Genomic DNA, 281,551 nt, shown 5'->3' with positions numbered 1-281,551 from the left:
AGGTGGAGAAGTTTGGAGGCTGCCACAATGCAAAAACAAAATAACAAAAGAAATATTTTCTTACAGCCATTTGGAGTGCATACAAAAGCATTTTATTTTGCCATTGATGTTGGTAAAAATAAAAAAACGTACTCAGACATGTAACTTGCAAGTACAAATGGAATATACCTTTAGTCTTGGTTGTACTCTTTGCTACACGTGGCTAAACCCAGTTGGTTACTTTTTTGTCTCAGTATTAAAGTAAACAGACCTTTAGCAATAAGTATCATATGCTAATAAGTTTGTTTGCACAGTAACTCATTCAAAAAGCTGCAGCAGCATCATTCTCTAATACTTCCTGTCATCTTCTTTGTTATTTCTGCCAGTAGTAACATCCAGTTGTTGATCACATGATACATGTGATCCGAAAAATGTGTTTCTGTTGCAGTTCTGTGAAATACACTAATTTATACAGTTAGAAAACCAACTCAACCTAATGCAAAAAATTAAGCAAAAAACATGTTTTTTTCAAAATGGTGCGTTTCCATTAGGTAAATTTATTGTTGTAGTTCCTATTTGCACAATTAAATGATCAATGGACGCACACCTATAGATTATTTACAAGAGCAATAGCAGGAGATAATCAGTCTATATGATTTTTATGCTATCTAAATCAGAAATGTTTGCATGAACAACCTTCTACTTTCATTTTCTTGTGTAAGTAATTATTGACTTCCACTGAAATAACTTCCCAACACAAAGATGACAGTTTAAAAATTTAGAAAAAACATTTACATATGAGGCAATAACATTTCTGAAACTGGAGTTCACTTTGGTTTTGGTTATTCTCGGACTAGCCGTTAGCTTTAGCCTCTGGGACCAACTAATCAGGATTTATACAAAGTGAGGAGATACAGTATATACTATACTCTTTAAAGAACCACCTCAAATTTAGGGTCTGAATTGTGGAATAGACTATATTTGTTACCCGATGGGTAAACATTCACTATTCAATTCCAAAGAAGCTAAAGTTAAAGGTTTGCTATCTGCTAACCATGGAGTCAACAGCAGTCCCAGGGAGGGTCAGAAACGACAGAATACCAGTGTAGGTGTTTGCACCTGATGCTCATTTGTTGATGTCTTTTCCAAAACGCTCCCAGCGCTGTTGGTGCTGCTGAGCTGTGCAATTAGGCCTTCCCCATCCACCAGCCTCAGGGCTGCAGCCTCTAATGAGGTAGCAGTTGATGTGTGTGTGTGTGTGTGTGTGTGTGTGTGTGTGTGTGTGTGTGTGTGTGAGGGAGCGTGCGGATGTGCTGAGCGCATTAAATTCTGCAGAACGCCCCAGGAATCGGGCCGCAGCACCAACCAATGCTCTGCCGGCGATTTGTGGTTAAGTCTAACATTTAGTCTCCATTTGATCAGACCAATATCAGAGTAGGAAAAACTGCTACTTTTTTAAAATTCAGGAGAAATGTAATTATGAGGCAGATAATTACCACATTGTCAGAAGAAGAGAACACTCCAACACGTGGAGTCCCCATAATCTTACACATCATGAGAGCAATGTGCGCTAAAAGCATTCTTCTTTGGAAATTATTCTTATTTCTGTTTGTCCGGGAACAGCAACTATAAATAAACATATAATTACACATCCACTCCTCACAATACCAGCAAGAGATAAAAAAAAAATCAGCGTGCTTTCTGGGAGAGACAATTTTTCCTTTCCTCTTTCCTCTTAATTGCCTGTTCATCCAAAGAAACTTTATAGCCTAGAAGAAAACTGGCACCACTGAGACAAATCCTTACTATTAAATAAGGAGAAAACACTAAAGAAAACCAGCTAAAACTACTTAAATGTTCTTCTAAAACTTTTTTATTATTTGCAATCAATTTCAACATTACATAAGTTGGGTTGAAGGCTTTTGTAATGTCTCAGAACAAGTACCTTAGTTTATAAAATGCTTTTGCAAACCATCAAGCAAGGTTTTACAGGATTTCCCCCACTCTATGATAAGCCTGGCGGGCCACCTGGCTTTATTTGTGCCCCACTAGGCTAAGCATTGCTTATTAATTAAATTTTTTTTTAATGTTTGCATTTTTTAAGACTTTTTAGTTGGTGTTCAGATATTAATCTTCCAATATTCCAACTTATTTTGCTCTGTAAGGGAACATTTGCCTTTTCCAGGATTAGGTTTAACATTTAAAAAAACACCTGCCTCACTCTTATCTGCTGACATATTACTGTAGTAAAACCTACCGACAGTATTAAACCTAAAAAAAAAACTTTTAATACTCTGATGTTTTCATGAATGTCTTGCTTTATTACAGCAATGTTTCAAATCAAATACATTTTAATATCAAAGAAAATGCAGTTTTTAAATTATGATTTAATTTAGTAGGGAATAAAACTAAATGTTGCTCTTTTTAGAGAACTCTGAAGACTAATAAACAAAATGAAGATTTGGAAGAGGTCTAGTCAAAGTCTGGACTTTAACCAAAATGAGTCGCTGTGGCACAATAATCAACAGGCTATTTATGCTCGAAAACCCTCAAGTATAAGATTGTGGAAAAAAGAGAAAGTCAAAATTACTCCACTGTGTTGTAAAAGAAACAGTTTATGGCTCTTGTGCTGGTAAATTTGAAAAATAGATTTGGGATTTAATCAGATTTGTCAGTTTCTGAAATTAGTTGCAGGATCTGAAATGCGAAATCATTCAAAATAGCTTCTAAATCTAAATGTAACTTAAGCTGCAAAACCACACCTTTTGAATTAGCAGCAGAAAACAATAACTTGTTTTACATAACATTAAAATATAATTAAAAAAAACATTTTTGATTTTTACAGAGTTTGATATTTCTTATATTTTTTTTAGGTGAAACAGTTTCAATAAAACCTTATTATCCAAAAACTTGAAGATGGTAAAAAATACAAAAAAATGATTAGAGAATATTTGATTATTATATTTGATTAGTTACATTTTTGTCTTGAAATGTTACTTTGTTACCCAAAATATTCTACTAAATATTTCTTATTCCACCTAACAATTTGTAGTTAATAAAATAACTATTTTGTTTTTAAACATTTTTTAGAAACTAAATATTCATCTAAAAATTAAGATAAGACAATAAGGTTGGTTACTTTCTTCAAATCTAACTAAAATGATATTTCACTTATTTCATGCTCTAAATACGCCAGTTTTAAAAATAACTTTATACAGAAAAAATTATTCACTTTTAAAAAAAAACATTTTAAAGGCATATTTTAAAATGTCAATCAAATAAGACAATATTTACTCCCACAATAGAGATTAATTTGCACAGAAGAAATGCCTTTCTAATTGAGCAAACTTAATCCACGTCTGTCTTTGTCATCATACTGAGAAAAAACATAAATAGCATTATATTCTATGAAACAGAAATATGTTGTGTTCAGATATGGACTGGAACCGGCCGAAAGACAGTAGATAACCTGGAAAATATACAAGAAAGGGACGGATCTAATTAGCATATATTTACATAATAACATGTCAGGGAATAAAGGAGTGGAATTAGAAATCTGCACCCCCTGCTACGTGAAAATAAAGACAGACATCTTGGAAACATGGACACACAAAAGTGTCTGTCAAAAGGAGAATGTGCGCCATTGTTTCAGCCAGATGCAACAAGATGATCTCCTCCCAGTTTCCCACAGCCTTGGGCCGAACGACACACGGCGGCGGCGGCGCGGTGACAGCTGTGTGGTGCAGAGATTGCGATGCCACAGCTCGTAATGTGCCGCTAACCTGTGCTTTCATTTTCCATTTCTCCTCTGGAAAACTGGAAAAAATTATAGGGAGTGTCAGATCTAAGAGGGTTTTTTTTTCTTTTTTACACTCAAAGCCCGAAGGTAATGTGTTGGCTAATCTCAGTGGACAATGCTGTGGAATGAAACATGAATCTCACTTAAAGTTCTCCAATAAAAAACATTTTCTGGAGGAAACAACAGGGAGCTCAAGGCAGGTTGATAGTATGAAGCCTAACTGGTATCAATTTGTTCATGAAGCTGCCTCTTTGGCTTTGTGACCTACTTTAGCAATCAACGCTATCTTGCTAAAGTTTTCACACCTCAGACTTTATATTTTTACATTACAAGCAAAAACTTGTAATGTAAAACAAAACATATTTTGATTTAATTTTATGTGACGGGCTAACACAAACTAACACATGCTAGTTTGTGTTACTCCACACAAACTAGTATGTGTTTGTGATGCTAACACATGCACAAACACATGCTAGCACACACTAGCACTAACATGTGCTAGTGTGTGTTAGCATTTTCACTCGCAATTCTGGATTTTTTAGGTCACAATAGATCATGTAATTAATCTGCACTATGTTATGTCAAACATTTTGAAATATTAAGCTAATGAATGTTTTATAAAAAGACATAGCAGAGACACCACATTGGTCAAGAGGCAGTTTTCCACTAATTTATGCTAGATAATGTGGCTAGCATGTTAGCATCCAGATTTTATTGATGCGTAACATTTGAGGTTTTCCTACCACAAATGTCCACTCACACCAAGCTGGTTGTGTTAAAACTATTAACATTTTGGATGACCCTCCCAGTAAATGTGCCCACCATCATTAAACCAGAAAGCAGATTATCTGAACAGACATGTGGAGGCATTTCTGTGACTTACACACACACATCAGGAAGCCCAGGGCAGAGTTGGCTTGATGCCGCTGACTAAAATACAGAACCAAAAGGGCAAGATTTGTCTCAAAGGACAAGGTTGCAGCTTAAGAATCGTCTTTGCAATTTCAGGGTTAAGGAAACAACTAATGGATATTTATCTATACATTTTATTTCATTTTGTTGTAAATATAAAGCATGGTAAGACAGAACTATATCTATATTTTCTCTTTAATTTTACTCTTCTTTTTTCAAACCTGACATGAAAGGTCTTTATCAGTAACCATGTTAGGAAAGAGAAATAAATAGTTTAAAACTAATTATCAGGTTAGGATTTGTAGCTGTTCAGCATCCAGGCTAGTTACCAAAGCAGACTGATGAAATCACTGGTTTGATGTGTTTCTGCTACTTTTAAAAGCAGAAATATTCTCCACAGTGAGAATAATTATATATAAATAGTATAACAACATAACTAACAGGGTGCAAATTTTGACTTTTGTAAGGATCTATTCTCCATCTTTGTGCAATCAAAATGAAGAGTTTTGTTAAAAAATATTTTTAAAGTTCCTTCACAAAACATTTTTTCACCAGAATAATTAAGTCCAATCGTATTTTTTTAAATATTTGTCTGACTTGTTCTACAAACCAAAACAAGGCCACACTTGACCGAGTTTGGTTTTCCATAAAACCTGCAGCTCTTCCCCTCTGGTGTTGCCTGGTTTCGTTTCCTGGCTGGGTGCCGGTGTAGCGGACAGAATCGTTTCTATACCGTTTGCGCCGGACAAGGTGAGCGCGCTGGCCTCTTTCAATCAGACGTGGGCGATGATCCGACCAGGACTGACCTAATTTGGTGGGTTATCCCTGATCTGGTCATGTTACTGTCAGCAAAGCATGCTTCCGTTTAAAATCCCTGCAGCTGTTAGTCATGCAGAGGTAAGGAAGTTCGTCTGTTTTGACCATGGATTGCATACGATTCAGAAATGTTCTGGTAAGTCCACATAAAGCTAACATAGAGGTGTTTTTTAATTAGTTAATTAATACAAACGGAGATGCACTATATCCTTTACTGTATTGATTGACCCACCATTTCAAAGGTCAGAATAATCCATAGGCACCACGTCCTAATCACCAAATAAAATAAAGGTGTATGGGAGAGCCAATAAAAACAATCTGCATCTGTAACAGCTCCTCTCCATTACTGAAACATGTTTTCATCTTTTACAGTTAGAAAATCTACAAAACTCATAACCAGCAAACATAAATAAATCACTATTGACCTTTTCACTGTGTTTTCACTGTGTTTTAAAGCACAGTGAAAAGAAATGCTCCTCTGACACTTTGGAGCATTTCTAAAATGAAAAACTGCAACAAATACAGCTCTGGAAAAAAAATTAAGAGATTTTCCACCAAATATTGATTTCTGAACTCTTCCTGAGTTAAAACGTAAGTATTGTTGTTTCTAAATATGAACTTGTTTTCTTTGCATTATTTGAGGCCTGAAAGCACTGCATCTTTTTTGTTTTTTTGACCAAATAAATAAAATTTTAGCTTGGAATTTCAGAGACATGTTGTCAGTAGTTAAAAAAAAAATAAAAGAACAATGTTCATTTTACTCAAACATACACATACATATTTGTTTCAGAGTATCTGACTTCTACTTTTTGGTTTTGCCAAATGATGCTCTGAAGGCAAAAAGTCTAAACAGTTTATGTCCAGGATGTGTGGGGTCTGCAGATATGATCTTCTCTGCAGAACTAATGGTTGGCTGAAACGGGTTCCTTAAAAGAAAGCACCTTTCTACATGGAATATATCAAATGTAGCACTAGTTCCACACAGCATAAGGATGTGGAGAGGATTCTTACTTCACCAAGATCCTCGTATATCAGAAGTCGGTGAAAGTTGTGAAATTAAATAGTGTAAGAAAAAGATTTAGCAACACAAGTCAAAAACAGAAGGAAGGAATAAAGATTGAGGAATAAGTTTATGTTTGCAAGAATAAAGGTTTAGGTTAGAAACTGTATTGTTTTACAGTGATTTTTACATTTACAGGTAATTTTCTCTGAGTTTTTGAGCCTTTATTAAAAAATAGAAACGATCCCTAACAATTAATAAGAAAAAGTTTAAAAAATATTCATGGACTTCAAACACAGACACTAATAATCTATAAAAAAAAAAAAAAATTTGAGTTGTAATATAAATATCTCTCAATGGATTACAGCTATTGATCCACTGATCAATCTACCTCTAGGTCAAAAATTGGCTGTTTGCTCAATCAATCGCCACCTTACCTCTGCCTATCTGCCAATCAATACCTTTAATCTTTCCTCACCAATCTCTTCCATCCTCAGCTTTCTCTCAAGCTGCAAAAATCTCATAGCTGAGTCCAAATTGGACAGGAAGATCAAAATCATTACCCTGAAAAGGCGCCAGCTGATTGTAATCTCAAGGTGGATGCAGTCATCGCCCTGATCAAATCTATTTTATCATAGAAAAACAGAAAAGTGCAGAACTCTGAACATTCGGTTAAGAAAGACAGCGAACTGCTTAATCACACTTTATTGTTTTATATCTGCAATTAAAGGAGCAAATAAGTGAATAGAAACCATTGAACCATGGTGACCTGAAGGTTCGTTGGGCTTTTTTCAATTCCCAAGGGAAGCAAAAATCCTTGAAGGGTGAGGAAGGTAAACAACCTCTTCCCTGTAAGAGCTGCTGACTTATAAATTAACCCACTGAAATCCTGGCAGTTTAAGTTTAATTTTACGTCTTCTGTTCTGTTTGAGCAACGCATTACGTTGTGTCACGTAAAATCTTATTTAGAGTTTCCGCCCAACAAATCCAGATTTTTCACCTCTTTGAGAGTTTTGTATTCAAACAAAAGCTGAGATTAAATATCCTTCTCTTCATTCAGTAATACGCTCCACAGACAGTCCTTCTTTTGTATCCTGGTTTCTTTTGTTGCCGTTGGGAACGCAGACCTATTTGGTAGCTAAAAGGGAAGTAGGTCAAAGGTTAACCTCCAATGGCATTTTTACATTTTCTGGGAGGATTGTGATGTAGATTTAAGATACTGGCCACAACAGATGTTTTCTAGAAATGGAGAAAATATATAGAGATAATAAAGATAAACAGGACTCTGATATATATTTGTTGGATTTCACTCACTACAAGCTTATCAAACTAAAGAAGTGACGTAGTTTCTTAACTCAAGAATATTTTTTCTTGCATCTGTAAAGATGTTTTATGGAATATTTATATCATCAAAGCTACTTTTATAAAAAAAAAAGTTTGGATCATCGAAAAATCAACAAATATTTCAGTATCAATGAAAAATATGCAAGACAAAACACCTTCAAGAAGAAGGATGGAGGAAAGCAAGTCGAACAGAACCAAACCCAGCCGTCTTTATGTGCGCTGATGCTGCAGGAGCGGGGGCATCTTGACAAAGATGAATAGGTTCTGACAGCACATTACAAAGCCTTTAGGCCGGGCCGGGCTCTGGGTGCTGAAGGGTGGAGAGGGTGAAGGACAAAAACGCAACACAAGCCTTCAGGTTTTCTTTATTATCCACATGTGAGGCAAAGCTTTCTGCAAGGCAGCCGGCATTTAAAACTGATCAAAATATCCAATGAAATGCTTTTAAGATACCAGTCAAATCTGTTCTGGTTTACTCTTTTGTCACTCTTTAATGTTTCAAACTCAAGGTGAAGATTCATTAAAGAACCACTAAGTGCGCTTAAATATTATGTTTTCAATCAAATCACTGCAGTTTTTATCTGTTTACTGTCAAATTATATCAATCAGTCCCACTAGTTACTTGAAAATTATCATGGAAATTAACGCAAAATCAACAAATCCCTGAACTTTGTGGTGCTAATACATAACTGGGAGTCAAAAATTGTCAAAAACTTTCTTACTTGTACTAAACAACTGCTTGAGCCTTAACAGATTATAGTCCATGATCTTTACAATGAGTAACAAAAAGCTGCATTTATTGTCATAAATGAGCGCAAATACTTCCAAATCAGTACCACAAACACTTTGATTTTAATTGCAATAAATCAAAAAAATCCTGGAGGGACTGAAAAGATGTTCAATAATATTAAGTAATTTTAAGGATTCATTGATATTTTAACAGTTTGTGAACCGTTTTGATCAATACATCCTGAACAACCAGCTTTTAAGGGCATTCATAATCTTGATTTGGCCCAAAACGAAAATGAGTTTGATACCCCTGAATTAGATAATACAACCAACTTTAATATTAGGCAAAAGAATAACTTAAGAGTATATTTTTAAAAAGTCACCTCAAATGTTTTCATAGAGAAAACGATGACCAGCAAAGTCACTCAGAGCATTAAAGCTAAAATATAAATATTTGTGAACGTGTGCGTGTAGCATTTAGAAAAACAACATCATAAATCAGACAAGGAAGGAAACATGAATTATGTTTCCTATCAAAACAACCTAAAGGAGAACGTCTGACCGTCAGTCGGTGACCGTAAGCCGAAAAGGGCACACAGGTTAACGAGCAGACTAATGATCCAATAGACATTAGCATGTCCCCCCTAAAAGGTTTAAAGAAATTAATAAAGAAATTAAAGTCTATAGCAATTGTCACCTAACCTTATAAAACAATGTTTGTATATTTAGCCAATAAGCTTAATTAGGGTTTGAATAATTTTGACCACAACTGTATTCATTTTAATGGGATCTTTTGACTTTTTTGCCTGCCTTAAACGAGTTTATAATTGTGCAGTTGGCAAAAATTAAATAAAAGTGATTGATATCAGCTGTTCTGACTCAAAATAAACTAGTAAAATAATAATTTAGTGAATGCTAAGATTTTCCTCCAACTGACAGAAAGAAAACTACGGTAAATAAAAACCAGACATTTTCTCTTTTTCTTCCCTCTTGAGTCGTCTGCTTTATTAGAGACAGTGAATATCTTCCCTCCTCTTCTCGATGTGACAAATCTGTGCAATTATCTGAGAAACCTTGAATGATTGTTGCCACAAATGTAGGAATTCACTCCGCCGCTCCTTCATCCTCTGAAGTTGTTCCCAGCCAACCAGAACTCAGCTGTTTTCTTCCAGAGCTCAGTAAAGCTAATAAAAACCGACTAACCTTTACTCTGAAAGCACAAAGTCACCCCTAGTAGCTTGTTCACATGGGTACACAACACATCAGCAGCTGAAAATGAGGGTCAAGGACGCACGGGACTAACACACAGTCGGCTTTTTGAAAACAAATCGAGCACTATGATGCGCAGAGACAGAAATGAAAGAAAGCTATCAGAAGAAGCAGCTGGATGGGCTGTGACAAGGCACTGATGGAATTGAAAGGCTCCACCAGAGCAGAAAGGCCTGCCATCAGCAGTTCTGTGCCTTCAGGTAACGAGCAAATAACGTGAATTCATTTTCCTGCAGATGCACTTAGTGCGACAGCAAAGGCGCTGTGATTCCTGCGAGAGTGCTTTCCTTTGTAGCCTGGCAGGCCAACGAGGGTAAGTGAGAGAAGCAGCTGCATCTGGTCGCACCGTCCCTCACAGCAGATAACTTCCATTTGTGTTGCCCCGCTGTTGGCATGCGTGTTTTTGCTGAGCGCCCAAAATAAGGGGTGAGAAAAGTAGGACTGTTCCCTGCTAACTAAACCCAGCACAGATATAAAATAGCTCTGAGTCACTGTCCCCTCGACAGATGGAGGTGCAGCTCCTTTTCCAGACGGGCTTCACTCAATTACCCAGTGGCATTTTGGTGACCTTGCACAAGACAGTAATGACCTCTCCATGCTGCTGAGCTCTTGTATTTATTTTTTCCTCCTCTCTTTTAAAGGGTATGGCAAGCTTATATCACAGCAGAAGCTGATTGATGCCTTGGGTGGATGACCTCATTTCAACTATAAGGACGACAATAAATCCATTTCTAAGTCTCCATTTCAGCACCTACTGGGTTAGCCTGTATTGGGAGAGATGTTGGATTTTTGTACCTAATTTTAAATGTTTTTATGTGTTCTTTCTATTTCAGAGAGAAGGTATACAAAATCCCAAAACCTAGGATATAGTAGTAGGTATTGGGATTAGCCCCAGGGATAGGGTTAGAGGCAGCCCTAGGGATTTGGATTATTACCAGACATAGGTCCTACAGATTGGGATTAACCCTAGGAATTGGGCTAGAGATAGCCCTGGGGATTAGAATTAGCACTGGGATGAGACATAGCCCTCTCATCCCAGGATGAGATGAGAGATAGCCCTAGATTATGGGTTAGAGATAGCCCAATCCCTTAACCTCTTACACCAGCTCCAGGTACTTTGCCACCAGTTCCAGTGATAAGTGAGTGACTATGGATTGTCTGGTTAAAACTTTTACTCGACACCTGGCTCACATTTTAAACATTTGTGATATTGCAGGTAGTTAATCCAACTTGAGAAGACTGCGTTGCTTTTTTGCTTTGTTAATTGAGCCAAGGCTAAACACCAGGCATTCGCTGATGAATCTCTCCACTCAGGCAACGTGAGACATCATCTCGACTGTAAGATGTCGAGATCCTTAAATTGCATTCTACTACTATAAGTTTCCTGTAGATTGACACAAAGAGCTAATTTGTTTAAAGCAAATTAGTTATATTTCTATCCATTTGCATCTTGTTCAACAACAGTTTCTTTGTTTTCTGAAAATGATGTTCCTACATCTTTTATGATTACAGTTTTGTTCATTATCACTTGCCAAATGAGTTGTCTCAGTCAGACCTCATTAGTACTGTGCATTGCTCCTTAGCCTCTTCCTCATATTGCAGAGCCTCAAATAGCTTCAGGCATCGCTGACATTAAACCAAAATGCATTGATTAGTGACGACAGCGACCAGAGACTGTCTTTCTTAAACACCCGCTTGACACACTCCTATAGAAACCGCTGACTGGTAGTGGCATGAACACTGGGATTCATTGCTATAAACTACCTAATTAGTGCAGATTGGTTCAATATCTAACATGTCAGCTCAGAGTTTGTCATTGTGAGTTTGATTTTGTGAGATGTCGCTTAACACAGTGGCTGCAGCTATTGTGTTGACAGTGCTATGGTGACACCCTGAGGCCTTTGTGTAACTCCTGCATAGAGTGACAACAGAGCAGCAAATTTACCTTAACAATACAAATGAAACACCATTAATTAATTTATAAACCAATAACATAAAAGGGATTGCTTCAGGTTCTTGTGGTGCAATAAATCAGCGTGTTTCCCTAAATTATATCTGAACTGATTAAATTAATTCAAAGAGAAAAAAAGAAGCCCTATCGGGGTTTTATAGAGTCTGCAGAATGGCTCAGTGAGATATCATTTTCAGCTTCCTGGGGGAATATGCCACTGTTCATTTAATCTCTGGCTCCCTGCGACACTTCTCCTTAAAGGGGCGGAAACAAAGGAGGCTGAGAGAGAGAGAAACACAACTCATGTTTCATTAAATCAGTGGGAAACCAAAAAGCAATCAATCGCTCAAGGCGACTTTGCCATTTTCTTATCCACAGACATAGAAATCGAAGAAGACATGGTAATTTAAAATAATTATATGACATATGAGTGAAAGCCATTGTCAGGGTTTTTTATGCACATATGAATCCAGTCACTCATGAATATTCAGTGTCATTTTGTACACATTCAGTCTTATTGCTTAAAAGCCACACTGGACTAAAAAGCAGCTCTGTGAACATTACTGTAATTTTTTGAAAGGAATTGGATAGCAACTAACAAATGTGGGCAGTTAGAAATTTGCAAGAATGTAAAAAAAAAAAAAACTTGAAATAATAAAAAGATTATGTTTTGATTTTCTGGAGATTTTTACAGTGTCGTGTGAAACTCTGAGCTCACCTTAACCTTCACACCCAGAAATAAATGTTAGAAGTTGCCCTCAGAAGTCATTTAAATAGTAAAGAGTCAACTTGCTTCATTTCAATATTTATGTACATAGATACTCTACATTCAGTCTAACTGAAATTGAGCAATTCTGCAGAGAAAAGTGTGCAAAATATAATTTAGTAGACACAACAATCTAGAAGACACATGCCCACAAGACTAAAGGGTGTTCTACAATGAATTCAGGAGGTTAACTAAAATAAGTGTGGCACTTCTCTCAAATTTTGATAGTGTTGGAAACCATTTCCTTACATCTCACAATTCTGGACTATTTTGTTTTGCTCTGTCTGATTAAATCCCAGCAAATACATTGTAGTTTATGGTTGTGAATACTGTACTGTAAGCAATAAATAATCAATCATTCTTCTGGTAACTTTGAGCGTTAGCTTCACTGGGAGGAAGTACTGCTATGCTAGAGATTGTTTTCACAATCTCTCAAAGACATCTCTGCTTAGCAGCGTGAGTGTCAGAGGATGTGACAGCAGGCTGTAGAGACCACAGTGCCTTGCAGTGACACTCTGTCCACTCGCATCAACAGTATCAGCCCCTACTGGGGCCTGTCACCGCGCTGCCTTCAACCACCTGCTCGGGGGGGGGGGCGGGGGGGGGGGGTGGAATAAACAGCCATGGCAACACCTGTCCACATCTGGCACCTTTGCAGCTACCCAGTCACTGCTTTATGGATCACCAGAGAGCGGCTGCTTATTTTTCTGATGGTTACATTCAGATAGCTCACAGGCTACTGGTGGAGCAATATCACTTTGCAAAAGGTGTTAATTCACAAGCCATTGTGTCTGGGAAGAAAATAAATGCTGTATTTCACATAAAAGGTTAACATTTTATGTAGTTTTATTTGAAGCTAACTAATTATCACCTTAAGAGTTTAAAAAAAGATAATTTATATAAAAAAAAACACTTGCTTAACAGCGGTATTGATGTAAAAATAAATAAAAACAAACAAACATCGGTATAAATCTTACTAAAGAGCCACCAAACATTCTCCTAGTATGGTTATGCTAGACTAAGCTAGGTCAAGCTAAGCTAACTCGCTAACTCTGCCATCATATTTGGCATTTTTCTGCATTCCTGGTCCAAAAAAATAAAGTTTGTGCCCTCTTAAAATGTCGAACCACTCATTTTTGCAAATATATAATTGCTTATGCCTTGCTGAGCATTGCTTATTTTTTAAATGTTTGCGTTTTTTCATACTTTATAGTTGGTGTTTAGGTGTTAATCGTCCGGTCTTTTAATAACACACAGTTATCAAGTGATATTTTCAAATTTTCTATCAACTTTGAAAATTTTTTAACTCATAAACACGACGAGTCGCTGGATGAATGACTGCCCTAGAATCCAAACACCGCGCTCAGCACGTTTTCTGGGGGAAACCTTAATGGCCTCTGTCATTCTGATTTATATTGGGTCAATATCGGTTTCGGGTGATACTCAAAGCTGTGATACTGGTATCGTATCAAACACTGGACACTTTCCATTCAATCTGATTATGCTTGAGATATTTTCCCGAGGACAAATAGTTAAAACTTTCACTCAGAAGTGCAAAGCTGCGACGGATACACCACAGAAAACTTGCAGTCTTAACTGCTGGAAAAGGTTGCTCCAATTTTTTCTTATTTGTAAAACTTCCTGAAAACTATTTCCCCATAAAAACTCTTGTAAGCCAATTGAAAGATCTGTGTTTCATTGACATATTGGGTTTACATAAAACAGAGCAGAGCATTAATAAAGAGCTGCAGATGTTTAAACTCTGGAAGTAAAAACCATCGTAATGTAAAATGATCCACTCCTCCACAGCACCTGTTCCACCGGTGACTCAGCCAATCTGCTGGCTCAGTTACATTAGCTGACATGCTCTCTGTCAGGATCCATAAAGGTGCTTAAGGCTGACACACACACCCACACACACACACACTGAGGCAAACCCTGCTCTCCGATTTAATCCAGACAATTCTGCATTTGAGAGATATGCAGCTTGCCTTTGTTAAGCCACTACTCTTTGCCTGGAACAAGAAAAGCTGATTTCCTTTTTGACAGACTGCAAGTAAATAACAAAACCACAAAGAGCCAGAAGTGTCAGTCTGTTTGCTTTTATCATGAACAGAAAGAGAGTGAAGCCACAGGATCATGTTCAATTTGGACATTATGTTAAACGACAAGTTTTTGTTACTGTCTTCATTGACCTCCAAAGTGAATTTCTGAGTTGTCAAGGACAAATGTTTGTGTCATGGTTTTTAAAGTGCTAACAAAAAGTATTTGCCACTTTGTTTTCTACAACAGCAAGTATTGCATTAATATTCACCCCTTCCAGGTTGTGGGAAGATCTAGATCAAACGTGTTGGCGACAACACAGTTTTACAAGCCAAATTTGCAGTACCGTAACTCCGCCACACTTTGCGCTACCTGGAAAAATTCCAACGGTTTCTGAAAGGGGAGACGTTGCGCTTTGCAGCCAATATCGGGTTGTTACGGTAATTTCACTGGCGCCGTTGGAGGGAGCATGTTTTTCTTCGGTGTAATCTGATGAAACACTCTTTTAATAAATGGTAAATTGAGAAAATAACTTGCTAGATATTGAAAGTTCCTGTTGTTATGGAGAAATGGGCAAATATATATTTACTCACAGGACATTTAAAGAACTGTGTACAATAAAAATAAACAAAATATCCAGGTGGAGATTTGAAACTTAGGGTTTTGAGGGTTTAAACCATTTCTGATGGATTGTGTGAGAAAAAAATATATTTTTCTACATTTGCTTCCACGTGCTCTTCCCATTTTGCTCGACCTTGACATCAGTTTTCTAATCCTACAGTCTAAAAATGGGCTCCAACATCCTTCCTTGCCCTGGTTATTCACACAAACATAAATGCATCAGAATATGCGGCTCCTAATATGTTTTTCACTGTCATCCAGAGTCACGTGATGAAAAGCAGTTCATCTTCTCACACACACAAACACATACACAAACACCTCGGGTCCTTCCAGTGACATTGCCTGCAACAACCAGAGGGCAAAGTGTACATGTGTGTGTTTCCACGTGTGCAGAGTGCAAACAAGACTGCGTGTGCATCCCTGTCTCTGTTCGCGGAGAGGAGCACGTCATGTTTACACAATGTGACAAGCAAATCTATATTGTAGTGGAAGAAAAAGAAAAAAAAGCTCAACCACTGAAGTCTTCAGCCTCGGTATTTGAAAAGATAAGTCGTCTATAAACCCCATCCCAGATGTGACATTTCTGGGTCTCTACCAGTGTGGAAAAATTGCCTTACACTAGTAAAAGTGAAGCCGTAGCAACTAGCAGTGATTTTTGCCTTTCATGCTACTGTCAGTGAGTCACTTGTGTTAAGCATTTCAGGTTTAAATCAGCCAGTTTGCTTAATTTGTATGGGATTCTTCCACAAATACACAATCTGACTATTTGTAGGCCTTTATTGTTGCTGTTCATAATACAAGTGCCACTGACACAACTGCAACACATTGTATGCACAATGATTGAGAATAAAAATGTTGACATATTTGCGTTGTTTGGCCTTTAATGGAGCTGCAAAGAAAATCTCCACCAAAAAGTTATGAACTGCTTTTACTAATTGTCACTCCTAAAAAGTATTTAATGAGACTGCATAAAAACATCACACCAAGAGAAAGGTAACAAACTTTGCATCCTGAATAGTTGAACTGAAATTACTACAAACTTTACTGCCTTGTGCAACTGAACTGTGAAATAAGCACCTGTTTAAAGTGCATGCGATATTAACATTGATTTTCTTTCACGGTTGTGAGAACAGAGTATTATATTTTATGTGCTGAGTAAGAATAATTCTGGTCCAAAGCAGACTCCGGCTTATTGCATCGCTTCATAGCTGCTGATTCCATCAGAATGACCTCTGGCAGTCAACATTAAGGCAGCGGTGTAATTTATGAACAGTAAGAACAATACTGGGTTATTCTTAGCCCAGTATACATAACCTATAAAAGCTGGAAGAGGTATATTATTAGATATAGATGATGCAAATAAAAACAATGAAATAAGAAGCAGCTTTATAGTTTAAAAACTCAAGCCAAACTTGTGACATTTCGCTTATTCATCCCTGCTATAGCACACTTTTCCCAACATGTCAGCGAGTTTACATGCTGCCATTCCATCGGGTATCACTTGAAAGAAGCATCTGACTGCTGCTGTGCTTGCTGCAAGTCTCTAAATAGACTCCTGATGCCGTCCCCCGGCTTTCAGAGCCAGCAGAAAGAAAACACAGGAGATAATAACCAACGCATCAAGTTGGACCGATATCAAAGCATCCAAAGCTGACAAGGAGGCTTCCTAACCAACAGGAGAGCAGAAGATGAATTAAAATGTTACGTAAGGCAGCCCCCATCTTGTTTGCGCTCTAATGTTCACAAGGAAAAGCTTATGTTGGATTTAACTTGATTATCTTAAAGTCATCTTCAAGTAAAAACGGCATGCTTCAATGTTTTCTGGTACGATGGAGTATTAAGGCCGTGCTAAGGAAATAAAATTGCGAAAATAAAATCATAGTGTTACGAGAATAAAGTTGAAATATTACTAGACTTTATTCTTGTTATACTGCAACTTTATTTTTGTATTATTTTGACTTTATTCTTGCAATGCTATGACTATTTTTGTAATTTACTCTCAATTTTCTTTATTTATCTTCCTAGCATGACTCTACAAATCTGTTGTATACTGGTAACATTGTACAGTAATTTCTTCTTTTTTTTTTTAATCAAGTGACAGCATTAAATATTTCTTTTTAAATGTTGATTTGTGTCTGCACAAATCAAACTGGTTTTGTCTGCAGTCTTGAAGTAAATAAGCTAACAATTTTTATTCATTTTTGCATTTATGTCACCCAAAGAAAACCTGAGTGAATAAAAATGTTGCTTTAAATTATGATTTCATTAATTGAGAAAAGAAAAACAGCTTCCTAAACCAACCTAGTTTTGTGAAAATGTAACTTTCAACAGGTGGAAATTATTTGCCAAATTTAAAAAAAATACATTGTTGGAATTGTATAATCGTACTTTTATTTCAGTAGTTTTTAAACTCTGTTCTAGTCATTACCTTTCAAACCGATGCTTCAATTCTCACTGTAAAAAAGATGAAAAGGTGAAGAAATGAAAAGCAAATATTGATCAACGTTCTGCCTGTCAAATCTAAGGATATAGCATTATTCTTTTATCTCCAGACTCAACCCACCTGATCAATACTTCATGATCCGACTGGGGTATATACTCTGGGTTTCATTATTTCTTCCTTTTTTAAATAAACAGAGATATTTCTCATAATCAATAGTAAAAAGCATTGTTCACCCTCAGTGAGAAAAGTGCTTTATGGTCTCCCAATGTGCATTAAATATCTTGAAATCTGAGATTGCGAGGCAGATGTCAACTGACTCCTGAAAGGAAACTGGTTTCCAGGATGTTTAGAGAGCTCAGCCCTCCTCTTACTCCCAGTGTCTCTCGTATTTCCTTACTTCTTCCTCTTCCTCTGCTCCTCTTTTGAACCACAGCAGCGTCACGCCAAGCTGAGAGGAAAGACGTACGAAAAGAGAGGAGCGGAACAGGACTTCCTGCGTCCAGCTGTTACAGCTCAGCTCACAAATCTGCAGAATAATTCCCCATTAGGATCATGCTATATGACAATTTATCTTATTTATGGTTCATTTTTTTCTATTGGAAATGACCAGGATGTGGCCAAAGTGCTGTCATCTAATATGGGAGAGGCTGAGATTTGATCGGAGAAAGCAACCGCAACAATTCCTGTAATCTCTATTTCGTTCTCTAAAGAGACCCGAGTGGAAAGCAGCGGGTCTCTTAAGGACAACTTTACACCCAATCAATGAGTTAAGAAATGTTTTAGATTATTCTGAAATCCATTAAGATAGAAGCTTGTTTTCCACCGCTGAGTAGGAACAGCCTCAGCATGGGTTCAAAAAATAATAAAATATCAAATTGCAGTAAAAATCTGAGATTAAAAGCTTTAATTCAGAGTGGTTGCTCAATATTTCAGCATAAATAAACCCTCCTTTGTTTTTATTTCTCATCAATGTGATTAGTATTCCTTTTTCTTTTGGAAAACGTTAACTGTTCACTTTATGGGGGGAAATATTGGAGCAGTATTTTGAGATTTACAGAAAGCATTTGAAACAACCACCCACCATGTACCTTTACCTAAACTGAAACTTTAATTTTTTTTATGAAGTAGTGAGAAGAGCGTCCAAGAGCAGTTTTTTAAGGAGTTCAAATTTAATGGTACTTGGACACTTTCAAGGCTCTATATTTGGTTACAAACTATATTTCCCTACAGACATGAGATAAAATGTTATTCTCAAAACGTATGAGCGTAATAAATTAATAATTTCTGGACTATGACCGACCAAAAACTTCAAACTTTTAGAGGGGAAAAGTCCACCTTCAATAGAAACATCACCAAACCAGCTCTGAACTTGTTGACAGATATAAATCTGAGTAATCAAATGTGGAGTTCCTCAGGGCTTTAATCTCGGCCCACTTTTATTGAATATTATTACATATTCTATCAAACTTATGCTGATGAGCTTTTTTTTGTTAAAATACATTCCAGCAGTCATTAAATTCATAAATTAACTTCTTGTAAAAGGTACATTTTGCAAATAAAGCCATGAGTTCAACTAAGACTTAACTATATTTCATGATTGGCCAGTATTACCAGGAACAGACTTAAATATTAAATTAAACTTCTATGCTTTAAATTTCTTAGGTTTTTTTAGATCAAGATGGAAAACAATGCTCATCCTAGACTTTTATCAGTTTATTTTTGCAGAACTTAGTTGTCAATGCAGCTCTGGAAAAAATTAAGAGACTATATAAAATGATCAGTTTCTCTGTTTTTACTTTTTATAGATTTATGTTTGAGTAAAATGAACATTGTTCTTTTATTCTATGAACTACTGACAACATGTCTCAGAAATCCAAAGCAAAAATGTAGTAGCCTATTTATTTGCAGAAAGTGAGAAATGGTCAAAATAAGGAAGCAGATGCAGTGCTTTCATACTTCAAACAAGTTCATATTTATTTAGAAAGAACAATACTAATGTTTTAGCTCAGGAAGAGTTCAGAAATCAATATTTGATGGAAAAACCAGGAGGTTTTAAAAGGGATTCAGTGCAGGGGTCTCTCAATTTTTTCCAGATGTTTCATCTTTTACTATGATATTTAGATTAATGCAACCCTTTCCTGTGTCTTAATAGCTCCTAAACCAATTAATTTGCTTTGCCGTCCAATGTGACCTCTTGGATTTATCTTCACCTGTTTGTCGGACTCTGTGTTGTTGACATGAATCAATTACAGGTGAAATGTAAAATCCATCCATCCCTGTCCAACACAACAGAGTGAGCGGCTGAAAGATTTTATTTTGTTTGATCCCAACCTCAAGGTCATGAGTCAGTGCTCCTCTTGTACACAATGTCAGCAGAGATCAATGTAGAGCCAACATGGATGGCTGCCGGGTTACATGGTACACTTTGATCCATTATTAATTATCTAGAGGTGCAGCTTTTTGGTGTTTCATGCAGTTGGATCTGTGAAAAGGTTTTTTATTCTGTGCACAAAGAATAGAGAAGCAATATAAATTTGTCCTTGATAGATCTCTTGGGAAAATAGTTCTTGTTTTAAATGTTTGTCATCTTGAATATCACCGGATGTTAAGTCTTTGTCATTTATCAGTTGATGTTTCACCAATATGGACAAAAAGGAAAAGCCTTTGACTAAAGCAGGTAAACACAGAACAGTGAATCAATCATTTTCATAAACAATGCCCAAGGTATTGCTCTCCATCTACAGCCACATGCTTTTGTGTTGCCTGGATACAAATACAGAAGGCGTCAGCAAACGTTTTGTATTCTGAGGGAATATTTTAAACATGTGAGCAAACAAAACTACTAGATGAGTGTTAAAACGCAAAAACAAAGACTATTGTTGGGTTGCAGACATGTGACCCGGATGACGCACAAAATTCAGGTGGGGTCAGGAAGTGGATTTCTCAGGTTCATAGCAGAGCAAAATGGATCACAGCAAGTACGCTAATGCTCTAAATGGGCTGCAGCAAACGATTTATCTAAAAAAAATAAGCGTATATTATGATTCATACTGTCTCAGTGAGAAAAGACTTGTCATATAATCTTGAGGATTTACCCAGCGTCGAAGCGATTGACGCCGGATCGACGAATATAGTGAAACAATATTTTGTTTCACTATCTGGTGAAACACCATTACAAACATGGTTCATATGAATGTTTGTCTTTCTATGTCCAAGAAAATATCTGAAAATGCAATTTAAACAATGCGATCATTACCTGTTAGAAAGTGGGCGCTGGAAACTCTGTTAGTTTCCACACCTCCTGTTTTTAGCTGTAGATTGTTGATCCACTATTCTCCTCATTTTTCGGTAAGATTTTTAAAATTAACTCCCTTGTGACCAACTACCTTTGTAACACAAAAATAATGTTTATCTTTCTCTCTATTGGAACAACCGTACAGGACACAGACTTTAGCCATTCTGAAGGTGGATCAACAGAAGTAAAGGAGCTGCATTTACTTCCTGACCCCCATCTCCATTGGGTGACGTGGGTACTCTGTCATCTGCAACCCAGCGATTCGATATTGTTAGCTTAGTTTTGATTGTATCTCAAAGCTACAACCCATAAGTTCTGTGTCCTTTCATACAAAGCACTTACAACAGATATTCAAAAGCGGTATTCTTGTCCGGATGTTGATGCATCTTTGCATGTAACATCCATTGTTACATCCACCACCCTTTTTTCTCTGCCCAAAATGCTAATTTTACAAATGCTGCTGGGTTTTTCAAATGGTAATTTTCCAAGTAAAGTCATACTGACTGCAAATTAAAGTAAACTTAAACAGTCAGTAAGTAACTAATGGCTTGCTCCACTACTTTCTTTGCATTATGCCCTGCCAGAGCACTTCAACCGCATGATTATTTGCTAATAAAACCAGGTTACTTTATGTTCATGCGTTTCTACTTCACTGGCACTAGACCAAGCAGCTCTTCAGGGGCTTTTTACTGTGTGACAATATAACACCATTAAAATGCTGGCAGCCACAAATGGAACAGAGAAATAACTACTTAAATTTTAATGAGTGCAGTCGCAAGAAATGGAGGAATTTAGGCAAATTCTGGGCATAGAGTGACACAATCGCTGGGAATGGCATTCGCCTTCCCCTGTATCTCTGTCTTAGACTCAGCTTGGCATCGGGTGCTTTACTGATACAAAATCGGAGAAATTTAAGATTAAATGCCCAAATTTAAGCTTTCAAACTTCAAATGTACTTTTTAGTTGCCACCCACTGTTTGTGGAAGATCTTTTTTTTTAGTGCTATGTTTTTATTTTAGAGAAAAACGTGATTAAATGATGTCGGCTGAAGCATTTTAAAATTTTCCAGATGGTTGGGGAAATCCCGGGAGATTGGCAGTGGGGGTAAGTCCCCCTCTTGTTCAATTTAGTTTCACTTTTTGGGCCCCCACCTCGTTGGGACTCTGAGTTGTTCGTAACCTCATTGAGATTTAATTGCTTTTGGCTGTGGAGCCCTTTAGGGAGAAAACTGGCAGCTGTGTAGGATTCCTGCATTAGGCGGGACTCAGACTCATTTTTTCACAGTTTTAGAACTTCGTTCTCTCATAAATAAAAACGACGGTTTCTAAGCAAACTGAGTTTTCTCTTGTATATTTCTACAATTTAATGGCAAGGATTTCTGCTCATAAAATAAATTACGTTTTAAAAGCTGTAAAGCCATTCGACTGGCTTTAAAGTAAAGAAATCTTTTCTCGCTGCTGCTGCGGCTTCGCTCCTTTGTGTCTCCACTTAAAAGCAGAACCTTGTTTCTTTCCCTCCCAGTGGCTTTTACACTTTTGTCTCTGTACATCGACTGAGGTGTACGCTCACACTCAGGGAGGAGTGCAGCATTCTTGTGATTTCACCTTGAAATGAATAAATCCTTTCACAGCAGACTGATTTTATCGGGTCTGGGGGAAGCTAAGGTAAAACATGCACTCTGAACTCAGCACGCTGCTGGCTGCTCTCTAGTGAATGTTTCCAAGGAGGTTTCTAATAATAGTGCTGCTGTGCCTTCTTCCATCTGTGATCCGTCCTCAATCTGTGGCATTGCTCGGAGATGACTGATAGGTAAAGAGCATGCAGGCTGCATGCAGCTGATAAGACAAGTCTGCACAACCTTATGAACCCAACTCTCATCTTTACATTGGAAAAATGGGGGATTTTTAAGATGTTTGTCTGCAGCTTGCCACCAACAATGACCTTTATTTAGTTTAAGTAGCGAGTCTGAGACCAGAGGTCGCGTTAACGGAATATTTTCCGTATTTGACCAGGTATTTTTTTAAACGACAGAAAAATTTGAAGCCCGTCGGTCATTTGACAGGTTATAATTAACACCCCTGATTGGTGCACATGGGCAGATATTATAGACTTTACACAAAGAGTTAATCGCAGAGACAACTAGAATCAATCAATTAAAAAAATCCTTTCTGAATATCATCTCATGGACGCTGAACTAAATGCGTCTTTCTGACGGGAAGCTGACAGCGTGTTGAAGAGTTATGGACCGGACGCTTTGGAGCATCTGGGTTAGGAAGCACATTCCAAACCTTTGGTTGAAATGGCGCCTTTAATTCCAGTCTCCGTTACACACAGAACAGAGAAAACTAAAGAGAAAGCAATCCATTATAGTCTAATCAGGAGCTGACAATTTATCTTGAGGAACTAAATAAAGGTGCAGAAGTTAATTAGACCGTAGCACAAGCAGTGCGCTACACAACCAATGCGGACGCGGCTCTGCCGCGGCGAAGAATTAAACTTAACTCATCCAATGGTTTTAACAAATGGGGCTGGAAGACGTTACCCTCCCGGCCCAGAAGGAGAGCGGCGCTCAGACGTGCGGCAAACGTAACATCTGCCCATTTCGAGGAAGCGAAACCACGCAAAAAAAATCCTCGTAAAAGCGCAGGCCCGGACTGCGCACAGGGTAAAAAAAAAAGTTTGTGGATTTGACAGATCCAACTGACTGATGAACCAGCGCAGATTTCTCTGCAGATGCGACCAGGAGGAATTTGTGAGGTTTTGCATTCAGACCGCAGCAGGTGAAGTGCTGGTAATTGAAGTGGAGTCATTTAATTTGATTTATTATAAGTTATTGGGGCCGCAGTCAGTGGTTTTTGTCACGGAGAAAAAGTTAGATGATTTAATCTGCTTTACTGTATGTGTGATGGGATCTGGATTCATGATTCAACTAGGTGAATATGAACTAAACCGCATAAAAATGCGGTTAAATAGCCTATGTTAATGTGATTAAAAATAGTATATGACTGATTTTTTGAAATGCTGTCGGTCAAAAATGACGGAGAACAAAAAAGCCTAGCGCAACCGGTGTCTGAGACAGCTGTTTGCACCAGATGTTCAATTACAATTTATCCGGCGTCATCTCCAAAGATAAAGTAAAGAAAGATTACTAAGATGTTTTTAATAAAATAGTGTTTTAAAACCTTATCCCTAAAATCCATGACTACAGATCAGATTATTTAAATGTGTTCTGATCTAGTGGATTGATTCCTTTTGAAGAACTGTTTAGAATATTTTGTCTGGCTAAATAGTGATGCAAATTATAAGATCTGCATGTGAATTAAATATTTTTCTTTCCCGTATCCTTTTTAAACAGAAAAATCTGTTGAACATTGGTAGATTTTCTATCGTTTTATTCTTTTTGAGTCAATCTCACATCAAAAAAAGCCAGTCTCGCTTTTAGTCTTTTCATCAAGACTAAAATGAAGGCAAATGTGATGAAGTCATCCAATATTTATACATGAACTCTCCTTTGCTCCTCCCCTTGTGCCTGTCTTCTGTCTCACCAAAGAAGGAGTTTCATTAATTAAATGTTTATTACAGAACAAATACGGATGTAAACATGTGGAAACATCCACTGTTATTATTAATAAGGAATAATATAATCAAAGCTGCTCCATTTTTCAGACTAGCAGGACGATTTGAAGAAACGGCCTCTAATTACAAATATTTAAAGAAGCTCTAAACAATATATTAATTATTAATAGGGTACCTGAGTAAAGCAGACGTGCAAACAAGTCAAAACTTTAACATTCAACTAGTTTTATTTCTGCTCCAATATTGTGGATAAGTGATGATGTTACAGCATCAGAGCTGCAACATTATGAAGATAAAACATTTATTATTTCAGGTTGATTTGACTTTTTCTAAGCTTTTAAATCTTCTAGAAAGACAATAATTGTGTATTTGACCATGTAAAGCAGTAATTACTGTAATAAGTTGAGAATGGAAACCACTTAATGTCATGAACGAAGTTTTTACCCCTCATAAAACAACCTAACTACATTAGTCATTATTTCTTGCAGCTAAAATCATACATAATTGTCTTCTTCGGTGGTGGCTCAGAGTTCAATAAAAGGCCGAAATTTGGCTAGATGGATTTTTATTTTTGCTTAAATTTGGATTTTTCAATCGCCATTTTGATTTTTCATCCGATGGAAACTGAACCACTGATCGCAGTAAGAAGGCAGTTTCACTTTGGGGCATGTTCACTGAAGTTAGTAGAGTTTTAATTATTTTTTAAATAAGGCAATCACAAATTTAAAAACAAAAGTTTCCAAATTTTCACACAATCTCACAAAATTGATGTAAAATAAGACAAAGTGGCCTGACCTGAACTTAATGTTAACAATTTAGATCCTGAAGTTAATCTCCTTCCTATAGAAGTTTATAAGCATATTGAGATTTATTAGTAATCAGCCAGTGAAATTATACCAATATGTACTCCTGAGTGTGCTCAGTTTTGATTAAAAAAGATTTATCCTTCACTTCTTTGCTCCTCCACCTTCACACACAATCAATCTTTGGAAGACTCTCTGTTGAGCTCATTTCTCTGAACGCATCACAGTCCATTACCAGACAGGCACTGCAGGGTTGTAATTGCAGTTTAATTGCTTGAAACAGGAGAGGTACCAAATGAAAGTTTGGTTAAGGAGGTAATTATTAGGTGTGAGAAACCTTTTAAATGTGCATTTATAAGGCAAAATCCTTAACTCAAACTTCTCAAACTGTTTTTTATCCAATATGATCAACAGAAATAAGAGATTTTGAAATGAATTAATTGATTAATGACTACTGAATCAATGGAAAAACTAATGGATAGATCAACAGAGAGATAAGAAAGGTGAATAAATTGGTTAATAAATAAAAAGAAAAAATGATGGATGGACCAACAGATGGAAGGAAGTTTTGGTAAATGGATACAGGAATCAGAAAGAATAAAGTCTGGAAAAACAAGCATGGTTTTATACCATTTTCCTTTTCCCTTCTCATCCAGACTTGAAAATACTGGGAAATTTTTTACATTTCCAAACCGCAAATAACTTCCATGCCTCTGGAGGAAACTCCAACTCTTTGGAGGACAACAATTCAAACGGTTCAAAGTACTATCTTTTAATTAATTTCCATGCAAATGAAGTTATGGTTTAGCAAAATAAATGCGCCGCAGCGGCTGGTAAGTGATAAGAGTCTTTGGCTCATCGTAGCATCAATGCCACGGTGGGAGGGATGCCAGACTCATCCAGAGCTGATTCATGATAATCAGGGCAGGTGGGAGACCTGGGTGCTTTTTTGTTACTGGTGAAGTAAACACACTCAGCAGGAGGGAGAGTCACATTTTGTGTCTCCTTCTCACACAAACACACATAAAAAGAAATAATTTTTTCGGTGCTCTAGTTTCTCTCGTGTTTTGCATTCAGTGAGCTACGCTGTGTAGATTTCACTAAGATTGGGTGGAATTTGGATTAGCTGTGACCCAAGTGTGTGTGCCAGAGCCAAGTCTGGGGCTGGCTGACAGGAAGCAGTGATGACTGAGGTTAATGAGGGTAAAGCCTGGAGGAGAAACTGCTGTTAAAAGACGGTCAGATGAGGGAAAGCAGTGGCGAGTCAAACGCCACAAATTGGTCCTGCTGTGCCACATTAGCATCTTTTAATTTCTCCAATTGGCCATTGCTACATGTTTAGATGCCACTGTATGGTTTTCTTAAGTCGTACCGTCATTATGAGAAATTCACAAAACTGAGACAAGAAGATTTTCCACAGTATTGAAGGAACAATAAAAGCCCCGCCCAAACTGATACAAGTTTAATGAATCTAAATGCATTTTAAGTTATTTTTAGTTAAGTTTAATACAACAACCAAGCAAATTCAAGTAAAAAGAAAAACATTACATGTTTGTACTGCAGCTGGGAGTGACTTTTCTTCCAGGACTGGGCATCCTGTGAGTACTTAAGGATGAGTCAGAGGCCAACAGCAGCACTCTGCTATTTAAGAATAGCGAGCATTATGTGCTTTTACATCCATTATCTCCTCTAATAGCAGATACCCAACTACCCATTGCGACAGAGTTGGCTAAAATGGCCCACTTGAAAGCAGCATTTTAATTTAAAGCCCTTGAAGCTCTAAAGCGGAGGCTAATTGTAGCATCGTTAGCGGCTATTGGTTAGCTAATTGTTAACATGTTGATACCTTCACTGTTTTTTCTACACAATACCATAGTCGACAGACTATTGAGTCTAACGTTTTGTTGGCAACTCAAGAATTACCTTCTTTCATATTTTACGTTAACATATAGAACTACATTGCTGACTGTAAAAAAAAAACAAAACAACTCACTTTAATGGTTAGCGAAGGCTCTCTGATCCAAAGTCAACGTACCAGTCCACCAAGACTTCACCTAATTGAAAAATGTAGTTGCATTTTAATATTAATATCATAACCTTATCTAACATTTTATTTAAGTGTACAGAGCGCCCTAAAGGCCATGGTGAATGATTTTCTTTTGAATTCCCTTGCAATACTTTTGCGTTACCTCTTAATAATGTATTACAATATAAGGTTTTTCCATATATGTTATTATCTCATTTGTAAGATTTCTGAAGTTTTATATCTTTCTCTTTGGGATCACATACTTGTGTGCAAAATACAAGATGGGATGGAAACATGGGCTTTCCATCCCTTCTAAGCCATAAGGAAAGAAAGAAAAAAAAAAATTGAACTATTTGGATTATTTCTGACTTATTTTCACAGGGTAATAAAGTTATTACAGTTTTGATTGTGATTTTTTTGTGTGTGTTGGTAGTCTGGTTAATGAAGCATTGTTTCATACTGACTGAAAAGGTGTGCTCTCGAATTATGGCAGAAAAGTTCCCCCATAAATAAACAGTTCCGTGAAATTACCCACCAAGTGCAGAGCAAAGGCTGCGGTTTCCAGTTCAGGGATCTCTCCATAGATGGTCGAAGTACTTTCCTCCATCCTATTTTCTTCTTCTTCGATGTTTTATGGCTGTCGGCAAAAAACACAAATGGTGCATTACTGCCACCAGCTGGTGTGGAGTGTGGACAAGCTCGTCAGCCTAATTAAGGCAACACCTGACGCATTCACTGCTTCAGGACATTTGAGCACTAATAGACTACAGATTTGGGTAGTAACTAGTTACATTTACTCACTTACATTTACTTGAGTAACTTCTTTGAAAGAATTTACTTTTTACTTTTACCTGTGTAATTTTATTAAGAAGTATCTTTACTCTCACTTGAATAAAATTTCTGGATTTTCTACCCACTGAATGAAGAACAAACATGTTTTTACCAAAGAATTCACCAGACACAGACACACCCGCAGTTTTTGTTGAAGTTTTATAAGCTTTTTAGTGAAAGAAATTGATTTGGAAAAAATACTATCATTCTCAAATGGTGTTTTATTTTAATTATACCAAGTTGGCCTATTTTATTAATTATTATTATCAAAGGAGATTATTCCTACAGGGTGTCCTCGATCTGTCCGTCACCATGCTTAAAAGTTTTTTGTTTTTTATTTAATTGGGCTAAATGTTCCTATATTGGGATAGCTTACCATTTTTAATAGACAACTTTTGCATTTCTGCAGCTCCAACTGGAGCTCTCACTCCTCAGTGTGTCAAAACAGAAAATCATGAACAATCATCACATGGTTATATATTTCTGTCATGAGAAAGAGATCTTGTTGTTACAACTTGTCCACATCAGCCTAATATATATTACGTCTTTCAATAAACTGTCATATTTTGCTTTAGCTCACCTCGTAAGTCAAACTCAGGACTAAAAAAATCTCTTTGTAATTGTAAACATTAGATTTATTCACAACCAAAAAGTATAAGTAAACTCTTCTTTTGGTTCCAGCCACATCTGTTAGAGGGTAACTGACAAGGTTATTTACTGTTGACAGACCACAAAAATGAACTCATCCGTGTTTCCTGAAGACCATCGCACAATGTGGCTGCTATTAAGCAGATGTAGCTGAAGCAGGCGACTGGGACTCTCCTGACATGTTAAAACATATGCCAAATCAGTCAACATTAGGCCCCAAACCAACAAGAGCGAGGCAGGGAGCAGATGGAAAGGAGAGGAGAAATGCTGGAGGTCGGGGGTCTGGAAAGGCCATATGGCAAACCAGAACAGAAAGAGAGCAGAAAGTGGAAATAACCAAACAAACGAAAGGAATCTCGCTTCCCCTGAAATGTAAAAGCAACTCAAATGATTGTGATAGTAAAGCTGAAGCTGCAAAGCAGGAAGCCTGGCGCTCTTCATCTTGTTGGCTAACTCTGCACACATTAAAACATGAGTCAGGAACTTTCACCACAGAAAAATTCCACCAAGGAGTGAAATGAAAAGCGTTTTTTTTCTGTTCTCACACTCCCGCTCCAAACACAATACCCAATGGACTGAGGCACTGAACCAACAAGTTTACGGTTTTGTTGAAATATGAGCTGACAGCAGTGGAAGGATCCAAGCTTACAGCGAATTAACCTCCCCACCAAAAACAAAAAATATACAGCTTAATGACTTGGAATAGTCTATAAAGTCCTGTAAATGCATTTCTCTGAGAAAAATCTTATTGATGTTCAGATTCCAGCTTCATTCAACCATGAAAGGTTCAGGATGGAAAGTTTTAATAACTGCAAGATGGAGGAAGAAAAAGGAAGTACTGTCAGCCAGAGCTACTCAAATCCCTCTTAAGATTTCCACTTTTCAGATAATTACTTTTAGACAACACAATGCTCCCAAACTGGGTGGGATAGACTGAAAACTAGCTTGGATGTGTTGGGGATCACTGTTGGAGCATTCAGTTAATTCGAGGTTAAGCGAAAGAATCGGCCGCCAGTTTGACCAAGAAAGGGTTAAAATAATTCATGCTATCCGCATTAGCCTGCCCTACATCTGCAGTGTTTGTGAGGATTCAAAGTCTGGCTCTCAAAGATTAGTTTTGATCCAAAGAAAATCAAAAAATCAAAGTCTGAGTGCATGACTGAAGCTGTTGCCAGTGGTTACAGAGTTTTATTTTGCATTATAGTGTCAGTTTAGGTGAAGTTCTCATTTCTTTAAAAATGGCATGCTATCTGAGTAAGAGTTAGCGCTGGTTCTCAAGATTTCCAAGCAAATTTCTGTTCAGTGTAGTTTAATATTTAGATTATCTATCTAAATATTAAACTTTGTGTTGCCAAGTGAGGCCCCCAAGGCCATATCACCCTGGGCAGAATGCCATATCCATCATATCAAAAGGTGGTACGGCTACAGTTTTAATCTTTTCTCTGTTCTTTGTTTTGCATTTATCCTCTTTTATATTCAAAATGAATTAAAACCAAGCCGTCCGCTCTCTTCATTCTCTTTTCTGAAGACATTAGGCTTCAGTCCAACGCAGTTTTTTTCCCAAAGACGAGAAAAAAACCCTCTATTGTTTCACATTGAGTCTGTCTGTATGTTACAGCCGAGCATGACTGATTGTCTGAGGCAGGAGGATAGAGGAGAAAACAATGAGCAACCAGCTTAGACCTATTGATCTTATACTCCCAGTTTATGTCCGTCCCAGCTGGTCATGCAGGAAGATTGGGGGGAAGGAAGGAAGGGAAGGAGGAGGTCGCCAGATTTAGACTCTGCTCCCTAAAAAGTGTGAGAATCTTCTGATTCATTGAGCTGAACTCACTTCCACCTCGACCTCTGCTTCACCCGGTCTAATATCGGAGAGTGGATTGCGCACATAAAAAGCAATATGCTGTTGATAGATTGTCATTCAGGCTACATGGAGTTGCTGGTTTTGCCTTAACGGTTCATTTAAAAAGAAATTTATTTCTTAAACAAGATGAAAAAAGCAACTTTGTTGCCCTGGAACGATGGTGATGGATAACGCCTTCACTCTGTAAGCCGGTTACCGCTGACAGATTAGGAAATTTATTCTGCTTTGCAGTAGAAAATCTTTGGCTTAATATTAAAACTATTTATCAAAACCAAAACTGGCTTAAAATGCTGTTAAATAAGGCTTCCAAATGACTAAAACTTGTGATTTTAGCAGCATAAAGTAAAAGAAAATAAAGTTAAGAGCCTTCCAGCCACACTCTAAAGCATCCACTTGTCAGATTACAGGGAGGCAGGTGAAAACAAAGAAAGATAAAAACAAGATTCCCTTCAAATCATTTTTGCATTATGAGGATGAGCTGCCAAAGGCTGCAGCTCCATAAAAACTCAACCTTTCCATGAGTCCCAAATGGGAGTGGCTTCTTGTCACATTTCTCACGGATAAATGTCACCGCTGTGTTCGTCTCTGAGTCATGACTGCAACACCCAGTTTCACACTTGGAGTTTAAATTAAACAACACCGAAAGTGCGCAGCCGTTCCAGCAGCTCTGTGACGCTGTAATAATTTATCCAGGCAGATGATTGCTATGGCAGAAGAAACAAGAGTGTTGCATAAGAGTTACTGTTTCAACTTTAATGTATTTTATTGGGATTTTGTGTATTAAACTTTAACAAATCAATGCATAAATGTGAATTAGGAGAACTATACATTTGTAAATCCTGTAATACAATTTCTCAAGATTTTAACAGTCCTGTTAAATCTACCGTAGTTAGCTTTAAAAATTAAAACAACTATAAATAGCTTGATAGTAAATCCCAGGCTGCTGACTCTAGTTGTGAGCTAATTAGGTTTTGAAGGTCAAAGGTTAATGAGACCTGTCCTTTTCTCCAAGGCTGTCACCAATGAACAATGAGGAAGGATTTAATTACATCCAAAAGTCTGTTGGAGCTGAATGAGTTTTTGTTGTGGTGACTTTTTAACTTGATCCTGATGACCAGTTTGTCAAATATTGATCCTTTGCACGTGACGTCAAAACAACCAATTTAAAGGAAGTCTAAAATCAGATATCTGTAACTTAATGCTTCTATTTAGTCGATTTCACTTTAAAAATCGCCATAGGCTCCATAAACAGACAAGGATGCAAACCAAACTTGTCATTTTATTTTATAATGAGGAAAGATAATGGACAGCAGCCGTCAATCATAATGACTGGCAGCCCTCCATAAAATCCAACACTTTTTACAAAGTAAAAAGATTGGCGTTCATATACTTTATATGTAAGTATGATTAGAAAGATATCATATATCGCGTCATGGAGAAAGTATGCCTCCATCCGTAACCATGGAGACAAGGCCGCACCGCCATATAGCCTAGCATAAATGGAAATAACCGGTTAGCGTCTCGTCTTTTGTACGTTTTCAAGCCTGCTCCTGTGTAAGGGGAAACGGTGTTTATGACACAGTGGCATAAATCATGTGGTGTGAATTCAGGCAAAGTCTGTAATTTGACAAACATGTCAGCAGGGAGGAGGTTCGGGTCGGTTTCTAAGCTAGCTGTTTCCAACTTTTGTAAATACCGCCGTCTATGAGCCCCAACCAGGTGTGTTACGTTCAAAGAAAAATTAGCTTGACTCCAACAAGTAGAAGCCATGAATAAACTGGCAAAAACAACTTTGGAAATCAATTTTAGTCGCTCAGTTCAATACTCACGTCCCTCACTCCCGACGTCCATCATGGCGCCTGGAATGATTCAGTGACGTAGTTGAAAAGGGTGAATATTACAATAAAAAGCTATATAGCTTTTCTTGCAACGGCAAAGAAGAATATCTAGCTAAAACGGCCTTCCAGTGCTGTCATCTGCTGAAAAACACACCAAACACCTGCAATGCATTAAAGGACAACCTTAGGAGAACAGCTGAAATTACCCACAGCACATCTGCAGACGGAGCATTAGCTCATTTCACCTCCTCTCATATGTATACGAAATGTCTGAGCAAAACGAGGAGTTATGGGACATACAGAGAACCGGACAGGGCGGACTGCAGACTTGATATACGCTGATTTTCTGCCAGCCCCGTCCACCCGTGGGGAGTTTGTGGGATTAGAGCTGTGCTCAGGAACTGTGCTTTAGGAGCATTCCTTACTTGTTACATTATCTGGATCAGGTTAAAGACTAATAAAGTCAGGGCAAGACTGAAGACTTTATTGCTGCATGGCTATTTTCCTTTGCAAGAATCACAAAAAGTCTATGTATAGTCTATGTAGGATAAAACAGTTCTTTAGGAAAGATGGGAAAACAAATTGTCTGCATGAGTTGGTAGAAAAGTGTGATCCTTTCAAATGTCAAACATTTTGACACACAATTGTGAACAAAATTTTAAAATAACCAATTGAATCTCAGTGGAATCCAGGGCCTAAACCAAACCATAACGTAAGCAGCTGCTCTTTTCTTCATTTTCCCATCCTTATCACTTCAAACTTGCTTTATGCCACAGTGAAGGTCATGGACTGAAGATACTAAAAGAATGACTATCCTCCTTGACATTCATGAAATGTACACACCCAAGGGCAATGCAGACACCGACTGACAAGCAACTCCAATGTTTTGCCCAGAGTTTATTGGTTATGCAAGAACCTAATAATCCTTACAGTAACCTTGGAACCACAAATGCTTCAGGGGATCCAGTGGTAAACCTTCAGATTTACAATATACTTATAGGATAGACAACCAAATTTACTCTGAACTAAAATTAAGCAATCAATTGGAGTCTCTTCCAGCACCAAGGGAGGTTGAGACACTAGAAGACACTCTGACCTCCCCAGGTAATGGTTCACACATAGTCCTTCATGTGTCATTGAAGAGTTAGCCAATACACCTCCTCTCCAGTCAAATCCTGTTAATTTCTTACACTCTGCCATTGGGGAGTACCTTGGAGCCCCTTCCCAGAGTTTTCAGACTGCTTCCTTGACTGAGAATATGGGAGCAACTTAAGGATTTCTAGAAAATGTTCCTTCTGCTGTGTGGGTCCATGCAGACTCCATGTCTCCAAACTCCCTCGGTACATGAGGCAAACTCTCCTGGAGGTGTGAGTTGAAGATCCCTTGAACTGGGCCTTCTGCCAGGTGTTTCTACTTCACCCTCACCCACACTTTATAGCGGTGAAAAGTACACTTTATTACCTTTCAACAAGTTTATGCTAATGGGCTTCATTTCAGTCAAGAAATATCATAGGAGTTTTGAGTTGAAGGCATATTTCTCCCAATAGTACTCTTTTTCTTTAAGCTGTACCAAGGTCAGTTCAGTAGAATTACATCCCTTTGAAAAGTAGAAAAAACTTTACTAGAATCTCAACCTAGAGCAAATTACCTGGAAAAATGCTTCATGCTTGCCGTCATAAGGTGAACAGTTGTGCGTCTTTTATCACCCACGTTTATTTTTCACCTGACAGACCTGTTTTCCTGCCACTGACAAGCCAATGCATCTCACTCCTTATAGATGTGATGAAGTCACTGAGTGATTTATAGGATTGCTGCGAGAGCAAAAGCAGTTTCCATGCTCGGTAGCCCCAGGGAATTTACCAGGACTCGTACAAAACCGTCTGCGTTTAGTGATACTTTAGCCTTATAAGTAGACAAGACTATTCAGTCTCACTCACAGAGGACTGTTTGTTCCAAGCAGCAGCGACAAAACCTGCTTTTCACGGTGATGTCTCAACCATCAAGGACTCAAGTTCAGCTTGTTTTTCTGAAAGGGAATAGTTGTCAGTCTGAAGAGGTTTATGTTGACACTGACGAGCAAAATACAGCGCTGTACAAACTAATTTAAGTACTTTGCTTCAGAGTTGTTATGCTATCTGATTTACAGCCAATCTAGCTTTGCCATGAATTCAAGTCAAAGCTTGGCGTTTAGTTTTTAAACAGCTTGTTCTAAATGAAATCATTTGAAATAAACAGAACAATAAAAAGAGATAGGCTTGTCTCTTTCAGCGTCAAATCCATTGGATACAGATGAAATTTTTTCATTACGCAACACTTTCTACTGCATACATATACAAGAAAAGTGAATGCAACTTATAGACATCTGTTGACAGGAAAACGCCACAAATCTAGACAAGTTCGTTACCATTTCAGCTACTTCCAAATAAACAGAACAGAGAGCATTTTAATTCATTTTATTTATTCTAAAAGGGAAAATATATAATTCAATAAATATCGTGGCAACAACATTGGCAAAAGACATTTTGAAGACATTTGAACATTCAAGAAAACATGAGCGTACACAGATAGGACAGGTTGGAACATGAGGATAAGAGTTTGGGCAAAATGCTGCAGAATGAGACAGCACTGATGAGAAAAGCTTTTATGGCAGTGACTTCAATTAAAAGTGCATCAATACCTTTAATAATGATTGATATTTACTTAAACAGTAAATATTTTAGACCATTCAAACAAAAAAGTACAAATTATCTAATTATTTGAGTCATGTACGAGTAGGAAATTATACCAGCTAATAAATGTTAGCTAGGCAGCTAACATACCGACAAATTTGGCTATACACTTACAGTGGAGAACTGCTGAAATGGACTAGTTAGCTAATGAGTGAGCCAACCAGCTAATTAGCTTAAAGGCTAACAGGTTGTTACAGCCTGGAAACAGTTTAGCCTTCCTAGTTCCAAGTGAAACATATTGCAAAATATATTCAAAATAAAGATAACTTAACTCACAGTGTCTAATTGATCAAAGTTGGCAGATGCTAGCTAACGGCTAACACTCCAAAATCCTATCAGTTGTAATCAGGAGCGATTATTTGCATTATGCCATTTAGAGGAATCCCTCCGACACATGTACAGTTTGCTGAAATTCAATTGTAGCTAACAAGTTAGCTAACTAGCTAATTAGCTCATTGGTAAACATGCTAATGGACTTTTACCACTCAAGAATTGTTGGGTTCACCTTTATATTTTTGGATTAAGGTTCAGTGGTTCAACACATCCACATTGCTACAACTCCTTCCTCCATTTTGGCTTTTAGTTTTTTTGTTTGAATTTGAGTTTGGAGTAAAATCAAATGAGCTAATTAGATAACGCAGTTCTAGATTCAAATATACAGACAAGAATATTTTAATTTTGAGCAATGGTCAAGTAGATTATACTGGGAAAATAATCTGAAATAAGATGCTAACCAACTCGGCAGACTGTTAGCTGCAGCAGCCATATTGTCATTTAGCCTAGATTAGCTAATGAGTGAGTTAAAACACATTAGCTTAATGACTAAAACGCTAAGAAAACTTCACTGCTTACAAATTTCAGCCTGGAACAGTTTGGATTTTACAGTTAGAGATTTGCTGGTTATAAACACTTTGAACACATTAGCAATTTAAACGTTTTGAACCTCTACCTCCTTCTAGAATGACATGTAGAACCTGTGGGGTAAGCTAAACTCCAGGACGTTGAGATTTTTGCACAATACTTTCAGTTTCATCTTGCTACATAGTGGTGAACCAATGGTTTGAAGGTTTAAAACCTTCAATCTTACTTCAGAAACTGTTGGTTGAGGCGACTGAATGCAACCATCGGAAGAGTGAGGATGAAACCAACAGAATCAGAGTAGAAACAAAGATGCAGTTGCACACCAACAACTTCACATTTAACCAACAACAGTATCAGAAACAGGGACTCCTCTGCACACACACCGACAATAACTGGAGCAGAGGTAAAAGTGAATCAGTTCCAAACCACAGTGATGAGTTGAAAGCCTTAAATAAGTCTTTGAACCTGCACTTTTTTTTTATACCTTCATAGGCCACAGCTTGCCGTAGCTTTGGCTCCCGCTCAAAAGATTGCATGTTCTAAAACCCTTTAAATGTGATGGTCTCTTAATGACATCACTCCTCCTGCTCATTTCCTGTTGGTGAGGAAAGCCTTGACTGCATCCGCTTTGTCCTCAGAGGAAGCGGGTCTCCTCCCAGAACTGATAGCCAGCTGACTGATAGCTTCCTCCTCTGGTGGGACTGGTGGTAGCTGAGGTGGGGGTACATCGACTGGGACGCAATTACTCAAAGAGTTCTCATTGGAGCAGAATATTCCAGTAACACTTATACGAATTGAAGCTTATAAAAAAAACCCTTTCGAGACAAATAAGGGTTTTTTTAGCATGCAGGACAGGGCTTTGCCCCTAAGCTCCCTGCTTGCACTAATGCGCTGTCCTCGTTTTCTTTAGTCTGATACCCCCCTCCCACCGCAGTCTGACAAGTCACATGACGGAGCAACTTTTGGCTTTGTCCTTCCGGAGATCCGTGGAGACGGCTGCCAGGTCAGGCCGACTGGGCATGTGTGAAATCCTCTTGTTGGCGCGCACAGTCTTGCTTCGTTTGGCGTTTTTGCTGTTCTTGTTGATGCAGGCCAGCGTGGCTACGTGGAAAATGTCCCTGACGCTGTTTTCCGACTGCTGGGCCGAACACTCGATGTAAGGCGCTGAGATCTGCTTGGCCATGTTGGAGCCCTGGGAAGAAAAATGGTTTAAGCATGATCTCTCCCAGAATGTGAAAGCTAAGCTACTTGCTAGCAATGCTAACCACGCTAAATGCTAGTAGTGTCAATTCTGAAATAACTTTCTCTGCCTTTTCAAGTAACAGTAATATTCTGTTAAACTGCAGAGCTGTGTACCAAAGACTGCTCTGTCTCCCTCACACTGTGTGACATCACCTCTAATTCTATTATTATTAATATTTAATGATCAAATATGGCAGAAAGGCTGATAAAAACTCCTGTATCGTTTCCATCTAGTGCAGGAGTAGGAAGATAATAAAGCGCTGAATACCTGGTCATAGGAAACTGGGTTTTGTCGATGGTTGGACAGCTCTACTAGGGTACCGAGGTCGGTGCGCAGGTCCGACTTGCAGCCAACTAACAGCATCTTCGTGTTGGGACAAAACTCCTGGATCTCCCCTTTCCACTGTAGAAGAAAAACACTCTGAGATCATAGAGTATTTTAATCAATTGACCGATTTCCTCTGTCGTCTCAAGTTTAAAACTGGTGATTTAACCACAACTGTGGTCAACCCAAGTATAAAAACGCCTTTGCTCATGCAGGCCAGAACGTCCTGAATAGAAATCCCACGAGTTCAAGCCCCACAGTCACCTGGTCTCTCTGGTACAAAGGTTAAAACCGGCACTTCCTGGATCCCCAATGCTTTGAACCTTGGAACAGAAAATAATCCCCACGTTTCCTCCTGAACAATAAATGCTCTGATCGGTTTGGGTCGTAATCTGGGGCTATTGTGCCTCAGGGCCGACTGACCAGAGGTCAGGGGATCAAGTTCATTAACACGTGAAGAGGAAGTTGTTTTACACAATGCAATCATCACATAACTAAATACTGAAATCTTGAGGTACAACATCTGACAAGTCCCATAAATTGTTTTTTTCTTTTTAAATGTTATTTGTATGTTGAGATCAGAGATTTTAATCTGCATTTTTAGACCCTAAACTAGCACTGAGAACTGAGGTTTTGCATGTCGGTTTTCATCCCCTCAGGGGGGGATTACATTCCACATTCTTACTTTAAGCCAAATAAACAAGACGTGGAACACTGGCGGACCTTGACGCGTGACCTCAATTATTCAAAATGAGCTTGCCATCAGTGGAAGCGCACAGATGACTGGGAAGCATCAAGCTGTGTCTCGGTTTTGTCGTGTAATGTTAACAATTTTAGAAAAATGTGACTGGCTTTGCACCAGACCAGAACGGACAAAGTTGCTTTCTTGAGGATCGGACCAGACGACATATGGTAGTCAGCAGGAACAAAAGTCAGAGGTTGACCACTAAGCAACCTCTTCAGAGCTGCTGGTGTTTAAGCAACACTTGAATCTCTTGGGAGACTTCACCTTGTCTTTATTTGTAGCCACATCTGATCTCATGTTGTGAAGTAATGCCTTGTGAATGCAGACATTTGGTTTTGTTGAGCCTCATCATAAGACTGATTTATTACACCCAGACTATTCAGGTTAAGTTTTTGAATCTGGAAAGCAGCGGCGTACCTTTTTTAATACACTGTCGAGGGTTTCGGGCCGGCTGATGTCAAAACAGATGAGGACTGCGTCCGAGTCTGGGTAGGACAGGGGCCTCACATTGTCGTAGTACGGAGATCCTGAAACACAAGGACATCACAAAACTTAAAACAAAAAATCTGATTAGTCATTTCTCAAATATTCTTTAGATTATGAGTAGTTTAGATGTTGTGGTCTTAAAACATTTAAAGGCTTTAACAAAATCTGCAAAAATGTGTACACACAGGGCGAAATCTCTGCGTAAAAGCTTGACACTATGACATAACTACAATTTAGCCATAATCCATAGCAACAAGGAGAAAAACAAATAGTGCATTAGTACAAAAATGTGCTGAGTACCAGATAAAAAAATAAGAGGTATAGAAACTGAGAAGTTTGGAGTGAGGAAATGTCTTTGTTAAATTAAAACCATGTGTAGGGAGACGCCCATCCCTCAGCCAGACTGAAACATTTCTGGAGAGGAAGAGCGAGAAGGGCAGGGACGGGCCGAGAAGTTAAGGTGGGTCGAGATCACATGACAACAAGAGATGACCACAGGCACCAAGCTGCCAAGAATCCTGGGAATTTTGTTTTTGGTAACTCAAGATTCCCCTGGGATTTTTTTTTTTCCTGAATATTGCTGTGAGGAAACGGCAGGAAAACTCCATCAAATGCAGAAAAACAAACTTCTGCATTCTGGGAGTGATACGGTCCCTAATCCAAACAATGGGATAAAGGGAGACACTGTTTCAAACAACGCTTCCAGGCCTTTCAAATAAAGCTGATGTGTGCAAAAACATGGATATTCTGTTTTTGCTTGCACTTCTTGTGTTTAACCTGGACTTGACATCAATTTATTTATGTTGCCATCGTTACTGGACCTTTCTAAAGAACAGATCTCGTACCTAATAGGACATTTTTGGCTAACTATTGGCTTTATCATCATCACTCCTAAAACTTGAGTGTTTTAGCCATTTTAATATTACAAACGCAATAAGCCCAAGGGAGAAAAACAAACCAGCAAACAAGAAATAAAACAACAAAAATCCATCTTGGCTTTCTAACGTTTTGTCAACGCTAACCTGAAAGTTAGCAAATGCTAATGAATGGATCACAAATGTATCTTAAAAGAGATATTTAGCATTTCACCAAAACTCCTTTGTGCTAGCTTCACAATAAAGTTATTATGTAATCAATGAAGTAGTTTGTTATAAGGCTAACAAACAGTTTGAACGCTACAGATGCTAACATGCATCAACGATGGCAAAAAGCAGGAACCAAAACTCCAGGATAAGAAAGTTATTCTGCACCAGTTATGCAAACACAATAACACTTCAGTTTATACATAGAAATGGGAGTAGGAACAACAAGCTAATGGCTAACAGTTTTACCAGGAGGTCAGTAGGGATGTATAAGATTTTAAAAATTTGTTATCCTGTGTTTGTAATGTTAAATGAAGGCATTCATAAACTCCAAAAGCACACAGTGCGGTTGAGACTTTTAAATTTATAGCTAATTTTCTTTTAACAGATCCACACTTGTTATTAAACATTTGCCAATTTACATTATGGATTCAAATTTGCAAACAAGTTCTGTATTTTTTTTAGCAGCAGTTAAAATAAATTTTCCTAAATTGTCCCAACTTGAACACATCAGCCATCACTGACATTACTAACAATCAGAACCAGACTGCATTGAGCCTTTTTTCTCTCAGTCTTGGACAAATCAGTGGAAAAATAAAGACCTTCCAACCAAAGGGTAAAGCTGTGGAGTCGGCTGACATTTTACAACGATTTGAATATGTTTCATCAGGCCACATAAAGGAGTTGCATATTGAAGCCGCCGGGTGCAGAGCGTGAGGTCCTGACGCATCCGAATGGATTTCTGTGAATATGTCTGCATGTTAAACTCCAGATTACTCTATTAAAACATTTTGAGTGCAGCACAACATGAGTGGAAAAACATGTAGAATGCTGAAGTATGCAGCGCTGCCTCATAAACTAGTTTTAAGTCATCTTTCTGCCAGCTGGGAAGATAAGAGGCAATCCCACTGACGACACGCAGCGCAACCTGGTGACCGTTGCAGCGTAATTAGCTCCTGTCATTGTTCTCCCGCAGGATCTCTAAATCTGGAAGGGTGACGAGGACTCTAACCCCCCCACTCAGTCCTTTTCCACACATTTTCCTCTCAGCAACACAATCCTGTTGTGCACAACTAACCACACAAGAGAAAACAGATGCTAAGTAACCAAACTTCCACCGTGGCCCTCAATAGGAGCCGCTGTTTTCCACAGCGGCGGGGACAAGAGGCTCCACCTAATGTCGGAAACAAACCAGAGTCTCTTCATGCAATATTCAAACTGCGATGTTCTTCAGGATGAGGCTTTTCTTTTAAATACTCGTCTTTCAGATCACATTTTTGCTTTATCTCGCATACAGATGTGAAACAAACCAGATGCATCCGACAGGCTGGAAGTCTGGCAGCAAGTCTGCTGTATTAATGCATAGCTAACATAGTTGTGCAGAACTGACAGGGTGGTGATTGGAAAAAGGCGCTAAACCCTGTGGGGCCACCTGTGGAAACAAACAAAAAAAACCAGTAGCTTGTATTGCTGCTGCGCACACACGTAGCCCCTCGCTAACTAACACGACCAAGGACAAGAAGCAAATTAAACTGGAGTAACCTCAGCCAGTACCTTGTGCGGTTGCTGTGGTTACAGAGACATCTGCCGCCGTAAATGCAGCCATTGAGGTGCTCAGTGTGAGCAGGTACAGTTCTAATGCATAGCATCATGTATTCAGATGTCTAAAAGCAACATTTGGGGATTTGAATGCATCTTTCCAGCTTGCAGTAAGTTTAGTTCCTTAGCTGCTTTCTGAAAGTATGTGCACCCCTGGAACATTTCCACGTTTTGTCTTGTTTCCGTTTTTGGAGCAAATATATTCTCTTCCAGTTCACATCAAATCTAACCAGTATCACTGTTTCAGCTGAACAGAAGAATCCACACCGCATGATGCTGCCACCACCGTACAATACCATAAAGATGGTATGTTAAGAGTTAATTTCTTTATGGGTTTTTGCTCCACATATTTTGCATGTAGACTAAGATTAGGACTTTGATTAATTAAATATTGAAATAACTGTCAGTTAATTTAGTAATCAATTAATCACTAATTGGATCAAAAAAGGTATTTTTCTGGAAGAACACCACACTCAGAGACATAAGTAAGCCAAAAATGTGCAAAAATATTTACATTTTGTATTAATAATGATAATAACAAAAAGAAATTCAAGTTTTGGTTTCATCTATTTCAAATTCGGCAAGAAAAACAAAACAAAACTCTTATTTAGAACCTTTGCAATCCAATTATTATTCTTTTAATTCAGAAAATTGTCATTTAATGTACAAATAATCAAGTGTACACTACAGTACTGCTGTGTTATTGCAATTTAGGCAAATATTGCATAAAAAGCTCGTGATTAAATGAAAAATATGTAGAACATGCGATTGCTAAATTATTTATTTAGTAATTTAAGACATGAGAACCTCCTTCTTCTATTCCAAAACCAAATGGGTGTTCTTACAGAACTGTTATTTGTCCGCAGTGTGCCTAAAATACAATCGTATTCTGGCATTGCACCAAATTAACAACATGTGAATGTTTCATGACAAATGCTTTCAAAAAAGAAGAAGGAGCATGCAAGGCAGTCCTGTGTTTCTTATTACTGTGCTGGCGGGATTTATAACCATTGATAGCCAAGAATCCAAAGACCTGAGAGATTTTAATGTCAAGGTGTAACATCACACAGAGAATCTTTCCATGACATTAGCAGACAGGAAGTGGAGTAATCTCTCCCAGGATCCCTGCGTTTCAGCTGACACACTATCCCCCATCACATCACCGGTCAGCCAGATTCCACCATGATTCAATTTCCCCCTCCTCCTTGGAAACGAGGTGGGGCTTTTAGTGATCCGTGGCACTTCTGTCACTGGCTGGGGATCAGGGTTCTGCTGGGTACAATAGCTGTCTTTGTAGGGGAGGAAGTAGAAACCTTTAGTCTCAGGAATGCCAGACATGCGGCTCCAATTCGCTGAGCCCAGAAATGTGAGTCGAACCAACGCTGGCCGGCGGGAGGAAAGGAGGTGGCAGCGTGCAGCGAGGAGCTTAACAGGGGCAAGAAACGGTCCCACGCTAAGCGGTCCGGGCAACAGATGCACCAACCTCTACAAATAGACTCCGTTTGATTTGCTGACATGACAGTATGAACATCACCTCTTCAGTGTTGTGTTCATCTGATGTCTCTAAACTTAAAAGATACTTTACAGCTTCTCTAAAACACAAATTCTGATTCATTTCCTGATTTTTGCGCCAACATTCATTCAGATTAAACCTCCATAGGTCGGGATTAGCACTGAAACAATTTAGTAATTGACTGAATATTAAATACAACATAAAGCTGCTTTCATCAACATCGTCTTATGAACAATAAGTCACATGACTTGATATGATTTGTGAGATTGGGCATGTGGGTGGATGACCAGGGCGGCATTAGAAAGGGGACACACAAACACTAGATTAAAGAAAATACAACAAACACTAACTTTCAGTCAATTATTTTGACACATTTCACACAAAAACTGTTCATGAGTAACCTTCAGCGGTGACAGATTCACTTCTGCTTCCACCTCAACGGTAGTAAAGTAAATACATTGTGAAACGGGTTCTTTTGGTGTTGCCGCCTGCAGCTATAAAGTGTTCAGTCATTTTGTCGTCACCAAATGAAACAAGCAGCTGCTTTCAAAGCAAACACCCGGATTACTCTCAGCAAATGGCAAAACAGACCGGCTACTATTGAATTCAGAGGAAACAGAGCTAAGCAACAAGTTTGTTTATCATGTTGCAACATCGCAAAATCTTCAAACAAAAATGAATAAAGATGCTACAATTGGGCTTCTAAGTCTGACAGCAATTTTCTTAGCAGACTTCATGTTTACTGAGGTTTTTTTTGTATCCAAGCCCACCTGGTATGATTCTCAAATTGTTCCAAGGTGTGTCAAGTTGTCATTTTCAGAAACTTTCTAACCCAAACACTGTGCAGTTAAGGGTAATTGTCTGTCTTTATGGGAGCTGTAGATTGTTCTGGGATGCTACCTTTGATCATTTTTCCTTCATAAACTGAAGTCAGACCTCAGGCATGCAGGTGTCAGGCCTCCGAGGTTTCCCCCATCGTCTATTTCATCCTCTTTGACTCTCAAACTCCTCTGCTGCTCATTCAGACCCACCGGCAGACAGACAGACAATGTAAACCACTTCCTCTGCCGCTGAAAGAAATGAGAAGCATCAAAGCGTCCGCTGAAACCCTACAGACCTCACCCTGGGAGTGGAAAGCCACAGCTAGCTCCAACAAGCTGGGTGGATGTGTTAAGAAGGAGGTAGGGGCGCGAAGGGGGGCAAATGGAAAGCTGCGCAACTGGCAGGAATTTACCTTAATGACCCAAATTACACCCATCACCCTCCCTTTTCAAACACTCGCACTAAAACACACTCCAGGCAGCTCATTAAGCCACTTGCAGAACAAAGAGCGTCTTCGCATGTGGAGGTGTGTTTATATGACTTTGTCCTCGTGTCTGCATGCTGGGCTTTGTCGGAGAGCGTGATCGGGGGTTTATGGGGCTGGATCACACAAACACCAACCCGCCCCCATCCTCCCTTCCCAGCACACCTCAGGAGATAAGAAATCGATTGGATTGGCTGTGGCCGATGGGTGTCTCCACAAAGGGACCAGTCAAGCTGAAAGCTCCATCAATCGGTCACTGGAAGTGAGCGTGTTGAGTGTTGGGTGGGGGTTAGGGCTAAATGTAGGGGGGCAGGGTAGAGGTATCTTGCTCCTTCCCACTGATCTAATAGGAAACATACCCCCTCCTTCCTCCTTTCTGTTTTATGAAGCAAAGAGAAAAAGAGAAATGACTCGGGGCAGCCGGCCAACAGTGTAATAAACCAAAACTCTTGCTCTGGACGGATCTCATTTCTTCACCCTTTTTACTCCACAGCGCACACACAAGCTTGATTTCCTGGCTTCTAGTCCAAAATTAAAGTCTTTAATTTTTTGTCTCCAATAAAATAATAGGCAGAAAAGCAAGAAAGTCGACTTTGAGAGGCTGCTTTTGCTTCTCAGATGTAAACAGTCAGGGTTTACGGGTGTTTTTCAGGAAATAAAAACGTTTCAAGTTGGATTCTCTAAAGTTATTCAGACGCCGATTTGGAATTCCACTCCCAGAGACCCGCAACAGCTGGTTGTCTGCTTGTCCCCCGCCCAGAACTCCCACACAGACCAAATGCTTGGACGTTTTCAACATACGCCCTCAATCACACCTCCCCGCTATGCCCGTTTCCTCCGATCGCGCATCGATGGACGCAAAGAGCGTTTTGTTTACGTGCTTAAAGCCCACAGGCTTGGGACACAGCCGCTGCTTTTCTACGCTTAACAAAGTTCAACTATACATGACAATAAAAAGGATGATTGAGGGGTGGAGAGGATGTATTGTGCAACTCAAATGAAAAAGAAAAGAAGGCAAAAAAAACGGGAAGTGTGGTAGGAATTTCCAGAGTGTGTTCACCAGATGTATGAATTTGAGGCTTGTTCGGTTTATGTTTTAAGTTTATGATTTAGCTTGGCTCGGCTGGGAATCTTTCAGAAATTTCCCCCGGATTAAACAGTCACAGATGTTTCCCTGTAGATAAAAGGTGAGGTTGGTATGAAGGTTTCTAATCTGACGTTGTGCAAACACCTCCTGACGAGGCATTGGGTGGTTCTAGCATCAAAGTGCAGAGGTTTCAAAACCACTAAACCATTCAGACGTCACAGCATTCCCATCATCTATCAGATGAATGAGGCAGAGAGTAGATCTACATTTCCCTTGGGATGCTGCACACTACCAGTCAGCTGGCTTAATCCCAGCTGCTACACTTTCAATTTGCTCACAAGGACGCCAATGTGGCTGTATCTCCAAACAACCAAGATATGGAAACTACACTTCTTTACAGAAATTAGCAGTTTAGCGACTGAAACATCATAAAATGTTTTTTTAGTCAAGGTATACAGTGAGCAAATATTCATGCTCATTACCTTGCTAATCTCAGCTACAATACAGTAGCAGCAATGGCATAATTACTGCTTATCCATTTTAAAATAAAGCAATTTGATCATGTACATTTTTTTAGCATTTAAAATTTGTGTCAATATTGTGAAACATGATAGTTTTACCCAAGGATTTAGTTTATAAACTAAAAAGACTATGTAAAACTGAAACAACTGGGTCACATCATAATTTAATTTCTCATAAACAATGCATGACTCTTACATGTGAGTATATAAATATTTTAAGCAAAAATACTTTTATGTTTTACAGTGTAAAATTCAAATAAACGTGGATTTTTAAAATACTAGCTGGTATAAAATTTCCAAATAAATCTATTTAGAAAAACAAAAGGGAAATAATTATTCTTACTCCTGCAAATATTCCTTATTTCAGTCATAAATTATTTTTGTTTTCCTACAAGGAAGCTGATGTTCGTGGGTTATTTAGCTAAGCTAATTACTATGTATTAGCTCCTTTCATTTCCACACTTTTACTGGTTGCAAATATTATCAAACAGTCAGATTTTTCTCCGCCTTCTTTCAGGCAGCTCACCAGCAGTGTGCAGCAAAAGGAAGGCCCAACTCCGGACCCAACGGAAAGATTTTTGCGTTTTTAAAGAAACACTGAAACCACTTACCAGCTAAACAAAAACAGAAATAATAGCTAGCCCAATAATCTCATTTAGTTGGGCTAGCTACACAGCTAGCTACCCACCAGATTATGTCTCCCACAGTTCAGCTTCTAAGTCTCAGTGGCAGTTGCCCAGGGCAACATTAGAAATGAGGCCACATAATATAATTAAGAATGGCTGACACCCCCAAATGAAACAACTGCTTTTAAATTAATCAAAAGCTAATGTCATCTTTATCCCCTTTTATTGTAACTAGCCTTCCTTCAGCCAGCTGGCCAGCAGTGGGCAGCAACAGGTGGGGGAGGAGTGTTTTTACCTTCACTTCATAAGATAATCTTAGTCACTCACTGAGAATGCGTTTTGAAACTGTAAATTATTCTACAAAATCAAATACTTTGATGCTGGTAACCACTCCACGTCTACTGGAAATACACCCGCTTCCCGTTAATCCACGCAGGCGTTTGGGTGGGTGGACAGTCACAGCAGGGCTTGTCCAAGTCCCCCGGCATGTTGGGACATGTCCTCGGAGACAAAACAGAGAGCAGAAAGCGGCTGATGTTGGTTACCTGATGTGTCCCACAAGCTCAGCTCGATCCGCTGCGTTTCGATCTCAAAACTGGCCGTGTAGTTTTCAAACACCGTGGGGACGTAGCTCTAGAGTGGGGGAAGAAACACGCAGAGTGGATGTTTGAGAGAGGACGCATGCTGGGATTTAGACTTCAAAGAAAACCAGCGCTTCACTGATACCGAAGAAAAACTAAAACTATAGATGCATGCAACACACAATGCGCCAAGTTTGCCCTGTGTGCGGTGTTAAACGGAGGTCACGCAATGCTGCTGCGGGTCTCACCTCAGGGAAGCAGTCCTTGGCGAACACGTGAAGCAGCGCGGTCTTCCCACACTGGCTGTCCCCCACCACCACGATCTTACACTTCACACTCTGACTGGGATCCATGCCGGATTTCAGAGAGGACTTCTGACACGGCCGTCTCTCCTTCATTGATCGCGCAGGTCCAAAAACGAGTCCAGTCCTGACTGTTGAGACGTAGAGTGGGCGACTCCCAGTACTGCTGTCCCCGTCTCCTCTGCTGTCTCCGCCTTTCTCTGTGCCGGTAAATGCCATTTGGCTGTATTTATAAGGAGGCAGGAGCCAATAGCAGCGGCTCTCCTCCTCCACACTGCAGTCCGCCGGGAGAGCGCCCCCATTTGGATCACACAATGTAACTAATAAAATATCTAATTAAAATATGGTATATAGTAGAAAATGTCGTCTTTTATATAGAGTCTTTAAATGTTCATTGTTGTGGATGTAAGATTAGATGGCTCACATGAAGGTGCGTCCTGATGTGAGTGCACTTTGAGAAAAGCTTAGCGCCCCCTGCAGGTCTGGAGGACTCCTAGTGTTGACAGTTTTTAAAAGGGCAGCATTAGAGCCCTTTTATAGCATAATCAAGTAACTATATTATTTTCAATTGACATAAAAATGTCGTATATATCAAATATGACCGATTTAATGCTCTTTCTGAAACTCCAACCTTAGGAAGTCATCACAACATCGCTTCTCTAACATTTGTACCAGCGTTTCACTAAGAATTAGCTCATATAATAAGTTCAGCTAATGCACAGTTTTCACCAGGTATTTGCTATCTGCTGCTGGCTAGTTTGAAGGAGCGGAGTGGGGGAGTGATAGGGGAGGGTTCCTCTGTAAGACAGAAGCTTAGAAACTGAAGCTCTGAGGAGGAGCTACATCTTGTAGGCGGGGCTATGTCCATCCGGGTGTTTTTCACAGCTGAATGATTGCCATGGAGATTTAATGATTTCTCAAACATGCATGAGAAAATCAAGGTGACACTCCAAGTATGTTTTTGATGAGGGAATAACACTGTAATATGACGTAAACATAAAATTTTACATGTATTATTTTGCTGTCACAAAAAAACAATAAAAGAGAAAAAAAACTCAGGAAATGGAAAAGATTAAAATTTAGATTTTAACACAAAGACTGTAACACACAATAAATAGCTCAGAAATTATATATTAAAAGTTACTGTAAGAAGAAACTTAGTTAGAAACTTATTTAGTTTGTAAATACATGCAAGAATTTACAAACTGTGGTGCAAATAACATTGTTTAACTTGGAAGAGACATCAGGTCCAACTAAACAGTTTTTTACTGCAGCTGTCATGTTTACTGAGCGGCCATATTGGATTTTGTAGTTGTGGTTGATTAGAAAACTCACAAACCTTTGCACTCTTTGCCATTTCATAGATAATTCAAACAAAGTGGATGTTGGTTGGCCTTCAGAAGTCAAGAAATGGCCCCAATGCAATAGTTTCTTACCTAACTTTGGTCATATCTATAGTCAGAGCAATAATCAAAATCCTTAAGGAACTGAAAACGTGAGAAACAAGATCTTATGAGGCTCAAAAGGTAAAAACAACAAAATGTCAGCAACAAAAAAAATCACCCAAAAGGTTTATTTTATTTTGCTTAGGATCTGATTTGTTGTTGTTCTGATCAACTGTGTTTGGAACCAAACGCATCCTTTTCAATATTGGCACACTGTTACCATGGTCACCAAAATTTGAGCTGCACAAAAACGTCCCTGGAGAGTCCTAGCGGACCCAAGTGGGCCGATATGAATGGAAAAATTTACGTCACACAGGCTGCAGTGGCAAGTCGAGTGGACTGGTTGGTATAATGTGATGTTAGAGTGGGAGAAACACCACTGGACTCCAAGTGAAGTTATGTTGTAAGAAAAGAGTAATTGGGAAAGGAAGATTAGAAATCCAATCTTTGAAACAAAAAAACCCCACAGTGAAACATGGTAGCAGTAGCATTGTGGTCTGGGGATGAAACCGATTTTTCCTTTTTCTGTCAAGGAGGAGGAAATCACATCCCAGTTTGAACCCAAAATCTTTAGGAGACCGTAGCTTTCCAGTACGTTTTGGAAAGGCCATGCTAAAGGTCAGAACTAAATCAGAAAAAAAGATCTGTAGAGTCTTCTGAAAGACCAGAGACGGTCTCCAAATTTGTTGGATTTGGAAAACCTTTCCGAGGCTTAGTGAACAAAGATAACCAAATCAAGAGGCTTAAAGATTTTCCCCCTAATTGACTTTTTTTTTTGGTTGAATTGTATAGAAAATGTGCCACATTTGAAAAATCAAGTTCAAATAAAATTTTTGAAAGCCTAGCAGTAATGTTTATAGTTCAACATTCATTTTATGCAATTTACCAGAAAGAAAACTGCTCAGATGCTCGCTGATACAAACACACAACGAACCCAGTGAACCCACTGTAGGTGTTACTAATCTCCACTGGACGTCACATTTCTAAGGAGGATTTCCCTCATTATCCATGAGTAATACATGTACTCATCGTAGCATAGCCAAAGAGAACAATTAGGGAAAAAACAAAACAAAAAGACTGCATTAAACCTATTCCAAATGAGACTCCACGCGCCACGATCACTTTTCATTGTCTTTTCCCCAAGTGTGAACAGGAACCCTGCTGATCTCCCTGCCTTCAGGCTATTGTTTCCTAAACACAAAATCGTCGCTAATTTCCACAGAAATGGGAAAAACAGCGGCGTTCTGCATCGGCACTCCCCTCTGCGACAGTGATTTGACTCGCCGTGTTGCTGGCAGCAGTCTATGCAGTGAGACAGCTCCACCCTGCAGGCTGTGAAGTGGGAGTCCCGTCTGTTGTGTGGGAGCTTTGCCTCCAGGCCACAATCACTGCCAGGAGAGAAGGGACGAGGGAAGCGGAGAGGAGGGGGACTTTACACACCGTAGCTGTGCTTCTTGGCTGCCGGCTCCGTACCATATGCATTTGACCTCATTCAATTTCTGCAGAGATTTTTACCTGCTTGGTTTTAAAAACTACAATTTAAAAGCTTGTTTTATGCGTCCAATGTGACACTTGACATTAGAAACGGACGTAGGACATGGAGTTGAACAAACTAGGTTCCTTTGTTAATGGATTTGGCTGACAAAAACGCTAGTCCAAATATTGTACGACCAAAATAGAAATGAGGGTACCACCTGTTTCTGTTCATGTGCGGCTGTCAATGTCCAGCAGACTTTGCAGATTTTCACAAGGACAACACAGACTTTTATGTTTTTAGGCCTTTTTGGCATAAATTGGCTAATGTAAACAAATATTATGTTACTTACCGAAGATTCACTGAACATTTTGTCACATCAAAGCTGCAAAATTCAACATATATACTTGGACTTTATTTAACACCTCAAGTTTTTTTACAAACAAAATCAGAAAAATGTGCCGTGCGTTTATTTTTAGCCCCAAATATTCTGATACCGCCAAATAAAACTCAACCAAAACAGCTTGTTTCTTAGCTAAATGTAAATTGCTTTGTGTGGTGGAAGATTAGTTTATGTTAAGATGTCATCATGTTAAGATGATTGTTTTCATACTATTCTAATAAAATAACTGACAGTTTGTAATGCACACACTTTCCTGACACGTTTCCATCAGCTTTGAATGTATGTGATAAGATCATTAAGTGTATTTTCACTCTTCCAGCTCCAAATCAGAAACAATATTAACTCACTGCATTTTTAAATTAAAACAACAATAAAATCCAAAACAAACAAAAGGTTGTAGATTATGAAATTGAGCGGCTTCAGTTGTTAATGTTTTACTGCAGAAGGCTGTCAACACAATGATTTGTTTAAGCTTATCTCTTGTAGCCCTACTTTGTAAGAACAATAGCTGCAGCCATTAAATGAGCACAATATTGTTTTACCTGCTATAAATCATCTCAGCTATTCATTCAGTGGATATCTGAGTGAAGTAATACTGTAGTTTCCATTTAATAAGCCCTAGATGGCGTCTACTATTACCTGATACCAGGAGCGTTCCAGATTTGGTTCACGCACCAGTAAGTATCAGTCTTATGGATTCGGAGTTCTCATTGGGAGGGATAACAAGGAAGACAATTTGGGGTGAGTTTGGTTTTCGCCAGCAGGTGAGGATTGCTGGAGGTGTGCAGCGGGTGTAGGTCACTGGGTCTGGCCGTCTCTACCCCGGACTGGGCGCTGCCCCACAGTTATCTCATGTCTCCGTGCATCCAATCAGCGGAGCGCTGACATTTACGCTGGGGCAAACACAGCACAAGTTCTCCCGTTTTGGTTTATAACGGGGTTTTTTGGTGTTTAGTCACAACGACTGGAAAATTAAGGGCACACTTTGAAGAGTTCAGGGAGAAAAGGCAACACATGTCAATGTGATTTCGCAACTATGATGCTAATCTTAGTAAATATGGAGGTCAGAAGTTAAATATGAGGGGAAAATGCTGACAAAGTCCCTAAAAATCCAATTCAGATTGGCTCACAGCTCTGATTTTTGTGGTAATGCTTATAGAAATTCTTTAATATCTGTGTAAAATAAAATTTCCCTTAATTTCCGTTGACCTCTCAGTAATCTCAGCTCTAAGCATTGAGCTGTGATCTCCAGCTGACAGCAGCATGGGGTCTCAGACTGAAAGTGTTCCAACTTTAGGACAAGGAGATGTTATTTCACACCAGCTGAGCTGCGACTGACCCTTACTGACATGCGAATGCAAGTGTTGATGAGCTTGTGTGAAAAATCATCTGCATTTTCACAATGAGGTTCATTTTGCCGTGCAAACTACCAAATTGTACACTGAAATTTATTCCTTGCAATCACAAGAGATAGAATCAAAATCCTTGGACCACCGGAGTCTCGCTCCTCATTTAGTTCCCGTGTACATCCATCTGGTTTCTGCCGGTATAGAGGAGACACCTTAATGATGTTTGTTAAAAAAATTAAAAAAAACACTAGCTGCATTTCCAATACTAATCTACGCAAGTTTGTTGACAATCCACTAAAGTTGAAAAAACACAATTTCACAATTACTGCGTTTCCATTAAATGAGAAACAATTAAAATCACACATGAATAAGTTCGTTCAAGCAATAAGTCTTTAAAAAAAAATGCTGCACCATCATCCTCCAACCACTTCCTGTTGTCTTCCTACTCTTTTCTACAAGTACTAATATCCAGGTGTTCATCACATGACTTTTTAATTGAAAAACATTAGTTTTTTCCAAAATTGGCACGTTTTCATGAAGCTAATTTATTAGCTGTTTCTGGTGTTCTTGCTTCAGTTCTTCTATTATACTTCTAATGTTGAATCTTTCACAGGAATTCACATTTGGGTCAAAAGGCTGAGTCATCTGCTATCACCAAATGTTACATCATATAAAAAAAAAGTATGAAGCACTGGAGTCAAAATGTTTCATCATACAGGTAGAATGGCTAACTGGACTTTCCAGTTCTCCAGATAAAGTTAGAAAACGTATAAAAACAAAATAAAAGAGTCATTGCGTCTTTCTGGGATTTCTGTGGTAACAGACTGGAACTTCCTAATCCTAACAAGCTTTGACTACCTATCCTCCCCTTACAAACACATGACATCTTCTTTTAATAAGCAATTAGCTTAATATCCTCTGCTGAGTGTGGTGAAGGGCAGCCAGGGCAAGTCTCACACACACATCCACACAGAGAGTACAGGAAATCTGTCGAGTGTCTCCCTTCAGTCATTATGTCTGATCAGGCATGGATACACACGCTGATGTAATGAGGCAGTGAATGTGTTCAGATCATGTGTGTGTGTGTTTGTTACAGTGTGGAGGATGAATCATTCCAGGAATGACCTGTTCCTTCAGGGAAGTTTGGATTCTGTGTGTGTTTTTGTGTTCAAGTCTGAGCATTAATGGTGCATGAAATGATGTGTTCATTAGCATAAAGCACTTGACGGGAAAATAATTGTGTCTGTCAGATGCATGACACAACGAATGAATATTTGAGTTTATCAGATCATTCAACTGAAATAAATAACTTTGTTGACTACAACCATTCTTATTTAAATACACACCCACACACACACACTTTCCAGTCAATATCTTAGCTAGCTTGTAGCCCTCTGGAGGAAAATTAGCTTACTTTTGACTCCACATTAGAGCACTGATGTGCTTTTTGTTCCATACTGACCTAGTCTAGGGAATTTGCAGCTACTTCATAGACCAATTACTACACACTATGTTAGTTATAAAAGCTTCCTCTATGCAGCTACTTTTTGTTTTCTACCAGAAACAATCTGGCCCAGTACACAACACTTTACACTATCGATTGGATGGTTACAAGGAGATGATCAAGCTTTAAATCTAATGATGTAACAAACCTCAAGCAACATATTGTGGAAAAGATAAGAGCTTATGCCTCTGGTAGTCACAACTTCGTAACAGCAATAAGAATTAGTGAGCTTCATGGCTTGAAGCAATAACTGATGGTCTGTGCAACCAGCCGGCCGGTGAGGTTTAGGTAAAAGGACACTGCAGTTATGAGGGTCAAATTCATAACTTCAGTAATGACATGAATGTGTTTAACCTTTTAGAAAAGGAGATAAACACAAACTTTATGCAGAACGCTCTATAGATTCTACCCAACATCTTCTCTGGTGCCACAAATCTGCCTTGATTTCTGCATGATCAGTAATTTATGAAAGTCAGAGATGCTCGTCTTTGTTGCTTCATGCTAGAACTATTTTGTGAAAGGGGTTATGTAAAGTCAAGACATGTTTCACTCCATCCAGTGGGTTTAAGTGAAGTAGCAATACAAAATGATATCCAAGAATATCTAGAGAAAGATAGAGAGAATACAAAACATCTAGTCCTATTGTTTGCCCTTGACTGGTCTTGCCTTTGGGTTCTCCATCATCACCTCTGGTTCAAGCTGACCGTCTTTCTTGTACAGTCAAGGGAGCTCTCTATAAATATCTTCTTGGTCCCACCGTTTCTCTTTCCTGGACTTTCTGTCTTACAAAGGATTGCCCTTGTTGCAACAGTTGCTCCAAGATTAACCCCAGCCTTGGCCGGTCTACTCACTGGATATGCCTTGATGCATCTGTACCTATCATTTCCGCCTCCAGGTTTCTACCCTCAACCAAAATGTTGGCATCACAGCAATGCCTCATATCCAGAGAAACATAAACTTTAGCATCATGATATGTTAGGTAAATTTCCCTGATAACCAATGTGGTAACATAAACAACCAGATAGCTTCACTAAAATATTCTTCAGCTGCCTGTTCTACAAACTACATTGTCCCTTTGTAGACTTTAGTTTATTTGTGCCGGCAGATATACAGTAGGTCGCTAATCATTTACCCCCAGATTTCTGTCAAAATGAACCTCTTAACTGCAGATTGCTGCCACCTTGTCTGCAAACCGAACCAGTGGTTTCTTCCTTCCTTGTGATTCTCGGAAATGTGTGACTGCTGCGCGAGGATGTGGCTTTTTTTTTAATTGCGCAAGACCCACCACAGCTTTTCCCATGACTTGGATCGTGTGACAGAGCCATTCAGAGCTGAACCTGCATAAGTTAGGGTGTGTGAGGCGGAGAGGAATGTGACAGCTAGCAAACAGCCACTGACGCTGTCAAGCTACTTATCCCTGTAATGAGAAATGAGAGACTCTGTATGTGGGGCAGAGACGGATATTTGCCTCCAGATCTCAAATGCTAAATGAAAAGATGCAGCATCAATATCAGTCTCATTAAAAGGCATTAAATGTTAATTACCATTGAGAGATGGCAATGTTGACATGTCTGTAAGGTTCGGATGGGATTTTACTCGGCTGTAAGATGACATGATGTGCCCTGAGGCATCTCTATTGAACGTCCTCAGCTGTTAATCACGCGACGCTGTTAATTTTATTACTAAATGCATAACCGGGGTCGTGTGTGTCCAATTTCCTTGAGGGAGTTTCGCTTCAAATTACATTACGAACAAAGACAATTACTTCTTGTCCAAGAAAGAATATTAATATCGATTATGCAAAGAAGTTCAGTTTGAATCTGCGTGAAAGAAACAAATATTATACATGGGTAAAATCAGCTCTAGGTGAACTAATCCCACTGGCTGTGGTAATAAGGTTAAAGAGTATTAGTTTAGTAAAGAAGTGACACATTTGGAGAAGAAAACATCTGAAAAGAAACTAGTCTAGCGCTCCAAAAATGACTTCCAGCTATATATAGCGAACAACCAGGCCATCTCTCTGGCCCATATGTAGCAGACCTGTAAGTGGCAGATGACAGCCGGAAACACAATAATATGTTACTATTCAAGGCTCTGCTCTAGACAGACTTTATCTACTTAACCCAAGCTTTCTACAATACCTTCCACATAATCTCAATTTATACCACATGGAAATTAAACCTACTTGAGAAATTCCTAATCTTTCCTTATAAGCTTACCTCTACAAACATAAAGCTTCTTTAACGTTGAATTAGGACTTTATTATGTTACTGCATGATTAGAAATTCCTTTTACTTACAAGGAAGAGTGAACTGTCTGTCTCTTCAGCAATGTTGGTATAAGTAGGACTTCTATTATTATGTGGCTGCTACAATGCTGAGTGCAGCTTAGTGATTACATGTTTGGCGGACTGACTGTCACATGATCCATTTTTCTTCTGTAGGTGTACAATTATGTACAAATTAAAGGTGGGAATTTTTCAAGTATAAAATAGTCTTGGTACAGCCAACAATACAGCTCAACCTCCACAGAGTTCAAAGGGATTTTGGGTTATTGTTGTTCAGTCAATCCTGTTAAATGTGCATAATTTCAAACCACATATAGGTTCAAAAATACAAGCAGCCGCAAATGACACTTGGGATCTCTCTCGGTTAGGCTGCTTCCTCAACTGACGGTCAAGCAATCCGTTATCCTGCTTTGGATAACGAATCAAAGGTGTATGGAGTCAAAAATAAGCGTACGTCTGCAGCCAAAGACAAGTGAGCCACCTACAGTTCTGGGAGCCAATGCTAAGACATGTTTGATTTCAAAAGCTCCAACAATTGGTACATAAACACCCAAACTTGATCAATCAGACCAAATGAATAATCTATCTGAAGATAAGTCTACAGAGGCAGTTAGATGATAAACCATTTTTATTAATTTCACCTTCCAGTTCAGTAAAAGTGTTAATACTTGAAGGAAGCGACCTCTTTTAGCTGTGAAAATAATCAAATAAACTTCAACGATCACAAGAAGTATGGTGTTTGAGTAAGCCACTACAGTCATATAAGCATCTGTTGGGTCCGTAGAGATCCTACCAACTTCAACAACCCTTAAACTTGGAGTCAGGTATCTAAACGGACCTTTAAAGCTCTGGTGAAGGTTTGGAGTCCATAGATGGGTCAGGGCTGTCATAATGTTCAAACTACTCAATGCAAAGCGTCTTTTATCTCAGAGTCGCTCCTTTCCTTTATTACTGTGGTGACACTCTGGAAAATCTGGAGCTTTTCTGCTTTTCTGTTTCCTCAAATCAGCACCAGACATCGTCAGGGTCAAGTGAGGACAGTCAAATTGTGAGGATGCCCAAATAAGGGTGATATGGTGGCTGAGGAGGAGGACGGCTGTAAAGGGAGGTGTTATTTAGTCAACATCTGTGAGAGTGAGTGTCTCTCTATGAATATGGAAACTCTCCAAATTAATTTTAAAGAAGAGAATAAGCAGCTACGGTTGTGATTTGCTACACAGCGCAGGAAAGCCCTTGTGGGGCTTCCTAGTTGTTGAAAAAAGGATGTGTTGTGGGTTTACTTTGAGGCAGAGGGATGTTGTTGGTGGGATTTAGAGGTTTTCTCCAGGCCAACGTTTCTTTGATCTGCTGAGGCACCCTGAGGACGGCGCAGCCTGCTGTGAACGAAGCAGGTGGGTGGAGGTGTAGTCAAAAACATGAAACCAAGGTTAGACATGAGGACACAGCGCTGCATAGCATCACATTGTTTTAATGAGGATGCGCCAGATGAGCTCAATATGATAGGCAGTTTGGTTTGTAAATTATAACAGTGCACTCACTCTGATACACTGATTAGAACGATGGTGTAGCTAGAAAGTAGCGCGAGAGTGTCATAATACCGCTACTTTCATTTAAAAATTGTTTTATAAGCTAATAGTTCATTGTTTGCATCATTATGTAGCGTATTATGTTTGAAAGAACAACTTTAAACTGCGCTATAATCTGCTTCAGGGAACATTTGTTGGCTTTTCTTTGCTTTGTCTGCAGAACTCGGCCAGTAGAGCAAGGCTGGAGAAGCATCAGGCAGGAAGTGGCTGTTTTCTGCTGCAGGCGCGGCATTTCAATGCCGCATTCAGGTCCGCACTCTCAGCCGGTCAGTGACGGATGTGAATCGTCTTTTTTCCACCTCCATTCTGCGGCTGTTCTGCTAGAGTGCTTCAGGTCATTATTTTGTTAGGCGACCCATTTTTGGTCCAGGACGATTGATGGCATAATGTGGCATTTAGGAACGCACTGATAAACCTCAACGTTCACGGTTTTTCTGAGTCCAGTGGTTTCCAGCTGCATGGGGGGTTTGAGTCTTTTGTATTTCTGCAACATCTGGGAAATAAATCACCCCCAAAATGCAATCTACCATTACTTGAATAAGTGTTTTATTTCTTATTATTGTGAGAAACAGTGGTGAAATACTGAAAGGTAAGAGATTTTTTAACTTCTCCACCATTGCACCTTCAAACTTTAATGAATTTTGGGGGATTTTATGCCATAAATAAACACAATAGAGCCAAATTGTAAATTTGGAAGAATTTCCAAAAGTTACGCAAGTAAGAATAGGAAAAATGTGGGCCTTTTTGAGTAAACAAAGGGGAGAAAACCAAACGTGATTTAAGATGAGGGCACGAGAGTAAACAAACAAGAAGGGTGTGATATCATACAGAGAACAGCCAATGTATATTTGCAAATGCAGCAGAGTTGGTGGGCTGCGGGTGGAGCTGCGAGGGGGAAATGTCACTTGTCTCTGCTGTTTTCAGTCTGTCTCCACTTACAACAACCCCATAAAACTAATAATGTTGTGCAGATGTAGACGTTTTAGCCGTGAGCCAATAATATGGAGGACGCAGTATGCAGGGAATGCCTTTGATGTTGGCTTTATAAAGCATACGGACGCTTTGATGATTTTGCTGACATTTCCAGGAGACTTTAAAACTGGAGTAGGCCTAATCAAATCAGTGTGCTCTCTCTCTGTTTAAGGTTAGGTAGCATGAATGCGGTCTGCCTCTGGGGGGCTTGGGGTTTCTAATGGTTTTGAGATGAGGAGACATTTTGTCTAAGTAGTTTTTGAATGAATGGCAAGATGTTTTGATTTTCTGCAGAGATGGGCAAAAGTAACTACATTTTTACACATGAATACACAAAAAACATGTTTTACATCTTAACACTGTGTGGGAATGCAGATATTTCTGCTAAGTCTGCATGCATACCATAACATTGATATCTTGTTGCATCATAACTAGGGGGGAAAAGTACTGGTTTTTAAAAAAAAATACAGCTTACTTGCAGCATTTTTCAGCTGATGTAAGTAGGATATGAAGGTACTTTTTAACTCCTGCATATTGGTAAATATAGGTGGAAGATGCATTTGGCAGTTTGGGACTAAAAGTGTGACAAAGAGTCTAACAGCAAAAAAGAATGCTTCAAATCAAACTAATTTTAACATGCTTCAAAATAAATGTGATTAATTACAAAGCTTTCTAGTCAATTTCACTCATCATCGTCTGTCAAATTTGAAATCATTTAATAAATAGAAATTGTCTAACTTCTTGAAGAATGTTAAAAGATCTCAAAAATGCCTGAATTTACAGAAATCCACAAACAGAGGAGAAAGAAAGTCTCCAAAGCACAGTGGGAGATATAATCCAAAAATGGAGGAGAAAACAAACATGAAACAGATGTGAACCTTCCTAGAAATGGCAGATCAACTAAAATTACTGTAAGAGTGCAACCAAAACTCATCCAGGAAGTCACCAAAAAACCAAGACAAAAGATGCACACTAATACAAAAGGCTACAATCCAGCTAATGATTAAAGGTTGAAACAAATAGGAAATGCATATCTATACATTTAGACGTTTATAGTAGTTTTACCGTTATATTACTAGCCCCCCTAAAATACTGCAAAGATAAAGTATACATATAGATGAATGGACCTCTTTGAGTGTCTTTCTGAGGTAGATTTTGATTTGACAAAGCTTCATTCATGCCCATATCCAAACATGCTTCTCCTTCCTTGGCTCAGTGGGCCGTTGATGCACTATAGTCACATCCTTTCTGTTAGCTTATCTGTTTCTCTCCTACATCTGTCCCGTCTTCCTTTACAAATTGACCTCTTCTAACCTGAAAATGTTAGATAAGACTGTGCAGACGGAAGAAGCTGAGGAATTCACACTAATGAATTATACAGGGATCCATTTATGTAATCTCCTCGTTGGATAGTTATGTAAATCTTTTAATTATAAAAAGAGTTTTCCTGGATGTTTATTTCTGCTGTTACTAATGGAAACACCTCTCTTCTTTCTGTTCTTTTGGGCTTAATTTGTCTTTTAATGGATTATAATTTGATTCACCATCACAATTACAAGCTGTGACCCTTCATAATGTCACATTTTTTATCATCGTCCCCAGGGCCTATAATGCTCAGCGCAGCATGAGTGATAGACATAATACAAGATGGAGCCACTGGTGCCGGTCCTGTGGTGGCTTCAATTTTAAAAATGTCACAGCCATTAAATCACACAGGTGCTTTCACATAAATCTGAATTATCTGATCTATTTGGGGACTGTTTTGGACCTCCTGGACACATCCATGTACGCTTTAAAATAAGGCAGAGTGCCTTCAACAATCTAACTACCCACAAATCATAGCATGCCCTGCAGTCCCACCTGGAAAATGCGCCTCTCTGGGACATTTCCTATATTTTATCAGCAAATAGAGCTGGGAGATGAGAAGCCTTCCCACAGAGCAGCACAAAATATTCTGAAACATATCAAGACAAACTGAAGTGAAACAACTTTGCTCTTCAGTTGGAGTCATTTTGAGGTCAAGCTGGCTTCAAATTTTGGTGATTTAGTAACTTCTTCACTGCACATGTGTTACCATTGTAACTGAAATATTAGAATATAATTTACTGTATTGATCCCCAAGGGGAAACTGAATATTTACACTTGTATGCTTTAAAGTGCTTCACAGTCATTAGTTCCTGAAGGGAGTTACTTTTCATCATTTTATGTCTTTTTTAAATACCAACTAATAACTTGCCAGTGTGAGTTTCTAGTGTCCTGTCCTGAAGTGAGTGTAAAATTATTGCTCTAAATTGAGTATTTCTCATGTTGTTTCAGTGTTGAGCACTGCAGTCCACAGTGTCAAGGTTTAACAAGCAATCATGCATCTTCTTCACACCCCACTAACTGTAAGCGTCTCGAAATGGTCAGAAGAGAGACTTGTAATTATACTGAAGCTTCCTGGAATGGCTGAGCGAAGCTGAGCAGATGGGGGAGTTCAGATGCCAGGAAGGAATGCAGAGGAGATCACGAGCAATAATTTTGCTTCAGTGCAACACAGAACTTTTTTGTTTGTGACAAACATTCAAAACCATAAAGGCATCGCACGCAAAGGTGGGTGGACCAATTACAAGAAGCAGTCATTAGCAAAGAAACCCAGGTGACTGAAGCACGTTGCCACAAAGTTTAAGATATAATCTTAGGAGTTAAAAAGTCCAGGATAAATGTCACAGTAAAGGAAGAAAAGTTGAATATTTAACATCACAAAAATCTGGGATTTTACACTTCTGAGAGCAGATTCAAACCAGAACTGGAGTCTGAAACGCAAAACTAGTACTCACAAGTTTAAGACTAAAATACAGTTATTGGGGGTCAATTTATGCATGAAATAAGAACATATAATTCCACATTGTATGTTTATTTAAGTATTCACAAATAAAACACTAACACAAAACATTGTAATTGTGACGAAAGAAGACAATAACATCCCCATGTTTGCAATCTTTGTATCTTTTAGTTTAGTTTTTGTTTAGCGACTGTTGCTAATTGTTCAAATATGTGGCTACTGTTGTATTCGCAGAGCTATGTGCAGATTGATGTGTGTGTTTCTCCTAACCTTCTCTCACTGCAGGGTGTGGCGGACAGGTGTGTTCCCGCAGCTGCAGCTCATCAGGCCCAATCAGGAGGAGCTGAAAGATGAGCAGATTCCCTGAGGCAGATGCCAGATTGTTTTGCTCTTATGCATAATCAGACTTACCTGCATTGTGTCAATTCTCTCCTCTAAGTTCAGGCATTTATCTTTTTTGTTCATGTTCATTTTCTGGCTTTCTCCTGTTGCAAACCATATATCCATAAAAATAAAGTTTAAAGTAGAGGGGAAATTTCTGTTGTTTCCAAAATATGTCTGTCAGACAGCAACAATTGACATTACAGTAAAAGACATATGATTAGCTTAGCATTAATAGATGGTACTTTGGGAATGTTAGCTAGTTCGAGAGCTACAACCAATATTAAAGGTGGTATTTCAAAAGTAAACGCAAAATTACACTTTTAGTGACGACTCCAAAATCAAAATTATTCAATTCCCACATGACTAAGTTTAGTTCTTAGCCCTTCTGTTGCCTTACTGCAGTGGACCTCTGGTTTTCGATGGGTTTAGTGCCCATAAATAGCCAAAATCGTTGAATATTTGACAACTCCTCTAAAATACTTATAACTGCCTATTTCAATTGTTTAAATACCAATATACAGTACATACATTTCCATTAATACGGACAGTAGAAACTACGTTAGCATTGCCACAGAAGCTAGCCGTCTCTTCCGCTCTTGTCGGTTCAGCCAATCACCAGGTAGGACAATAAATGGTGCTTCTGGATTGGCTACTTTCAAAGCACCAGCAGCCAATAGCATGTTAAGCATGAATATTTTACATATTTGGCCCTAATTTGACTTTTTTTTTGTGGAAAAGGTAGTTTGACTTTTTGTATTGACCTGATCACTCAATTTTTATCCAAACAGGTTTTTGTTTCGCTCTGTTTTCTGGTTATAAGTCGTGTATGTAAATAAACACAACAGGCTACATATCTGAGCTTTTTAAAGCATTTTACAATCAAAATATTGAATTTACACAGTATTATTTAAAATAAATAAATAAATATATGTCCCTTCAAATGAAAACTCAAGAACTATCAGTAGAGGTTTGTTTAAAAGGCTTCAATAACATTGTGTGCTTCTTGGGTCATATATTGTGACAAATTAAATACCATTCACCCTTTCTACCACACAAAAACCATTTTCTTGGTCTGTTGCCCTCAATTTCACCAGGTGTGGTCTTCCATCAAAACTCCCTAATACCCAAGGAAACATTTACGCAGAGCAGAGCTGAATGTGGGAGGTTACAACTCATATCTTTCTCTACTTTCCTCCCCCCAACAGGGTGATGATCTGTAAAGAGAGTCATTAAGACTTAATTTGTGGCTGCAATGTGCATGCACACACTGCTGGCAGAAGGTTATCCATCACCGGCAGTCTCATTCGTCACTGTGGGGAAGGAAGGATGCAGAGGGTTACTGCTACCCTGTCTCACCTCTGACCTCTAAGATGTATGTGCCTGAACACAACACTAGTCAGATGGTAAAGGTACCAATCGGGTCATGAATGGCTAAGACACCATTGTGTCCTTGAGGCTGTTTGTCACTGCTGTAGTTTGACTGTATTTTCTTTTCCTCTTTATATTCTGCTTTTATAATATAAAGGTTGTGAAAGTTACCCAAAACCAACCACCTCCTTCTTAAATCATTAATTAATTGAAACACAAAAGATGAATTTTATTTAAAGTATTGTCCTGACCTGATTAGTCCCAGAACCATAGAATCATTCATGCCAGCAGGAAGTTGGCAAAAGAAACTCAAAGAACCACACAACAACCAAAATAAACACAACAAACCATATTACAGTTAGTAAAAGCATCTTGATGGTCCACAAGTCCTTTGGGATATAATCTGTGGAAGGATTAGACAAAACCTGAACTTCTTGGTGGGTGTAAAACCAATAGACTTACAAAATAAGTGATAATCATACTAACTGTTGGTTGTGTGACGGTTTAGGTCAGCTTTGCTGTATCACAATCTGGATGTCTACAGGATTTCTGCTCTCTAATAAACAATCCTGATGGAGAATGTCTCCGAGATTGGTAATGCACCACCCTTGAATATCTATCAAAAACCAACTAAAGGTTTGGAGTGGCCTAGTCAAAGAACAATGAATGACTATCAGGCTACAAATTCAGTAAGACTCAATGATTTAAATTTCTTCACCAAGTTGATATATATGGTTGTTTTCCATTAATAAGTAAAATCATAATGTAAAAACTGCTTATTGTATTTACTCTGGTTGTCTTTGTTTGATTTTAAAATGTGTTTGATGCTCTAAAATGATCTGATAAACCCTCTAGCACCCCCCACACAAATCTAAAAATCTAATTTATGCCCACTTTGCATGTATTTCCTTTGGCTGACCAACTTCCTAATGGGAAAAGTCAGACAGCGATAGACCCAGAGGTGCAAGGGTTCAGGAATGTGTCTCCAGTCCAATTATAGGTTTGATCCCCAGGAGAACACAGCCTTGGTGAAAGCATCCTTGAGAATCACTCGTGCCTCCCTTTTTTGGGGGGCCTGATGATGTTTTTGACCTCCATCATGAAAGTCATGCATCCTAAATACATTCAAGAATGGTGCAGGATAATTACACTGTGCATAATGAGGAGAGAGGGGGAAAAAGCAAGTGTCAGGACATTTGAGGCGAACGCTTCCTCCTTGTTGACCCTCTGTATTACTCCACCAGATAATAAAAAATAGTTCAAGCCGTGCTTCCAAAGGGACGCCAGAGACGTTTGGGAGCTGAGAGACAGCTCAACTCTTTGATGAAGGGTTCTTCTCCTGGAGATGTAACTCTGCCGCCCTCATGGATGCCTCCATTGTGTTCAAGAGCATCCCTTAACGACGCAGATCTGCAGCCTCCCCTCTCGGGTTCCTATGGTAACCGGTCAGAGTGAGTCTGTCTGGGGGGATCGTGTTTGTGTGTGTTCATTACGGCGGCGTGGCTTATTTTAACATAATGAATCAATTATCCCCGCTGCCGAGCGGACCCATCTGAATAATAGCACCCTGAAATAATGAAAGCAGCCTCAACACGACATCGCTTTGCTGAGCGTCCCCTCTCATCAGATGGGCTGCGGTGCTCTGTGTGTGTAAGCAGAGACGGGGGCATGATAGGACATCCATCTGACATCATTTGTCTTCCAATCGGCACCCTGCTTGCCAAAACTCAGCCTCCAAAAAAATAAAAAATAAAAAAATGCTTGGTTGGGTTGAGCCGTGGCACCCACAGAGAAGGGGGTCGTTCACCATGTGGGTGGTGGTGTGTTACACTGCCCCCTGCTGTCCAGTGATGATTACATACCCCGATGTATTTCTTATTTAATCACATTACAACCGCAGATGTCAGTGTTTTATTGATGGCGACAGACCAATCAAAATACTGCATGAGTTTATTGAAAGAAGTTGTAGTGATGTGATTACATCAGGCAGGTTGTCATCTGTCACCTTTTAGGTTTTAATGAGAAGTTTGTCTTCTGTAATAGAGCAATGATTTATGCAAAACAGATTACATAAAACAAAAATTAAATAAAACAAAAGTCTTTTTTTTGTTTGGGCACATTTGTTGTAAAAGCAGAAATGTACGTGCTAATTTCAGTGCAAGAAAAGGTTTTGTCAGGCCCAACAGCTCCCCCTTGTGGTCTCATATGTGATTTTATCTCCTGTTTTTGCCTATAATAGGCTTCACAGGAGTGTATTTATCCATCCTGTCCTCCAGCTCCTTACTGAACAGGAGCATGCTTGCTAAAGGGCCGATCACTTTAATGGAGGAATTCTCCAACACATACAGAACGTTACTATACCAGGAGTTCACATGGTTGCAGATCTCAATCAGTTTCTGCTTGTCAAAAAACTTTGCTTTGTTGTACAAGATCACGTGAACTCTCAGTTGAGACTGCCAAAAGCTGATCATATTCTCCAGGTTTCCCACAGCGTCTTTGAGGGTTCTTGATGAGGCCCCAGAGGGTTGTTTCTCACTCAGTGATATTTGCATAACTCCAGTTCCTTCTACTTCCTTGGTAGTCATGTCAACGTCCTTCAAGCACCTGTCTAACTCTGTCTTGCGAATTTTTTCTATGTACCTGAACGTGTGCAAGTCAACCAAAATGGCTTCAGAAGCCCCTGCGTTGCTTGTTGAGGGAATTGAACCTTTTCTCAGGTCATTCTGAGGGAACTTACTGTTTCTCATCGGGCTGCCGGGATCCTTCCAATAATTAGCTCCGCTCTGGATGGCAGGGATTTTGTCCGACTTGCCGGGTTGTTGTGGACTCCTATAATCTCTTTGTTGTTTAGTGAATGTCTCCTCCATAGGGAACCATGCGAGCGCTGATGAGGAGACGAGTCGTGTACTTATTTCCTCCCCAACCGCTTGTCTGAAGCTCCCTCCAGCCAAACTCTCATTAGAGACTTTCTGCCTCAAGGAAGCTTTTGGAGTTTCTGCTTTGGAGATCAGGCTTTGGACTTCTCCTGCTTCTCCGGTGCTGTGAGGTGACTTTGATAAGCTGCTGGAGTTTGCTGCTTCCCTGTTAGCGTCTGTGCTTCTGCAGCTTGTTGGGTTATTCTCGAATGCTAGTCTAGGATGAGGAGAGCTAGCTCTGGGTTTGCCGACTGCGGTTTGGGATGAGGGTCTGAGATGGCTGGCCCTGCGGATGAGGTCCTCTTTCAGGGCACAGACGGCAGAGACGGGACCCTCTATGGAGGCCTTCCTCTGCTGGAGCGACGCTTGGAAGCGGATTGATCTGTGAGTTGATTGCAGACTTTTGATCAGAGAGGCCTGATCTCTGCCGAAAACTGAGAGGTCCACCGTAGCGCCGGCCACGTACAGAAACACCTGCGACAGAAAAACACGTCAGAATCAGAATCTTGTGTGCTGAGGATAAAACATAAAATAGGTTTTCATTTTAAAATTTATGCAAAGTAAAACCAAACCATGCACACATCAGTGCTGAAGGGAAACACAGTGAGAGCGTAGCCTTGAGTAAACTCCTCATCCATCATGATGTGCTGCTCCTTTCTCACCACCCGCTTTGCATCTGCCGAGAGTTTTAACCAATCTGTTAAAGTCTCCAAAAATACATGATGCTTCATGAATTCTGGCTCCACCAAACCCTCACCCCCAATAACTGTAAGTCTTCTTTTTTCCTCTCTTGGATACTAAAGGAGCTACCCCTACCACTGACTTACTTTTCTATAACAAAGAAAGTACTCCTGATTCTTTATGTGTGTGAATACTCCGTGTTCTCAAATCCCCAGTTGGTTGTGGCAGATGGATGCTCAAACTGGTCCTGCTGGAGATTTCTTCCTGCTAAAGGGGAGTTTTTCTCTCCACTGTTATTACATGCTTGTTGAGGAGTGTACCATTATGAATAATAAACTGGATTTGACTCCATTGCTTGATAACTAGGTTCAATTGGAATATCTGTATTCTGGATTGAATTGACCTTTTTTCAGGTTAAGTGACTTGTTGTGAATTGGCACTACCTAAATAAACTGAATTATACTTTGGCTAGAAGTTTTCAACCTTATTCCTTCCCTTTTAGATGTTACCTTGCTCCAGCACTCCTGAATCAGATGTTTGCACTACCTCCTCAGCACATGAAGTGATGCAGAAACAGCATTTATTTAAGTCAGGTTAGTGCAGCACCTAAAACATGCAGGACAACAAGCCCAGAGTAGCAAAGCATTAGTCTAGATCACATTGTCTAGGTAATATATCGCATTTTTCATGCCCATCCAAGCCTAAGGCATTTTTAAACGTTCCTACAAACAGAATAAGGGTTTTATATTTGCTTTTTCAGGATATACCACTCAGAGAAAGCACCCACATACTGCCGCTCTGGGCAGGGAAACACTCTCTAAATAAACCCCCCAACTGTTTGTACAACTCATTCTTCACTTTCCTAATACTGAAGAATATCCTGCAGCTGTTAAAGCCTCAGTATCACAACAGAGCAGTTTTTGAAGATGGCGGCAATAATGACGTTCGACGCCTGAGGAAGACGAGGAGCCTTTTATTTTATAATTTAAACAGTTCCGGGGTGAAGTGTGAACTTCAGAGGGAAGGCGGTCAACGTCATAATTAAAATACAGAACTAGTCTTCTAAGAATCGCCCCCCCCCCCCATCGTGCATGTAAAAATGTCCCCCCACAAACAGCAACTACTTTACCTTCAGCTTGGTCAAAAGTCACGAAGGCTACTCCGACCATGTTAGTGGGGTATTTCACGACTTCCACGTCCCCTCCGTGACTTATCCTGCGGCTCTGAAAGTGGATGGTCAACTTGTCGACCATTCTGCTGAACTCCAGCACCGCGGGCACACCGGATACGACCACCGTCCTGCCGCTGTCCGCCATGACTGTAGCCATGGAGCCCAGAAAACATCGCAGCCCGCTCTTACCGCCTTTTCTCCAGCCACGCTTTGCGTTGCTATAACCACTCACAACTAAAGAAGCCGTTCAGTTTCATTTTCACTCTCGAGTGAAAACAGTGGGATGCTGTAGGAACATCCTCTGTCCACTAGGTGGCTCCGTTTGCCGGATTGACTGTATGCTGGTGTAGTAGCGCCACTTGTCCTCTAGGTGTCTCTGTTTACCCAAATCCGAACGGACGGGTTTAAACAGTAGTTCGGCTCATTTAGTTCTTTTTTCTCAGCAAAACCAAATAAAGCTGCCAAGCAGAGACACGGAAACTGTTATGTCTTTGACCACACACTAAGGAAAAAAAAGGTTTAATAATCTGACTTAAGTGTCAATATGTGTGGTGCAAACATTTATTAAAGTCAAACAAGCCAGAAAAAAAGTACGAAAAACTCCCGTTTCACAAATTAAGTCAAGAGTGACACACTCGATTTGCATTTTAATTGTGCTTTTAAACAATTTTAATTTAATCATATAAAACAAAGTGGCCTGGCGAGTGCAACAAACAGGTATGGGAGGAAGGATCATAAAAGAAAATAAAAAAAAAACCCAGGCTTTGATACAAATCAAATCTTTCACTTTGATTACTTCAGTGCAAATGCAACATTCACTGTGTTTGACGGTTCTTTAAATAATTCAGGTAGTCTCTATTATTCAGTGTTTTTACATTGTACAGATGTTACTGGGGAGAGTGTTAGGTAACCAACTGAAGATAAAAGCTAGTTCTGTAACCTTTAACAAAATTAAATCCTTTTATTTAAAAAAAAGTGGGCAAAAACAAATCAGTTGTGTGTGTGCCTTGGTCTAGGCGGTGCTGTCAGTCTTATACCTGCTATCACAAGCGGCACATCAGCTGGCAAATAAATCCTCTAAAACGTTTTAGAACAGAAAGGCAGATTTGCTGAACTCTGTACAAATCCGTCTGCCAGGAAAAAACGAAAAAGCTATAAAACAAACAAAAATAAATGTGAATGTTCACAAGTCAAACATCTGATACTTTGATTTGGATCGTGTCTGAGAGACGGTCCAGAACTGAGGCAGCAGAGGTTCATGTTGGCGCCTTAAAGTTGCACCGAAGACCCAAGCGGAATCGGGCCGGCCTTGTCCGAGTCACGCCGCTCCCACCCTTTGAATCCGGTGCCAGAGTTTTTAAGGTGGCGCGTTTTGTTTTCTCTGTTTTTGGCAAAGACGAGGTGTGATGAGGCCGGATGTCCACCGGGAGCGCCGCAGCTCGCGTCGAGCCGCGCTTCACAGAGCCTCCAGAGGGAGTCTGTGCAGCCAATCCCAGCCGGGGGACGCGTCATTTCCAGGATCTGACTGCTGCTCACTGCAGACACACACACACACACACACACACACACACACACACACACACACACACAGCGGGTAAATAAAACAACCATCTTGGATGAAGAGAAAATCAGAACTGGACCGTTGAGGCTTCGATAAACTGCTGACATTTTCAGAAAAAACAGAGTAAGTTTTTTATTCTTACATTAAACAAAAAAAAAAAAAAAAGGAAAAAAAAAATCAAACAGAGGTAATTTTTTTGTTGACAGGAGAAATTTCAGCAAAAAAAACCCCTCAACAATAATAATACAGCTGAATGATTGAAATCAGCACATTTCTGTCAGGGAAAATACTGCCGTTGCTGCAGGTTCCTCTGGCAGGTGTGATTTCTGCCTCGTCTGTAATTTATTCTGCTTACATCCATCCACCGACAGACGCTTTTCCACAACGGAGGAGCACGGCAAGCATAATCTGACAACAAGAAAAGTGATGCTACTTTCACTTAATCTGCTAAATTGGCATCAAAGCAGCTGGTTTTTAATCGGTCTGATGGCGTCCGTCAGGAAATAAACGCTGCTTGTTGGGGAATGTTTTGTGTGAAGCAGCTAAAAGATGCTGTTAGACATACAGCCCACCTTTACTGGAGTAAAATAAATGCGTCTTATTCAATAAAATATTCCAATTCATGAGGATATGTTGGTACGAATCCAAGAAATCAGAAGTGAACGTTGTTTTGCTTAATTTTAATTTGTAATCCTGGTTTAAAAATCTCTTTCAAAAGGAGACATTTTGCCCATTTTTCCGTTCGGTGGAGAACTTGTGATCATTTCAGTTTATCAAGTTTTTCATGACACACATTAATTTTCCCGGGTCACAGCATCACACATCCTCCACCGTGCATAACAGCAGGGATTTTAAAGACGTTTTCCTGCAATTAAAGATGAATTTACTTTAAAAAATGAAGCTGTTCCATCTGAAATCTCCTCTCTACATACACTGAGGTCTGAAGATAGTGGCTTTCTGCTGGACTTCCTCCCATGGCCGCTACGCCAAACTCCCAGAGGACCCTGCAGGGGCGGAGAAAGAAAGAAGCAACAAAATAAAGAAAGAAAGGAAGAAAGAAAATCATTAGAATTAAAAAACGACAACGGATTTAAGGAGTTTCTCCTTGTAAAGAGATTATTTTACCTGGTGTTTGGTTACCATGTGTGCAGTGTGCAGCAGCGGAGGCCTGATGGAGGGTTTGTACTGCAGAGGCTGACCCAAGAGAGAGTAATGTGCTTCACCTGGAAGAGAGGGGAACCCACGTTGGGTGAATTCTGAGCAGAAATCGTGTAAGTGGATCAGAAAGGAGCGATTTGGACCTTGTCCACTGTGGATGAAGGCTGTAGGGAGCTGCGGGTGGTGGGACAGGACGGGGATGGGGGAGAGGCCTGACGAGAGGGCCTTGATGTGGGGCGGCTGGCAGGGCGAGGGGGTGAGCGCCGGAGACGAAGGCAGGCTGCTCTACAGCCAACCCGGCGGCGGCGCAGGAACAGGAAGCAGACAAACACAAACACTTTCATTAAAAAACAAACTACTACTCCTCCAACTACTTCTCCAAAGTCATTGTGATGTTCAAGTGGTTGCTTTAATGTACCATTTCATCCACATTAGTCCCACTAATGTACCATTACACCCCGGCGCTAAGGACTATTTTCTCCTCGTTTTCAGGTTTTCGGCGACGCCGGCTTCATTTGCGCAGCCTATTTGTGGCGACATTTAACCCGCCTGCCGCAGCGGGGAGAGACCAAGACCAAGGCTCAGGGCGACAATTCTCAAATCACTGTCACAACCCGACTAAATTAGCTTTTAAATTGCTTTCTCGACACCGCCGCAACTCACAGACGTACAGCGGGGTTTGTCCCCAAAGCTGCGCGAACGTGCTAATCGGGAATGGTTGGAAAACTGCAGAATCAGATTTGGAGGTCGTCAAAACTTCAAGAACATTTTTTTTTCGTGCAGCGTTTGTACCTGGGTGTTATCAGGAGTCTGGGAGACGTCTGCAGGCCTGCGGCCGCGCTGCTGCTGCTGGTCGGAGTGTTTGTGGCTGGGCTGCTTCCTCTGGCAGGGGGACGGGGCCCGGGGCTGCTGGCAGGGAGGAGCGGCCATTTGCAGCATCACCATGCCGCCGCCGGGCGCCGCTGGCAACAACCCTGGATGCACACAGATCGGCGGATGCCACATTAGGCGGACAGGATCAACAGAAACACACATCGGATCGTTATTCATGCACACCTGATCAGTAAATAAGAAAAAAAAAGTTTCCATTGAAGAATTAAAACGCTCCAATTATCTACTTAGACTTTAATGCAGCCCATGAAATCAAACGATTGCATACATTACGGTTTAATTAACGTCTGTTTACCTTCGGCTCACTCGGGGTGGAAGCCGTTTGGCAAACTTTGCCCGTCGTTGATTTATGAAATTATTCCCTCTGACAGTAACAAGGACAACGGATATGTGGGATAGTAATCTGTCGATTCTGAGCAGCCCAGCCAATTAAAAGCGTTTACTGGTCTTGCTGCAGGTGAGGCCGCAGCGAGACCTTCGCCTGACCTCATTACTGACGGGCTGGAAAAGACAGCTCCCTCCTTTGAGCCTCCATAATAATCAGACATGAATAATAAAGGTCATCAGAGAGGAGCCTGGGCAAAAAAGACTGAAAATGCATAAAAACACACAACATTAAAGCTAATTTTGAGCTATTTTGTAATGAAAGCTACTGTGTAAGCAATTTTCTAAATAAGAGTGACTAAAAGGCTGTCGGTTTAGGGTCAAACAAACTGCAATTACACAAAAATGCCACAGGGTGGCAGTAATGTGTTGTTAAAACAAGATAGAATGCAAAAATAATTTTTTAAATTAACATTAAATATGGTGTAAAACTAAAATAATAATGTAAAAATGTACATTGTATTAGATTCTGGGTATATGGTTTTGCTATTTTAAGAAATGTTACATACGTTTTTTTGGATTATCTCGCTATTTTGAAAAATGTAACTGTTTGGAAATATGTTTGTAATGTGTTGTATGAAAAAAAAGAAAAAAGAAATAATAAAAGAAAACATGTTTTTGTATCCATCAAGTGTCATTAAACTCAATCGGTCTGTCAAATTCTTGTTTTATGAAATCATAGATCAACAGCTGCTTAAATATGATGATTGCTCAGAAACAAAATGAAGCTAAATAATAAACCAGAACGCAGGATTTTCAGATGAACCCAACTCTTCCCCCTGGTGGCAGAAACATGCAATGACATGTACATTGCAGAAAAATTTTCATAATTCAAACTTAATTTGCATGCATCCATCAAAGATCTTGAACAGATCTCTTCTTGCTTCATTATAATGTTGATTTCAATCTGGATAACTTAATAAGTAAATTTTTTTAATTAAAAAAACAACAACTGCTGCATAAGTTTAGTGTATATTCCTGCTGGGCTCGTTTTGAAGAATCATTTCTTCCTGATGGGAACAAATAGATTTCTGCAGCTTTAATTGAAACCAATTCTTAACAACTACATCACATTATGCGTCTCACTTCCCCCTCTGACGAGACATTTGTTGCTCTCTCAGCTTTTCACTGCGACTTGATGTCAGCAGGACTTTTTTCGGCGGAGGAAGGAAGGTGCACCTGCAGATCGCAGTTTCTCAGAAACTAACGCCGCTCTTTTTCATTTTAAAAACGCCAGAGAGGAAATCTAATTATGCGTTGCAGCACAAACAAAAGCCAGAGTCAGTCCAGGAAGGATTATTTCATTACTGGATGCAGACCGGTGGCTGTGCAGGAATGCATTTTGCAGGTTATTGACACAAAGAAATGGAGAGGCGGGGGGAGAGTGTTGGAAGCTTTGACAGAGATGGGGAATCTCCAGGGTGGCTCGTGTCAGAAGATGAGCATATTCTCGCTTTCACTTCGTGATCCTACTGTAAAAATGGGCGAGGGGTTTGAAGGCGCAGCTACCTGCGTACTGCTGGCCCGGGTGCTGCTGGGAGACGCAGGGAGACGAGCTCTGAGGAAACTGGAGCGACTCCATCACCGGGGCGGGCAGGAAACTCACAGTGGAGCTGGAAAACAAGACGGAAATGAATCCTGAGATGCTACATAGTAGAATAGAAAATAAAATGCTAACACCTAGTCTAGCCTCTTCACTGCTCAGTTTGGGGTTTCTACCATTGAAATGGATTTCTCTTTTTTATAACTGTAGTCAGCCTGTTGTTTAAGCAATGGCAGTGGAGGAAGTGCAGGAAATTACCAGTAATTCACAGCATCAAACTTCAGAATTATGTACGTCACGGGAAAATGTTAGCGTTTCGATAAAGTTTAACACTTCAACTGAGTTTACACCTACAGGAAACAATCGTTTCTCAATAAGCAAGAGTCCAGACAAAACAAAATTATGAGAATAAAGTCATAATAGTACTTTATTGTCAAAATATTGACTTTATTCTCATATAATTTCGACCTTATTCTCGTAATACTATGATTTTATTCTTATTATTCTTTATAATAAGAATTTATTCTTTATTCTTGCAATATCTTGAATATTATTAAATGACTTTATTCTCGTATCATTTCGACTTTATTCTTGTGTTATAACTTATGAATTATGACTTTATTCTCAAGTAATAGTTTGTTTTCTTAGCTAGTTCTTAGCTACCCTACTTCTCTGTCGTGCCAATCCCTTCGTACGAAGCAAAGCGTAGATCAAGCGGCTGGTTCTATCAGCGGCTGGAAAAAAAGAAATTCCTAAACATAAGGTTTGTCTCCAGGAGGTGTGAGAGCTGAGCGATGCAACTGAGTTTTCCATCTGGAAAAAGTGGCTCCCCGCTCAGCAAGCGAGCCGCCTGGAGGGACTGGTCTCCAGCTGGCGAGGAATCCGGCTGCAGGTGGACAGTCGGCCCCCGTGGGAAAACAAGCGAGCCGAACCGGAGCTGCTGCTGCTGCTGCTGCATAAATCATCTCCTTGCTGACTGGCCTACAAACGCAGCCTCGTTTTCACAGCTGGGACGGCGAGGGAGAAAGTGACCTCCTTGTTCCACTGCGAACACGGCCGAGCTCGCGCCGTCGTCCCCGCAGATTGGTGATTGATTGGGAGCGCAGAGGTAGAAACTAATTACGCGTTTTGCTTTCGCAGGAACCGGCTGACGCTCTTCCAGCTACCCACAGTCACCGTTCTCCAGGAGGATTGTGGTTTTTTCCTCCCTCATCGTGAACAGAAACGACCTTATAGCTCTGAAGCACTTTGGGGATTCACTCAGACTTGTTAGGTCTTTCAGGAGTGTAAAAAACACCTTTCAGCACTTTTAAATTGCTTTTTGGGGATTGAGAACATTCACATGGAGGCAAATAAAAAAATACACCACCAAATGTGAGTTTTATTACTAATTTAAACTTAAATTAAATGTTTAGACAAAAACGCAACGCCATTAAAGCTAATTTTCTTGTTAGATCATCGATCTACGGGTGTTTTTGTTGGTAATACCTCATGGTGGTGTGCTGGTTGGTGGGGAGGAGGCCGTAGCAGGGCTGCATGCCAGAGACAGCCACCGCCCCCTGTCCTGGCTGGCAGGACACAAACACTGGCTGCTGGTACGTCTGCTGCGGAACAGAAACCTGCTGCACAAATTTAAAAAAATCTAATCAACCTCCACTGCTTCAAAGTAAACACCGATTTAGACAGACGCCCTCTTCAGTCTCTGTCTTGTGACATGAAAGAGGAAGAAGGGAAATTAATCAACAAAGTACCTGATAAGACTGCATTGGAGGATACTGGACCATCATGCCTTGCATCTGGTTGGCCATATTGCTTTGCTGGTTGCCAGTAAGAGCGAGGCTGGGAGTCGGCTGCACGCCCACTACGGTCTGGTAGCTGGACGCCGGGTTTGGCATCATGGCTTGGTGCACTGATGGCGAAACGACAAACACAAACGCTGTGACCCAACAACGCTAAAACCTGAGACAACTATTCATTCCTCTGAATTTTTTTCACATTTTCATTTTAAAAATGTTCCACTTTTCCATCTGATTCTCAATTAAATTCAGATCTGGACTTTAATTGAGAATGTCGTACTTTGATTAGGCCATTCCAACATGACAAATACAGTACATTTAGAGTTGTTGGAAGTCTTCTCCAGCCTCTAGCAGGAAGAGAATGACGCTGCCACCACTATATGAAGATATCCCATTAAAGTCACTAAAGCTTGTGATTTTAAAGTGAAAAAAGTGACTTTTTAGCAAGATACAAACACAAAAAGGCCACATATTCGGCTTTTAAACAGATTAGCATATAAAAACCCAAACAAAGGAACATTAAGGTTACTGGAGAGTGAGAACAACAGGAGAAGTGGAGCCGTTTCTGCTGAACAGGTTTGCAGAAAGTCGATATATTTGATTTAGCCAGGGGTGGCTCGAGCCTGCGAAGTGAGTAATCGAGCCAATCCTCGACAGGGAATAATAAAAAAAAAAGAAAAGAAAGAAAACTCTTCACTTCAACCACACGCCTCATTTCAACAAAACCTATTTAGAGCGGATTGCACAAAGATGCTGCAAAGTCATAGAGACACTTAAATGTCAAGGTGACTAAAAGAAAAAAAATAATAAAAGGCGTTTAGAATTACTACTTTCCCCCTGTGTCCTACATACAGCGTAACCCAGGTGACAAAAGGGGAGGGCGTCCTTTTGTGAAGGTGTCTTTATGAGGCTGGCGCTCTGGGAGAAAAGTACAGCTAGACAATGAAAGAGCTGCGCAAGGAGCCGGGCGGCCAGGACTATTTTTATCCACCTTCACTTCCCCAAACCGAGCATGAAATGACCGTCGTATGAAACGCACCTCGCATTATTACGATCCAGCAGGCAGCAGATGAGGGCTGGTTTCTGCCCTTTTTTAAAAATATATATATATTCATAAAAACAGAGGCAATGAGCAGCTAAAATCAGTCAAAGAGAGCCCTTTTCTTGACTGATGTCGTGGAGGTAACGAGGCTTGGTGAAAGCGAGCTGCGAGGGGCTGAAAAAGAGACCGGTTCACTGTGAGATTCATAGAGGCCTCTCAGACAGCGTCCCGGCCCCGCATCCCGCCTCCCAGGTCTCCAGCCGTCTTGCTTTTTGTTTGAGGAGCGAGGAACAACAAATCTTTTACTTTGACTGAACCGGCTTCAGCTAGAGAAACGCTAACCTGCGCCTTCACCTCGGAGAGAAGTCTAAAAATGAGACAAACGTGCTGCAGGAAATGACCGTGATGGAAGTCACAGAGCTGGTGACTGACTGATGCAATTAAGCACCAACGGCGACGGCCAAACCGCCTGAGAATTCTCCATGTTTCACGCGTTCAACCTCCTGTTCAACCTTTACGCTTATATGTTCGTTTCCTCTTTAATTAATGCAAAAACAGAGCAAAAAGGTGCCTCCTGTGTGCATGTTTTTAAAAAAAAAATCATTCCACTGCCTCCGTGAAAAATAATTGCTGTATTCGCCTTTGTAGGTCAGTTTCATTTGTCCGCTGCCTATTCCCCGACTCCCCAGCAGGGAAGCCATATTTGCGGCCCCTTGCAGATGACAGAATAGTGCCGCAGCCACTTACAGAGACATATGTGCAGCAGCGTGAGAGAAAGGCAAAATGGGAGCTAACAATCCAAACTCCTGTGGTGAAGAAAGAAGAAAAAAGAAGCAGGAGGGGAATAAACCAGTGGGGATGCATGTGAAGCTGTAAAAAACAAACAGAAGAAGAAGAAAAAGCGAGTAATGTTTGTCCTTCAGCGGAGCTGTTGGACAGCGGCGCTGCTGTGAAGGAACGGAGTGCGGTTCAGGTCTCCTGAGCGGACGAAGCTCAGCTTTCTCTCCTAGCAGCGTGAAGCAAAGGAGACGGCGATTCTTATTCATCAAAACCTCCTTTGATTCGTCTTCAGATCTGCGACACTAATTCAAAGCCGTGTTTGAACAATTTGGAGCTTTGGTCTCATCCTGAAACCCCGGTGTGAAATCAAAGAGATCATTTTTAGAAGTCTGTGCACCTGGGAGGGAGGGGAGAAAAACCTTAAAAAAGGGATTTATACTGGGAATACTTTTTCATATCTCAACCACCAACTTTAACATGTTGGGATTTTTTGTGACAGGAGAAAGTAGTGCAGGACTGTGATGTGGAGGAGCTGCAAACATTCAGCATCGTGCTGCAGGGAAGCTGGTTGGAGCAAAATACAGGAGGACATCAGACTGAGGTGGCCTAGTCAAAGTACAGGCCTAAGCTCAGGGTTAGTACCCTTATCCCTCAGTAAAATTATAGAATTTTTAAGGCAAGTTTTCAAACTTTTCCAGCACACACTAAAATAAAAATGTATTACTGTTATTAATAATGTTTTGAGATATTATTCTACATTCTGCAGCAAACTATAATATAACATTGTATGTTTTGAAATGTTTCTCTAACACAAACCCTAAACAAAACACTGATTAAACAAAAAATAAATGTTATCTAATGTTAAAAAACAAATAAGATGTTTAGTATTTAGTAAAATGAAATAATTTAGGTGATTATAAGTAACCTAAAAAACAAGAACAGCTCAGTCTGATTCAACTTCAGACAGCGAGAAAGAAAATGGTGTCTGAAAAGTCTGTTTCCAACTGAAGATTGCACTTTATTACAAAACTGCAGTTTACTTTATACAGAAATCAAGCACTTTCCAAACCTTGAAAACACCTAATTGTAGTTTAAGCATCTTCAAGGATTCCAAGCACCTGCTGTAAATCTCATCGGGAATCCGTAGAAAGCTTTGAAAACTGATGTTCGCAGTTCGTCTCCATTCAGTCTGACTGAGGTAGAATTACTTTTAAAAGAAGAATGTGTATAAATAGAGATGCAGTATTTTGTGTTGATCCATCACATAAAAACCCCAAAGTAACGTTGCAGTGTGGAGTTTGAATTTGGTAAAATGTAAAAGGAGTGGTGAAAACATGTGGAACTGGCTCTACCTTGCTGCTGGGGCAGGTTTTGGCTCTGAGGGCAGTTATAGGTCAGTGGGTTGAGCGGAGGTCGATACTGCGGCGGCGGCTGCTGCTGGTTGGAACACTGAGGGTGGTGAGCTGGTGAGCAGTAACACGTGGACATCTGCCGGAGACCCATAAAAGACAACTTCAACTCATTTCACCACAGAAGACGAAGAAGAAATGAACCAAAACGCCCCACCTGTTGCACCGGCTGCTGGATGTAGGAGTGTTGCTGGAGGAGGGGCTGATTTAGCGTGGGAAAAGGGGCGGGGCCCGCGTTGGAGTACGAGTGGTTGGACGCCAGTGCCGTCGGGACGTGCTGACCTTGCAGCACCCCGGGGTGGCCCCCTAATGGTCCTGCCACCATGTAGCCGCTGACCTGTGGCGGTGGAGCTCCCTGCAGCACCACGGCCGACGGGTGGGTGTAGGGCAACGGGAAGTGGCGGCCGTCTGGAGAAGACACGCCGGCGCCATCGCTCGATGGCTGCTGCGACAGCGTCATGTGACCAAACTGGGCACTCAGGACGTCAGGCTGCAGAGATGATGTCGCGTTAGAGGCCTTAGAAAATCGATTATTTTATCAAATAAGAAAAATATTTAAGGTAATAACAGCATTCCTTTACTGAATCTTAACCAGGTGAAACTAAAACTAGTTTTGGCTAAACTATATTTTCAGACAACAAGGATTTTATCTTAAAAGCAAAATGTATGTATATATATATATATATATATATATATATTATGCAGTTTTTGCTTAATTAGTGCTTCAATTTTGTTGTTCCTTTAGCAAATAGCCTTTTTTAATGAGTCTGTACACTTTCAGATGATTAATCAATTACTAAATTAGTTAATGATTATTTAACTAATCAATTAATCATGATTATTCATTTCAGCTTTAGAAGAATGACTCTTTATTTAGGCAACAAACTGATGAATTAAGCCTAAAAGATTACATTTGTCCCTGATCCATATCGCCACAGCAACCAAGTCCAGGTCACTTCTGACATGTTGTTGGAAAAGTTATGTTTTCAGTCATGGATTATTCAGAGCCAACATCTGGTGATGAATTAAATATTAATGGAAGTTTCCACCGGCATAATTAGCCACAGAGGCACGGCTTTCGCTAAAACCAGGTCAGAAATGAGGTTAAGTGGATTCATGATCCACATATGTGGAGAGGGGATGCGGCCAGATGCACCTTCACACCTCGGTGGCGCCACCAAGCAACGGCGTCTTAAAATACATTCAGCTTTTATTCAGGTAGCATAACTTCACACTGAAATTACCTTTTAAAAATAAATGGATTTCACTACAGCTGGACTTATTGGCAGCAGCCCAGAGCATCAATGTTTTGGGGGTGTCCACATTTTTTTATGTTTTTGAGTCACAGGGTCATTTCAGAAAAGTTGCAATAACATTTTGGGATTTTTTAGGAATGTAAACAATATTTATTATTAAACATAGTATCATCAGTTGGTATCAGTTCATGCAGTAATTTGCATAAGTTACAGAATTTGTATTATGTGAAAAGGGCACCAAAATGGTTTCCAGCCCAGGAACCCACATCCTTTTAAATCCAGCCCTGCCACTAGGGAACATTTATTTAAAATGAAGTTTTTATTAGAAAATCAGCCTTCATTTTTCAGTTTAATTCATAATCCTTGACTTATTGTTTTTCTAAGACATACAGGGAAATGTCTATTATTTACAAATCAATCAAACAACCTGGAGTTTGTTGGTAGTTGGCTGGATTATACCTGGATTTACATGTTTCCTTTATTCTTTCAGCTTCAAGAAGCACAGACAAAAAAAATGAAGACCTGGGTCACAGCAGAGCTGGAAACACTTCTTCTGCCGAACTAATCCTGACCCAAATTTTAATTCCGCGCCCTTTTATGCATTTATTTTTATTTTTTTCATATCTAGTGGAAGTGAACTGAGTGAAACCAACTCTCCGTGATCCAGGTCTGACAGGGGATGGAGCAGGAAGGAAAGGATTTTAAAAAAATGGAAGAAGGAAGAAGAAGAAGAAGTTCTGTACCACAGTGTATTGTTGGTTAGGACAGACGGGCAGGAACTGAGAAGGAGGAAGAGGAGGATGAAGAGGATAAGAAACTGTTGGGTTGTGGACAGGCTCAGAGGACGGCTGAAGAGGAGGATAGACTGGCTGAAGACGAACAGAGGGACAGGATGTCAAAGTGGACGAAGGAGGAAGCGGTAAGTTAGTTATTTTAACTGAAAAACAATAAAGAAAGGAATGAAGCTAACGCCACCGACCTGTGAGTGAATGTGATTGGCCGGCTGCTGCACAGGGTTGGGCTGCGGCGGCGTCTTCCCCTGCTGTGGGATCCTGCCTGCAGGCGGGTTATAAACTACAGCGCTGCCGTCCGGGTGCATGAAAGGCTTGCCTGTCGAGACGAATCCACGTAAATAAATCAGACCAAACAAATCGCGCTGCAGAACGCCGGATCTGGTCCAGCCCAGCCTGCTGCTGGTGAAAAGTTCAGAACTGTGATGCATATTCACAGATCTCTGCCATCTGCTCCTGCATCCTGATCAGAGTGAATTTTGTCGACTAATTTGACAGAATCTGAGTGCAGCCACAGGCCAGGCTGGAAATCTGCCCCCGGGAGTCATGAATTTACATCAGGAAAACTGGAAGTTACAAAACCGCGCGCTGAGGTCGGGTCTGCTTGTCCTCACCTGTGTGTGGGTTGATCAGGATGCTGCCAGGTGGAATCCCTGCCACGTCCAGCGGCAGCATGTAGTAGCCACTCGCGTCGCCGGCAGACGCCAGCAGCTGGGAGGGGCCGCTCTTCGACACCTCGAGATGTCCAGGGACTCTGGTGTCGACGGCGCGGAGGTGCAGGGGGTTGCCGGGGACGACGGAGCGTGAGGCGGCGGGGATTTGGAGGGACAGGTGAGGGCGAGAGAGAGAGCTGGACGAGGAGCCGACGCTGCTGCAGGATTCAGAACCTGAGGAGGGGAATTAAGAACAATCAGCTAATGACCAAACCATTAGCTAGCTGCTAATGAACGCCTGATGCTAATAATGCATCCTCACTTCTTAAGGCGACTGCTGATGATCCATGATGAATCTTTTTCTATAATAAGCTTTAATGGTTTAAGTCATAGATTGTTTTTAGGATTTTATGTGCTAGATCAGGCGTGTCAAACTCATTTTCATTTTGCGTCATATCAACATCATCAATGTTCTTAATGTTATAGCAGAATGTAGAGATAAAACCAATTAAACTGTTAAGTATTTATTGTTACATGAATCAGTCCCTCCTGGATTTCGCGATTGTTTCTAAAATATAAATTTTGTGCTGCTAATTTAGGAAAATTTTCCAAAGTAAGAAATACTGCCACCTGCAAGTGGGAGTCAGCATCACTTAAACCCAATGTTTTTTTACCATTTCTGCAGAAAATTTGCAATAAACTCTATGGATGAGCACAAAAAATGCTGTTGATTTTGCTTGAATCTATATAATTATAAAAATTTGAGGGATTCATTAATATAATTTGGAATGTGTAGTCTAGAGGGCCAGATTTGAGCAGCAACACACTGCTTCATATTAATCTGTTGCATTAAACACACCGAACATGACGTTAACTTCCCGTTTTCCCGATAAATATCGGAAACTGAGACTTTAAGCTAAGGTGACAGCTGCTGCGGTCAGAACAGAGGTGAGGTGTCTGCTTTAATTTCCCTCCCTGGATGTGAGCGAGTCCAGTTGCTTCATAAACGACTTCCAGCAACAACAACAACAAAAAAAAAAGCTTTCAGCAAAAATAAGAAATCAACAGAAATTATGTCAGGGAGAGCAGAGGCCAAAATCTGTGATAACTAAATAAGCCCACGATGCAGAGCGTCTGCTCTAAGCCAATAAAGTTACAGATGGATCATACTGTAGGGGTAAGCACTTGCTGCCTTAAATTTATCTCTCTAACATGCTTCCACTTGTAAATAATGCAGCAAATCGTCACGGTTAGCGTTTTATTCTGCTGCTGTGACACTTTTCCCCCTCAGTCTTTCCTACCACCAGGTTGAAGTGGGAACGGGTTTTGACAACAGCAGCAGAAACAAACATTTGTTCTGATATGATCTCTGCTGTCCTATTTCTTTTTTACTGTGAATAAATCTACCTCTAGTTTGAGAAATTTCTCGGGTATAGGATGTCCTGAGGACGCTGCCTCCGTTTCCCTTGCCTGTTTTGGAAAGCTTGCCGGTGCTCTTGCTGCTGGCCGTGCTGTCTCCTCTCACCAGGCCCGGTGAGATGCCGCTAAAGCTGCTGGCCTTGGTGATGGCGGGCCGCGGGGCGAGCCGGTTGGAGCTGTCCGAGCTGTCCGTGCTGCTCCACGGCCGCGGCTCACCGTGCCGTGGCAGCGTCTCCGTCTCGGAGCTGCTCTGACGGCTGGCGCCTGAATGGCCGGCTCGTAACCTGGAAGCAGAGCGGAGTAACTTCAGAAACAATACATTAATATATATTTATTTTTGGTAGGACAAAGCTTCTTGACCTAACCTGAACATTTGGCGCCTTTGTTGAGTGCTCAGCAACGCGTGTTCCTCCTGTGCGCTGAAAAACAACGTTCCAACGTGACTCCGGTTGTAAAAACTGAGAAAACGAATCAAAATCATTTCAGGACGGAGATTACCTTCTATCTAGTAGGAAGTGTTCTCCCTGTGAGTGACAGGAAACATTTAAGCACATATTAACATACAAATCAATACTATCAGTTCTATAAATCTATAAATGTGGCTTCTGAGCCCTAGGGTTGAAACTATTAATCGATTATTAAAATAATTGTCACCTAATTTGTAATTGATTAATTGTAAACCGAAGTATAGACTCTCAAAAAGACCATTTGTTGAAAGAACAGTAAACTCAGTGCAGATATGAAACAAAAACTGTATAAAAAATATAAAGATTTTGCATTTAAGATGAAAATATCTGTGAGCTTGACCTGGGACAAATTTACTAAAGTAATGCTATGTTACTGCAAAAAAGGAGGAAACAATTGATTTGCATTTCAGCATGTAATTAATTAAAGTAATTAAACGATTATTAAAATACCTGCAACTAATAATACATTAAAAGACGCAATAAACAAACATTTTATTGCCTAAAATTCAATAACATGATTCCTTTAGTGGACACTCGATCGTTTGTAGCAAAGGGTGCATCTATTTAATTTTTAATGAGGAATTTGAACCTGGTGAAGCTTAAAATGCAACTTAAAGAGTTCTGGATAGCACCTATTTACATGGAAAGTTGTTTTTTTTATCTTAAACACAAAATATACATATTTTTGGAACAGGTTTTGCTTAATTAATTACTGAATGTTGTTTTCAGCATATTGCTGTTTTGAGAGACTGCATACTCCAGCTAACGATTTATTGATTACTAAATTAGCTGACGATTTTTTCAATAATAGATGCATCGCGATTAATCGTTTCAGCCTTAGTCCAAATCAGAACATCTTTGTGTATAAATCCATAAAGGCAGCGATGGTAATTGGTGGCAAGAAATCCACTGAATTTGCACATGAATAGATATGACACAAAGATTTGTGAAACATGCACACCCCCCCACCCCTTCACTCTCCACCCGCCTACACCAACAGCTCTCACATCATGTGCAAAAATCCTTTCTCTGGCTCGCTGGTACTCCTCCTCCCTCTCCTCCATCGATTTGCTCCTCTTGTCAGCTTTCAAACGCATTCGGATCTGGCAAGGACACACACGCACGCGCGCAGATTCTTTAGCAGTCACAGATGCCAGATTGTCCCACTCTTCCCCAACATGTCAGAAATGAAAGTGACAGCTTGGTGAAGAAGAAAAAAAAAAAATATATATACATATTAAAAAGAAAAAAGAAAGCCTACCGTGCTGTCTTCGCGATCAAAGCTGGCGTTGTCTCGTTTGAGAATGTAGCGTTTCTGAAAATCGTCCGCCCTGTCATCCTTGATGTGCTCCGAGAATTTCTGATCGGGTCTGTTGGCGGGTGAATTCACAGGAGTTTTAGTGGCAGCCTAATTTATTACAGATACTGACGTCTACATATGCTAACCCAGCAGCAGAGGAGGAAGTTCTCCGCCAGCTGGTTGGGAAAAGAAAACGAACTAGAACCGCCTAAAAGTGGTGCATTACCAACGTAACGTCAAGTAGGAAATAATAAAAAAAAAAACAGCTTACATTCTAGTGTTGATGGTTTTGTTGATCACCACTGACTTTCCGCTGGGGTCCACATTGTGATCCATGCCGAAGTAGGCGGCTACGCGATGCAACAGCATCCGGTGGTAAGACGTCATGGGGGGGAACTTTCTCTTCTGGCTTCTACAAGCAAAAACGGGAAAACATGCAGAGGTTAATGTTACAGAAAAGATACAACGGGAAGCTTACAGGTTTTGGAAACATTCAAAAATAATCGTGGCAGAAACTGATGGAAGACTAGCTTTTCAATTTTTCTCCCAACGTTCAGACTCAGGTTTGAGGTCCAGAATGTATCTCTTTAAGCTCGACAGCCAATCGGTTTTTAAATTAGTAATGAAAATGGAACCAAACAACCATCTTATTTACTCCAAAAAACAAAGATTTAACAAATTGCTGCATCACATTTTCTGCCAGGCGAGCAGAAATGCTGTGATAATTGTAGTTTGGATTAACAGGACATATATTCATGTGAGATGATTAGGCGACAAATCGGTTGATGAAACGGTGCAATGAAGCAAATTAAATTAGCAGCTAAAAGATAAAAAAAAAACAAGATAAACACTGACCAATCAATCGGCCAGAATTTGCACATTTGTACATAAGCATGTTTTTTGTGTGTGTGTGTGCCTTGAAAATGCCTTGAGGTGACTTATTTTGTTCTGAAATGGTGTGATAAACTGAACTGAATTAGGAAGTCCCTCTATTGATGTATTTATAGACTAAAAATAAACAGCTGGAACTTTTCTGAGTTGAATAAAATCCAGATTAAGGTCAGGGAGACGATGTACTTTCTTGAATTTCTGATGCATTCAAAACTTCCACCTCCATCAAAGAACCTGCAGCTTTTTCCCTCTTTTGTGTTTTAGTCTTAAGAGAAAAATCTATCAAAGGACTCCTGCTGAGTCAGCCTGGAAAAGCCTGTTCAGTGCATTTGTTGTTAAATAAACTAAATAATAAAAAAAATAAGTTAAATCTCACTCATTATTGCTGATGAAATCCAAGATGTCCTGCTCCAACTTCAGCAGCATGATTCGATCCCTGAGAGGAAGAGGATATGATGCATTATGTAAACGTTCAATCCTTGCTAAACAAGTAGAAACAGCACAGAAAATGTTATATAATAATCCATCTATGCCAGTCAAAATTATTGAGTTTACTCAACTAATTTGACCAAAAGATAAACACTAAAAACATTCAGTCCAACATTTAAAGTGCATCTATAATAAATAAATTAAATACTAACTAAATGTTGCACAATTTGGAATTGACTTTTATAACACATCTTTGAATTTAATCCAAGTAAATCCCAAATCAATATTAACGTTTGGAAATTCAGTATAGTACAATTTCCAGTTTTACCATTTTGAAATTACAATGAAATGCATAATTTTCAATTCGATTTAAATATTTGCTTTGCACAAGAATCCATAATATCTTCAACCCTTCTACATTTTTCAGGCATTTTATCTAACAAACACAAGTGTTAAAATAATCCCAATAGAAACCACCAGACCATTACATACATTTGTGGGCATTACCTACATTTTAATTCAGCCCCTTCAACTCTGCTACCCAAAAATAAAATGTGATCTAATTCAATCTAAAACATAAAAAAAGCATTATTTAGCTTAAATGAATTTATGATCCAGTCCAGACTTTTTTAAATATAATTTTCGACATATCAATTCCTAAAGAAAAATATTAGCTTCTATGCCATCAGCTCTAAATTGCCACGAATCTGCCTAAAATCTGAAATTTCTTAATTAATAAATTCCCATGTTGAACTTCTGGGCTACAAAGTTTCCTCTAAAATGGACTCTGGTTGGATTTATGACTCCCATGATGCTTTGTTAAACGTAAGAAGAGGAACATTAAGTTATAGCCAAGGGGAATTCACTCACTGGTGCAATCGAAGCAAAGTGAATTGACTTCACTGCAGACAATTAGGATTTTAAATGCTTCTGTAAGCGGATCATTAGACACTACAGATGAACTCCTTAATGTGGGGGGGGAAGAGATGTTGCCGCTTCTTACCTGGGGTTGCTCTTCAGCGTGTTGACGAGGAACTCATGGAGGTCTATGCCGGTGGAGTCAGTGTAGTCCTGACTCGAATCTAACCAGAAAGGACACAACGTACATCATTTCTCTAAATTAGTTTCTAGTAAGTGTTAACTTCCACTACTAATGAGACATCTTTGGCTAAAACGGGATTAACTCCAGGGCAAAAACTTTTCAGGGGGGAAAAAAACGAAAAAAGGAGGCTGCTTCTTGGAGTTGAACGCTGTCAGAGCAGCCGGTTAAGAAAGCGACGTTCCCAGTGAAGGAACATGCCTCGGCGGGACCCATCGGAGGGAGTTAAGGGACGCCACAGCTCGTTCCCGTCTGTGGGTGTCTGCTTTCTATAATTGGAGGCCGCCTCATCAGCGGTGTTGCTCCACAGAGGGAAGCAGACACCTTTCCGCGCCTGTGGGAATCCATATAATTGCTTCGCACCTTGAGCTTTTTGGCAATTAACTGAATCGCGCCAATTATCAGCCCATAATGAGATATCGCTTAAAAAAAAAAAAAAGAAAGAAAGAAAGGAGACGAGCTTTTGGACAAATTGGAGGGACGGAGAGCTAAAAAGAAATGTTTAGGACTGGTGTGTTCCCCCACTGACGAGGCAAAAGGATATAATTATTAGAAGGCTGTAATTTGCTGGAGTGACACAGATTATGTGATTAGTATCATTAAGGCTCTCGGTTTCATCTCAATGCCGCTGAATCTTATCAATAGCAATAAAAAACAACTTATATCTACGTATGGCATCCAATTCTGGACAGGAAGTAAAGCGCATGGATTATTTTTGGCTCTTTTTTCCAAATGAGCAATGTTTATAAATGAGGTCTCAGGTGGTGGCGATGTAAGGAAATCAAAGGCGTTAATGGAAACTGTTTTCCTGACTTCAGTCGTGGCGCGTCTTCATCAGGGAACTGGGAATGTAAAACCAGATGCGCACCAGTTTCTACCTGCATCTCTACAGATGTGCAAACTCTGCACAATTCTGACTAGTTGAATGATACAAGTATCAACTTGTAAGCTAAACTAGTTGAAGCCAATGAACAGTGATGTTTAATGCAAATCATGAATGGAACTCACTACCACAAAACATTAAAGTACTGAAAATATAACATACAAATAATTTCTTTTAAGAGAAAGATGTGTGTTTGTGCATTTATGAATGTAGAAATGTTACTGTACATGTCTGTTTTATGTGCATAGTACATTAAACAAAGTAGACATAATTTTAAATCAAGGTTTAAATTTTTAACATGTATAAAAAATCTAGAATATTTACATATTTTAAACTAAAGACTTTCTTTAAAAGTGATGAAAATGGAATGTGTTATTTTAAATCTTCATCTTTCTATTTTATGTAAATTGAAACCAGGAGGAAAATTACAAGTTTATTAACTATTTCTCGTTAATAAAGTAGTTTTGGTATAAATAACTGCAGCACGATAAAGTGTGCTTCTGTCACAAGTTGAATTATGTCACTTCTCAAACATAGCTTCGTTAATAAATGTGTAATTAGTCTTTATTCATTTCAAAGCAATAATTTTAAGAAAGGCAATACACTTTCCAAAAAATCAGTTTAAAGTAAGAAATTAAAATAAAATAATGAGTTTTCAGTGAACCTGTGGGTATTTACGTGGAAAAGCACATCACCCCCAGAGCTACGTATGGTGGAGGAGGTGTAATGCTGTGGGCCAGTTTCTCAATTTCATTTGACTTATTTTTGCCCTTAAACGCTAAGACTTTAGATTGGTGTGAAAGGAAGACATAATCTTCCAAAGAAAGACATTTAAGTTGTGGTTTCTTTTCATTCTTTACCTCTTGAGAGCATTTTTCTCGGCGCCTTCTCCGGTTTGTCCACCTTGTCGCAGCCGCCTTCTTTCTCGGCTTGGTCCTTCGCGCCGCGCTCCTCGTTTTCGAAGGCCGGAGGGGGGAGGAATCCATCCTGCTCGGGGAAGAAAGAAATTACATTCCCGTCGACATCTGTTTTACAAGGTCAGCTCTTTGTGTGAAAGCATGGGTTTGATTTAAACACTCGGATAAACTAAAAATACCTCCTAACTGAAAGTGCAGCGGTGTCAACGTTTTTCAAGAGCGTCAAACGCAAAACGTGACCCCCAAGGTCTTCTGTGTATGACAGACGAGGCCTTAATTTGAAAAGGAGGCATTCAATAAGAGCGTGCTCTTGCCTCCGGTTCTGGGTTAATTAGACGAAGGCATGTGCTACAGAAGCCTTGGCGAGACACTTAAACTCCTGGTTTATCACTAAAACAAGCGATAATGCGCCTGCGTCCTCGCGTTCCAAATTGCTATGGCAATTAATCTTCAGATTAGCTTGTTTTTATTAAAACCACCTGAATAATACATGAATCTGGAGCCTAAAATTAAACAACGCTGCAGATTTCGGTCCAGAAAATCCGACAGAACGAAGGGGGGTTTCCTGCGAAAAATCCAAAGAATCGGGAGGAAAATCTTTTTCTGTAAAAGATGGCCTCAGTTTGACTCGAGATGGGCTCCACTTTGCTGCGCGCTCGCTTTTCGACTCGGAGCTGTATCTGATTTGCTTTTCAGGCACTTCGACAAAAGCTGAAAGGGAAAAAGCTGAGAGGTTCCCGCTGCACTGTAAGTGGATTAAGCACAAGTCTGGGAAGTTAACATCAGAGAGTCTCTGGGAGGCTGCGTGTGTGGCGTAAAGGAAAAAAAAAAAAAAAAAAGTGAATGAATTTAGTGGTGGGAGAGCAGATCATAACAGAAAAGGAAAAAAAAGGTCAGGAGTTTGATCCCTGTAACAGCTGCGCAGCAAGATAATGAGATGCTGCAGAATGTATATGAAAATGTAATATGCAAATGAGAGATGTGACTGACTAATTGCCTGTGTGAGACTTGGAGAGCTTTGGAAGTGACAGCAAGTTTGTGCGCGCTCGTCAAAGCAAAGGATTTTTTCTCCCCTTCCCTTCCTCTTTCTCTCGCTCCATGCGAGAAGCGCTGATGTTTGCTACTTAATGCCACCCTCCACATCGGCGTGGAAACCGTCGGGCTGATGTGCAGCTGTTGCGAGCTGCCTCATTTGTTTCCTGACATCCATTTTACCTCGAGATAAAGGAAAAAACAGCGGGAAAATGATGGTCCTGCGAGTGTGTAATGAGCATGCTGTCAAATCTGAAACAAAAAAGGTATGGCAAGCATTCAGAAGCCCCTCTGTTCCCCCACACCCAACTACGGGTCAGGGATCGGAGCTGACAGCCAGGTTTCTCAGGACTCGGACAGCCTGTAAGCCCTTTGTTAGCTCCTACTTGACGGAGGAGACAGTAATGTGAAGTGGTGAACAATGGAAAACCTTCAGATGTGAAGATCATAGAAGATTGATAGAGAATCAGCGCTCACAGTGCTGGATTTGTACGCCACTAATGTTTTTTTCTCTCCTCCTTTATTGCGTTACCTCAGCCCTCTAGGTTAGTTTGTCGCAGAAGGAGTTTCGACCAATAACAGAAACGGGTGGAGGAGGGGGTGAAGTGTGGGAGGAGGGGGGTATAAGGAGTATTCAATTAAAGCGCTCCACAGCTCTCTGCAGCTTACGTGCGGAAATTGTAATTTCCCCGACATGATTGATGGGGGTAATACAGGACGTCGTGTGAGTGCAGACGACGTGAGACTGTAGCGGGAATACCGCCGTGCCCTCCGGTCACAGGGCGCGCTGCTGACTTGCTTTGAGACGCCACGGGACGGGACTCACCTGTGTGGAAATGTGTGTGCGGGGAGTTGTGCAGAGCGCCGTGTAATGGGAGAAGTTTGATCGGTGGTGAGGTGGGGGGAACTCCGCCTGGAGAAACGGCGTAAATGCAGCATCGATTTGGCGGGGTAACGGCCGGCGAGGCAAGCCGCTGGAGCCCGACGCTCTTTTGTTTTGATGATGCTATGGTTTCATAAAGCGGCCGCAGACGGGTATTTAATCATAGCTGTCAGACAAAGGCTGCTAATCAAGCGTCAGCGGTCTATCTGGCCGGTTTTAATGAGCCGAAATAAATTCATGATCCAAGGTCAGCACTTTTGACTTAGGCTGGGGTTTATAAGAAAACATCTGCAAGGTGTAAGAACTTCCAATAATCTGACTGAAGTGTGGACACCTTTAAAAATCAATTTATTTTAGCACCTCTTGATTTGATTTCAGCATTTTGGGTGTTTGGTTTGATTAGTGATCTAAACGGCAACATTTGTCACGCTTTCAGCTGATGCGGTTCTCTTTTGCACTACGCTGTGTCAAAGAATCCAAACTAATTGAAAAATCAGTTCCCCTCCTTGCCTGTGGTGGCGCTGCATTGAGAACTACTGAAGGAAACTACACCAAAACATCAGAAGATCAAATGAGTGCAACTTCCTTCTTCACAAAAAAAAACCCAAAAATGGACTGGCTTCAGATTTTTGCAGTTGTAGGTTTTTCTTTTGTCTTTGGTAAAAGACCATAAGATATTTTTCTCGCTAGCGGTAGTTTGTGTTTGTTTTGGTTGTATTTACCAAAATGCCCTGTGCTACTGTCCACTTCCTGCTTTTGGAACGATTTCCAGACTATTTGCAGTTACTTATGCATTCGAGCCGCGCCAGAATTCAGCAACCCGAGACCGAGGTTTGTATGCAGACCAGAGTTTACTTCTTAGGTCTTTATTTGAATTCAATTACCTCCCCAGGATATTCATTTTCTACACAATATTAATTTGTTAATGTGAAGATCTGACAAGCAGCAGCACAATTCAGCGTCATCGTTGGTCTAGAGTCATCTCTGTGGCTACAGTTTGATCATTTTGACCATAATTTTTGCAAAATAAAACAGAGCTCAACTAATCAGGAGCCTAGCAACCACAACATATTACAGCAAAGACAATCAGCTTTTTAAAACGCTTTGGGTATTCAAAATCAAATTAGGCATATTTTCTCAATTCAGGCCAAGTGTTAAGGAAGTCAACACTCTGAATCAAGGTGTGGAGGTTCTTTTCTTTTAGTCGAAATTATGAAAAGTCAAAAATGACCAAAAGTCTCATAACTTCTGAAATTGCTAAGATACTGTATATGTGCATAATCATAGAACCATCAAAAGGTTTGGTTGAAAATAGTAAACAGGGTCGCAAGAATCGTGTTGAGGAACAAGAAATCAAGAAGTTGTGGAGAATCAAGCATGAAGCAACCAGGAAGCCATTATCTTCCAGTTCCGTCATATTCCAGATCTGCAACCTACCTGGAGTATCTAGAAGTACAAGATGTTCAGAGCTCAGAGACGTGGGGAAGGTAAGGAACCTGACCATAACCTTAATCCATCAGATGACGTGTCCAAGTTGAGCTAAGTAATATCTGGAGACAGATTTTTCAAAAGCTTTATGGATGAAATGAGAATCCTTGACGGACTTTCCAAGCTGGAATTCAAACATCAGTGGATATGATTCAAATTAGCCAGGTGTAGCCATACCACATATTGGGTTTGAGATTGGTGGAAAAAAAAAAGATGAGTAGTGATGAGTACCAGAGATACTGTACGACAGGTAAAATAAAAACCCTCCCAAACAAATACTCAGAACAACATCTATAACATATATAGACTGGAGTTATTCAGGGAAATTTTTACCTGAGGTGCAGCAGAAGGTTCAGGAATAGGGAGAGGAAAAGATTCTTCGCACACTGCCAGGCTCCGCACCAGCTTTAGCCTGGTACTGGACTAATGGGGGGAAGGATGCAGGTAGGTGGGCACAGTTAGAAACCATGCACACACAAATGCATCAATATTACGCATCGATGACGAACGATGGTCCACAACTGCAAGCAAAACGCACTTTTCAGCGAGCGAATGTTTTAACTGATCTATGAACTGCCAAAAATGAAAAAGAAAATTGAATTTCAAGGGAGAAATCGAAGTGGCAAACTCAAAGAAGTGTCCAAGCTAGTCTCCCTGTGCATCTCAACATATAGCTGTGCCAAGGATCTCCAGACATCTGCGGCAGCACACACAGACGTCTTGACAGGAAACAGGTGTACGGCTTCAAACGTGGAGAAAATGAACGCCATCCAAATGCACATGAGACAGGATGAAGCATCCTACAACATGCAGGGTTCAAGCGAGTCATACCTTGGAGTACTTCACAGGCTGTCCAGAGGTGAGAGATGGGGGGGAAACAAGTGTACAAAAAACACACAATAAAACACAAACCACACAAAGTTTGAAGGCGAATAGAGGGGCTGCTAGTGAAGTGAAGGATTTCTGAATTATACATGAATGCCCTAGATTTCCACAAAAAGGCTTCGAGTGACTTAAACAGTTTAGACAGGCAAAAAAGAAAGGATGTAATGCTTTTTTCATGCGTGTGTCAAGAACAAAGACATTAAGAGGGCAAAAAAACAAAATTAAGTGACACTTATCTGTGAAATTAAAATTTAAATTCTCTTTGAAATATTACATCTCTAAGTGCAAAAGAAAATCTGTCCCAACATTTTAAGGCGACCAGATTCTGTGTCCGTACTGGATGATGCTGCCACCACCATGTTTCATAATGGAGATGGCGTAGATGGTGACGTGCTGTTACTTGTTAGTTTTGGAAAAGAAAAGAAAAGAAAAGAAATGCACATTAGGGCTGAGAAATCAATCACTGAAATTACCATCAACTCCTTTGCTGGGCCTTTAACTGGAGAATAAAGGCCCAAGGTTTCCCCCAGTGTATTATAAGCCTGGCGGGTCACCAGACTTTACTTGTGCCCCACTAGGCTTAGCATTGCTTTTTTCTAAAAGTCTTTTGCATTTTTTAAGACTTTCTTAGTTAGTGTTCAGGTATTAATCTTCCAATCTTTCAATAACACATAATTATCAAGTGACATTTTCAATTTTCCTGTCAACTTTAAACATTTTTTAACTCAAAAACATGACGGGCCGCTGGATGGATGACCGCTCTAGTGCCCAAACACTTGGCCATTTGCCAAAGTAACTCACATGCAGCTGTAATTACGCAAAAACTACAAGATTAATGTACATTTCTGCATTTAAGATAAAACAAACTTCATCTGGTTCAAATTCTGTGAAAAATCTCTTAAGCACCTTTTCCACTTCCAATTAACTAGATAATCCAAAAATAATCAACATATCAGCCCTACACTGTACTAATGTTAAGCAGAAAAGGCTGAGCTTTTCACATGCTGATGTTAGAAGTATTGCTAAAAATAATCAGGCGTTCATTTATGAAATGCCATTATTGCTTTTTAGACAATAGAAAGTGAGTTTATTTGCATCCATAAATGAATTTCTAATATTGTATCATAAACGCCTAAGTGGTTAAGTGAAAAATTTGCATTATGTGCCAGTGTTTTTTTTTTTATTTGATTAGTCAGAATAATTGATAACTAAAATAATAGTCAGACCCGTAATGCACATTTCCTCTTTCTTTGGCGGGTGAGGTAATGTTTGAAGACACTACACTCCCTTCAGGTGTTTGGCTGTGAGACATTTGGATCAGTGTTTGCGAGCAGCCGCCATGCGAAGCGAGCGTTCCTGTTCGGGATGAGATGCGACACAGGCCACCCATCGGCGTGCGAGACAGCTTTATGCGCTGCTGCCTCTCTGTGTGCGTTTCTGAGAAAACAGAAGGCGACTCAGCGGCACGCAGGAGAGTGGAAGGCAGAGAGAGGGCCTCTGCTTCCTAATCCCAACATGGATCCTTACACACACACTCCTCTGTCCTCCCACTTGTCCTCTAAAAAAAAAAAAAATCAAAGGACAACCCCTCCTCCTCTCCATCGGCAAGCTCGAGGGGCAAATAACACCTATAAAAAATTGAAATGGGCTGCTGTTCGCCTGTGACCTGCCGCGCCCCGCTCTATATCAGGTGATACGGATGCAGGGGAGGGCGAGGGAGCGGGCTGGGACTGTGAGCGCACCGCTACACCGGCTAATTGAGCGGCGTGGGGCCGGAGGGGAATGAACAATGCCGGCAGGAGATAAAGGAATGGGGAGGGAAAAGAGGGAAAGGGCTGAAGTCAGCAAAAGTGGGGCGTGCGCCCGGCCACCTACCCCGCCGCGAAGGACGGAGCAGGAGAGCTCGGGGCAGATGGCGACAAAGTCATTCCGACGTACCTCCAGTGTTACTTTCCTACAACCGTCTCCTTGTTTGAATTGCTCCTATATTTCTCCCACTGTGAAAGCCTGAGGCGGATAAACCGATGCAGCTGTGCAAAGAAACGGGAACTGGTTCATGAGCTGCTGGAGAGGTCGGACACGAGCAGACCGCTGGAGCTTCTTACATTTTCTGTCAAGTTACATCCACAAACCAGCATTGTTGTAAAGTGGAAGGAAAATAATATGTGGTTAAAAAACAAAAGATGAATAATGGTGTGCTGGATATTTCCAATACTTTTACCAAAATATTGTCAATTGGACAATTACAATACATAAATATTACGGGTACACCCATATATAAATTTTATATTGTGATGTCTCATATGTATTGTATATATTTCAGTACTATTTTGACACTTTGGGGGAAAAAATAAACTGACTGCAACAAGAAAAAAGTTAATATGGGTTATTCAAATCGGCCCAGTTTGTTTATCAGAGCGATACCAATATGTTACGGATGTCGGTGCAAGAATATTTTGCATTCCTAATTTATATTATTATAATCAGAAACCTGTACAGCTGTAAAATGGAAGGAAAATAATGTATGGTTAAAAAAAAGACACATCTGAGAGGTGTATTGTATATTCACATCTTTTTGGCTAATTTTTTCACTTCTTCCCAAATATTTCCAAATCAACTTACTTGGAAATAAGTTGATTTGCTGGACAATTCCAACACATAAATATGGTTGATCCAAACCACTCCATTAGTGTGGTAGCCCAAAAAGGATGACCTGGTCAGAGTGGGCTATATTATATTATTATTATTATTCACTTATTTGAATTAGTTTATCACATAAAAACAGCCAAAAAATACATCCCAGTTTGTGGTTTTAATGCTACAAAATGTGAATGTTTGGACCTCTTGCTAGAAAATGACGAGTAAATCCTGCCACCTCTGCGACATTTCCCTGCACTTAATCATATTAACTGGAAAATGAACAATTTCCCCCACAATAACATCATAGCTTTGTTTTGCCATAACACTACCGACGCCTTTTCACCTTCCTCCTGTAATCCCCCTCCCCTCCTCGCCGCCCATCTGCCTTCCCCTCCACTCTCTCCTGCTGCTCCCCCACATGCTGGTGTCATTCTGTTCCTCAGGGTTACAAAGAAGCAGGAAGTTGGTAGATAAGCCAGGATTTGAGCTCCAGATTATCTGCCTGCCTGACTCTCTCTCGCTCTCCCCGCCGTCTCCAACCACAAGGCCAGATTGGCCTGAATCCTATTTTTAGGGTGTAGCCAGAGAGAGACGATTGTTTTTGCCTTTAGTGGATTTTGGCTCTTTGAAAACACTTAAGAGGGATTTCACATTGTTTTACAGGGTTTTTTGTGTCAGGGAGGGGATTTAGTTGTCTAATTCATTTGGCTCCCATTTTAATTTGGGAAATCAAATTAACAAGTACAAATTTCATGAAGTCCCAGTGCACAGTGTTCCAGTGACATACACCTAATTAATTAGCAGTTTTACTGAAAGTGATCTCAGCTGTCCTGAATCCCCAATAGATCATTCCTTTAGTGTCCTGATCTTTCACAATTGATTCGCAGCAGGCGTATGTCATTGAATGTCACAGACTGACCTTAGCAGTTAAGAAAGGGAGAGTCGAGGCCCTCGTTATTATCTCAGATTGTCAAATATTACAATTTTCTGAAATTATTATTTTTTTTTCCCCCTCTCCCTTCGCCGGGGAAAAGCTTGAATGCCGCAGGTGACAGGAGTTCCCCCCGGGCAGTGAGGGGGGATGTGGAGGGTTTTGACGTTGACAGCTCCTGAGTTTTCATGGAAATGAGCACAGAGAAGGAGTCAAAATGTTTGCCGAGGCTGACATGTGTCCCCGGCTGCTGGGAGACTTTCTCAAAGTGACACCTGCTTTCACACTAGTGCTCAATCATGTCATGTATGAAGGCGCCGGCCACCGGTGCTTTCCCGCCGTCTCGCTCGGCTCCGGCATAGCTCATTACCTGAATGTCCTTATTGCTGCTGCCATGTTCTTCCTTGCTGCCATGGCTCTGGTCGCGGACCTCATGCTTGGCGGCGTTGTCTCTGGCGGGCGACGCGGCGTCCTCGGGAACCTTCATTGTTTCAGCATCCGCGATATCGGACATTCTCATCGCAAAGTCTTACTGGGAGATGCTGGTGAATACTGGGAACCTAAGAGACGGGAACAAGACACTGTTAAAGGTAGTTTCCCCTTGAACCAGTAATATTCGTTTAAGCCAATTGTTGTAAGCACAGAACAGTATATGCTAGAGTTTGCCAACCTTCAATATGATGAACTAAATTATTATTTTTTTTAAATGCAGTGAACTTTAACGGAGATGCACTTATCAGGTGGACTGACCAGCTGATTCCAGTTTTGGTTAGTTCAGAAAAGTGCAACACATTCAGACTCTTGTGTTAAATTTCTACATTTAAAAGCAACAACAAATCCAACAGATAAGTGATTGCTAGTTCGAAAAATAGCCAATTATTTTAATATTTAACTTAACCAGCCAGAGCTGAAATAGAAAATATTTTGATATTGGCCACCTGACAGGTACAGCTCTCATCTTTTTCTGAACCAACTTTTCTTTTATCCTTTACAGTCAGCAATACAATTAATTTTGCTTATAGCAATCTCAATTACAAAAAAACTCATGAAAATACTAAGTGCTTGTTTAAATAATGAAAAAAAAAAACACAATTTTTGTTCATCAACATGGAAACTAATGACAAATGAAACTTTTAATCTTTTATCATGAAATGTATCCAAACTGCCTGCTCCCATTTTATCCACTTATCACACTTTAACATGTTTTGTTTCGAGTTTAGTGAAATCGAGATAAATGTATGAAACATCTGATGCATAAATAGGGATCATTTTGTTATTCCATTAATTTTATTTTTGCCAACGAACCTGCAGCCAAAGTTTTTTTTGTAAATTGTCAATTTGTTACAGTTCATTAAAAGAAAAATCTGAAATTCACACTGGTAAAAACCGAACCGGTGCAAGTTTCCCCTCAGCATTAGGCTCTGCAGAAAGAAAATGTGTCAATTAATTTGATGCCATAGCGGCAGTCTATGAAGTGATAAATTAAATTATTCATATGAAACCAGCCCCACAGTGGAAACATCTGTTCTCTATCGGTCCACATGTTTGTTCCCATGTACTTATGGGTGTTTACTCTGCTGTTCTAGTAGCATCTTAACAAAAAACAGAGCTGCAGTTCTGCAAGAGTAATCACTCTGTTTAACACATCTCTGCCACACAAGAGGCTTTTGATTTGACCTCCAGCTTGAGTTTTCATTGCTGGATTAACAAAAGTGTTACTGGCGTTATTAATGGTTTTCTCCCTGAATGGAATCAGGACTAAATTGGCGACGCCTCCTTTTGACAAGCAAGAAAGTTTCTAACAACAAGGTCGCTGCTGCAGAGGGTAGAACAAAGAAAAGGGAGGCCGCTGATGTCACCAACACAGTCTGTGGTCATCAGTCACTACTTATTCTTCACAGGCTCACAGCTTTGCAGCTGTTCAGCTTCAGACAATGGACATGACTGGGCGACACGCTGCAGGCGGACAGTTTCCCTGTGTGAGAGAATTGATTTGGATGCTGGTGTGTGTTAGCAAGGCATTTGGAAATCAGCTCTTTTGAAAAGGTTTCTTTTTTGAAGGTATACTGGAGTTTTACAAAGCAAAAATGGCTCTAAGTAGTTACGGTTTCCAAAATCTTGATAAGACAAAATAAATATACCGAAGTGATTGGAATTTTCTGTGGAAAATTAAAGGAGCGCCACCTAGCAGTCTTATTAAGGTAACGCTGTACAAAAGCAACAGCTAGCAGGTTTAAGGTAACCGACCGCAGTCTGGTTGAATAAATATATAGACCAACATATTTCAGGACACTAGCCTAGTATTGCTTTAAAACATATAGAGCATTTTGTGGAATAAGCACTTAAACAGGAATTACATTTAAACGTTTTTGTATTTTTGCATCACTGAATATACCAAACCAAAAAAAACAAAACAAAAAACATTCATCTTCTTGTTACTGTAAAGAATGAGTAAATATATATATAAATAAATATAAATGTTCTTGCTAATGCCATCAGCATTAAAACAAAAAGGAAAATATTAAATTTATAAATTAAATTAAAGCTAGCATTTCTGCCACAACCCCTAGCAACAGCAACAAGAAAAATTATGATTCCATATTTTTGTTTTACTTTTATGTAAAAATTTCCTCTAGCTTATCATATATTCTAAATGTACTACCAATCATAAAAATTAGGAACTACTTAAAATAATTTCAAACTTGTATTCTCATTTTGCAATCCAAATAGGACAAATTATAAAAACAGTCAGCTGCTCTGATGTTTCGCCAATAGAAGACGACACGTTAAACATCGAGCTTTAAATTCAGCAGGATTTCCAAAAAGAACAACATGGCCGCCGATTAGCCAGCGGAATCCGCCTTGTGCCATTCTAGGACTCGTATTCGACGCCTCCGTGCAACGCCACGACCTTCCCTTTTGTTGAAGTCCTGGTGTGAGCTCATCCTGCTGATCTGCTCTTTTAGCGTCAGCCCCATGCAGGGGAGAACATACACACAGATGCACAAAAGGGGAGGGCAGACATCTGGTACATGAGAGCTATGATTAATAGGTTAATTAGAAATGGTGCTCTTCAGAGTCACTTTGCACATTAGAACCCAATTCACACATGAAAGCGCTTACGTTGCGCTTTGATGCGTACGTGATCCTGCTGAGTGTGTGTATCATCCGGCCTTCAACCAATCAGAAGGACCCTTAACCCATTTGGGTGTCACTGATCAGAGTCATTTCCCTATCTGATGGCTGAGCAGCAAAGCGGCTGGATAGGGCTTGATTGTTTTATCTCTTCTCCCCCAAAAGAGCTGAGCTAGCGAGTGGGACTGTCCGCCTTCACAGAGGCGGTATCCAATTCCTCTATGTCAGTGTAATTGACTTCTTCCGAGGGCTCTCTGGAGCTCCTCTGCCAACGCGCACGCAATGCTAACCCGGCGCCACCAGAGGCTAAGAGGTTAGCTGAAATTTGCCGCGGCGCTCCGGAGTCAGATGTTGAAATTCAATGACCTGTCAGAGGTTTTGACAAAAGCAGCGCCGGCTTGCTGCTTTACATTATTTTTACATTCTGAAGAAAGAAACAGAAAAAAAAAACAGCTTAATACTCTAGAGTGTGGCGTGCGTCACTGAATATTTAGAGTCCGCCGTTGACACTTTGATGAGTGAAGTCTCTGGAGTTGAAAATTTGCAACACCGGACAGATATTTTCGAGAGCAGGGTTCGTGATGGATTGCCATTTTGTCCCTCGCCGAATACTTCATTCCTCCAAACGCGTTTTATCAGGGGAGAAGAGCATTACACTAAATTTGGCTTCAGGTCTTTGATGTATTCGCATTTCGCCGTCTCGTCTCCCCCGGCTGCGGTAATTGCGGCGCGGGCCTGTTTAGAATCCCTGATGTTCTGACTGCATAAGTAATACGGATCATTATCTGGTCCGCGGCGTTGCATTAAGGAATTTAGCGAGTGGCGAGCTGATCTCTCATGAGTGAAGCCTGAAAGGAGACTTTGCCATGATTTCTTTTAAACATGAAAGTATACACATTTATTGGCTCCTGCAACTCTGTAATGATGCATTATGGATGATGAACATGCTGCCTGTGTGGATCATTCTTAGATTTGAGCCAATCGAGTACGTCAGAGTACATGATGTGCTTGATCTGAAGTAGTTTGATTCGTCATACTTACCTTAGAACACTTTATGTAGTCAACCGTCTACCATTTTTTATTTGTCCTTTAGAAAGCAGAGAGTGCACTCAAGAATTGCATAACTGTCTGTTCTACTTTGCAATAGGTTTTGGGGTTTGGGTTTTTGCGTCCTCTGGATGTAATGTTTGTCCTAAAACAAATCTTTTAGACACTTCTCTGGGTGCAGACAAGCAGTGGTGGGTTGGAACAATTTCATAAGGTTTCCGATCACAATTCAAAGCTGCAGTACGTAACGTGTGTTTTTATTTTTTTTAGATATCTGCTCAAACTATCACAATTTTCTGTCAGTGACAAAAAAAAAACAACCAATAAGAAACAGGAGAAGGATCTTAGTGCTGCCAATCAACCTCAAAAACAACTTATTGCTACAGGAAAAATATTTATCCATCATCACTGGTGGCCATGCTAACAAGCCTGAGTGCGATTGCCAGCGTTAAGACCCGCCTCCTGGCTCTGCTCAGTTGTTTCTGACAGAGCTGTGAATTTCTGCAGATAGCAGTAGGACAATAACAAGGTGGTAAAGGAGCACTGCCAGCTAAAAAAAAAAAAAAGAAGGCTGCTTGTTTGTTTCCCATACTTAGACAAAAGTCAAATTTTTCTATTTAGTAATTCTTTTAGTCACACTAAACAGAGACAAGGTGCATAAAATAAAGTAGCAGCACTTTCTCAATTTGTTGTCGGCTGTTATTCATGTGATGAAATTAAGTGCTTTTACTGATTTGAGTGACTTCCCATAATGCAGCGTGCCAGAAACCCATCAGCCTTCCATTTCTGCCATATCACGTAAAAATGATGCGCTGCTGGAGTTTACATGAATGGTCTAAACTGCTGATGCAGAGGAGAAGGCAGCCTTTTTTTATTATTATTAATGTGAACAATTTCTCAATAATTAAATGCCGTCACTCACGCAGTGATGATGACACTAATATGCATATTTCATCTCTGAACACTGGTTTAACTCAAGCGCTCTGATCACAAACAGGTTGATGGGCGTTGTTTGTGGTTTAAGGGAAATTGGAGGAATTTGTTCAGGTTCTGAAGCAGCATGGCAGCTCCGGACTATCACGCTACTGCCACAGTGTTTTCTTAAAAAACAAAACAAACGCAAGACCTGAATGTGTTGTGGGTCAATAAGATGTTTTAAACTAACGAGAGACGGACTTCTGTGTTCATTTTGGTCAAAATCTGATGAATGCCATTTCTGTAAGTCTCACTTTCCTATTGGTGATTCCTGATTACTGGCCTTAAATGAAGCAAACGAGGCCCGAAGTGTTTTAGATGTTGATTAGAGGTCTTTCGTGGCCTTTTGTGCGATTTTTTTGAGTAATTTTGCTAGGTCAGTCACTTCTGGGAATGTTCTAGTAATATATTGAGGATAGTCCTTAAAAGTGTCTGCAACCATTTTATAAACACATAGATGTCAGTTCTGGACTATTCCTAAAATTCTTGAGAATATGGTAGTGTCTGTGTTGCTTTTTGAGATCTTTTAGCCTACTTCGTGTTGTCTCACAGGTTCTGTTTAAGCGACTTTATTGGTTCTAAGGGGGGAGGCAGAATCAGCCGTGGGTGTGCCTCATCAAACCGAACAAAAATGCTACTGTATTTACTTTTAAAGGTTGGTTTGGGTTAGCATTTCCCTCAAAAATAGCTTTTAAAGACATTTGAGTCTAGGTATGAAGATGAGCTTTCTTCTTTTTAGTGAGGTCATCCTAACTAACTGACTGGTCTTGTAAGAGTGAAATAAGGAGCACACCTACTTGTTGTGTAGCCAGTGGTGGATGCAGCTGTTGCCAAGCCTTCCGATGCCCTCCAAGACTTCTTTGCCCATGTCTGCTTCAGCTGCTCTGCACAGCGAGCGGGGCCTCCGACACCCTCATGACCCCTGCCGACCTGCAACCAACGACGAGGGAGGGAAGGGAGGAGTTAGTGTCGGGGTGGTGGAGTCAGAGGTCAGCCGCAGCACTGTCACCGAGTTCAGGCGGACTGACAGTGGTCAGGGTGTCAGCAGCTCTGGAGGATTCGCGTGTCGGAGGCGGGAGGAAAAGGGAAAAGTGGTGGCGAGTGTTTATTTCTGGGCCTGTGCGTGCCGCCGCACCATAAATAATGGATGAGCACAGAGATTGGGGAGCGCTGCCGAGGCAACAGGAGAAGGCACCCCCTGCCAACCTTGGAAAAACCAAGCATGCAGACATTCAGAAAGCAATGGGTAAAGATAACATTACTGCCAGTGGGTGGCACATAAATTTCATCTCGTCTAGCAGACAATATCTTTTCCTTTTTTCGTCCAACAATGCGCTGGCAGAGGGAGGCAGACATCTGGGACCAACAGAATGAGTGGAGACGCACCAATCAGGCTTTTCTGGACGATACGGATTTGTTGTAGGGAATAAAACACGAGAGGAAAAACAATCCTTCAGGTTCTGTGATAGGAAGGAAATTAAGATTAAAAAAGAAAACGGAGGGTTTACTACATTATTACCAGCAATCAATCTATTAAATACATCTCTAAACTTTACTTGATTTTTATTATTAAATTAAAAAATATAGGCACAAGAATTTAATTAGGTGCAATTAATGAACAGGAAACTTGTGCAGTTTCCATCTCACAACCCAAACACAAACTAACATGAACACTGAAAAAATATTAATAAAGGAATTCAAGCATAAAGGACGTCCTTTAATGTGTAAATGGGAATATTTCGATTTAATAGGAATGCACCAATATGAAAATTACACTACCTGCATTGCTTTTCTGCTGTAACTAAACACTCCCATAATCCTGCGCTGCATCGCCATCACATGACTTAAACATGTGACCCACCCCCTTCCCGCCCAAAACACCAACAAGATGGAAGTAAACATTGGTTATCGGACCAATAGTTATATGTTAAAAAATTATTAGTATTAGCTCAGTTTTACTTACTTCTGATTAAAAGTGGTGGGTTTGTCACAAACATCAGATTAAGGCTGAAACCAATCAAATCTATTTTATCGGCATTTACAATATATCTTAATAGATTGTAGTCTAATAAAACCCAGAAGCTTCCTGATTGGTTTTTTTCTCTTTAAAGTAACTGTGACGCCGTTATTGAATAACGTAAATAAATGAATGAATTGCTCCAGCTAATATGTTCTCCTTTCTTGGCTCTGTCTCCATGGCCGATCTCCATCTCTGCATGTTCCTGATCTTTATGCAAACCCCCCTCCTCCCAAAACTACTCCAGAATAAAGAGTCCCACCCCCTTCATAGGTGTTCCGTTATTGGAAAGCACCTAGCACTTCCTAAAAACTACCTAGTGGGAAGCTCTACGCACTCTTGAGTTGCAATGTGAAGTGATGTCAGCTGTGTCTGAAATGGAAATATGTTGAACCTTTTTTCCTGTGTTACTGCGCCGTCCTGCATCACTCAAGAGTGTGAAAGTCCTTCCGACAGCGGCGCGGTCAAGTCTGACCACCGGCGCTCCAGGTTTTCTGAGCAGACATTGCAGCCTAGGCTTAGACGGATGACTGCAGGACTTCACACTGAGCCTCTTTGTGTGGGTGTGTGTGGGGGTGTGCATGTGTGTGTGTGGTTAATAATGCACCTCAATCCCCTTGTTAAAAAAAAATGTTTTGACACACAAGACAAGGAAGCAGGGAAGCAGGAAAGCATCTCCCCTCGTTTGACAGGAGATCAACAGCTCCCAACAAGCTCTCGCACTGAAAAAGCCTCCTCACAATCTCACGCGGCGGTGAACTTGTAGCAGAGGCGCACTGCCTGCCACAGCGCCGTCTGGCATTGTGCTGGGGCTGACAGGGAGTGGCTCATTGGTATTAAAATCACCGCAGAGTGCAGCGCCCTTAAAGAGGCACCGCTCGGTGTCACGCCGGCAGCATCACGCACACCGAGATGCGTCAAAAACTCTGCCATCCAGTTAAACACGCGGCACGCATTTGTGACCGCATTGAAATGCAAATATGCACGATGGGGCCAATCTGGAAATGATTAATTGCAATCTGAAAGGAGAGAAATCACGCCCAAGAAGCGGTGGGTCTGGCTGCCGCGCAGCGTCAGGGTCAAATTTGGTTTGCAAATTGGTGTTAGTGCAGCCATCAGCCGAGCTAAATTAATCAAACACCAGGGCTCTCCTGTTCAACAACAAACTAGTGAGAAATTTCTCTATCACTCTGAAGAGCTCAAGAGCCTCTTGCACACTCCACTACTTATTTTCCTTCCCCATTGCACATCTCTCTCTCTCCTCTAAGAGCTGACCTTTCCCTCCCACACCTCCGCTTCTTCCTGCTCTTTTCTGCTCAGCTATGCGTGGATCGGAGGCGATAACCAGCTCTGCTTGAGCTGGAGGACCCTCGATAACCTTCCTCTATCTGCCCTGGTTCTATTCTCAGCGGAGAGCGAAAAGGTGAGTTGATAAAAGAAAGAACAGGAGGGCAGAAAGGAGTGAGCCTTAACCTTTGTGAGCAAAACAGCGGGCGTGATAAAGACAAGGGGAAAAAAAGGGAGGGAAGCACTGGAAAATAACTCAACAGGAGGAGATTGATTCAGTAGATTGGTGTGAGAAACAACAAGCGACTTTTTAACAAACTTTACATTCAACCACCAGAAATCCAACAAAGAAAAACCTTAAATTTTTCATAAACTGCCCCTTTACAAGTACAGATGCACCAAACAGGAGTTCCTCTAGGTGATACCAATCTCAGGATTTCTTTGAGGTTTGATCAGATGATTCTCAGGACCTTTTTGTATTAAAGCATAAAATAAATAGGAATAATATCCTTTGATAAAGGCAGCAGTTCTGAATAATAGAAAAAATAAGTAGCTACATTAAATTGATTTAAGTCCCTAGCTGTTTTCTGATTTCTATTTGACTCAAAAAGTTCAAAATACAAGTTTACTGAATCATTCATAAACAAAAAAGGCGGATTTTCTTCGTTTTGATGCATTTAACCAAATATTCACCGATCAGAACAGCTCAAGTGAAAACTGACCAGTTCTGATCTCTGACCGCTTCACCGGATGAATATCAAAAACCACAAAAAAAAAATACAGAGTAACGTTGCTTCTGCAGATTGCATGACGCGGACCAAGACTAATAAAATCAGGGCTCAAATAAACAGTTAATTAGCTTCGTAATACTGGTTCGCAGACATGGCGCTGCAATAAAATTGATTTCAGCATTTTGCCTAACTGAGTAACTAATCTCCCATTTTCCGACCATTTCTGCTAATTGCAGCGCAAAGGAAAAGCGCCAACTGGGGAGAAACGATTAAGGTAGTGCCGGGGAAATGATATCACTTTCATACTCTGCCCTCTTCAGTTTCAGAGCGACTCAGGCAAAGGGAAACTTGCTCGTAATACAGGAGGGGGGGGAAACGGGCACAAATGAGCCCCTAATTGTGTTGCTCGCTCTGCCTTCAGGTTGCATCTTGCAGCAGAGGTTCAGGCAGTCCTAATAAATTAAATCCACAGCAGAGCATGTAGGTAATCCATTATCTATCCCATAACAGAGCTTCCAGGGAATATCAATCTGGGCAATTAGAGCAGAGACAATAAACAGAAAAAAAAAAAAAAAACCTGACATGCAAGTCTAGCAGTTTTTAACCCCACAGAGCTCTTCGGAGACGAGAAGAGAGAGTCATTAAACGTCAATTTGCAGACAACACCTGCAGAACAAACATGGGAAAACCAGGAGAGACACGAGGATGAGCTTGGCTGCGGAACAATGCAGAGCGAAGCCTCTTATTTGCTGATCTTGGTTAATTATCCTGCTAATGGAAAGCAGATGCACCCGCTTGCAAACTAGCCAAGAGATTTCAATGCACCAGAGAGAATAAAAAACAAAAACACCACAACACCAACGCTTCACTCTTTGCACAAACCAGCAACTTATACAGCCAACTGAAATCAATTTTCTGCAAAAACTTGGAAGTTGACGAGAAGAAGGATGAAACAGAAATGTTTGCGTCAAGTAAAGCATGCAAGGTCAATATCTGAGGCTGGCAGGTCATACCTGCGTGCCCGGCAGCTCTGCCCTCCATCCCGTCTGCCGTGCAACCGTTTAGTTTCCATCGTACGGGAGGCGCAATCTGCTGGAGTTGCCTCCCAGCCGCCTGCTGCCTCCTGCACTCCTGCTCGACTGAGTGCGAGCGGAAGACGGAGGAGAGGAGAGTGTAGTGGGAGACGACAAGGGGAGGAGTGGGTGTCACAAAGAGAGAGAGCAGGGAGGAAGGAGGGAGGAAGGAAGAGCACAAGTCTACCTGCCACAACCCATCAAGCCAGCCAGCCTTGGAGACAGAGCCAAATCAACAGCTGGCCCGTGTGATGTCAGAGCGCCAGCAGCCAGTCGCTGTAGCCGAGGGCCGGCCGGCGATACGGAGCGAAGACTGAACCAAAATCGCTAGCTAAATGGGGCTCTTCATTAGCTACTCTGCTTTAGGATGGGGGTGGGAGGTAGAGAAAGGAGGTGGAGGAGAGGCCAGCCGGGGACATGGGATGGATTGAAGGAGACTGAGAGGAAGAAGAGGGGAGAAACCGGCAGGGTGGGAGGAGAGCGAGGCAGGCAGAGAAAAAGAGGCAACGAGAAAGCAAAAAGGACAAGGAGAAATAGAGAGCCAGCTAGGTGCGCCACGACCAGGTGGAGAGTCGATGGGGAGGCGTTGGCTGCTGCGCGGCCGAGCTGTTCCATGGGCTACCTTCCCATTAAAGCTGGCACCCTGCATTTCCACACTCAGACAGCCAACACCTGAAATGCAACACCCCCGCATTTCCTCTAAATCTACATTTAAATATAGCAGAATTAAAAGAAAGCTGATTGGTTATTGTGTGGGAAAGAGCTAATATGCGCTGCAGCAGCTCCACTTCCCAAAGCGCTCTCGTCGGCGACTTACTGACAAGCTGTCAAAGACGCGGCGAGTCACAAACAGGTCCAAGTCTAGACTGCCATGATGTGATTGTTTTCGTCCCTTTCAGCCGCGCCGACTTTAACAGCGAAACACAGTGGGCGGAAAAAGTTCCTGCTGTCACTTAGCAACCGACATCCAGGCTGCGACAAACGATCCGATCCAACCCTGCCTCGTAATTGTACCTTTCGTTATGCCAGGTCTCAGAAGAATTTATTATTGGGCTTTCTTAATCCCGTGAAAAGGTCAGCAATTGGACAAACAATTTATGGACAGGCGCATGAATCATATAATGGGCCTAGCTCCCCTCACACAACCAAATATTAGAGCCAGGAGATATCCCCCCCTTCCTCCAAGGGAGGCGATGAATAATTTAGTCATCAGGGGCCACCTCTTTGGTGAAAGCTATTACACGGCAACCTCAACCTCAATATGTGATAATGTCATCGGCGGTAAATTCACTCTAACCTGCGGAATGAGTGGTCAACCGAGCCGCCGCGGCAACGGGTCGGGCAGCCACAGGGCAAACTGTTGGGGCAAGCAATTATTAGCATTTATTTCAAGCTTTAGCAGGGGCTGTTCTACAGATTGCACACAATCACAGGAGGCCATTTGAGCTATGAATTAGCACATTTTAATAGTGCACTCAACATGGGTGAAATAATTGCTTATATTGATGCCACTTGTGGTAAAATATCTTCAGTGAATGTTATATACAGTGGCGCAATAAAAATGATCCCATCATGACGCTTAGCCTCATTGGTGGCAACTCTTGAGCTCTTATAGCTGTCTCTGTCAATTTCTGCAAACTCAATGAGGCAATAATTATCAGGGTCGGTGCATCTGCTTGATAGCAATTATAGTTTCCTTTATAAGCAAGTATAAATTTGGGTAATGGGATTTTTGATTTATGGCCCATGAGGAGGATAAAGATTTATTTAAGCCACCTTTTACCGGCCAACATTAAGATGAAGTCCGTAATGAAGTACTAATATGTCTTTTATTTTTTTTAAGACTTAGTGATATGACTAACTCCACAAACTCTGGCTCACTTCTAAATTTAAATGTGAGCAAATAAGCTTCTATAGGTCTGTGGTTGCAAGGTTTCCCCAGAAAACTTGCTAAGCTCGGTGGTTGGGTCCTAGGGCAGTCATTCATCCAGCAGCCTGTCGTGTTTTTGAGTTAAAAAATGTTTAACGTTGACAGGAAATTTGAAAATATCACTTGATAATTATGTGCTATTGGAAGATTAATATCTGAACACCAACTATAAAGTCTTAAAAATGCAAACATTTACAAAAAGACTTACAAAAATAAACAATGACAAGCCTGACAGGGGCCAGAAATAAAGCCTGGTTGCCCACCAGGCTTATAATACACTGGGAGAAACCAAAGGTTGCTTTTCAGCCGCTTTTCTCAAAAATAATAATAACAGATAAGCAATAGTAATGGTTTTTATGGGTTTTTAAAATGCTTTTATATATAAAAAAAACCCCTAGAATTTGTGTTCATAATTTGATTTCAACAAAATCTCTGGTTCTAAAAGGTTATGGTTTCTAAGAATAGTTCAGCAGTACTCCTCCCTGAACTATTGCTGCCCACTACCAGTCAGATGGCTGAAAGAAGGCTGCCCCATCCCCCATCACTTAGTTTTTGGTCACAAAGAACATACAAGCGGTTTATCTGTGAAGGAACTAAAAATAAACTGGTTGCAACTCTGAAATTGTTAATTCTGTAATATTTTAAACCAAAACAACAAATACCAGCATTACAGTACAACACACAAAACTTAATACAGAAAATCATTTTTGTTTGTCATTTTTACTGGCCAATGCCTACACCCCTATCTGTTTATTTGTATTTGGTAGTCCCTCTAGGCTATATTTCTGGTACCTTCACCTGTGCAAAAAAACAAGTCGTCAACAGAACAAACGCTCACTTTCTAATTAAATTAGCTCGTCAATTACTGCTGTCATGCTACACAGAAAGGCTGATCCAAAACAACAAGTTCAACACCACCAACCTCCATTAAAACCCATGACAATTTAATTTTCTCTCTGTCCTGAACAAGTTAATAGAAACACAGATTTGTATGAGGTTTTCATTCCTTACATAAATGTGTGACAACATTTCGGGGAACGTAGCATCTGTCCAAGCAGCTAAGAAGGTTAAATACGGCCATATTTCTGAAATGGACTCAAACAGCGATGCAGCAACTAAGGTGGGAGTCGCAGCAGGCCTAAAAGTTGCTGAAATATAATATATTATTTCATAACTGCTGTTTGGTTTTCCAGAAGTTATGTCGAAATAATTTATCACCGTTTTGGACACGAATGCAATTTTAGTTTCGAGGTGTTTCTTTCATACACAGCGTGCACCATTTTGGCGTTGGTGGATGTCGGGGCTAAGCTAACGATCCTTACCTGGCACCGCGGCGTGCTAACGGCCAAACACCGGCGCCCTGAGCTGTCACACAGCACACACCAGACCTGCTTCTTGCTAACTAGCTCCGGTTTCAGGACTCCAACCATAAAGATATGATTATTAACAACTAAAGTGTGTGGCAGGATGCTCCAGGTATCTTTTAACGTTGCCTTACCCGCTTTGGTTTACACTCGGTGAGGCAGCCGTTGTTCCCTACCGATGGTGAAGTAGCTACTGTTTGTGGCGGAGTAAAGGAGGATCCAGCGGACAGCAAGCTGCCTGTGCGTCAGTTCCTCACGCTGCAAACGTACGGTGTTCAAAACATGTCACGTCTTGTCGTAAAACAAGTTTTTCTTCTTTTTTTTTTTCCTTTTCTCACTTACAGTAAGCGTGGAGTGGACGTATCTTTTTTTTTCTTTTCTTTTTTTAAATACTTGTTTCGCATTTTTTAAAAAAGTGAATGGAAGTTGCTTACAGTTTTCAGTTGAGCTGTGTCGTAAGAAGATACTTTACGACGGCAGTGACGTAGACGGAGTGTGAGTTGAAGCTGCCGCGAAACTGTTTCCCTTGAGTCCACACATTGACTGCAGCGTTTTTCTTTTTATTATTTAATCGACAACGCCAATAATGTTGTCTTCAGCCTGGTAAGTTATGTAATTGAAAAGTTGCTTGTAAACAAACACTTGGGAGTCTTTTAGAGCTCGGCTTGTCTTGCAGAACTAAAAATATGTGTAAACAAAAATGTGCTGTATTCTTTACAAAATCTGGAACTGTAAAAAAAATTATTGCATGGCTTCTAAGTTGGTATTTTATTTCTTATTCATTTATTGACGTTAACAAACCACAGTTCATGCTTAAACTCTTTGAATAAAACGCAGGGTGGTTCCAAATCGTGGGGTCGGGTGCGCCTTTTAAGTCGTGAAAAATCTGCTGTGGGGTCCTGAGGTGATTTATTGAATTTTTTTTTTTTTTACAGACCTAATTTCAATATGTAGATCTGATTTTGGCCTGTGCATTTTGTCTAAATCCTGATCACATTTGACATGACTCAATAGTAAAAATAATAATTTAGGTTTTGTTTGAAGTGAGATTTATGTTAGTTCCTGGAGTAGCCCAGTCCTAAAATGATTATAATATAAATTAGTCTGAAATTTATTGTAATTATTGTAATAATTGAAGACTTGTACCATTGAATATTTAGAAATGGTGGCTACAACGTCTTTAGCTGTGCCTAAGGATAACAATTTGATTTAAGTTCACCTCAAAACCTGGTTGTGAAATCATACTCAGTGATACCAAAATGTGATTAATCAGATTTGATATCTGATGTAACAAGATGTTTGGAAAGCTTTTTTAAATGAAATCATGATTTAAAAACTGCATTATGTAATTACTCAGGTTAACTTTGTCTGAGATTGAAATTAGTCTGCTTGTATTTTCTAGATTTTAAATCACATCCTATCACATCCTGCCAGTAATGGATGAGAGTGACCCACAGAAATCTGACTGTGACACAAGATGGGTGCAGCAACTGTCAGGACTTCCTCCCAAGCTTCTGCAGCGCCTGATGCCTTTTCAAAGGGAGGGAGTGGAGTTCGCTTTGTCTCAGAATGGACGGTGAGCGACTTCATCTTCTGGATTCTTCAGAACAGTTAGTTAGGGAGCTGTACATAATGCTCAGACGAGTCCTCACTTTGTTTGCAAAATGAGCCTCGGCGTTCAGGTTCTCAGTCTTTTCCTGCGTTCAGCATAAGCTGCACTACCACACCAGGATTTGTTCATTTCATCCCCCGCTCCAGTTGGGCGGAGGGTCAACCTACAGGGAGCAAATCCGAGGGATGCTGCTGGCGTTGAGCAGCCGTATTGATTTAGGAACACTGGAAGGCTGCGCTTTCTGGCATGGACAGGTCAGGGGTCAATTTGCTCTCTCTGCACAATGCAGACAGCTACCTTGCTCGATTGGCATTAGTGTGACTGCAGGGAACAAACAGGTATTGTCTTAGAAGGCACAGTGCTTCATCTAAACATAATTAATGATTAGATGACGGTAACCGATATTAATCTGTATTAAAAATATATTTTTTTATGTATACTTTTGAGGTGCATTGCATCAAAAAAGCTGAATTGATTGATTTGAACTAGAATGACAGCAATTAAGTTAATAACAGAAGTGCGACCGCTTCATTATCTTCATACAGAGGCGAAAACTAAAGCTGATGATCAGCAGAATTTCTTGCAGAAAAAGCATATTTATACCGAACCAACAACAATTTAGTGGAGCTGCAACATTGCTGGGTTTTTAAGAAGGGAGGGGTTAGAAGATTTCTTGAAAATACAGAGTATCACCACCTGAAATGAAGGTACAGTGGACATGACAAGCTGACAGCTGAGAAATAAATGGCAGCCTGTCATAAAATAGCTCCTGAAATGCACTGCACATCATATACTGATGTAAGATATCTACCAGCGTAGGAGGATTCGTGGGTGGATTTTTTATTTATTTTTTTTCCCTCTCGCAGCCATTGTGTCTCTCTCCACATCCAGAGAGCTTCAAGTGTACCGAAGCAAAGCATCAAAATGTTGTCGCAAATTCTAAATACTTGCGGATCCTGTTGGATCGGCTTGTGTGGGAGGGCGAGTGAGTTTCATGGAGATAAACGGGGTGGAATGTGTAAAATATGTGGCTCGGCGCGACAATAAAAAAAACAAAGCAGTTGTTGATTGAATTGTTTGAAAAAGTTGAACCAAAGTTTGATACTAAAACAATCCATTAAGATGTTGTGGTTTTTTTCTGACTTAGCTTGCAGCCAGATATTTGATAAAGCATATTTCTAAGCTGCTCTTCTGTTGAGTAGGGAGGGAGTTGCGAATGTGGTGATAGATCAATACTCTTCATTTGCATCAAATTTGTGGTATCATATGAAATATTATTCCTAACATAGAATCTGTATGTAGAGACTTTTAGGCTAAGGAGGCTCATAGGACTAGAAGGAGCAATAAATTGTAAATACATAGTTCTACAAATGCTAAGTTATCATCAAGTTGTAATTTAAATACAGGTTGGTGATAAAATGTAGATGATAATAAAAACAAACAACTTCTCTAGCCCTTTTTATGTATGGAGTAGTATTAATATCTTCATCCTTCAAAAACACATTACACAAACATCTGTTTTCTTTAGTATCTTTAACAATTCTTTCTGAATTTTTACTTTTTTTACATGATTGATAATAAAAAATGCTTAATTGTTGGGTAAAGCTATTTTCCTTTCATCTAAAAACATTTTTTGTCTTGTAAAGATGTGCCAAAACAAAATTTGAGGCTGTTTTCTGGTCTTAAATCTGCAGATTTTTTTTGCTATTTCTAGTTTCCCTATAAGAACTGTAACTCAAGTACAGGTGCACCAAAAAATCGGTCCAGATTTCCTTAATTTTGGGTGATCTGGCAATATTTACATGAGAAACTGTTCTCATCTACCTCCGTAAATGTCTGAAAATCAGAGACTGTCCCCTTTAACCAACCCACCCACCAGGTCATAATAGCTAGCTTATCTTCTTTCTTGCTATATTTAGCTACTTTTAAGACATGAAAGTTGGATTCGGCGGATAAAATTATTTTTATCCAGCATTTTCCAACTGTAGTACATTTAAGCCTTGCTCTCTCTCGGCCTTTTGCAGCTTGAATATGTGGCTCAAAGCATTCAGTAAAACAACATAATTATTAAAAACATTTTTCTTTTAAATATTCTGTCATATGTATCACAGCTGATGTGTACATTTGCCTCTTTTTGGAGGTTTAATTCAAAAGTCACCAGAAGATGTCAGATGGTGGAAATGAACTGACGCATTGGTACAAACCAACGGCACAAAAAAAGCAAACAAACAAATTAGCCAATTCAATAATGTAGTAGAAATTTGGATTTAAAGACACAGACATGATGAAAAACTAAAACCTTTCAAGATTTGAAAAGTTGTGTGCTTTCTATCTGTTAATCTACATTTAAATAAATTTTTTTGTCAACTATTTAAAGCAAAGATTTAACGAGAAGCTACCAAGGAAAATATTGTGCTTTAAGACACTTCTTCAAATCAAATACACTTAAATTAAAATTTTTCCCAAACTCAATAAATTCTACACAAACAATAACAAAGGAGCAGTATCTCTTTACTAAAAGAAACTTTTGATTTAATGAGATACGAAACAAACGCCAGATCAAACCAGTGCAAGACGACTGTAGATAAATGGAATAATAGAGATAAAAACTAAATTCGGGGTATGTTAACTAGTAAAGGTCCACTAATACCTCCTTCCTTGCTCCGTCTTTTGAGTTGATGTGTTAAGTTTTATGTTCTGTGATAGACATAATTGTGAAAACATAAAGCTCAACCTCCTGAAACACTTTATTATTACGTTATCCATTTTAAGAGTCGGTTTCATTTGTAGAACATCTTAGCTGTAATCTGGGTCATTTATCACCAGCAGTAGAATTGCTCTAATATTGTAAATAGGAAAACATCTCTATTATATTCTCAAGGTGCCTCACTTACAGTATTTACTTTCCTAACACTAAATTTCATTCCTTCCTAATAAGGCATAAAACTTGTAATGGCTTTTTTATTATAATAGGATTTTTTTTGGTGTTGTGTAGACAGCAGGAGATGGATTCTGTTAAACAGCATGAAAAATTTCACTCACCATAAATTACCAGAAGCCTTAATAGGCAAGCTAACAATATTTGGACAGTATCCATCCAGGACATTAAGAAGAGGTTTATAGAAAAGCTACACATCATAAATAAATGTTAGAGCCTACTGGGCCCGTATTGTGCATAAGAGAGAAGAATTATTTTATTTAGAGGCACTTAATGCATATCGCAAAAAAAATAAGAGTTAGAAAAATATGTTCACTTAGCATTTGTAGAACTATGTATTTCTCAAGTAAATGCATCATTACTGAGCCTTTAAGTTCTTTAATGTACTGTGGTAAAAACAAAAGAACAAGATGTATGATTAAACATTTACACAATGCATCAAGACCGTTATGCAACCGTATTGTTACATCTACAGCGATGAAGAGGAAGGTAATGCTTGATGATGCTTACTTAAAGCTCCATTATAAAACAAGCAGATCTCTTTTTCATTTCATTCTGACCCATGTAGCTAGATTAATCTGCTCTGATTATTGAACAAGTGATATTTTTGAGTAGATCTCCACTGGAATATCATAACTGCATTTCCTTACAATGTAAAAACACAAAACAAAACATATCTTCAATGTTAGCAGGTCATCACTGATGTAATATAATCTTTTTTTAGATGCCTTTACTGTCTGTTTCTGTTGTTTGCGAATAGCTTGAAACATAATCTAAGAATGTACTTTATGTAAATATCAAGCTTATTAAAGTTAAACAAGTGGGAAACTTGATCCTTGTGCAAATGTTGCCTTAGAGTATGAAGAAAGGAAGATGCAGCTAATGAGTTTCGGAGCACAAAAACCAACTTTTTTTTACACACCATTAAAACCCTCTAGGGTTTTCTGCTCAGATCTTTGTGAATCCAGCGTATGGACTTCACTCTGAACCTTGAAAGCGTGCGATATCCGAGTGGGTCCAAACATGGAGTCAGCCTTTTGTCCGGCATCCCACACTCGGCAGAGATCACCGCAGGTCCGGTTCTCCAGAGGAGTCTTTCTTTTTTTTTTTACCTTGGCTGGAAAATTGGGGTTAGACACGGGTCCGCACAACACATCACCGCATAGAGGTCAGAGCCATCAAATCAGCGCGGCCAGCTTGGGAGGCAGCGGAGCCCATTTCCTGACACTTTGGGGCTCGTGGGTTTCGGAGATAACATTAGAAAGATGCTGCGACGGGGCGCGTGCCGTCGTCAGGCAACAGCTCCGCAGTGCGCTCGCAGTCTCAAACCGTCAAGACGACACTCAGGTTATTTAAAGGAGGATGATTAATGTGTTGAGAAATGGCAAGCACCTGCCCCAGCCACACTCCCTCCCGGGGTTGTGTGTGGGTGTGAGCGCAGCTACATATATGTATGTGCCGTCTCGGAAGAGTTGGTACCGGTGTGTGTTTCTACTTTATATGCCTTTTGTTTGCACTTTTCACACACATACAGGAGCTGGAGTGTGTGTGCGCATGCTGGGGTGTGTGTTTGTGCATTGCGCTGACTGAGCCGGTGTGTTGGCAATTAGAAAAACCACCAGTGGCAAGGTGCACATTAATCATGTTCCTCAGCTGAAAGAGAGAAATGGGGCGGAGATGGGAGGAGGAAGACGAGAAGGAGGACGAGAGAGAATAATGAGCGACTCAGTCTGAGGTATTCAGAGGTGCTCTGTTGCACCGCTGCTGGTGACACAATGTTGGAAGCATTTATGGAGGAAAAAAAATAAAAAGGAAGGTCATGACAATGAGCTCAGGCCCACTGGACAAAGAAGCAGAGGTTGATCTGTGCTGCATATTTTCCACAGGGACGACTTCAGCTGATGACCGTGTCACGCTTTCATTGTTCTTCATAGTGTTCTGCTTGGCAGTTTAATGGCCGCTCAAGCACATTGGATCACAAACATCCTATTTAACTTTCAGCCCTTCATGTAGGAGGAAAGAAAACTGGCAGTGAAGAAAACAGTGACTGTTCGACCGAGTAAAAGTGAGGTGAGGTTATGACAGAGTGAAGCAGGGATGCAACTTATTGATAGTTGAGTCCATTTTCTTAAAACTTTCTCATGCAGCAAGAACCCCGACAGTCTTTCCATAACATAAAGAGCTACAAAATCCTTAAATTGTAAAAAAGAATTTTGTGTCAGCTATATTAAAAACTGATTGAATTAACAGAAAATCTTAGTATTCTCACATGATTAAACTTAGATATATTTATAAAATAGAACAAAACAGGAATCTCTTAGGTTGCTCAATAGAAAAATGAAAGATAAAAATAATAAAATATGTGAAACACTTAATCCTGGCATTAAGGTGAAACTTAAGGAGTTTTATATTTCTAAAGTGTATTTTCCATCCCACATCGGACTCTGTTTGGACTGTTTCTCTTTCCCACTCTGGTATGGCCCCACCGTCTTTATTTCTGTATCAACTGACTCTGCTTAAGGACGACCACCTGCGCCCTCTGCTGGATGGAGGCCAAATTACAACACTAAAAGAAGGTTTAAGAGGACATTATTAGCTAATCAATTGGAACTAATTTTAATCTAATGGACTGATTGTTTGCACCCCTATAGTGAAGCTTTTAGTTAGTATCTAAGTAAAAGGAAATATTTTACTTAAAGTTGAGACATAAATCCATTACAAAACATCAAATCTTACAAATTAAAGCTATCTGAGATCAAACTTTTGTAGTTTTCTTTGTGGAAATGGCTGAAACCATGGCTTACTTTCCTTCTACAAATTAATTGTCAGTGAAATGCAGATATGGAAACTGAAAATCCAGAATTTTATTTAGTTTTTGTTGTCTGTGATGTTTTCTTTATTACTTTGTGTGATTCTCGTATCCTTTGCTGTGTTTTGATCACAAACTGAGAGATTAATTAATGATTTACGCGAGTATTTTTTCCAGATTTATACTGCTTATTTAAACAGAATTATGAAAACGTCTTCCTATAATAAAGCAGAAATGAGAGAAATAAAATCAAAAAGAAGATGCTTTCCTAAAAAACACAGAATTATCCAGCTGAAGCAGTGGTGTAAATATTGAATGGCACTCAAGCTTAAGTAGCATAGCAGCACAGACCCAAATTAGTAGTGACAGATTTGTGGTACATCCAAGAGAAGAGGCAAACCAGACAGGTGGTCCTATTGGATCGCAGAACCCTCACGCTACACAGACTGTTGTCTTCACCTGTAAATTATTAAAACCAGACTAATTTAGCCTCTCTGTTTCCTTTGTTTTTCAGTTGTATGATTGCCGATGAGGTAAGTACACCACTGTTGTTTGGAAATCTATTTTCCCACCCCCCCAAAAAATGAACCTGCAGCCTGCCAGATGAGTTTGTCAGCTCTCTGCTGCAGTCCCACGTGCCTAATCGCTTTTGACACTAGAATCATTGTGAGACCTTATTACTCCTGGGCCTCACATGAGCTCAGCCGTCACATGCAATTTGCCGCCGAGGGCTTCTCTTTGCGATTGACTTGTTTTCCCTTCCCCAGATGGGTTTGGGGAAGACGGTCCAGGCCATCGCAGTAGCGTGCGCTTACAGAGCGGAGTGGCCCCTCCTGGTGGTGGTGCCCTCCTCTCTCAAATATCCCTGGATCGATGAGCTGGAGAGGTGGATCCCAGAGCTTCAGCCCGGAGACGTCAACTTGGTGGAGAGCAAGAGCCATACCATGTAGGTCAGGGGCGTCAAACTCCTTTTTGTTTTGGGGCAAATCAAGATTATGGATGCTCTTAAAGGGCTGGTTGTGCCAGAATGTGTTGATAAAACCTGTTAAAATGTTAAAAACATTAACGAATTCTTAAAATTAAATAATATTGAACATCTTTTCAGTCCTTAAAGAATTTTGCGATTGTTTTTTGTGATTATTTTTGCAGTAGAAATCAAAGTGCTTGTAGTATTTGCAATATTTGCGCTTATTTATGACGGTAAATGTGACTTTTTATTACTCACTGTGTAGATCATGGATTAGAATCTGACATCAATTAATCCTGAGGCAGCTGTTTAGTACAAGTAAGAAAGTTTTTGACAATTTTTGAGAAAAATCTGCACAAAAGTGCGGAGATTAGTTGATTTTGCGTGAAATACCACGATAGTTCTCAAGAAACTGGAGGGAACAGATAAAAACTGCATTAATTTGATTGAAAACATAAAATTTAAGCAGTCTTAATATTTAAATGCAATCAAACTGCCCTCGATTTTGACACTTGATGTAGGTCATCCTTCTACTCTGTTTTCTTTGCAGAAATCGACGGGAACAATCAAAGCCGGTGGTTTCTGTTCTGTTATGCATTAGGCTGCAACTTTAATTAAATTACATTTTGTGTCACAAGCCACCTGATGAGTATTAGAGGTGTGAATGATTAATGAATGTTAATGGCTCCATGCATCTGAAGGTGCATCTCAATGAATCTCGGTGCGTTGCTTTGTCAAATTAACATAAGCACACACGGCAACTTTTTCATGAATATTAATGCATTTATCTCCATCCCAGAGCATCTTTTTCATTTAAAAAACTGTCTTTAATGTAGAAAAACTTTATCTGTATTGGAGTGACATGCTGTCTAGTGTGTGTGTTACACTTCTCAATTCACTTTGGTTAAAAATGTTTTAAAAACATTAAAAATGCTCAGATTTTTTGGTTGTTTTCTCAAAAAGAAGCAGAGTTAAATAAGAATATTTTGTGTGCAGAATAAAGTTAAAATATATTGTATACCTGATTTCATAATTTAAATTTAAATTGTACCACTATTTTGTGGGGTATTTATGGGCTTAACAGGAAAGGTCATCACCATAAATAGTGACTTTTTTGGTAACTGTACGGTAGTGATTGTAGTCGAATCTCCACAAATGCAAGTATTGCTCTTAAAAAGCAGCTTCTTCAGGACACCAGTAACATAAAAATAATTTTAAAAAGTCCGATTTTCATCAACAAACTGCACATAGAAGCTGAATTTAATAATATTTTTTGATTTTTATTGAAACCAACAACAGAAAAAAAGAGTGAAAATAGCAAATTCAGACAATACTATTAGTTTTGGGGTTTTCAGACATTATTAAATGGAATTTATTTTTGTCACAATTTATCCAAACTCTTATAATAACAATAAACGATGATAGAAATGCAGGTCTTTACTAATAACTTGAAACATCATCAACAACAAAAAGAAGACGTTAATTCAGGGTTGTGAAATACTATTTGGGCGACTGATTTACATTCAATTTTTATAAAATATATGAACCACCATCTGCCCAAAGATGGCAACTAGTCAAACTAAACAAGCCCCTTAAACTGCAAAAACACAAAATCTTACCAAGTACTTTGGTTTAGTTTCTAGTGCAAATATCTTATTGTACTTAGAGTAAGAAAAATTAATTTAGAAGTAACTTTTATTTAGGAAATAATTCCTTAATATCGATGAAAAAGTACTGGTTCCATTAGCAGATTATGACTCTTATAACAAGACATTTTTCCCATGTTATAAATTAATTTATCTGCCAATGAAGCAGGCAAGGTGTTTACTTATCTTGCTGAAAAGTAATTTGTTTTTCATATTTTAAGTGTAATAAGATATTTGCACTAAAAAACACTTGGTAAGATTTTGTGTTTTTGCAGTGCTGATATAAAAGTAAAACTTTTTATCAGCTAATTTAATTTCGTCCGTCTGATATTAATATGGTGTTTGAGAACACTTTCATTTGTAAATTTAAGAAACTCAACAACAAAACATTAAATTAAATCAGAGATGCTGTGGATTAAGTCGCACTCTTCCTCACAGGTAGAGTGCGACTACCTGTGAGTAGGAACACAAAGTTCTCCAGGTACTTTGTGTTCCTGGAGTGAATTTTAATTACCGGGTTCTCTGCAGCAAGCTGGAAACTTCTGTATTCTGCTGCGTCACTTAGAGCAGCAGCAGCAGTGTCAACATTCAAGATGCATTTGGATTATCATTCACTTATTGTTCCTGAAAACCCTCAGTTTAATTTATTGTATTACCTGTTCACAAACTGTTCAATAAACTCTTAAAATTAAACATTATTGAACATCTTTTCAGTCCATCCAGAATTTCGTGATTCTTTTTGTGATTCTTTTGTAATAAAAATTGGTGTTAGTGGTTCTAATTTGGAAATATTTGTGCTTAGTATTATAGTAAATGCAACTTTTTAGTCATTTTCTTGAGAATTATCGTGGAAATTCACGCAAAATCAACAAATCCCCACACTTTTTTGCACTAGTATATAATTGGGAGTTTATGGCAGATTTTTCTCAAAAATTGTCAAAACCTTTCTTACTGTACAGCGAGTTATAAAAGGTCGCATTTACCGTCATAAATAAGTGCAAATATTTCCAAATTGGTACCACAAACACAATTGTTATTGCAAAAAATGGAAAAGTATCACAAAATCCTGGGGGGACTGAAAAGATATCAAATAATATTATTTAATTTTAAGGATTCATTGATATTTTAACAGTTTGTGAACTTTATAAATATACTCTGGCACAACCGGCCCTTTAAGAGGATTCATGATCTTGATTTGGCCCAATCCAAAATGAGTTTGACACCCCAGGTATAAATCATGGACTACAATCTAACATTAATTATGGCTGAGGCAGTTGTTTAATAAAAGTAAGAAAGTTTTTGACTATGTTTGACTCCCAATTATGTATTAGTGCAAAAAAGTGCAGGGATTTGTTGATTTTCCGTGAATTACCAAAATAATTCTCAAGAAACTAGAGGGACTGATTGATATAATTTGGCAGTAAACAGATAAAAGCGGCATTGATTTGATTGGCAACATAATATTTAAGCACAGTTAGTGTTTAGTCTAGAGTAGAGGGCCACAAAAAAGCTACGGCGTGCCGGATTTGGCCCACGGGCCCCCTTGACACATATGCTGATGAAAAGACACTTTTGAGTTTTTTATTTGTAAATAATCTTGAAAATCACACCCTGTACTTCCACTTCACTCCTTGTTTTTTCCTCTCTCATAAGATACAAAGAAAATATATTGAAGTTTGAGGCTGCAGCATGTCTGAAATGTGAAATGAGAGGCGGCGAACACACCCATGCAGGGCAGCAGGGTGCACAGCCTCATAAGTGTTCCAGATATTCCTTATGAAAGTGAAAGGTTACAGCTATTATTTGAGCTTAAGGGAAGGTTGCCCTTATAACAGTCTGCCTGCTGGCAGAGGCTGATATGTTCTGCTTCAGCTCTTGCAAGCAGTAATAATTTACCCTAAAGAGATGTAATAAAGATAAAAAAAATTAAATAACGCAAATGTTTTTGGGAAACCGAGGCGGTGTGATGGACAGTGGAGGTGGGGCCGATAAATTAATCTCAGAGTGTCCCTCTATGTCAGGAGCCAGCAGGGGCCAATGCTTGACAGCGCTGACAGACAAATCATGTCAAGGCGACGCCTGCAATATTGAACAAGAGCTGAAAGTTTTCCTGGAGGAGGGAAAAAATGCTGTCCTTGTGAAACGGCCCTCATTTCCATGACTGTTTATTCAGGTTTGCATTGTGGACTTATGGTTGTTTTGTTTTTGCATGGAAACATGTCTCTCTTATCATCTCAACTTTTCTATTGTTCTTCCTGCTTTTTGAAGTTTTTGAATGATACAAAGTTTCTATATTTGTCACTTGGAGGGGTGGAGGTGGGGGAGCCAGTAGGGGGGACTCCCCACCTCACATCACAGATGAGGTGCAAAGAGGTTGTGAACGCCTTCTGGGGAAAATGTGTCCTTGAACTGGATGTGTTAATGACTGAACATGGAGGCAAGAAGAAGAAAAAAAATTATGCAGCTTCTCCTAACGTGGTGCTTTGACTGACTTGTGCTTTTGTAGAACATCAGTGGTGTCTTATTCCGGCGTTTCGGCTCAGAAACATGCGGCGAAGTGAAAGAATTAAAGCCTTCTAGATGCATGGAGCCTTCATGATTTGTTTCAGATCATCGCTGATTTTCATGCTGCTGAAAGTCACCTGTGTGTTTGTTTGTTTACCTGAGACTGTGCCTCTGTGTTTACGTTGCATAGCATATGAGTTTGGATGAAGAAAAAAACTGAAATTGTAATACATCATATTTGAAGAGCTAAAGAAGGGATGTACGAAAAGTTTGCCTGAAGAAGTCGGTGGCTAAACACCTCATTGTTAAATAATTTGAGTTGGAGGCTCAGTTGCCGAAATAATAAATCCATAAGCATGAGAACAAATATTCAAAATCTATTTGATTATAGCAGGATTTAAAGTTGCAGCCATTTTCTTAAATAGAAACATTTCAATGAAACATAAATGCTCAATATCATTAATGTCAAAAGCAATATTTTTTTTTGTAAAGTGCAAATTACCTTGAGTTAAACGCCATTTTGTAGTTAAATGCTGAGGTTAAATTTGAAAACCTTCAACATTTAAGAAGTTTTACAGTTTTTTCTAGTCTTCTCCATTACCTTTTTTTTTGTAAATTAAGACTAGAGATCTAAATTAATTTTGAGTGAAATGCATTTTATGTAACTCTAAATCTACTTTTGGCCCTCATAGTAGGGTAAGACAAGTTCAAGGCCGCTGTTTTACATTAAGCAAGCTCCCAGTGTTTCTTCCATTTTTCCTCTAATTATACAAGGGAATTACTGTAGAATATTATGTAAAGAATCACATGTTTATCATTCAAAACAGTTTATATTCCAAAAATAAGCATCTAGCTAGCTTAGTTAAGCTAGCTAGATGCTAGCTTAACTAAGCTAATTCTAGTTTAATGCTTTGCTTTCTATTTTTAATTTTAAAAAATTGTTTGACAACCTAATGAATCAAATCTAATACATACAAGAACGAAATTCCATATTTCAATAAATTTTTATGCATTACCTAACAATAATCTTTATTTTTGTATTGATCAGGCTTTCGGTGTCGCTAACTGTTTATGACCTGTCTGTGTGTGTGTGTGTGTGTGTTTTTGTACTTCCACAGGGATATCAGCAGCAGTAAAGTGACAGTGCTGGGTTACGGCCTGCTCACCACAGACGCACGCCCCCTAGTGGAGGCTCTCAGCAGGCAGCGGTTCGGCGTAGTCGTGGTGGACGAGTCTCATTACCTCAAATCGAGGAACGCAGCGAGGACCAAGATCCTCGTCCCTCTCATTCAGAGTGCAAAGCGGGCCATCCTGCTCACCGGTACCCCCGCTCTGGGTCGACCCGAAGAGGTAATCAGAGTGGATGGAGTAAAATTTTAATGATGCCTCTTGAGGGAAGACTACAGATTTAAATGGAGCATGCTTTTTTTAACCCGAAAGATGAAACAGACCCTGCAGATTGCAGACTCCTTGAAACACGTCTATATTTTTTGATGGATAAAAAAAACAGCGTGGACAGATACAGGAAATTCTCGTGCTCAGGATGGGTCTCAGCATTAGGTCAGCTCAAATTTATCTTTGCGTAAAGGTAGATTGCCATGGTAACTTGCTCTGATCTAATGTTTGAAAAGCCAATTAACTCTCTCGGGCGTCACTCATCCTTCTGGATCCTGTGGTCTTATTTCAATAACCTTTGTTGCAAAAACTTCATTTACAAAGCCCGATATGAACAGACACGGCGCTGCAATAAATGAGACAAGTAATAAAAGAAGCACGAGGGGGAGAGGAGGGGTGGAACTATTGAATTTAGAAACAATAAGAAGGGGCTATTCACAGGACCACTGTGTTTGGAGAGAGGCTGAGCCAAGCCGTTCCACTTTCCATAATGATTTATTATGCCATTGTTATATATGTTATGTTGCAGGTGTATCGTAGATTACAGCCATATTCCATCATTGCTGGTTTGGAAATTAAAGAAGACTTTGGGAATTGAACATCTTTCCCATATCCAGCGTGAAGACAGTAGAGTAGCAAAACATTCACTAATTATGGGATGTTTTTGTTTGTGGAATGTGTTTGGAATTAATTATTTTTGAATTAAATACTTCTTTTTAGGTTTTTGCAATAAGTGAAAAAAGGACAAAACAATTATCTCATTCTTTTAGTTAGCCTTTAAAACTTTTTCCAGTCTTCAGGATGGAACTGCATCCAAAGAGGATTTAAATTCTCATCCAGCTGCTTGTTTTATTCACTATGATTATGATTATCACTGTCTTTTTACTAGGTTAGCGTATATTATAATATCTAGATCAGCTCTTTTTTTGTTTTACCCTAAATAACCAGGCAGATCAATCAAAACCAATAAAACCTCTTATCTATATAAGATACATAAATAAGATGAACAGGAAGGGCAGCCAATATACAAATAATGACAAATATTTGAACATTTTCATATTTACATTTCTTCTAACTTTAGCCAGCTGCTGCTTCAATCATGTTAAAAACAAAAAGCAGGCTGCAATCAAACATTTATTCAAAAAATATGGCAAATTTTAGTCATTATATAAGAAAAAATTGTGTTTATTTGTGAGAGTGAGGAAATAAACGTTATCCTGAGAAAGTCTTTAGTTATATTAAGTTTTATATGTCATTATAATGAGATTACGATTTCTTGAAAAAAGCGTAATGCTGCTTCCTCTGACTCTGTTTTCTCTAGACGACAATCAAACATCCATTTGTGTCGTTTTATTGTTTTTTTTAGTCTTTCTTGTTTAAACAGGAACATATTTTGGTTTTAATGAGATATAAATTATGTTGTAGCGACTCTCTATAGCATTATAACGACATGATACTGCCACCACCACCTGAGTAATGTACTTTAATATCTTTGTTTCCTCAGTGGAATAGTATTAGTAACGCTAACAAAGAGTGAATCTTTGACTGTTAAGAAAAGGATTAAAATGAGTTAATAATCAGCTGTTCAATTAAATATTTAGCGCTGACGTCAGATTTTGGCGACTATTTTTCATGTGAAACAGGAATATTATTATTTCACTCTCTTTAGGAAAAACTTTACGATAATTAACCGATGAATTCAAGCGTCTAATTAATTGCAAAGTGAACTAACTCTTTCTGGGGACTCTGGTGCCAGCTGGGATGTAGATGCTCCGTCTACCGCTTAAGATTTGCTGAAGAATCACAGAATATTTTTCTGCTACAGCATTAATTGACTAAATTCAACATCTAGTTTGGCCTGGTTGATTTTAAAGTGATTAACTGATTGAAACCACTAATAAATGCACTAATTTAACTGAAAAGTCTCATTAATTTTATAAATTCCTTCCACACATGATATATTTTAGTTTTTTAATTCTGTTAATTTACATCTTTAGGGCTCATTTATATTGTCGCATAGGGCATAAATGTTTTATAATGCTCTACAAAGTCATAGGGAAGATTTTTACTGAAATCTGGCTTTTCAGAGTGCTGTAATGGAAAGTTAGGTGGAAGGAAAACTGTACACAACTAGCAGGGTAGTAAGGGATATAATTAACATTATATTGAAGGTTATAATTTTACTGAATGAAAGATTATTCACTAATTATTAACATTTAAAACTGATAGCAAGTTAGCAGGGTAAAACAAAATGGCTGACTCTGAAGTGTTGCCCTTAAAATCCGGCAGTTCAACTTATTTTTGCAAATCTATATTTGTCACATGAACCGATGTGAGAAGGTTTTGCCATTATGGATGGTGACATGTTTAGCTTATCATAATTTAGTCTCAAAATAATCTTTTTTTTTTAGTTGATGCTCATGCGCCAACCTTTTTCAACCCACCCAGTGCAACTGCCAATGAGTACAAATAAAGAAACAAACATATAACTAAAACAATATTATTAAAAAAGTGAGCCAAACTTTCTTCACTGAGTTATAAAGACATTAAATGACATTTTTTTATGCGTTTGAAGCGAGATTTGATTCACTTTTGTAAATAAAATGTTTTTAAAAGCTAAATAAGTGAAAATTTTAAATATGTATTCTCTTAAATCTCAGTATTCAACAATATTATTGAATAAAGCATGTTTCCCTCTTATCATTCAGCCCTACAATCGTGTCGCAAGGACCCTAATTCATTATTAAGCCGATCTTTTCCACATGAGACAAAGCTCTGTTTCCCTCTCTCTCACACCTGTGAACTTATTCACATTAACTTTTGGTTTGGCGTGAAGTTATATTGAAAATTTATCACCTCCTGTGTTTTTTTTCCACAGCTTTTTATGCAGATTGATGCCCTCTATCCCAAGAGGTTTGGAACGTGGACAGACTACACCAAGAAATACTGCAACGCCCATTACAGGTGACATTTTCCAAATGTCTTCATATTCTTTAATTGTGCCAGGTATGATATGTGTGGTTTCCTGAAAGCCTGCAGCCATTTGTAAATCACTAGAAACTCATTTCTGTGCTTTAAGCTAACACATTTAGCAGCGCTCTTTTAAAATGAAAGTCCGTGCCTTGATTATGTTTTCGACTTCTTCTAGTAAATTAATTTCAATCTATTACTTTCTTATAAGAACTTTCACAGTTCTTTTAAGTAAAGTTGTATTTTAACCTTGAATATCTAAACTGTGTCATTATTAGTTTATTGTTTCCCTGTTTGTGTCACTGTTTCATTTTCAAGTTCTGATCTGGAAAAAATGAACTGGAATTTCCTGAAGTCGGGGAAATTTGGAGATTCGTTGCCTGAAATCCAACATGGCTGCCATTCTTATAAAAGAATTGTGAAAGTTTTTGTTTTATAATTTTTATTTCATTAACTCATTGGGGCACTTTGGTTTTGTGAACATCTTCATCTCATGTTTAGTTTAAACGGATGAAACAAAGTGAAAATTGCAGTTTTTAACTTGTATTGCTAATAGCAGTTAGCATCCTCCAGCTAGCATACAAATGGGGGGCCCATTATGGACTTTTCTCAGGCTGAGTTGGTATTAATTGATCCTGGACTCAAAAAGGATTTTATTTTGGATACAATTTGTTTTGCAGACATAAGAACCATATGGGCTAAGTTAGCTGGATGAGTTTTTCACCATGAAAAACTCATCAAGAATCGCTATGGGTGCCACTTTTTACCCAGAATTGTCCTACATAAAATTTGTATTCTCTGTCAGTATGGGACCATTGTGTCACCTGCCGACTGCCCCGTTTTCCATCTATAATCTCGGCCTGTTAACACTGTAATTATGTGACTTAGTTAGGACAATAGTTAGCAAATCCTGCTAGTTTCAACTTCAGACAATGTCCAGATATGCTTTTGTTATGAACTACTAAAAACGAAAGTGTAATTATTGTTTTCTTTTACCTGTTTTAGTGAAGGATTTTTCATTCAGTCTTTATTTCTGGTTTAGAAAACATTTTAGCAAAGTTTTAGTAGATCCTCACCTTCCTCTAGCTGTGTTTTGGGGGTAAGGTGGGCTGTGTCTCAGAGTGGAGTGGATTTGCTGCTCATTTAAGGGATTGTTGTAGGAACCAGGCCACCAGTGAAGCCAGGCGTCCGATGCCAGCTGGCGCCGAGTCCTCATAGCCGGTGACGATCAGTTACACGTGTGAACAAACGCATCAAACGCATCGCTTTGGACGTCCATCAAAGTTATCGACTCAGTCAGGGACGGAACGGAGGGCCATCAGTGGTAACACTTTGTATATGACGGCTGGGGAATGCCGTTCTGAGACAGACACAGAGGAGGACACCGAGCGGTACCACTCATGAAAGCGAAGTCGGAGTGAGAAACTAGAGCAATCTTTGGGGCGGAGAAGCGGCGTCACTTCATGAACTTGCCGGCTTTAAACAACACATTTTAGAAGGAGTAGTTTTGCACCTTTCAACAACAAAAACTTTAAACACTGAAGTGTGAACCAAGTACTTTTGGCAGCTCCATGTGAGGCTCGTCCACTCTTTCAGCCAGAATGGCAAATAACCAGCCTTTTGTGTGGACAGCCAGTGCTAACAATTCAAATTCTAACAAATCATTTGGCTGATAAATTGTTAAAATGTGATGGTGAGTTTTGTGACGAACCCCTCGGCTTAGGAATCAAACAAAATAGTTTTTAGTTTTTGGCTTTGCGGAGTATCCTTAGGTGAAAACTGGGAGGCTTCAGCAGAGGAGCTCAGCAGTTAATCAGTGTGCTGGTCAGCTCTCGAGAGGGAACATTTAAAAGTGTCCACAGGCTTTGCAGAAGTATTTAACCACAAACTTCAGCATATTTAAGGATCTACTGAGATAGACCAACACAAACCAGTTCCTTATTGTGAATTAAAACATTTTTTCAAACATACAAACTAAGGTAATATGATATCTGTGTGCAAAGATGTTGCAAAACGCGCAGTATGAATGTATATGTGGATACCATGCAGACCAGAGATGCAGGATGTGGACTATAACGCAGGGCATTCTGGGTAAATACAACCAAAACAAATGTGAGAGTCTAGCTTTAGCGTGAAAAATATCTTGTAGTTTTTTATCAAAGACAAATCCTACAAACGCTAAAATCTCCATTTTTGTTTACATTTTATGAATTAGAAAATGTCTTCTTTAGAGGTTTTTGTGTCATTTCCTTCATTAGTTCTTGTTGCAGCGCCCCCACAGGCGAGGAGGGGAACAGGTTTTTGAAATGTTTTGGATCGTTTGACACAGTACTGTGCGAAAGTGAACTATACCAAGTGAAAATGCAACAAATCTACCGGACTATGAGGTGTGAAAACCCTCTATAAAATGCAAGAACAGTCAAACTACAAAAAAAGTGCGACTTATAGTCCAGAAAATACGGTAAACCCAATCGAGAATCTTTGGGGAAAATTGCACTTCTAAATCCAGCTGTTTACTAATTGTATAATTTTCCTTGCAATTCCTTGTCATACTCTACTAAAGTTTGTGGATAAAAACTGACAAAATGTGCAACTAAAGTGATACAAGTACAAGGTTTAGAATATAAATACCCTTTCAATGTCTCTCTTTAGATATTTTGGGCCTCGCAGGCAGTGGGACTGTCGTGGCGCCTCCAACCTAGAGGAGCTGCACCAGCGGCTGAGCCAGATCATGATCCGTCGACTCAAAGCAGAAGTTCTGAGTCAGCTGCCTCCGAAAATCCGTCAACGCATCCCCTTTGACCTGCCCAAGGAGGCTGCCAAGGTGCTCGGTTTGACATAACTTTGATAGATCTACTGTTAGGTGCGGCATCTATCACACGAAATGAAATAAATTGTTCTCGCTTGTTCATACTTTAAAAAGTTTCTGCCTCCGTCTTAAGATTTATGACGTTTCTCTTTCAGCCTGAGCCTCCTTCTGCTCCTCCATCACAAAGAGGATATCAGAGTATTTGTAGAGTAAATGTCACTCCTCATGCGTGGGCGTTTGTATCTCTTTTAGCTTCCCCTAAAGTTGCGGCTGCTGGTTTCCCGCCTCCCACGCTCCGCCGCGTTTTGTCTGAATCCACGTTTGGATGCTAATGCAACCTCGACCTCCGGGCTCCGCTGTTCTGTCGGTTCAGGCCCCCGTTGGGAAACAATAACAATGCCGGCGTCCACCGGGCAGCTTTTGTTATATTTTATATCATATCAGCAGGTGAGGGGGAAACAGTGGAGGTGCTTTTTCAGCGGTAATTAACGTTCGGAGCCGGGAGTGACACCACAATGAGGAGGTTGCTCGGAAAAGTGATGATGCGGGGTTTTATCCCATTCTCCCTAAATGTTAAGGGATGCTTTAATTGGGAGCTAGAAGTGGTTTGTGTTGCTACATAGCAACAACAATTAGAGCAGGGAAAGTTCATGTTGCGCCTTGTTGTTGGTGCTCGAATTTCTCCACTGGCTTTTTCTTTTTTGCTTTTATATCTATTTGATGGATCATATTTGTTCATTTAGGATAAAAGAATGCGTCCTAAAGCGGCTAAGTGGAGCGGTTTCAGGAGATAGGAAATGGAGGCGTGAAGAGGCCAAATCCAGCACTATTGTGCTTCCAGAGAGCAGCGAAATCTGCACAATATATGAAACATAAAACACAGGGAGGACATTATTTTCATCCAAACAAGCTATCCTTTGAAGCATAGTTTAGCTAACTGACAATATATACCGAATGCCAGGGCCACTCACCGCCTGTTTATTCCTCCTGTCTCATTTTACTCCCTAATGATGGCTTTTATCTTCCACCGCCAGACACTTTTTATGCCCCTGCTGCCCTTTACGTTTTCAGCTCTGGCCTTTAGTCAGCGTTAGCCTGGTGAATATCATCGCGGGTGGAGTGCTTTCCCACTATGGTGGCTTTTTTTTGTGTTTATTTTTTCAAACAGGCAAATTATATAGAATGTGTGAATGCTTGAATGCAGTTTTAATAGGAAATAAACACAGAGAAGAGGCTGAGCGCACAGACAAACATCAAGGATGCTATTTAACATTCATCCTTGACATACCAATTCAGTAAACACAAATATGCTTCTGCTATATATATATATATATATATATATATATATATATATGTATATGTGTGTGTGTGTGTCCTGTTGTTATTAAGCTTTACTACTTTTCTCATTTTCTTTTGCTTCACCTTTGACCTCCTTTTATGTGTTCCTAATCAGGCAAGGTTCACCTCTGGCTTCCAAATGCTTCACAGCGTTGCGTCATTTGATATGCAGCGCTCTGAGAAAGCTTCTTCTTCCTGTTGCATTATATTAATCATCAAGCTGTGGGATTTTGTAACTTTCAAAGAGAAAATTGAGGGAAAAAAATTACTTTACTAATGCTAATTACAGTAAATTAATGCACGGTTGCATGAATTGATGCATGTTAGGTCTAATACGTCTCCTGCTTAATAACTCAATCTTGTTTCTAAAAAAATATCTTAATTTTCTAATACTTGAATGTTGTTTATATTCATAAAAATGTCATTTGAGTTTTATATAAAGAACAAAAAAAAGAAAAAGAAAAGAAATTTTTACTGTTTAGTAAAAAAAATGAATGAAACACAGTTTGTGTAAAGTTTTTTATAAATCATTGTTGATCTGAAATATAAAAAGGTCTCACTTGTTTTGCTTTATTAATCCCTCTAGTCCGAATGTATCGGTCATGTTCCAGACAAATTTGCAGTACCATAACTCTGCGACACTTTGCGCCATCTGAAAAATTCCAGCGGTTTCTGAAAGGAATATCGGGTTATTACGGTAATTTCACTTCCACCATAGCAGGAAGTGAAATTAATCCGAGGGGCACTCTTTTAATAGACGGTAAATTACAGAAATAACTTGCCAGAAAGTTCCAGTTGTTATGGATAAATGGGCAAATATATTTACTCACAAGACATTTTAAGAACTTCATACAAGCAAAAATATCCAGGCGGAGATTTAAAACTCAAAGGGTTAAAAGAAATTCATTCTGTTAATAAGTTTTTGATTGAGTTCATTGTTTTAAATTTTAGTCTAGAAAGAAAGTTTTTCCTGTGTTCATCAACAAAACTAAAATATGATTGTTTAGTTTAAAGAATTTCTATGCTTAAGTCTGAGTTTTGAGGAAATGTTGCTGGATGTTTGTGGGCTTATTTACTATAAAATTAAAATAAAAGCAAAAAGTGTATGTAATAAAATACCATTACTTTTTGACAGGCGCTGAACTTGGCACAAATTTGTTGTAGACCAGTTGTGAGACGTCAGGGAAAAGATAAATAAATTTAAATCTGAAAAGTGTGGCACATTTTTATGCCTACCCCTTTCACTCTGATACCTTTGAAACAAAATCTAGTGCAACAAATTCAATTCAAATTCAAACATACTTTGTTGATCCCAAAGGGAAATTAAATGTTGTAACTCATATTAATTCAGATTCAGGTGGACTGCCATCCATTTTTTATCTAAAAATAGGAAGATGTTGAAACAAACACACAGCACACTTTTACTATATCACTCACTTGTATTAAGCACATTGAAGTTTGAGGAAAAGGTTGGGAAAACCGCCATCAAACAAGGTTTTCTACCAGTTCGAGCTACGACCCGGTAAAACAAACTCGGATTACCTCAGCGTGTTTTGTTTATGAACGGACGGAAACATATGCTGCTCTTCACAGGCGGCCTTCCCCACTGCGATCTTCGCTCCCGCCTTAAATACTCCTCGCCAATCACCTTGAGAGCGGGCGAGGCGGCTTTTGATTTATTGTAGTGGCTGGGCTGCTTCTCCATCTTCGACCCCGGCTTGTCACAAGGCGGCTATAATTGGGAGACGCTCATGACCCACCTAACACAGCAGCCCAGTCGGAGGGGGGAAGCATCCTTGGGAATTCTCCATCTCTCTCTCTATTTCTTTCTATCTCTTCCAGGAAAAAAGTAGGACACCCAGCAGCACCATTAATTGTTTTGCCCTTTATATCTCAATAACAGGCGAGAACAAGAGAGAAGAGGAGGGTGGGTGAAGGATTAAAGGACACAGCCTCACCGTCTTTGTGCTCTCCTTGCATGCAGGAGGCCTCGGCCTGCTTCGCCGAGTGGGAGAGGCTGATGAAGGGACTGGGGTCGAGGGTCGCCGCTACGGAAAACCCCTTCACAGAGGTCATGAGTCTGGTTACACAGATGTACAAACAAACAGCTATTGCCAAGGTAATGGGAGACCAGCTGCTTCAAATGTCCCTATTCCTCCATTCCAGTAAATAGTTGATAAAGTTGGGTTTACTCTTTATTTGTCTGAAAGGTATCAAAAAGTCAGAGGAAACGCTGCACTGGTGGCGAAAACACTTTTAGCAGCTCTTTTATCATCTGGGTAGTAACATTCTTCACTGCAACTAAAACCTCTCATCATAAAATTCTGACTAATCCAGAAAAATCATCCTTAAATGTGACATTTTAATGCAAAGCAGTGATTTCTAATTAAAGATTATCTCTGCTAACTCAAAACAACAAGCACAACTTCTGCTCTGGTCAGAGAATTACAATGGCGGAGTGAACTACACTGAAGTAAATTTAGCTAATTGTGTTGTCTGATGTGTAAAAATCTTGCTAAATTGAATTATAAAATATAGATTAGACATGTCAACATCTTTTCAGTGCATTAGTCTGTACCTGAGCACTGAATTATTACCACAGAACTGAAGCTAGAAGAAATGATGAAAAAAGAGATGTAATACAATGTTACTTGTGAAATGTAAAACTCTGAAACACTGTTCATACAGTCCTGAAACTAGCTAGCTGTCCCTTTTAAATATTTTGTCTGAAAATAGTTTTTAATTCCTCAAAGTTTTATTTTGGTACATTTTTTCACACTTGAACCACAAAGTTCTGTGTATATTTATGGTAAAATCACTAAACTTATAGTTGTGTACATGAAGAAAATGGTGGATTGTTTAAAACATTTGTTACAAGTAAAGTTACGTTTGTATTCACCCTCTTTTAATTTGTTACATCCAGTGGAAGGTTTCCACTTCCTCTAACGTGCTAATTTTTGTTTAGCTAACTTTAAAAACATTTAGCGCTTTTAGTTTCCTCTACATTTCCAGATATCCCTGATTTACTGTTTTGTAAGTTTGACACGGATGTTAAAGTTTTGGTTATTGACGTAGTTAAAGTAGATAGAATTTGAATTGAAGTTAGCTTGTTAGCATTTAGCTTCTGCTAAATACCTTGTTAGTGTTTTGTTTTAGCATTAGTAGAGCTAATATTTATAATTAATGCATTAGGGCCAATGTAACTAACTTTTTAGCTATCAGTAAACAAAATCCAGAGCAACAAACTAGCTTCAGAGCCGTTTTAATTAGTAAATAAAGTTCACCTGTTTATTAAAACCTTTGAGTTGTTTTTTAGAGAACATTAAAGAGGAAACAGAAAGTTAAAAATCCAAAACGTTTCGGCATCTTCAGACGCTGTTTGACTTGATGCAGTGAACGGATGGCGCCGCATCATTCTCGGCACGCTCGGCTGTGTGCTCACGGGAGATCTCATGGGAAAGCGTCGCCATGGTAACAGAGCCTAATGGTGACCAGCGAAAGCACTTAGACAAAGTAGGGGAGTTATAACCGCAGCATTATTTCGCCGCGTCCAGCCTGGCATGATTACACCTTATATCAAAGTTACACACCGCACTAAAATAGGATCGCTGTGATGCTGTTGCCATGGAAACCCGGTCGGCTCTCAGTTTAGCAGAGATGCCTTTTTTTTTCTTTTTTTGTTGTTTTTTAATGAGAGGGAGAATGAGTGCTGTGGGAAGGTGGCTGGACGCATCCTGCAGGAAGGATGCCGGGGTCAGAGCTGCTGGAATCCCACGTTCATTTACATTCAGAGGAAACATTTTTGCCGTAATAAAGCCTTCGCCGTCTGATCCACTCCCCCCCTCCCTCGCTAATCACGGGAGCTCCGAGAACAGGCGTCTCCGCCGTCTCTTGTATTTGTAGGTGAATAAACCGCCATCTGCCCGCGTTCGAGGGCTGGCATTCCTCTCAATTAGCCAAAGTCCCTCAGCCACGAGGAGCGTTGCCCCGAGGTTAACAAAGACCGGAGATAACTACCAAATGCAATCATTGACACGCCGCTCGCTCCGCCTGCCTCCAAGCTTGGATCCTTCTTTTTTTTTTGTACTTGGTGTTGTTTACTGATTGGATTTCTGCTTAGTTTAGCCTAAGTCTGGACTTCCTTTCATTACATCCACCTCAAAGCCAATACTCCCGGACCAATCTCATTTCCTTTCAGAGTCCAACACACTTTTGGTACTTTAGAGGGGGAATAAAACAAACAAAAAAACACAATAGTGCTTCCTTTTTTTGGATCATTGGGAGGGTGGAGTGGTGTGATAAGTTCTAACATGTATGTCGCTCTGAGGAGCATCGCGGGCCCTGCCTGCCTCCCAGCACCGCCAGACGACAGAGCTGCCAAACGCCTTTGGGGTATTTTTGTTGCTTTACCCGCCAAGCATCTGCTCCCAATTACCCAGAGAGGACAGCTCTGAAGCTGGACTTTAAAGCGAAAGATAACGGGTCCGCTTCAGACAGCCGAGAAGTTTATGCACTAATTAAACTCGGCGGAAGGAAACGGGCGAAGCCAAGCCGTCAGTAATGAGGACCCCTCTGATCAGAACAGGGTTGGTGGGCCTGGTGGACAGATTCATTATCGGGCGCATCGGCTAATTATCAGCTGAGGTTCTCCCTCCAGAGCAGGTGTGACGGCTGCGGAGGTTGTCAGGTTTGTGGGGGGAGATTTTAGGAGCTGGATTCACACCACAGAGGCGAAAAGCGCCTCGTAAGGGCTCTGTTAGACTCAAGTCAAACCTCAATATTTCCTCACTAGTTGGTGCTATTCTCGGTCGCCCCGGTGAGCCCGGGGGCTCCTAAATGAGCCGAGTCCGGATGCTCCATGACGGCCACACACACACACGCCGACATTATAGATACGGATATCTGCAAGGCACAGTTATCTCCCTCGCTTTTTGGCTCCTTTTTTTGAGTTAGGGGAGGTGATTGTTAGCTTCACACTGTCAATCAAGGTCAAGAACTTCAAAACAAGAAACCAGCAATAGGCTGTTAAATTTGGGCTCTGATCTTTTCTCATGCATTGTTGCTGCTTTGCTTCATAAATAAAACAAAAACCAATAGAGACAAAAAAAGGAAAGTGTTACATAAGGAAGAAAAGAGCCAATAAGTTAGGAGTGACGCATTCAAGACACTCGCCACATTAATTTTGCACTGCAGTTGACACTTCGACAGCTAACAGGACCCAACTTTTTATTATATTTTTTTTATTCTAAAAAAATAAAAAAAATCTGAAAATGTTCCAAATGCAGTCCCATTATTTCTGCTTAAATATAAGCCCAGTCAACTTGATTTTTCTGTTATGTTTTCCACATTTACTGGCAGCCTGGTTAAAGATGAATAAAAACCTTAAAAATACTCTGAAAAATCCAGAACATTCCAACCATTAACTTGAGAACATCAGCGCTACAGTGATTGGAGTACATAATAGTTGATGCAAAATCAATTTAATTGCAATCCCTGGATCATAAATATGACGTGATGCCTCAAAATGAGCAAAATAAGAGAACATGCCATTCTAGAAAGAAGAAATAAGACAGTAAATTTCTTTGAGCGACTGCAGCACATTCTTTAGGGCTGTTTGCAGCTACTTTTTTATTTTCAGACAGATGTTACGTTGTGTAACCTTGGCAACAAGGTCCCAAGAGTAGAGCACTATCATAATGGGTAAGATTAATATCTTAGTACATCTCAGCAAACAAGGCAGTTCAAAGTCAATCGCATTGTAAATTAAAAGAAACTCAATAATTTTCATTTGCTTGAGTTGTTGTTTTTCTCTTTTCTCTCTCTCTTTCTACCAAAACTGATGTGGTCTCAACTATCCCTTTGTTTACAGAGACTTCATTATTCTTTTTATTTGTTGTTTTCTTAATTTATTGTGGTTATTTCAAATGTCTTCCAGTTCCAGTGTTTAAATGTTCATTGGAATTTAAAATTTAGCTTTGAGAATGTCAGTATATTATATTACTTGGAAATGATCTGAAAACAATAATATTATCGTTTATTGCAATACGTTGTGGGACAATTTATCGTCTAGCAAAATTTGTTATCGTCATAAAAGACACCACACAGTAAAACCAGTAAATATTGCATTTTGTCAAGTGTGAAACTGATTTATTTCAAGGATTTTTACGCATTTTTACCAGAGGTGTCAACAAATATGGCGCTGAAACTTCAGCTGAAATACAAAACCCTCAATTTAGTAATGAAACTTCTTGTTTCTCCAATCGATCACACGTCAATATGTGGATTTTTACGTACCTATCGTCGCCTTAATCAAAAAGAGCCCACACACACACCAATCATATTGCCAAGTTGCGAGCCATTGATTTGCTCTCGCTATCTGTGAGCTGACAAATGCACCCAGGTCGCCGCGTTTGCTCGCTGCTTTTAAAGTCAGGATCCCCGGCATTCAATAGCGAATCGATCACACAGAAAGGATGCAGCGGTGATTAATTGACTTCTTTACTGATCTTGCCGCTGTGTGGCGGAGCTGCGGAGTGATGGATTCAGTGTCTCTCTTTCATCCGTGTCTATTTCTGTGTGCATGTGCGGTCAGGCGGGAGCTGTGAAGGACTACATTAAGATGGTGCTGGAGGCAGAGCAGCTGAAGTTCCTGGTGTTCGCCCACCACCTCACCATGCTGCAGGCCTGCACCGAAGCCGCCATTGAGGCCAAGGTAACCTCAGGCGGCGTGGCGGTATCTCAAACTTGAAACGGAAAACAGACATTTTGTTGCACACAAAATAGATCTGGATGCAGAAACAGTCATACTGGAGATACTAGTATATGTTTTCAATTTAGTTGCAGAATACAATATTTCCTCTGTAATTTTGTGCCTGAAATTCTACACTAACATTCAAAATTGTTTAGGTTTATTTTGCGCTAAGATAAAGGTTGGATTTCAGTTTATATGTTAGTGCAAGATGCATTAAATATGACTGCAGGATAATAGTTTTGATGTGTCCAGTGTAAGCATTGAGAGTGAAATTTACTGAATTTCCTCAAATTGAAATTCAGTAAATTTTGGTTTTTGAGAGAGAAATTTCCCCAGATTAAATGAATTTGCTACTTGAATTTAGCTTGTTTTATCTTGTTCCATTTTCAAATGATTTTAAACTTTTAATCTTAAAGGGCCAATAGCACAATCAAGTAATTCAACGCCTTGAAATTGGGTCTCTGTCTGTTTAAGAACTCCTGCTCTTTCTAAAACTCCGCCTTCATGAAGTCATCCCAACATGGCTCCTCTGTCAACTCTTTAGCGACGTTTGTACCAGCTTTTCACTGAGAAGTAGCTCTTATAATGAGCTCTGCGGTTCCTCCAGGTGTTTGCTAAGTCCTGCTGGCTAGTCTGAAGGAGCTGTGTGAGGGAGTTGTAGGAGAAGGGAAGCTGGGAAGCTTTTAAACTCCAGTTCTAAGGAGGAGCTTGGTCCTTGGAGGCGGAGCTAGGTCCAACCACAGCTGAATGGTTGCCATGGAGACTAAAAGATTTCTCAAACATCTTTGTTTTTGATGAGGGAATAACATTATAACAAGATAGAAAACTCAAAGTTGATTTTACATAATACTGCCCCTTAAGTGATCTTTTCTCTTCTGTTATTTGTTACTTGTAGTTACTTTGGTTAAAAGGATCAAAATGGTAATGGATGAGTATAAAACAAATCAGTGTCTGGGCTTTTTCTGGCTTATAATTCTTGTTTCCTACCGACTTTGTTGCTTAAATCAGAGTTTTTTTCATGACATTAAGTCAAATCAGAAAATCTGACCTCACACTATGAGGCAGCCAGATCCATCTCACTATTTTCTTAAGCTTCTGAGAGGAAACAAAGCATTTAGAAACAAATAAAGCACCGCTGATGTGCATAAACTCCCTACGTTCCTCAGAACATGAAAGCACCTCCCACCGCCAGTATTTTTAATTTTTCATTTATTTTTTGTGCTTTTTTTTGTCCTGCTGCTTTAAACACAATACCCGACTGATTACAGAGATAGGGAGTCTCATCGTAATTATCAAGGTTTCTTTCTGTGGTGGTGATCTGCTTTACCAGCCTGGTAGGTCTGATATCTCTTTTATGGTATCAAGTAAATCATTTAGATGTTCACCTAATTTTTGTAATTATGGTTTTGCTAAATCTCACTTTGCAAATCTTGACAAATTTGAATATTGGTTGCAGCTGCTTTCAGGAATCTGTACGGCTTCAAGACTTTACTAATTTATGACTTACATATAACATATTGTGGTTAAAAATATTAGTTTCTCCAAAAGGAGTGCAGTTGATGGTATAGAGAAGAGTTTTAGATTTACACAAGTTGACTATGGTGGCCATTTTTAGATATAAGTAAAAATAATTTGTAGATGTGTCTCAACAAATAATGTCAGCTGACAAAGTCAATGTTTATCTAATTTATTTAATCCGTTCACTGTGATATTTGACAAAGAAAGGTTCCTGAAGCGGCCTGCACAGAGTTTGTCAAATGACTCAGAGTTTATATTTTTACACCAGCAGCACAGATCACTTTGCAACAAAAGCACAGGCTGTTTTCTCTGTCTTTAGTTTCATATTTTCATTTAACGTTCCAACTCCAGAGACTTTCATTGCCTGTTATATGTAACCTGGAGATATTAATCGTACAGAGTACATCTACGTTTCACACTTCCTTTCTGGCTTATCAGACATAATTGGCCCCATGTTTAAGTTTTATTCTTTCATCCATAGTCCCGCTGGGTTTATAAAGCGAAACTCTGTCATAGTTGCGATTTACTTTGACAGAGTAATGATGTCTGTGCTCACAAGTAGAGCTTGTACTGACAGCAGATGTTAGCCGTCATGAATTATTAAAATCTCGGGCTTTTAAGCTGGTTTCAGGTGTATAATTAAATGCGGGCACAATATTTAAATAATTAACAAATTACTCCTGTCGCCTGATAAGAATTTCCAAATTCTTCAAGTAAACTGCATCCTAATTTACTTTTTTCTCTGGAAGTAAACTTTTCTTCATAAGTTTTTTTTCTTCATCCACTCATTACAAGGAAATGTATTCTCCTAGGTTTGCGTCAGCAACTTGTGAAGCAGTTCAAGTGTGCATTTGTGTGCATAGCAGAGGTCGAGAAGTTGTCATTCGAATGTAATGTGATGGCACGAGGTGTGATAGCACATTCCTCCTTGAGACGCTCACTCCGCGGTGTGTTCGCACTCACCAATTAACAGCGATGAGCTAAAAAAAGGAACGTCAAGCAACGCCAGGAGATGTGAAGCCTGGCAGAGACGGCAATAACGTCACTGTTTTCGTGCTCCGTGTGTCTCACCTGTTGGTGAACTGATGATAAGGTTGTTGAGCACTGATTAAATCAAACAAGAAATATCCCTATTCAATTATCAGATTCACTTGTGTTGTTTTTTTTTTTTTTGTTGTTGTTGAAGGTGCTAATTTCCACAGAAATGAGTGGATATGTTTATTTAACATTTCATTGTTCCAGGAATCTTTCATATTCATGCCGTCACAGTTGCATTAACATCTGGGAGCAGCGCAGTGGGAATTTTACGTCCCACTGTTGGCCACTGTGTTGCTCCACAGGACTGATGGACCCAAATCAAAAGAGTGCAGTCACCATAGTGCAGTAGTAGCCAGCTGAATGTCAAATTCATGTTTTAATTAAACAAAACCCTTGTTTTCAGTTGTGTTTCTCTTCTGTTTACCTACTTTATGAAAGGTTTTTATGATCAGGGCTGCATCATGTGCTCATTTTAAAATTTCTAGTACAGCCGGATAGAGTACAGCGTAATAAAATAACTTGGAAGAAATGAAAACTCAGCCTTTTCATAGTATGAACCATAATTATATTCAGTGAAGAGTGCAGATAATCCTACTTCCCTCATCATCTCTAGTTATTTGTGTAATCTTTTATATTATATTCATAAAGGAGTTCTGGATAATAAGGCTCAACCTACTACACCTGAAAGCCTTCAATCATACTTTATTCATTAGCTTTTCTCCTGCCTTCAAGAGAGATATCTGGCAAAAACAGCTGAAAATAGATTATGTTAGCAATAAGTCTAGATTTGCTGCTTAATTTAGCAGCTCCTTTTTTGTTATTTTTTCATAATGTCGCTGTGAAAGTGTGACTTAGTATCTAAAAAAGACTCTTTAATATAATTAGCACTATTTCTCAACAACCAAAAACTGGCTAACGTTCCAGCAAGCTAACATCCAAAGAGGGATGCAGGGTAAGAGTATTTATTTTTCTTTTTTGGGTATATTTGTGTCAATTTTACATTGTAGGTGACATTTATAATTTTTATATGCATTTTTCTTCTAATTTTATTTTTGTCTTGAATCATTTCAGAGAATTTTAAGCTAATTAGTATTTTAATAGTAGTTTATTGTTAGCATTTATGTTAGCATAGAGGCTAGCAAGCTAACACGCCCAGAGAGATCCGAGGCAAGAGTATTGTTCTAGGTTTATTTTTCTCTATTTTATATTAAAAGTGGCATTTATATTCTTATCAAGTATTCTTTTCTAGTTTTGTTTTTGTTTTTCAACGTGTGAGAGAATTATCTGGCTAATAATAGTTAATTGCTGAAACACTTTCGCTAGCTAATGGCTAACTAGCATATAGCATATAATATTGTTTTTATTGAAGTCTTTAACTTCCACTTTCTGTGGTATAGTGAAGCTTTATTTTTGGTTGACGTTTTTATGATGTGTTAGGTGATTTTTTTAAAATAAAATGAACAGACAAAAAACATTAAATCAAGAGTATAATTAAAAGGAAACTGCATAAAATTGGGAAATGAAGAGTTGGTTGGAGTGTGGACTCAGCTTATTCAATTTGGTTTTATTTGTTTGTTTGGTATTTTATTAAAATTATACATATTCACTATCATAATTTCTCAAGCTTTTTTAGAAAAGTGTGAAAAACTGTTAACCTCAGTTCCCAGAATGGCTGCTGGATTAGTTATTTAATTATCTGCAGATATGTTTATCCCTCCTTCTGAAGACAAAATATGCAGAGGAATACATGGTACCCAGGTTGTATTGCTAATATCAGTTAGCATGTAGCCTAACTTGTAACAAAACAAGCAAATCCAATAGTTTTTTTCTTTCTTACAAGTTCTAACTTGAGGTTATATTACAGTATTAATTGATTATACCTTAGCTGTTTCCAGAACTATAATTATAGTACCTAGAATTTGTTCTATTTTTGATTTTAAAAAACAATAGAGTGTTATGGCTTTTCCATAGCACAAGTGGCACTTTTTAAACATTAATTAATCAGTAAAACATGTCTCTTCTGGTCTGCCAGGCTGGGTACATCCGAATCGACGGCAGCGTGCCTTCATCGGAGCGAATCAAGTTAGTCCACAAATTCCAGAGCGATCCAGAAACCCGAGTCGCCATCCTCAGTATCCAAGCCGCCGGTCAGGTACTGTGAGGAAAACGTACTGCTGAACTATGAATCACCGTATTGTTTTTCCTGTTTTAGCTGAAAAGTAAATAAAAACATAAAGTGGCAAATAGTAAATAAGGTATACCACATGGTGACAAATTAAAGGCATTCCATTCAGAAGAAGTAGCTTCTATTTTTAGAGTTTAAGTGTGCTTGAATTGTGCATTTTTGCTCAAATTATGCTGCTTTTCTGTGTGTGTATGTGTGTGTTGTGTCTAGGGTTTGACCTTCACCGCTGCCAGCCATGTGGTGTTTGCCGAGCTCTACTGGAACCCCGGACACATGAAGCAGGCGGAAGACCGTGCTCACCGCATCGGACAGACGTCCTCTGTCAACGTGCACTACCTCATCGCCAAGGGCACCTTTGACACAGTCATGTGGTCTATGCTCAACAGGAAGGTAGCGCTGACGACATTATGCAAGCATGCTGGGATTAATTCATGCAAAGCTGCTAAAACTTTCAGTCGTGACAGTCATGTTTACTTCATATGACGCGTGACTAATAAAAATATTTTAGGGCTAAATATAAAAAACAAATAACAGGGTAAAGCTGAATGTTGCGTGACTTCCAGGAAACTGTTACTGGTAGCACATTGAACGGCAGGAAGGAATACCTGAAGGCTGATGAAGGTGACAAGGACAAGTGGGAGTTCCTCAGCATTGCCAACTCTTGGACGCCGAGTGAGATGGTGCTACCGCTGGAGGGAAACACAGGAAATGTGAACGATGACATTTTCTTCTCCTATGTGAGTTTCTCAGAATCTCTGACTGTAAAGACAAGTAATTTTACATTTACCACATTCCCTGTTGGTATCTTTTCTTGCAAAAACATTCTTACCCATTGATAATTTCTACACTTTGTTTAATAAGAATTGTAAATTTCAATGTTTAGCTGAAGCAAAATCAAATCAAAAATCTAATAAAATTTTATTTGTATAGCACCTTTCAGAGACAAGACATTTCAAGGTGCTTTACATCATAAAAACACAAAAAACAGAGTCATTAAACAGTCAACAATTGAAACATTGCATTTTGTCGACATTACACATCAGATTGTTAATTAATGTTTCATAATCTGTTGGGTTTTTATCTGGAAGTTTGTTCCAGATTTGTGCTGCATAGCAATGTAAATGCGTTTTTCAAGACTTTTCACATATACTTAAAAAATGTTTTAATTTATACTCTACAGCAGTGGATAAAAAATTAATTAATACATTTTTTACTAGTTCAACAATAAACTAACCCTGCAGTATTCTGCTTAAATAAATAAAGACTTCAGATTCCCAAGTGGCCCCTGGGCCACACTTTGGACACCCATATTTGGTTTGTTAACTGTGATATTCAGTGTTAGCTATTATATTCCATTCATTTCATAATTATTCCCTGCTTTGTGTTGGGCTATCGCATAAAATCCATTAACATTTGTGGTTGGAAAATGACAAAAACTGAACAGGCGTTCAGTTTTTTTCTTTTTTACCAACACTAATTATCCACATTCAGTCGGTTGAAACTGAAATACGGTTTCTTTGTGTGGTTTTCTTTTTTAATTCTGCGGTTTAATGGCTCCAGTTGATTGTATCAAAGCACTTAACTAATCAGCTGATCTTTGAGCAACTGCTGACATGACCCTTTTAGATTTTCTACCAAAGCCAAACACAAGCCTGCTGAGTTGAAGAGGGTGATTTTCAGAGAAGCCACAGATCAGTGGTAGTCAAAGGCTTAAATGAGCAGAAAAAATATCTGCATGTTGAATTAATTTGACCAAAAAATTGGTGGAATATTTTCAAAAAGATTAAAGAACAGTAGAAGTTGATAAACCGGATTAATTAGGGTTATTTTGAATAATACAATACTTAAATGTCTTAAACTCAAATTTGTCTAGTTCCGGTTTATTTTTATTTAAGCAAGAAATTTATTTCATTTTCTGTTTAGAGTAATCAACTCATAATACAGGATGTCCATACACTGTTAAAAAGGCCCAATTTAAAAAAAAATAAGGCTTTGAAATTTCTTAAATCCATTGAAAAACAGTAAGTTGGCCTTAAATACCTTAATCACAGTTCTTAAATCTGTTTTAATCTCATATATTCTAGGTAGCTTTCTTTTATGCTGCGGGACTTTACTGTTATGCAAACCTTTGAGTCGTGCAGACATAGCATTATAGTCTGTGACTCAATGTGGCTGTTGGGTTGTTCATCTTAGCCGACGGCTTACTTCTGTTTCCAGTCCATACAATTTATTTATTTCTCATTTTCTGTCTTGATACTTGTCTTAAATTTAATTCATTATGGTTTTAAAAGTCTCAAGTATGAGTTGGTGCAACCTGTAGAATCCCAATAATACCAATTATTGTACCTCAGTGAGTAGGGAACTATAAAATTGGCTTGGAGACTCTTCTCTTGTCAGAAGGAATATTAATTAACCTTTTTGTCTACGTACAAAAAGGCCAAATATGGAAGAAAACTAACTCATTCCTTAAGAAATAAGAATTTTTTTGATAATTTATATTCCAAACTCTTCTGGTTTGGAGACAAATCTAACATGAGCTTACATCGTTTTTCTTAGTTTGAGAAAGAAAAGCAGCACGATATTCGCTCGTTCTTCTCGCCAAGTGCCAGCAAGGAGAAGAGGAAGAAACCAGATGACGGGGAACCGTCTCCGTCTCCATCCTCGGAGCCGGTGGAAGAAGTTGACTCCGACCGCTCTCCCTCCTGTGTGAATCTCGACCAGGACTTTTCACCGCAGCTGAAGAGGCTTCGAACGCCCAAGTCCAGGTCGAGCCCCGGGTCTCGTTTTGCCGGGAAGCGGAGGTTGATGCCGGGATGGAACAGCCCAGGAAGTCCCACCTCGATTGTCCGCCGGAAGCCTCAGAAGACGTGGAGCTGCGGGGCGTGCACCTACTCCAACAGTGGCCTGCTGCCTTACTGCGAGATGTGCGAATTCCCGCGCTCGTCTGGGCTCAAACCTGGTAAGACGGAGAAGCTAGTAAAACACTAATCATATCATCTAACCCTCCCAGATGTTTGTGTCTGTCTGTTGTGGACCTCTTCTTTTAATTCACAAATAATCCCATCGGATTCAATTTTAAAAAAGGACAACACTGCCCCCGTCTCTTGCTTAAACCGAAGCACCTGAAGCAAAAAAAATCCATTCAGCTCTTTATTTTCCTCCCTGTCAATATCAATCCGAGCAGTCTGTTGACATAATACTTTCGAGCAGCATTACAGATTTCACCAGATGGAGACGCGATATAGCGAAAGATGGAGGCAGCCTTGCCAGCGTCTGAAATAGCTCCGCTCCGAGAGGATTGTCTGTCTCTCTCTCTTCCTGCAGATGACAAGGACACAGCATAATTCTCACCTGTCAAGCCAAGAGAGAGAGACAGAGAGAAGGCGGCTGCTACTGCTGCTAACGCCTCACATAAAGTTGGGGAAAAGTTGAGCTTGCTCTAGGTAATATCTCTGACAGCCTATGATTGTGTCTTGCAGAAGAGCAGGGGAGGGAAGTCGTTATGACCCGGCAGACTGCAGGTCTGCGCTCTTTAAATGTCTGAGGTGCATCAAAGATCTGCTGGAAGAAAAAAATCGAAACTGGAATGAGGTTCAAATTAGTCAGGCAAAAAAAAAAATCCAACTTTTAACTGGACTTAGTGAATTATTAGACAGCAAATTATACAGAAAAATTCATCATGGTCACAACTGGTGTGATTTTAATTTATTTTTTCTTATTGTAGAAGCAAGATGACTTATGAATACAAATTAAAATTTTATTTGTTAGACTTTTTAAATAAAATGTGCATCATTTGCATCCAAAATGCACTAAAGAAAATCTATGCACAATCTTAAAACACTCTTAAAAATCTTGATATGTCCAGAATTTTCACCATAGACTTTAAATTACAATTCGCAAGTCTTAAATTGGTAAATACCTTCCTTAATTGCTTTTTTTTGGTAATAACAGTTTTAATCCTGAGAAATATGTTTGGCCATAATTACCACTGAAGGAAAACGGGAAGAGAAGTTTGTCAATTTGAAATGAAATGAAGAAACAGTAGTTTTGCTTTCTATGTAGTTAGAAAATGACTTAAGGATAACAAAATAAACAGATAAATAAATAAGAAATGTTTTTTTAGGCACTTTAAACTTCTGATTTCAACTGTAGCTGCAGAAATATGTAATATTATGAAGTTCTCTTAGACAATGATATTAATAGTTATATATGATGCTCAAGTTTTCCTGTCTTTTGACATTCATTAGTGACTTTTGAGTGTCTTAAATGCCATGACAGGATCTATATTAAGTTCACAGCAGATATTGAATGTGCTGAAGGTCTGTTTGCAGCTGACGCACGAGAAACGAGAGAACCAACAGGCACTACCTCCATTTTTTTTTTTATTATTATTATTATTTCTAAAGCTCACACCCACACAAAAAACACACAAAACACCCTCCTTCCACCCCGCCCCGTTCCAAGCTCCGCTGCAGCAGATGCTTGATAACTATTCAGCATTCACACTCCTCTTTGTCACAAGCGCCACTCTGCATTCACAGCGGCGGGCTGTGTCAGCTTGCTAGACAGGAAATTTAACAACCTGCTAAATTTGTAAATGACAGACTGTGCGGGAAAATAACAACTGTATTTATGGAGATATCTCTCAGCTTGCCACTGAAATCCTCAGCACTCGAGGATGCAAGAAAATAATCAGGTGGAAGCCTGTGATGTGACATGAGAAATGTTATTCCTTCAAGAACAACATTTTTTTTTTTTGGTGTGACTACACAGGGAGCAGGGAGAGTGTGAATCACAGAATAGTGTCATATGATGTGAAGATATCGAGACGTTAAGTTTAAATTTAAGGAATCCTGGTTGCACATCAAGAACCAAAAACAACACTTTAAGCAATCCAGGACTCAATTTTCCTCAGTTAGAGTCAAAGTTCATGATTCAGCAAGGGAGAGAGAGCTAAGATGTTAAAAAATAACAAGGTAAAAGTGCAAAAATAGAAGAAATATATAATAGTTTTTCACATCACTGCAGCTAATAGTTTCCACATCTCCTACTTTACTTCACTCCTTTCCAAAATGCATCATCCTTATGGTTTTTTTACTCATTATTTTAGTTTAATTAATAACTTTAACTGTAAATGACCAGCTGCTCCTTTTTAAAATGTGCTCCATTGTTCCATTAAATACATACTATTTGTCAGAAATGCCAAGACTAAAACTTGTCTTGCTTCAGTGGCATATGCCGCATTTTCCAACTAAATCCCGCCGCTCTTATTTTAGGAACGGGATTACAAGGAAAATAGTTTGGAAGCGTAACTTCAATATGTTTTAATACATTACTTTGTTTGAAACCACTTCTAAGTCTTTACACGATGCTTCCAAGAAGCTAAACTTTCTCCTTTTCAGATCTGTTCTGTAGTTTATGTGTAAAACAATGAGGAAAAGTTTGAGTGAACAAAAAACTGACTGAAAAACCAAATATTTGGTGCACAAGATTTCACCAAATGGAAATATGGGATAAGATTAACAAAAGTCATTCAGAAATTCTGGAGAAAAGTTTGCGTAGAGAGGTCAAGGTGACTTTTGGACCTAAGAATAACATTTCATCTACTGGACCTGGATGTAATAATGAAGGAAAAAGCTTTTAAAGACCAAAGTAAATATTCAAAATACCTAAAAAAGTACTGATAATGGCTGATTTGAAAGCCTACAGGAAGTTTTAACTGCATTAAAGCAAAAATATAGAGAAATAAAGTATACTTCAAGACTTACTATATAACTCTGCCTGGATGTTTAATGACATTTAATAAAAACAGACTTTTGAGCTAACTTATGGGCAAATGTCAAGTTGCCGTAGCTGCTAATATCACTTCATATTCAGTCTTTTTAAGACACTAAAATAAGTTTTTGCTTTTTTTCCTGAAATTAATTTTTGAATCTTGTACATCAATGTGTTCTGTGTGATTATTCTTTTTAAATTAGATGCACGAAATGCATACAACACATTATTTTATTTATTTCAAACATCTTTTTTTCTATGTAATCTCATATTTTTCTCTAAAGTTGATCTCCTGTGCTGCAGGAAAGAGGGACCTGCCTTATAACAGGTGTTGAACAATAATATTATAATAATTGTGTTCAGATTGAATCCCCTGTAGGGCTGCTTGGTCAGGAATCTGTTTTTTAATCAAACTGTCACAGATTGTTACTTCACCTCCTTCGTGTGACAGAGTCGGCTTGAACCATTTCCTGAACTTATTTCCAGGACCAGCTACTTTCCTTTTTTTTGATACTTTGAAGCACTTCCTGTTTGCGTCACATGTGGGTTGCTTTGATTTGGTTCGAGTGGAGTGGATTCGAGTCAATTCTGCAACCTTATCAGCCCACTCTGAGCGTGACGGGGGGTCCTACTGGGCGGGAAAACACAGGGGCCGGCCCCCGCAGGACTTCGACGCTAACGTCTTCCACGTCGGAGGGCAACTTAACACAAATTGAGCCGTCTCTCCGCGGCCTCTGTCGGCTTGTTAGTGGAGGGGGCCGGCGGCCCGGAGACTCGCGGTGACATTTTGAGGAAGCCGTCGAGAACTGGCCTTTTGAAGAAACAAGCCGCAGAGAGGCAAGATCACTAATTAGCCTTCCGTGTCCTCCGGTCTCACAACTTACTGTCTTGTTAGATTTCGCACCTCGAGTTTGACAAATATTGTGAAAGAATGTGATTTAAATATAACCAGGAGAGATGGGGAACAGAAATTGCGCAGCCTAGTTTTTCTTTTTTTTAAGAAGTTCTGCTCAGACTGTGACATTTGCAGTTGGTCATAAATATTTGTGCTCTTTTCCTAAAGCAGCTGCTCAGTTTTTTTAAACTTTAGCATGAAGTGTGTTGAAGCATAATTTAAGTTAAATTGGTTTTAAATATCTCTATGTCTTAATTTGCCATCTAATTGCCATGTTACAAGACATACAGGTCAATTGATTCCCAGTTATTTCAACTTTTTAATAGAATACAGAACTGGGTGTACTTTCTATGTGACAAAAACAAAGATAAACATGAAGTTAGTGGCAGCAGTAGGTCTTTTATTGACTGCTAAACACTGTAACTCCAAATCAGGAGTGCTTTTATTGTGGAGAAAGTGGAGACTACATCAATCAATCAAATCAATCAAATTTTATTTGTATAGCACATTTCAGCCTGAAGGCATTTCAAAGTGCTTTACATCATAGAAACACAAAGTCATAGAACATAGACTCAACAATCAAAACATTACATTACGTAAAGTGCCATCGTTAAATTCTTCATTGAGTCTAGATTTAAAGGAACTCAGTGTTTCAGCTGTTTTGCAGTTTTCTGGAAGTTTTTTCCAGATTTGTGGTGCATAGAAGCTGAATGTTGCTTCTCGTTTGGTTCTGGTTCTGTGGATGCAGAGCAGAACCAGAAGACCTGAGAGGTCTGGAAGGTTGATACAACATCAGCAGATCTTTCAGTGATTTATAAACTAGGAACAGTATTTTAAAGTCACTTCCCTCAGTGGAAGAACTTTAGAACTGGTGTGATGCTCTCTAACTTCCTGGTTTTAGTCTGAACACCAGCAGCAGCATTCTGGATCTGATTGATTTTTTTAGGCAGATCTGTTGCAGTAATCAATGTGACTGAAGATTAACGGGTGGATGAGTTTCTCTAGATCTGGCTGAGACATTAGTCCTCTAATCCTGGAAATGTTCTTCAGGTGGTAGAAGGCTGACTTTGTAAATGAAGGTTCAGGTCAGAGTTCATCTCTACGCCCAGATTTCTGGCCTGATCTCTGGTTTGTAGTTGGTTTGAAGCTGTGTGTTGACTCTAGATCATTCCTCTACTGGCGCCAAGCTTCCTGTCAGTGTCCAGGAAGGAGACCCAGCTAAACAATGAGAGACCGATTCAGGGTTACTTTCTACTTGAAAGGAAATCAAATTTAATGGCAGCAGTAGATCTGTTAATGACTGAGATGCAGCTAAACACAGCAGTGCTGAGCCAGGGTGTACTTTCCAAAACAAAGAGCTGTAAAGAGAGAACATTAAGCTAATAGCTGCAATAGCTGCACATAATGTATAAATGCTGAGTGGCAGGAGGAAACGTTGAGGAAGAGTTATCAGTGTGTGTGTCTGTACAGTGCAGTAAGCTGCTACTTACTACTTAGTCTGATCTACCGCTGGCGTTGAGTCACTATCAGCTGTCTGCCCTCAGCCACAGCCATGTACAGATGCAGCAATCGCCTACAATTATCCTTGTTTCAGTTTGATTGCACATGACACTGTTGAGCAATTAGTAAAACAATGGGACGAGAGCATAATCCGCTCGCTCAGCAAATGGTATTGGCGGTTTGAAGCAAGATTCGGTGAAAGGAGGGTAGCAAGTGTTTGTTCTTCCCGGTTTTATGGGGCTAATCAGCCAACTCTACTCGTGTATCTTTTGTAAAAGCAATTAAACTCTGAGTAATTTTCATCTTTGCTTTCTTTTTCTGCCGGCCCAGAGTCACCAGGGCCTTCTCAAGCCTCCACTGGCCAAGAGTGCGTTGTCCTTTCCAGCTCCGAAAGCGAACCAGAGCCTCTGAAAGTCAAACAGACGTTGGAAGAAGCGGATAAGTGTTGGCCCAAAGGCAAACAATCAGCGAAGGAGGGAGGCGACAACATGGCTGGCAGCGGCGGCTGCCTTTCCCCTGACCACACACAGGGTAAATCCCACCTGCAATCTCTTGCCTTCTCATATCTAGGGAAATTGGCTGGTGCCACACTGTCACCTGCACATATACTGCTGTTTAATATCATCACGCCAACCAATAAGGAACTATATCTCATCCCATATGGGGCTTGGCATTATTATTCGTATTTCCTTGTCGCATTGAGTTGAAGATAGAACCCATTTCTTCGGTTGGAATTAGGAGGCCGCCGCTTCTCTCGGCGCCAAATTACAGGACACACCAGGTTTCACGTCCAGTCCCTGTCCGGCAGGTCGAGAAGCTGGTGATTAGCTGCCTTTTTTTTTTTTAATAAAGTGGAGTGAGGGCTAATTACATAAAAGCCACTCAAGCTCCTGTGTTGCACCTGCTCATCCCTGAAACACAACCTGGCTTCCCAGTCCACTCAGGTTTTTACATGTGCCCGTCTGTATGTCTCAGAGGGACGTAAAGGAAACAAATTCCCAATTACACAGTGTGTAATATTGCAAATTAAGACCTCTGAGTTTGACTGCTTATGTCTCAGTGGGATACACAAAGCAATAAATTGCACTAATTACAAAGACCCTAATTACAGCGTCTGCAATATGAAGACCTTTTAAAAAAAACTGCCAGACAAGCAGAGTCTAAGAAAAGCCTGTGACCTGCGTGTTGACTTTGAAAACATGCAGACTGTTTTGGGATGTACAGTGTCTTAGTTGGAGCAGTTTTCACCTTGTGTCTCAAACTGTGATGCGTTTTACTGGGATTTATTACAGCTAAAAACTGGACAACCTTGAAGGAAAACCTGTCTGAGGATACCGACTGAACAGGGATTATTATAAAGTGAGACAAGTACTTTAGCTCTAATTTCAGAGTTTGAAATTAATTTAAATATAATGAAACGTTAAAAATTTTAATTTGAAAAATGCTGTAAGTCTGAAAAGCTGCCTACTGTGAACTGCGCTGCTCTCAGGAGTGAGGAAAAGCTAGAGAGGCAGAGAAAAGGTGAAAGGAAGTTACCTAAGAAAGGATAAGTTGAATGATTTTTCTGTTTGAGCCTCTGAAAGTCATCCTAACGCATTGCATAGACATCTTCATGTGACTCAAGGCGGTTGAAGCTAATGCTAAGTAGCTGCTCATTTACCCTTGCTGCAAAAACAAAAAATCTTACCAAGTATTTTTGTTCTAATTTCTAGTGCAAACATCTTAATACACTTGAAATAAGACAAACTAAATCAGTAGTAACTTTTCAGCAAGATATAGAGACTTGTTTTAAGTAAATAATTCCTTAATATTGATGAAAAAGAACTAGTTCTATTGGCAGATAAATTAACTTATAACATGGGAAACATGTCCTGTCATCAGTTAAATAATCTGCCAGTGGAATTATTTACTTAAAAGAAGTCTATTTCTTGTTAAAAGTTACCTTTAAGTTAGTTTTGTCTTATTTCGTTGACTTGACAAAATAAGACTGGCTCACGTCTATTGCCAACCCGTATGACATTACATTCATTGTGCGCACAAAAGCTTAATATACAGTTTTCTTTTGCACATTTCTGATGAGATGCAGGTCTTGAATTTCATTAAGTCTACAAATTTGAGTTGGTGAAACTTGCAGAAATCTTGCACATTTGAACTGCTGTTTCTAGATGCTGTTTAGACAAACGTCTCTAGATGTGTAAAGCTGAAAGAGAAAAGGACTCAGCTGTAACTGCAGTGGTAGCTGGTTGAGTCACTTTTGAGATTTTTATCTGTTAAAAGAAATGATGAATCACATAAAATACATAGAAATTTATGGTTACACAAGGTTAAAAAAGTTGAGGCCTGAGTATTTTCACAAGGATCTGTGACTGAACTCCTTTTCTTTTTTGCTAAAGACTTAGCATAAAAGCGACTGAAGCACAAGTGATTTCGGTTTTAACATGCAAGCTATCAACCCCGATTACCCTCTAACATTTTGAGATCAATGTGCAACACCTTGACAGATTTCCGTTCTTGAATTGCGCGCAGTTTGGCATCTATTAGCGCTCAGACTGTCGAGTGGTTAATTTGCCGTCTCTGTGGCCACCTGTGCCCCCCCGACGCTCAACGATTGAATCCCACCGCTGCTTTCCCCCCGCAGAGGCTTCAACACTACACTCAGGCAGAAAAAAAGGGGAAAAAAAACCTAAAGGTGAGTGAAAGCTGCTTTCTTTTGAAAAAAAAAAAATAGAAAAAGAAAGAAAATCGCCTCTATTCAGACTTGACTCTAGGGGAGAGATAAAAGCTTCACTGTCGATCAGAAATGGCAGCACTAAAGAGGCGCTGCAGGAGATCCGAACCCCACACCCCGACGTGCCCTTTAGACGCGTCGTACTTTTTTCCCCCGTCCTCCTGGTGACAACTAATATCTGTCTGCGAAAAGTTTCAGCCTGGAGTCGTTAAGTAGCATCTTTGGAGAAAGAAGCGAGGACTGGTGCAACAGATGGTATCCACAGAGCTCTGATCTCAGCATTGCTGAGTGAGTCAGGGATTACAAGAGGACACAGACAGCTCATCGCATTCCCTTCTGGATTCCTCTAAAAACACCCAGAATGCACGACGGTGTTTAATATGAAGAAGAAGAAGAGGCATCTACATGTTCATCCTGTCGTCGGTTTATTAGTTACATGACTTTGGCGGTCTGTCTCCACCAGCGGGGGTCTAATACAAAACACAGTGGTTGTCCAATAAAAGTGACCTATGGGGTCAGGAGCGGTGCCTAATGATTTTTCTCTACCTGCCTGTGGTTTTCAGAAGCGAGGAGCTGTCGGCCGCCCCCGCCTCTTGATTGCTCTGAGATTACTTTCCGCACAGCACAGACAGGCAATCACTCCTCCTCCTCCTCCTCCTCCTCCACCTCTCCGGCTGTCTCCCTCTCTTTCTCTCTCTGTCTGTCGCTCTATCTGCATGCTGTGGGAACATTTAAAACACGGATACCCGTTTGTTCGTCAGCTCAAACGTCGCTCATTCTCGAGGAGCGTGGTTAGATTTTTTTTCTTTTTTTCCCCTCTTTTTGTTCCACTGCTGCAAGAAGATGAGATGACTCAGTCCAATTAGGCGTTGTTTTCTTTCTCTCGCAGTAAAATAACAGATAAATCCCTCGGGGTGTTTTGAAGGCACCGTTCATACTGTGTAAGTGACAGTCTAATAAGACGGCTTTGTAAGATGAATTGCCCCCTTCGAATAAATGGCCCACTTAATGCAGCTGGTGCATTCCGCCACTGCAAAAAAGGAGGGGGGTAAAAAAAAAACTGCTTACAGCAAATATACTGGGGGGCACATTGCAGAGCTGCTGGGTTTCATTACAGATGTAGCAGGCCAGAAGGATGGATGAGAGACTGCTGGTGTCCTAAAAACGTTTTGGTTCCAGGTTTGTTGCTCTGCAAAGAAAAGAAAAAAGAAGTCTTGTTATCTTGGTATTTTCAGACCCACTGCAGCTGAATTCAGGCTGAGATCAGAACAGTTTGTGCCAGATGGAGGGAAAGTGGAGTAAGGACGACTGCAAACATAAAATTGAAGCACTTTTTTTTTTCCTTTTTTGCTTAAGGCAGGGAAAGGTATGGAGAGGACCTGAGAGTCTAGATGCACAAAAAAGCAAATAAAATATATGTACTCTGAAAAGCAACGTATATATGAGTATGAGTTTGTTCTGTAGAAATGTTTTGCTTAATTTATTGAAACTTGTTAATGTCTCTTCAAACAGACCTTCAAGTGTTGATGCAACAGAAGTCAGAGTGATTGGCCTGATGAAATGCTACATTTTCAGATAAAATTATATATAAAGTTAATCAGTAAATGTTCTAACTCACTAGAGCATGTCGTCTGCTCCTTATTATGACTTTAAGTGAGGTAATTATCACCTCGGTTGTAGTTTTGCCTTGTCTATAAGGCATTTAGGGACAAGCTCGATCTCTTAGAAAGACTTCACTCTTGTGGCATCAAACTATGAACCCTCCACCTCCATGCTTAATGACTGGAAAAGCCTTGGAGTTCTCAACCTTTCAAAGACTTTCTTATAAAGAAAAATGCTACTAAAAATATTTACATACAGCTGTTTGCAGATACACTCTGTCCTGGAGGGTGGTTATCACTAAATGCCTGGACATAGACTTGATTGACATTTGAGCAAAATTTCGTTGCAAGGCTCCAATGATAATAAAATAAATAAGAAATAAATAAATAGTCTTACATTTTGTATTAATTATTAGTGTGTGCTTTTTAGTTTTCAGTTTGTCTGTGTGGTTTCAATTTTCTCTCTTTTTGCAGGTTTAGAAACAGATTTCTTGGGTGTTTTTGTATTCTTACTATCCTTTTTTCTCTCCTCTGTTCTCATCTCTCTATCCCTTTAATCATCTCTCCCTTTTTTTCTCTTTTAACCTTTTTTAAAGTCTTTGTGTCCATTATATTTGAAATAAACCTCAAACAGTTTCTAATAGTTTTTTATATCACTCTGTCGCAGTTTATGTTTGATTTGGTGTCACATCAGAGTGAGCCCAAATCATGAACTCTCCACTGCCGTCCTTGATAGTTTCAGGATTTATTCTCCATATTCCACCGTACATATATAGAAAGCTCTGAAGAGGGTTTACTGCTAGGGTAAAATATATATTGTCAGTTTTATGAGTTAATTTGGACGTTTATTTAACTAGAGGGACTTATCACTCACATTAAGAAGCTGACTAAGAATATATGTTTGCAGGGTCTGGGAATATTTCCTGTATTTTTATTATAGCAGCAAACATGCACCAATAAAAGTATTTAATTAACTTTAAATCCTTTGTGGGCAACAAAAAGCATAGAAGCCTTTGTTTCATTTAGCGCCTTCATCTCCTATGTTTCTCTGCACACTTCCTGGTGCTACCAGAGTTGTGTCTAATAACCATAAGTGATCCGCTCTATGTAGATGCCAGCGTCTTTTTCCAGCGGATGTCGCTTGTCACACACATCAAGCTTTGTCAGTATTTTATCCCCATTACCACACACACATTCTCGGGGAACACACACACTGACAAAGCCGAGCACTAGCCACGCAGAGTGATTTAAGGCAAGTATTATCAGAGTGTTATAGGTCATTGTCTAAATGAAGCGTGGTCGAACAGTGGCAGTCTCATTTCCACCGCCTGACCTTTTCTTGCTAGATGCTGGCAGCATGAGCGAGCTACACAGCTGACATTAATGACCTGCTCACTCTCTTCTCTTTCTCTGTTTCTCTCCAGCCAGGCCTGTCATTTTATCACTCTCTTCTTCGCTCTCTCGCCGTGTTTCCAGACGTTTGTTCTGTGAAATTCTTGGGTGAAGTTGTGAAAAATAAATTGGAGCTTCCCCGTTGGAAGATGCTGGCGTTACACTGGTTGTTTTGGGAAAAATAACTAAATTGGGTGTTGAAAGTTGACTGGTACCAAATCTCCCTTCACATTTTATTCTGAAGTATTTCAATCATTCAGATGCATTAAATCTTTTTAGCCTACATTCACCCTATTTTAGTTTTAATTAAAAAGTAAATATTTAAGCGTTATAAAACCTTTAACCAGATATTATGAAAGATGTTACTTTATCTGCAACAAACAAACAAAAATATTTTAGTCAATTTTTCATTTACATTGGTATTTAAATGATTCTGCTTAAAAGATAATTTATTAGATGACATTTGATACTTTTGGAGAAAGACTTCAGCCCTCCACATGTTGTTCATGGTTCCATCCATTGCTAATATCAAGAATTTGATTTTTGTTCAGGCAGAAATATCAGGGGGAATAACCTCAACATTTTGTTTCAGATTCCCTCATAAACATTTGCGAGTAATAAGCATAAATACATAGTCATTTCTCCAAACTTCCTGAATCCAGACGTTATATTTTCCCAATATTGTCTTGCGTGTAATAAATGCTAAAAGCTGCTGCGGTTTAATGCCTCTGCTGTTCAGAGCATTACCGAAGGAGCAAACAGAGTACCAATAAAGCCAGAAAAACCAATAATGAACCAATAATATATGCTCAGTGAGATATTAGTCAGCTCCTCTTGTCTCCCTGCAGACTGCGGAGCGGTGTCATGCTCATCTTCTGCTGCTGATGCTAATGGTGGCGATGAAGGCAATGATGAAGGTGACGCTGCCGCCGCCCAGCTCGTCTACCCGGGCCTGAAGTTCTGCGCCAGCCAGTACACCGACCGGATTTATCTCTACTCCAAGGTACAGCTGCTTATCATCATCTCTATTGTGACAAACGGTGGAGGGAGTATCATGCTTATTCTTTTCAAGTTTAAATAAATCAGTCTGGAGATTATTAAATAGGCCTGTCACTATAACAAATTTTGCAGAGCGATTAATTGTCTCAAAACTTATTGCGATAAACGATAATATTGTTTGAAGACCTTTGTACACTGAATTAATGGAAATGATGTAATAATGCATGTGATTTCCTGCCAAAGATAGATACACTTTATTTTCAAAAGAACACTAAACACTGGAACTGATGAACAAAGCAAAACAACCAAAAACAAAAACAAAATGGATTCTCAGTCTCCATTAATAAAAAATGTACTGGAAAAAAAACTAAACAACATAAAGCCAAAGTATAAATAAATACTGCATTCAACCAAAAGAGTAAAGATTATAAAGTCTGTATATTATGTTGCCCTTCAGTAATAATTAGATTTAAATAGAGAAAATGGGCACATCGACTACCTGATGCAATAGTTCACACTACACTACTTTTTGCTCCTATTTTTCCCCTTACGACAATCTTAAAACGTTGGCCGTTCTAAGATTGACACTTGCGATTTCGTAACCGATCATCCTGAAGTGTGTGGTGTGTTATGGCAGATCATCGTTGCCGCTCGGATCTAAATCAGGGGTTTTCCCCGACTAGGATCTTAACGCAGCCTGTTGAATGTGACAGGTAGCCAATCAGAAAGCGTGGATTCCCCTCCATGCTTTCTGAGGGGAAATTATGGAGGAGAATCCCAAACTGCTGACACGGCGCAACACGAAGTCCAGCGGACATTGGAGATGATATGTGGAAACAACATGAAATATGCAAATCTTTGCATATTTGAAATATGCAAATCTTTGCATATCTTTGCAAATATTCAACATTTCATGCAAAGAAATGACAAGAGGAGGAGTTGGAGCGAAATTGCTACAGCAGTTGATAAACCCTGTAACTTTTCAGCTGTTCTTCGTTAACGTGACATAAATAGTTTAGAATGATTTTCATTCAGTCAAGACTTTACGCTGACACTAGCCACATGCATTGCAGGTAGATTGTAGTAAAGCATTGATTAATACCTGGTTTTAAAATTAGTTCACTGGACTTGTAGCCATTATTTTGTGCCCATTGTTGGACACCACACGGCAGGAACGAACTGATCGAACCGTTATACCTAGGATTTCTGTCGGCTAATGTGTGATCTGTCAGGTTTTGAAAATGGGCCGACAATCGGCCGACAGCTCTAAGATCGTGTCGTGTGCGCTGGGCTTTACACTAAGGAAATGAGGAAGGGAGGAGTCAGTGGAGAGCACCGGAGTTGAGCCTTTTTTCATTCAGTGTCATCAACAGAAAGAGAAAAAGGCCGGAAGAGACGATAAAGCCGATAATTAAAATGACGTCGATAGTTTTAATTTATCGTGCGATTAATTGATTTACCGTTTATCGCGACAGGCCTATTATTAAATTTTTTCTTTTTTCTTCATTGTATGAGGCAAGTTTCATTAAAATCATCAATGCCTCCACAGCTTTATGAGCTGCTAATAGCAGCAAAGCACCTGCAGTTCTTTCCCACCTTCCAATTAGCCAGCAGGTCAGAGGTCAGAGTACAGCTTGAGGCAACACTGAGGAAGTCCAAGTTTGAAAGAGAAATCCTATCCCGTTTTTATATATATATAGTTTGACATGATTTCCTGAGGTCTCGGTGAAGCGATTTTGTTCATAACAAATAAAAAAATCAACAGCAAATATGTTCTGGCTTCTTACTTCAGAGGAGCGGCGAAAACAAGATTTAGAGCTGAAGTTGGGAGTAGAAAAGGTCTCGCCTGCTGGTTTTAATTTTTGACACATTCTGATTTTCTTTTCTGCTATTTATTACAGTACAGTTGGAATAACATTTTGTCCTTTAAGGATGGTAGTGTTAAATCCAAAAGAAAACATCAAATGTTCCTCCTTATCTTCAGGAGGTTTTTATTAAACATAACTAGGGCTGCAACTATTATTATTTTAGTAATTAATCAGTTAATCGGCTAAAGAAAATGTGCGCATTCTACAGATTTCTCATTTTTGTACATTGTTATAAATACACTAAAAGATGCAAATAAACAAATAATCCAATTCCTTTTGTTAAATAAGAAAATCAACATTTTATTGGCTTAAATGCAAAACCAGCAGGACGAAGCTAAAACTTGGCAACTTGAGAAGTTTTGGTTAAAACATATTTACAGACAAATGTATTTTTACCATAAATGCAAAATGAATACAGACATTGTAAAGTTTGAATATGTTAATTTTTAAGCAGATTGCCTTTTTAAAGTTTCTATACTCCAGTTAATGATTAATTAACTACTAAATTAGTTTATGTTTATTTAGATTATCTGCTCTAAACAACTTATTTTAAAGAACTTAGACTGATTATGGTACAAGTTACTTTTGTTGCATTTAATAAATATGATAAAAAAAACAAATAAGTTGAATTTGGCTGCATTATTCTGCAGCTTTCCTCTGACAAAATCCCTTATTTTAAAAGTTGAGGGAAAAACCACCAATAAGATACAGTTTCTTTTTATTTTGTAAACAGAAACATAAATGTGAATTAATTTGCAAATCAAAAAAAGTGATATTTTTCATGAGATACCTCATTTAGGTTTGATTTATTTCTCTTTGTTAATCATAATTCAAAAAGGTTTTGCATTTACTACCATGATAAAACGTTTAATGTGCTCACAATGAGACAAAAACATACAATTAGGTGTCAGTACAATGTAACAAAGTCTAATGGCCTTCATGCTTAACACACACCAATAGGAGGGTGCTTAAGCCATTTTACATGTTTTTCTTTATATGGAGATTTATTCAGACTGTGTGGTAAAAGATAAAGCAAATGCATTTCTAAATCCATTCATATTCTTCAGCTAAATACAAGTCGAGAAAGTAGCAGAGGATTATTGGTGAGATTTAGTGAGGAGTAAAGAAGAACTTTGCTGCTGCTTCTTAAAAATATTGTTTCTGACAGTACTCACAGAATGCCTTCATTGGGGATTTTATTCACCATTTTTTAAAAAGTAAAAGAAGCAGCCCAGCAGTTTTGAATATGGGATTTTGTCTGCTTAATATTACGTGAACTATAAACAGCCAATGGTATCTTGAATTATTTTTAAATAATTTTGGTATTAAGGACCCGAGAGTATAATCACTATTTATAAGAATTAACTTACTGCAAGAGCATATTCACGACTCATCCATGAGGTCAAGAACATCTAAATCGCTCTGGTGTAAGGTCAGAGTTCAACTGTAATGTTAACACCATGGCCCCTAATAGACGTTTTCAAGGTAAAAACCACCGCTGACTCTTCTCACATTGGGCAAGACGTTTGGGAAAGTCTTCACTGGATTGATGAGATTAAAGTGTAACTTCTTGGAAAACAATCAAACATGAGAGCAGCAGTGAACACCATTGTTTCCATCTTGGAATTAAACAGAGAATAGTTTAGAATTGACATGTAAGGCAAATACTTCTTCATGGCATTGTAGGTTTGCAGATTTGCATCTCAGGAAACCACAAGATTTCTGGAACAACTGGACAGACAAGACCAAAATAAGTTGTGACAATGACTCTTGATTCTTGAGGAGAATATGTGACCATCAGAAAACAGGATAAGATTGGTCAGCAACAGGACTTTTAATCCAGTTTTAAAGAGATGCGTGTAATAAAGTGACTTCAAACTCCAAGGATCCTTAGTAGAGTCAGAAAATTCATTTGACAGCCCAAAGCAGTTATGTAGAAGAAAGTTAGATCATATTATTGCTGTTGTATGTGGTTCTAAAGCTATCCAATGACACCCAGTCAAATATAAATCATTAAAAGGTATGTTTACAGGGTTTCCTCCAGAGTTTTATAAGCCTGGCGGGCCACCAGGCTTTACTTGTGTCCCCACCAGGCTTAGCATTGCTTATTTATTTAAGTCTTTGTAAAATGTTTGCATTTTTTAAGACTTTATAGTTGGTGTTCAGGTGTTAGTCTTCCAATCTTTCAATAACACATGATTATCAGGAGATATTTTAAAATTTCCTGTCAACTTTAAACATTTTCTGAAAAACATGACGGGCCGCTGGATGGATGACCGCCCTAGCACCCAAACACTGGGCGTAGCAAGTTTTCTGGGGAAACCTTGATTTAGTTCATTTTGACCCCTCAAAAAGACTAGATTATAGTTAAATTAAATCCAGATTGAATTGACTTGTCTATGCCTTCTGACGATCTCCTTTTAAAACTGCTGAGTAAAGAGTCCTTAGCAAAGCATTTGCTGCTTACCTTGAAGAAGCAGCTAAACGCAACGATCATCTGCAGACATTTTGGCTTTCATTTGGTCATCAAGTCAAATGTTCTCATAATTGAACTTTCTGCTACCTCCCTCCACCCATCAGATTAATACAAGCCGCAGTTTTACCCAAGCGAGACTCTAATTGCAGTCCTGTGCATTCTTGGCACCCTATCCGAGTGACGCTTGCCAACAGACCTCGGCATCGATCGCGTTGTGATACTTAACTGCCTTTTGTTTCATTCATGAGGGCTCAAGCTCCTTCCCCGCTCAAGCAGATAAGAGACGAGAGGGTTTTAAATAGAGCGGACCAAAGCGCCGAACTGAGGAACATTTCTCCGGCGGCAATAGACAAGTGTCATGTATGCGGGGCTGAGGCGATAAGCCATTGAGATAAATGTCCCCCGTTGTCGTTTAAATGATAAACTAGTGGAATTTTGGCTGCAAAGCTGTCACATTGGGATAATCCCGGGCCAGGCGTCTAATTCACTCAGGGGCATTGTTGAGTGCAAAATCAGATGAAGATTTGTCAGACGGGCTTGGAGGAAAAATATCGGGTGGATTAAGTGTTTCATGTCCATTTTCTACTGGTGAAATGGTAACTGTTGCCATTTGCTTTACGTGTAGGATGGAAAACTACCCATTCCCTGTGAATTATTTTAAAACTTTCATGTATTTTATTGTTTTTTTTAGACAAAGTAGAGTGTAACTGTGAAGTAGAAAATGAAAAATGATAAATTTTTGCATCTGTGAGCATCAATTTTCAAGCCTTTCCAAAGATTCTCATTTGGGTTTTTTTTAGGTCTGGACTTTGACTAGGCTGTTCTAACACATTCGGATAGAAAAGATTCAGTCAATTATCTTCAGGTTCATTTATTTATGTTTTTGGTAATTTTTAAAAAACTTTTCCATACACAAGTCAAAATTACAGGAAAAAAATACATACTAGCACATAAGTTCTAATTCAGCTAGTACTATGTCAATGAAAGAAAAAACTTTCTGTGTAAAAAATTCCAGGCAATTTCATCGAGTCATTGACTTTGCAGCAATCCCTCCTGCTTGCTTCCTTTTACCTTAGTCCACAGATTTGTTATAGTTTCTATAGTCTTGGGAAATGTTGGATTCTGTATCTAACTCGTCTGTTTTTTAGTTGTTTTGGATCATTTGATGCTCAAAGACCCTTCCGATTTTATTTTAAATGTCTTGACATGATGCCAAGCACTTTACAGTTCCCATGGTTTTTGGAGGAGTAACATGAAACCCAGATGCTTTTCTTTTGTTACACCTGGAGTGCTTGTTTCCAAAAAGCTCAGATTTAATCTCATTTGACCAAAGCATGTGGTTCTAGTTAAAGTCCTGGAGGAATTTGGCATTCTCCGCATGTTCACGTTTCTGATTGTTGGACAGAAAAGTGTTTTCCGAGCATCACTCTGAAACAATCCGTTGTTATGGAGACGTTGTGACTTTCTGTAGTTTTCTAACTGTGAACTGGTTTGTTACAGAGTTAACCTTTATTTAAAGTAAGTAAATAATAAAGTTGGGAATACTCTATTGAAAGACTGTGATGAAGAGCAGGTAAATGTCTAAAACTGTTTGCTCCTTCTTGCTTGTTAGGGAAGATAGAGACGCTCTTCTTCCTCCAACATCTAGCTCTAATCCTGCTCCATGCTGTTACAGCACAACCAGCTGCACCGTTCCCCTGACTCTCCATGATATTTATTTTCCCATAATCCAAATAAACACAAGGGGCTCTGAGCAAGACCGTCGCAGCTCAGGAAAGACTTCCTAATGTTGATATACATCTCCAAATCCCTGTGTCGGTGGTTGGCAGGTATTAACCTTTAGACTTTATCCTTTTTCCTTTCTTCTCCGGCCCTCATCTACGGCCCTGAAGTGGCTCCACAATGTGGCATTTCAGTGGTCAACCTTCCCCCGCCTATTGTAAAATGAGCCCAGTGTGTGGCACAGTGGCTATTGGTTGATTGGAGTTAATTTTGAGGGTAAGTGGCTTCCCAGGCTTCAAATTGACTGTAGTTAGAGCTAATGAAACCGTAATAACTGGGAAAATGTTTTTTACTTGGGTTATTTTTTCCCCCCCAATGATTATACTGTTACCACCAAACCGCTGCAGTGTGATTACCTATAATTACAGGAAGGTACGGTCTTACTGGTATATGCATGTTTTTCTGCCTATTATTGATGCTAATGCATGCACAGTGTCACAGAAGAAGCACCGTCTTCAAATGTGCGTCATAAAAAAAGAGAGAAAACAACTGAGATTGCTAACGAGCTGCTTGGTTACCACAGGAATCACCATGGAAACCAATAAAGAATAAAGTGTGGCCAGATTAGAGAACTTGAATGTAATTGGATTCAAGTTTTGTGAGTTAGTAATTAGAAATCTGATTGCTTGGCTAAAGATACCAAAGTTTTAGTGCAAACTGAGACAGGGTACATAATGAAACTAATTGCATGTGAACTCTGCAACTCTGGATATTGGGTTTCTAATTACAGAGTGACAGTTTGGGTTTTTCAGTCGGAGGAGTGAATAACTGTTTCTTAAGACTACTTTTAGTCATAGGTATTGATTTATTTGAGTACATTTTTACACTTGACTTATTTGAATATTTTGGTATTGATAGACATGTGTTTGATGTAAAAACAAATTGTTCAAGTCATTGTTCATTTGAAATGCCCACTTGTGTGCATAAGGGTTATGTTTTGAGATTTGGAATTAAAGTCATACAGGTTTTCTCCCAGTGTATTATAAGCCTGGCGGGCCACCAGGCTTTTCTTGTGCCCCCACCAGGCCAACAATTGCCTATTTACTTAGGTTTTTTTTTTAATGTTTGCATTTTTTAAGACTTTATTGTTGGTGTTCAGATATTAATCGTCCAGTTTTTCAATTACACATGATTATCAAGTGATATTTTCAAATTTTCTGTCAACATGAAAAAAATTTTAACTGAAAAACACGACAGAATGCTGGATGAATGACTGCCCTAGTGCCCAACCACCGGGTTTAGCAAGTTTTCTGGGGGAAACCTTGGTCGTACTTTGTTGTTGATTTGTTTCTACCAATGTTGGATTAGGAGTTATTTCAAAATTATTTCAATCAGCGTTTTTATAAGATTTTTTGCCTTTGTTCTTGAGTGCCCAGAAGCAAACCAAAACCTGTGGATGATTGTGAGGCACCTGAGACGGGACACAGCAGTGCATGCCTGTATATTATATGGTTTTACAATGTTTATGACTAATATTAGTACCCACTCTCTGGTGGCTAACCATTCTTCATGCTCCCGCCAACGTCTCTGTCTCCTCGTCATTTAGGACGGAGCGCCGTTGAACTTGAGCTTCATCCCTCTGGACATCAAGCTAACCAACTGGGACGACCTGCCGCAGGCCTTCAGCCAGCACCGGGAAAATCGAATACAGGTCTGCCCTTCCCGCCAGGCACAGAGATTGAGTGTGTGTGTGTGTGTGTTGTCTCTTTTCTTTGAAGATCATGGACATGTGTGTGGGCTGCAGTGCTCACACCAGAGCGATGGACCTCCTTAATTTGTCATTGCAGTGGAAAAGAATTGAAAAACAAATTGAACTAGAGCTAATCTTTAGAGTAAAACTTGTCGTTTTTCTTCAGTTGAACCTTAACGATGAAATCAAATTCTGCGACGACTCCAGATTGGAGTTGAAAGTTGGTTTTATCACAGGCTGCTTTAGGAATTCCCAAAATTTCAGAGATAATTTAGTTCATATGGCATCCTTCGGAGATCTCTTCTTAATTCCACTGTCCAAATAAAAAAGAGACGCAAGGCAGTGAGGGGGCTTATTAAACCTGCCCGATATATGCATGTGAGCGTCGAGTGAAACTAATAATACCTCCGATCAGAGAGTTGAAAGCCTGACGGATGGATGGACTGTGGACTCACTCTCTCTCTCTCCAGGGCCTGAAGGGCGTCCGGTTCTTAAACGGACAGGATTACCTAAAGTTTGATTTAGGCAGGATCCAGATCTGGAAAAGTTTGGAAAAGGAAAACACAGTCCGTCTCTCCGTCCATCAGTTCATCTATTCTGCCACTTATCCATCAGACCTTTATCTATCTTTCCATCAAACCATCTGTTTGTGTTTTATCATCCATCCATCCATCCATCCATCCATCCATCCATCCATCCATCAGTTCATCATTTTTCATTCATCCATCTGTTTTTCTTCCCTCCCCAGTCTGTGTTTTTTGCTTGACTCCATATTTAAAGCCGGATCACAAGAGAAACATTTTCAGTAAATAAGACCTAAAACACCTACTAAGACCTCTGGAGATTTGATTCTGGGGGAAAGAAAACTCAAAATTTTGACATAAAAAATGTGCATGAGCCCTGAGCGGGACGGTGATGCTGGTGTTTAGGAATGGGGGGTGGAGGAAGAAGCGGCTTCCTCATAGCCGGGGAGAACAGCAAAAAGAGAAAGTACGGTTTTATGAGGGTCGTTAAAGGAGACGGATCATCGCCTCAAACGACCCCGCACGTATTAAATCCTGGAATCTGCCGCAGCACTATCAGAGCTGCTGACAGACGTCCCACCTGTCGCGTTGTTTATGTTGCTTTGTAAAACCCAGGCGTGAGTTGCATCCATCGTCTGACCCATCATTTATGCCCCGTTACCCTCCGATTGTCCCTCGCAATCAATACCAGGCAAACAGTTTAATGTGGGCGGTGATGCGCCTTGGACAGGGGAGCAGTGCTCTGTGAGTTCTGCTGCAGCCACTGTAATTAAAGAAAAAATACAACCATGAAATAAATTGCTATAAAAACTCCATTTGAATGTCTAATATTTCAGCTATACTCTCTAGGCACGACTTGAGCAGAACTGTGGAAATTTGGCTGAAAAAACAGAACAGTTCTTTCCTGTTGAATCTATTAATCATTTAAAACTGCTCATAAGTATCAGTAAAAAGATTTTTTTTCTGAATTGAAAAATAGTGTTTCAAAGTGGAATTATGTTGTTAAAGGATACAGAAGAAGTGACATTAGTCCCATTTTATTGCCAAACTGGCCTGCTTTTAAATGAGTCGAGTTTTATATGAACATTTTTACCAAACCGCTCCTCATAAGCTGCAAGAACAGCCCAAAAATGTCATCTTTTGACAGTGTGCATCATTCATAAAGATAAACACTTCTCAAGTGTAATATATGTTGGTGAATTGCCCATTAACTTTGGTGACCAGAGTCCTATTTGCTTCATTTTCACTGGATTTTCTTTGAATGCTCCGCTTGGCTAAAAGTATACACATCTCTCCTTTGCTTTGATGAGTTTTGTTCGGCTGTCTGGAAGACGGTCTCAGTTTGAATTGTTTGTTTTGAGCTCGAGGAGCAGCTTCAAAAATGAGAAAATGTTTTGCTTTTAGAAAAAGCTCCTGACGTCCGAGGCATCAATTTGCGATGAAGATGAAGGCTCCAGCAGCTTCAAATTGAAACTGAGCGTAAAGTGAGTTGTCGCGACTCTCTCCCCTCCCCTGCAGGTGCTGAGATTTGTTCAGGAGTGGAGCGGCCTGGCAGCCATGAAGCAGAAGTTGCTGCGACGCAGTGCTTTTCTCTTCCACAGCCCGACCCTGGGCCTGCAGCAGCTGGCCGCCAACCAACGTCCCCACTCCAGCACCAACAGGTCAGATCCTAACACTCCTCCACCAATATGGAATCACAAATACTTAACTTTGCTACATTTTATACATTTAAAACCACTAAATTCAATGTGGTTTGATTAAAAATTTCTCTTAAACTCTTAAAATGCTACACCTAAGTAAAGTCTAATTTAACTGTTGCATTCAGAAGTTATTTTATTAGTGAATATGAATTTATCCGTATAAATCCAGCTTTTCTGTGAGGTCCTCAAAATTCTGCATGCCATCCTTAGAGTAAAGCACGGTAGTGGCAGAATCATGCAGTAGGGAAAGCAGTTCAGAGTTGATGTGTAGCTAGTCAGAGCTAAACAAAGCCTAATGCAGGAGGAAAATTTGTTGGAGGTTGCAAAAGATTTGAGACTGCAGCAACTTACAGTCAGAGCTACAAAAGGATGTGAGATCCCCCCCAGTATATAATAAGCCTGGCAGCCTGCCAGACTTATTTTACACTGGATCACCCCCCCCCCAGCCACAAACAGTATTAGCTTCTGGACTGGAACAACCTTTTGCAAACCCACCAACATTGCTACAAAATATTTAAAGAAACATCAACTTTTAGAATGTTTTTCCTCACTTATTCACTATTTATTCATATAAATCTTAGCATATTCATATAAATGCTAAACATTTATGCTAAGCTAAGCAGTTGTTTAGCATAATTGCTGCCTCCTACCTGCTTATTTTAATTGGCTATGAGTTCTTAGGTGTTTTCTTTACAGCAGTGTCATGCCACAGAAACGCTGCTTGATGGTCCTTCAATCAATCAATCAATCAATCAATCAATCAATCAATCAATCAATCAAATTTTATTTGTATAGCACATTTCAGCAGCAAGGCATTTCAAAGTGCTTTACATCATTACAAACACAGAAACACAATGCAACATAAAATCAACAATCAAAACACGACATTAAGTCAAGATCCATCAATAAATTTTGTAATTGATTACGTTTCAAATACAATCCTAAACAGGTGGGTTTTTAGTCGAGTTTGCATCCATAGAAGGTTTACCTGTTACACTCCTACTGTATTATATGGAACAAAATACCTGTTGCTATTTTCATTCCCACTCACACTCACAATCACACAGTTTAAAACGATGTAGATGCATTTTAATGGGCTTCCGGCACGAGGCTCCATACACCTCTTACACGGAATTTCGCTTCAGTGTTTTTTTTGTCAGAAACTTGACCATTTCGTGTTTGCTACCTATGCTAGCTATGCTATCTTGAGCTAGCAAAGCAGTCTTATAAACAAAGCATTTCAATAACTCATTTTAACATATATTTTGTAATACTCATTGAAAAACAGATTACATTTCATGATTAAAAAATGTTTTAGATTAATTTTTTTTATTATTTTTGGGGTTTTTCCTCATCTTCCTTCCAGCTCTCTGCCGCACAAGGCAGAAAGTGTTTAGTCTTTAGGCCCATTTAAGTGTTTAGTGTTGAAAGTCACTAAACACTGGCCACCACACTCTGCAGATATTTTGTATCATGTGTTTCTCTATCACGTAAAATCCAAGTAATATTGAAGTAATATGATAAAATGCGGTACTCATGTAAGCCATTGCCTCTTTTCACAAACGAGCTACATCTCCTAGCAACCAGATCAATCTAAATGAATCTTTAGCACTTCCTGTAAGATCCATTTCTCTCACAAAAATGGTCAAAAATGTTCATTGGTGTCCTTCCATCATTTTAAATGGCGTCCGTTCGCTAACTAAGGGCCAGCTGCGCGAGCTCAGATAAATCCATGAACTGTATCAAGGGAACAAGAACCCCGTCTGCCCCACAAACAAATCAGTAAGGAATGATTTAACAAGCCACATTCTTGTTGGTAGACATTTTAACTCTGTGTAAATGGCGAGATGAATCAGTTCCCAACATAGTGTCAGAAAACCAAGAAGCGCGGTGTTAGATTTCACAGAAAAATGAGCCGATTTGTAAATACTAACTGCCCCAGGCGCTGCGGAAAGCCTGAATAGTATCTGTGTGTCCATGTGTGTGTGGGTGTATCAAAGGGTGTTAGCTGAGGCATAATGGAGGATGGGATGAGTGTTGCGTGTGTGTAGATGTGCGGTTTTTTTTGACAAACAAGCATTGTTGCTGGCACACTAATTACAGCTGGCTTGGGTAAAGGCAGGGAGAGTTTGCCAATTACACAGTGGACTCCTGTTTGTGTGTGTGTGTGCGTATGTGAGGGAGAGGGTTTCTCGACTGGGGAGCACGTTTGGGTGCATGAACCTAATCAAGGTGCGAGTAGGAGGCAATTGGCTCAGCTTGATTTGATACCTGTTTGATTTATTCACTAATCAGAACCAATCAAGCTCCAGCTCGGGCTCAGCGGGACAGTCGCTACTCACCTTCCCAGCGCCGAGACGCTCAGTTTTCAAATACTTCACGCTTTATGCACTTTGCCCGGGTTCCCAACACTCTGGATGTTTTCATCAGGAGCCACTTGTGGTGATTTATAAAGATGTTGAGAGGTGAGAGGGTTTTAATCCAGTTTGCATCCTGCCTACTGTAAGGTGCTGCTGCTTTCAGAGCCACCACAACACATCTTTATGGAAAGTTTACACACACTCCTAATGGGAGGAATACCACGTACTTGTGGGGATTTGTATTTCAGGCGTTGTCTGCAAGTTTTCAACAGGATTGAGTTGGACGTTAGGCAGCGTTATCTAGTACCAAAACATGTTTGGGTTTCCGGTTGGGATCAAGTTTTAACAAACTCCATTCATCAGGAACTGGTGTCTCTGCTTTCTGGATTAAATATTTAGGTCATTTGCAGGACTTTAGATCTTGATTAGATGCTCAGGAGTTCGTTCAACCATTTGGACACCAACCCTTGAAGACTAGAGTTTAACATACCTGGTCTAGAAGTTGATTTTACATTTTTATAAAATGTCTTTAAAAAGTCTTGAAAGGTCTTAAACTCCTGTGTCAAAAATGAAGCCTCACCCTGACTCCCATAATACTTGTTATTGTGGCCAAACAGCTGTAGTTTTGTTAAGTTAGGTTTTAAGAACATTTTGGAGCATGTATTTTTGATCTGGACCTTCTTAGTCCTTGTTGGTATAAAAGTAGCTTCACTATAGTGAGGTATGCTGGTATTCAAGCTGCTTCCAGCTCAACCTCAGTCATTCCTGTTTTTTTAACATCCTAACCTGTTTATTTTGTTCCTAGAATCTGTCTAGACAGTTAGAGTCAAATGTTGGAAACTGAATAGAGCTGGGTGAGCTAGCAGGACAACCATCTCAAACAAACTTCAAAGGTATTTTTGTTAATAATAATGCAACATGACCCCGACCTCAACCTTATTGAGTCTTTACAGGTTGTACTCAAAAGCCAGGTCTGCACCCAGGAATTAAATCTTTTTGAATAAACTATATTTCTGCCAACAAGACGAGAGGAAGATATTCAGCCGGTGTTATTCCAGAGGTACATTGATGGCTACATAGTGTGGTCTATGAGAGACATACAAATACAAAAAAATCTCAATAAATTCAAATGTATTCACTCTTGTTTAACTGCAAGAAAGCTTAAAAGCTGCTGTTAAGATAATCTTCTCACCAGGACAGTACATCTTGAAAAACCTAACAATTTCACACTTTGTGATAGTAGCTGCTGAATGTCCTGAAGAGGTTTAAGAATAATCCTAACAAGATTATTCAGATTTACAGCACTTCCATTGGGACCAAGTTATCTAATTTTCTGGTGTCTGGAATGATTCATACTTGTCTGATCCCACACTTCTGATTTCATAACTTATTACTTTCTTCTTCCCTAATAAAAAGCCCACACCTCTCTGACTCCACACCCCCCAGCTGGAAACACTAGCTTCCCAATGTACATTGAAATCTCAAGCTGAAACTCAAATTTCAAACTCTTTTCGAAAGCAGCTAAACACATTTTCACATGATGGATTGTTCTTTATATAACAGGGAAACTTGCTCTTTTTTTCAACACAGTATTTCAACAATAATATCAGCTGGATTTCACACTTTTCACTATACAGTGTGTTTGTAAAGCTCATTGTTGGGTTTATTGTCTTTGCATTGTTGACAGTTTAAGGTGATTCTCTCCTCTCCTTCAGACACTTAAATCGTTAGTGATATATTTTACACTTAGCGAAAAATTGGAAATAAATAATTTCAAAAATGCCAAAATTATTTTTTTAAATTTTAACTCATTTTATGTTAAAAGCATATATATTTCTTAGCTTTTTTAATCATTTCATAATTCCTGTGTTGCAGTTTTCCAAGGTAGCTTAAGTTGTTACAGTGGCTCATTAAATATCCAGAATATCTGATTGGTGTACCTGTATAAATTATCAAATTTAGTCTTATTATATTGACTTTTATTTTTACTATAAGCTCCGCCCACTTTTTATGGATATATATATAGACCATGAAATAATTAAATAGTGAGATGATTATGTAAGATTTTTGGAAACAGAATTGTTTTTATTATATAAAAACTGAGTTTTTTGTAATTAATTAACAATAATACACTTAGTTGACCATTCAACTATCTATTTGTTTATTGAATTATGACATTATTGGACCTCCATAGATTTCCGACTGTTTCTAATAATGAAAAGAGCTTTGCTGGTATAACATTACAATCTTTCCAGAGTATTAAATTGGTTCTGTGTGCCTGGGTAGAAACAAGAATCCGTGGTTTTCGAACACTCTTAATTAGATTGCTAATATGCAGTCAGTTCACCTCTGAAGTGTTTTAATATTAAGGATAATTGGTCTGCACATGTCCAATGTGAATTAGAAACTCTTTGTTTCCTTCACATCAAAAAACCAACTGAGAATATCTCCTGTGTGCCGCCGAAAATAAGGCTGCAGAACGTGCGTACTGTGAAAGCAGCAATCAATCAGGCAGCTTCAGCTGGGCCACAGCGAATCAGGAGCTCGTTAGTTTGATTTCACACAGCTGAGCCAGGTCCTGCAGAACCGCCTGGATGTAGCTTGATGCTCTGTCAGCTTCCCACTGCCGCCATGACCCTGCAGCCGCGCGCCTGCAGCTGAGCGTCAACCGGCCATCAGTGGAACGTCGCCTCCAAATGATCTGGTTGACTGCTGGGTATTGACTGTGCTGCTTCTGGCCTGTCGTAATAAACAATAAATCAGTTAATTACATGATAAATTAAAAGAAACTCAATAGTTTTCATTTGCTAGATTATTGTTTTTCTTTGTCTAGTTTACCAAAAATTAGATAATAAAAGTTGCCAGGTGGGGTTTTTGTTCCCAACTATCTCTCTTTTGAAAGATAATTTGGTTTGCAGAGACTTCATAATTCATTTTATTTGTTGGTTCTCTTGTTTTCTTTATTTATTTTGGATTTTTAAAATGTCTTCTAGTTCCAGTGTTTAAATGTTCATTAGAATTTAAAGTTTATTGATCTCTGATAATGTGTTCATGCATTATTATGCCATTATTGTTATTATATTACTTGAAAATGGTCTCAAAACAATAATATTATTGTTTATCACAATAAGTTTGTTATTGTGACAAGTCTAGCTGCTTTGTTTGGTTTTCAGGTCTTTAAATCACTTTAGCTGTCAAAACTATAGAAGAAAATATTGGGTATTTTATTAGATATTTTTGGAAAATATATATGCATTTACCGTGGTACTCATGTTGCCTACATATAACTGTTTCTTAGTGGCTCTTATTGTTAAAAGAATTTATGTAAAAGTATCTGTAGCTACTTTTTAAAGGGTCAGTATTATGAGTATAACTTCAGTTGTTATAAAAATACAATAAATATCAAATATTACTTAAAAGAAATTATACTTCCTAATTTAGCGCCTTGAAATTGGGTCACTGTCTCTTTAAAAATTCCTCATCACAACGTTGCTCCTCTATTAAAGCTTTAAAAATGTTTTTAATATTTGTTTTACTGAGAAGTGGCTCCTGTAATGAAGTTAGCAGTTCCCCCAGGTGTTTGCTAATTGCTGTTGGCTAGTCTGAAGGAGGTAAGTGGGGGAAATGGACCCTTAGAAACATCTTAAAGGCGTATCTTGTGTTTTGTACAGCTGAATGGTTGCCAAGGAGATTTAAGGATTTCTCGGGGAACAGAAATGTTAAAAGTTGAGTCAAATTATAATCAGAGCAGATTAGTTTTGATAAATTATGACATGATTGATTTTTATAAACATTAAAACAATGTAACATTCCTTAACAATGAAATAAATAAGTGCAAGCCCAATCAAATAGTAGCAGAAACACTGCAGCTCCACAGATTATAATTGGAAGTTACCAAATTAGAGAGCATGTTCTCTTCTCACTGGTATAAATCATAACAGAAAGTATAATTCATCAGAAAGGGGCAGAAGTCACCTCAGTATACAGAATTACTGTCCTGGCTCCTGGCTGCATTAAAAAATGCAAATATGCTCACACATCCACGCTCTCCCAGCAGCGCAGTTGGACTCCAGTTTAGTATATGGTATCTCGTTTCATCCCGCCTCTGTGCTGGGACCGTTTGAAGCAAAGGAAGCTCTTGTGTTTGATGAAGGCTTTACCTTTTTCCTCATCTCCCTACAGCTTCCAGAGAAACTTCTCCACTTTGATGTGTCTCTCCTCCACTTTCTGCCTGCTGCCATCCATCTTCGCCGTGTTTTTTTCGTCTTCTTCTTTTCCGTATCTCTCCCAAAGAAGCGTTCTGGCCAGATGGAGTTGGTGTAAATGCATATAAATGTTGCTGCCAAGCCTGCAGGGCCAAGTTGGAAAAAATAAAAAAGAGTTGCACAGTGGCAACACCTTCCAATTAACATGAAAAAGCAAGTAACTCATTCGGTCTCAGTATATTTATCTCATCTGTGGCTGAAAATTTGCTTTCATATTAAGGCATTATTAAATTAATATTTCTCTGTGTTTTCTCGGAGAGGCGTTCTGTTCATTGATTTTTGTTTCAGCCGTTTCAGGGCCACTGCGAGTCTGGCTGCTGTAGAGTTTAATCAAAGCAAATCCAAGAATTGACACAAGTGTCAGAACAAATGCTTGGAAGATACATTAATTATTGATCCTCTCCGCAATTAGTGAACATCTTCATCACCAGAGTTGATTGTCTGTAAAATGGCCACACCACCCTGTAGATGCCTCTTGGCCTCATCTTTTTAATCTGTATTTTTGTCTTCTCTGGCTTGTTATCTCACAGATAAATCCATTTTTCTCTGCTTGATACAACACAGTTAACACTGAAACTTGACCAGTTATTTTCTCTTTTCTCCTTTTGTTTGTTTTGTTGTTGTTTTTTTTTTTTTACATTTAACTGCTATGAGTTTTTGTTACACAAATTGTAATAGAAATAACCTTTATTATCTCTCAGTTGGGACATTCAGGTGTACAGAAGCGAAGAAAAGTATGTACAATAGATTTGGTCATTATGTGCAAGTGTATTTGTGCATAAAAACAACAAAAACAGTAAAAATTATGCTAATAACAGCAGGGATGTAAAGACATATTGAGTTTGGTATGATAAGCACTGGTTATACAGTGTAATAGGCAGGAAGGACCTATGATAACGCTCATTTGTGCATCTAGGATGCATCTGTTTGTGTTTGTAAAGAGTTCTTAATCCCTATGTGCCTCCCGCTTAGCATAAACAAGTATGAAAATCTCATAATATGTGAAAATGCTATGCCTTCTGGGATCTACTTAAAGGTTTATTATAATAATGATGCAAGGTTTCCTCTAGTGGTGGTTGGGCGCTAGGGCAGTCATTCATCCAGCCGTCTGCCATGTTTTTGAGTTAAAAGTTTTTTAAATTTGACAAGAAATTTGAAAATATCACTTGATAGTCATGTGTTATTTAAAGATTGGAAGACTAATACCTGAACACCAACAATAAAGTCTTAAAAAATGCTTAAGTAAATTAACAATGATTAGCCTGGTGGGGCACAAGTAAAGCCTGGTGGCCCGCCAGGCTTATAAAACACTTGGAGAAACTGTGATGATGTATACTGGGTGTGATTGTGATCTTTTTTTAAACAGAAAAGCAGCACATGTTCTTGCTTCTGCTAAAGTAATATAACATGGTTCTGGTTCTGGTTCTGCTGTCCATCCACAGAAACAGAACCAAACATGGAGCAGCAACATTCAGCTTCTGTCCGCCACAAATCTGGAACAAACTTCCAGAAAACCACAAAACAACCGAAACACAGAGTTCCATTAAAATATTAATATTCTTTTCTATTAAGAGTTGACTTTAATTAGTATTTTGATCAACATATTTAATGTAATTTTTATTACTGATTTCATAATTGGTAACTGATGATTTTATCATGAAAAACACTGTAACAGTGATTAATTACAGTTAAAATATATGGTATTTATTTACTGGTATTTTCATACACTGATCTATGTAAAAATATAGAATAAACACCTGCTAAATTAAATCGGACTTTAAAATTCACAAATTATTTTTTAGAGCCCTTTTTCTTTATGGCTAAGTAGAACACAAAGTTTGCTTCAGAGGTTAAAAACAGAACGACAAACATAAAACCATGCAAATTGTCAAACGATATAAAAAAAATTATAATAGTAGGATTAATATTGATAACCAAATGAGAAATTAATCAGTTCTGGTGGAATATAGCGGAGATTAGCCTCACAAACATGTTACTACCAAAGCAAAAACTTACAATATACATCTTCTAAGATTGAGATCTTAGTATATTTGTTTAGTAATTGCATTTTTATTATATTCAGAGAGGAGTAGGTAGTTTTTCTTTTCAAAGTGTCAACATGTTTTGGCCAGACAAAGGCTTTGACACAACAGTTTTAGTACGTAGGTGGTGAAACAAAAGGGTATTTTGTCATTGTATTTGTACTTGCCTGCAGAAGGAGCAAAAATAGCGCGCTGCTGAGCTTCTGCAGAGCTCATAGAAGAGAGGACGGATAATTGCTCTGTGGAGACCGTTCGAGGGGTTGTATCATCCCTCTGTGGAGACCCCTAATGTTTGTTCTGGATATTTTTGATTGGTCACTTTTCTCTCAAGACCACTACAATTTTCTCCCTTCCAGAGCAAACATCTTGGCACCTTTTTTCTGCCGCGGTATTTTGTCTCAACTCTGACACGCCGGGGTCATTTTAATTCTGCCAGATTGGCGTGTAAAGTTGTGGGCAATTTCAGCTTTCATGCCTGGCATCTGTATTACAAGGGCCACGAGAACCCGCGGAGGGAGAGAGGGATTAGATTAGATGATTGACGATTCCTGTGGGGAAATTAGATTTCAGCAGCAGCAATAGTAATGGGATTCGCAAGGGAGGAAGACAAACAGAATGTATGTGCTCAGATGGAATAGGAAATAAGAAATAGAAGGGAAAATCTGAGCATTTAAGCACAGTTTGGTGCCTCTGAGTTAATGAGTTTGAGTTTTACCTCTTATGTAGTATTTGTTGCAAGATTATTGCAGACCAGAGAGGATGACTAAAATGTCCAATCATATGTAACTAGAGCTATCGCTGGCCAGAGACGGTTTAGGTGTTCATTTCTCTGCAACTACTCCCCAATGCTTCTGACTCAGCTGTCATCATCAACCTGTTATGTATGGCAGCGTATTAGGAACATTGTAGGTAGAAAATATATATTTGTGAGACAAAAACTCTGAGATTTTTAGATTAATCTCAGACAATTTCTAGAAAAAACGTGGACATTTCTCTCCCCCAAAGTAAAAATATTTATGAGGAAAAAAATTCAAGAATTTTGAGATTAATCTCAGGTATTTTTGACTCCAAAAGTCAAAAAGTTTAGATTTTACAAGCTCAGAAAATTTCAAAGTTTTTTTTTTTTTTTTTTTTTAGAATATATGAAATTAAAAGCACATTTTCAAGTTTTGAAACTCAGAAATTTCCACGTTTTTTCTATTTGGACATTTCTGAGCTCCAAACATTTTAAATTTGCTAGGAAAAAATGCAGAAATTTTTAGATTAATCTCAGAGATTTTCTAGAAAAAACATGGAAATTTCTGAAGTCGAAAAGTTGACAATTCACAAGAAAAAAATTTTGAGCTTAATCTCAGATGTTTCATAGAAAGAAATTTGAATTTTTCCCCCAAGAATTTTCAACTTTTTTCCTACTTTCTCAAAGTTGACTTTTAGAGCTCACAAATTTCCATTCTGGCAAATTTTCGACGTTTGGAGCTAGAAAGTGTCGCGTAGTTGGAACTTGGAAATTTCTGAGCTCCAAAAATTGAAAATTTGTAAGGTAGAAACAAAAGGTTTTTAGCTTAATCCCAGAGATCTTCTAGAAAAAACGTGGACATTTTGTAATTTGAAAATTTGTCAGAAAAAACTTGAGTTTAACCTCAGATATTTTCTAGAAAATATTTGGACACTTTTTGAGTTCATAAAGTCGAAATTTTTAAACACTTTTCCAAGTTTCAAAAGTTCACTTTTAGATCTCAGAAAATTCCAAATTCTCGAAATTAAGCAAAAGAAAAAATCTTGCAGATTTACAACATTTAGCACACAGAAATTACCACATTTTTCTAGAAAATATCTAAGATTAAAATCAAAATTTCTGCATTTTTTCTCGCAGATTTTTGACTTTTCTCGCTCAGAAATTTCCAAGTCTTTTCTAGAGTTTGTTGGCTGAAATTTATTAGTAGTCCTTATTTTTTTGGTATCTACAACAACCCTAATAAGCCATCATAGTTTGTAACGCCTGCAAATCCACTATTTCCAGGTATCTGAGCAGAGAGGAGGTTGCCGAGGCTTCCCTCAGCAAAGCCCGGGAAGAAGGAGGCGGCGTCCGTGTGGTCACCAAGGAAAACTTCTTCACAAAGAGGAAATCTGGCTATTCACAAACATCGGCTGCTGCAGAGAGGTTGGTTAAATGTGGATGGATATTTTGCGTGGGATAAGGGTCCTTAAAATCTTAATAGCATCTTTCATACTGAGATTTTGACAAGATTTATTCATCACTTACAGGGATATATTGTTATAAGTTGATCAGCTATCATATCTGGTCTTTATTATGGTTTGCACATAAAGGTGGATTGTCTTATGTGGTTTCCACTTTGGGATTCAGACTATTTTCCTTTTCTCCCCATCAGTCGTCTCCATGGAGATCCGCATGGCAGAGGCGCAAAGGCCTGCCGAGTGTGTTAGTACAGTAAATATAGCCCATAATACAATCCACCCATTTAGATGCAGCAACCAGCTCACCCCAGGAGGCAATATTTCTATGGAAACCTAAAGCAAATACTCCATCTCTTGCACAAATCCACAGCATTCACAACAACTGCTGCTCCATACAAGAGAGTTCATGGTGTGCCTGAGGGGCGCTATTTAGGATTAGTGCTTTAGCTCAACATACAGCTTTAACTTAGTCAACAAAGCTCAAGAGTGTGAAAATGCAAGGCTAAAGCTAGCATCACTGTGTCAATCAAGGAAGTGACTGTGTTGAAATGAGAACATTTCAAATCACGTTATGCTCCTGGTTTTGGTTCTGTGCTTTAGTACACATTCTTTATAAAAGATGCAAAAGACGGGGAAAATAATCTAAGTCTAATGTTTTTGTTGTTATAGCTGAGAAAAATGTTAATGTTTTGTTACAAACAATTAACAGTCCAGGTTTTAAATATCTGAATGTTATTCTTAGGCTTTATACGAATTAACCGTAGAAACTGTATGAGAGATAATGCATGTCTGCCTTCCAACTAGTGACGCTTCAGAAATTCAGAAAAAAACCCGTTACATTTAACAAATGAGAGAAAGTAATTCATAGCAAGTTTATGTTTTTACGATCAGAAATAATGCAGAGGAAAAATGCTTTGATTTTTTCTTTTTGTCTAAGTGAGGCTGCATAAAAATCCACAATATCTATATTGCAGCTCAACCCCCTTCTAAGTTTGAGTCACTTGTTTGTGGAAACAGAAGCTCTCCTGCCTGTTTCTGACAGCCTTCTGCCTGCAGTAGCACTAAATCGCCTTCTCCAGCAGAATCTGCACCAGTTTCGTTGCACCTGCCAAATCCGAATCCAAAGCCTTTTTATTAGGTGAAATAATAGCCTACTGTACTGTTATATTGAGTACAGTTATTTCATATTCATCTATCCAGTTTTATTAACATAATTTGTTTAAATTTTTCATGCATTTGTTCATTAATTCAGGTGAATAAAACCTGTAATTTGGAGTTTCTCTAAATTATTTCATCTCTGAATCACCTCTGTGTCCACAGGAAGCAACAAATAAATTAAAATGCGTTTTCATTGACAGCTGGACCTACCCTACTCTCTTTGGTTTCCTTTTGCTATAGAGAGACGAGCTGAGGTGGTAAACATTAGCATGCTGTGCGCTGTTTGCTGAAGGCATGTTGTGTGATTTCCGAGGTTTAAAGAATGAATTTACAGAGAGTTACCCCATGCTGCTTTGCGGCGCACGTTCTCTATATACAGGCATAAATTTAAATTAAGCTAAAAATAAAACACATTGCTAAGAATTCTGGTTTTGTTGCTCCTTTTAGTTAAAATGTAAGTTTTCCAAGGTTTTCTTGACCGGTTTCAGATTGGGGACACCAGTAAATAGACTATTTCTGTATTCCTTTCATCCATTTTACTGTACTGGCACTGGGTTCGTCTCTTGGTGCTTCCAATTTTTTGGTATCTTCACAACTTTGAAGCAGCAAGGTTCTTTTTTTTAGAAGGTTTTCTTCTCTATTTCAATGATTGCATTTTCCTCTGTAGTGCTGTGTCTTTCTGGCTCTTTGTTCCCGTCTCTGTCTATCTGAATTGTAAACCACGGGGAAAGAGAATTCAGTCCATCTGTCCGCTCCAATGTGGCTCTAGCACCCTGCTGGGAAAACATGGCAGATACCCAGATTTGCTGTCCCCTGCCAAAAGGACAAGCATGCACACACACACACACACATACACACACCCACACTCGGATTGTTGCTGATGATACATCAGCTTCATGAATATAAACAGTCTGAAGGTATTTCACAGACTGCAGCTATATGCCACCCCAAGTCTGTGTTTGCAGAAATGCTTTGATTTCATTTGTATTGGATGAAAATGTGTATTGAGTTGTTTTCACTGCTCTACTGATGCTGAAAAAGCAGGAATTTAGACTGATGTAAGGTAACGTCACTTTGTGTGCTGCTGCAGCAGTCATCTTAATAAAAAGATTAGATTGCACACAAGAGTGTTTTGCATTTTTCTGACAGTAAAAACATTTCATGTGTTTTCTGATACGTTTAATAGTTTGGTTGCTTCTGCATTATCTCACATTTAGATGCTTCAGTATATAAATTCACTCTTATTTACATAATTTAAAATAGAAGTAATCGGACGTGTCAATGTCAATTTTATCCAATTTAAATGTCTCTTTAGGACCTATAAATAACAACAAAACAATTTATTCTACCTATATAGATATGTAGAAATTGTAATTTCTTTAGAAAAACAAAACAATTTTTTCAATCATACCAAAATTATTCTCATCTCTTCTTTAATTTATGCAGCCTGAATAAACAGAATGAACATATCTTTGTTAAAATTTAGTTTTCTTTGAAATTTCTGATACTGGAAATTAGCTAACATTGTATCTTCTGCCCACACTAATAGCTTCTACACTGAAGAGTGTTGCTGAATCTGGTGTAAAAGCCGATTTCTTGGTGTTTTTCTAATCTTTTTGAAGTACATCTTTCTTCTCCTTGGATTCTGCAGATTGGACCAGCAGTCTTGCAAAGCAGAAGTTGAGCATCCATCTTCAGAACCCAGCTACCTGCAGGCTGTGGACAGTCAGGGTGTCCCTCTGTGCCTCTCCTGCCAGCAGGCCTGTCCTACCACAGGTGGAGCTTGGGATACTCGATTCTGCAGCCACAGGTACAAGATTGCCACAGTTTACAGAAATTATAGTGGAAACAGATCAATGACGTGTTTCGATTTGGTCTCTCCTGCACAATCATAGCTATAGCAAAGCTAGAGTTCCAGTCCAGACATTTTGATGCCGTTTTCCTTCCAGATGCCAGGAGGAATTCCAGCTGCGGTCCAGCCAGACGTTCATGCGTTCCTGCGTGCTGGAGGCAGAGCAAGGCATTTGTCAACACTGTGGCCTCAAAGCTCATGAGCTGTTCCTGAAGGTCCGTGATGCACCAGCCTCCAAGCGGAAGGAGATGCTGAAGAACACATGGCTGGCCCAGCTGCCTCTTAAACAGGTCGGGAAACTAAAACCAGTACCAAAAATATTTCATCTTAAGAAAATGTTCAATCTCCATGACTAGCAGGAGACTTTAAATGTGAGCTATATTTATTTTCTTATTTTAAAAAGGGGGGAGGTTTTATTTTTTATTTTATTGGTGTTTGTGTGAGTTTAGAAACTGAATTCGCCTCCCATTCTGTCCATCCGTCCCACCTACGCAGATACACACACAAACACACAATAGTGCAGGTTGAGCTGCACTCCGAGGGGCCAGCTCCCAGTAAATGGATTGCTGGGCACATTGATTTCTTTTTTTTCTCCTAGTGCCAGGCCCCGACCAGTAAGCCTGTTTGATTTGGTTGGCTGTTATCCTGCAAAGCCAGCCCCCCACCACACACACACAGATACCCCACATCTTCCCAGTGCCGCCGGCATCAGCATCAGCGCCGATCGATGCTCTGAGCTTTAGAGGAAACAAACTCAGCCGCATGATAAGACGCCGCAGTGGTGGAGAAGCCTTGAGATTATAGGCTCATTCTGTGGTTCATACCAGGGGTTCTGGTGTGTGTGTTTGTTCCCAGGTGTGTGTACATGTGTGTGCATGTCTTTGGGGTCGCTCTTTTTTTTTTTTTTTCTTTTACTTTGAGAGTGTGTTTTCAGGATATGTTAAAGCCTTCGGGTGCATTTGAGCTAAGTGTTGGCGTGTTTGAAAGTGTGCAACAGAAGGGTCGGGTGCAGGAAGGTGCACGTTGTTGGCAAGATAGGAGGTTTAATTGACTAAAACGTGTGTGTGTGTGTGTGTGTGTGTGCGTGTGTGTGTGTGAGGTGAACTCTGCTCGTCTGAAAAGGCCTATTCTTTAAATCTGCTGGGATCAATTCCACCTCGCTGCCTTAATGTCGGCAAAGTACTTCTCAAAGCAGGAAAATAGATTTTTGCTGCTCAAAACGCCTCTTTTCCTCTGGTTCTTCGTCATCGTCGTTTGTTTCTTTACTTGATTTTATTTCCTGTATGTTTTCTATCCTAAAAATCAACATATTCTGGCCAGCAAGTGAACTAAGCAACCTAATACTTCAATATATAAAAGAATAAATCTGATATTTCTAAGTCATGTTAGACTTGTTGTGTTTTGTGATGCTTTTGGGTGTTTTCTAGCGATTTATTAATGAGGAAATAGTTCGGACATAGCAGCAGAAACACTGGTAAACTTGACAGTGAAATAATTGCAGCTGTGCTACCAGTGCTAGCCCTCTGGTAGCCTTGCGATTTAATTCCTCTGGATGTTTCCAGAAGATTGAAGCAGACCAGTTTGGCCCACATAAACACACTATCTGCTATAAATGCCACTAGATTGCAAAAGGTAGCTGAAAGCTACCCCACTTCTCCACGACAAAGTTTCTTCAAAGTGTGTAAAAAAATAATCATGAGTTGCTTTTTTTCTGCTCTTCATCTTAATTAGCCATTCTCAATTGGCTTGAGCTCATGTGCGTCTATTTCTTTCTGCTTTTGCCCCATGAGGGAGCAGAAAGGTGTTTCCTCCCTGGGATTAAATTTGCATCTGTAATGGAAAATGTGAAAATAGCACATCTCCAGAGTTTGTATATGTCTACCGAACTAAATGATTAAGTAAGTTTTTCTTTTGTGTTTTAGAGCACTGTCTTTGTAACTTGAAAAGTTAAAAAGAAGGGAGAAAGTTAAGTAATTTAAGGAGTTATGTATCTTACCGCAGCGCAGAATTCCCTGCGGTATTTTTAACCTAATTTCTGCCTACTTCATCAGACGGACTTGCGAGTTCTCCGTGATGAAGGTTCCCTACAGCTGCCCATTATATAGGTCACTCAGGTGATTTATATGGCTGTGCCTGGGGCATCCGATGATGATGGATAGCACACAGTTCAAAGTTAACCCTCCGTGATTCAGCGGAGGTATTGTTTTAAGGAGCTGGTCTGACATCCTTGCATTTATGACAACATTTGAAGCGCCGTTAAGGAGATGTTTTTCTGCAATTTGCTCTTGTTATCTGTTCTTTTCTGTCTTTTTGCATTGAGAAACATTCTCCAAAGAAGCATCTCTGCGGTGCAGAGATTTGTTGAGTCATTTGTGAACAGCAACTTGAAAGAGTATGCACTCATTTGATTTTTTTTCTCCCATTTTGGGGTATTTTCTATGATAAACCAACACAAAGTAAAGTTGTAAAGTAGAAGGGAAATTATGCATTTTTGGAGACAGAAACGGCATCTTGCAGACTAAGGAACACAGCAGACAGTCGTGGACTTGTAATGTGAAAAGATGCTAGCAACAACCTTCTAAGGGATAGAATGGGCTAGAAAGCATATTAATGTGCTCTGATGGCCTAGTCAAAGTCCAGTCCAAAATCCATTTCAAGCCTGAAAATTAAGATTTGCAGATGCTCAAATTTATGTCTCACTTTTTGACTTTTATTTGTATAAATTTAAAAAACTGTGTAACATTTTTCTGCTGCTTCACCAATAGGGCTGAAAACTGTAACAAGGTTTTCTTATTGGTCAATATCTATAATTATTGATTTGTTTTGAATCAGAGTACAAAGCATAGAATTATGTTGAATTTTATTCAATATCAGGACAGATAGTGATATTTATAAGCATAAATATCAGCTGCTGCTCAGGCCTACATCCCCCAGAATGCTGTGCGGTTCTGGATCGGAGTTTAATGAAATTATTGAAAATTTTGCACTACTTTATGTTGATCTTTCTCATAAAATCTTAACGAAACAGGTTAAAAAAGCAGTGAAAATGGTGGTTTGGAGGAAAAATGTGGAGTTACTCTCACGCCGTTGCCTTCTGGTTGCGTTCGCAGCTCAACGAGATGATCCGTGCGCCGGTGGAGGGAGACTTTTGGCAGGTGGACCACATCCGGCCGGTCTACAGAGGAGGAGGACAGTGCTCCATGGACAACCTGCAGACGCTCTGCACCGCCTGCCACAAAGCCGTACGTTCACATGACGCATCAACAGGCGTAAAGAGTGGCTTTTAAAGCCAGAGGGCCTTAAGGGACAAAAGCAATTTGTTTGACATTTAAGGTTCGCAGTGGATAAAGCTCCCCTCAGAAGATGCTCTCATCGCTCATGTTGAGGATCACATACGGTGTCAGTAATGCAATCCGTGGTCAAACACATTGATCAAAAGTCACATTATCCCCCCTCAAAGCTATATACTCCCTATAATAGCGTCACATGATGTGGCCGTATGACACATTGATGGATAGCACTTGTTGAAGTGGGCTGCTTCGCATTTTCCCTTCACTCAATTGTCCATAATCGCAGAAAATGTACTTCTCTCGAAGAGAGGCGACTCGGCCGGTTTCAAAATAAAAACACGGCTTGCATTGTCGCCCGAAATGCGCTCCGCTTTCACGCCAGAAAGCGTTTTAGTCAGAGTGGGTGTGAGATTGGAAGGAGAGAGCCTCGCATGTAGACGACCATGAACTGATGTGGAGCACTGGGCCTCCTGATAAGGGGATCTTCTCCGCTGTTCATGCCAGCCCTGCTGACACTTCAATCTAAACATGCCCGAAATATTGATCCCCCCCATCCCGACTGCAGGTTTAAACTCTTACATCATGCTGTTTCTTTTTTCTGTCTCTCTCCACAGCGGACGGCTCAGCAAGCCAGAGAGCGCAGCCAGATGAAGAAGAGCGCCGCTGCCTCCAAGGTTGCGTCAGACATCAGCAGGTTCTTCATCAGGAAATAAAACGCTTTCACAGTTAATTAAAGTAGGTTTAGGTTAGAAATTTTTTTGATTTACAGTAACTGGTTGAAGATGTGTGGAGAAAAAGCCCTTGAGCCTTTTCACTTTTTACAAACTTCAGTCTATTTTATTAGGATTTTATGACAGACCAATGAAAAGCATTGATTTATTGTTTTTTTTTTAGGTGAATAAGATTCAAGGGGGTGAAATACGAGTTTATTATAAAATTTTACAACTTTTTTACTGTCAATACGATACCGATATTGCAGTATCTATACTATACTATTTGTTATTTTATAGTGTGGATTGTTGTTTCTATCAGAGAATCAGATAAAATCAGATTCTCGTTTTTTTGTCTGATTTCCGATATCAATATCGGATCGGGTTACCTCTAAAAATTGTCTCATTTTCCTTAGCACAGTTTCTGCACTGTTTTCCATTAGAGCTAGACGATATAGTTTAAAAATAAAATCTACTACTTTTTTCGTACCAGATACAATTTTTTTTTTCTCTCTTTTACTTTTCTAAAAAACAAATTACAAATGACAGAAAATATTTTTAAAAAGAGGCTTTTATGTCAGTCATTCCTTCTGTGAATTGTACCTGGATTATTGGGGCTGGTCTATGAGAATTGTTATTTAATTACGAGAATATAGTCAGAATATTAGCAGAAAAAAAGTCTTAAAATTGCCAGAATCTGATCTGAGCATCTCAGTTCAATACAGACAATCATTTCGAAGTCCAGTACTGATAATAATTTGATGCTGATGTCCACTGGTAAAACTTTACAAAGTCTTCACAAGATGCTCAACATTCCTCTTTGTGATTTTTTTATTTTTCATGTGGGAGTTTTCATAAAGTTACTAATTAATTCTCTTAATATTACGCCTTTGCTAAAAATCGCAAACTGGGCCTAATATTTTATTATAGAGTTGGCCTGAATTCAAAGTCCAAATAAATAGAAGCGGGAAAACAAGATGGCGGTACAAAAAAAAAGTCCAGATTTTTCTAAAATGACATATTCAAAAACCGTCCAGCTCAAGTTTGTGTTGATCTTTCAAATAAAATCCCAACAAACCGCTGAAGTTTAACTGTAAAGTGACAAAATCGGGATGTACTTTAATACGGCGTCGCCCTGACATATCTGGATGCATCACTTCCCGATGACATCACCCCTCCGCCCCCCGTCTCTGCTAGCCCTCATTACATCAGAACACGCTCCGAAAGAGATTTATCTAAAAGGTTAAAAAAAAAAGAAAAAGAAAAAGAATGGTGACGACTTGCTTCAAATGCAAATTCAGCCAACTTCCCTCTCGTCCCCGAACAGTCACGAGCGCGTTGGGTTTGATTTATGACGGCCCCCTTTTTCTCTTTCGCTCCAGGCTGAAGTGGAGCGCGTTTTTTAGAGAGATGCTTCTATTTTAAGATTTTGCAAACTTGGTAAAAATTAAAAAAAACATAATAAAGGTAAGAAAAAGTGAAAGCAGGTGAGATGAATTGAGGGGATTGAGATGGAACGGTTCTGCAGGAAAACACAACCAGGTGTCCTGCTTGGTCCTCAACATGTGGACCTTTTGCAGTTCTTCTTATGATGGATGGGAGAAATAAATAGCTCTATTCTTTTTCTCTCTTTTTTTTATTCTTGTCTCCCTTTATTCATCTGTAAATACTCTCAGCTGGGAGATCATTTCATCGCCTCAAGTCAGGAACATTATCCATGTCCACGCATCTACATCCTCTTCAGCTATGCTTGATGATCTGAGCAGAGGTAGAGCCGCGTGAGGCTATGTTTAGAGAGCGGGAGAGCCGAGTTACTATGGAAACAAGGCTTCAGGTTCAGCCATGTCGGGAATATTGAATCTGTTTTTCTCCTCGTATATGTGTGTGTGTGTATGAGAGTGTTACACAATGAGCCAGACATCAGAAAACTCCAATCAATATTAGCGGGCTCCTGCGAAAACGAGGCCGTCGCATTCCTCTTGACAGCGCGTCTGTCAGGCGTGTCAGAGTCCTAACTCAGCACAATCCCGCCACCGCCTGGAAAACTTTAACGTTTCCCTCTGACAGCCCCAAACTTCACGCGTCGCGTCAAAACTCCCTCGGAAAAGAGCGCGTGGGGGCGCGCGCGCGTAGGTGTGTGTGCGCGCGTTTCCCCTACGGCTGCTCCAGGTCTCCACTTAATAAGACCGTTGTTCCTCTCCTGTCCAAACCGACAAGCTTTGTGAGTAATGAACATCTCCCAGGCAGCCTTCCAACAACAGCAGGTTTCAGTGTCAGTCCCTGTCAGCAGCCAATGACTCTGATCTGCTGTTTTATTACATCCAAAAGGTGTGTGTGGCAGGAAAGGGAAGTTGTGAAGAAAGTGTGGGTAAAGACATCGGTTTGGCAGAGGAGGGGAGGCGTATGTTTGTCAGAGGAAGCCCGTAATGAGGCGGCGGTCCGATGAAGTCGTCTCATGTTCCTCCCAGAAGGTCTGCTGGGTAAAGAGCAGCGCTTCGGTTTGCGTTTGGAAAAACACCCCAGAGGAGAAGCGCTTCCCCCGCAGGTGATCTCGGTAATAAAGACGGACTCAAACGCCGACGGAGGGCCGCAGAGGTTTCCATGTTTGCTCTCAAACACATTACTCCCTCTTGTTTTTTTGTTGTTTTTAAATCAGGATGAGGCCAACACCCCAGCTCGCTTCTCCGAAATCAATATCTTTCGTCTCCGCGTTACAGTTGCAGAGACGTCCCCGCGGGTTTCGTAGCAACAGTGCAGGCGATAAAAGTCACAAGGCTTAAATTAGCTGCAGATCTGGCGGAAATAAGCACATATAATTAGAAAGTCACAGTTGGTGACAAAAAGGAAACAGGAGAAAAGTTCTTTCTAGAAAAAAGTACCATCTTAAGAAAGTCAAGCGAATGACATATGTGACTATCAGATAAACGATCATATGGATGTAAGAATGGATCATATGCAATAAACTTCAAAGATGGGATTGTCTTGATGCACAAATCTGGGAATGGGAACAGAAAGAAGAAGTTTGGGATCAGCAAGAGTCTGAGAAATGGTCAAAAAAGATGCAAATAATGCAAAGAAAACAAGTTTATATTCATTTAGAAACAACAATATTAATGTTTTAACTCATGAAGAATTCAGAAATCAATATTTGGTGGAATAACCAGGATGTTTTCATTGGGGTACAGTGCAGGATTGTTGGTAGCTATTATTGTGTAAAATTATTACACAACTTAATAAAAAACAAATTTTTCCATTTCACTTTTTGTTTTTATGGCATCAGTTTTTAGAGTAATTGTCTAAAACTGGCAGTAGGTTTGGGAGTTGATTTTGAGCCAATATTCAACTGGAAAACCTTCAATCAGCTCATCGTTAATAATACTGATCATAACTAATTGTTCATCTGATCCTTTAAGAGACATTCTCATTTCATCCATAAAACCTTTAAATGCTTTGTTTCTTGTTGGCTACTTGCAACAAAATGTTTGGCTTTATTAGTGCTGCATCCCTCCAAGAGACTTTTGATCATTTTTGACAAGTCAAATCAACTTTTTGACCCATTTTGAAAAAACAAGCATTAAAGTTTATCCAGGTTAGAGAAAGAAAATATGCCTAAAAATGATTATCTGGTCGAAATACTCACTTGCCTAATAATTGTGCACATAGTGTGTAGTGAAGGTTTTTTTGGTCTCATCATGGCGTCAGAGAGAAAAAGAGAAATGCCTTTCCCCCCTCACAGATGCATCATTTCTCGAATGTAGGTCAGAAGACCCCAGGGGCCTTCAATGGGCTCCTGGGGTCCCCCAGCAAATTAAGAAATAGATTAATAGGGCTGCAACTTAACGCCATAGGAAATTCCTCAATTACAGATACTACATGAGATTTAGGAACGATTAATGTAAATGTAGGTTTTCTTCTCATACCGTCTCCTTGGAGATGACAAAAGCTGTCTTCTTCAGGAGTTTGGGACATGTTGTACCGCACCGCAAATTGTCCGGATTCCTTCATTACTCTTTCCTGATTTGCAATTCAGATAGCCGGCCGCTCTATTTGCCCTCATTCCAGCCGTAATCCATTTCAACCTTGCCTGCCCCTGTAATCTACTTTGGCCTTTTCAGCTAAAGGAAACGCTTCCACAAACCCAATCTAGTGTGACAGGTGTGATGGAGAACGGCCAATAAAAGCCGGCGCGGGGCGCCGCGTGAAGCCGCCGGCTCTCCAATCGGCTGTTGGGCCCCGCTGTGGTTTGGTTCCTGGCTGCCACGCTCTCTGCTGCGCTCCCTCTGCGCTGTTGACCCTCCGTGCCCTTGGGCAAGGGGAAAGGGAAAAGGACACTCAGGGGAGGCCGGACCCCGCCGCTTTCTTCGGGTACAGGATTGTCTCTGCAGATCCTAATTACAGCAAACAAATGCACATCTGTGGTGTAGCATTCAAACAGTATTCTGTTTTAAAAGGCTGCACCCGTAGTAAGGATGCATGTTGTCTGTTAATGAGTTAATATGACGTCGATTGATTTCATTGATTGATTAATAAGCGGCCATTTTCTTAAAAACCTGAATTCACTCTTGTATCAAGAGCGTTGAACCTCTTCAACGAAGGGCTAAATGTTTCATAAAATGCTAAATTAAAAAGAAAAGTACATTATATTTGAGCATTATTTTGTGTCAGCTGTGTTAAGATGATTGTGATTTCCCACATCATTAAACTTAGACATAATGAGAAAATATAATCAATTTGGTTGCTTAATCAAAAAATAAAAGATGAAAAGAATAAATATGTGAAATAGAAAAGTTCACACCAAGAACTGTAACTAGCTGCATTTCCATTGACCAGATAATTATGTAATTTGAAATTTAGGAAATAAATTTGCTTAATGCAAACACGCTAAGATGAGGTGTTTTTTGAAATTGGTTAATTTCGCCAAACTGCAATGGAGACACTTTCTTTAGCCTTTCATGAGTCACATGATCTACAACCGGATGTGACCATTGGCACAAACCATGAAGAAGACGACAATAGGAAGTAGTAGGATGATGGCACTGCATGTTTTTTAATAACTTATTGCGTGAACAAACTTATTCAAGTGTACTTTTAATTATGTTTCTTACGTAAGTGTGAATAAACTCAACTGCTGAGGAGGAAGGCAGACTTTATCGTCGTTTTAGGACATTAAGAATTAGTTTTGGTTGAAAAGTTAACGCTGTCGAGTGTTCATATGTCAAAGCAGAACCACATAAAGTGCATTTTTCATTCCACATGAACTGTCTGGATCGTTTCACGTTCCTATTGTGCTGGCATAGCGCCGCCATCTTTATTTCTGTATTTGGCTTTGCTTAAGGATGACCTGCAGCTCCCTCTGCTGGATGGCAACCAAACTACAACACTGAAAGAAGGTCTAAATAGATGTTTTTAATCAATTGATTGGAGCTCATTTTAATTTAATAAACCATTTGTTATTTGATTAATTGTTTGCATCCCTAAATGTACCAAATAACATGAAAGGATCTGGGCTTAGGAAGAAACTCTTTGCGTTAGTCAACCACAGCTGATGAGATACTTTTGTCTTTATTGTCATATTATCTCCTGGGATGGTGATGAGATGATTAATCATTTTCTTGCCGCATCCTCACGTTTATAGCGCTCGCCCTGAGTTGGGGAAAACGGTATTATGGCCCAGGTAATTGGTGGAGGGCCATCACTCATAAGCAATTTAATTAATCTCATTAAAACACCCTCTCTGGCTGCACAGCACCGTTTCTCGAGGACGGCCGCGACAGAAGGCGTTTTGACGAAATGGGCTTATCCATCCTGATGAGTGTCATATGCACAGATGATCTTCCAAGAGAGACTGCGGCTGGAGAAAAGTTACACAGAAATCAATAGCAACAATTCCATGAAAACCTCTGTCTGCTATTTTCAAATGCCACTCTTCGTGGTTGGGAGGGGACGTGCAGCGGTGAAAGGATGCTTTCTCATTGCTCAGCTGGAGATGGCTTTTGTCGAGCCTAAATTCTATTTGTACAAGATGGCTCCCCGGTTGCCTCCCAAGATGCATGGCGTGGTGTGGATTAAGACCGAGAAACGCAATCAATTCACCCAGCAGGAGATCTGGGGAAACAGATAAGATTCTCAGCGTAATTCATAAAGTCCCCAATCTGGCAAGGATTAATGTACGTCTTGGCTCCTGCTCTCTCTCATTTTGTATGTGCGGGGGTTAAACTGGCGCTTCATGCGACCCATTACAATCAGGCTTTGTTTGGAAAGCCCCCTGCCCCCATGAGGGCAGGATCGGACCACATTTTTCTAGAAAAGTTAAAGCAATTTAGGAATGATGTAATCTCATCTATGTTTCATTAGCAGACAGTTTAGCTTTAGAACAGGCTCGTCAAAACGAAAACAGCTACAAACTTACTGACATCACTCATCTAGATACACATTTTGTCAAGTTTTATGATTGATCAATCAAGTGGAAGGAAAATTATGCAGTTCTCATGTATCTTTTACAAAAAAAGTGACGTTTTTCTTTGTTATCCCTAAATAAAATCAAGTCCTACTAGAAACCTGCGTCTAAAAAAATTTGAGTATCAAGAAAAAATTACCGTAAATATTGTCTTAAATATTTTAAAAGACTAGGACATTGTGCAAAAGTTACATATTAGAAACTCATGCTATCACAGGCTTATGAGCTTGAAGATGTAGAAAGTTGAGTGGAAGAAAAAAGTGTGGTGCACAGGTAACCCAAGTATTTAGTGCATGGAAATGAACATACTCTTCAGAAGTCTGACATTTCTGTTTTAAATATCTATTTTTATTAATCTTACGTATGATTCTGATTTTCTGAGTTTTTGCCATTCATTGTTTGTACGCCTAAATGAAATATTTCACTTTATGCAAGGAATCTATAACATAGTTTTTTTTTCTGAAAGGACTGACAAACATTATTAAACTTTTTCACAATTTTAAATTTATTTTAGATGTATTTGTAATCTTGGGCTAAATCCTGCAGTTGTTAAATTCTAGTCAGATTCTTTCTAGGCTGCAGTTTGCTACAAGAAAAGTAGGGGGCGAGAAAAACACATCAAACAGTTTAGATTAAGCACATTCATGTAAAATATCCTAGACTTTAATCATTCTAAGACTTTTAAGTGTCATTCTCCAACTAATTAGATTGTGCTTGAGATTTTTTGCAAAGACTTTTTTGTTGGCGTGTCACATAAAATCAGAATAAACACATTAATTTTATGGGTTAAACTGCGAGAAAGTACCAGGCCAGCCTCATCCATAAAAAGCACCTAAAACACAGATAAAGTAAGGAGCCGCGTTCGCTAAACATGCAGCTTCGTCTTTGAAATGTTATATGCAATCACATAAGTGTCCGGGGGACACTTGACATCAGAGGAAAAAGGCCGCTGTGGGGCGACCCTATTACCGTTTTCCTCTTTCATGTGTGCCGTGTTCAGATGATTGAGGTTAAAAATGGAAAAGCTGAACAAAAACGCCCACCAACAAAGTTCCCTTTTCATGAGCTTTAAAAGACATCTTTTCATCTCTCATTTCATTTGGAGACCATTGATCAGACATCTTTCACAGATTGCTTCCAGACATCTATTCAGCCGTTCCGCTGCTGCTCAGCATGCCTCTATTTCATAGGTCTTAATGGCACAAGGTCTGACTGTTGTGCTTAGATTAAAACCTGAATTGCAATCACTTAAATCGCCCCGATAAGCACACGGAAAATGGTCTTTGTTGACATTTGTGAAAAGGAAATCAACATCATTGTATCGCTCGCAGAGCGGAGGGACACAATTTTGCGATTTTTGGGAGGAAACGGTGCGCCTCCTCTTGCCTCATTCAGTAAAATTAGGACATTTTTCTTCTTCAGCACACAAGCCAGAAAAAGGTCATGTCAGTCTTGTGACAAGAGTGACAGGTCTGGGGTATCATTACTGGGACTTGGAAGGTCTTTGTAAGCACCTTTGGTCACCTCAGGAGAATAGATCCCCATCGTGCTGCCGTCGGCCTAATGAGCACAGCCAGCCCCTAGTCTAATAAGCAGAGGGCGATTGCTGCTGCCTTCCATCAGCCCTCTGCTCCGCTGGTACAACATCCCATAATAACTCGAACACATGGCACGAAGCGGTGAAACAACGGCGGATATCTTGTCGAGCGTCAGTGCATCCGGCTATGGACTCAGATTTTGGATTTTGCAGAATGTCGTCCTCAGCTCAGCGGAAATCGTTGTGAATGGATTCTTTCAAGGTGTATGTTGATCCACATTCCTGCACTCAATAAGATCCTTTGACAGCTTGTCTGGGCAGGCTGCATGAAATAAATGAAGGCATTCTCCACTTGGATGATATCAATAGGCAACTGCATGGGTCCAGCTGGTGAAAATTGTTTGGATGATCTGTTCAAGCTGCCCTTTTTTCACTTTCTCCAGTCAAATAGTTTTAATTCTTGAAAATAAATTCAGAGTAGTCTTTGAATGACATATTTCTGTGTGAGTATAAACTCTTTAAAACCAACTTCCATTTGTTTCCTGACAGTATTGCTTTGAAGCTCCAAATGATCCTGGATCAAAAAAAAGAGCAACAGGTTTGCAGCATTAAATGCTCTTTCATGTCGAGGTAGGAAGAAATGTTAGCGCGCGTTATCACAACTCACAAAACACAGGTAGTGATCAGTGTAGGAAGTGTTATAAGGTTGTTTTCAATTGATCTGGAGTCCATTCTGCAGCCAACAAATCTTGTCTCAAAGCAAATTACAAAATAAACTGGTGCAAGTCCAATTCACCTGAAACAATATAATGGCGTCAAACTCAGTTCATCACATGATGCCAGTTGGTGAATGTTTTATTTTAAGCAATGTCGACTATAGTTGTTGACTTTGCAGGAATCCTGAGTACAGTGGAGAGGAACTACTCCCTTTAAACAGAAATGAACAAGTCAACTGGCTTTGGTTTTAAAAACCAGAGCAGACTGCAAAAACAGAAGCACAAAATCTAGAGATACCTTCAGTGGAAAAGGGAAACAAATGGTACAAAATAGTTACTGGCAGCCAGACGTTCTTTCTAGAAGAAAGAAAATAATAATAAAAAAGAGTTCAAATGGGTAATGGTACCAAATGTGTGCTAAAGATTAGCTCAGGAAAGATAAATAGCGTTAGCTTTCATGTAGCTGGAAGTACTTTCACATCTATCATTACCTCGATCCAGGTCAAGTTCAGAACCTCTAAGCTAGAAGCAAAGAAAGGTAAACATTTTAAAATGAGGAGCAGGACAGGAAAGAAAAACTGCTTAGCATCGACCCGCTTACTGAAACTAGCCTCAGGGCAGAATCCATAAATATGTGCAAGAGTAAGCCAGGATCATGGGATAAAGGCAAAGCTGCTGGGTGCTATGTAGACTTTAGCTTATGCAGAGCATTTTGTGTAAGCTAACTGAAGATTGTGTCTGTTTTGGGCTATTTACAAAGTTGTATCAGAGCGACACAAACCCCTTGAACAATGTTCAGACATCCGATTTGGAGATGCAAAAATGGTCGATATACAGTATGTAGTCTGGTCAAAGAAACGTGAAGCCGTCTTTCTGGTAGCTAAAGCTTGGACAGTGATACCAAATCTACAAAACCAGGAATCAAGGTGTTGCAATTATACAGTTACCCAAAAAGTTCAATTGAACATAAGTAGCTGAATATACGACATTTCTCCACACCAAAGTGAGAAGGCTGAGGTCATACTCCAATATGGCGCTGCTAACGATGCTCCTACAGCCTGTTGAATCATCTCCGCAGGGTGTCTCATAACAGTTTACGTGTTTTTCAGTAAATTATTGGTGGACAGATTTGCTCTTAGGCTTTGCAACAATTGAACCGCCTTTATTCGCGATCCAAATCTGGGATTTGTGCCACTAGATGATTAACACCCTTTGGTCACGATTCAAAAACTAAAAAGGAAAAAGAAAATAAATAGCTTAAGAACAAAAAAGTTTGAGGTAAGTTTTAAAAGGGCATTTAGCGCGTGTAGCTCATGTCTGAGGTGTTAGGTGTGATTTGGTTGGGTGGAAGTTGGAAAGTGGTTCGGCGTTTGGGTGTTTTCTTGGTGGAAAGAGGGGGCATTTTACATTCCACAGTGTTTAAACTTTCACTTTGAGCCAAAGCTGTGAGTGTGATGTAAGTCCTTCCCTCGCTGTTACCTGAGTCAGGCCTGTTTACACACCAAGAAGCTTCTTGTCCTCTTGACTGTTAAGACTACGCAAACATATGCATCACGCTATTGCCTAAAAACAGCTGAATGAAAAGCATGCAGTCTTTCATCAGTCTACCACCTCACTCAACACCATTTATACCTGTGTCACAGTCAAATTGTGCTGAGAAGCACTCCCACATTTGGCTCTTTGAGTGGGTAGCATTTGGCCGCTGAGCCGTGGACATCTTCACACCCACCCTTCTTATCTTTTTCTCTGGATATGCAGTAATGCCAGTTACCGTGTGAGTGGGCTGGTGCGGAAAAAGGGGGAAAGTTGGCCGCAGCGGCATTCGCCATCGGCCCACACAGAATTATTCCATGTGATGATATAAATCTTATTTAATGATGTGATAGCGGGCAGGTTCTGCCAGCCGCGATGAAAGGAAGCGAGTTGTCCGCCGCGTGCACCTGGAGAAGCGAAGACCTTTCTGGCAGTTGGATGTGTTCACACACCCAGGAGGTCTATCTTTGCTAGAGAGGGTGAAAGCCATGTCCAGACACTGCCTGTGTTTATATCAGCCCAACACATCCGATAATTTGGCTTTTTGAACACATGGTTGTCCTAGATTCTTATCTGCTGTATTAGTGAGCAGAATACAACTCTGGAGAAAAAAACAGGAGGTCTGGTTTTCACTGTCTGCAAGCAGCTGATGGCAGATGATCCATTTTGCCTGCTGATAAATTGTGATTAGGTGATTAGGAGTTTGGAGGATGAAACTCCGGAGTTGGAGTTATTTTAGCACCAGTACGGCCGTCACCCTTGGTTGATTAAATACTCATCTTGTCTCGTCCCTTGTCCTATTTTTAGCCTGGAAGCACTGAAACCTTGCAGATTTCTTCTGTTTTTAGCTTTTTTCATCCTCTTCCTCAGTCAGCCCTGGCCAGATTCGTCTCCATTAGCATCACCATTTTTTGGCAACACCTCAGAGGTGGTACAAGCCGGACCTGATCGGGTATTGCAAGCAAGTGATTTCCTTGGCAGCAGAACTTATTCATTGATTGTCCCTTTGATTTACGTCAACAACAAAATCTCAACCACCATTTTCAATCCGCTACAAGACCATAAAAGTTAGTAAGACGATGAGCTGCAAATCGATAACTCTGTGATCAAACCTTGAGGTCCAAACCTTTTTATGTCGATTGCGGTGGAAAAGTGTATAAAGTTTCAACTGGACAAGGCAACCGGCAACGAGCAAATGTACCAAGCTATTTTGGAGAAAGTAGACATCCAAGGATATAAGATCTTGGTGAATATTGATGTAATGCCAGATGGAAGTATCTGGATATTTAACTTAGCAATGCTACAGCAAATGTGTCCCATAGTTTAAATGCAAAATGCAGTTTTTAAATGATGATTTCATTCATTAAGGAGAGTTATCCTTATCCAAAGTGCAGCTGTACAGGCACCCCTAAATCATCGCTTTATGCTTACTTTTTTTATAGGCGCTTCCAAGTCCTACCGCTTTTATTTAGATAGTTACTTGCTTTTTTTTTTTCAAACGTTCCTACCTTCAGATTCAACTTTTTGTTTGTTTAGTATTCCAATAAACGCCCGACACTCTTTAATTACTTCTACTTGCAAATGTATCCAGTTTTGTTTTTCTTTCTTTTGTGTATAAATTTGAATTTTTTTCCCCCCTCAAGTCCATATCTCAGGGCTTTTGTTTCAGATGAGCTGAGTCCGGGTGATTTCACACCAAGCGTAACTCGTGTAGGTGATGATGACGGCGATGCTTTCAGTAACCACAACAAAAACATTCGCATAAAATACCAGGATAGGGTCAACTAATTATGCTGCATTAGGATGTTGCATAGTAACTCCGCGCGAGCAGATCTACTTCATTAGTTGTTTGTTTTTGTGTCGTGCGTTTTCTGCGGCTGCTTTATTGTGAAGCGAACAGAAAGCAAAGGTAATAAGAGGACATGAGCACAGTGGAGGAATTATCCTGCAGCAGGTGCATCTTCTGGATATTTCTCTCAAGGCACACATGGAGGATTAGCTGCTTTACACCCACAGATGCACACACACACAAGCGTGAATCACTGCCTCTCACACATGCACACACAACTTCACCGTTCGAGATATGCTGATGGAAAATGACGGATGTTTCATAAGCAAAACAAGGGTTTTTTTCATTATCTCAGCGCCAATGCTGTTAGATTTGACTCAGCGTTACCACATTGTCATGTAAGTGCTATATTCAAGCTGTAGTTACACAACTCAATCACTCTTATTGCATCTTAAAACCCAAAAATATCAATAAAGCACCCCTACTGCTTCAGCGTACCGCTGTTGGAGGAAGGGGAAAAAATGCTATGCTCTGTCAACCCAAATCCAGCTTTGGAAAGCTTCAACTCCCACCTCTCCAATTCAGCTTTCTCGACTCATCCTCCTCCTCACACTCCCACTCGCACTCATAATCCATAACGTTTTGTTTCGCTGCTACACCGATGACATCCAGCCGAATTTCCCACAGAAAGCCGATGAGCTAAAACGCTCCCTTTGCTCCCTTCGGTACAGGACGTTCTAGGACAAGAACCAGCGAGAACGTAGACGGTTTTTAACTGACCGTTCCTCCGATTAAACCACAACATACGTTCTTTCACCTAATGTGCTTAATGACTCCTTTTGTTTATTCGTTGGCTTTAATCTTCCTGGATTTCTGCTTCTTTATCTTCAGTTTCTAGGGAAATAATTGATTGTGAGGTGACTTGGGGATTGGGAGTGACATTTGTGGGAATAATACAGTCAGGTTTTTGTGTTTTCAAGCAAATCATTCAAATGTCAGCAACTTAAGAACAGAAATTTTCATCCTCCAGACTCTCGGACTTTGATTTCGAAGTTAAATTTACAATTCTCTCACTTCTGCTTTTATCACTGTTTTCCTTCCACTCAACATTTTATTTAAATGCCTATATGCAGTATTCTGTTACCAGCCAGCTTGATTAAAAATAACATTTTCTAGTTCATTGAGTACCTGCTAGGCAAGCGTCACGCCAGCATTCTTCTGGCGTTGAGGCCACAAGAGGATGCACTTGGATCAGAAACTGGGGTAACAGAGGGAATAATTAGAGTTAAATTGCTAAATAAATGCCCTGTTTTTCACCAGGAACAGCTGGCTAACATGAATACCAACGCTTGTGAAAAAAGGATACCTGAGCTAAATTAAATAAAATCACACTATGAAGATGGCAGCTAATTTATGCTCCTGCCAATCGCTGAATATAATTCCAACAGCAGCGTGATTGTAACATTACTGTACTTTTTAATTTTAATTGCTTACAGGGTGTTTAAAGTTCACTTTCTGAACTGAATTACTAATATAAATTACATTTTGGATGATATTTGTCTTTACTGAGATGCAACTATCAGTATTTAGCTTAATTAGCTGGTTTGTTTTGATTTGGCTATTAAAATGTGGGTTGTGGCACCACCTTGTGGTGACTGGCAGGTATAGCAACAGGGATTGATTTTTTTATTTATTTTAAATTTTGTGGCGCTTTTAATCTTTTTTTCACGGTAATGTAATAGGAAGTGGGCAGACGAAAAGTTGGGGAAGATGTGCAGCAATTATCGGAAATCGTACAGGGCGCTAACGCTACACGACAGAAACTTCATATTTAAAAAACAAAACAGCTCTTACTTAGAGAATTCAAATTTCACAAATAATGAAGCACACAAACTGCAGCACAGCTGCATAGAGGAAGCTAGAAAAACAGCGCCATATGATGCCAGTTGATTGTTGCTTTAAAAAAAAGGAAATTAATACTTTTTAGGTTTTTTAACCTTGTGGTTGCTGTGGAACATACCATTATTGTAGATTGTGCATCTTTTGTTGTTACTTTAATTTTATAAATTTGTAAAAATGAGTCACTTGTTTGCTAACTAAGAAACTTTTAAGTTAATTTGATTTCCAAAATGAAGCTAATCAAAGAAATCCCTTTTACATTTGTGTTTCAGGTGTGTAACAAAACAAACAAATACATGTATAGATTATTCCCACTAAAATGATGAATAAATCTTTCCGCCATGATGACAAAAGCCACAGTCAGGTATAAACCGAGCCATTAGGAGCAAAATAATTATTAGGGGAGGTATTTTCCTGGTGTTGTGATTGCAGGGTCATTATGCTCTCCCTAATGAAACAAACCTGCGGAGAGCCTCCATCTCGACTATAGCCGTTATCATCACCCTTCAGAGAATGTAAAAAGGAAAACACTTCAGCAGCAGGCTAATTAAAACCAGAGAGGTCTGGATGAGGAGGCCAAACAGCCCACACAGGTGGCGCGCACATCAATGTGTGTGTGTAAGGCACTGCCCTGCATCATGTTTATGCATGGTCCGCGTGAGAGTGGGTGTGTGTGAGGAAGCAATTCATGCTTTTTCTTCTGTTATTATTACGAGTGGGTGTGTGTGTGAAGGAGGATGCGGAGTTCTCCGTTCGTTTTAATGGCGGCTGCCGTCTTCCTCGTCTCCTCGCGCCTCCACCGCTGTCGGGAAGGACCCGGCTTTCATCTGACAGGACCCCGCTCAAATAGGCCATTGGTGCTCCATAATTAGTTCAAATGTCGAAGTTGGTGAATAATTGATGATCGGGGACGAGCAGGGAGGAAGACATTTCACATCAACAGTTTTTTTTTCTCTTTTTTAAAGGACAGCTGGTGCTGTGCGGTTCCCACCGCAGACATGAATCTCTGGTGTTGAGGCCACAAGAGGATGCACTCGGAGCAGAAACTGGGGTAGTAAAGGGAATGATTACAGAGTTAAACTGCAAAATAAATGTCTTGTTTTCACCGGGAACAGGCGGCCGAAGGGAATACAGACGCTTGTGAAAAACAGATACCTGAGCAAAAATAAAGCCAACCACACCAAGAAGACAGAGGCTAATTTATGCTGCTGCCAATCACTGAATATAATTGCAATAGCATGGTATAATAGCAGCTCAGGACTAGTCATTTTCCCCCTCCGGCTCTATCTCAGGTGCTTGGAGAGGTTTCCATCAGCTCCTGATTTTTCAAGAGAGACCTCTCAGACATAAATGACAATGGACTTTCAATGGCTTATAATTATGCCACTTTCCTGCGCAATTTCCTGCCCGTCATTTGCATTAAGACTCATGCGGGTGAAAGTGAGCCACACGCTGCTCTGCTAAAGGCCCTCGGATCGACCCCATGCTTCAAATTACCAGGTGCTCTAACACTTCTTGGAACATCTCTGCTCCCCCCGCCGCCGCTGTCCTAAAGTTATCCGACTGTTAATTGGATGGATAACGTCCAGAGTGTGTGACTGCGTGAGGATCGCAGAGAGGCGTGCGCCTCGGATTTGTGCCACGGAAACCAGCGTTCGCCGTTTCCTCTCTCCAAGGTTATTCAACATTGCGTCTTGTGTTCTCAAAAAACTAAAATCCTTTTAAAAAATAAATAAAAAATTATGCTGAATGTCTTGGTGATCTGTGTTGGATCAAGGGCCAAATGTAATACTGCCATCTAGTGGACGTGACAGGAAAAAGACTGCTTAACAGTTGGGGATAAATGTGAAATGGGAAGAAAATAATTTGATTTCATGTTTAGAAATACAAATCTGAATTGTCTAGCGTGTGTTTTATACCTGACATCACCTTTCTATTCACAAATAAGCCAACATTTGAGAGCAGTTTGGTTTTATTTAAGGGTGAAGGTATATAAAAACATATCAGATTCTAAAAATTTTGAAAACTTTACAAAAGTGTGTTTAGTTGCCATAAGAAATCCTTCCTTTTTTTGTTTAGTAACTAATTTAAGTTTAAATCTGCTGCCTCAGCTGTTTTAGTAATCATGTGACGGCTCAGATTATATTGTGTGAGGGACGTAAGTTTTTTTTTTTGCGTCTATATAAAGCATTTTTCACATTCTTCCACATGCAGTCAGCAGATTGGGCAATGCTTTCCTTTCAGATGGCTCTTAATTCTGGGATTTGTTGCTCTCATAAGCGGCTCTCGTTCCCCCCCTTCGCTCTCTGCGGATCTTCGCGCAGTAGGCATCTCTCGTAGCGTTTTGAGAGGTAGCTGAAAATAAATCACCGCCCTCCCACCAGTATGCAAGCATGTCCAGATGGTGGAGTTTTCACTGACGTCCCCCCGCTGAATTTCCCCCCATTGTCTTCCTCTCTAAAATTAGAAGGCAATACTTGGTTGAAAAGCGCTGCGTCTGCTCAGATGGTGCTGGTTAATTATCAGGAACTGGATTTATGTGCCGCCCACTAGTGAGCCATAAAGGCTAAATCGTTTGAGAGTTTAGCAGAAAACCCTAAAGAGTTTAAATTTTAGTGTTAACTTTCAGAGTCTTTTGCTTAATTTAAATAAAATTCATGTAGCAGGAAGATACATGAATCAGATTTATGTCATTATCCTTGTTTTATTGTGACAAGTTTGCTTTTCTTACGTGGAAATAAGACCTCCAGCTTATTTTTATGCAATAATATTTCATTTATTTTATTATCTTGGCATAATGACTGTTTTGACTCAGACAGGTTTGTTTTTTACGGCATTAACACATTAACGATGTCTTGATATGAAAGCAAGATACGTCGAGGGTTTCAGTATCTACTTTGATCGTCATTGTTCTGGTTCAAGGTTTCCCCCAGAAAATCTGCTAAGCCCGGTGGTTGGGGCGCTCAGCAGACCGCCGAGTTTTTGAGATCACCTTTTTCCATCTCGTCATTTTAGTCAATAGTAGAAAATGGGAAACAATGGCTGTCAGTTTTGGGTGTTTTTATTTGGGCTCCCAATACATAAGTCAAGGTTTTGTTCATCAATACAGTCTGCTTTGGATTTTAATACAATGGAGTTGTTTGGACTGATGCAGTAACCAACACTTCTGAACTACAGTCCTATATACACAACTTTAGAGATCTGTATTTTCAGATAGTTAATGACATTTATCATACTGAATAGCGATTGACTAGAACAATCACGAGATTTTTTTTGTTTTAATTTTAGCTGCTGTGTTTTCGATGCAGATCCACAGCAGTTAGCTTCATCTGTAGCTCTCAAATGAGTGCTCACCAGGTTCTGGTAGGCCTTTAAATAAACGGGCCTCCCATTTGTTCTGCACTCTGTAACGTCAGCAGACCATTTTTCTCTGGATCAGATACAAAAGTTTGATCCATTCTCCCCCACCGCACCGGAGGGAGGCTCTCTCTTTTATCAAAAAATGTTTAAGACCTGAGATTTCTGTGGAACAAAACTGAAGGACAACAAAAAAATTAAGTGTAAACTGTCACAAAGGCAGCAAAATGTCAGCCATTTTTCTTCTTCCTTTTCCTCTTCTTGTGACTTTTAAAACGTGCACATTAAAATAACTGTCAGCTCATTTTAAAATAACATTAAAGGAATTATTTTCCAGCTGCATTCCTAAAACAACTCACACATGTTTTTTTTTCTTTTGCGTTGCAAGGAATTAATACACAGCTCTATAGATTGATAGGAATCATCAATAATCAGTGTGTAGACACGACTGAGGGTGATGCAGATAACTTAAGACGGATAAATTTCACTTTTTAAACTCTATAAAACCTCATCCTAGATAAATCTAGGGACTCACAGTTACAAGTTCATTCCTTGGGCACTTAGTAAAGAGTCCAGCATGTCAAAAGTGTTTTTGTAGTCAGTGTGTTGGCCGTTGGACAGCAGCATGCCGTTCGTCCCGTCGTGGAGCTCCATCGCTCTCTGGCCGCCGTCTGACTGGTAGTGAGCTGAGCCAACGCCTCCTTTGGAGGACCTGCTGCTCTTGGAGGACGAGTGGTGGTGGTGGTGGTTGTTGTGGCCGCCAGAGTCGGCGTGCTGTCTCTTACGGGACGAGCCAGAGGAGCTGCTGTCGTTAAAATGGCCGCCGGAAGCTCGGACAGAGAAAGCAGCGCCGTCGGCCGTCACCCTGCTGTTCCCGCTGATGGAGTATGAGTGGGAGTGGCTGTGTTTGGAGTGGCGGTGTCCGCCGTGCTCTTTGTGCTTGTCCTTCCCCGACAGACTTGCGCCCTGATCCGAAGAAACCTTGATTCTCATTTTGAACTCCTCGCCCGTGACGGAGCCGTTCTCGGCGTAGGAAGAGGCGAGCCGGGGCTTCTTTGAGCTCGCCTTCTCCCGCCTGCCGTCACCCGACTGGCCGGCCTGCGGCTGCTGGGAGCGTCTCTTGTGGTGGTGTGAGGAGACGGCCGGAGGAGCATAAACGTCGGCGCCGACCTCCTCCTTAACGCCGTTCTGCAAGGCCAGCTCTCCTGCTTGCTTCACCCTGTACTTCTCCAGAGTCAAGACTTTCTGCGGCCGTGAAAAGGAAGCGGTGCCCAGCTGCTCGTGGTCGCTGCTGGACCCGGCTGTGGCTTTGTGTTTGTGTTTAACTAGCGTGAAGTCTGAGTGGGCAGGCTGGGAGAACTGGTCGCTGAGCTGCTGGTACATGGGGTAAGAGGCGGCTATGGAGCTCAGGCTGGACATTTCTGAGTTTGATGTGGAGGTGGAGGGGAAGAAGGAGTTGGTTACACCAGGAAGGCCATCTAAGGACGTCCCCTGGAAGGCACTCTCCACAGCCGAGCCTTCAGTCTTTGGTTTCTTTGCTGCTTGAATAGCCTACAGAGGGACAGTTCAGAGCACTGTGAATCAACACGTCACTGCAGCAGGTCATGTAGGTGGATCATTCTGGACTTACCCTCCAGTTTCGTATCCTCTTCAGCTTGCTGGGCGTCCTCTCCAGAATCTGAAGGAACTCATGGGTGAGCTCTGGAAGCAACAAAAAGGGCATTGGCTGATAAATAATACATCTGCAATAATTTGTTACACAACAGGGCTCCTACATGCATGTATTTTCAAATTCCAGACTTTTTAAGACTCTGTATTTCAGGGTTCTGCAATCGTCATTGTTTTACAATCTCACCATCTAGCAGCTGTAGCGTTACGGTGCGGTCCACGTACTCCCACCAGTGTTTCCCGTCTGTGGACACCGGGATCTCCCAGTTGGACCACTTGCAGGCCAGGTGGATGCAGACACATGCAACCACTGTTGGCCTATACTGCAGGCAGAAGGTGGTGAGGTGCAAACTGCAAGAAGAGACATGACACACACCAGAGATACATCACTTGCTCCAGAAAAGATTACCAAACTCATTTAACAAACAGTGTCTAAATTATTAACATCCATTTTCAATCATTAACTCACCTTCTAGAACTGGAAAATGTATAAAAACATTTATGACATGGTGTTAAAAATCTGAGAGGCATGTAGCCGAATTATAATCAAGTCTTTATTGCAGATAGTATGAACCAGGAATACTTTCTTTCATGTCATCAGATTTGTTTATGCACACATTTAAAAGTTAGCTATCAGAATGCGGTGATACAGGAAATTAAACGGGGAACAAGTAAGCTAAATGGGTTGAGTTTAAGCCACTGCAGCAAAATATTTATTTTAAAGCCAATTAAAAAAAGATTGTCACTGTGATAACATTTTGTGATTACCACATATTTTATAACACTAGAAACCTTGAAAGACTCCTCAAATTCAGCTATTTAAAGTATAAACTGAAGGTTAATACAGATGTTTTTAACTTATTTATCACCTGGTTGATTTATTCACTTTTATTCTTGTATTTATATATGTATTATTATATTGCATGCAAATTAAAGTGACCTGCTGTTACCAATACTGCCACAAGATGGCAGTAATAAAAAGAAGATGTTTCATCTCATGCTTTCATTATTTAAATGTTCCGTTTTCAGGAAAATGCCCTTCTCGTAAGTTTGTTCGGTTTTTCGTCCATGTATTTATACAATGAGTACAAAACAAATAGGGTTTTAAGTAAAAAAATTTTTTAAAAATCTCAGCTTGCATTATAGTTTGTCGTTTCTGTAAAAGGATGGAATTTTTTTTTTAAAATACAGAAAAAAATTAAAAATTCAAAGAAAGAACTGAACTGTACTTACCAAGAAACTATAAGTTAAAGAATCTTTAGCGGCAATCTATATTCAGGCTACCGTTTGTGTTTTTTAGACATGTGCACTCGGTACCAAACAACCCTGAGAGGTAAACAGCAACACTACACTCCACACTGTGCATTCAACCCCTCTGTGCCAACACTGAGCCCCTGTACAATACACCGCACACAGCAGCCTGGTCGGTACTTCCCAGCATAGAGGTTCCCAGGGTCCAGGCTGCACGCAGGGCGTTGGACACAGGAAGGGGGACCCTGCAGGACAGGAAGCCATAGTGTGCCATTACAGTGCAAGAATGGGAACAGGATAATAACCTGTTGGTAGCCATGAAATAGGAAGTCTGTGCCAAATCCTTGCTTGCTGTAAAAGAAGAGAGAAAGAAAGATGCTTTAAAACTCATTTACATAATAAGCTTTACATCACAACATGCAGTCTATGTAGTTTGGGAATCCATGATACCAAAAAATAAATAAAATAAAAGGTCCCTTTAACTCAAATAAACTTGATTTACTGTAAATCTTTGCAAGAAAAAAAGGCAATACCTCGCACTAGCTGGGAACACCTCACAACATCTGTGTGAGGATGATCAACTGTAATTTCAAAACCTGTAACCAACATAAAAAGAAGCATGTTAATGTGAAGAAAAAAGAATCAAATGACAGTGACTCAAAGCAGACTTTAAATGAACTAGGGCGGATTTCTCACCCAGCGTTTGCAGCACTATCGTTTCCAGGGCTACAAGCTCTTGTGCCAGCAGTTGGAATGCCTGAAAAAATAAAAATAAAGAAAGAAATGCAAAGTATGCATCTTATTCTGCACCTACTATCAAAGTCAGAGCAGGGTAATGTTTTACAACAGTCCAGTTAAAGCACAAAGTTGTGTGTTTGAGAGAAAACTTTGAAATTGCCATTTTGTCACTCTCCATTCAGACTGACAAAGAAAATTGGATAGAGCTAAATGAGACACATCCTAAAAAACTGGCAACTTTAATTTTTTTTGGTCATGGCAACAGAATCCAAGCACATCTCCACTTCCCAACATGCATTTTCTTTCAAATTCCTTCGATTTACACTCAAAGAATTTGGAGTTACATTTTCTAGAAAAATCTGTGAATACAGAACTGCAAATGTTCCATCAATTACAGAGGCTGGATGAACTCAGTTCAGCAGCCACAGTAGGATTTTTCTCCCATTTATGTCCATAGTTTACAGAGAGAAAACAAAGCATGAAAAGAATCTCACTGTACAACAATACCAATCAGGAGAATAGTTCAAACAATTCCACTGAAATATAAAAAAGCTGAGACGGTGAAGTATCAGCTGTTTACTGGTTAGAACTGGCTTTGGTCTAGAACATTCCTCTGTTCTAAATATATCTAGACTGGCGTAGGGATGAAAAGCAAACACTTTTTCTTACAAAGGCTTGGATTTTTCACCACAAAGCAAAAATGACATCAGCTACGATGAGACACGGTGGCAGCCCATTACTTTCTCTTGGGTAAAATGATTTTAAAACAAAGGATTGCCTTAGAATAACACCATAAAGATCCAGCCAAAACCAAAATCAATTCTTCAATATTAGATTACTTACACTGCTTTTAGTGTCAGGGACGGGGTCCTGCGGGTTAATGAAGGCTTGGGCTATTTTAATGACGTGCTCCAGCTTCCTGGGCTGCTCCTCCACTTTGGCTGCCAGGAATAACGTGGTCTGGGAAATGATCTGTTAATGACGATGGAAACAGCGTTAATTAATCCTATTAACGCACAAGTCTGCGTTAATAGCAGGAGAACTGCTGTTGTACTTACATTTCTGTTGAATTTGGTGAACGAGTGGATCATATAAAACCTATGCATATAAACTATAGCGGTGTTGATTATTAGTTGAGACCTGTATGAGGAGTTAAGAAAGAAAGGCGGATGACGTAGAGGAAACCAGCGTTTAGCCAGAAATTTCGACCCAAGAAAACGACTGACGTAACATTAGTTAAATCAGGGAGAAAACTGGTGCTTAGGCCTCCAGCTCCTGGTGGATTATATGTCTATTTCTAAAGTACTGTTGGGTGTTAATGATACATATAAAACGTGTCGATGCTAACAATAGAAACCGAACCAGACTAAACAATAGCTAAGCTAACTACAGGCCTGTGCTACTCTGGTGATTCATAAACATTAATCTATCCTGGTTTGATCACATTTTTTTAGTTATAAATATATATTTGTTACGGAAAGAGTAGAAATCGTTGAGAAAAACCAAGTAAGAGTCGCTGTAAGCTCAAGGTAACCGCATCTAACCGGTTAGCCGCTGCCCTCACAAAGGATACACGTTGAGTCTTTGGCCGATGTCCTGGATCAGATTAGCGGCCTGCTGCCTGTAGGAGAGCTCCTTGTCCGCCTCTATCCCGCAGCGTCGAGACGGGGTGTTTTCCAGCTGCTCCCGGGTAAACAGCCATTTCGTAGAGGGTCCCCGGTGCACCGCCATTACGCTCCCACGGCCAAGCCCGACGGTGTTAGCACCGGGAGGGAGCGAGGCGACCGGAGCACCGGAATGACGAAACGAGAAGCCGAGTGTGAAGCCGGGAAATGGTGCATTTCTGCAACAGTGACACCAGTGGTCGGAGGAGCGAATTACAACAAGAAAACATGAAATATACATTTTGCTTTAATTTATTATATTATGGTAGATTAGAACTACTGGAAAAATATAAAGTAACTTTTTAGAAAAATAAATAAATAAATAAAAGTAGGGACAAGGTTGAACAGAAAATGGATGGATGGATGGATGGATGGAATAAAAGTCAAATAACTCAAGTAAGAGTAAAAAAGTATTTGGTGAAAAGGCTACTCAAGTACTGATCAAAACACAAAAACTTATGAAGCTGATACTTAAAGTATTCTTCATATAGTGACATTCACAACAAATGTCACCTTAAGACATTACAAAAAAAGTATTTCAATTGAACCTAGTTTTCAAACAATGTAGCCAAGTTCAATTAATTATTATACAATTTGTTTAAGAAGGCGTATATGTAAGGAAACAAATTGCGTGGCTGTAAAATGTGAATTATGAGCTGAAATCGTAGCACAATTTCACATTTTGTTGACTTTTTAGACATGTTTGATGTAGAATAACTTGCAATACTCCCTCTAGTCAACTAGAGGGAGGCAATCAACCCCGAACTGAACGCATTTTGGAGAGTCTTTCTATATTATATTATGGTTCAGGGGTTTGCAACATGTGGCTTCGGACCCGTACGGTTAGTAAGCTAGAATAATAATAAACCTAGCAATGTTTTTAAACATAAAGCGAATGAAAATGACTTTTTGTGCATTATTGCATGTTTTGTAAGAAATGTTTGCGTCGTATTTCTAAACTAATGGTGGAACTATGAGGTCTTTCATTAGGTTATGACCTTTTTTTAAAATTTCCATTTATACAGAATTCAACAAAATGTATGTCCTCTCTCTTTTATTCTAAAATATAACATTAGAAATAAAATTGCTGTTTTTTTAATTTAATAAAATTATTAATTTCTAGTAAAAACTGACAACATTAATTTGGCTGCTGACCTCTGTGGATTTTTTTTAATTGATGTCCAATGTGGGGGCTTAGTGTTACAACGATTCAAAAAAGAAACATGCGGTAAATAAATTGGGTAGAATATATCTATTTTTAAATATATGTGATTAAAAATGTTTAAAATACTGATACAGTTTTCTTGATCCAACTGATCAATCTATGACGCTCAGACATTATGTTTTCAACGAAGTTTATGGATGAGTTTTCATTGTCTGGACAGCTGTGCAGCGACGCACGCGCTCAAACCTCACGAGACCAGATGTTTTCCTCGCGTTTCCGGATCGCGCGCGCGCGCCAGTGGTGCAGCAGCTGAGCTTCGTGCGACGGCAGCGCGAGCCGCGCAGGTCTCGTGTTTTCCACCACGGATAGTAATTAGAGAGCTGGTGCGACCCCTTCACAGAGCTGCCACTCTGTCCCTGCCGCTTGTCCACACACTGCGCGTCAAAACGTCTCCCGTCAGGTTGGTCAACGTTTAGGTCTGCGACTTCCGCTCTATTCCTTCAAAATAAACTCACAGCTAACTTTTGGCATGAAGGGTTTTTTTTGTTGAAAATGTCGTTCAGCAAACTTTTTAATGTTTTAACCTTCTAACTGATTGGTTGTATTTTGTAAAAACTAAACTTTAAAATAACTAGCTAAAATAATAATATAAGAAATGCTAATAGACATGTACTGTCAAATTCATTAAGTTATATTTGGAAAAAGGTAATTTATTTCAGTAACTCATAACCAATTACACACAGATCGGCTATGTTTTAAAGCCCTTTGCCATTCATTTCATTTGGCTTACAGCTAATGAAAATAAATCTAAGTTTAAAATATTACATTCGAACATTAAACAAATATGGACTTTTTGAAAACAATTTTCAATACATGCATGTACTTTATTTATTTAAAATTAATATAGTACAAAGTATTTAATTTATATTCAAGAATTCAAGTCATTTTTATTTGAGGGGATTTGGGTTTTCTGTGTGTTTATCTAGTTCCTGTGTCGTCTTGTCCGCCCCTTGATTGATCCCCGTGTATTTATACCCACCCGTGTCTGTGTTTCCCTGTCGGGTCTTTGTCCCACGTTGTTTGTTAACCAGTGCAACCAAAGTTTGCGTTCCTAGCTTTTATCTGCGCTGCCTGGACTTTCTGTACTCCTTGTCTTCACCATTAAGCAACCCATTAATCACTACGTCGTGGGTCCATCGCGTCTACCTCACCACCTACAACCCCAAACCATGACATTACTGTCATAATGATAAATGATGATAAATAACGGAGGTTGTTTTCGTTGCAGCACTCTTTAACTTTATATGTTGTAAACATTAGTAATAGAATTACGTTTTCTTCCTATTATTCTGTTTTGACTATTTTCGCCGGAGTTTGTTTTGAAATCCGTATTCCCCAATTTCCGGTGTTGTCTCACTTGCAGTGCGTAATTTGGCGCAACTGGACACGCAACTCTACAAGGAATCTCCCTCCTCCCTCCCAACTCTGTCTGTGGGTCTCTGCTCCTTGGAAAGGCTGGTTCTCCTGCCCAGGTGTGACATTCTCGGCGTGCCTCACTGGAACCACAGCCGACAAGATGACGGACCCATCCCCGCCAGACTCCGCCACCGTCCCGGAACCGGCTTCTGGTGTGGAGCCCACGGCGGTGAACGGCCAGTGCGAGCAGACGGATTCCCCGCCGCAGCAGGAGAATAACACAGAAAGTCAGGGAGAGGGTTTCAAGATGGATCAGGAGATGAAGATAACAGAGAGCGTAGAGGATCGGGGTAAGTGACGTCAGAAATATTCATTTTTGTACATAATTTAACTAACAGGTGTTTAAACAAAAGGTGTTTTACTGAAGTCTGCTTTAATGTGTGGTTTAGGTTATTATGGCATAAGATTCAAAGATATTCTCATCTGTTTTATATCTTTTCTCATCTAATTTACATTGTTTGCAAAAATAGTAAAAGTATAATAGTAAATTTTATCAGTGTTATTCTGGCACTAAAAATATTGAGGTTCCTAATTTAATCAACCAACCATTTTTGGCTAATATGAATCAGCACTAAGTTAAGTAGGAAAACTGTATAAATAATAATTATTAAGTAAGTAGCTGATTGGTATTTGTAAAAGTATATATCTCAAAAATTTTAATGTTTTTGTAAAATTATATTTTCTTCACAACATGCAGCACAAGAATAATGAAATCAATAAATACTGCCATAATTACCCCTAACATAAAATTATTAGATTCTTAATTGATGATTTTATTTACTTAATCCTTAAAGAATTTATATATTTAAACTATTTTGGGTGTCTTTATAAATAAATAAATCTCTTGCTTCATTTGTGACACATTTGGACTTCCATAAGGATACATACCTGAACTGAGATCCAGGAAGTTTATCTGCAGCACTTTGCTTTAATTTTTGGCAGCTCACAAGTGGTCAACATGTCCATTTATGTAGCGTTAATTAATTCTATAAAAGCTACTTAGTCCAGTTCTGTTCAGTTTTGTCCACTTTATTACAAAATAAACATAATACAGTTATATTCAGAAGATATTGTGATGCTAATTAGTAAAAATGAAAAATTAGGGAACATGTAGTTTCCATTGAATTGCTGCAATCATGCATGGGGTGACAGTGGGAAGGAACTACCACCTTTTAACTGGAAGAAACCTGCAGATGAACTGTTCCTTTCAGGCTGACGTTGCAATGGTTCAGACGCCTTCCTGCTTCAGCTAAAATGAAAGCAGGAATAACTGGAACTATAGCACAAATTGAGAGGAAAGTTGTTTCTTTTATTGCTTATACTTTTCTTTAACTCGTCATAAATCATGTATGAAACTCATGAGTCATTTTAGCTTCTGGTGAGATAGAGGGTGGATATCAGGGATCCAGTCAGTCAAACAGCTTGAACCTGCAGGGTTTGCTTTATTCCCATTTTAATGCGGTCGTTCTGCAGGGAGAACATTTTCTCCCAATGCAGTTTCTTCACAGTATCTCTGATGTTTTTTTTTTTTTTTTTGTATTCCAAGGACATTTAAGTTTTCTGCAAACTAACAACCAGGGAAGATTGAAATGCAGTTAACAACAACCAGAGCAGTTGTGTATATATTCAGAATAAAGGAATCAGAGGCAGAAAACAAAATGTCAGCATGTTAAAGAGAACGTTTTGCCCCTGATATTTCTTCTGGGAGACAAAGTTAGTGATTGTTTGCAGGTTGAGAACATCAGAACTACAAAAGTTTGGATCTCTTGTCGTGTGTAGGTCTTCTGGAGAGCAGCATGCGCCTGAAGCCTCATGAAGCACAGATTTACCGAAAGAAAGCTCTCTGGGTGTCCTGGGCGTCGATCGTGGCCACCATCATCCTAGCTATCGCCGCTTTCAGTGAGTGACTTTATTTCACTGAAACACATGTTTGGATTTCTAGTGTTTGCTCACGTCTTCACTAATCCAAAGGTACATGAGGGCTGGGCTGTAGTTATTATAACCAAAGACAGTTTGCTTGAGAAGATGACTGAGATGCTCCCTCCTTCTTTTTCCTCTTCTTCTTCACTAGCCAGAGATTAGTTCCTGAAAAGAGTTCCCACATTGCTGCGGTGTTGTTGATTACCTGCAGCAGATGAGCATATTAGGTCTGAAGACTGCTACTAATGTCATGAAGGATCATTATGTTTTTATTTGTTCTCACACACAGCAGCTCTCTCTCTCTCTCAGACTGTATGCAGTGTTTTCATCAGCCTGGCAGGAGGACTAGTTGCTCCGTCACACATCAGCTTCTCTCTTCATAAATGAAACATGGCACTGCTTCCAGATTAGGTGCAGAAATGAGACAAAGTGATGAATGAGGGCAACGCAGCAGCAGGAGTTACTCTGTCATTACTCACAGTTGTTTTTTTGATTTTGGACCCAATAATTACATGAGTAGATGACTCCAGTGGTTTAATAATGTAAGAGTAATTTATTTTAGACACCTCAACAGCTTAGAAGTTCTTAGGGCTGAAACGATTAATTGTGATTAATCGATTATTGAGATAATTGTCAACTTATTTAGTAATTGATTAATCGCTAACTGGAGTACAGACTCAAAAAAGGTCCTTTGCTGAAAAAACCCCCAACATATTCAGTGCAGAAATCATGCAAAAACTATACAAAAAATACATTTATTTTGCAATTACGATGAAAATGCCTTTGTCTGTAAACAACGGTAAATCGTAATGAATCGATTATTGAAATAATCATCACCTTATTTAGTAACCGATTAATTGTTAACTGGAGTACAGACTCAAAGCAGGTAATTTGTTGAAAAAAACAACATATTCAGAACAGTAATTAGGTCAAAACTGTACAAATACATATTTATAGATTTTGTGTTTACGATAAAAACACCTTTGCCTATAAATGAGTTTTAACTCAAATTCACTAAAGGAATGCTGTTATTGCATTTTAGGCATTAAAACATTTATTTTCTTATTTAAAAAAGGAGCCGAATTGTTGGTTTATTTTATTTTATCCGATTATTCTATCAGAATAACTGATAATAATAATTGTTAGATTCCTTTAACTTTATGTGTTGATGGTTTTTCTTGTGCCAAATAGGCATTCAGTCAGAGAACTCATTCCTCACGTCATGACAAAGTTTAATGTATCTTATTGGGATTTTGTGTCAAACCTATTAAAAGTAACAAAAGGACAAAGATTCATAATATTCGAATGATAAAAATTCGAATATTGATTAAATTGGTCCGGATTTCCTTAATTTTGGATGACTGGCCACAGGATTGCATGTAAATAATTTACAACACCTTTTTAATTCAGTGTGCTAAAAGCCAGTATAAATATATTTTGTATTTTAGTTCATAAACACATAATGCAGCAGCAGAAATTAGACGCCTGGAAGCTTTGTTTTTGATTTGAGTCTGTTGTTTGTGTCATGAATAGTTTAATTTAAAATGAAATCAGGATCAGTTGGTAAACAGTTCACTGCAGCTGTTGCATAACGGCTCATTAAAGTGTCTGTAAAATTACCTCTGTTTCCAGCCGGAGTTGATTAAATATGAGGAAAGCGCTTTGTGAGCTTTCACTCAAATGAATTTGATTTCTGCAGGCGGAAAACCTGATCACATTTTCTCATATCATACAGCTGAAAATCATTTCGTCATCTGCATGAAAAATTAAAAATAAACGTGAAAATAATAGTTAAATAAGATGGTTGAGGACTTTTAAGTGACACTCACAGAAACAATAAAAGTTTTCACTTCGATCAGGTGATGTTCATGTTTCAGCGAGTTTTTCTCACTTTTTCACATTTTCAACTCACTGGACCTTATATTATCCTGGTAATTATTACGATACTCAATAATATTGAGCATTTTCAAGTAATATATTGATAATGGGATAATAATGCAAAAATCACTCTTTAATTTTGTAAAGAACATTTAACACTGGAGCTGGAATATATTTTAAATATCCAAAATATAAGAAAAATTAAAAAATAAGAAAAGCACACAACCAAAGCAATAAATGAAGTGAATTATGATGTCTTTGTAAATAAAATTGCCCTTTAATTGTTGAGCTCTTTTAATTTACTATACAACTAATTGATTATTTCTTCAGGCTTAGTCACAACCACCAGCTTCAATGTATTTTATTGGGATTATGTGTGAATTGAACCGAAACTATGTATAAAAATTGTTCAAGTTCGCCTGTTTCTTTCTAAATCTTACTATGAATATTGATTTTATGAGGCGAAAATGTGAAATTTTTAATCCAGAGTCAGAGGTCATTTTTTCGGGCATGTCAGAGCATTTTGGGGCCTCTCCCCTCTGTGGCCCTGATGAGCCCGGAAACCATTAGTGCCACTCAGACTCTGTAAAGCGAGTTGTTAGAGGTTTTTACGGTTGGCAGCTGCAGCAGCAGAGGGGGAAACATACATGTTCATGCCATGGCTCACACCTGATACCCTGTCTGCGCGTCCTCTGACTGAAACATGGCGGGACTGTTTGACAACAGCTGAGCGAACAAGAACAAAACCAGTTCCTGTTTGTTTAGGTTGAACACCAGCTTCTGTTTTTGTTCAATTAAAAAGGCAGAGATGGACGGCGTCAGTCGGTTAAATGTAAAAATAAAAGTAATACCAGACAGCATTTCCTAGACAAGCAGCAACAAAGAAGCGAACAGCAGCACCTTGTGTGTGTGTGACACCCACCCAGCTTCCCTGGGAGCCAATTAACCAGCACTGGGTTCAGCTTTGACGACCGCAGAGCTGCAGCTGAGGTATTTATGCAAAATGTCGCTTTTTCTCCTCCTAATAAAGGTGAAAGGGGATAAGAAGGAGATCTAGCTTTCTTTGTTACAGTGAGGACAGCATTTATTAAAACCAAGAAAACACAAAAGTGTAATTTCTTTTGATTAAATACTGTGCAAAATGTAAATTTGCATGTTTTAGGAGGATATTATATTTTTTAAATACAGTTGTAGCATCACAGTCAGATCTTTAGGATCTCCAGAAGCTAAAAGTTGCAACGATTACTGCCAAATAAGCAGCAGAAAGTTTTGTTTGTTCAGCTGTCTAAAAGCTACATATCAGGTTCAGCTACTTATTGGCTTAATGCATTAATCTAGTTCAAAACCAATTAGAAAATGCTGTTTTGATCCCAAATGGAAATTAAATGTTGGCTGCAGGCAAAAGAAAATCTCCTGTAGCAGTCAGTATCACAGCGTCCTGTTGTCGTCTTCTTGGTTTGCGCCATTAATAACATCTGATTGTTGATCATGTGGCTTGTGTGATGTGAAAAAATTGTTTCCATTGCAGTTTTGTGAAATTAACCCATTTCTATTCTCATCTCATCTGGCGCCAAAACTTTATATAGAAAACAGGATTTTTTATTTAAAATTTTCCATTAAGCAAATTTCTTTTCAAAATGTCCAATTACGTTATTGAAAACACAGCTTTTGTTGTTGTCCATAATGTTAGTAATTTTAAGAACATTCGTCCTGTGCTTTTAGCAGCAACAACCCCACATCATGATCCTTCCACCTCCGTGTTTCAGCTCAGAGTTAGCGTTGCTTTTTCTCCAAACTAGAATAAGTCAGAGTAACGTGAGTTGCTGTGTAAACTGGGGCTTGTGTGCGTTGTGTCCTCACCCTTTCTTATTTGCTTTGACATCAGCAGCTGTCAGTTTCAGACTTCTCCTGCTTATTTAAAGTAGATTGTGTACATTAAGTCAGGTTTTCGAGTTTAATCTGTCTCATTCTACAAGCAGATGAGGTTAATATATTAGAGATGCAGCTCCACAGACTTCAGGTGTCATAAAAAGATCCCAGTCGGTGATTTGAATGCAGGGCTCGTTTGCAGTGCAAGTGCTGCAGTTTTTGATCGTGTTTTTATCCTTGAGAGAAACATGAAGATGAAACAAAAGCAGAAGATAGTAGGGAGCTTAAATGGAGGAAAAAGAAACAATATGAGCAGCTAGAAGCTCTCTGCCCCCCTGTGAGTTTTTCTAAAAATAACCTGGAGAGGTGGATTTCTCCCCACTGATGCAAGTGCATAAATGTTTGCATCTGTTTGCTACCTCCAAATCAAATTTCAGATTTCACTTCCTCTCGTCTCATCTGTCCGGTTTTCTGCAGGAGTTGATAAGAAAGCAGAACTTATCTGCCGTCCCACAATTAAAAGAAACGTAAACGTTGAGTTTATGTTTCTGTGTTTTCTCGCAGCTGTGTCCATCATGCGCCACAGTGCTTCTGCTTTTGGATTCGCTGTAAGTGCACACCAACACGTCTCAGATCCAGACTGAGGTTAATGACGTGAACTGCATGCTAAATGTTTTTTTTTTGCTTTCTCGCTGCAGTTTGACGCCACGCTGGACGTGCTGTCCTCCGTCATTGTGCTGTGGCGCTACAGCAACGCAGCCGCCGTCCATTCGGCGCACCGTGAATACATGTGAGTGCAACATTTCCACATTTTGTCACCTTGCAAGCGCAAATCTATTCTTTTGTGCTGGGAGGTGCTCTGTTTGATGTTCAAATTTTCTGAAGCAGCAAATGCACCGTCTGGAAAAGACATAGACTTCCTTGATTTGGATGTTGAATCGGTTTAATAGTTACTTTTGTACGGATTTTCCACATATTGAAGTAAAAGGAAATTAGTTGGCAGATAAATAAGCAAAACAAACTTTGACAGTGATTTCTGTTTTCGAGAAGAGACGTGAAACGTTTTTTTATTTATTTATTTTTATTCAGTTGAGAGAAGGAATTGGTAGTTTGATATATACAAGAGTTATAAAACAATTTTTCTAAATCTTGTTGAGATATCTCAAGAAGACAAAATTAATGGAGAGAATATTGTTTTTATTTTTATTTTATTTTATTTTTAGTGTATAAAACTGAGATATATTCAGTTCTGGAAAAAATGAAGAGCCCACTCAACTGAACCGTATTGAAAACCTCCTGGTTATTCCACCAAATATTAATTTCTAAACTCTTCCTGAGTTAAAAAAAATTGTATTGTTGTTTCTAAATGAATACAGACTTGTTTTCTTGTATTATTTGCACTTTTTTCCTAATTTTGACCATTTCTCATTTTCTGCAAATAAATACGAAATTATTGCTTGGAATTTCAAAGACATGTTGTCAGTAGTTCATAGAATAAAAGAACAATGTCCATTTTTCTCAGACATATACCAATAAAAGGTAAAATAAGAGAAACTGATCATTTTAAGTGGGCTCAATTGTTTCCAAAGCCGTATTTTGCGTCCCGATCCACTCCATTCCAGTAGGTGGCGGTAATGCGCACCAAAACGTTGCTTTCCTGCCACCGTTAAAACAAAGCAGAAGAAGAAGACCTGGCCAATTAGCTTCACCTGTGTTGAGTGACTTTTTCAAACAGAAAAACACGTTTTTCTTTGCGGAATAACATCCTTTTTTAATAAAACTGAATTCAAAACCTAAAACTGGAGAACGAAATAACGCTAAAGCTACGGAAGACCAGGTGGGCTATCCTTACCTGTGCTTTCTCTCACCTGTCTCTGTCGCCGTTGTTCTCAATAGTTCCATACAAAGACTTAAAGTTCACAGTAAAAAAATAAACTATTTTCTGTGGTGGGCACTTATTACAAGTGAAAAATGAATTATTGACTTAAAACAAGCTCATATCTTATTTCAAGTGTACTTGCACTAGAAGCTGGATCAAAAATAATATGTAAGATTTTGTGTTTTTGCAGTATTTAACTCACCAAACTCCATAACCCAACATAACAGAGGCTTCATTTACAGAGGGAGTCAGATAAAAGCTGGATCTGTCTGTGCTGCTTCTAAAGGAGCATATGTTGGCTTCACACACACCCAGGAGTCGAGCTGCATCTCGGTCTCAGAGGAGTATCAAGTAATTGCAGGAGAGACGATGGATGAGATCATATCCTCCGGAGGAGAGATGGAAACGTGTAAAAGATATGTGTAAAAGTTGCTCACAAATTTAACCAAACTGATTTGAATTGTTGACCAACACGGATTCAGTCAACTTCAGGTTTCATGATTTCTTCCCTCCAATTAGCTCAAAATGTACTACAAATAACACAAAATTTTACCAAATATTTGTGTTTATCTTGGTACACTTAAATAAGACAAACCTAACTTACAAGTAAGTTTTCAGCAAAATATATGAGCTTGTTTTAAGATGGCAATTCTTTAATATTAATGAAAAACTACTAGTTAATAAGAAGTGGAACTAGTGTCATCAATATTAAGGAATTATTAACCTAAAACAAGCTCCTATATCTTGCTGAAAATTCCTTGTATGTTAGTTTTGTCTTGTTTCAAGTGTGTGAAGATATTTTCCCTGGAAACTAGACAAATGTTTGGTAATATTTGTGGTTTTGTAGTGTGCTATGCACCTTGACTCGCGCTGTTAGTCTACCTTTGATTCTGCAGACTGCAGCGCTCCCTTTTACCAGCCTTCCAGGGATCCATGTTATTCTTTTTAATTTGTCCACCTGTCTGCGTTTCATAAACGAGACGCGGTTGAACGGTGAACCCCAGAGGCGGTCTGGTTACCACGGTAACACACTTGAGGTCTGATAACAGAAGATATTAAGGACTTTTTTTTCTTTCTCTGAAATCAAATTTGAAGCTTTCTTGAAATAAAAACAGCTTTTGTTCCCAGAATCCGACGTTGTCGTTCAGATCGTAATTATTCTCTGCTTGTTTATGAACCTAAACAGAAAGGTAGTTTATCTGAAAGCTGCAGGGAAACCAGCAGCATCGGCATTGTGCGGGAAACAACAGGGAGCCAGTTAGCGGGGATGTTTGTCCTGCTGCGGGCTTCCCAAAGGGATGCTGGCTGTTGCCATGGTTACCTCATCCAGTCAAAACCCTGCTCTCCGAGTTTTGCTCGAGAGCAGCCCTCAGACGTTGAGCGCGCCCACTCTGGTAACCATGCATGACCAGGACATATGCTCCAACTGGCTCCTGCCTCCCTCTAGACTCGGTTAATTGGATAAAGGTCGTTAAAGGACATCTGCTGCTTCTCAATCAATACTCAAAGCACACATATATACACTCCTTGTCACGCTATTTTAATGTAAGGAAGATTTAAGTTGGTTTGTTTGAATGTGAAACCCCACACTGGTCTTTTTTTGTTTCCTGTTTCTGATCACCATCTGACTTCTTCCTGTCAGAGCTTGCGTGATCCTGGGTGTGATCTTCATCCTGTCCTCCCTTTGCATCATGGGAAAAGCCATCCATGACCTGGCCACCAAGCTGCTGCCAGAAGTGGTGAGAATTTATCAATCACAAATCCATAATAAATAAATATTCTTTAGTGAAATAATTTATTCTAATACAAGAACAGGCAGGAAAAGATTCATATAGGAGAAATCTCACATTTAGGGGTAAAAATAACTTAAAATAATCAGAATACTGTAAACTATTGGTGACAGCTGCATGGCTAACCAGGATCGCTTGACTTTCTGCCTGCACACATGAACTGAAGCTTGGGAATGCAAGACAAATGCTGCATGCATAATCAGATTTTTCAGTGGAATCTGTGGTTATTTTTGCAGCTCTGTCAGATTGTAACCGGGACTTTCTGCCAAAGATTTCAGAGTTCGAAACAGGTGATCTAATATGTATACCTGTTATAGAATCCAAAATAAACAGCATTCAGACAATGATCATTCCCTGCTGAGAGAAATGGATACAAATAATGACTATTGAAAGGTAGTCATTATCTAAAGAATGATGACTTTAGATAATGACTTTTATTAGTTTAGTTTTTTCAGCTGCTATTGCACAGTCTAAAACAGAAGTAATGATATTAAACCACTGCCAGATACTGCAGTAGTGGAAAAAGAGGATGCTTTTGCACATTTATAATAATTCTGCAGTCAAAAGAAATAGAAAATTGTGTGATCTTCATCGTTTAAGCACATTAGCTGACATTGGGCCTACCATATTGGGTGTTTTCCGCACATAAACGTAAAATCAGAATGCAAAAAAACTCAGATTATTCTGTTAGTTTTGAGAGTTGTGACCTGAGTATATTTAGTTTTAACAGCTGCTCTCTTAATCCGGTGAATTTGTCAAACAGAAATCTTCCTCATTCTGCCTTTATCTGTACAAACCCATCTTTGTTCTGAATCAGCCACAGTACGATGATAATGCTTCAGTTTTTGTTAACTATCTAATATTTTCATATCTTGTCATACGGCAACTACATTATCTGATGATTTTCGTCAGCAGAGATCCTTTCTCTTTCCCATATTGCTTGAAACCTGTGGCCTGCTTAATAATGTGGAACATCCTTCTTAAGTAGATTTTCTTTAATTGAGCTCACCAGATAAACTAATCAACACAGCTCTCTGAAATTAATTATAGTGATTTAAAGAGCCCTGACACACAATAATATCTAGAAATTTAATAGCAGAACAAAAAATGTAATCTTTATGACACTTTAATCTAATTTGCGTAATAATTTGGAACACCATGTGTTAAGTTGTGACGTCATCGCCATCATGATCATAAAAGTTGGACATGTAGGTTTTGGTTGTAAAATTAAACCAGTAAAATTAGAGATCTTGGAGTAAAAAGTGCTACATTTAGAGGTTACTCTCTAGTTTTGTGCTAGTTTTTGTTTTTCTAAACTCGTTTTTTTTTTTTTTTTTGCTAACTGTTTGTGAGGATGAGGTGCGACTCTGCCGGTGCTGCTGGATGAAGAATGTCACAAGTCTCAGGTGTGAAGCCTCACAAGCTTTAACACTTCTGTAAATAGCTTTATCGTCCTGTTGCTAGGCAGTAGTGGTCGCCGTAGAAACAACTTTGCATCTTAATTAAATTTGTAAAAATAATTATATACAGGAACGTATAGGGATTTTTAAAAAGTATAGATTACTTAATTTAAGAGTGTGTCTGTTAAAATTAAATCTGATATAAAACTGCCATCTATTTAGATTTGTTTTACTGTTGAAGCCACAAACTTTACCGTATTTATTAAACTTGTCTGAATGAGAAAACTGCTTTTCTTTAAGTGAGGCTAAACTGCAGATTTGTAGAGCAGATTGTTTTGTTTTTAGGTTGCTTTATTGATAAGGAAGGTTGAATAAAAATAACCTTTTTGTGTTTGGCAGACTTCTAGCTGTAATTGTAGTTTTTTTTCCGACAAATTCAGTGTGTAGATTATTTAAGAAAAAATAGTTTTTTTTTACACTGCATTTATTCACATTACATTGCTTTGGCAAATAAAATCTAAAAAATGTGATTATGTGTGAATATTTAATGAAAGCAGTGATTGAACATTGATTGCCTGTTATTACATTTACAAATCTATATCAGTTGATCTACAATAATCATATTTTTAATGGATTACTAAGCGTTTGTTAGAAACTCAATCAGTTTTCCAAATCCTGTATTGATTTATTGGCCTGACTGTGTTTTCACTCCATTCATCTGCTGCTGCAGAGAAGCAGACGGACGGGGCTCAAACATGGCCGCCACCAAAGCATAAACAAACCCGACAGATTGTGTTTTTCTCCTTCTTTTCCTCTCACACTCGTCTTGTAGCTCAGCCTTCCTCACTGTGCCACAGTTGGAAATTAGGTACATTTTCTCCCTCAACCCCACCTCTGCAACTCTTCCCCATAAAATATTAATAAGGTAAGCAGCTGCTTAAATATGCAGCTTAGATGTAGGAGGTTGGTTTGTTTGGTTTGTCACCTGGCTGTTCCTCCGTACCCAATTAGCATCTGCTAGCATACACAACAAAGCTGATCTCTGCAATGAGGTGAAAACCTAAAATCCTTATTTATGTCTGAGTTTGAGCTCATCTCCTAAAATAAAAATATTTTAAAAATCTGTTTGTGGAGGAATTGTCCTGTGGGACTGATCAACCAATCAGAAGAGGAGTTTGAGGGAGACTTGGACATACAAATGAAACTGCTCCTAAACTAAATCAGACATTTGTAAGAAAACTTATTTTTGTGGGATTTTATGATACACCAGCAAAAGTAGCACATAATTGGGGAACTGAAAGTAAAGGATGAATGGTTTAAAATGCTTTAAAACTAAAATCTTAAATGTTTAAATGATTTATATAATCCACAAAGCAAAGAGGTCAAAGGTAAAGTTGTGAGTTAGGTTATAACACAATATCCAAAGCTTTGAGCAGCTCATGGATCACTGTTAATCATCTGAAAATGGAAAAAATGACAACGCTTTGTTTGGTAGAAAAGAACAAGCTGAACACACTCCACAGTGAAGCATGGTGGTGGGCTAATCATGCTGTGGGGTTCAGTACGGAAAAGAAACGAGAACAGAGTTGAAATATGTCACTCTAGTTAGCTTTTCTTTATGAAATGAGTGGCAGAAAATATATCTTTACCCAAAATAAAATTTTTTAATATGCACCTTTTCATTTTACAGATATTTTTGATGTACGTCATAAAAAATAAAACTTCTAAATCATGCCTCATAATTATCGACTAAATATGAATAATTTTCATAATGGAAGCTTCCAGTCTTGGAAGTCGAACTATATTTGATTCCTGTGGTTATTGGGGGTTTATTTGAGCTTTAAGCGTCAAAATGAACTTAAATCTTACAGAACGGCTCACCTGTCTCCCCCACTAAAGAATGTAATCGATGGTGTGAACATAATCTGCTCTGTGGGTTTCACCCACAGCACTGAGTCAGGTTTTCTCTATTCTTTGATGTGTGAGGGAGCCAAAGTAGCTTTTCATGGCTTCAAGGCCGTAGTGCAATATTAATGCTGCCGCAGAGCCGCTGAGAGCTCTGCAGCCTTCCTTTGTGCTCCAGCTTTTATGCTGCTTCGCTTTCTCTGCTCTGAAATCTTAAAGAAGCTACAGAAAGGACGTTATTAAAGCCAAACAGCAACTAGAGGTTTTAGCAATTAAAGAAACGCTAAAGAGAGTCATTTAGGGGAATTATTTTGTCTACAGCAGAGTCAGATTTCTGCATAAGAAGAATAAAACTGAAGCTGCGTTGTCGTCCTCCGTCTCTTTCAGGACAACTTCCTGTTCAGCGTGTCCATCGTCAGCGGCCTGGTGTGCGTCGTCCTGGCCGTGATCAAGTTCATGCTCGGCAAAGTGCTGACCAGCCGAGCGCTCATCACCGATGGTGAGCAAACACAGCAACAGGAAGTCACTGCATGCCAGAGGAATTTCACATAAATGCATAAACAAATAAAATACAAACCATAAAGATGTAGTGATGTGTAGAAGATGATCAGATTAGCATAAAAATAAGAATTTAATGTTTCAAAATCAATCTACTCAAGTAAGAGCAGCAATAGTTTGATTATACAAGCAAAAGTAAAAAGTGCAATAAAACTACTCATATAAGTACATTTTTTTCCCCAAAAGGTTACTTGCTTACAAGTTTAAAGGGGCAGTGTTGTGTATTTTCAAGATGCATAGCACCATTTTATGGTAAAATCCATTTACTGTTACCTTTAGTTGCTATAGAAATGCTACATATATCAAATATGACTTAAAAGAAGTTACACGTTGTAATTTAATGCCTTGAAATTGGACTTCTGTCTCTTTAAGAAGCTCTTGCTCTTTCTGAAACCACCTTCAGGAAGTCATCGCAACATGGCTCCTCTATTAACAGTTTATAGCAGCGTTTCAGTGAGAAGTAGCTCCTATAATGAGCTCAGCTGTTTAACTAGGTGTTTGCTAATTGCTTCTGGCTAGTTTGAAGGAACTGAGTGGGGACGGAGCTGCGTCTTGAAGGTAGAGCTAGGTCCAACCAGGCATGTTTGATTCTGAATAGTTGCCATGGAGAATAAACGATTTCTCAAACTTGCACAAAAGAATGAAGGCAACTTTAAAGTGATACATTGGCATGAATTTGGAAAAAAAAAAGTAAAAAAAAAAACAAAATAAAATTCAGGGTGGGTACATGCATGGTGCTGCCATGACCATATTTCACATTTCAAAATGTGTCAGACGCTGAATTAAGTTTTCTGTACTAAACTGTGTTTCTGGTTTCCAGGATTTAACTCTCTGGTTGGAGGCATCATGGGGTTCTCCATCCTCATCAGTGCTGAAGTGTTCAAACATGAGCCCAAGGTGTGGTACCTGGACGGAACAGTAGGGGTCCTCATGGGCCTCATCATCCTAGCCTACGGAGTCAAGTAAGTGCCAACAATGGCTCTGGTTCTGATTAAATATGTTAAAAAGTGAGTAATATTAAAAAAACTGATAAAAAAAGTAACAAATTTCACAATCTGTCACATTACTTTCAGTGTTTTAATGGGATTGTGTGTGATATAATTATGATCAGAGAGAAAATAATTAGCTGTCAATAAACATTTGGAAAAAACTTAATTATCATTCTACTGAAACACTAACAGGTTATACAGGCAAAGTAGAAAGTAGCTAAATAAATTTTCATGTCCCACTTTTCAGGTTTTTATTTCTGAAAATAAAAGAAAATCCTGTCATTTTCCTTTTATTTTACAATTATGCACAACTTTATGTTGATCGACCAAAATGTGAATTTCAAAATAAGTGGCTTTACTAATCAAAACAAACAAATGTCATAAATCTGATTTAATTTCTGTGATAAATATGAATTTGGTGAATCTCAGTAGTTTAAAAAGCTGATTTATAAAAATAAAAGATCTTGGTTGAAAGTTTACATTATTTTAGGGAGGTAATGTGATTTAAAAAGCAAAGTGTTTTCCAGAGTTGCATGCTGGGATATGGAGTTTTGCCCTCAAAGTGTCGTCTCTGTCCTCCAGGCTGCTGCGGGACATGATCCCCCGGGTCAGGCAGACCAGGAACTACGAGCGCTTTGAGTGACGGGTCACACAGGACACAAAGGGACGGAGGGGGGACAGGAGAGACACTCTGTCCACAGAAACCCACTCATTCTTGGAGCTGAAGACGTCTCTGTCCGCCCACGACTGGACTGACGGGGACAGCGATGACGGATGAAACCTTTGGGAACTTTTTGGTGTTTTCCAGTTCAGTGTACATACAGCATATCTCACCCTGTGGTCACAGTGGGTGGGCTCTCCGCTTCTTCACGTGTCCAGAGGTTCAGCGTAGCTCAGCTGTAACAGCAGCACACGGTTCCTGGAGGCCGGCGCTCAGCTGGGCTGTAAAACGCTGCAGCTGATTGATGGAGCAGCTCTCTATTACCACAGTTTGACTTTTTTATGACTACAGAGAGGATGTGTCAGTGCAAAGGTCCATTAGGCAAAGGAAGCAGGTACGATGTTATGGTGGCTGAGCTCCAGCTCTCAGCCCGGTCCAAGATGTGTTTTCTTTATTCTGACAACCAAAAAAAAAAGCAACATTTTATGTCAAACATTTTTATTTTCTTTAGAATCCAGAAATTTCAACTGAAATCTGAGTGCAAAGATTCAAAATTTCAGGGTCAAAATTATTATCCTCCCTATGAAACTTAAAGCTTTTGTCAAAGATTTCTCAACAGATCAATAATTTAAAGATCATAGTTTTTATTTAATCCAAAAGCTACCAGTGTCAATATCTACTTAGTTTTACCGTAATTGATTGATTGATTGATTAGAAGCTGAGCATTACAAAGTAGAAGAACATGATTTCACTACCGTGGTTTGTGCTAACGTTTTTAGTGTTTGTGAAAGAATTTGGTTTCTGTGTGCAAAGCAAACTAATGCAAGCATCCAAAATAAAAACTACGAGTGTTTGGGAAAAGATGGATTGAAGAATGATTAATTTAACAGCGTTAAAAATATATATTTGACAAAAACGTCAAATTAGGTAGAGGGGGGTAATAATTTTGACTTCATCTTTATGTATGCGAGACAGACGGACAAATGGAAATAAGTCAAACTCTAATATTTTTCCAATATTTTGTTATCTCCTATTAATTAATTAAAGTAACTCAACAGGGTCAGTAATTGCACCATCTACTGACCAAAAGAAGTTAGTGCAACATCTACAACAAATCCATTTAAACCTGTTTTGTTTTAGTTATTTCAGCTGCTAACCCATCAACTTTAAAGCCTGGATAAAAATAAAGTTAAATAGTTTCCTCCCAGGCTGTGGTTTCATTAAGTTATTCTGGACAAAATCTCAATCATTTATCAAGTCAACATGTGAGCTGTTTGCTTTGGCAAAGCTCCTAGTTTAATCTTAACGCGTGAACAAATGGTACAGTAATAAAACTTCCTTCATGTTCATCATTTACTTCTTTTCTGACCGGAAATATCTCATTTAAGCTTTTAACTCTGTGCTCATATTTAAATCTAAAGCCTTAATTTTGCAGATTGTTGAAATGTAAATATTAGTAAACGGTGAGATTTGATTTGTTGGATGTGAAGGTCAGGTTACAGCAGGTTATTGTTCTTTTTATGAGCTTTCCTCATGGCTGTAAATGAATGTAAACACTGCTTTGATGCTAACTTGATGTTCAGATGAATCCGTCTTTTATTTCAGCGTAATCTCAACCTGGAAACTGTAGTTTATGCTGCAGCATTAAAACGTGGGATGAAAAAATTAAGTTTACAAGTTTAGCTTGGTGCATCGTAAATGTTTTTCAGTATGTTTCTGTGTAAAATTTCTATGATGTTGAAGAAATGCAGAAGCTGAGCCGTTTGTCACTGGAAGAAGATTTATTTAAAAATAAAGCTTTTTCCCAATGACTCAATGAAAAAGCAATAGCATTTTTCATTTTTCCCAATGAAAAAGCATCTGGTGGACCGGAACACGCAGTGATGGCGGCGGGTTTTGCTGTAGGCCGGGACCAACGTGTCTTCACTTACAGGTGACTCCACACCTGACACACACAGATTTTCAACTCAAAACTGTTTACTGACTAGCATGTGGCCTCTGCTTCCCCCTTGTGGCCATTTGTAGCATTTCGAGTTTTAAAATACCATGAGTTTATTTGGCTTTTGATGGTTACATTTACAGATCTACCTGTGGAAAATTGATGGAATATGAGCTTTTAATTCAGAAATCTTCCCATTTTGTCTGGAACTTGCTTGTATTGAACCAGCAATCAGAAAACATGCTTTCGCTGAAGGCCGAGTGTCTGTTTCTGTGCAGATCACAGTTGAAGTTGGTAATGAGCTGCACAGCTCTGGATTCTGACCAGTAAATAAAGTTTATGCAAACTTTATTTTTAAACATCAAAACGACAAAAGGTTCATGATTTACATTTAAATTAAATCCAAGCTGAGCATTTAATTAAGATCTGTTGACTTATATTTGCATAAATTAATCAAAAATAAAGAAAAATGTATTTTACAAAACTTTATTGTACATTTTTAAATAAGCAATCTATGAATAAACTTATATTTGAGACACTATCGTTAATTTTTTTAACAAAGTGGCGGAAATGGGCTCCACACCTAAGCTCCGGTCTCGTCTCGCAAAGAAGTGAGCGGAGATTTCACCTGCCATCACTAGAGGGCGCTCCACACTAAAGCAGGGGTGGACAGCAGGCTGAGACTCGTCTCCAGTCCGGTAGGTGGCGGTAAATGCACCTTGCATCCGCCAATAAAAAGAAGAAGAAGAAGCTTCCGTAGAGTTCATGGCTGATGCCATACAGGTGAGTTTCCTGCCTCCACTTGTAATTGTTTAGGTGTTTGTATATCTGTACACCTGTAGGAAACCACAAGCTGCTGTTAAAATCTAAGGAAGAAGAAAAATCCGTCTACTTGTGGGCGGAGTGATTCCTGTGACCAAACAGCTTCTGGCGTTACGTGAGCGTGGAAAGGGGTTAGCTTGATTGGCATAGTGCGCAGTTTTGAGCCTTATTTTATGTAATTTGCCTTTAATTGAGCTTTTTTTAATCTCTTTATTAGGTGTTGTTGGCGCTGCACCAATTTGAATTTATCTCCGAGTTTGCTCCAAATGGCGTGACTGTGGAAGTGAAGCCATGCGGCTGCCATCCAGCACCGGCTTGTAGACAGAAGACAACAGGCTGGTAATGTTTTATTTATCAATTTATTGCCCGTCCTATCGGTGTATTTTTTCTTCTTCTTCAGATCTGAGGACTTCTCTCATTGGCGACGGGTGACCTGGATGATGGCATTTTCTCTTGTGTGCAGTGACCAAAACAAAGATGGCGGAAAACCCAGGAGTGAGTGATTTTGGGAACCTTCCTCCAGATTAGGTCTTTCATCTCTAACCTGCAAGCATCAGTAGCTGAATTTGTGTTTGTAACCCTCTTTTTAATTTCATTTAAATAAATAAATTTTGTGAATCATCTTTGAAACTGTCTCTTTGTCTTAAATTGAGATTTCCTGGGTTGGCAACAAACCTATTTCAGTTTTATTGTGAATGTAAATCCTAGTTGCTACACTATTTTGTAATCTGTAACTTTGTTAAAGCAACAAGGGCTGAAAAAGTATTTTGAGTAGACTCAAAAAGTAAGTTGTATTTTTTGAGTCTACTCTGTGGAAACGCTGCTGCCCAGGGATGTAGAACTGGGGCCGTTAGTTCACTAAGAGAAGAAACTATGGTGCACTGGACAGTGTGTACACCATAGCTGGTGCTGTACAACTGACAATTTACAGCCAGCTATGGTGGACCCACTGTACCATAGTTTCTTCTCTTAGTGAACTAACGGCCCCAGTTCTACATCCCTGGGCAGCAGCGTTTCCACAGATATCTTGTCATGGTTGGCCTGACCAAGGATTGAACCCACAATCATCAGATCCAGAGCGCAGTACCATAACCACTGCACCAACCACCTTGTAGAAACACACAGCTCGAACTCATACAACAGCTCAAAGTTAGACATTGTACAAAAAAAACCACTGCCAAGATTTCTACCTCTCCATTAGTGGAGCCACAAGGGTGATTTGAACCCACAACCATCAGGTTTGAAGCACAGCACCTTAAACCAGTATGCCAATTATTCTTCTAAGTAAATTTTTTGGTTTCTCAGTAATGTACCGCATGAAGATCCCACTGACCTGCAGGATCACTCCTCTTTTTTTTTTTCATTAACTAGGATGTGTTTAGATCAATCTGAATCAGATAATTAACAAAACACTAAAAACAACCTGGTTGCTTTGTGTCTTCTAACCTTTAGATCAGCATCTTCAAATGTGCTGTAAACTTTAAAAAATATACTAATAAATGACTAATTTGTGCCCTAATCATGTTTTATAAATTCAGAGTTGGGTAATATTGCTTTCAACAAATTAACCCAATCATTTCCATCCTAAACATCATGCTGTGTTTCTGTGATATTGAAGAAATGCATTAGCTGAGCCTTTTGTCACAGAAAGAAGATTTATTTAAAAATAAAGCTGTTTCCCTCTGACTCAGAAAGAGCAAACAAAATGTCACTGCTCACCTTTTGGCTGATTGGACTGCAATCGTCACCACTAACGAGCAAAAAACAAAAATGATATGGTTGGTGCTCAGAACACAAATCTAGAAAACAAACTGAGGATGTGAGGTTTGAGTAACGTAAATAAGGCTTTTGGCTGCAACTTAAAACAGGTTTGCCTCACAGCTGCAGATTTCTGATTAATCAGTTTATTCTACATCTGCTGTTAGGATCCAATTCACTCTCATTACTGTTAATCTAGTTACTATCAGACATGTAGATGATTGAGGCAGAACCAAACCGAAAACACCAAAAGGCACGTTTATGTCACTAAAAACTTCAAATACTAACTTGGCAGCAGATCACAGACCTGTTAAACAAATACAGTGAACATGAATCGTGAATTCCTCCAAAATGTTTGGGGTGAAAAGAGGAATATTCGTCTGGGAGTCTCTGTCTTAAAGAGACAGAGATGAGACAAAAACAGGATATTAGTTCACAAGTAATCAAACTGCTGAAGTTTTTTCCCAATATTTTCTTGCAAGAGCGACAGAAAATCTCGTCAGATTTCACGTCTGAATTTGAGATGTTTTGCATAGAATAAAAAATAAAAACTTCAGTTTCTATCTGAGCAGAGCTGGTATAGAAGTTAACCTAATAGATTCTGTAAACCTACGTTTTGTCTCATCTCATGTCTAAAAGCCACAGAGTTGCAGACAAATCTCCTTTTAAATCATACATTTCATAATTTTAATCTTAAATTACCCTCCATAAATAAAAATCTTTAGACAGAAAAAAGGAAAATAAAGACAACCCCGCTTTAAATAATAAAAAAAAGACATTTCCAGCGAAACACAGCCATAAAGTTCTGCGTACAAAATAAATATAAAAGAAAAAATTCAACTCATATGAACAATATACAGTGTCACTAAAATCTTTTTATAAACCTCTGATTACCATAGTGCATTTTTTCCCATTTATTACAAGAACTACAAAGTTTTTTCTCTGTAATTTTCCTATAATTTGCAGGCAAATTAAAATCCTAGTGATTATCCAAGAAAGAACAGGGAGGTTCTGCAATGCAGGAACGCTGCGTTGGATGATTTCACTGCTTACAGTTTGCTGGACAAAACGATTCCTACGAGTTTAGCTGGTCGGTCCTACATGGAGAGGACCGACCAGTTCGATCGTGTTTGTCACGTCTCTATCGGCTACGGCACGGCGACCCCGTGCGCTACTGGCCTTTTGCAGAATCAGACTCACTTATAGTCAGTCGCTCTGAACGTAAATGTGCAACTTAAGCAAATACCAACTCCGACTTTTCCACTTTAAAACTTGCAAAGTAAAAAAAATCTAAATGTCTGCCCTTGTAGAGACGGTTACAGTGTAAAACTGAGTTCTTCTTCAGCTTATGCAAGTGTGTGTGTCCAGTCCAGTGCAAACCTACCAAAAGAATAACAGTGTCAGATCTAAACGGGAGGAATGGATGGAGCAGTTGGAGTGGCTGCCAGTAGGGGGCGCTAACGTCCGTTAGTGTCTCTGATTTGAGCTGCGGGTTTACAGTCCGACTCAACTCCCTTTGTCCATTCAAGTAAAGAGCCTCGGCGCCCCCTGCTGGTGAATCAGAGTAGTCGGGCGCACCGGTTGGCTACAGGAGTGTCCCGTCCTGCAGCTGGGGGAAAATAATAAATATGAACACACGCAGTTTAGAAAGTTTATGTGTCACTTCACTCCAGCAGCCTGTAGCTGCTATAGGCAGTCTTTACAGAGCGCCACCTGGCCCTTCATGTAGTCGCGACACGGGCAGATGCGCTGCAGCGTCTGGTGGGCGCCGGCGCAGCTGAACAGCAGCAGGTCCGACTGGAACACGCAGTGATGGCGGGTTGCACTGTAGGCCGGGACCACCGTGTCGGCACTCGACTCCACCGTCTTACAGGTGACGCCAAACCTGACACAAAGATTTTCAGCTCAGAATCAACATTTTTACTGACGAGCTTGTGGTCTCTGCTTCCCTCTTGTGGCTGCTTGAAGCATTGCGAGTGCGTCACTGAGTCCTACCTTTCCAGGTCTTTGTCTTTGTTCAGGTGCTGGAAAAAGGAGGGCTCGCAGATCAGCTGCGCCTCCTGACACACCTGTTTACACGACTGACCGGGGTCAGCCTGTTTGACCTGCAGAGCGCTGAGGGGCGGCCACATGACCTGACCGTGGCAGAAATCCTGACAAAACAAAACAAGCCGGTTTTGGTCACCTGTAATTACAGTATTTCTGACTCTACAATGTCTTGCAAAAGTCCAGACAACCTTTAACATTTTGTCATGTTAGAGGAGCAGTATGTAACTTTAATAAAAATATATATATTTGTTGAAACTGTCACTATGTTTCAACATTTTGATATGAGACAGATACTCTGTGAAAAAACAAGAAAATTGAGCTCCTCTGCCTTCTTCCTGTGCCAACTACAAACAAGCAATCAGAGCCAAGAGGCGGGTCTTAGCGCTGTTAATCATACACATGCTAAGAATCTTCCCCTGTTTCTGATTGTTTTTCCAGCGTATTTCTGCAAATAGCAATAGTAGAACCACAGGGAGGAGTTGGATTTTTCCCCCCCATCAGATTATCTTTCATACTGACCACTTTCATGAGTTACATACTGCAGCTTTAAAGTTCTCCAGAACATTCTCCCAGACCCGTCTGTCTGGGAGTGTCTCACAAACTATGAACTGTTTGCGTCTTTAATGCGACTAAATGTAAAATCCATCTTTGGTTACTTCCTTGACAGCAGACAAGAGGAAGTGTGTGGGACGTTTTTCAAAACAGGATCCTCATGACCTGCTGTTTTATTATTGTGAAAACACTACATTATGAAGCAAACAAAGGGAGTTCACCCTGCAGGGATGTCAGCCTTAATAACCTCCTCATGCTGCTAATTAGAAGCTAAGATGATTAGACCTTAACTTCTTCATGGTGCCTGAGGAAAAGCAACTACTGAAGAGGCTCCGGTCTCGTTTTAAGGAGTCTGTACCTGGTTCTCAATGAAAGCGTTGACTCTCTGCAGCATCCCCTCACAGGTGAACTCATAGGGCAGGTAGGGCTCAATCTGACCACAAAACACAACAAAACACATTAATTCAAGATAACCTCAAACCATACGAAACGCGTCAGGCCAGAACAAAGCTTTTGTTTTGTTCCAGAGCTCAACAACACAAGGCGTTTGTTCCCCTACCTTCTGGCTCAGGATGGAGCGCAGCGCCCGCTCCACCTCGGCAGAGTTCTCGATGTCCACCGTCCAGACGTGGGGCCGACCGATGTACACCTCGGCGTACGGATGTTGAGACGTCAGCTGCAGACGAGAGAGCAGCGGTGAGGAGGAGAAACCACAGACGGGTCATTGTACCATGCAGACGAGTTCGCTCACCTCCCTCAGGGTGGGTTTGCCTTTGAAGAAGTCTGTGTTCTTGCTGCTCTTCGGTGGGGTGAACTTGGGGTTGAGGAAGGCGCAGCCGTTGGCGATGGCCTCCAACGGGGCGGGGCCTTCGTAGGGGAAGGACAGACCCACAAAAAGCTGAAATAAAAGAAAACAATCAGTTTCCAAACAGGTTCTATATTTGATTCATGTTGCTCTGATGCAACGATTGCAGATTTCTGGCCGATGCAGATTTTTTTTCTTTTTTTCTCAAATGTCACAAAAATATAGCAAGAAAGTGATTATTATTAACTGCAAACATGTAGTTAATAACCTGTTGAGGAAAAAGAAGTTGATTTTTAGACCTTTGCAGAGGTAAATAAGATCATCAATTTCTCAGTGCACCTCTGCTGGTTTACAGTCATCCATGTAGATGAAAAACTTCCTATTTTTATCTGTAGTATTTATTAATTAAATGATGTTCTAGTTGTTGTGCTAGCAGTTTTTCTCAGATGCTAACCAGGCTACAGCAGCAGTAAAGTTCATTTCCTGTCCCCAACGAGTTTCTGCTATCGAGTATCTTGAAACAAAAACATCATCAGCACAAAATATGGTCGAGGTGGCACATTTCCTTACAGCAACAAGGAAGGGAGGCTGCAGGAGTTTGTCAACATTCAGATGGAGACATAATGAAGTTTTCTAGAAAACGCTTCGTACGTCCAGAGTCAAGCTTGTTCACAACAGCCGGCTGTCAACACAATGCTGCATTGTAGGTTAAAATATGCCGCTGCTCACATGACGCCTCAGGCTCGTGTTGATCATTCTGCTCTTTGGGCTGCTGCAGTGTCTATTCCACGCTCCACCAACAGGTGGCAGCGCGACATGCACTTTCCTGAATGTTTCTCCTCAGAGCTGAGAAACAGAGGAGCTCTATTTATAGGGAGAGGAGCGAATCTACCCAGACTGAAGGACTCAGAGGGAGGAGCTGATGGAGAACAGCCAGCATCTCGGATGCTGCTGCTGTGGATTAAAAGGAAAAAAAACTACAGCAATCAATGAGGAATATGGCTTTGACCCACATTCTCCCCATTAGCTCACATTAAACAATCCTGTTCACATGGAGGCCGAGCGCCGCATCGCATTCGACCGGATCCACAATACCGACGCGCTTTCAGGAGATGGTAAAGTGTCTGGTGTGTGTTTTCACACTCTTTCTCCTCCTACAGCAATCATTGCATCAGCCTGCTGCTGATCAGATGGGTGTAAAACATCCACAGCTCCAAACAGGAAAAACAACCTCTGCTTAAAACCCTGCAATTAATGCATAAAGTTTAGTGGAAGGAAAATAAAACACAGCTCAACAAAAACAATCAACATGCAAGATTTAATCACATCTTGTGTACTTTGTCTTCTTATGAAGCAGATTATTATATTATAATAGCAAAATTAATACCGTTAATTTTGCTTTTATTACCTGCTGCTGAGGTAATAAAAGTTATTTCTGCCTTTGTTTGCACTGATAATGTTACCAGGAACAACCCAAAGACAAAAAAGCTTCTCCACCATAAAGATGACAAAGACGACAGCCGTCATGCAAACTGTGACCGAGTGACAAAGAGTTTCCACAGCAGATACTGAAAAAACACTGAATTTGTAAATGTCTGCCACTTTCTATATGAATCCACCAGATTGATCAGATTTCCTTCTGATCTGTAATCAAGCGTCGCTTCTTCTGTTGAAGACAACAGAAAATGTTTGATCAGTGTATAAGAGAGAGTAACTAGAGGAAGGAGAAATCTTTGACCACAGATCTCAACACAATATCGTCTTCTACTGGACACAAGCTGGTCAAAGCGGCTCTACAGTCAGCAGAACTAAAGAAAAACTCCTTCAATCTCGATTGGTTTCCTCTAAAAAGCTCAAAGCAAAGACGTCCGACTCACCTTGGTTTCTCGCAGCAGGAACTGCAGGTCTCTGCCGCTCAGGATGCCGTGGTTCTTGACGTAGCCGGGCAGATAGACGGTGCTGGTGCCGTGCACCGTCCCGTGGACCTCCATGTAGCTGTGGATGATGTCCAGGTACCGCTCCTTACCCTGCAGCAGAGGAAACAGGTTCTTTACTCCTGTGGAGACAGAGCTGACCATCTGGAGGAGTTAAAAATAGCAACACTGTGGGGAAAATCTGAGCACACACTACTTTATTATTATTACCGTCTGGCTAATCTGCTTTCATTACAGTTGATAAAACATTTACGTCCAAGGAAGAAGCTCTGCCAACTTGTCTCAGAGTTCATCTGAGATTACTGGAGTTAAATTCCCGTCATCAGAGCCGCTGGTTTTATGGATCATCTTAACGTTAGACAAGATGCTGTAAAGCAGAGGCAAATCAAAAAGCTGAATGTTCTTTAAGGTGAATGAAAGTCTTGATGCTGTTTGTTTGTTTCAGCATTCAATAAGTGTTTCTTAAATTTAAATCAGTCCATCCAGGATTTTGTGATGCTGGTTTAGAAATATTTGTAAAGAATTTTTACGATATTTGCGCTAATGTGTCAGGTTAAAGGTGACTTTTTATTAATCGTCACATCAAGGACAAAATGTTGACATTCAGTATAGATGAGGCTTCAGCAAACCCAATATTTTGGCCAATTTTGAGAAAAAATGCGGTAAAACTCAGAAAAAATGTGAAGTTTGGTTGATTTTGTAGATTTGTGAAAAACTAGAGGGACTTATTGATGTGATTTGGAGTCTAGAGGGCCATATAAAAAGCTATAGTGGGCCAGATTTGGCCCCTAAACCTCGAATTTGACACCTGTTCTGTAAAATTTAAAATATTCACATCTTTTGGTTGCATCCACCAACTTCAATTTATTTTATAGAGATAGCAAATCATTCTGAATGCGAGCAAAAATCTGGAAAGTGTGGCATGCTTTCCCCCCCATCCTCTAGTATCCATTTCCAGTTTTTACAATTGGTTGTACTGGTTCTGCTTCTTCCTTTGTGTTGATCTGCCATAAAATCCAACTAAAATACACGTGCAGAGAGTAAAATCCTTTCCCAAACGTCTCGAGTCTCTACGGCAGATAAAGTTGTGTCATTTCCTTCTTTACAGCAGGAAGTCACACAAACACCTCGGAAATATCGATTAAAAATAGCGAAGGCACCCAGGAGGCAATAGCACCTTTTAAGTGACACATTTACACACTCTCTCTGCTTCTGTGTGTGTGTGTGTGTTCATGCTGACTTCAGAGCTTCCTGTAGGGGCTTAAATTTCAGGTAGCCGCTCGTCCGGGTCCCTGGAGGCTCCGCTATCAGATGCCTCCAGCCAGCCTGCTGTAACTAAAGCAGCCTGATGTGTGTGTGTAGGGGTGTGTAGGGGCGTGTGTGTGTGAGAGAGAAGCTCTAATTAGGAGGTGAAATTACAATCCTCTAATCTTTTCACTCTGGAGAACTGAGCGAGAATTTGTTTGTGAAGGGCGGATTTACAAATAAAGAAGTCAGAAATAGAAACAGGTGCATGCAGGTAAATACATGAGAAATTTATGTTTCCATCTCAGGCTTCTGCCTGCAACTTGCTGTAAGAGGAGGAAGCAGATGGATGGATGCTCTGAGCGGAGTACATGCTCAGAGAGTTATAAAATTACTGCTTGAGCTGGCGAGCCTGATTGAAGCTGCAGGAGGAGGAGGAGGACGGAGCTTTATGGCCGTGTAAATCAGGGGGAATTTGTAAACTCTGGCTCTGAGGAAACGGGAGGGTTGACTGACAAGCGTCCTGGGAGGGAAAGCGCAAGGCCTCTCGGAAACGAGCCGGGAATCGCATTTAATTCTTTAGATTACAAACTTATTTAAGCAGGAACAACTTTTTGTTTTGCAATTTACAAAACTTCTGGGTCGACCAACATTGTTCGGGATCATCAGGATGCAGACGGCAGCTGTCGGTGCGTTCAACATCAAACAGTCTGCAGCCATTTCCAGACTAAGAACTGGAAGCTCGTCGGTCAGAATGAAAATTCACTTCAGACGCTCTGGAGTTCAGCGTAACGCGCATCGTCTCTGATCACCAGGATGAAAGCTGCAGCTGAAATATGGAAATGTTTCTGGACGGAGAGACTCTTGGTCCGACTTTGTCGTTTATCTTGCTGCAGATTAAGAGTCTGAAGATTTTCATATCAAGCGTGAGTGACCTTTGAACCTTAAGGAGCATCATTAATCAATAACTGATTGACTCACCTAAATCATACATTGTGGAAAAATGTGACACTTTCCATTACAGACTGGATTTAAGCAACAATCATTAAAATCATTAAAAGAAATAATCTTCAACCACCGTTGTAAATGTTACTGTTGTTTTCTCATATCTTAGCTATTAATCACACATTTTATTGTTGTGTTCTTATAAATAAAGCCATAAATAAAGCTTATGCAAACCAACAGGACATCTATGAACATCTGAAAGCCGTCCAGTAACTAGTTGTGGTGTAATAATATCCAGAGGTGCTTGGAGTGCAGTCAGGAAACCCTGTTTCTTCTCAACGCTCTGTTACGGCCCATTAGACAGAATAGCCCAGAATCTATTGGTGCTTGGTGTTCTGCCAGAGCTGGAGTTTCTGTTTTTTCTTTTCTTTCTGCTTTTGCATTGGGAGACGGTGGAGCAGCAGCAGGAGCTCTGTGACGGCTGACGGCTCGGTCCCCACTGTGCGACTGTGGGCTCCAGCATCCATGCTGAGCATATGTGAGGAAGAGGAGGAGTAAACACTGAACACAGCTTTGCTCATACAAAGATTACGTTCTTATCTGCCTTTCTTACTTCACATTTAGCCCCAAACGCCTCCTGTATCACTTTTGAATATTGTGCTGGTGGTCATGTTAATCATTTAAGCATCTTAAAGTGCAAATTTGTCATTTTTTCTTCCATTATTCCATTGTTTATTTAAAAAAAAAACAATGGAGAGAGGGCAGAAGACAACATGACAGATCAGGTTTACAGCTGAATGGAAAAACCCACCATAAAGCTGGCAGTAAACACACCTGAGTGTGTGTTTATGAGCCTGAATCAGCTTACTTTGTAAAAGCTATCTGTGTGTGTGTGTGTGTTGTTCCTCTTTCTTCATCATGTTCTCTGATCTGGAGCCAGAGGCCTGCAGCTTTCACCTCTCTGTGCATCCGGCTCATTCTCACCTTTCTGCCTCCATCAATGCTCCTTTCACCGCCAAAATAAGATGTACTGAAGAATTCACATGGCAAAAAAATATTTCTAAGCTTTTTTTTTTGTTCAATATTTTACTAAAGATGGATGCATTTGTCACTGATCAGTTTTGTGTGTGTATGGGGAGATGAAGATAAGGGTAAATAAAAGGCAGGAAGTCACTCTCCGCTGCCTCGCTCTGCATCTCTGCTCCTTCAGCCGGGGTTGCCATGGAAACGGACATCTCTGAGGTGGTCTGGCCATTTTATTTTAGGTCTCCCCGCCGACATCCTGGATCTTTAATGGAAGCGGTTCAGCGCTAATGATGACGCTGACCTCAACGCGAATGCAAACGAAGCAGGAAGTGGCCTGGAAAGCCTCACATTTCCAACCAGAAGCAGCCGTAGCGCAATTTATGTCTGAGATCAGCAGGTGCTTCAGTGGAAGCGCCCATCATGTGTTATTCTGCTGCTTATTAGCCCTCTGTGGCGCAGCAGGGAGATTATGTTTGTCTTGCGCTACAAGCAGATTCATGCACACACACTCTAACCTGATCTAATATGGCAGCTCCTGCGCGCCAACGTACACAAGCGCAAGATTCAATTTACGAGCTTTCCAGTGTCTGCAAATAACTCCCACCCCGAGGCGCTTTGGAGTTAAATTCCTCTGTTTCTGCATCAGAGGACTTGCTGTAAAAGGAAAAGAACGAGAGAACGGGTTCATCATCATTGCTGCTGCGTAAGGAGGCACTAAAGACGTGTGGTGAAAACATGTGTGTAAATGACGGTGTGTATGTAGCGCTGGTGATTTGTCAGGCTGCTTCCTTCACGCAGCGTTTCTCTCTGTACACTCGCAGGATGAATGTGGCTGCTGCACCTGTGCTCCTGAGCACACTGATCAGCAAGAGAGAGAGAGAGAGAGGGGCGTCCAAACAGGTTGGAGTTTATCTGAGGTCTATTACTTTACTAAGACACATTCATTCTCAGCTAAACATCCCATCTGTGGAAGGAGAAACCAGGCGAGAGTCAAGATAACTGGGGAAAGCTACCTAATATCACAAAAATTACATATTAAAATGCATAAAGCTGCTTTTAATTTAATCAAAAAAGCAGTTGTGCTGATTAGGATGCTACCGCTGTAGTGGCCAATAACATATCAATAGACAACACTTCTGTTTGAATAATCAATAATTTCACTGAACCACACAGCATTCTGGGGAATGTAGGCAGAGGAAAGGTTTGATCTGCTCAGCTTCACAGTTAGCTAAGCTAGGTTGGTGGAATCAACTGACTCACTCACCCTTTGGTTACCTAGCAACTCACATTCTTTGGTTACCTAGCAACAACCTGTTCAGAACTAGCGCGCAGCAGTTTCAAGTTTCATAAAAATGAAAAACAATGCGGAGTGAAAACTGGATAACAGAGGAAAGTTTACTAGCAAGACTTCAGATATTTAAAACAAAAAATAATCGATATTTATCAATATTGCTAAATTTGAAACACTTATACTGCGACATGTTTTTCAGACACGTCGTCCAGCACTACTGCTGCATATTACAGAGATATAAACTCATGTTTATCTGACTCCTGATTTTTGTTTCCAGTAAGTGTATCTGGCTGTACAAGTACTGATCGACTGATTGGAGCGATGTGGCTGCGCAGCGGCAATCAGTTGAGCGGTGTGACGTGTTTACATCTAAGCCAATGTTTAAAATCGTACAATGTGTGTCAAGACAAAAGATGGGAAATAGGTGAATAGAAATGATAAAATAGACTGCAACATGATTACTCATCTAATCATTGAGGAATCAGAACAACAAGAATTTTTCTTTAATGATCTCATTAGGGTTAGGGTTAGCGATAACCCACAGCAGCCACTACTTCCTGTTTAAGCTAGCAGGAAGAGGTTTTCTAAATGCTACAAAGAGACGTTACTCTGTTTATCATGGCAGTAAAAGGTCTTTCAGTAAAGCTAACAATTCTGCCAGCTTCAAGTAGTCTGCATATTGTTCCTGACCTCTGCAGAAACCAGAGTTTTTCTGAAACGAGCCACTGGCGCCGACAATCGCAGCAGATTTCCAGCGTGCATCATTTAAAAAATGCACATGAGTTAGCAAAACAAACCCTCTGGAGCAAGAGATCCAAGAAGAGCACAATATAAAGGGACAAGAGAGGGAAACAGAGTCGGTCTATCAGCTCGTTATCAGTCAGCCCTAAAATGGCCCTTTAATTAAAAGCAGGAGGTAATGAACACACTCGGGAGCCAGCTAATGCCCCTTGCTGTGAGCAATGGGCTCCCCCTCTCCCTGCCCTCTTTAAAGCTTCACCGACTGGCAGACTCTCAGCAACACTTTCACATTTATACCCTCATAATGCTGCTTTGTTCACTTTATGCTGGAGTTTGGGCAAATGGAAAGTTCAGGTGTGTTGGACGAGCTTTAAAAATGCTAGTAGTACATCTTATGCTATTTCTAGTACACAGCAGGTTTGAAAAACGTCCCACAGTACCTTCCAGAAGTTGTCCACTTTGCCATAGACGAGCGACTGGTTCTGCCTCTTGATGTCGTCGATGTGCCTGGAGTCGCTGGCGTTGAGGTGCTGCTCCACAACGAAGCCCAGGAAGCTGTTGTCTGGGGTGTGAGCTGGAGTGGAGCAAAAAGAAACAGGAATCTCAAAACTGTGTGAAAAGTTGTCTTCTTAAATCTACAGATCATAAACTCAGAGGGACACAAATTACTCCCTTTTACTGCCAAGCAATGACTGGTAACTATGGGAACGGGAAGATGAGCAGGTCAAGAGCGGCAGCTGAAGCTGGCAGCGCCTCACCTCGCTGCCATCTGTCTTGTAAAACAAATGAGAGTCTGGACCGGAACAGAGCGAAACCAGCCCGATGATATCGTTTCAAATAGAAACCGGTGTTTGCAGTAAGAAAGTATTTTCTCTGGGGTTTTTTCTTCAGCTGAGGTTTATGTAAAAAGTCTGAGAAGTTAGTAATGTCAAAAATGTGTATTGCATGAATAAAAAATTTTCACTCAGAAAGTAGTGACTGCCCTAGACAGAAAGTATGAAGCTACATTACATCTAAGCTAATATAATCCAAAGTATTAACACTCAAAAAGGAAGGATTGTGCTGGATTGGTTAGCGCGGTTGCTCCAACTTTGCATGTGGAGTGTGTGGGTGGGAAACAGGAATGTGGGAGGATATCAGCAGACCAGTGTGAGCAGGAGCCACGTGAAAAAAACCCCCAACAACTCCCATCAACACCTGCAGGAATGTAAGAATCACAAAGACGCCAAAACGGGACAGAAACATCAACACCAGCGTGATTCAGCACATCTGCTCCACTGCGCTCCTCGTTTGCTTCATCTTTCATACAACACTACGCCTGGTTAACACTCAGCGCTACAAACAGGCCACGCTAGCATTCGCGTAGCAAACTGGCCGTGTAAACAGGACGGGCTGCTAATTAGCGCTCGGCCCTCTTGATGCTTTTGGCAACAGATGCCTCCTCTCCCACCAGAGCCGCCACTCAAAATGTCACTCAGCTTGCTACAGTTTCAATCGCTATTAGCCAACAAACAGCCTGGGAGGACAGCGCTGCTGGAGAAGCAGCTGCTCGGTTGCTACTGATCAACTTGGGGAGTCGGGAGATAAATCTGCTTCATGATAGAGCATTCACTTCCTCTGGAAGTTCATTTTCCTTCTCCAGTTTGACGTGAAATAAACCCAAACAGAAAAAGATCGGATTTCCAGGATTCAGGGAAAGATTTCTGGAGCTACTTCTAAAGAATGTGTTGGAGAGAAAAGCTAATATTTAAAAAAAGGGGAAAAAGATATGCAGACAATGTAATCAATTGAATCAGGCTGGTAGATCGCCAATTCCTGCAGCTGAATCTCCTACAAGTGTTTTTTTTCCAACTCTGGAAGGGATTAGAAGCAGCAAATAACCAAGAAATTAGATTTTATTTTACAAGTTAGAAGAAAAAAAGTTTAGTTTGGGAAAACCAAACTACTTTCTCCTCCTTTTTGTCTCCAGACAGAAACTAAAAGGACGTTCAGGCCATTCGAATGGAAAGTGAACAGCAAGAAAACACTCGCTGCAATCCCAACTGTGATATAGATTAATGAGGTCGTTTCAGCTCGGTCTTGTCTTATTGACCGGAGACCAAACCGTCCAAATTCCCCGGACTCAGTGATTTATGGAGCCAAACCTAATCGCAACAAATGAACCAATCACAATCCACAAGGAGTTGTTTTCAAACCCAGACGCTTCTTGATCCAAGTAAACATGCAAGGCCAAAAAAATGTGTCGAGAAAAACAAACGCTGAACATCGGGGCTGTTCAAAGTGTTGCCTGGGGGCCATTTGTGGCCCTTAAAATTATTTTGTTTGGCCCAAAACTGCAAGTGTAGAAAGATTTAAAAAAAATAAGGCAACAGTCCAAGGCCCTGTTTATACAGATTTTATTTTTCCATTTTTAACTTAATAAATTTTGGAGTTTGAATTTGCCTGTTTTAAGAACAAAAAGTTTGTAGACACAACATCATGAGAATGGAGAGAAAGCATCATCCTGATATAATAATAAAAATGTCCAGAAGCATTTAATTCAGTCACTTAATATCGTCCTACAAATATAGATTACTTCATTGTAAAAACATAATGAGTACATGTAATCTCTAGCCTGAAGGTAAGGCGCAGCTCAGAAGAGAAAAGGGAGAAAAATCCCCAGAGTTTTGTATTTGGAATCGATGCCACGTTGTGGGTTTAACACTCGGACCAAACCACAGAGCACTTGTTTCACCCGAGATATCATCTAACCTAGCGCCTCTTAGCTAGATCTTCAGGGTTTTCTGAGAAAGACATACCCTATTCAGCAGACAAAGGGGCTATTCAGGTGCGCTTGAGCTCCTGGCTTCACCTCGCAAACTGGAAGAGTCGGGGTAACATTTCACTTTCTCTTAGCCGTGGGGAAAAGGTCAGCACCCCAGGGGGGCTCGCCCTCTTCCTCCTGAAAACATGGCTTCTGCTCTACCTTGGGAAATGGAGCTGTTGCAACTACGAAGAGCAGTTTTACAGTACAACAGATTTAAACTTGGCACAATTCTTTGTTTTTTTCCAGACTGTGAAGGGAATCCAGACTTACGGAACATGGTGTTGAACTGCTGTGGGTTGAGGTTCCACTTCCCCCACGGCGTCTTGTGACCCTTGGACTGGGCGTAGTGGGCGTGGTTGAACTCTGGCTCCGTCCCGAAGGAATCCAGCACGCGCAGCATGCACCTGCAGTGCAAAAAAAAAAAAAAAAACCAGAAGAAATCAGAGTTAAACTTTAACTGCTGGCAGAAACTACAACTATGATCAAAGCTGTTAGTTTCTGGCACCAATCAGAGACTGTTTATAGCCAATAGTTAAAACAAGCTGCCATTTTACTAAACATATTAGCTACTGGTTAGTCCTGACTGTCTTGTGCATCTAGTTCTTGTTGATTTGGTCACTGGAACAAGATCCTAAAAATTTAATAAAACCTAAAAATCATATTTTTACGTTGCAAAAAACAGCCAATTTAAAGACTTTGATAATGTCTTTAAGTTTAACATTTAAGAACAAAATAAAATACACAGATTCAGTTTAATATACCATCTTTAATTGTCAAATGAAAACACCGTTGAGTGAGCAACATGGCAAACTCAAAGGTCACGGCACAAAATTAATTAGACCACATCCAGGGGAAAGGAATCTTAAACTGGTTTCTGACCTTTAACTCAAACTCAATCTCTGTTACTTGCTTTAGCTTTTCTAGATGATGTTTTCTCTACTTTTCTCCATGTTAGTGGTGTTATCCATGAGCAACTCGAGCAGAAAAACATCTTGTTTTTCAGTGATCGTCCGCCCACTTTGATAATACACATCTGGCTGTGTGAACCGTGGGAAGGCCCTGGGAGAGCAGATCCACCAGGAGGAACCGTTCTACTGGAAGTAGAGCACAAACAGAAAGCCCACATGCTCTCTCCAGAGGAAAACAACCTTCATCTGTCCCTGCGAGGTAGACCTTCAGCAGATGGGGGTGAGCCGCCGGCCTGAATCGTTCGAAAGCCCACAAATACACGGCAACACTTAATTTAACCCGGCTGATCGTGGAAGTAGAAGGATGTAATCCAGATAAAGTGATCCCTGATGAATTGTGGATGAATACAAAAGATTTCCCCGTTTCCACAATATGTGAAGACGTCATGGAAACTTGAGCCAGCGTCACCGCATGGGAACTCCGAGTCAGTTATTGTGGTTTTTAAAAAAAAAATACTAATGATAAATTAAATCGGCTAAACACATCTAGATACTTTCAGTTATTTTTTAATCATTTTGCCTCATGAGGAAAGTATTTGGCTGGTATTGAAAGAGGAAACAGAAACAATGAGGTTTCAACATGGAACATCCTGTATTTACTTCTTCTGATAAGATGTCAAACTTTATAAACAATAGTAACTGTTCCACATCCAATTCTCATCCACGTCAGTTTTAAATGTGAACATTTAATCTGTTTGTTGGAGTTGGAAAAGTTCTGTAAGCTGTTTCATATATTTCCTGCAGCCAAGCTGATGCAAAAGAGTTTCAATTTCCAAGGAAATGACAGATAAAAATCTCTCAAATGGCTTCAGTTTTCTCGATGGAAAACTACTTCATGGTAGAAATAAGCAAAATGGAGGAAGGAGGGAAACAAAAACATCATTTTTTACAATGATGCATTCTTAGAAATAAAAAGCTCCTTTCTTCTCTTTATATATTTATGATATATAGGGAAAGTAATTAACAAAAAAGAAGGCAAACTTAGTTTTTTTTCTTGTGATTAAAGATAACATTTCCAATAGCTCTTCACTTCACATAAAAAGCTTAATATGGCATTAACTGCTCAAATGAATGTGTAGCAACAATGCAGAAAAACACTAATTGGACCTCCCATTAAGCCTGAGGCGAAATCAAATTTCCTCTGGGCTCAGAGCGAGCAGAAGGAGTTTAAGGTGTTACTTCACAGGGAAACAAAAGGTTTGTGACAAGCAAAGAGGAACCAGTGGAGCCATTAGTGCCCCCAGGCTTATTGTTGCCCCTCTTCTCCTGTCAGGAGGAGCAGGCAGGAGCTTTTTCTAAACAAACCAGGGCGACCTAATCTACAGTCCTCAATGGAGCACTTTGAGAAAGAATAGCCTGGGCCGGTTACAGTGCTATAAACAAAAGGTAGACCTCGGGCCGTTTGGGACATTGCGGTAATGTTTGAGCAGAAAATAGACCCATTGTACCGACAGACAAACTTCCTCTCTGAAACATGACTGCAACAGCTAAACCACTGAGGGCAGAGCACATGGGTTAAATACCCAGAATGCACCGCAAAAGTATTTACACCTTAAACATTTTTACATGTTGCAATACCTGTGCTTTATTTAGATTTTATAAAGATAAGCACTGCAGAGTTTCTGCATTTTCTGTGAACAAACAAACTTTAAACAGCATTTTACAGCGTTTGAACTTTATTACACTGATAAAATCTTCCAACCTGAGCGTAAATATTAAAACAAAGCTCTGACTTTACACTTTTTGATGGAAACAGAGAGAAACAATAACTCTCAACAAACCCTGTGGATTATTACAAACTTTAAAATGTTATTTTCTTCATTTATATAGAATAAAAATATACAGTTTTGGAAGAAACCCCATTGAAAACCTTCTGGTTATTCCACCAAATATGGATTTTTGAAATCTTCCTGAGTTAAAACCTTAGTATTGTTGTTTCTAAATGAATATAAACTTGTTTTCTTTGCATTACTCGAGGCATCTTTTTCATTATTTTTCTGCAAATACAACATTTTTACTTGGAGTTGTCAGTAGTTCATAGAATAAAAAAACAATGTTCATTTTATTCAAACATATACCTATAAAAAGTAATTTAAAGTGCTGTATACATATTTATCTGAGAATCTTCTGGGTTATTTAACAATATAACAAAGATTAATGGCAAACGAACGAAGTTCTTACTGGTAGTGGACCCAGGAAGGGCCGAGGGTCTTCTTGAACTGGGTCAGACCCACGATGTCGATGTATATGAGCTCCACCACCCTATCCCCCTGAGTGGGGCAGCTAGATTTGTTCCCCATCACTTTACGCATAATCCTGTGGAGTAAAAGTTGCAGTGAACAAAGGAATATTTGACTAAACCAGCAATAAAAATACAAATAGTCATTAAGCTGAATAAAGCTGTAAATCTTCGTTTGCAACTCATGCAAACGAAGATTTACAGAGGAAAAAAAAGCGACTAGTGTTACAACAGGTTTGAACTTTTATGTTTCACTTCTCCTTTAATAAAACATCTGTAGTTATAGAGAAACTCAAATCTGTTGAACACTGACTCTTTGAGCTCAGCCAGCGATGCCGAGATGCGAACATCGTGGCCCAGGAGGTACAGCGTGGTTATGAGGTCGCTCCACTGGACCAGCTCTCCCAGCGGGCCGCCGCTGAAGGCGTTTTCTGCTATCTTGAAGCCCGACTCCTTGGTGAGCAGGCCCAAGTGAACCAGGATCTGAGAGGGAAGGAAAGCAGAAGATTAAATACCCGACTCTGAGGATTTGGATGTGGATTACAGAGCAGTGACTACGGGAAGTCAAGCAGAACAAAGCCAACGTTTAAATTTTGCTGGATAATAAATTATCCCAGAAGTTAAAGCAATAAATAATTATATTATTTTGAGACCATTTTGAAGTGGTAATGGCAAGAACACATTCTCAAATATGAAGACATTTTAAATTATAATGAACAAGATGCTTTAAATATCCAAAATAAATAAACAAAACAACAAAATTAATTTTGAAGTCTCTAAACAAAATTGTTCTTCAAAACATGGCTAGTTGAGACCAAAACAGGTAGAAAGAGAAAAACGATAACTCATGCAAATGAAAATTATTGATCTAATTTTAATTCAATGAATTGATTTACTGCGACAGGTCTACCAGGTATACCAAGGTTTTAACACTGTAGGACCCAAGTTATAAATCTCCGCCTGAATATTGTTGCTTATTTTAATTCTTTAAATTATATTTACAAATGGGTAAATATATTTGCCCATTTATCCATAACAATTTTCAATATATAGCAAGTTATATTTGCAATCTGCTCTCTATTAAAAGAGTGTCTCATCAGATTAATATCACTTCCTGCTACGGTGGGAGTGAAATTACAATAATATCCAGATATTGGCTGGAAAGCGCAACATCTCCCCTTTCAGAAACGGTCAACATTTTTCAGTTGGTGCAAAGTGTGGCGGCGTTACGATACTGCAAATTTGGCTAGATCGTTGCTGATACGTTCGGTCTGGAAGGGTTAAATAGTAATGCTTTCATAAACACTTCACCTGTTATCTTTTTCTATAATTTATAGTTCACAACACAGGTCAGGTGCTTTGGATCAGTACCATTAATTCCTCCTCAGGCCTGAGGAAAGCGTGGAGTACATAATGCAGAGCTGGATCTATCATCCATGTCGCTCCGCTCTTCCTCAAACTAAAGTAGGGCAGCCTGGAAGTGTGAATAAGTGCTTGGCTTTGTGTTTGCGTCCTCTCTAGAGACGCGACACCATTGGACGGTTGCACAACTCCTGGGAAAATCTCCAACTCGAGACTGTTTTGAAAAATCTTCTGATAAATCCTGGGAGCTGAGCCACGCATCGAGCTCACCTTCTTCTTCCGCCGCTTGGTCAGGTTCTGCTTGGCGGCCAGGGAGCGGATGGCGCTGACCCACGGCTCGGCCATCCGTTTGATTCTCATCATCATCCAGCGGAACTCCTCCCGTTGTGACATGGAGTGGTAAAGCCCCGCGAAGCTGGTCCGGATCTCCGCCTGCACACACACACACACACACACAAATTTACACCACTCTAAAAAGCAACTTTAAGACTCTGCTCAGATCAGAGCTGCAATATGCATTGCAGCATATTTTTCTAAAGAGATTTGCTTTTCATCATAATGTTGCAACATGTCAATCTCTTCCTGTGTTGTAACAATCCTGAACACCAAACTTGCGCAAAATTGTGGAAATGAAACAGAGGCAACCGTAGTAACGGTGGAAAGCCTCAGCGAATGAGAGGCAAAACCACAGAGCCATTACCAGCTGCTAAGGTGGCTGGAACAAGGCTGTTGTGGGGCATTAGCATCCCTCATCACGACAGGAAATCACTTTCACAGACGGAACCAATTAAAATCCAGCCCTGAATTAAAATCTCTAAAGCCCGCCTCTCCAGCGCCGAGGGCTCAGGGCTGTTGAGGCATCCAGAGAGGGAGATGAAGAGTGCTTAATATTGATTCATTCACAGCAGAGAGAAAGAAAGGGTGTGCAGGGGGGGAGTGTTTTTGTTAAGTGCTGATTAGTGTGGACCGGGCACAAGCCTTGATAAGAGCAGCCTGGTTGCTGCTGGGCTGTTTAAAATATCAGTTTACAAATACAGCTGCAAATCAAATATATTAAATAAAGATTTTTGCTCAGAAGCAGGTGTATGTAGCATGATGTGACCAAAACCACATATTGAGTTGTTGAAAAGCAGCTGACTTGTTTTTAACCACCAGATTCTCACCTGTCCAGTCCGGTCAATTTCCTCATTCAGGATCTTCAGCCTCCAGGGCAGACGAGGGCACCAGTTTTCCACCTAAAGAAGAAGAAAAAACCTTCAGCTCCTCAGTTACCTGCATGTTTTAACTAAACCGTAGATTTTTTTAATGAGGCCAGCTGCTGTTTTCTGCCTTGAACGTGGAACAGTGAACTGTAAAGCACAGCTGCGAGAGTTTTCACAACATCAGATGGTCATTAGAAAAACATCGCTTTATGTTTCTGCACTTGTTCCCAAGAAAAGCAAGGAGCAGTTTTAAAACATCTGTGGGATGATCGAGTATTTCTGCAGTTTTATTAGCAAATACTCCAGGGCCACCAGGCTTTACTTGTGCCCCCACCAGGCTAAGCATTGCTTATTTACTTAAGTATTTTTAAAATGTTTGCACTTTAACACTTTATCGTTGGTGTTCAGGTGTTAATCTTCCAATATCACATAATTATCAAGTGATATTTTCAAATTTTCTGTCAACTTAAACTTTTTTTAACTGAAAAACACGACAGGCTGCTGGATGAATGACTGCCCAAGCACCCAACCACCGGGCTTAGCAGGTTTTCTGGGGAAACTTTGACCTTTGTATGCTGACAGTCAACATACAAGCTGGAAATGTTGTTTTTGATAGAAAGTAAACGAGAAAGTAACACCCCTCCACAAGCGGGAGTTAATTTGTATGATAAAGAACAGATACTCGTCACTTTTCAGGAACTGTGATTAGATCAAATCAACTCGATCCCCAGCTGTCAGTGTCTGCATCCGCTTCCTCTCTGATCAGCCAACATTGACGTGCAAATCAGTAAGAATACTGAGGGGAAAACCACGCTTCTTTCTTTTTTTATGAGGTAGTGTTTGTTTACCCTCCGACTCCAACCACAACACCTGCACATCATGCTGATTAAGCCCTGACCGTCCACTGCTGACATCCATCGCGATAAGTCGCCCTCTCCGTTTCGCCCCTGTGCAAGGTTAACACAGCACTCCTCGCATGAATTATGCACGCTAACACACGCGCTTAAAGAGTGTGTGTGTGGGTCAACAGATGCGCAGGAGAAGCGCTGGAGAGATTGATCGCATCCGTTTTCTGGATGGGAAATATATGCGCGTCGCCGTGGCAACGGCTTGCATGTCTCCGAGTCCAAGGGAGCGGGGTTGGATTAGCTGAAACAACAGAGATGCAGAGAGAGCTCCTCTGTTTGAGTTTTATCACAAACATTTCGGTTTCCTGTTTCCATCGCTATTTTCATCCGCTGCATTTTAGGTTTTCTTCTTTGCCGCCTGAAAGGCTTTTAGCTTGAATACAATATTCATAACTCACTATTTCAAGAACCGGAGCCACAACTGAAAACGTACTTTTGTTAAAATCATTCAGCCATCTGCCATTATTCATGGTCAACAAAAAAAAAAAAAGAAAGACTGGAAAAAAAGAAAGCTCTCACTTGAAATAGCAGATGTTAGATCAACTGATAAAACTTTGTCGGAAGAGCAGAAAAAAAGGCAATTTGAAGAATGAACGCAAACAGACGATAACGAAAAGCAGCATCGGTTTTTGGAGCAGAGAAGATAAAAGTCAGAGGAGCAGATCTGAAATTAGCATATACTTAGATGAGTTAGAGATCAGTGATGACGATGAATTTAAAACATCTCTTCTTCAGCTTTAAAGACTTCAACTAAACCTCATAATATTTCATTCCACCACCTGGAAAACAGGAAGTCTAAAACTGTCCCCTGAAGGAACTTGAGCCGCTATACTTTAAGGCCTGTCAATAATGAATGACTCCATCTTTTCCCGGTGTGCAGAGGAAATGTGATGTCATTCCATGTTTTTCCCTTGTAGGCTAAAAACTCATTCCTTCAAATAGAAAAGTCAGTGAATCATCTCCTTTGTCATCTTCTCTGCAGGACACTCATTTACTTACATAAAAAATGTATCCTCTTTGAATCCTTTATTTCATTCTTATACAATCTCAGGTTATAAAATATTCTAGGTTTTCATGTTCTCTGCAAAAACAAATATAATTCTCATCCTTTTCTTTTTAAGATGTAGCACAAATACACCAGATTCAACAAAAAGGCAAATATTTGATATCTATTCTAGATTTTAAATCTAATCTAAATAATTTTTTTAAAAAGCTGTAAATGACAGACGCACCTCACTGAGGTAAATGAAGAAGGAGCAGGTGGAGCCGTCCACACCATAGTTGGCGTAGCAGGAGTCAGAGCGCCACATCTCCTTCATCCACTGGAAAAAAGACAAGCAGAAAGAAAACGTTAGCCTGCTGCAAACTAAAGAAATTCACAAGCTTTTCACGGAGTCTAAAACCAAAATAACCCCTAAGAAGTTTAATATTTCCATTTGATGCCTGCTGTTTGTTTACAATCTGCTTTTTTTTTTCACAATCGCAACATGTCTGTATGAACGCTGCTAATATAAATCCTTCCAGTCGGATTTCTCTGAGCTCACTATGGTTTCTGGAGCAACATCATTCACACTGACTTATAGTGACCCTATTGGAGCAGAGCATAGGAGAAATGACACATCAGATCAGGCCTTGGCACACAAGTTGTCTGGGTGGCGTTTTATTTGAACCACAACCAAATGAGGGCCATAAAACTGCAGGAAAATTGATTCATCAGATGTTTAAGAAGAAAGTTAGGAAGATTTAACTGCAGTGGGACAGCAGTTTAGGGACTTTTCAAGCCTGTGTGTAATGTTTGTGTTTGGGTGTGTGTTTTGACACTTTGTTGTGAAAAAAACAGTTTAAATTTAGATATTAAAACCAAATGGTAGAATGTTAAAATATTATGATAGTACCTGGTAAAAACATGTCTTTAGTTAACAAGCACACTTATGATTCATCTTCAATAAAAATACAAAACAAAATGTTCAATTTTTCCCCAGGAGGAACACATAAAAATCCATCCAGTAATAAATAAAAAAAGGAAGGATATGAATGAAACAGGCTTGTTAGTAACCCAAACGGCTGAACTGCTATGTCATCTGCCTGGAATTAAATAGCGAATGGACTCAATATGGCAGTGATAAAAATGTTCTGTTTCATATTTGCATAGCTTTGCAACAGATAATTTATCATTCTAGTGTGTGAAGTGGGTGGTAACATGCAAACTGTGTGTGTGCAAATATGTATCAAGTTCAGAGTCTGGGTCTTTCCAGGTCAGCCTCTTTTTTAAATAAAGAAATAAAAGCATCTCATACAAAATAATAATTGAAGGGAGTAGGGAAAAAAAGCAGGAACAGATGGAGAGAGATGAGTGTGTGTTTGTGATTCACCTTGATCTTGCTCTCGCAGTGAGGAAAACCATCCAGAGGCGGCAGCTCGCACTTCTCCTGGGCTCCGTTTAGGAGGTCTGAGGGAACGCAGGGAGAAACAGGAGAAGAAAATCAATAAGGTCGACTGGGTCAGCCATATAGTTGCTTTTTTTTATTGTCTGCAACTCTGACACCATCACACTGGAGACGACAATTTAGAGGAGAACTCAGAAACTTTAGGATGCTGCAGTATGGAGGAAGGATAGAGCTGAGACAGAGCATCTCACATTTCAGAGAGATAATAAGACGACTGGGAACAAAAAAAGTACAGTAAATATCACCCTAAACACCCCAAAACTACAGTGAAACATGGTGGTAGCAGCATAATGCTGTGGGAGTGTGTTTACGATAAAGAAAGCCAGAAGACATGATAATTTTTGTCTGTTAAAGAGCTTGTGATGTGTGTTAGATTAAAATGTGAAAGGAACAAGTGGTAAATAATCTAGAGTCCATCACAATACCACTCACCACCAACAAACCCAGTAACAGATAAAAACCTTCGTCCTTCTCCGACTCGTTTCCTCACAACAAAAGGGGGATGCTGAAAGCGTCACAATCAGACGAGCCTGCAGGGTTTTCTTTCATGCCTGCTCTCCAGGCAAACAGTAATTTGTCCTGACTGTCATTCAGAGGCGTTGGCTTCATCAGAACTGACGTTTGCTGGCAGAAAGTGAAAACTGTGTCAAAAATAATACTTAGAGCAGAATTATATTGTTTCAATATAGGTAACATGTTTTAAAAAAGAGGTAAAGTTATATGAATAAATAAAAAGTAAAATTTATTGAGCGTGGGAAGCAGAAGCAGTGTTGCTAGAAGCAGGGTTGACCTGCTCTGCTGGCTTTGCAGAAGTTATGCAAAGTAATGACTGGTTACCATGACACAAGCTCAAAACAATTTCTTACGATAACCAACATCTGCTTTAAAAGATTACTCAAACACAGTTCGTAAGTATTGAAAATGCATACATTAAACAACATTTTGCAACGACTTCTGAGAGTTGCTGAGCGCTAAATAAATTCAAAATAGCTAAAGGTTGTTGTTTTTTTTAAACGAGCTTAAATGAAATCACAACATTAAAAGAGTTATTTATTTTAAGGCTGTTGTCACATCTTGCAAAAAGTGTGAAGAAACTGGATGCAGTTAAAACCACATATTCACATCCACGATAAAAACAGAACCACTTGTTTCCTCAATGTCTGACATTTAACTTGCAGTCAAATAATTTTAAACAAGGATGATGTCATTGTTGCTGCAGGAGGGACTGGTGCATTTTACAAAACAGGATCAAGAGGAAATATTGAGACAATATATTGAACAATGGCCGACAAAGTGGCTTAAGGAGAACAAAGTGAGTGTTTTCGACCTGACTCAGTTACACCAGTTCTGTCAGGAGGAATGGGCCAAAATTAGAGCAAACTACTGTGAGACAGTCGTCCCAAATACAAACAAAATGGTTTTAAACTCTTTAATTAGAAGGTTTAAATGTTCTCCGGCTTCTTCAGAGCAAGAAATGTTTACTCTGATGTAACGTCTGAGGGAGCGAGAAGAAGGCTGCGCCTTTCTAAAGAGTCTGCAAAAACTTTCAACCATATTTGTGGAGTTGCTTTGTGTAAATAACACTGTGGGGGCTGTGTTCTTCGAAAGAGAAGCCTAATTAAACAGGAGCTTTCAGCTGTTTGGTAAAGGGGATGTCCCGAGACAAAAGCCGTGGAGTGAGCTGCTGTTATTCCATCCTTCAGTCACCCGGCCACATCAGCGTACCAGTCAGCCAACCAAATGAACAACCAGGAAAGCCAGGCTGTCATCAAGTGGTTCGCGCCAACACCACCAGGCAAATCTTTTCCTCGATTTAATCAAGCATAAGCTGCTGCCAAGGAGGAAGCTAAATATAGCCGCCTTCATAATCAAAAACAGGAAAGATGGGGCTGTTTTACCTCTCAGATACGCTAAACTAAGATGACTGTTTCACTACAAGTACAAAGTCTCACACAGCAGGGCGTCTGGGACCCTTAATGAAGCTTTGAATGGGTAGGAAATGTCAGATGCAAATGTAACCAAACAAGGACTTTGCACATTCACTTCCTCAGGTGGGGTTAAAAAGAAAATATATCAGACCACAAGTTAAGTTGCCAACAGAACAACAAACAAAACTAAGCAAACAGAAGCCAACAGCACACAGCTGAAATTGGTGTTTAAATGGTTTTCTTAGAGCCTGAAACCACAAATGAAAACATGCCAGTACAAAAGTTTATATGTAGCTGCAGCATATAAAAATAAAACTAAGGGCGGAAAGCGTATGAAACTTAAGATAATGAGGCAAGCAGTCTATAAAACATGCAAATAATCAAGAACTGAGAACAATTAGATCATTTCAACGTGAATAGTATATCCAGAGGCATCTGACTGCACTGAAGTCACCGTCACCCAGCACTTAGCGCTCGCTGTTGTTAATCTGATAGCACTTTAATAGACTCATCGGTGAAGATATGCAACACTCCACATGTTTTCTTTTTCCCTTCTCCTTCCCTGCATGTGTTGGTCCAATTTCATGAAGTCATTTGACAACTACAGAAGAGGACAGTGGAAATCTGGCTCATGCTATTCTTTCACTCCCACTCAGTTTTTAACCTCAGCCCCCAAACAAAAATGAAGCTTCAATAGCTTTTATACACTTTCCACCATTTTGTAATGTTCCAACCAGAATCTTTTGCGACTAAACAATAGGATACTGGTTTACGTCTTGTTTAGATTAACATATTCATGGCCAAGTCAATGTCCAGACCTAAGTTTAACTGGGAATCTTAGGTAGAGATGAACTGAAAAAAATTTGCAGCTTTATTTAGAGTGTAATTGTACAGAAGAAAAAAATAAGACATTAAAAAATTCAGGTGAAAAGTGCAGTTTTCCCTTCAAGCGAAGCAACCTTCACTTTTGAGGCACTTTCCTGGAAGATGTTAATGTGCACAAATTTAGCCATCATCATGGCAGCTCAGTTAGACAGGAGGAAAGCAGAGCCAACTGCAGAGCCTGACAGCTAAACAAGTGGCGAGATCAGGAGATATAATCAGGAAGTCCTGCTTGGATCGTTGAAGATTAGAGGGTAGAATCCTGGATAACTTGTAATGACACTAAATATAACAGAGTGGCTCACAGGTTTTGTTGAATTGGAAGTGAATATCTAGAAAACCCTGAAACAAATACATAACGTAACCTGACTCAATGCCAGTTCCATCCTAAATACAACTGAAAGAGGAGCTGAAATGACAAGCAGAACCTGTTGTAGTTCATAAACCTCTTAAAGGTACATGACGTTCCCTGACAATTGCGGATGGCATTTTAAAAGGTCGGTGTGTTCCAGCTATAGTGTTTTCGGATTTCTGAGCCTCCCTGGAAAAACTGACTGTGGTGTTTAGAAAGGAGGCATGAACTGATTTTATGGATTTCTGAGAACTGGTAGATAAGGTTTGCAGCCCTGAGGATTGTTGAGGGGAACATGGGCGTTTGGTTGGCCAGTTCACGGGTGTTTTGTTATCTAGACAATGTTTATGACTTGCATTGAGGCTCATAGTGGCAAGAGGTACGCCTGTAGCCTCAGCACAAAGTGTAGCTCCTTCCAAGTTCATGTTGGACTCCACTTGTGCTGCCCCTTGTCACTGATCTTGTTTAAAGCGTTTATGACCACTTCTCAAGACAGTTTGGAAGGTTTCTGGTTAGGAAATGTCAGGGCTTCATCTTTCCTTTCAGCAGATGATGTTCTGTTTTCATTTTTCAAGCACTGACCTTAAACTGGAGTTGGTTTTTGAGCCTGAGGTCATGGTTCTCAGTCGGGATAAAGGTGGGTTGGTCTTTACTACTTGATCTCTACTTGAAGTGGGGGAGTTCGTGTTTCTAAGTGACTTGTTTAGTGATGGTAGGATGGAATTGGAGACAAACTGATAGGTTGAACGATTGTGGTGGTGAACACAGGAGTTACTAGTCAGTCTACATTCTCAATCTTTATCTATGGACAATATGGATTATGACTTCAAGAAAAAGATTCCAGAAACAAGTGGATAGAGATGAGTACATTTATAGGCTGACTGGATTCAGCCTAGGAGATAAGGTGAGAATCTCCATCTTTTGAGATTCTCAGAAGAGAAACTTGAACTAGAGCTGCTGCTTTTTCACATTCAAGTAAGTTTGCTAAGGTGGTCTGATTGGATCTCGATTGGGAAGACCCAGACCAAACCGAAGAGGGTCAATGCTCTCTTGGATAGTCACCTTGGTGACTCCATCTTTGACACTACAGTGTTCAGACCCAGATCAATGTTCAACAGAATGACAACTGGAATATTTGGGGAAAATGTTTTTGCTCAATATTTTTGACACAATTAAGCCATTTTCACAAACGACTGGTGTTAGAAGTTGAAATACAACAAAAGTTACTTAAAGGTACTTTCTAGTCACTTTTGTTTTCTGTGATCATGCAACTGGACAAGAAAACTTCATGAAAAAGGGAGAAGTTACATGCCATCATATAGCAGATGGAGAGGAGGTAGAATAAAAGCTTTTTTAAGGTCATTCTACAACCTAAAGACACATAGCGGGGTAACACAAACCAGAGGGGCTTCCCAGATTGTCGAGCACGTGTTTGGAGCTGGTCAACACATGTCTCCCCACTACCTCCGGTCCACAGCAAAGTCCTTGAGGCAGAAAACCAAATCCAAGTCCCACCCCTCTGCTATGTAACCCTGATCTCATTCCCCTCTGTTGCGGTGAGCACAAAGTTTGGCTGCCACCAATCCGCCTTTTGTGCTCGGGCAATCTGATTGGCTTGAACAAAATTATCCGGGAAAGACATCCAGATTTCACACAAAGAGCAATCCACGTGTCGCATCCAATGGTGTCAAGTCCAGATGTTCCTCCCATTACAACCATGCTTTCTTAATCAAAATGTAGGACGAGTTCCCCAAGATGGAGCAGATCTACAGTTGCTAGAGAAAGTAGTTGGGTGTACTTGTTGTTCGCTCGTATATGAGAGGAAACTCTTTCAACGACTCCACATCAAAGGGATTGAAACAAAGGATGTTTCAATCTGCATCACTGTCTTTATGATGATTCACAAGTTTCTGCTGAGCAGCAGTCACATGGAGAAAAAGTGAAACGAAAAGGAATCCTAGTCAGTTTAGGTCCTACCAGTATAACCAGTAGACCCAAACTTCAGAATTACAACCCAGTCTGCTACCGATTAGATAGCTATATTTACAATACCGTTTTTCCCATTTGCACCAGCTGCTAGTTAAACAAGCACCATTTAAATTAAGCTTTCAACTTTATGTCAGCTACAAAGTTTATTAGGAATAATGAGCAAGTTGTCCCACATGTTTGTTTATGACTGCCGTGTTGATATGTGGTTACTACTCTTGCCTGCCAATCCTATTAATACACATCCTGTGTGCATAAATGACTGTAGGTGTTCGATACAGCAGTGGTTTAAAAACAGGGCTGTGATACATTTTTCTTTTTAAAACTGCACACTTCGCCAGACTCAAGTTGATAGATTTATTTATGTTGTTCCTATAAAGTTCTTGACAGCTGGGGGATGAATTTTGAAATGTTTTTTTTATTATTATTGTTGCATCTGGACTGGATTCATTTCAAAATGTGAAATGTAGCCGATCGACACTTTGCTTGGTCTCTAAATCATGTTTAAGAACAGATCCAGCTTTAAACCCCAAATTAAAGCAATTTAAAAGCCTGAAATTCGATGCTTTTGTCATTTACAGATTTAAACTTTTTAATAATTTTATATTCATCTTTGGTCGCTCATTAATTAGTCAAATAAGAAATTAAACTTAATGTGTGATACAGCAAAACAAATGAAAAATATGCAATATGTGTAGAGATATCCTTTTTATCCTTAAGAAATTGAAATGTGTGAGAAAAATATCTACAGAAATATCAATAAAATGTGTCTTGTAATATGACAAATAATTCATACAGAGCAGGAAGTACTATTAGGCATACTTTTAAGTCAAAAGGATAAACTTAACATTGTTCTGAGCCAAAGCGCTGCCATTTTGTCCTTGGATTTAATTTTTGCTGCGAATGGTGAAAAGTCAGCAGATAGCACTGCTGAGAGACAAAGTGGTACAAACACATTAAGCTGAGAAGCATCTCTTTCTGCAGAAATAGCCAAAGGTGACATCTCCACCAATGTAGCAGAGATGAAAAGGACATTAATAAAGTTAAACACACTCAAGGGAGAGAGAAATCTATCGCAAGGGGGGCTTAAACGGGAGAAGAGAGCATCGAGGTCCGGCTAGCTGCAAATCACAACCTGAGTATAAATTACATCTGTCTGTTTGCCGTGGAGTGTCTGAGCGTGGGATGAGATTAAAAACGCTGCTGGCAGGACCACACATGAAGCACCAGTGGGTAGGTTGATTATCCACATCAGTGAGACACAGGGAGACAAGGCGTCTCACACACTGCCACTGGGTCCAGTTCCATTTGCCTCCTGCTGAGCAAAGCTGGATGGACAATCTGATCCTATCAGGGACTCCTGTGCAAGCCAGAAGAGGCAGCAACCACCCCGGTTTCCTCAAGGAAATCTAATCTATATGGTCCAGTCCATAGATTTTGGCAAAAGCAGTATGTGAAATTGGATTTGGTGGCCGATTTCAGCAATCTCACGGCATCGCTGAATTGTCTGGAGACTCAGACTGACATCTTGCGACGTCTTAAAGACACAGGCTCCGCCCACATCCGGGAAAAAAAAACACCCTCTCTAAATAATTAGTCAGATTTATCACAGGAAATACAGAACACTAAGTAAATAACCACAAAACTGGAAAAAGAAACAAAATGATGATATGACAACAAGGGATGCACCAACCTAGTACCGATACAGAAACAGATATTGGAGGACCAGTATCGGTTGATGCCGATTCGACACAGAAAAACACACTGAAATAACTTCATTTTCTTTTTTTTTTACTGGATTACAAATTTATTTGATAACTCCGCACCAGTACAGCACACTTAAATACACCAATACCTTCACAAGCTTGGTCAAACATGTAAAAACAACTTTAATTTTTCAGTTTGTGCTATTAGTTTAACAGCTAATGTGAAATAAATAAACTGAAAATAAGTTTACTAACTTGGTCAAACATGCTAAACTAAACTACAAACTGTTTCAAATGGTTCAGAAAGTGCAATTAGGAATTTTAAATGTAATGTAAAATAAATAAAGCATGATGACGCTCAGATCACAAAACATAGAATTAGACCCAATAGATCTGCCCTTATGGATCAATGTTTTCAATATCAAGTCGGATACATGTTTTAGTTTCGAACTGGTGCATCTCTAATCACAATGCAACCAATGAATGTTTTCCAATATTTGGTTTAGATGTTTTGGTAAAATGTTTAATGGAACTGGAGGTTATGAATCGTGTAACGCCTGTGAGAACTTAGGCAACGACAGCATGTGAATCTATGACAAACCGCATCAGTTCAAGCTGAAACTGAAAGGCAAGTTCCTCGTTAGAGATTGCTTTTGTATGTTTGTGCACATTTGCATGTCTGTGTAGACTTCCCTGTTTACATTCATAACAGCTAAATTCACCAAGTCTTAAAGCTTTAGCTTCCCTTTACGCTATTCAGAGAAAAGACTCGGTTTCTGATTCATTTGCATTTTATTTATTTTCTCAATATTTTTAGTAATCTACTTTTTATTCACCTACTTATGGAAACAATTGCTGGGGTTTTATGTGTGTTTTATTTTATTTTTGTTCTTGTTTTGTCATTTATTGGTCTGTGTTTATTCTCCAAATTACTTCCTCAAGTATGACATGAATGTCTATATATGATGTTCATTGTGGTGCTAAAAATTAGAAACAAATCATTTAAATTTCTTGCAATTTACGCTAAAATTTAGTTAAGTTATTAGAAAATCAGCTAAGTATATATTCTTTATATGTCGATTTATCATCCACTGATACATGCAGTATTCTTCTGAAATGTGAGATTTGTAAAATGGATGAGATTTTTAGGAAATTTAGAGAGGCATTGGGAAAAAACTGGACAGTGACTGAAATTAACCAATTTTATAAACTAGCTGGAATCTCAAAAACCTAATATTTTTCCAATTAATTAAATAATCATCAACTACACTCATCTAAACAAAAAAAAATACTTATTTTAGACAGTTTTATCTTCAAACATCTTAATTTCTCCTATTTTCTAAACATTTCAGGTCTTTCCTCCTGTAAAAACATGGACTTATCAGACTGAAAAGCCCAAGCTTTAGTCTGTGACAAGCCAGAGTCCTGAGCTGGGAAGCTTTAGAGCATCCTGGGTGGAAACAGTTCAGTCCCAGGGCTGCTGTTCAGCTCCATCTTGATAGCAGCCGCCATGAAAGACAGGCGTGTTCCCTTCACTGTCCAGATTCCTATCTGTGTAATTGCGTTCCAGTCGTGGAGGAGCGCCAGTGGAGCTGACAACAGCTCTGCCTGCCACCCACTCCAACACAGGAGACATGCTTCAAAGGACACTCTGGAGTGCAAGGGACTGGAGTTCACTGCCAGGAGAGCCACAGGCCTCACTTCGTCCTGCAACTACGAATTAGAAAGTTCTCTGCAAGGCTACGGATACAAATCCAAATCCTGTTGCTGGTTTGGGTAACGGAAGAGGAGCTCAAACAAAAGATAAATTAATATTTTTATGCAACCTTTTATCTACAAAGGTTGACAAAAACATGGAGATGCTGTCTTCCATAATAATAGATAATTATGGTGTTTATTGCTATATGAGGGAAAAAATGATATGACAATGATGCCCTAATTTATTGTTGAAAAACCTCAACAATTTTTATTGCATTTATTTGTTGTTCATAAATAAATGTTTGAAATTATAACAGCATTCATCACTATTCAGTGGCAAATAAAGCTGAAAAACCTGTTCTGATTAGCAACACATCCCAAACCTTTCTTATCTGTAAAGTAATTATTGACTTACATCATAGAAAGGAACAATCACATGAGGTATTTCACTGCTTCTACAAACCAAAACAACTAAAACATCTGCAGATAGACCTTCAGGATTCAATGCAAGTTTGAGCAAATCTCAGCATGCAGCAGCAGGAGCATATCTGGATCAAGTCCAAATGCATCAAACTGCGATGCTTGCAACGTTTAGCACAACACGACGCAGGAGGAAAAACAAGAAGTCCAGTACGTACCGGCTACGTTCACTTTTTCCGAGTTGGAGGCGCTTGGGGTGGCCGTGCCAGTGCCGGTGGTCAGATTGGTTCCGGTGCCATTGTAAATGTTCTCCACCTTTGACTCCAGCTTGCCAAGTCTCAGCATGATGTTATCCAGCAGCACTGCGAGGGTCTTCTTCAAGTCTGCAGGTGAGAACGGGCAACTTCATTTTCCTCCCTAATCAGAGATATCAACTTCAAAAACAAGTTGGATCAGGTGTACTGCTGCATCTCTCCTTCAGAGAACATTTAGAGCATCAACATCTACCCCTTAATATCTTAAGATCTCTGAATGTAGCAGGAAATGTCAAATTCTGCATAAGAGAAAGCTTTTTTACTATCACCAGGCTTATTTTGTTTTTTGTCCTGTCTTTTTCAGCATTAATATTTATGAACGGTAATGAGATGGAAAGGACATATTCCTCGATACTTTAACCTGCAGCGACTGCGATGACATTTAGAGGAAAATGTTAAGTCTAACATAGAGTTGCTTAGTTGGCAAACAGCCATATTTACTTCTTTTTATCTCATTATTAGCAATAGATTTTTAACCATGTTAGTGATAGTTCTTAAAAATAGAGATACTGTTGTTTATAAATGTCTAAAATAAATATGTTATTATTTTTTTCCTAAGTTTCAGCCAATTGTTTTGCAAAATGACATTTCTTCATATAGATAAAGCTGCCTCAGTCCCTGAAAGAGCTTTGGGGATTCACAGAATTAAATTGAAATGGATTTTATGGGTCCTTCATGGGTAACAAAGAGGATCCCCAACCGGCCTCTTGAAGTCATTACAAATCAGATCAAGACAAATGCAGGAAGCGCAGTGCATCCTGCTGCCTGGCTTCCTAATCAAGGATTTGAAATGGATTTTTATATGATATTGGACAGTGGACGGCACACAGCTGTAGCGCTGAGAAACTCAATCACATTACGGGAAGAAAAAAAACCCCCAGAACAAACAGGACAAGGAAGTATTTCCTAAAAATGGAAAGAGAATCATAATAATCCCTGGATATTGTTTGAAATGGATTCCCCTCTAATTCTTCACTCAATTTTAGTCCGAAAATTCTTTAAAGCTGCTGAAAAACCACACCAATAAGACAGAAGTCAAAAAATACAAATATCGAGTTACAGTCCTGGAAAATAAATCCCAGTGAAATCCATAAGCCTGGTGCAGCTCCCGTTTCGCTCGATACCTCTGCATCTCCTTCAGGTTCTGTGAGAGCTGATTTAATCTCCAGGAGCTTCACTGTATGCTGTTGTTTCTCGGGGAATTAGACTGCAATCAATTCCAATCTCAGGTTTCTAATGAAGACTCCCGTTGAGTCACACAGGTCTATTAATGGCATGAATAAGTTATTGATGTGTCTTCTAGACCTTTTCTAAAACAGTATCACACTCCAGTGCAGCTGGGTCAGCGCTACATCTTCTTATTTGATCAGAAGGTGGATAAATCTAAAAACTGGATCTTTTACTAAAACATAAAATTACATTAGCTGCTTAAATACTAGCTATTTGTTAAATACTTCCGTTAACCTGAAACGTAGATTTGACTCAAGACATACAGTTAGCTCTTTTTTTACTGCAGCAGAGCTAGGCTAAAGTTAGCATGATTACTCTCCATTTTGATACGACTTGTTGGTTATTAGGCTTGTAACATTTTGTGCGCTGTTTAGACATCATAAAATTTAATGTAGAACAAACAAAAACAATAAAAAACAGGAATAAAAGCTGCACACATCCAATTCATAGGTTTAATTGTTTATTGTGACAGGCTTAATTACAGCAATTTCACTTTAACTCTCAATCTCATTGTGAGAGTTGAAAAGGAGTTTGGTGTAGTCATGGAATCGGAAATTAAATTTTATTAGAAATTTATTGGCAAGCGACTGGAGTTCGCAAAGCAGCCAATCCAGAAATGGGATTTATTTTTCTTGCCGCTGATTGGCTCCAAGAGAAATTGTTGATATTAGTTTATGCAGTACTGCAGCTATATTTGGTTATAAGCTTTTCAGAGAGAGTCTCAAGTATTGGTAGATTTTAACATGCAGCTTTGGGTCACTGTAATCTGGAAAAGTTTGGTAAAAAAGACTATACTGGGGGCAGAATAACTATGCAAGTGTCTAGGAAACGATTAACTTTTCCTACATTTTGTCTAAACTAAAGTTGCATGTTTCTAAATTAAAAAATGAATACTTTAGCCTGATGCAACATGTCAGTCAGATCATGTGAGCCGAGGACTCACCGTAAGCCGTCATGGTTCCAACATACGGGCCGTCCATAACACTTTGGTTCTCCTCCGCCAGCGCTTTGATGTAGCGCTTGCTCAGATCCAGGATCTGCTGGCGCAGGACGGCGCTGTTCTCGTGGCTGGTCCGTTGCTGGATGGTGAAATGCAGCAGCATCATGCCCCAGATGAAGCCAAAACTTACCAAGAAGAAGCCAAGCTTCTGCGAGGACAGCTTCCACATGAAGGGCGAGGCCATGCTGGACAGTCTGCTGCGAGTCTTAAGCGACCAGAGAAAGATTCAGGGAGTCGGGGGGAGGAAGAGGAGGATCAGGACGCCAGCGGCGGCATGGCTGTGTCGGTTAGCGTAGCTACTTGCTGGGGCCGTGTCCGGGGGTTTGCAAACCACTACAACCTTCACTGGCCCATCATCGCCTCCCAGTAACATCTCAGACGGTTTGCTGCATCCTCCTGAAGGAAAATCAGAGGACAGATCTACTCATTAGTTCGCTAAACACTGATGATGAGAGTATTCACCTCTTCTACCCTAATACAACCACCAATAGATGTTTGGAATAACAAGACAACTTCTTTACTCATTGGCTGCTAAAACAAGTATATTGTGACAATAAAATAGTTGCGAGAGAATGAGGAACAAGTAGTTATATCTGTCTGATCAGACGCTGCATATATTAAGCAGCAAGTAAAAATAAAAAATACAATAAATTCTCAGAAACCCGTCTTTGCTTCGACAGTGAAAGAGAACTTCCTCATTTAATCCAGACAGTGTGATCTTAGTGATTGATGCAGCCGTAAAAAAAAAAAAAAGACATGGAGATAATTTATAGTCAGCTCAAAACAAACAAACACTTTAATCATCTAAATTCATCGTTCTCAGTAACAACAGCACAAACTGAATGCAAAAATGAAGAGAAATAAGTTCCATTGGATTTCCTGCTAAATAAATTAACACAGCACTGACAGTGTGTGTGTGAATTAGCCGATAGCACTGTTAAAGCTATTAAATAGTTCAGCAAGTCATAACTGACACCCCTGGGCAGTCGATGCAAAGCCAAATAACCGCCTTTGGCTGCAACCGTCTAACAATAACTAAATAGCAAACTGTTCAACCATGCAACCAAGACAAAAAAAAGAGAAATCTAAGATGTTCTCTCATCTGCATTCAGCCGATGTCGCTGAGAAGGCAGCTAAGTGTGTGGAGAGGATTACTGCAGCCGTGCTTTTCAGCTGCATCTTTCTTATGCTCTATAAATTTCCTTCTAACTGGGGCAGAGCAATAATCGCCCTAACAGATACACTATTCTCTTGCCTGTCCATACCATCATCATCATCAGCATCATCGTCTCTGGGTTAGGATGGGAGCTATCGGCTCATCTTTACTTTCCATTAATCAGATTCATAAATAGGCCAAGGAAAGCTGGAAGCAGATTCCACTGAATGTACTGCAAACATTTCATAACAGCGGTGTTTGCTTTACACTGTTTGCATGACAAAGATAAAGAGAAAATCTCTGCAGTACAATGCAACGTCATGCAACGCTTATTCTCTTTTGCTAACGCTACAGGCAGATTCTCAGAGACCTGACCCTCTTGTCTTCCTGGATTGCTTAAATCCATCCTCCCTGCTCAACAGAGAACCTCCCACTTTCATCAAGATGCCTTTCAAACCCAGGCTATGCTCTGATCTCTAGAGAAGAGGAGGACAGGCGTAATTCCCGTCTCGGCTGCCCTTCGTCGTTTTCTGATTGAGGGTCTAAATTTATCTGGCGACCAGCGACGACAAAAGCCGAGCGAAGCGACAATGACGGCCAGCTAAGGTTGAAGAGGATATGATCCTTTGCAACAACGACACGCTGGTAGAAGGAACTGAACGGCAGGCTCAAGAGCAGAGACAAAAAGCAATTGAACGATTGAAGCCTGGGGGATTCGGTGTGCTCTCCGGCCCGCTCTAAAGGGATTTCCTTCTGCTGGGGACAAAAGCAATGAAATTTAAACTTAACTGTTGGGTTTATAGTATAGATAACACAGCAGCAGTGCCAAAACAGGATGAAAGATGAACATCCCGAGAGCGCTGAGATTCGATATCAGGCACAGATTGTGACAAGAGTACAGAAGCAGCAGGAACAATGCAGATTAATTTCCAACAGGGTTCCTGCACGCTTGGTGATGAACAGTAGCAGTCTAACCTGCAGCCATTGTGACTCCCAGGCTGCTTTTTCCAGATGTGAGGGCTTAATGAAAATGTCACTGGGATTACGAGTGAACAATATCCCCAAATCACTCTGTAATAATCTTAGGCTTTAATATCGTTCCACATGAGTCCTGACTACGTAACCTTCACCCTCGTTTCTGTTGCAAAGTTACCTGTTATGTCCAGCCAGATAAAGTCTCCACTCATTTAATTCAGAGCTGAAAATAACTTCCTTTTAAGTGGAGTTCAGGGGATATTCCATACAGCAGCAGTGCATTATGAAAGAGTATTGCAACAAACTGAAAAAAATAAAAAAGTAAAACCCTTTCTCTGAGTGCTGGCTGCATGAACACAACCGCTAGAAATGTGCCTCAGACATATTGTTCTTTATTTATTATTGATCAGCATTGGAGAAAGCATCCATTTACCCTGAAATATAAATAGATTCTAGGAATGTAATGCCCAGGTGGCTGCAGAGCTAAGAGGTGGCGACAACCAGCCAATTTTAGACATTTAATTATTTTTTAAGTTTCATATCTCACGACAAAATGCAAGTGAAGATTGCAGCGATAACAGAGGGACATCCTTTATTCTGGGAAACCTCCTACCTCACCCACATCGCCACCTTGCCAGCTTGGGTTGTTGTTGGCCCAATAGAGATGCGGCGCTGCTGCTATGGAGACCGGTGTGAGTCTGCATCTTAATGAACTTCTTCACATAAGCACCGCTCCTTAATTATTCATCCGGTCCTCCAGAGAAACTGGCCGTGCTGCAGCTTCGCCACATTTCTGGTGTCGTAACTGGATATCAGCAGCTGCAACGCAGTTGGAAGGACGAATTACCTCCACCTTATCCAGTCGCAACCATGCAGATGTTAAACTAGAGGTATTAAATATACAAGGAATCATTTTCCTTTAGGCAGTTCAAATAGAGCAAAGCACAAAGTTTAAAGCATAAAACGAAAAGAATATCTGACAATTTCTCTTTACATGAGCTTTGCATTTTAAAAGATAAATTATCTTATCATCTTATCATTTCCGCCACCCAACTGCCACTTCTAGTCACGCAGTATTCACTGTAAGAAAAAAGTGGGAACTTGAAACTCGTCTATGTTTTGATAAGTAAAAAGAAAATATTTGCATTTTTATTTTTTATTTATGAAAAAACAAAAATGAGCAAACCACATTAAGGGGCAACATAGCTCCTCTTTTTACCCTCTAACAATCTTTTTACCAGCGTTTCATTGAGAAGCAACTCGTACAATGATGCCAGCAGATGCACAGTTTTCACCAGATGTTTGCTAATTGCTGCTGGCTAGTCTGAAGGAGCTGCGCTGAGAGGCAGAAGCTTGGGATCTGAGGCTAAGTCCAACCAGGCGTTTTGCACAGCTGAATGGTTGCCATGGCAATTCAAAGATTTCTCAAACATGTGCGAAAGAATCAAGACAACTCTCCAGGTATGTTTTCAATGAGTGTATAACATTAAATCATGATGCAAAGCTCAAAAAAGTCAATTTTACATAATACTGTCCCTTTAAAAAGCACAAAACACCATCCTTGCCTTTTTTAGCTAACCAACTTTAGCACTGTTCTAAATATTCAGATGCATTGAAGCATGTTTTTAATTAATTGTGACAGTAATGGTTTGTAAGCCTGACCATCATCATAAACAACATCTAGAACCAGTTGCACAGCTTTTTCTGGAGCGGGGTGGCGAATGAAACCACATCCACTGTCACCCTGAGGCAGATTCCCTGAATGACTCCACAATAGGAATTGCCTCAGCAGTTTTGAAGCGGGGCGATAAAAACAATCTCACTAGTCTTCAGGAAAACAGACGGTAGTGTGAATGAAGAGTGGAAAACTGGTTTCATTTCTTTATTCTACTTCCCAAAAATTTATAAGAAATATGAGTTTGTACAAAGATGGCAAAATGGTGTTTATATCATCAGCTTGGGCCTATTTGAAACCAATACTAAATAATCCCAGAACGACTTCAAATATTTTAAAAACAGGAAAAATATTTTACATACAGCTCAAATATATCCATAGACTCTCACCAGTAAGGTGTGTGGTTTCTCACGGGAATGAAAACATTGTGGCATAATTCTGGATGATTATAGACCAACAGGATTTCCCCCAGTGTATTAGTGGCCTGGCGGGCCACCAGGCTTTACTTGTGCCCCCACGAGGCTAAGTATTGCTTGCTTATTTAAGTCTTTTAAAATGTTTTAATTTTTTAAAGACTTTATCGTTGGTGTTCGGGTATTAATCTTCCAATAGTACATAATTATAAAGTGATATTTTCAAATTTCCTGTCAACTTCAAACATTTTTTAACTCAAAAACACGACGGGCTGCTGGATGAATGACTGCCCCAGCACCCAAACACCGGGCTTCGCATGTTTTCTGGGGGAAACCATTTAGACTTTGAGGAAAAGTTAAAGGATCTGGAGGTAGTCTTCCTTTTCATTGCTCCATCTGTCTTGTGCAATGCAACAGTATAATTAGCATGATGCTAACACTGGTTTTTGATAGTTTGTGGTCTTATTCATCGTTTCATCTGAGCAGAAATCTGGATTCCTTCCTGATCAGAACCTTCTGTATCCTTGGGAAAGTCAAACTACCTTCACTGTGGGCAGTAAATCTGGTGTTCCCGATCTGAAAATCAACGTACGTTTAGAGTCTGGAAAGGCCCCAACCTCAACACTCTTGAAAGTCTAAAGCCCAAAAGACACGTCTGTGCAAAGATGCAAAGCAATTTAAATGAACCATCAACTCTGCCAAGAACACCGGTCAAATATTCAGCCAGACTTGTTCCTGAAGGGCTGCAGAAGAAATATGTTAGAGCTGGTGCAACTAGCAAAGGGACATTTATCCAAACATTACTGGGGATGTGTGTAGATTAGAGAAAATCCACAATATATTTTAGTGAACAAAGGATCTGCAGTTAAATTAGATAATTTATCACCACCAGGAAAAGTGAAAACCATTTTTAATTTTACAATTATCTTGTGAAAATTAAGATTTTAGCAGAAATTTAAGTAAAATAGAAGTAGCTTCAAGCGATAAAATACCTCTGGATCATCAGTGCTGCAAAGGTAAGGAATCTTTAGACCAACAAGTCCAACCAGACACAACTGGACATGCAAAGCCGAGACCACCCAGAACAGAACCTGCATGTTCACAACAAGCTCAAAGACAAAGCATGGCGCAGACTTGCAGATGAGCTTTTGAAGCTAGCCACAACATCCACCCCCCCTTTTCCTGTCACCACCACACAAGGTTTCGCTGTTCCAATAACGCAAGTTGTCTCAACACATTAGAGCAAATAATTTTTAGCTGACGTGGCTATTCTATAAATTAAGGGCAGGAGCTGTTATGCAACAGTACAAACATACACAGATACCGAAAAGGCCAGCGAGGTTTTTCCTCTCACTGCACTAAATCGCTAAACCCCTGCACTTTGGTACTAATACTAAACACTCTGCCTAAAAGCAAACAAATCCTTCCTCTGCTCCTCATTATTAATACAGATTTCGAATCCTATAAATCCTTTAAATGTAACAGAGAAAAAATGAAATAAATAAAAATACAGCAAACATTTTCAAACAAGAATCATTAGAGCGACAGAAATGAATGTTTAATCAGAATCCTCTTCTTTCCTATTAGAGTGTAATTGTGGGGAATTTTGGAGCAGGAACAAGTTGTAGGTAATTATCTGAAACATAACTCAAACTTTAACCTTTAGATTAAAGCAGACACTTAAGCTTAACGTTCAACGGCACAGATTCACGAAGAAATACAAAGACGTCATGGAAAATGAGGTTTGGAGGGAGGAAAGACGAGCAGCTGGGCGCTGGTTTTGCGGCAACGGCGCGAGAAAGAAGTTGTTGGACCTGCTTTACAGCAACTAGCTGCACAATGACGGTAAAGTGCAAGTCAGTCGGTCAAAGTGCCAAAGAGAATTAATAGACTAGGTGCGGAAAGCAGATCCACCTGATAATACACATCTGGACAAATTTACAAATTTACTGCTCAAGATATGATAAAAATTAAATAAAAAACTTTTGCATTGAAAGAAAAATCCAACCTTTAATTCGAAATCCTGTATTTATTGTTGATCTTTTAAGTTCATTTTTCAACTCAACATATTTCCAATTAAATTCCCAATGAAGTTACATTTGTGACGGTCCAGGCATGGCTCTCAACCAAACAGCATGTCGATGGTGTCTAATGGTTGCTATGGAGACGCCATGATGCTACTCCCCATCAACAAGCTATATTGATCATTTTCACCTTCTTTTGCTCACCATCCTTGGCGGCATGAGAAACTTGGTTTAGACAGGTAATTATTTTTCTTTAGAATTCAGGAAGTGGCTTAAAAATCAACACAATTCTGACATAAATGGATTTTTTCCCATTGTCTCTTCAATAAATATAATAAGATCTCAAGATATGATTAAAAGATTTTATTTGAATGTCTTACAAATTTCAAAAGCAGTAGATTTTGTAGGGCTATCTAAGGTTTCCCCCAGAAAACTTACTAAGCCTGGTGGTTGGGCACTATGGCAGTCATTCATCCCGTCGTGTTTTTCAGTCAAAAAATGTTTCAAGTTGACAGAAAATTTGAAAATATAACTTGATAGCTATGTGTTACTGAAAGATTGGAAGATTAACACCTGAATAAAGTCTTTAAAAATTGTAAACAGTTTAAAAATACTTAAGTAAATAAGCAATGCTTAGCCTGGTGGGGGCACAAGCAAAGCCTGGTGGCCCGACAGGCTTATAATACACTGGGGGAAACACTGGCTGTCATTTCTTTGACAGTCACAGCCTTACAGTTCCCTAAAAGAGTAGTAATAGCTCTAACCACTTGTATCATTATCACAAAGTACCACAAAGTATCATGGTAAAACTTTAAGTCCAGATCTCCCAAAATTAAAGAAAATAAGGACAAATTTTAACATTTTTCCACACTGTACTCAAATTAAAAGTTGGATTTTTTTATGAGATTGTGCTGAAGAAACAATAGATGGATTTCTATAATGCCAGCATCTGGAAATGCTTAATCAACTTTCAACTTTAGACCGACTTTCAGAAAAGTGAAATGCATACCAGACGATGGAAAAAACACCCGCAAGATTTGGATGTTGGGAGAGAATGTGGCCCAAATTTTCCCTCCTGATTTGATCTCTCTCAATATCCCGTCTACACAATCTGAAACTTAGCACTAAAATTTAAATCCCTTATAGAGGAGATGTTTGTTTTGGAAATACGGAACAGTTTCGCTTTAAGAAAAGGCAGGTGTTGCCTGTGTGTGAATGTGTTTGCTTGTTCAGGGAGAGAGAACAGGAGCCCTTTAATCACAGGGAGCCAAACGCGTTCACTTTCCGTCACCACAGCTCAGCCCTCCTCCTTCAAACCCTCCGCTGGCTCTCAACCAGAGCCCACTCCTCTCGCACCAACACCCCTCAAACGATTCCTTGCCAGTGAAGCATGCCACCGAAGCAAAGCTCCTTTTCTGCAGGATTTATAATCCCAAGGCCCCGGCAAATAAAAAAAATAGCAGCTGAAAGAGTTCTTTATAAAGTCGGGTCAGTCCGAGGCTCACCTCTGGACGGTCAGTATTAGCCTACGACTTTGTACATCCTCGATGTACAAAGTCGAGGATCTCGCATTAAACAACGCAAACAGCTTAACAATCCTGCGTCATAATGTCTTATAAACAACTCATTATGTCATCCTGATTACAAAAAGATACAAACATGGCTGAACTGGTTTGTTAAGTGCTTCTGCAATGAGCCAAATTACTCAACCTGACAGTCACTGCACCTTTGTAGGAGTTATTTTGCTAATTACGCTGGCTTGTTCTCAAACGGACAAAAATGAACATAATCACATAACTGTCTGGCAAATGTATCCCCAGGATGCAAAAGTTTTTAAAAAATGCAACCTTCCAAAAAGTATTTCTGACTTCAAAGAGGCAAATCTTTTGAAGCTAGTTTAAAAATGCTACCACAATTTACATTTAAATAAGTCGTTAATAACCAACATTACTATTTGAGATTGGCACCAAAAATAATTTCCAGATCAGTCTTTTTTTTAAGATGCTTTGGTCTGAAATGTTTATATCAAATCATATTTTTGGTGTTTTAACAATTTTTAAGGCTAGTATGCTAACTAAAAAGAAAATGGTAAAAAGTGTGAAATTTTGCTATTTATTTTTAATTGGAGAAAAATGTCATGCTATGTATAAGAAAAACAAGAGAAGTTACAGCAAAGATATCCATTAATTTATGTATTACTTAATGTAACAACCATTTAGCGAATTTAGATAGCATTTTCTTGTATGCCAAAGAGAAAAAAATGTTCCTGAAATATGTTAAGTTTTATAAACGTCTCCAAGCAGCAGCAAAGTTCGCTTAAGCCTTGGGCCGGCTCTGAGACAAATAATTAATCGATCTGATTTCCAAAGCAACATCAACTCAAGGACCGACACAACCCCTCTCTGGTTTCCGCAGAACCAGGCGAACCGGCTGCTGTCAGTTCAAAGTCCTCCAAGCACACAAGGAAGTGAGCGACGTTACGGGAACAGGAAGGTCGCCTTCCAGGCACAGCGACACGTTACTCCACCAGTTTGTTGAAAACCTTTCACACACAGGTGGAGCTTCGAGCACTTGTTGTGAATTACAGACTGCTGGTGTGAAAACCACATTGCCTGAAACAGTCCAGTTATAATTAGACACTCCGTACCAGCGTGTTTTTAACCATATTGTAGTTTGATGTTAAGCTAAGACTCGCAACAATGGGACCCCAAGCTCGACGCGGCGACTTACGTCCTCATTCCGTAAATGGCTAAATAACCGTTAGCTACTTTGTTCATTTTCCCGCCGCATTTCTCCTCATTTACTCCACACATTTGAGCTCCAGCTACAGCAGGCTTGCTGTTTGGTGGTCGACCACCAGCAAAACACGCATCACCGCAATGACAAGTCGCCCACTCCCGGCTAAAACACTGCGCCTCCTTTAACAGCAGCAGCCGGGGCAGCAACAAAAATACCACAACAATGCCTGCCATGGCTTTCACTGACAGAAAAAAAAAAAGAAGCGTACCTTTTGAAGTAAATCCATCCACAACCGCCTTGGTGTTGCCAGAAAGGAAGAAGGGAGAGTTAAAAGAGCAGAGAGGAACAGGGCGAACACATCCGAGCGTGCTGAACGGTCTGGGGAGACTGGATCCCAGGCAGCTCGGCGTACTGGTTCCCCCCTCCCACCTGTGTTCATTCTGCCCAATCACAGAGTTAGGGATCGTCTCGGTTTTATCAGCCCCCCTAAAAACGTAAAACACGACCATACCAGTATACTCCATATTATGTGTCCAACTCAAATCAAATACCACTAATATAAAAACTTCTTACAGATATGTCTAAATTAGCACCATCAAATCTGTGATTTTGAGTGCCAAAAATACAACCCGTGCCCCCCCAAAAACAATCACAAAATTCTGACCAGTGTGAAAAGATGTTCAGTATTATTTAATTCTAGCGCCAAGTCAGTAATTTATGAAAATAGTGGATCATCTTCTTTCACTTTTCTGGGATTTTGAAATGTATTTTTAAATGTATTATTTTTAATTCATTTTAAATAAATTATTTTTTGAAATCATAAAATCATATCATAAAATGTTCAGCGTGGACCTTAAATATAGAACAAAGCGAGATTGCATTTCTTTTTTGATATAGAAATGCAAGACGATCCCTAATAGAGTTTCTGCAGCGAAAGACAAATACTTTGTGTTTACTGCCATCTGCTGGCCATCTGCCAGTACTGCTGGTTGTTAGACAATAAACAATGCTGTCACATTTTACGGCACCGGCCTTTATTATTTCTCATCATGGTTTACAGAACTTATGACTCAGCAATTCCCCTGAAATAAATAAATAATAATCCCTCTCTCACTTATTATCTACACAACATAATAATAATAATAATAATAATAATAATAATAATAAACAAATCTCATGCCCAGTCTGAGAAAATCGTTTTATTACCCAAATAAGGACAACAGTAAACACAGCAGGTTCATAATTCTAATCATTAGAAAGAACGTGAACACAGAAGAAGCTCATGATTTATATTTATAATCTCTATTACAAAAACTTAAGCTATACCTCATAGTTTATTTAGTCATCACACAGCTGTATATATTATGATAAATCCAATATGGAAAATCATTCTGAATAAATTAGAAACACACAAAATGTACTGTACAGATATAAAAAGCTGAAGGTACAGTAGAGGTGAGCTTGTTTCCCACTAAGGCACTTGAGATCAGAATACATCACTACCAACACTGCGCTCTAAATCCTAAATCTATTTAAATGACAAGACAGAGTATATTCAAAAGCTTCATTCATTTTATAATCTTCTTCTTCTTCTTCTTAATACATTAACAGTGTGGTTGTTGCTTCAAAATGGTGATAGATAATGATGAAAGTCCGTCTGACATTTTGAGATAAGGGTTTCAGCAAGAGCTGTAACTGTAGTGAGTGGTTCTAACTAAATGGAAAACAGGGTAAAGGACATGCAATAGGTTAGCAAAGCTACCATTTTTCCACTACTTTGGCTTAAACATACTTAAATTTTTTTTCTACATTATCACACAATAAAGGAAGCAAGCCTGCTAGTAAGTTATTGAAAGCTGTCAGGTTCTGCATGGAGATAATGTCGTTTTCACTGATCTTGTTTCCTAAAGTGACTACTAAACTTCTGATCAAATGTTTTTGGGGAAAAAAAGCTTACGTTCATTTTATTTTGATAAAAGATTTCTAAAATATTTAGCACTTTGCCACATTTACCTTTGCTTTGGATCACCAAAAAAAGTGAACAGTCCACACATATTTCTGCTGAAAATAATCCACATAATGTTCTTTTCTTATGATACCATGTATTTTGTGAGGCGCACCAAGCCCTCACTAGTCAGTAGTCAAGTGTTTGTGAACGTTTGAAAAAGTATATTATATATAATTATTCTGGCATTTAGCAAATATTTCAAATTCAAGTTCAAAAATACTTTATTGATCCCAAAGGGAAATGAAATAATAATAAGTTAATGCAATAAAATATCTGGAGGATTTTTGAAAATTGCTTAAAAATAATATTTATTCTTGGCTATCCACTCAGCTTAAATGCTAATGTCATACTAGCATTAGCAAGATAGCTAATAACGTTAGCTTCTGTTCTGTATGCTGTTTGAAAATAATTGTTCACATATTCTTTATTTTTGAAGAAAAATCCCTACAAATCCATGTATTGTTAATAAATATTCATTAGCTTCCAATGCTATGTTATCATTTTCATTAACATTTAGATGTTACCTAGATGCTAGTATCATTGGCTTCATCTGTTGTGAATATGCTAAGTTCTTTTGTTCTTGTTTTAATACATATTTTGACTGAGATAAACTACTAGTGTGAGATATATTTACAAATAAGCAATGAAAATGTTAAATCACATGTAAGGAGCTGATGTAATTTTCTTTATAACTGGAAGTTATTAGCTGTTGCTTCATTTTTCTAGCCTCTTGGCCACGGCCTGGTAGGCTAGCTCGATCTCCACATCTGCTGCACATGTGTTAGTGAACTCGTCTCGCTTGTAGGCGTTGTCAAGGTAACGCCACACCCCTTTGAATTCAGAAGGGACGTCATAGTTTCTGTATTTCTTTGCAACCACCTGTCAAAAACAAATAATTAAAGCAAGCAGGATTTGGAGATGATGGGAATGGAGAAAAATGAAGAAGGCAGTTTACCTTAACAACATGGAGCTTGGGTAGAAGGTTGCAATCAGCAAGTGTCAGTTCATCGCCGTCTAGATATTTGCGGCTGGACGGGCCTTCACCGCTGTGCCGTCCAGATTGAACCTCATCAGGAATCGGCCTCATTAAATACTCGTCCAGTTTCGCCAAGGCTTTGTTCAGACTCTTCTCCAAAGCTTAAACACATAAAGCAAATGGTAACACAATGTAAGACGATTTTCAAACTTTTTTCCAGCTTCAGTATGACAGAAAATTGTTTTATTATTTATCTGAATAATTAATAATTGTCTCTCCGAGTCATTATACGGGACGTCAACAAACTACTTTTTGTTTAAGAGTGTGCTTTTTTTTACTTTTTATATTTCTGTCACTATTTGTCACACTCCAGGTGAAAAATGTTCTTGAAAGTTCTTAGTTTTATTGAAAACATTGAACCTTCAAGAGGGCTGTTTTTGGACTCCTGTCAAGATTTTACATATTCTTAATGATCATTGTTAGGTTCAACATAACTGGTGTACTCACAGCGATTTTTCTCCGGTCTGGTGTTTTTGACGTAAGCTGAGAACCTGGCAAAGATGTCATTTCCTGCAACATTGGATTCACGGTTCTTTGTTGCAAGCCTCGGATACCTGAGCGGCAGATGTTTAGCAGTCAGGACGCTGTTTGTTCCCATTTAATGTTTAAGTTTGTGATGCCTACTTGGGTGGACCCAGGATCTCCTCCAGGTACTCTTCTATCTTGTTGACATCTGTGAGAACGTTTCCCTCAAAGGTAAGGAATGGCGGATGTGTTCCTGGGGCGAGGTTGTGAAGATCAGCTGGTTTCCTGATTAAAAAAAAAACAATTTAGTCAAGACATTTGACAAAAATGCACATCACACTTTCAGATTTTTATTTGCAAAAGAAAATAAATTCAATCTTCTTTCCACTTCCCGATTATGAGTTTATTTGGGTTGGTCTAATTTACGCAATTCCAAATAAAACCACAGACATTTGTGATGCAACGTGACAAAGCACCAAACCTCATAGCAATGAATTTCAATTAATTAATTTAATCGATTTTACAGCAAAGAAAGCAACACAGGACATTTAAGCCTATTTTCTAACATTTAATGACTCATTAAGAGTCTTGAGTCAAAGTCCCTGAAGTGACTGGCAATTCATTGCAGGAAATTATGTCACCGATTCGCCTCTTGGATCTCCAGATGTGCATGAACTTTGCATGGCAGCTCCAGATGTTAGCAAATGGTTTTCTGATGATTAACTCCATCATACGCTGTAGAAACCGACACGTTCACCTTTTTAAATCGACGGTAGTGACGTTAAAGACTACTCCCTTCAGCCAAAGGATCATGAAGAGACGTTGGGAGAAAGGACAGTTTCCGATGCTCTCCCCGTCACTCCCAGCCTGCAAACACACACACAAACACACGCCCACACACACACACACACACACGCACACACACGTTAATGAAAAACAACAGAAGAACAACATTTGAAACTGAATATTTTACTTATGTGGGTTACTAAAGAGATTCTTAAAGGCTAAGATTAGTTTATAAATCTCAGATTACACAGCAGAACACATATTGGACCACTGAGATATTTTGTATTATTATGACGTTAATTATTACCAAATATTTTGAGACACCCTTCAAAATCCTCAAATCTAGCCCAATTAATTCAAGATCGGTGCAGTGTCTGGATTCCTCTGACGTAACAAAGCCCTGACTGGAAATTTCTGTCATGGTACACATTCAACAGTAATCTGTTTGTAAACTGGACATTTTGTAAAAGGTGTCTTCAGTTCACATGTGCTGGGGTTGTTTGTGTGTCTGCAACTGGACACTGTAATGTAATGAGATACAAGGTCCAGCATGAATAATCCACACAGCTTCCATTAACCGCCTCACTGCTCATTTGAACCTCTGGTTTTAACACGCTAGCAGCATGCTAAGCACTTTAGCCACTGAAATCAGTTTTTGTCCTATCATTACACATGTGTAAGCCCAAGAAAATGCCCCATGTTTTCTTCTGTTATGCTTAAATATTGTTTACTCTGCGTAATGAAGCAGAGATCTAGCTTATATAACTTCCATTTTAAACAGATTAGCAAAAATAATAGACTATTTAAAACAGTTACACATCTGTTTGTGTAAAATCAACTTTATTACGCAAAACATTTAAAGCAATCAACAAAGAGTTGCTGAAGGCAAGTCAAGAGTTTCAGATAACTACGTGATTGAGCAAATATTTAGCCATATTTGAATATTTAAAGACACATTCCACAACAGGTCTGATGTTGAAAACGCCTCCACATTTATCATCTGTACTTACAAACAAAGAAACTTTCTGTGCAACAGACAGAAAGTTAAATCATCCTGACATTAATCGGGTCATATTTTGAAGCTATTCAAAGGTTTTACTCTCGATGCTGAAAAGAGTCCAGTAATAATTCAGTGGGGCAGAGAAAGAAGGAGATTGTCAATACACGAATGCAGGTCGGTGTCAGGTTAACACATGGAAAATCGGCACCCAACAACAACAGCAGCATGGCATGCACACTCTTAAAGGAGCTGCACTAAACTGATCACTTGTTTTAGTTGCTACAAACTTATTTTTAAGACACAAAAATTTAACTGTTTCTTGGTGGGGGGGTTTTTTGTGTGCAGAAAAAAATATTATACAGAAAGTGCCCACCTTAACAAATAATTCAATATCAGGATCCTTCTCTTCCTCGGTTACAGTATCCGTCATGGTCAAGAAAAACCCGCTTCTCTTGTTTGGATATCACAGTTAAAGAATATTTACTTTTTTTCCCCCCTGTGCAATCGTTCGCAGTATCAATTTTCAGCACTCTAATCCAGGGCCATTCGGCGCGGTCCGCTCTGTCCCATGGCAGCTCTGTGAGAGGATCAGCTGGGGACGAATGCCAGGGAGTGTGAGAAGGGCAGAGAGAGTGTGTGGTGGGACGGGTCAGTGTGTAGGGGTGCAGTTCGTACCCTGGGATTCAGCTGCAAGGCGTGACACTGTCAGGCAAAAATAACCCCATGTTGGCAAACAAGCCTGGGGAGAGACGTGGAGAGGAAAGAGGGATCCACTTTTCCCGGTTCTGCAGCTATGAGTCATAACTGTGTGACTCTGAATCACTGAGAGTCACCTTTTAAGAATCATATGCTGTCTGGGGCTTATTTGGCGTTAACTAGCAGCTTGGTGAAACAGAAACATTTCAACTGAAGCATCCAAGTCCAGCTCAGTTTACAGCCATTTATTTTGTTGTATCATCATGGTTTTTGAAAATAAAATCATACATCTGGTGCAACCAGTTGTTTTCAGAATAAACAGAATCCCCAGAAAAACATAATGAGACTGTTTTGAATTATTTTAACTTTAGTAAGATTAAATGTTTTCCTTGAAAGAAAGAACGTTTTTGCGTGAACAAATGAAAAGCTGATAATGTCAGATTTTTCAATTACACAACTAGGAATCTCTCTTATTTTGAAGAACTGTGGGAGATGAATTTGTAATCACAGTAGTTTATTTGAAAGTGAAAATGTCAGAAGTAAATAAAAAAAAAAATAAATTCTGAAATAGCTTAAAGATATTTAAATTTTATTTCGGATTCAAAACAACAACTTGAATATGTTGCTATAAGCTATTAACAACCCAGTTTCTGCAGCCGTCCCTAAAAATAATAATCAAATTTAGGTTATTTACCATCTTTATCACAGTTTATCATGAGATTGTTTTTTGGATAGAATTGTCAGTAACACTAACAGAAAATTTACTTTAATAATTAATCAAGGCTCTGATAGTATAGATGGCAGCATGAAACATTATAATCCTTTAGTGTGGAATATATATATATATTTTGCACAAAGTCCAACGACCTCACACGCTACAGAAAATTATCTTGCTGAAATGCCCAGGTACGGTCTGTTTCAACCGAAAACAAAAAAGTGAAATACGCTGGTAAAGTATTTGTTGTCTGATGTTTAGACGCTTTACCAAGAGGCGAATTAAAAATCATCCAAAAAGTATAAATGGTCTGGAAGCATCTCATTTAAACCTGTTCTATTAAACCTTTAAATAGAGAAATTTACCAACATGTAACTTACTTAATATGCATCTAAATTCTCAACAGCGGAGTGTTTGTGCTAAGTGTTAATGCTGAGTCTTTAGCTAGTGCTAAATTGTTAGCTAGTCATTAATTATTGGGATAAAACTCCAGTTTGATCAACATAGCTTATAAAGTTATTACTTGTTGATATCAGATAATCTTTAAATAATTATATCTGTCAACTAATTAAGTGTTGTTTATCCAACCAGAGATTACCTATCTGTGCTCACAGCTAATCTAATCTAGCCATCTCTCAAGGTATAGCAGTTCAAGATTAGACACGTGAGAAAGATCTTTTAATGCTTCCTACAGCTGACATTGGTTCAACCACAATATCCTCTGAGCTATCTTGCCATAATTCATGTCAAAGTATAACACTTTTCCACTGCAGCTGGACTTTAGAGTGGAATTTGCGGATTATGTAATAATTGACTCTGCATGTACAGTGCAGTTGTTACTGGATGGAAAGATAACTCGTATTCCCAAGGCCGAGTGGGAGGAACCGCCCTGGAACCCTTTGACCTCTGAGTCTGAACATTCTTGTCAGCTCAACTTAACTTATATTTAGAAACAGAGTAATGCCGCCCTCCTTCTCGCAACACAAACACAGCAATGACTTTGCATGATGGCGCGATGATTAAAGGGTCCAATCATATGTGACGTCTAGGCAGGTTTAGACTTATCACATTCAATGAGTATTTGCACACAGATATATGAGGAATTTACAGTTATGAACTTGTAAATCTGCTGCTTAATGCTTTTCTTCTAAAAACTCTAGAACAGATTGATTGTTTGAGTAACCTATAGATTTGTGTCTGTGCATACAACCAAAATTTCTTTCTTACCCTTGCAAAAAGGCAGTTTTTTGGTGCATCTTCCTCATTCATGGGCTCCTTCTTCTCAGAGGCCGATGATGATGAAGAAGAAGATGAAGAAGCTCTGTCCCGTGACTGCTTCCTCTCCACTTCCATCTCTGGAGACCCACATCCCAGTTCATGTTGGGGATGCTTTCCTCTCCCACCACCTCTTTCTCTTCCTTTGTTTCTATTTCCTCGTCCTCGCTCTATTTTTCTTCCTCTTCTTCCATCTCACCCGTTTCATGTCCCTGCATCTCCTCTTTGTCTTTGGTCTCGGCGTGCGATGAGGACGACGATGAGGAGGATGAAACTGAAGATGAAGTGCCTCGCCTCTCCTCTACAGGAGGCTGATCTGGGGACGGAGACTTTGGAGTCGATGCTCCATCTTCAGCAGCTCTGGTGTTCTCGTACTCTGGAGTCTTTTCTGTGGGTTCTCCATTGAGCATTTCATAGATACCTGAAGACTGATTCTGGTAGGACGACTCTACTTCTGAAAGCTCTTCATAAGTTGCCACATTGGCGTCTTCATATGTACCATTTGATAGAATCTGGTAGGAGTGCTCTCCTTCTGAAGGTTCTGCATAAGTTGCCTCACTGACCATTTCATAGGTACCATTTGATTGGTTTGGATAGCTTTGCTCTGGCTGGTTGTAGGACAGTCAATCTACAGAGATCCCA

The 281,551-nt window shown here is 39.5% G+C and overlaps 8 protein-coding genes and 1 long non-coding RNA gene across 26 annotated transcripts; 2 read left to right on the top strand and 7 right to left on the bottom strand.

Moving 5' to 3' along the window:
* Window positions 1-27,245: 27,245 nt before the first annotated feature.
* LOC114140769 (uncharacterized) lies at window positions 27,246-32,902 on the bottom strand. Its single transcript, XR_003594676.1, has 3 exons — window positions 32,545-32,902; window positions 27,908-28,009; window positions 27,246-27,400 (listed from the first exon to the last, which is right to left on the bottom strand). It is a non-coding gene; the product is annotated as an uncharacterized LOC114140769 (long non-coding RNA).
* A 2,089-nt stretch (window positions 32,903-34,991) lies between these two features.
* On the bottom strand, window positions 34,992-47,777 carry rnd3a (Rho family GTPase 3a). The gene is made up of 5 exons (XM_028010977.1): window positions 47,505-47,777; window positions 47,221-47,308; window positions 38,873-38,982; window positions 37,654-37,788; window positions 34,992-37,335 (listed from the first exon to the last, which is right to left on the bottom strand). The coding sequence occupies exons 1-5, from the start codon at window positions 47,775-47,777 to the stop codon at window positions 37,087-37,089; spliced, it is 855 nt and encodes a 284-aa protein (XP_027866778.1). The 3' UTR covers window positions 34,992-37,086.
* Window positions 47,778-65,050: 17,273 nt separating this feature from the next.
* LOC114140434 (uncharacterized) lies at window positions 65,051-68,327 on the bottom strand. The gene is made up of 3 exons (XM_028010271.1): window positions 67,880-68,327; window positions 66,651-66,745; window positions 65,051-66,543 (listed from the first exon to the last, which is right to left on the bottom strand). Exons 1-3 carry the CDS (start codon window positions 68,076-68,078, stop codon window positions 65,368-65,370), a joined length of 1,470 nt encoding a protein of 489 aa, XP_027866072.1. The 5' UTR covers window positions 68,079-68,327; the 3' UTR covers window positions 65,051-65,367.
* Window positions 68,328-68,536: 209 nt separating this feature from the next.
* LOC114140430 (R3H domain-containing protein 1-like) lies at window positions 68,537-110,277 on the bottom strand. 11 transcript variants are annotated; one of them, XM_028010257.1, is made up of 27 exons: window positions 110,143-110,277; window positions 102,404-102,536; window positions 96,820-97,009; window positions 92,825-92,842; window positions 92,327-92,416; window positions 88,534-88,660; window positions 86,695-86,773; window positions 85,639-85,698; window positions 84,643-84,783; window positions 84,333-84,441; window positions 84,079-84,174; window positions 83,103-83,128; window positions 82,970-83,023; window positions 82,656-82,888; window positions 81,147-81,419; window positions 80,721-80,851; window positions 80,485-80,610; window positions 78,643-78,975; window positions 78,429-78,564; window positions 75,210-75,367; window positions 74,947-75,080; window positions 73,425-73,528; window positions 71,433-71,614; window positions 70,784-70,925; window positions 70,608-70,705; window positions 70,370-70,486; window positions 68,537-69,456 (listed from the first exon to the last, which is right to left on the bottom strand). In XM_028010257.1, the coding sequence occupies exons 3-27, from the start codon at window positions 96,967-96,969 to the stop codon at window positions 69,454-69,456; spliced, it is 3,120 nt and encodes a 1,039-aa protein (XP_027866058.1). In that variant the 5' UTR covers window positions 96,970-97,009; window positions 102,404-102,536; window positions 110,143-110,277; the 3' UTR covers window positions 68,537-69,453. The 11 variants fall into 11 exon arrangements, 10 of the variants coding, with proteins under 10 accessions (XP_027866058.1, XP_027866061.1, XP_027866063.1 ...); XM_028010260.1 differs by lacking the exon at window positions 110,143-110,277 and adding an exon at window positions 106,655-107,111 and having other exon boundaries at window positions 70,623-70,705; XM_028010262.1 differs by lacking the exon at window positions 110,143-110,277 and adding an exon at window positions 106,655-107,111 and having other exon boundaries at window positions 70,415-70,486; window positions 70,623-70,705.
* Window positions 103,484-202,474, top strand: zranb3 (zinc finger, RAN-binding domain containing 3). Of its 4 annotated transcripts, none has more exons than XM_028010255.1 (23): window positions 110,411-110,611; window positions 111,411-111,584; window positions 117,882-117,900; window positions 118,135-118,313; window positions 123,604-123,835; window positions 126,759-126,844; window positions 129,503-129,674; window positions 132,982-133,116; window positions 137,590-137,709; window positions 142,337-142,456; window positions 142,700-142,879; window positions 143,053-143,226; window positions 145,046-145,448; window positions 150,990-151,190; window positions 157,229-157,383; window positions 165,052-165,156; window positions 167,238-167,380; window positions 178,107-178,247; window positions 181,092-181,250; window positions 181,390-181,582; window positions 184,403-184,534; window positions 185,197-185,317; window positions 200,189-202,474. In XM_028010255.1, the coding sequence occupies exons 2-22, from the start codon at window positions 111,445-111,447 to the stop codon at window positions 185,293-185,295; spliced, it is 3,288 nt and encodes a 1,095-aa protein (XP_027866056.1). In that variant the 5' UTR covers window positions 110,411-110,611; window positions 111,411-111,444; the 3' UTR covers window positions 185,296-185,317; window positions 200,189-202,474. The 4 variants fall into 4 exon arrangements, with proteins under 4 accessions (XP_027866055.1, XP_027866056.1, XP_027866054.1 ...); XM_028010253.1 differs by adding an exon at window positions 110,846-110,912 and having other exon boundaries at window positions 185,197-201,125; XM_028010254.1 differs by lacking the exon at window positions 110,411-110,611 and adding an exon at window positions 103,484-105,046 and having other exon boundaries at window positions 185,197-201,125.
* LOC114140433 (cyclin-T2-like) lies at window positions 202,269-208,059 on the bottom strand. 3 transcript variants are annotated; one of them, XM_028010269.1, is made up of 9 exons: window positions 207,811-208,032; window positions 207,296-207,377; window positions 207,081-207,209; window positions 206,196-206,256; window positions 206,033-206,095; window positions 205,805-205,850; window positions 204,436-204,599; window positions 204,211-204,281; window positions 202,269-204,131 (listed from the first exon to the last, which is right to left on the bottom strand). In XM_028010269.1, exons 1-9 carry the CDS (start codon window positions 207,966-207,968, stop codon window positions 203,118-203,120), a joined length of 1,788 nt encoding a protein of 595 aa, XP_027866070.1. In that variant the 5' UTR covers window positions 207,969-208,032; the 3' UTR covers window positions 202,269-203,117. The 3 variants fall into 3 exon arrangements, 2 of the variants coding, with proteins under 2 accessions (XP_027866070.1, XP_027866071.1); XR_003594584.1 differs by lacking the exons at window positions 202,269-204,131; window positions 204,211-204,281 and having other exon boundaries at window positions 204,466-204,599; window positions 205,482-205,850; window positions 207,811-208,059; XM_028010270.1 differs by lacking the exons at window positions 202,269-204,131; window positions 204,211-204,281; window positions 204,436-204,599 and having other exon boundaries at window positions 205,130-205,850; window positions 207,811-208,059.
* A 1,280-nt stretch (window positions 208,060-209,339) lies between these two features.
* LOC114140435 (transmembrane protein 163) lies at window positions 209,340-227,202 on the top strand. 2 transcript variants are annotated; one of them, XM_028010273.1, is made up of 9 exons: window positions 209,340-209,526; window positions 210,490-210,832; window positions 212,322-212,441; window positions 216,774-216,817; window positions 216,908-216,999; window positions 219,731-219,827; window positions 223,571-223,682; window positions 224,562-224,703; window positions 225,313-227,202. In XM_028010273.1, the coding sequence occupies exons 2-9, from the start codon at window positions 210,643-210,645 to the stop codon at window positions 225,371-225,373; spliced, it is 858 nt and encodes a 285-aa protein (XP_027866074.1). In that variant the 5' UTR covers window positions 209,340-209,526; window positions 210,490-210,642; the 3' UTR covers window positions 225,374-227,202. The 2 variants fall into 2 exon arrangements, with proteins under 2 accessions (XP_027866074.1, XP_027866073.1); XM_028010272.1 differs by lacking the exon at window positions 209,340-209,526 and adding an exon at window positions 210,120-210,338.
* Window positions 227,203-229,788: 2,586 nt separating this feature from the next.
* Window positions 229,789-273,345, bottom strand: mgat5 (alpha-1,6-mannosylglycoprotein 6-beta-N-acetylglucosaminyltransferase). 2 transcript variants are annotated; one of them, XM_028010268.1, is made up of 18 exons: window positions 273,197-273,328; window positions 266,691-266,896; window positions 263,890-264,342; window positions 261,621-261,785; window positions 252,356-252,432; window positions 251,216-251,305; window positions 249,037-249,108; window positions 248,144-248,305; window positions 246,825-246,994; window positions 246,454-246,588; window positions 243,575-243,708; window positions 240,939-241,072; window positions 235,194-235,343; window positions 233,263-233,409; window positions 233,071-233,187; window positions 232,870-232,944; window positions 231,906-232,063; window positions 229,789-231,795 (listed from the first exon to the last, which is right to left on the bottom strand). In XM_028010268.1, exons 3-18 carry the CDS (start codon window positions 264,128-264,130, stop codon window positions 231,597-231,599), a joined length of 2,226 nt encoding a protein of 741 aa, XP_027866069.1. In that variant the 5' UTR covers window positions 264,131-264,342; window positions 266,691-266,896; window positions 273,197-273,328; the 3' UTR covers window positions 229,789-231,596. The 2 variants fall into 2 exon arrangements, with proteins under 2 accessions (XP_027866069.1, XP_027866067.1); XM_028010266.1 differs by lacking the exon at window positions 266,691-266,896 and having other exon boundaries at window positions 273,197-273,345.
* Window positions 273,346-274,107: 762 nt separating this feature from the next.
* On the bottom strand, window positions 274,108-278,863 carry clic5a (chloride intracellular channel 5a). Its single transcript, XM_028010982.1, has 6 exons — window positions 278,597-278,863; window positions 277,195-277,304; window positions 276,597-276,722; window positions 276,420-276,526; window positions 275,892-276,073; window positions 274,108-275,815 (listed from the first exon to the last, which is right to left on the bottom strand). Exons 1-6 carry the CDS (start codon window positions 278,651-278,653, stop codon window positions 275,651-275,653), a joined length of 747 nt encoding a protein of 248 aa, XP_027866783.1. The 5' UTR covers window positions 278,654-278,863; the 3' UTR covers window positions 274,108-275,650.
* Window positions 278,864-281,551: the final 2,688 nt, after the last annotated feature.

Source organism: Xiphophorus couchianus, chromosome 24, assembly GCF_001444195.1.
Source record: "Xiphophorus couchianus chromosome 24, X_couchianus-1.0, whole genome shotgun sequence".
Lineage (NCBI taxonomy): Eukaryota > Metazoa > Chordata > Actinopteri > Cyprinodontiformes > Poeciliidae > Xiphophorus > Xiphophorus couchianus.
Note: the sequence above shows the minus strand (reverse complement) of the source record. Positions and strands in the feature narration are given on the sequence as shown.

Coding starts and splice junctions, on each gene's coding strand:
- clic5a (XM_028010982.1), bottom strand. CDS start 278,653: ATGACGGATACTGTAACCGAGGAAGAGAAGGATCCTGATATTGAATTA. Junction 276,527..276,596: donor GAGATCCTGGGTCCACCCAA/GTAGGCATCACA, acceptor TCTGCCGCTCAG/GTATCCGAGGCTTGCAACAA. Junction 275,816..275,891: donor CCAAGCTCCATGTTGTTAAG/GTAAACTGCCTT, acceptor TGTTTTTGACAG/GTGGTTGCAAAGAAATACAG.
- LOC114140434 (XM_028010271.1), bottom strand. CDS start 68,078: ATGGCTACAGTCATGGCGGACAGCGGCAGGACGGTGGTCGTATCCGGT. Junction 66,746..67,879: donor GACTTTTGACCAAGCTGAAG/GTAAAGTAGTTG, acceptor AACTCTCGGCAG/ATGCAAAGCGGGTGGTGAGA. Junction 66,544..66,650: donor TGTTTCCCTTCAGCACTGAT/GTGTGCATGGTT, acceptor TTTCTGTCGCAG/GTGTTTCTGTACGTGGCCGG.
- LOC114140430 (XM_028010257.1), bottom strand. CDS start 96,969: ATGAGAATGTCCGATATCGCGGATGCTGAAACAATGAAGGTTCCCGAG. Junction 81,420..82,655: donor CGGCAAGCTTTCCAAAACAG/GCAAGGGAAACG, acceptor TCCCCTCCTCAG/GTTCTGAATCCTGCAGCAGC. Junction 75,081..75,209: donor CTCCAATGCAGTCTTATCAG/GTACTTTGTTGA, acceptor AAATTTGTGCAG/CAGGTTTCTGTTCCGCAGCA.
- LOC114140435 (XM_028010273.1), top strand. CDS start 210,643: ATGACGGACCCATCCCCGCCAGACTCCGCCACCGTCCCGGAACCGGCT. Junction 217,000..219,730: donor TCGGCGCACCGTGAATACAT/GTGAGTGCAACA, acceptor TCTTCCTGTCAG/AGCTTGCGTGATCCTGGGTG. Junction 224,704..225,312: donor ATCCTAGCCTACGGAGTCAA/GTAAGTGCCAAC, acceptor TCTGTCCTCCAG/GCTGCTGCGGGACATGATCC.
- mgat5 (XM_028010266.1), bottom strand. CDS start 264,130: ATGGCCTCGCCCTTCATGTGGAAGCTGTCCTCGCAGAAGCTTGGCTTC. Junction 248,306..249,036: donor AAATTGACCGGACTGGACAG/GTGAGAATCTGG, acceptor GTGTGTGTGCAG/GCGGAGATCCGGACCAGCTT. Junction 241,073..243,574: donor GCAGTTCAACACCATGTTCC/GTAAGTCTGGAT, acceptor GCTCCACTCCAG/CTCACACCCCAGACAACAGC.
- rnd3a (XM_028010977.1), bottom strand. CDS start 47,777: ATGGCATTTACCGGCACAGAGAAAGGCGGAGACAGCAGAGGAGACGGG. Junction 38,983..47,220: donor GAGCTTGTGGGACACATCAG/GTAACCAACATC, acceptor CTTGTGTTTCAG/GATCTCCGTACTACGACAAT. Junction 37,789..38,872: donor TCGACAGTGTATTAAAAAAG/GTACGCCGCTGC, acceptor TTTCTTCTACAG/TGGAAAGGGGAGATCCAGGA.
- zranb3 (XM_028010255.1), top strand. CDS start 111,445: ATGGATGAGAGTGACCCACAGAAATCTGACTGTGACACAAGATGGGTG. Junction 133,117..137,589: donor AACAAACAGCTATTGCCAAG/GTAATGGGAGAC, acceptor ATGTGCGGTCAG/GCGGGAGCTGTGAAGGACTA. Junction 178,248..181,091: donor ACATCGGCTGCTGCAGAGAG/GTTGGTTAAATG, acceptor TGGATTCTGCAG/ATTGGACCAGCAGTCTTGCA.
- LOC114140433 (XM_028010269.1), bottom strand. CDS start 207,968: ATGGCGGTGCACCGGGGACCCTCTACGAAATGGCTGTTTACCCGGGAG. Junction 206,096..206,195: donor GATAGTGCTGCAAACGCTGG/GTGAGAAATCCG, acceptor TGTTGGTTACAG/GTTTTGAAATTACAGTTGAT. Junction 204,600..205,804: donor TATTTCATGGCTACCAACAG/GTTATTATCCTG, acceptor CTCTTCTTGCAG/TTTGCACCTCACCACCTTCT.